The 288,358-nt window shown below is 42.7% G+C and overlaps 2 protein-coding genes across 2 annotated transcripts; both read left to right on the top strand.

Moving 5' to 3' along the window:
- The first annotated feature begins 76,731 nt into the window (after window positions 1–76,731).
- On the top strand, window positions 76,732–104,631 carry LOC124622624 (myrosinase 1-like). The gene is made up of 11 exons (XM_047148391.1): window positions 76,732–76,870; window positions 77,008–77,141; window positions 80,357–80,491; window positions 85,513–85,635; window positions 85,713–85,893; window positions 93,321–93,415; window positions 93,604–93,751; window positions 94,603–94,718; window positions 97,146–97,280; window positions 97,370–97,476; window positions 104,438–104,631. Exons 1-11 carry the CDS (start codon window positions 76,732–76,734, stop codon window positions 104,562–104,564), a joined length of 1,440 nt encoding a protein of 479 aa, XP_047004347.1. The 3' UTR covers window positions 104,565–104,631.
- A 38,736-nt stretch (window positions 104,632–143,367) lies between these two features.
- Window positions 143,368–280,784, top strand: LOC124622341 (myrosinase 1-like). Its single transcript, XM_047148019.1, has 11 exons — window positions 143,368–143,530; window positions 151,900–152,033; window positions 154,533–154,667; window positions 172,305–172,427; window positions 185,734–185,917; window positions 210,150–210,244; window positions 216,050–216,197; window positions 230,251–230,399; window positions 258,356–258,490; window positions 258,803–258,909; window positions 280,192–280,784. The coding sequence occupies exons 1-11, from the start codon at window positions 143,395–143,397 to the stop codon at window positions 280,418–280,420; spliced, it is 1,575 nt and encodes a 524-aa protein (XP_047003975.1). The 5' UTR covers window positions 143,368–143,394; the 3' UTR covers window positions 280,421–280,784.
- Window positions 280,785–288,358: the final 7,574 nt, after the last annotated feature.

Raw genomic sequence — 288,358 nt, 5'->3', positions numbered from 1 at the left:
GTTTCTACCGCTTGTCTTATTGCTTGCCAAACCCTATCATCGCCAGAAACATCGCCGGATTTCTCCTCAATTGAAACGTTTGGAGCATTATGGGAAAGGCTGCGCAATCATCACGGAATTTTGATGATTTTACGCACCAGTTGGGAAAAATTGGGCACGCTATACCTCAGGAGATTATCTAATAACTCTATCAGCAATTACCAGCCGAATAACTGCTTGCATAAGGCTAGAGATGAAACAACACTTACGGACTTGCTCAATTTATGAAGTTCTTTTTCCTGAATATGTCATCCAGTTTTTCTGATACTTTTCTGAATTAATTGGACTGTACATATTCGTCCCGATCAGATAATTCCATCATTTCCCGCAGTTTTTTTTTTTCTTTTTTGTGTCTTAGAGTGCAGGTCGAAGAAGTTTTGCTATGATGTGATATACAGGGTGGTGTATTGATCGTGACCGGGCCAAATATCTCACGAAATAAGCGTCAAACCAAAGAACTACAAAGACCGAAACTTGTCTATCTGGAAAGGGGAAATCAGATGGCGCTATGGTTGGCCCGCTAGATGGGGCTGCCATAGGTCAAACGTATATCAACTTCGTTTTCTTAAATAGGAACCTCCATTTTTTATTACATATCCGTGTAATACGGAAAGAAATATGAATGTTTTAGTTGGACCACTTTTTTCGCTGTAATAGTCACAAACGAATAAGTACCTAGTATCACGTAACATTCCGCCAGTGCGGGCGGTATTTGCTTCGTGGTACATTACCAGTGTTAAAATGGACCGTTTACCAATAGCGGAAAAGGTCGAGGAAGAGGAGGAGGAGATCAGTGTTTAACGTCCCGTCGACAACGAGGTCATTAGAGACGGAGCGCAAGCTCGGGTTAGGGAAGGACGGGGAAGGAAATCGGCCGTGCCCTTTGAAAGGAACCACCCCGATATTTGCCTGAAAGGATCGTGTTGATGTATAGCTATTGTGATCAAAATGCCCAACGGGCGTCTGCTATGTATGCTGCTCGGTATCCTGGACGACATCATCCAAGTGTCTGGACCGTTCGCCGGATAGTTACGTTATTTAAGCAAACAGGAAGTGTTCAGCCACATATGCAACGTCAACCACGACCTGCAACAAATGATGATGCCCAAGTAGGTGTTTTAGCTGCTGTCGCGGCTAATCGGCACATCATTAGAATACAGATTGAGCTAGAATCGGGAATCTCCAAAACGTCGGTGTTGAGAATGCTACATCAACATCGACTGCACCCGTACCATATTCTATGCACCAGAAATTGCATGACGACGACTTTGAACGTCGTGTATAGTTCTGCCATTGGGCAAAAGAAAAATTACTGGACGATGACAGATTTTTTGTACGTTTTCTATTTAGCGACGAAGCGTCATTCACCAACAGCGGTAACGTAAACCGTCATAATGTTCACTATTGGGCAACGGAAAATCCACGATGGCTGCGACAAGTGGAACATCAGCGACCTTGGCGCGGTAATGTATTGCTCGGCATTATGGGAGGAAGGATAATTGACCCCCATTTTATCGATGGCAATCTAAATGATGCACTGTATGCTGATTTCCTACGTAATGTTCTACCGATGTTACTACAAGATGTTTCACTGCGTGACAGAATGGCGATGTACTTCCAACATGATGGATGTCCGGCACATAGCCGAGTGCGGTTGAAGCGGTATTGAATAGCATAGTCCATGACAGGTGGATTGGTCGTCGAAGACCGCACATTCACCGAATTAACGTCCCCGGATTTCTTTCCTTGGGGAAAGTTGAAGGATATTTGCTATCGTGATCCACCGAGAACGCCTGACAACATGCGTCAGCGCATTGTCAACGCATGTGCGAACATTGCGGAAGGCGAACTACTGGCTATTGAGAGGAATGTTGTTACACGATGGCCAAACTCGTTGAGATTGACTGACATCAAAATAATGGTTCACATGGCTCTGAACACTATGGGACTTAACTTCCGAGGTACATGTATCACATTGGAACAACCGAAATAAAATGTTCAAGCGTATCTACGTTCTGTAATTTAATTTTAAAAATCTACGTGTTACCAACTGTTCGTCCAAAATTGTGAGCCATATGTCTGTGACTATTACAGCGCCATCTATCATAAAGCGAAACATGTGGTCCAACTAAAACATTCATATTTCTTTACTTACTACACGAATATGTAATAAAAATGGGGGTTCTTATTTTTAAAAAACGCAGTTGATACCCGTTTGACCTATGGCAGCGCCATCTAGCGGGCCAACCTTAGCGCCGTCTGGTTCCCCCCTTCAAGTTAGACAAGTTAGACAAGTTTGGTTCGTTTGATGCTTATTTCGTGAGATATTGGGCCCGGTCACGACCAATGGACCACCCTGTATATCAGATCATGGCAAAACTTCTTCGACCTGCACTCTAAGACATAAAAAAAAGACGGAAAATGAAGGAACTATCTGATTGGGACGAAAGTGTAGAGCCCAATTAATTCAGAAAAGTATCAGCAAAACTGGATGCATATTCAAGAGAAAGAACTTAAAAAATTGAGCAAGTCAGTAAGTGTTGTTTCATCTATGGCCCTTATGCAAGCAGTTATTCGGCTGGTAATTGCTGATAGTATTCTTGAGGGATAGCGTGTACAATTTTTTCCAACTGGTGCGTAAGATCAGATTTGTATCCTACCGCTATCCAGGGCGCCTCCAGTCACGTCTACGCTGGTCATCACTGCTCAGTTCGAAGCGGGACTCTTCACAGAAGTCATTGAGATTACTAGCCAAAGACGCATCTCTATAAGCCCCAGTCAGTGGAGGGATACCAACCATATGATCAGACAATCAGGAGTGTTGGTCTGGGATGCCGTACCTTTGCGTAGCAGGACCCCTTTGGTTGTCATGTGGAACATTCTTACAGCACAGTGGTACGTCGATGATATTCTACACCCCGTCTTGTTGCCCTTCATGGCAGGCATCCTGGAATTACATCTCTGCGAGATAATACCCGCCCGCACACTGCAAGAGTTTATACTGTTGGTCTTCGTGCTTGCCAAACCTAACTTAGCCGCAAATGTCGCCGGATCTCTCCCAAAATGAGAACGTTTGGAGCATTTGGTCAGAGTCCTGGAATCTTTTCTGGACTTTGACCATCTAATGCACCTTTTGGACAGAAGTTGGCACGATATCCCTCGCAAGGACATCCAACAATTCTATCAATCAATGCCCAGCCGAATAACTGCTTGCATAAAGTCCAGAGGTAAGCCTACGTATTGCTGACTTGCTCAATATGAGTAACTCTTTCTCTTGAATACGTCACCCGGTTTTTCTGAATTTGTAATTTTCTTTCCTTTTTGTTTTAGAGTGTATTTTGATCGCTCATTAACCTTCATGAACGCAGTGGTGATAATAGTAGTACAAGCACTGTTGAAAAAACCAACTCTGTCTCTAGTAGCACGCCCATTAAACTAATTCTGAAGAGTTCTTGATGTCTTTTTCTATCTCTTTGCCTACTCCACCGCATGCCGATGTTGTGCAATGGATGGTGCAACTACCACACTATATCAATCACATAATTCTCATTTTGAATATTTTGTTCTTTGTACTTGAAAATGTTAAAGGAATTAGGAAAGCTATTAAAGCGTTACAGAGTGATGCCGTAAATTTGAACCTGTACTTACACGACGTATTCAGTGCACGCAGCTGTTCATCATCTTATCAAAGTCCGTGGTTATTTCAGCCAGTAACACTGAAACTTTCACATACTGTTCACATGATGATGCTTCCACTTTTTCAAGTGGTGCATCAAAAAGGAACACGCCAGCACGTGGATGTTTATAGGTAACGTGCTATCGCGAAATATCTGTGTGCGAAAATACAAGTAAGTGGTAACAAGTCGAGTGTGATAAGATAATAAGCGATATCTGGCCTGTGTAAGTGGAAAAGTTATGAGAAGCCTTTTTTTCGAATTTTTCTAGTGTCAGATGACGCGGATGCTATCATAACTGGTTTATACTCGTTAGGCATCATGCGATGATCTGTTTCTTTCTTTTCGTGTTTGAACAAATTATCAGATGGTGGCTTTCTAAAAAGTCGAGGATAATAAAAGAACCCTGTATTAACACAGTCCACGGCCGGCGTTCACTGCTGATCACTGGTTACCTACTGCACGTGAAAACGTCATGAGTTCAAGAAATGCGTTGGCAGCTCCCAGTATATAATAGAAACCACAGATCATTTGATTTATTTTTGTCGGCCATAAACTGCATGGAAAGAAAATGATTTGGACATTTAACCAGTTCCTGCACTTTTAAATAAACAGACAGTTAGGTTTGTTTATTTACAACTATGGAACACTTTTCTTCACCTTCCACGGTCCTACTTATTAAAATGTCGTTAGAGGTCTGTTGATTAAGTACTTTCGATAATCTTTCCGAGGCTCTGTAGGTTTCGAAATAAACTTTTCACATCTAAGGAAATTGTAAAATACATGCAATCTGCAGACCACTTGTTTGCGATGTAGTAAACTCGTATCTAGCAGTTGCACACACTGCTAAAATAAATTTTAAAAAAACCAAAAATGTTCTTACCTCTGTAGGAAAAATGAGATGATGTTGCTGTTCATTTAAAAGACCCTGTGTGATAAGTGGGGGACCACCTACCTCAGCGTACCTTCCACAGCACCTTTAAAATTTTTCCAGAAATTTGGCATATGATCAAATTCGTTGTTTTCTTAGCTTGCGACTCATCTCAAACTCCCCTAATTGTTATTCACTAATACATAGCTGTAAGTCGGTCGTACCCATCCACTCCCTATTTCCCTTCTCACTCACTCAATTACAACTTCAAGTCATTATCTCTTTGTGTCTCTCTGTTATTGTTTCCTGTGTCACAGCCACAGTCCTTTCGTTCCGTCCTACTACTACAGTCTTATCTCACTGTTACTGTCTCCCTCTAGCTCTCTTTTACTGCTATTATCTTATTCTTTCCTTCCTATTGCTGCTGTCCTTTCGCACTGTCAGTATCTCTCTCATTTTAGTTATCATTGTCATACACTCTGTCTCCAACTATTACTGGCTCTCACCGACATCCACTCTCTCTTTATTACCCCCCCCCCCCCCCCCCCCGACAGTGTCTCTTTCACTCTTTCTCTCATACTCTTCTGTCTCTGTCAGCTATGTTCCATTGTCACTGTATCCCTCCAGTTATCTCGCACTGCCACTGTCTTCCTCGTTGTATCTATAACACAACCACTGTCTTCTATTTTCCATTATATATTACTTTTCTGTATCTTTGCCAGTGCCCTGTCTTTTTCTCTTCCAGCATAAAAAAGCGTGAATATGTTTATATATCAAAATCTTTGGGAAAATTTTTATAGGTGCTGAGGAAGATAGAATGATACCCCACCTTTCACTCAGAGTCTTTTAAATAAACTGGATTATATTTGCATTACTTGTGCTATCACAGGTGTATTTGTCCGCTGGTTCCCTGTTTTTCTCTACTGCAGCAGGGCACGTAGCTCATATATGAAAAGAAATTTATTGGACAGTAAAATTTAGATAGTTTTCTGAGATGAAATTGAAATAACGTAAAACTAATTCTACACCTCAGACTGGATTTTACGTGCAAAAAAATTTTGTATGTGCTCCAGTTCTACATTATAGGATCACCATATGATAACGGAAAGAGGTTTTTGGGGTATTTCTCAGTAACGGATACTGATTTTTGAAAATGGGGAGATGTCTATTACAGAAAAACGCCTAGAGAATATACCGTTAAGGTTTGAGCAACTCGCTGCGCTTATTTATTTTCTTTATTTTGCTTACACCAGATATTATGTGTAGAAGTAGGGTAACTTTGAACCGCTGTATCTTAGAAACGGATAAAGACATCAAGAATATTTTGAAAATAGTTTGAGATCGGGATCTTAGGTACATATCGCTTAATTTGCAACCACTTGCTGTGCATAGCCATCATAGATTCCTCGGTTGGATCTCAGGCCGTTAGTGACGTCGAAAATATGGTAAGGGAACCCTTTTTGTTGAGGTTTTCTGAAGAACCGCCGTTAAGTCTCATCAAGTCCAATGTAAACCACATCAAACGCAAAATGAACCAACCGATTTGTTCCATTTTGTAATGCACACATGAATTTCCTTCACGTGTTTAAGCCAAATATTATGCACATTTATGCGATCGGGAATGCTCAGTAGCAGCCAGGCTACATGTACATTTCACAATTAACCGTCAGCAATGAGCATTAGTGATGAAATCATAGGACGCAATGTTGTGCAACCTTAGTAGGGACAAGATCCGACTATTCAGCAGTTGTTGTTGTTGTTGTTGTCTTCAGTCCTAAGACTGGTCTGATGCAGCTCTCCATGCTAACCTCGATCCTGTGCAAGCTTCTTCATCTCCCAGTACCTACTGCAAACTACATCCTTCTGAATCTGCTTAGTGTATTCATCTCTTGGTCTCCCTCTACGACTTTTACCCTCCACGCTGCCCTCCAATGCTAAATTTGTGATCCCTCGATACCTCAGAACATGCCCTACCAACCGGTCCCTTCTTCTTGTCAAGTTATGCCACAAACTCTTCTTCTCCCCCATTCTGTTCAATACCTGCTCATTAGTTACGTGATCTACCCATATAATCTTCAGCATTCTTCTGTAGCACCACATTTCGAAATCTTATATTCTCTTTTTGTCCAAACTATTTATCGTCCATGTCTCACTTCCATACATGGCTACACTCCATACAAATACTTTCAGAAACGACTTCCTGACACTTAAATCTATACTCGATGTTAACAAATTCCTCTTCTTCAGGAACGCTTTCCTTGCCATTGCCAGTCTACATTTTATATCCTCTCTACTTCGACCATCATCAGTTATTTTGCTCCCCAAATAGCAAAACTCCTTTACTACTTTAAATGTCTCATTTCCTAAACTAATTCCCTCAGCATCACCCGATTTAATTCGACTACATTCCATGATCCTCGTTTTGCTTTTGTTGATGTTCGTCTTATATCCTCCTTTCAAGGTCTTACAATCTGAGACAGTGTTCCGAGACAAACTTTCGTCACAATGCCCGCAAACGTGACGTCAGATCCGCCTAGCAACAGCGATCTGAACGCCCAATATATATATATATATATATATATATATATATATATATATATATATATATATAGTTTTATTGTGTTTATAAATGTATTCTCACAATTACGTAATTACAAATTAAACAAACTCTATCCTGTCTAGAAATTTAATAACATGTGTATTTCAGAACATATTGTGTAACGTGTCCTCATTGGGACTTCTGTTTTCTGTATAAATCCGGTAAAAATGCGATTTCTATTTCAATCCCCGGTTTGGCATATATATATATATATATATATATATATATATATATATATATATATATATATATATATATGTGTGTGTGTGTGTGTGTTTGTGTGGGTGGGTGTGGGTGTGGGTGTGGGTGTGTGGGTGTGTGTGGGTGGGTGGGTGTGTAGGAAACGAGAGGTGTGTCCTTATTGGCTGAGGGAGGAAGAGGTTGTCCCTCGGGAAGACAGGGCGAGTTAGTCATGAGGAGCCATTCAAAACGCACGGTCGAGTAACCGGGGCGGCTCTAAAATAACTGTCACGAGCACATATTTCAGCTGTTAAACAAGAAACAAAGTGAAGTTATGAGTTATCAGAACTCCACGGGTCGTGGGCAGTGTCTATCATTATGTAAACTCAGAAAACTGTGTTAGTGTGTCGCAAAGGATCGAATATAATGGCGTAGCCCAGACTGCCATATTGCAAATTCTGATTCTGTGACGTGTGTGACAGAGCAATTTCTGTATTAAAACAAGTATAGTACAACAACTGGCGTCCCTAAACACTATACTTCAGCAGGATCACCGCCTACGTGGAACCCGGCGAGTGAACGCTACTACTGTGCTAAGAGGGACTTACCGAAGCAGCAAGACACCAGGTTAGTGATACCGTCCAGAGAAGTACTTCCTTCTCGCTATAATGCCACTGAGGGCGTTGTAATTTGCCTAAATGGAAGGAAGTGTACAATATTTATACTTTGGCCCTAACACACTATGACGATTCTTCTGTTGGGTATATAAACTGTCCCTAATTCAAGGGTTATCCAAAACAAGAGATTTTAGCACCGGAAAATCCCGTTTCTTATGTGCAGCTTAATGGGACACACTACGTGCACAAGCTGTCGCATGCATACCAATATCCCATTGTCAGTGTTTATAAATGTATTCTCACAATTACGTAATTACAAATTAAACAAACTCTATCCTGTCTAGAAATTTAATAACATGTGTATTTCAGAACATATTGTATAACGTGTCCTCATTGGGACTTCTGTCTTCTGTATAAATCCGGTAAAAATGCGATTTCTTTTTCAATCCCCCGTTTGGCATCTTCGTTTCGCTGCTTACGAGTATTTCATTCAATGTTTCCTCACTGTATATCCGTTGTGAAAGTTCCTGATCTTTGGGTTCCACAGCATCTTTGTTGTTTTTTAATTTTATCGTGGCAAGACACGTCTGGCTTTTTATTTTTGTCGCGCACAAGCAGCAGAACTACCGTCTCGAGCAGGGCATACTGAAATCTCGCTGCCGCCGGCCCACAGAACGCTCCGCTTCGGATCGGTGTGCGGCAGGTGCGACCGCGGCAGTTGCCGGCTGCAATAAGGTCGTTTCCCACTCCACAAATTACCTTTACATCTGTCGATTTTGTTCCCTTAAGAGCGAAGTGATGAGTTCTGTCCCCAGGGAGGTTTATAATCGTGTCACAAATCTGGTCTGACTGTCGGTAAACTCGCATTTTTGTCACAAGCCATCCTGAAGACAACCAATAAGGCATAAGCTGAACACCTTTGTCTACAGTGCTTGGTATCTCATGGAGGAACAGAGTGAGCTCAGCTCCGCAAGATCCCTATTTGTGGAATCCATGTTGATTGTTACTGAGTAGATTTTAGTTCTCCAGAAACGTCATAATTCTTGGGCGTGAAACATGTTCCATAATCCCTACAATATCTGTCCTACGACCCTTCTTGAAAACGGGGATGACCTGCGCTTTTTTCCAGTCACTAGGTGCCCCTCATAGCTCCCACAAAATACTGGTACACTAGCAAAAAATTTGTAGAATCTTATATGTATCTCATCTGGTCCTGATGCCTTCTCACTATTAAGCGATTGTTGTTGATTTCCTATGCGGCGACCCGTTATCTCTGTAGCTACCATTTCGACGTTCGTTGAAAGGAGGGATCCTATCTTCTGTGATGAAACTGTTCAGTATTTCGACTTTCTCCTTCTTATTTTCAGTTTCAGTGCGTGTATGGTCTTTGAGTGACAGAATAGGTGATTTCGAAACACTTATTGGCTTTATGTAAGGCCAGAACCTCTTAGGGTTTTTTACTCCGATCGCTTGACAAAATTTTGCTTTCAAAGTCATTGAACGATTCTCTCGCCGCTCTCTTTACACTCATCTTCACATCGCTCAGATTTTCTTTTTCTGCTAGACTTTGACTTCTCTTGAATCTGTAATGAAGCTCTCTTTGTATACGTAGCAGTATCCTAACACGGCTATTACACCACAGTAGATCTTCCCATCCCTTAAGACCCCGCTTGAAACATACTTGTCTAAGCCACATTGAACGATGCTTTTGAATTTTGTGCATTTTTACTCTACACCTTCGTGCTTGGCACTAAATATTATTATTGATTTCTTTGTTTTCCAGGGTATTCTGTTGAAATGAATTCGATACTGCTTCGAGAATAACGTAGGGAGCAAATGCGTATTTGAATATCGTGAAATTAAACGTTGTAGGATCGTGCTGCAAGAGTGATTTTATAGGTCCATTGTTACGTAGTCTGTTGAACCCGAATCTCGTAATTAGTTCATCTGTTCTATCTAGTATGATCTTGGTTTTAAGTGTATCGTAAAGAGAGTTTGTTGGGAAGACACAGCGCAGTACTTTCCTACTATTTTTAGGACAATTGCTTGTTGAGTTTAGTTTTTCTGGTAAATTACGTCTTGTAGCGGCCAGTTGTTTTGTATGAATGATAGTGACTCCTCCTTGAAAACAAGTTCCTCTGCCTGCTTTGGGTGCCATACGTAATTGAGGAGGCTTTTGCCGAAGCATTTTGCTTCGACAATTCCAGAAAACGTTATGTTTCGTACTGGAACCAATTTTTCTAGATGCTCTTTTTTGGTACAGAAACCATTTGCGTTGACAAAGCATGTCGTTGCAGTGTCTTTTCTGGACGTGAATGTGAAAAGACAACCAAATTTGTAGAGTGTATCAATAGGTTACGCTTGGGCAGATCAGTCTGGCGTGTTGCTGATGTAGAAGCATATGATGTTCCAGGCGTGCATAATTTCCATATCCCGCCGGATAAACTTTCTGGAAAACATCATCTAGGGGTTGAAGCTCTTTCTTCCCGTGATTGCTTTAACAATAGATATGTTTTTGGATACGGTCCGCCTTTAGCAAGACACAATTTTGTTTTAAACCCAAACAAATTGGTTCAAATGGCTCTGAGCACTATGGGACTTAACTTACGAGGTCATCAGTCCCCTAGAACGTAGAACTACTTAAACCTAGCTAAACTAAGGACATTACACACATCCATGCCCGAGGCAGGATTCGAACCTGCGACCGTAGCGGTCGCGAGGTTCCAGATTATAGCGCCTAGAACCGCACGGTCACTCCGCCGGCAAACCAAACATGTTTCACTGCAGTTGCAGCATCTTCAGTGGAGTTTTGTTTTACGGCTGTTAACGGTAAAGAACGTTCTTTACTGTTTGTATACATGTAAATATTAGTTTTTAAACCGTGATGACAGATATTTGACACAACACATAAAATTATGAATTCATACCTTTTTACCACATGGTGTGGTTTTCCTGATGCATTAGGTTAGATAAACTGAACCACAAAAATAAAAACAAAATTAAAAAGGACACCCAACACAAAAAACAAAAGCCTTCTCATCAACTTACAAACACACAGAACACACATATGACCACACATGAACAACAAACACCCACAACGACAAACAAGTGGTTCACAGAATAGGCAACATACTCAAAAAAACAAGGGCTAAAAATAGCCTACAGGAAAGACAACTCAACACAGATAAAAATTGGGGAACCAACACAAGGACAGACAAACACAATGCATATGGTATATACTAACTAACATGTAACGACTGCAAATCAGTTTATATAGGACAGACAAGCATAAACTTTAATATCAGATACACAGAAGAGCATTAAACTGTAACAGCTGTCATTCTACATTTGCTGAACACCTTATGGACAAGAAAAATAACCCAACAAACATCAATACTGATTTGAAAATTTTCAAGTGCAGCAGCAGCCCCACATAAAAACTAATAATTGTAAAAACTTATGAGACACAAAAAGTCATACTGGAAGGAAAACAAGTGATAAATGAATACACAGCTTTCTGCAATGGAAATCTGTTCTCCGCCCTCAAATAATTATTAGACAAGACCAACCTATAGAGCTCTCACCACCGCCCCCCCCCCCCCCCACACACACACAAAAAACACACAAATTGCACAGACACCTCTGAAAGATAGAGAAGAACCGCCAGGAACAGCTTCAACTGTTCCACCATCAGCCATCTAGTTTATACACCTTTAACTGTTCCACTGTAGGTCATATTTGTTTTTACAGCTGGTAAACAGTGAAATAGTGACAGTGATAGCTTAATGTATGTGATCCTTGACAGTGTTGAAGATGACGAAAAAGAAAATGTAAGTGAAACATAATGTAAGTAGACACACACACACACACACACACACACACACACATAATTAATTAATTTCAGGGATAAATGTAACAATTTTCGAGTCGTAATTTTGGCTTAAATAATTTGTCTACTTTAAGGTGTAAGTGATTGCAGATGACAAACTGTGAAACAAAACAGTGACTGTAGAAACGTAATACATCAGGAAAACCACACCATGTGGTAAAAAGGTATGAATTCATAATTTTATGTGTTGTTTCAAATATCTGTAATTACGATTTAAAAACTAATATTTACGTGTATACAAACAGTAAAAAACATTCTATATCTTTAACAGCCATAAAATAAAAGCCCACTGAAGATGCTGCCACTTCAGTGAAACATGTTTGGGTTAAAAACAAAATTGTGTTTTGCTTAAGGTGGCCCCTATCCTAAAACATTTGTATTCCTGGAAATCGTTTCATTGTTTCAGTAATGATGGATCTACATTCCGGCAGAGTGTTTTGTGGTGCAGTGATGAATGTACGGAGCACGTTTTCAGTCCGTAGGCATTCCTGCATGGGTTACGTTGCTACATCAGTGCACTTGATCTTCTCTGTTTTGTCGGCGATGAGATGCAGCGGCCTTCGCATGCACTTCGAATCGGCAGCGAGAGGAGTAGCACTGCATATGCTGCATGTAGGTGTTGCTTTTTTTGAATCGAGTTGTAGCTGAAAATCAGGTGAGATCCGTTACATTTCCCACATTTGTGTTAGTCGCAACTGTTCTCGGAGGTGTGCATATCTTGCATTGTCTGAGTTGCGAAGATAGTGGGTTGGCTGGTTGAACCTAATGTAGTACGCTAAGCATCCTGAAACGGTATCCACGAAGCTTGTTTGTGGTTTCCTTGTGATCATAGATGACACGCACTTTTTTGATCGTTCGTTTTGTGAGTCTACAGTAGGTGCGCGATGCTTTTTTGACTTGGTACCGTTACATCTTTAGCTCCTCTTCGACTTCCTGATTGGTGACATCGCGATCGACGTTAGTAATGATGACATTTCGAAAGGGTCCAGTCAGGTTGTGGTTCAGTACGTAAGTTTATTGCTTGATGGTTGCTTCGGTCTGTAAGTGGTGACAAAGATTTTTTGAGTTTGGTTTCAAAGTCAGTTTGGTAGGCGGTCAGTTTCACACTGCTCGTTCGAAATTCATCTCAGTCGCAAATTGTGTGAGGTCGAATTGTCTAAGTGCTATATGAAAAGACATAGCAGTTTCCTTACAATGATAACAATTTTAGGTTGAACGTGCGGATCAAACTTCATTGAGCTCACACCGGACTGTGTACACGCTGTGGAGTTTCGTCTCGACTTAGGTCTGGAACACACCTTACGAAAAGTTTCATGTATCTCAAGAGGTTCTGTTACACGAGGAGAATCATTGGTTTGACAAACAGTACCGGGCTGTTGTCAGTCTGAGATTGTTGGTGATTGGTTGGTGACTGTTCAGATTCGGCCAGTATTGTTGTGTCAGATATGTTGTTTTCTTGTCAGGTTTTTCGTTTGGCAGGTAGAACGTTGATTCTGCATGGTGGAGACGGGATGATTCAGTAGCCTGCAAAACATATTTGCCTTTTATAGTTCTGGTCCTAAACTCTGTGCGTTAGGCCTGGCAGATGCGGGTTGTCTGTACTCGGACAGGGCCCTGGCCTGCAGTATACCGTAACTATCTGTCCCTAAGTCTGGCTATCAACTCTACGAAGCCTAGCTCTAGTTCGCCGTAACAGAGGACCCAACAATTTACCTTTTTTGTAAAAAAGTAGAGACAATGGAAATGCGCCCCGAAGGAGAGCTACCGAGCTATGTAATCGACATGAAGTGAGAAATCCTATACTATCCTGCCCTGCTGGAACATGTCATTTGGCACCCCATTCATTAACGGTACGATTGCATGACTTACCCAATCCTTCCACATACTGGAGAGCTTTCAGCATCCCTTCAACAATTACCAAGTCAGTCCTGTTGTCAGCTCCGATAGCTCCCCACTTCATGATTCCAAACCTTGGAGAGGTCCTAAGAATCTTTCCTTTGTTTGATGTTTCACCAGATCGACGGGCACGTTGGTGGCTTACCAGTATTTCCACATGAGAGCTCCTGACTTCATGATTCCAAACCTTGAAGTGCTCCTGAGAATCAGTGCCTTCCGTGACGTTTCACCAGTATTATTGGCTCGTTGGTGCCAGAACTCATCGCTGAAGACCATGGAACGCCATTCAGGTGTCCCAACTGATTCTGGCTCTATACCATTCAAGTCTGCGTTGTCTGTGGTAAATCACGCAGCAGTCGAACAATTCTCCGATCTTGTGACGGTGCAGTTCTTCTGGAAGGACACTGCCTTCTCTTCTTGCCTCACTGTTGTCCCGAGTCCATCTTGTCAGCTCTCTTCACTGCTACAGTCGTTGCACTTCAGCGAACCATCTCTATAATCTGTCGGTATCATTCCCTCAAGTCCCTTGACTTTTCTTGAAGACCGAAAGGGGCATGCAGTGTTGCGATTTCCACACGAGAAAGTTCCAGCAATGCGAGACTCACCCAACAGCTATCACATATCATATCACTCTTCATCTGTAGAACTGACTCGTTTCTGAACCGAAAATATTGAAAATAAGCTGTCATATGTGAAACGCCCGCTAAACCCACAGGGCGGAACAGGTAACAAGATTGTGGAAAGGGCCAAGGGTTCAACTCAGTTTCTGCTTCTAATTGTCATTTATTGTAATTTAGCAACTCAATCACGGCTGAAGGCCTCCAACATGAAATCTTAACAAGATAAAAATCGAATTAAGATAGCAATAAACTAATTCAAAAAACTAACATACGCAAAGTGCAATACAAATGGCTGAGGGCCACAATTAATTTCCAAAATTTTAGAATGTATTACCATAGACCTTTAAAGATAGAAGGCTAACAAGAAATCTTTAAAAAATCAAAATTCAATCAAGAGAGCAATAAAAAATTCAAAACCCGAAAGGCAACATATATAAGGTGCAATACACAAATGGTTGAGGGCCATAGTTAAATTTCAAAACTTCAGAATATATTACCATAGACCAATAAAGGCTGAAGGCCAGCATGTTTAACAACAAGAAATCTTAAAAATCGAATTAAAATAGCAATAAAATAATTTAAAGAAACAACATATGCAAGGTGAATACCAATGACTGAGGGCCACAATCAAACTTCAAAATTTCAAAATATAGTATCATAATCTTTAAAGGCAGAAGGCCGCAATCTTTAAGCTTGAAAGATAAATTTAAAAATCAATTTTGCAAAATTTTAAGAAACAAACTATAACCACAAGCCTAAAATTTAAAATAGCTGACAACAGATAATTAAACACCGGTGGCACTCAGAAGGCCTCCAGGGAGGTCGGTCTGTCCTCGTTCACTTAAGTGAGACAGGTGGTAAGCCCAACTAGAGGGCAGCCACGCACCGACCGACACAACAGCTTGCTTCCCGTCAATCAGTACATGAGAACCCCAACTGGCAATGTTACAAACGTAATAATCCACAATTGAGTACGTATTAGCTGTCAAAATTACACACCATGTTAGACAGCGACAACAGGTGAGGAAAGGACGCTGCCTGAAATTACGTTAGTGGCCAGGGCAGGTAACCGGAACACTAACGGCCACAAGACAGAAAATTCCACTGGTGCACTCAAATCGTAGTCGACCAAAATACTTAATTTCACCGCATGGTGGCTAAATCTCAGCAGTAGAACCACTCGGTTTTGTTCACCGGATAACCTCCCCAACAGCAAACCACCGAAGCGAACCACCACAACATGAATAGACGTGGCTTGGGTAGTTGAAACCACTACTCAACTTTGACGTCTTGTGTCGGCGAACAACAAAGTTTGTAGCGATAGGGCAGCTCCACACACGCTCCGGCCCTGTGCAGGGACTGCCAGCGGCTCCAGCCGACTGCACCGCGCAAAGAACTTCCCTCGTCCGAACAACAAAGTTTGTAGCGATAGGGCAGCTCCACACACGCTCCGTCCCTGTGCAGGGACTGCCAGTGGCTCCAGCCGACTACACCGCGCAAAGAACTTCCCTCGTCCGCAACAACAGACCGACTCACTCCAGACACCCTTGCCGGAAACTATATGCACCAAAACAAAGATGGTACACTGCGCAAATATCGATACACATCACTGCTGCCACACGTAGAAGGAAGAGAACCACGATGTAACCGCAACAAGGGCGGGAAACCAAACACAGATAGACAAATGGTTCAAATGGCTCTGAGCACTATGGGACTTAACTGCTGTGGTCATCAGTCCCCTAGAACTTAGAACTACTTAAACTTAACTAACCTAAGGACATCACACACGTCCATGCCCGAGGCAGGATTCGAACCTGCGACCGTAGCGGTCTCGTGGTTCCAGACTGTAGCGCCTAGAACCGCTCGGCCACCACGGCCGGCACAGATAGACAGCGAAGTTCACGAAAACGCATGGTTGGGAGAGAACACGGTTCATTGTGGATGAAATCTTAATCACAATATCCCGTAGACATGGAAATATTGGATTACCGTTTTGTAGGGTTCTGAAAATGTGGTGTGGGGTGTCGGACGTGCTTTGCAAAAGTGGTTACTATAACACTCAAGTTTATTATGCGAAAATCAAGACACTGATTTAAACAATTGAACATTGAATATTTCGATAAATGATAGACTTTGACCTAGGTTCAAGTGGATGAACACGATAAATGCGAAGTCATGCAGATAATATTTAATAAGGCCAGTTTCTAATACCAGTGACATCGTCAAGGTTCATATTAAAAGCGTGCAAGCTGGACGTGATGTACTAAAGAAGAATAACTAGCTCCTGAAGAAAGTGAACTAATATCGAGTTCCTACAGAAATGCCGATCAAAGCTATTGCCCGTCTTAGCGAACCATAGCGCATTGCGGGAAGAAGTGGCGGTGACGGCTGGACGGCTGGAGACTCTTGAGTTCACAAAACTCTGAGGTCACGTCTCTCTCCCTGTCCTCTAATCAAGGGGAAACATGTTTCTGTGTGGCCGCAAGAGTCTTCTCATCATTCATCCAGCGACAAGTTTTTCCTCTTCAGACTGCCAATATGAAGTCATCACACTTCCGATGCGTAGCGTGAAATCTTTACTCAGCAAAAGCCTAACGTTAAGTGTATTTTTTCTGGAAGCTCTGTAACTTCGGTGTTTCTGTCAGACCTGTGATCTCTCTGGTGAACAGTGGTAGATATTGCGAGATTCGTCCAGCAAAACTCAAGTAAAGATGTTAAACAGTCTCCTACTCATTCCGATTTTTGCTCCTTCCTACCACTAGTGTTCTGGGATTGAGAGCCATTTAGGAAATCACTCCCACTCCGTGGGAAAAGTTTGAAATAGACCTGTAACATGGGTGGCACTAGGCACGGATGAGAAACTGTGTGCCCTATGGAAAACAACAGTCAGGAACAACCAGAACGCTGGATTCAGAAAATTTAAACCGCATGTCATTTTGTGGCGTCTTTTCTGGGACAATGAAGAGCCACACGCTATCCTGCGTGCAGCGACGTCTGGGCAGAGATTCCTTGTCTTGTTAAAAGGCTTTTATAAACACTGCTGTATTTTTTTGCGACAGAAAGAGGCATCCTGTGTTATGCCCCGAGAGTTCGGTGTGGGAGACACGAATGGACGTGAATGCGGGTCTTTTGGAACTTCACCACAGGCTATGAACATTTTTATATAGCCAGCTCCTCTTAAAAGGACTCTTATATTTTGCTAGCCATCTCATGGGCTCCCAACTGTGCAATACCTTCACCATTGATTGACTGGTTGAATGATCTTAAGACGGAAGCTAAAACAGCTTAGGTCTGACCCGCCACTGCCCACACCGAAACTAGGTTTGTTGTCCGGTATCGCTCGCTGTATGTCTAGTAAAACCAACCAGTGCCCTTAAATAGTGCAAGGAGTCCCTCTACCAGTTTTTTGTTAGACACAGTTTCTTCAGGTCTAGTTGTCCCCAAGATTCTGTATTTTTGACTATCCAGTACCATGCATTCGAAGATTAGGTTTGACGCAGTTTCTTCATCCTTAACACAGATCCTACATTTAGGGTCCTCTTCCGTTATACCCATTGTGCGTAGGGGTTTTTTGAAATTCCCATGGCCGGTCATCAGTCCAGTCATGAGTTTGATCTCTTTCCTGTTCAATCCCAGGATTACAGAGCTTCTTTTAAAACATGGCTTGGGCATCATTACCTTACCATGCTTTTGTTTATATACCTTGGTCCACCTTCACAATACTATAAAGTAAAGTGGAATGAAGGGAATCCTTGGCGGCATCGCTGGCAGTTTCATGATTCCCTGTTCAACAGCGACACTACTGAGGAATTGAGACGGGAGACATGCCGTGCACTAACATGGGCACCTGCGCTCAACCACAATATCTTGCCTGCGCAGGGGTCAGCGTTTCGATGTCTTCGTGAGGATCCTAATATCGTGATCTTATCGGCGGCTAAAGGCAACACAACTGCTGTGCACTCCAAACAGATGTACTTAAACAATATGAGTCAGTTATTGAAGGACTCTGCATTTCGCCTTCAAAACAAGGACCCCACGACCAGAATACAACGGACAACTTTAGAATATGTCAGGAACAGCACGATATCTGATGTTGCGACCAAGAAACCTCGTACACAGGCACCGTTCCTCCCAGACTATACGGATTGGGTAACACTATTAAGGATACCAAAGTCTTTAATCAATTGTTAGTATTACTGGAGTGTCCATACACAGTCTGGTTAAACATATAGTAGCGCAGCTGAGCCCTTTAAAGGAAAAATGTAAGCGCCTCATTCGCAACTCAGAGAAGGTTTTGTCCGTGGGCTCAAGAATCTCCGACTTATGCCCTCACATATTCTCATTAGTTTCAGTGTGGTCTCACTTTACACTCGAGTGCCATTGCAAGAATCACTGTTGTTCATTGGCGCGAACATAAAAGGGGACTTGTTGATTTGTTAAAGCACGTGCTGACTTCGACTTGCTTTCTATTCAATGACCAACACTTTGAACAGACTGACGGTGTCGCAATGGGTGGTGTCTTTTCACGCACTATGGCGAATCTTTATATGGACGACTTCGAGGTGAGAGCACCCCAGTCAACGGAGTTGACACCTAAGCGCTTTTGGCGATTTGTGGATGACACTGAAATGTCAATGGACACCCCAGCATAAATAAGCAACTAAACGGGCACGGTAAAATCCAGGCAATTGATCACAATTCGTTTGTTACTTCAGAAGAGTCCAACAATAATTTATTGCACACATAACTCTTCGAATTCCGCTGCCTGGCAACGAACACATTTCTTCTGAATTCTCTTACTCCATCTTACAAACATACACTACTGGCCATTAAAATTGCTGCACCACGAAGATGACGTGCTAGAGACGCGAAATTTAACCGACAGGAAGAAGATGCTGTGATATGCAAATGATTAGCTTCTCAGAGCATTCACACGAGGTTGGCGCCGGTGGCGACACCTAAAACGTGCTGACACGAGGAAAGTTTCCAACCGATTTCTCATACACAAACAGAAGTTGACCGGCGTTGCCTGGTGAAGCGTTTTTGTCATGCCTCGTGTAAGGAGGAGAAATGCGTACCATCATGTTTCCGACTTTGATAAAGGTCGGATTGTAGCCTATCGCGGTTGCGGTTTATCGTATCGCGACTTTGCTGCTTGCATTGGTCGAGATCCAATGACTGTTAGCAGAATATGGAATCGGTGGATTCAGGGGGGTAATGCGGAACGCCGTGCTGGATCCAACGGCCTCGAATCACTAGCAGTCGAGATGACAGGCATCTTATCCGCACGGCTGTAACGGATCGTGGAGCAACGTCTCGATCCCTGAGTCAACAGATGGGGACGTTTGCAACACAACGACCATCTGCACGAACAGTTCGACGACGTTTGCAGCAGCATGGACTTTCTGCTCGGAGACAGTGGCTGCGGTTACCCTGACGCTGCATCAGAGACAGGAGCGCCTGCGATGGTGTACTCAACAACGAACCTGGGTGCACGAATGGCAAAACGTCATTTTTTTCGGATGAATCCAGGTTCTGTTTACAGCATCATGATGGTCGCATCCGCGTTTGGCGACATCGCGGTGAACGCACATTGGACGCGTGTATTCGTCATCACCATACTGGTGTATCACCTGGCGTGATTGTATGGGGTGCCACTGGTTACACGTTTTGGTCACCTCTTGTTCGCATTGACAGAACTTTGAACAGTGGACGTTAGATTTCAGATGTGTTACGACCCGCGGCTTTAACCTTCATTCGATCCTTGCGAAACCCAACATTTCAGCAGGATAATGCACGACCGCATGTTGCAGGTCCTGTACGGGCCTTTCTGGATAGAGAAAATTTTCGACTGCTGCCCTGGCCAGCACATTCTCCAGATCTCTCACCAATTGAAAACGTCTGGCCAATGGCGGCCGAGCAACTGGCTCGTCACAATACGGCAGTCGCTACTCTTGATGAACTATGGTATTATTACGGCCAGAGGTGGTTGTTGTGGGTACTGATTTCTCAGGACCTATGCACCCAAATTGCGTGAAAATGTAATCACATGTCAGTTCTAGTATAATATATTTGTCCAATAAATACCCCTCTATCATCTGCATTTCTTCCTGGCGCAGCAATTTTAATGGCCAGTAGTTTGAAAACAGAGCATTTTTCAAAAAAAAAAAAAAAAAAAAATGGTTCAAATGGCTCTGAGCACTATGGGACTCAACTGCTGAGGTCATTAGTCCCCTAGAACTTAGAACTAGTTAAACCTAACTAACCTAAGGACATCACAAACATCCATGCCCGAGGAAGGATTCGAACCTGCGACCGTAGCGGTCTTGCGGTTCCAGACTGCAGCGCCTTTAACCGCACGGCCACTTCGGCCGGCAGCATTTTTCAAACATACATTAAAAATGGAAACTCTTCAATTCGTATATACAGGTAAACAGCACACAAATAAGTAAGATATAAATAAATAACAAATAAATTTCTTATAACACTGTCCAAATCGAATCACGTAATCCTGAAAACATATTTCCTGAGTCAGGTCAGGCTCTTGGGCATATTCAAGACAACTGACGTGGAATAATAATAAAATACCATTTAACAATTGAGTATTACTTCAGTATTAAAACTGTTACGTTGAAAATCAAACTTTAGTCAGGGAAACTGCGGAAGGGGCAGGTATTGCAGACCAGGTCTTAATAAGATGGTTTAGAATAACGGGCTCTACTAGTAAATTAAGCCCGGTTGCTACAAGGTAGAGACTCCAGTTATGAGGGATGCCGTAGCAGGCCAGGAGGCCGTAACGTCTCAGAGGCTATGGTGTGACGGGAAGCGGCGCTCCGACCGTGTGCACGTACACGGCCGACGCAGACAGGCTACGCCCGGTGGACCAGCGCATAACAAACGACACCCCGGAGAGCGCCTCCTAACGCTACGAACAGCTCGGAAGGCCGAGAGGAAACAAACAAACATATAAATCATGCATTATAATGATGGAACATATGAAAATGCTCAGAGCAAGACAAGAAGCTTAATGTGAGCCTGGCCCCAAGCTCCAACCCAACCTTACGTGTAACAGCAAGACTTTTACAATAAGCATTACCAAAAGTATTAACCGGTTAATCATACAATAAAATATAACAAGGTAATGTAATCTACATCTATATCTACATGTATACTCTGCAAATCACTTTTAAGTGCCTGGCAGAGAGTTCATCGAAGCACCTTCACAAATCTCTATTATTTCAATCTCGTATACCGCGCAGAAAGAATGAACGCATATATCTTTCCGTACGAGCTCTGATTTCCCTTATTTTATCGTGGTGATCGTTCCGCCAAATGTAGGTCAGTGTCAACAAAATATTTTCGCATTCGGAGGAGAAACTTGGTGATTGGAATTTCGTGAGAGAGCCCAAATCATGTATCATTTCTGTGACACTCTCTCCCATATTTCGCGATAATACAAAACGTGCTGCCTTTCTTTGAACTGTTTCGATGAAGTCCGTCAGCCCTACCTGGTAAGAATCCCACACGGCGCATCAGTATTCTAAAAGACAACGGACGAGCATAGTGAAGGCAGTCTCCTTAGTAGGTCTGTTACATCTTATAAGTGTCATACCAATAAAACGCAGCCTTTGCTTAGCCTTTCCCACAACATTTCTATGTGTTCTTCCCAATTTAAGTTGTTCGTAATTATAATACCTAGGTATTTAGTTGAATTTACGGCTTTTAGATCAGACTGATTTATCGTGTAACCAAAGTTTAACGAGTTCCTTTTAGCAATCATGTGGATGACCTCACACTTTTCGTTATTTAGGGTCAACTGCCACTTTTCGCACCATTCAGATATTTTTTCTAAATCGTTTTGCAGTTTGTTTTGATCTTCTGACGACTTTATTAGTTGATAAATGTGAGAAGTGATCTAAGTTTAGCAAGACCTGGGGTCTATAAGAGTTTCTGTAGCTACGGGACGCCATATATTGGACTAGCCTATCGCTCCGTGGAGGACAGATGCATCGAACATCGACGACACACAAGTCTAGACCAGCCAGAGAAATCTGTAGTGGCCGATCATTGTCTCGTTCTGGATACAGTATGGAATACAAACACACCATAATACTCTCGTCGACGTCTTAGTACTGGGACAGCGTTATTAAAGAAGCAGTGGAAATTAGCAGCTCGAGCAATACTGCTGGACAGGGACACAAGATACCAAGTTAGTAGAGTAGTGGATTCTGCGCTAGCCATGTTAAAATCACAGCGACCACAAAGAGGAACTGTTGTTCGGACAAATGGTGACGCTACGATGTCCCGACACAGGCGATTGGGGCGTCAGACGACAGCGCACAGTACGAATGGCTCTAAGCACTATGAGACTTAACGTCTGAGGTCATCAGTCCCCTAGGCGTAGAACTACCCTACTGCCCATTAAAATTGCTGCACCAAGAAGAAATGCAGATTATAAACGGGTATTCATTGGACAAATATATTATACTGGAACTGATAAATGATTACATTTATACGCAATTTGGGTGCAGAGATCCTGAGAAATCAGTGCCCAGAACAACCACATCTGGTCGTAATAACGGCCTTGATACGCCTGGGCATTGAATCAAACAGGGTTTGGATTGCGTGTACAGGTACAGCTGCCCATGCAGCTTCAACAAGATACCATAGTTCATCAAGAGTAATGACTGCCGTATTGTGACGAGCAAGTTGCTCGGCCACCATTGACCAGACGTTTTCAATTGGTGGGAGATCTGGAGAATGTGCTGGCCAGGGCAGCAGTCGAACATTTTCTGTATCCAGAAAGACCCGTTCAGGACCTGCAACAAGCGGTCGTGCATTATCCTGCTGAAATGTAGAGTTTCGCAGGGATCGAATGAAGGGTAGAGCCACGGGTCGTAACAAATCTGAAACGTAAAGTCCACTGTTCAAAGTTCTGTCAATGCGAACAAGAGGTGACCGAGACGTGTAACCAATGGCACCCCATACCATCGCGCCGGGTGACACGCCAGTATGGCGATGACGAATACACGCTTCCAATGTGCGTTCACCGCGATGTCGCCAAACACGGATGCGACCATCATGATGCTGTAAACAGAACCTGGATTCATCCGAAAAAATTACGCTTTGCCATTCGTGCACCCAGGTTTGTCGTTGAGTACACCCTCGCAGGCGCTCCTGTTTGTCATGCAGCATCAACGGTCTCCGAGCTGGTAGTCCATGCCGCTGCAAACGTCTTCGAACTGTACGTGCAGATGGTCGTTGTCTTGCAAACGTCCCCATCTGTTGACTCAGGGATCGAGACGTGGCTGCACGATCCGTTACAGTCATGCGGATAAGATGCCTGTCATCTCGACTGCTAGTGATACGAGACCGTTGGGATCGAGCAAGGCGTTCTGTATTACCCTCTTGAACCCATCGATTCCATATTCTGCTAACAGTCATTGGATCTCGACCTCCGCGAGCGGCAATGTCGCGATACGATAAACTGCAATCGCGGTAGGCTACAATCCGACCTTTATAATATTCGGAAACGTGATGGTACGCATTTTTCTCCTTACACGAGGAATCACAACAACGTTTCACCAGGCAACGCCGGTCAACTGCTATTTGCGTATGAGAAATCGGTTGGAAACTTTCCTCGTGGCAGCACGTTGTAGAGGTCGCCACCGGCGCCAACCTTGTGTGAATGCTCTGAAAAGCTAATCATTTGCATATCACAGCATATTCTTCCTGTCGGTTAAATTTCGAGTCTGTAGCACGTCATCTTCGTGGTGTAGAAATTTTAATTGCCGGTAGTGTACATAAACATATCTAACCTTAGAACACCACACACATCCATGCCCGAGGCAGGATTCGAACCTGCGACTGTAGCAGCATCGCGGTTCTGGACTGAAGCGCTTAGAACCGCTCGGCAGAGCGGCCGGCGCACGGTACGATTGACAGCCTGTACGCGTGCGTCGTAACTGTTGATTCATCGTCTGTCAGGTGGTGCAGCTGCCTCTCTCGCAACCGATAACGACATATTGCTCACCGAACATGGCGCTTTCAAGCCTGCGCAGTTTCTTCTCAGCCTGGCCCAATAGGAGACTTACATCTTAGCCGCAGCAGTGTTTACGCCGCACCACAAGATGTCGGTCACTTGCACCGAGGACATATTGTGGAAATTTCACAACTACATCCGACGTCTCACCTGAGAATCATATTTATAACTATTGCACCGGGAAAGGTCAAGAAACACAACATTCATTCTGTTTATAGGCCTTGTATAAACAATGCCTTTAAATGAAGGCGAATGCTATAGTTGCAAGAATACTACTGTCATATGCAACTTCAACTAAGTTATGACTTGTGTATTCAGTGGTAGTTTAATGTATCTCACGTAACATAAACATTAGAAGCAATCATGATTATCAGGTCTGAGTTCTGACCCTGATTTCTCACCCTAACTTGAGGAGCAAACTTATGCTTTTGTGTAGATTTTGATCTTAACTGAAGTTCAGTTTTAATTAACTCACTTGTATCGTTAGTTCTACCCTCACTCTTGTTATTGCGCAACAAGTCAACAGTACCTTTAGTGAGTGGCATCTCCAGTTGCACTAAAACATTTTATACGACTGGTTTCGGCCCTTATACCATTCTCAAGTGTTCACAACTGAACAACAGGAGCCCTTTTGGCAGTTGAAGTGCATCTTGGTTGTACTGAGCGCTCCAAATGACAGAAAGGCTCCTGTTCTTCAGTTGTCAACACTTGCGCAAGACGTATGGGCTGAAAGCGGTTTCTATGCAACTGGAGCTGCCATTCAGTAAAACCAACAATAATGATTGCGGATGCCCTGTGTCCAAGGTAAAGTGTTGGACAAACTAACTCAACAACATTTTGTGATTTGATCCATTGTAAATGGTTTTTGAAAGTTTAATTATTTGGCTCATTATCGTTATTCTTTCTTGGCAGTCTTACTGCCTTCACGTGCACCATATCTGTTTTACTCCTATAACATTTTGAAAGTTCTGTCGATTTTATCTTGTTTATAAACAAAAAAGTCAGTGTATTGGTCAGTTTGTTTAAAAAATTGATAATATGTTGAGTTTTTGAAATACATTTGGAAGTGATTTCACAGCCAGTAACGTAATTCCTTACACTCAGCTCCAGATTAATAATACTGTATAAAATATATTCTGGTAGTTTTTCATTGCGTAAATAAATGACAATGTACTTGAATGTTGTTGTGGAACAGAGATTTTCCAAGTAAGCATATAATTTTTGGTACGAAATGAGTTGACATCTTTTTCACTGAGCGGTTCTAGGCACTTCAGTCTGGAACCGCGCTGCTGCTATGGTCGCAGGTTAGAATCCTGCCTCGGGCATGGATGTGTGTGATGTCGTTACGTTAGCTATGTTTAAGTAGTTCTAGGTCTAGGGGACTGATGACGTCAGATGTTAATTCCCTTAGTGCTCACAGCCATTTGAACCATTTTTTGAACATCTTTCAATACTGTGCCGTCTGATACTTCACGTTAAGTTTGGATATAAGAAGCAGTCAATGATTTTTATGGTTATGTCAAAATGACACTTTTGTGAGACACTCTATGTTCTGAACAACGTATGTTGATTATACATGTTTTTAATTATTTGGTTCATTATCGTTATTCTTTCTTGGCAGTATTACTGCCTTCAAGTGCACCATATCTGTTTAACCCCTATAATCCTTAAGAGTTACTTGCTTCCCACATTACGTAACTATCTATGCACTAAACTACAATTTATGCTTTGAAGTGATTTATTTTCTGTTATGTATTACACACATCACCGGTAAAATAATATTTTTTTAATGTAATTCACTAGAATTTGTGCCTTTCTACTTATAACCACTATTAATTTTTTTTATACAAGAGCGATTAAGAGTGGATCTGCCACTTTTATATTAACAACAACCGAAGAAATAGAAAAGAAGAAAGTGTGAGCTGTTCTATCCATAGGAAAAAAATATTAATTACAATGTTGTTGGAACCTCTTTAAGAACAGAAAATTGATCGGTATACGTCCTGGTTGGATATGATCTACCGAATGGTAACAATAAAGAAGAACACAAGAAATAATTAAAACGCTGACTATACTAAAATATTGATTCACGATTTTAATTCTCTCCACTCGATATGCAATCACTACAAAGAAGATCTACATAATAGGATTATTGCAGAGCTGAGAGAAGACGAGATGCCCGAGTAGAGAGGCCTACTCAGTGACCCACTGTAGTAGCTTCCACCCTGGTATCAGTCGTACATTCTGAGTGGAAGGTGTCAAAGAATTCACTGGTATCTGATCGTCTTCTGATAGTGATCTCACGTGATACTTCACTTAATAACAGGATGCTACACACTCAAGCTTACAAGTTAGCTCTTAAAAATGTTGACTGAAAGATGATCAGACTACAGAAAGTACTTTCAAGGTCACGGGCCTTTGCGGGATGAGTGCGGTAATTTCGTTTTTATGATTAACAGCGTAAGCATCAGCTCCATCGTCTGTTCAGCCTTTGCATAAAGTAATAGTTTTTAGAAATTTGAATAAGATATTAACTAATGTCAACGAGCTCTTAATAAGTATAATCGACTGAAAACTGATGAGAATTATTTTACACGTAATCTGAGGCAACAGTGGAGGGGCACGTGGTCAGCACGTTTCTCTCACGACCGTTGTCAGATTTCGTGACCGGAGCCGCTACTTCTCTGTCCAGTAGCTCCCCAGTTGACCTCACAAGAGCTGAGTTCACTCCGCTTGCCAACAATGCTCGGCAGACACGGACAGTGAACCTATACAATTGTTAGTCTAGCCCGACAGCGCTTAATTCACTGATGCGGCGGTAATCGTTGTTACCACTATGGCAAAGCCGATTGCTTGTGTAGACATTAGTTCTTATCTTCCTCTGTTGCATCTAATGAAAGCAATGTTGCTGCTCCTCTCACCGCAATCTGTAGAAGAAAAGATGGAAGGCCTCCCACAAGAAACAGATTCTGGCTACCTACTCAACGAAGAATTTCCAATCCAAGAGTTCAGCAGAGAAGTTAGTCATAACAAAAGGACCGTTTGCAGCCCTGACGCTACACTATACAGTAAATTGCACCATAAGACGGGAACATATTAGGCTTTTCGAATAATTTGTGGGTGGAAAGAGTATGAGCCAAGGAGAGCTTACACCAGTAGTGGCGCTACTGAAAGTGGGAAAACAGTCGGAAGCTCTCGCGTCGTATCGTCTGTCCACAGTACTTACAGAGCTTGATGCAACATACGAGGGAATGGTGGGCCACAAAACTTACGTATGTTTCCTTGTGGAAACTTTCTCGCAGCGTTTACGTCCTTCCATATTTTCTTCTACACATTGGATACAAAGTACTGCTTTCCTTTTTTACAAAGAAATTATGACTGAAATAGTAAACAGTTTCAGCTGCAGGTGTGTAATTGTTTATCAATTCCTGTTACGCGTTTCACGCGGCTGCCGCTTCATCAAGCTAGAAAAATAAGGAATTAAATTACAGCTGACACACGTGTACCTAAATTACACTAGACCTAACATCGTTAAAAGACGAGAGAATTGAAAAAATAAAAAAGATAACTTTAATACCTACTTTGTTAGACACTGAGAGATTTTAGTGTGGGGCTCCGTTGTCATATAAAACGGCTATGGGAGACATCTTTGTCATAAATTACGAGTTAACGTAGGGAAACCGTAAAAATAGGTAAATAGATAAATAGCAAAATCAATGAGCATAGCGAGCTGGGAGCGAAGGGATTGGGGGGGGGGGGGGCAAATAAGATATAAAAGTAATACAAAGAAGTTGTTATGCAATTAAAACTTACCGTGCAACGTTTACAATCACCAAGACGGAACTGCAGTGCCCCATCCAACCGTAAACACAGAAGTGTTGCAGCAAGTTTACGGTTTAGGAAACTGCTTGAGTTGTCAGCCATGTGGCGGAGCTGGAGGAGCGGAAATATTTATGACGCGCAAGGGAATGGGGAGGAAGCGGGGGTGGAGGAACAGGAAAAAAGGGGCTGTAAAAGAGGGGGTAAGAAGGGAAAATCGCCCTCCGCCACACACCGTTGGGTGGCTTGCGGAGTATAAATGTACATGTAGATGTAGATGAAAATGTTGTGAAGTTAGGTTCATGCGAGGTAGAGGGCAATGTGATAACGGTAAGGGTCTCGGAAGAACGGTAGGAAAAGTCCCATCAATGTTACGCGGGATGGGGTGGGAAGAACTGGTTTTGAAGAGGAAATAGGATAAGAAGAACGGAGGGATGGTAGTGGGGGACAGGAATATTTCATGCTGGGAAGAAGACGGATAACATAGTATCGTAAAAAGTTCGATTGTTTGTGATCAGTTCAACGTTAAATCTGTGTTCTACAAAGCGTTACAGAACTTGGAAATGTCTGATTCTTCCAGAGCGAAAGCTTTCTTCCCTTGGGATTGTAGTGGAGAGTTTACGACTTGTCTAAAGGAGGCTGATAACGCTTGCTTCTCTTGAGATGCTCCTGGAAAGACCGAGTTACACTCCTGGAAATGGAAAAAAGAACACATTGACACCGGTGTGTCAGACCCACCATACTTGCTCCGGACACTGCGAGAGGGCTGTACAAGCAATGATCACACGCACGGCACAGCGGACACACCAGGAACCGCGGTGTTGGCCGTCGAATGGCGCTAGCTGCGCAGCATTTGTGCACCGCCGCCGTCAGTGTCAGCCAGTTTGCCGTGGCATACGGAGCTCCATCGCAGTCTTTAACACTGGTAGCATGCGGCGACAGCGTGGACGTGAACCGTATGTGGAGTTGACGGACTTTGAGCGAGGGCGTATAGTGGGCATGCGGGAGGCCGGGTGGACGTACCGCCGAATTGCTCAACACGTGGGGCGTGAGGTCTCCACAGTACATCGATGTTGTCGCCAGTGGTCGGCGGAAGGTGCACGTGCCCGTCGACCTGGGACCGGACCGCAGTGACGCACGGATGCACGCCAAGACCGTAGGATCCTACGCAGTGCCGTAGGGGACCGCACCGCCACTTCCCAGCAAATTAGGGACACTGTTGCTCCTGGGGTATCGGCGAGGACCATTCGCAACCGTCTCCATGAAGCTGGGCTACGGTCCCGCACACCGTTAGGCCGTCTTCCGCTCACGCCCCAACATCGTGCCGCCCGCCTCCAGTGGTGTCGCGGCAGGCGTGAATGGAGGGACGAATGGAGACGCGTCGTCTTCAGCGATGAGAGTCGCTTCTGCCTTGGTGCCAATGATGGTCGTATGCGTGTTTGGAGCCGTGCAGGTGAGCGCCACAATCAGGACTGCATACGACCGAGGCACACAGGGCCAACACCCGGCATCATGGTGTGGGGAGCGATCTCCTACACTGGCCGTACACCACTGGTGATCGTCGAGGGGACACTGAATAGTGCACGGTACATCCAAACCGTCATCGAACCCATCGTTCTACCATTCCTAGACCGGCAAGGGAACTTGCTGTTCCAACAGGACAATGCACGTCCGCATGTATCCCGTGCCACCCAACGTGCTCTAGAAGGTGTAAGTCAACTACCCTGGCCAGCAAGATCTCCGGATCTGTCCCCCATTGAGCATGTTTGGGACTGGATGAAGCGTCGTCTCACGCGGTCTGCACGTCCAGCACGAACGCTGGTCCAACTGAGGCGCCAGGTGGAAATGGCATGGCAAGCCGTTCCACAGCACTACATCCAGCATCTCTACGATCGTCTCCATGGGAGAATAGCAGCCTGCATTGCTGCGAAAGGTGGATATACACTGTACTAGTGCCGACATTGTGCATGCTCTGTTGCCTGTGTCTATGTGCCTGTGATTCTGTCAGTGTGATCATGTGATGTATCTGACCCCAGGAATGTGTCAATAAAGTTTCCCCTTCCTGGGACAATGAATTCACGGTGTTCTTATTTCAATTTCCAGGAGTGTATTTTTAACAACATCCTTCTTGGCTGAAAAGTGTTCCTGAAATGTAGTTTTAAGAACTCTTCCAGTTTGACTATCGTACGATAAGACACTATAAGCACTCAATTTTGTGACCTGGAGCTAGAATACGGGTAGACAACAATCGTTTCTTGCAATTAAAACGATGTTGGACCTTATAGTTGTGGAAGCTACTTTCACGTGATAGCTTTGAATAAGTTTGGCAAGTATGTAAGAGTGTTCTTCTAGAGTAGGTAAGGTGACATAGATGGGCTCTAAAGTACTACCTCTGGGGACGAGGGAGATATTTCTAGAGATATTTTTATTGTGTATTCGTTCAACCAGATTGGTATGGTATCTGTTGGTCCTAGCAATGTGTCTTAAGTGTACAAGCTCTGGTTCAACGTTTTCTGTATCTAAGGGGAGAACACGTGGATGATCACCCATCGAAGAAAAGAAGTTTATTTTGTAACTGAAAGTGTGGCAGAATGTCGAGTGCATCTAGGTCTGCGTCTAAATCTACATGGATAGTCTACAAATCACATTTAAGTATCTCGTAGACGGCTCATCGAACCGCCTCCACAATAATTATGTATATTCCAATCTCGTACAGCGCTCGGAAAAAAACGAACACATATATCTATCGGTGCGAGCTCTGATTTCCCTTATTTTATTACGGTGATCGTTCCTCCCTATGTAGGTCAGCGTGAACAAAATACTTCCGCATTCGGAGGAGAAAATTGATGATTGAAATTTCGTTAGAAGATTCAGCCGCTATGAAAAGTGTCTTTGTTTTAATTACGTCCACCCCAAATTTTGTACCATTTCAGGGACACTGACTCCCGTATTTCGCTATAATACAAAACGTGCCGCCCTTCTTTGAACTTTCTCGATGTACTTCGTCAATCTTATCTGGTAAGGATCTCACACCGCGCAGCAGTATTCGAAAAGAGGGCTGTCAAACGTTGTGTAGGCAGTCTCTTTAGTAAATCTCTTACATTTTCCAAGTATCCTGCGAATAAAACGCAGTCTTTGGTTAGCCTTCCCCACAATATTTTCTACGTGTTCCTTTCAGTTTACGTTGTTCGTTAATTTAATTCCTAAGTATTTTGTTGGATTTATAGCCCTTAGATTTGACTGATTTATCGTGTAACCGAAGTTTAACAGATTTCTTTCAAATTAAAAGGAAGGTCAGCGTTGGCCGTAATATTGATGTTTTGTTGATAGCAGAATCGATTTTCGATCACATAGTGATCATCTTCTGTTCTGTGGTGTACAAATTAAATTCAGACACAGGTATCAAGTTATCAACAACCAAAACTGAGAAGCGATCACAATAACTGGAGCGGCTTCAGTTATTGTGATCGCTTCTCAGTTTTGGTTATTGATAAATTGATACCAGTGTCTGAGTTTAATTTGTACACCACAGCAATGAAGATGATCACTATATGATCGAAAAACGATTCTGCTATCAATAAAACATCAATTACCGCCAACGCTGACCTTCCTTTTAATTTAACGTATCTGGTCGTTGTGCACAAAGCACTCCATGGAGTCGCCATTCAATAGATTTCTTTTAGCACTCATGTGGATGACCTCACACTTTTCATTATTCAGGATCAAATACCAACTTTCTCACCATACAGATATCTTTTCTAAATCGTTTTGCAATTCGTTTTGATCGTCTGATGAATTTACTAGTCGATAAAGACAGTGTCATCTGCAAACAATCTAAGACGGCTACTCAGATTGCCTCCTAAATTGTTTATATAGATGAAGAACAGCGAAGGGCACACAACACTAGCTTGCGTAAGCCAGATATTACTTTTGTTTTACTCGATGACTTTTCTTCAGTTACTACTAACTGTGACCTCTCTGACTGGATATCACGAATCCAGTCACATAGCTGAGACGACATTCCATAAGTACGCAATTTCACTACAAGCTGCTTATGTGGTGCATTGTCAAAAACCTTCAGGAAATCTAGAAATACGGAATCAGTTTGAAATCCCTTGTCAATAGCACTCAACACTTCGAGTGAGTAAAGACCTAGTTGTGTTTCACAAGAACGATGTTCTCCAAATCCGTGTTGACCGTGTGTCAATAGACCGTTTTCTTCGAGGTAATTCATAATTTTCAGACACAATATAAGTTCTAAATTCCTTCTGCATATAGGCATATAATTTAGTGGGTTAATCCTACTACCTTTCTTGAATATTGATGTGACCTGTGTAACTTTCCAGTCTTCGGGTACAGATCCTTCGGCGAGCGAACGATTTTATGTGATTGTTAAGTATGGAGCTAATGCATCAGCATACTTCGAAAGGAACCTAACTGGTGTACAGTCTGGACCAGAACACTTGCTTTTATTAAGTGATTTAAGTTGCTTCACTACTCCGACGATATTTACTTCTACGTCACTCATGTTGACAGCTGTTCTAGGTTCGAATTCTGGATTATTAACTTCGTCTTCTTTTGTGAAGGCATTTCGGAAAACTGTGTTTAGTAACCCTGCTTTGGCAGCACTGTTTTCCATAGTATCTGCATTGCTATCGTGCAGAGAAGGCATTGATTGTTCTTAATCCGAATTTCGGGGGGGACGGCCGAACGTAGTGGTCGAGCGGATCTAGGCACTTGAATCTGGAACCGCGCGACTGCTACGGTCGCAGGTTCGAATCCTGCCTCGGGCATGGATGTGTGTGATGTCCTTAGGTTAGTTAGGTTTAAGTAGTTCTAAGTTCTAGGGGACTGATGACCTCAAATGTTAAATCCCATAGTGCTCAGAGCCATTTGACGACCGGGCTAAATTTCGAGCTTCTGTAAAAGATCGTAAATCTTGGAGACTGTATCCATTTAAATTTGGCATGTTTCTTTCTTTGTGTACCAAGGAAGATCAGTTTCGTTGTTTGTTAATTTATTTGGTATAATTCTCTCAATTGCTGCCGATCCTATTTCTTTGAATTCGAGCCACATCTGGTCCACACACATTGTTAATTTGGAACGAGTGGAGATTGTCTCCCAGGAAGGCGTCAAGTGAATTTTTGTCTGCTGTTTTAAATAGGTATATTTTTCGTTTATTTTTGGAGGATTTTGGGGTTACAATATTCAATCTCGTAACGAAAACACTGTGTTCACTAATCCCTGTATCCGTTTTGATGCTTGTTATTAACTCAGGATTATTTGTTGCAAAGAGGTCAAGTGTGTTTTCACAACCGTTTATTATTCGCGTGGGCACATGAACTAACTGCTCGAAATAATTTTCAGAGAATCCGTTTAGCACAATTTCGGATGGTGATTTATACGTACCTCCGGAATTAAATGTATATTTTCGCCAACATATCAAGGGTAAATTTAAGTCACCACCAACGACAAATGCATGAGTTGGGTACGTGTTTGAAATCAAACTCAAGTTTTCTTTGAATCTTTCAACAATTATATCTCCTCAATTGGGAGGTCGGTAAAAGGATCCTATTATTATTTTATTCCGGTTGCCAAGAATGACCTCTGCCCATATTAACTCACATGAGCTATCTCCTTCAATTTCGCCACAAGCTGGACTACTTCTAACAACAAACAAAAATGCCACCGCCGATTGTGTTTGGCTTATCCTTTCGGAACACATTTAGGTTCTTCGCAAAAATTTGGGCTGAACGTATCTGCAGCTTTGGTTAGCTTTCAGTGCCTATAACCATTTGAGCATCAGCGCTTCTTTCAATTTGCACTTGGAGCTCTGGTACTTTCCCAACACAGCTACGACCGTTTACACTTGTTATACCAATGGTTTCTGGATCTGCGTTCTTCCCTTGTTTGGTCTGTATGCTTTGTGACCGAAGCCCTTTTTGTGTTTTCCCGAGACCCTCTAACGTAAAAACCGCCCAGTCTACGCCACACAGCCCCTGCTACCCGTGTAGCCGCCTCCTGCGTGTTGGAGCCTCCTGACCTATTCAGCGGAGCTAGACACCCAACCATCCTATGGCGTAAGTCGAGGAATCTGCAGCGTACATGATCACAGAACCGTCTGAGCCTCTGATTCAGACCGTCCACTCTGCTCTGAACCAGAGGTCCGCAATCTGTCCGTCGACTATGCTGCAAATGGTGAGCTCTGCTTTCATTTCGCAAGCAAGACTGGCAGCCTTTACCACTTTTGTTAGCCGCTCGAAACCAGAGAGAACTTCTTCCGATCCGAAGCGACACACATCAGTGGTGCCGAAGTGAGCCACCACCTGCTATTGACTGCACCCAGTGCTCTTCATGCTATCCGGAAGGACCCTTTACACGTCTGGAATGACACCCGGTATACAAATGGAGTGCACATTGGCTTTCTTCCCCTTCTTGGAATCTACGTCTCAAAGGGGCCCCTTAACGTACCTAACATTGGAGATTCCAACTACCAATAATCCCACCCCCTGTGACTGCCCGGATCTTGCAGGCTGAGAGGTTTCCTCTGAAACAGGACGGGCGACTGCATATGGTTGTGCGTCAGTGTCAGCCACAGACAGCACCTGGAATCTGTTTGTCAGATTAACCGGAGAGGTCTCACATGCGGCTCCCTAGGAAGTGTTTCGCCGCCTGCTAGGCCCCGAGGTGACCTCCCACACGACCACAGGTGAGGGGTCAATCTCAGTGTGAGCAGTAACTGGGCTGGCCGCCGGTGAGGACCGGACCACAACAGCGATGCCCATCCACTGCAGCTTCAGGCTGTGTAACCGAAGCCTTCACCGCCCGGAACTGAGAGCGAAGTATCACCAACACGTCTCGCATCCGCAAACAACAGAGTCCCTGTCCATACTAAAGACCATGGAAGTACATCACTCAGACAAACTGACTACTGACATGTGCTGCGGAATTCTACTGTAGACCTTGAAGAAAACGCAAGAACTGTTTCTAGTAAATTACATTAATATGCAGACATTCGAAAACCAAACCACTGAAGCACTCAAGTGAGAATAAATAATATGCTCCTGATTCGAAACTTTTAATACGATGTTTTCACTAGTTACAGGCCATTTATAAATCACAAAAGTGATATAATTAAGCGGGTAAAGTGAGTGTTAGGTCCAAGTCATTGATGAACCACTCAGATGACTTGGAATGGTGGGTGGAAACAATTTTTGGGTGAAGCTGGGAAAATTCCTCTGCAAGTAAGGTGCATTCATGATAATACAGATGTTCACGTATCTGAAATAAAAAAGTTTCTTGCAAAGGGCGTTAGCTTGCTTAAAATAGTGGTTCTCAAGAGTGTTGACAAATATGTCTACTAAAAATCCTACGAGACTGTTGCCCATTGCAAGGCTGTCAGGCTTTTTTTTCGCTTCGTCATTCTTCTGACTGGTTTGATGCGGCCCGCCACGAATTCTCCTGTGACAGCCTTTTCATCTCAGAACAGCCACTCCAACCAACATACTCAATCGTTTGCTGTATGTATTCCAATCCTACACCGGGAACACGTACAGGTTTCCACTAACCGTTCGTGGGAATACTGACCTATCCGGACAGGACCATGGACTTGGTTTCACAAGAAACGGGATTCCTGCGATCAGGCGACTCGTTTCCATTAATACATGTTCGGAATTCTACAATCCCGTGCCCACTGCAGTCATAATAGACGAGCGTTCAACTTTTTTTCCCCTTGAGTCATCTGTCTTCCAACTAGTATGACACAGCCCACCACGAAATCCTCTCCTGTTCGGCCTTTTTCTGTCACAATAGCACTTCCAACTTACGTATTCAATAATTTACTGCATGTCTCCCAATCTCTGACTTCCTCTACAGATTTTACCCTCTACACCTCTCTGCAGTACCATGGAGGATTTATCCCTCATGTCTTAACAGATATCCTATTATCCGGTCCCTTCTTGTTGTCAGTGTTTTCGACACATTCATTTCCTTGTCGATTCTTTGGAGGACCTCGTCATTTCTCACATTAGGAGTCCATATAATTTTAAACATTCTTCTGTAGCGCCACATCTCAAATGCTTCGATTCTCTTCTTTTGGGGTTTTCCCACAGTCCATGTTTCACTGCCATTCAATACTGTACTCCAAACGTATATTCTCAGAAATTTCTTCCTCAAATTGAGACTTATGATTGACGCTAGTAGACTTTTCTTGGCAGGGAATGCTCTCTTTTGGCAGTGCTAGTCGTCTTTCTATGTCCTCCTTTATCTGTCCATCAAGGGTTATTTTACTGCCTAGGTAGCAGAACTCCTTAACTTCGTCTACTTTATGATCACCAATACTGATGTTAAGTTTATCGCTGTTCTCATTTCTGCTACTTCTCGCTTTTCCTTTCATCTTTGTTCTTCTCACTGAAATTATTTCACCTTGAATTTTAACCCCACTCTTGAACGTTTCTTTTATTTCCGTAATTTGTTTTTCAGGGGCACTTCGTTCTTTGCCTCCCACTATTATTGTACCGTTTTGGTTCTTGTACAGACTGTATATTAGGCGTCTTATCCCTGTTTTTCTCAGAATTTCGAACATCTTACATCATTTTACACAGTCGAATGCTTTTTGCAGATGGACATATCCTATAAACATATCTTGATTTTTCTTCAGTCTTCGTTCCATTATCACCTGCAACTCTTTATGTAGCCTATTGTGTGAGGGAAAATAGTTGTTTGAGGTAATGAGTCGAAGGAGAGAAATAAGCACTGGGGCTTCATCTGGATTTAATTTCTCACATCTTGTCATGTGTAAAAAATAATAGCTATAGTTTTTTGAGCGGTAACATTACTATAAAGATATTTTGTGTCGACAGAAGCCGAGCACAAAAAGGGTAGGAACATTTTCTTCGTTTTCGTTCAACTAATACTCTCCAGTTAGGGATAGAGTAGCAGGTTTCAAAGGTGTAAAATTCTTTGAGCATTTTGAATACAAAATGGGCGACGGGTTTAGCAGGGCTGTCTGTACAGTGCCATAATGCTGCATACTATAATGGAATGAAATAAAAAGAACTTATGATATTTAAGGGCCCCAGCTACATTTATTCATAACATTCAATACGAGTTTTGTGCCCATCACTTTGGGAACTTTTTACAGTCGAGGGTTTAAAAAAAATTATGCCGGTATTGAGGTGCCGTTGGATATTAAAGGCTTATGCATTTACAAAGTTGGAGGAACCTGTCGGAATGCAGACAGAATATGACAACTGTAATGCTCGTCTTTAATCATTGTACCAGTGTGAATATCTTCACAATGTGACTTAAAAATTATCTGCTTGTACACTTAAAACTAAACACGACTGAAGTAAATTTTCTTCTCGCCTCAAGAAAGTGGTACATTACCTTGGGCTTGATGTTACCCAGTAACTTATGTGAAACTTCCGCGGCATTTGAAATTCAATGGAAGTTCTCCCTCATACCTTGCGAGGCTAACACTCCTGGAAGAGAGAAAGTTGCGAGTAATAGCTAATCCAAAGCGGGAGTAATTCTGATAAGTTATGAAGGTAAGATATCAGATACTGGCAGAAGTGAATGTGGTGTCACCGCCAGACACCACACTTGCTAGGTGGTAGCCTTAAATCGGCCGCGGTCCGTTAGTATACGTCGGACGCGCGTGTCGCCACTGTCAGTGATAGCAGACCGAGCGCCACCACACGGCAGGTCTAGAGAGACTTACTAGCACTCACCCCAGTTGTACAGCCGACTTTGCAAGGAACGGTTCACTGACAAATACGCTCTCATTTGCCGAGACGATAGTTAGCATAGCCTTCAGCTACATTTGCTACGACCTAGCAAGGCGCCGTATTCAATTGATATTGAGATTCTATTAATGTATCATCAAGAGCGATGTCTACAAATGTGGATTAAAGTTAAGTATTCCAGAAGCTACGTACTTTTCTTTATAGCATTCATTACGTATCCTGTTTCAGACCTCACGCCAGCCTGCGTGAGTTTAAGCGCGTGCCTTTCGGCTTCCTCTCATTGTGTCTAGGCTGTCTTGTCTAGACACAACAGTGAAGGTGTGAGGGAGGGTTATGAGCCGTGATCGATTAGCTAAGCGGCAGAGGACTTGCCTGGGAAAGGCAAACCTCCCGGATTCGAGTCCCTGTCTGGCAGAGAGTTTTAATCTGCCAGGAAGGTTAAGATCGGAGGACACTCCGCTCCTGAGTGAAGATTCTTTCAAGTAACTCACAACGAGGTCACTTATATAAAAGACTGTACAGACTACGTTTCTAGGACATCACGGGGCTTAAAGTGTAGACTTTGGACTGTAATGTACTGCTGTGGTGCGTCCATATGTGGATTACAGCTGCATGTGCTCCAGTTAAGCATCGGTCAGCAATCCTTGAATACTTAATGCATAGCAACATGAAGCTTTACAAATTGTTGTGGAGCTCTTGTTGTCTACCCACCCCAATGATCTTCTAGATGGAAGCAATGAGATGCTACTTGGCGCGAGGCTTAAGTAAACAGACTATGGATCCTGAGGGAAACACTGCATAAAATGTTCAGCACCTACTAGTGCGCTGCGGTCGCAGGTCCGAATCCTCTCTCGGGCATGGATGTGTGTGATGTCCTTAGGTTAGTTAGCTTTAAGTAGTTCTAAGTTCTAGGAGACTGATGACCTGAGAAGTTAAGTCCCATAGTGCTCAGAGCCATTTGAACCATTTGAACCTACTAGTGAGATGTTTCCTTAAACAGTAGTGGTTCCTCGAGAAATTTCCTCCGATGTGCACTTTTCTCAACAACCCTCTGCATTCAACACTTTAAGACACTTTTAAACTGCGTTATTGTGTCTCATACCTACTCTCCAGATCAGAACGCTTTAGGCGTGGGTGCTAATGGAGACGAGCGGAAATTGTTTACGGACAATATACTTGAATGTTTGATATCATACGTTTTTACATGGATGGGTCAAAACCTGAAATGGACGGAATGTCCACTTTTCCACGAAAGAACTCAATACTGCGGCCAGTTAAGCTTCCCTTCGACGTATTGATGATGATACCTAAACCTACGGCTATCAGGCAAGGAGTGATTCACGCGAAAACTGTACTGGAAGACGTACACATCAAGAACAGTTTTGCATCACCTCGGTTCAGAGAGTTTCGGAATCTGTACAGAAAATTAGAATGGATATCGACATAAACACCATTTCCGCCCTTTTCAGTGCTCTAAAATACCACGCGTTGCTTGTTGTAACACCATACAGTGAAACCTTCAGAGGTGGTGGTCCTAATTGCTGTACGCACCGGTACCTCAAATAGGCAATAGCACGCCCTCTTGCATTGCTGCATGCCCGTATTCGTCGTGGCATACTATACACAAGTTCATCAAGGCAATGTTGATCCAAATTATCCCACCCCTCAACGGCGATTCGGCGTAGATATCTCAGAGTGGTTGGTGGCTCACGTTGACCATAAACAGCCCTTTTAAAATCTATCTCAGGCACGTTCGATATGGTTCATGTCTGGAGAACATGCTGGTCACTCCAATCGAGCGATGTCGTTATCCTGAAGGAAGTCTATCACAAGATGTGCAAGATGGGGGCGCGAATTGTCGTTCATGAAGACGAATGCCTCACCAATATGCTGCCGATATGGTTGCACTATCGGTAGGAGGATGGCATTCAAGTATCGTACAGTCGTTACGGCGCCTTCAATGACCACCAGCTACGTACGTCGGCCCCACATAATGCCACCCCAAAACAACTCCACCTTGCAGGACAGTGTGTCTAAGGCGTTCAGCCTGACCCAAACATAATTCCGACAACTGTCGGTGGCGTTGCTGTCAGCGTCCCTCCGAGCCATAATCCGTAGGCAGAGGTTATCCACTGCAGTGGTAGCCCTTACGCAACCGGAGCGAGGCATGTCATCGACAGTTCCTCTCTCTCTGTGTCTCCTCCAGTCGGAAGAACATCGCTTTGGTTCACTCCGAGACTCTTGGACGCTTCCCTTGTTGAGAACCCTTCCTGGCACAAAATAACAATGCGGACGCGATCGACCCGCGGTATGACCGTCTAGTCGTGGTTGAACTACAGACAACACGAGCCGTGTACCTCCTTCCTGGTGGAATGACTGGAACTGATCGTCTGTCTAACCCCCTCCGTCTAACAGGTGCTGCTCATGTAGGTTGTTTACATCTTTTGGCGGGTTTAGTGACACCTCTGAAGTACTGTGTCTATGATACAACATCCACAGTCAACCGTCTATCTTCATGAGTTCTGGGAACCAGGACAATGCAAAACTTTTTTGATGTGTGTTATATTAAACCTATCAGAAGAACACTCACCATTATCTGTTATAACATTTTTTTTCAATAATAATACCAATAAGCATAGATGGATGAAAATCCGAAATACTTACAGCAAGCAACCAAACGACACAGTGCAATGGTTGGCACACTAGACTCGCATTCGCGGAGACGAGGGTCAAACTCGCGTCCGGCCATTCTGATTTAGGTTTTCCGTGATTTCCTTAAATCGCTTCAGTCCAATGTAGGATGGTTCCTTTGAAATGGCATAGCCTACTTCGTTCCCTAATCCGATGGGACCCATGACCTCACTATTTGGTCCCCTCCCTCAAATCAATTAACCAATCCAGCAACCAACTTCTTTGACAATATTTCAAGACAAATTTGAACTACTTGTTACAGGCAGAAATGTACTTTTCCCAGTCACGTGCGAAAATTGTCCGGCTATGATTTGACCATGGGTGCTTCCTCGAGAACCTTTGCCACCTTTGTTGAAGTACTATACCAAAGTAAAACTGAGGAGTGGAGGTGATGGAGATGATCGCCTACGCCCATTGCTCCTCAAGAGAAATATGATCATGTTAATAGTTCTTAAATTAACTTATGTATTCCCCATAGATGTCAAGACTTTGGTTGCAACTAATGAATTTATGTGAGCTTTTAATAAAAAAAGTACATACATGTAACAGAGAAATTTACGTCTTACGAAGGGTGGGGAAGGGGTGGGGTAGATAGAAAGAGAGAAAGAAAGGACGAGGTGGACAGACAGCATGGGGAGAAGGGATCGACAGACAGAGTAGACAAAGTGGACAAAGTGGGGAGGGGAGAATGGAAAGAGGGGGAAGGACGAGGTAGACAAGAGAGGAGGTCGTAGGAAGTGGGAGGAAAAGATGGACATAGGAGTGGAAAGTGATGGACGAAGATGGCAGATGGGCAGTGGGGAAGTATAGAAGGAAGAGGGGCGTACGAGGGTAAAGCTGCACATGAAAAGCTGGTATACAAATACAACAAAAATATGCTATATCAATGTAATGATCCAGCTCTTATTTTTCAAATGAAACTCGTTATAATTAGGTATTCCTTGAGCTGAACACCCAATGCTTCCATTCCTAAGGTATCACCATGTTCGCCAGAGACGCTCTCTCTGGCTATTGTGACGCCTGCATTGTAATTTTGCAAAGAGTTGTAGCAGCTGGCAATCAGTGGCCAAATATTGACACACATGAAATTCATCACAGGTATGGAGGTATTTCCTCTTAGAGGCATGTTCCACGCATCGTGATAAAATAACATAGGTCTCTGGAAAATTCACTATCTGCAAGTCCCTAAATAAGAATTTACAAGTGATAGGAATGCATGACCTGAAAACAGCCAGTTGGCCGTAAGAGTGGAGAGCTCCCTTTCTTTTGCGTTTCTGATGGCACCTATGTTGAGAATCTGGTGTGAAATTATGCTCAGGGTTTGTAAAATGTTTGTCCCAGATAAACCAATAGTCAACTGGTGCACACTTCCAATAATTACATTAGTGAAACACATTTAGAGGCCATTCCTAAAAATTTTCTTGTTGCTGGAATAGCTGAAACTGGCAATATCGCGGAATGGATCTGGCAATTTTATGATCATTTATTTATTTACTCGAGTGATACAGATTTCTTGATAAATTAACTTGATGTTTTCTTCTCATTTTGATAAAATATTCTGACCAATTATTATGTAATATGTGACATTCAGTAAAAAATTTTAATTTTTCAACTGTAAGAAGATTATTTTATGTGCAGAACATCAATTGCTACTATCGCTGAGGAGGTTGTAAACTTCGGATACCTTTTTTTTCTTTTCTTTTTTCTCTCTTAGTGCTACTGAAAGTGACCACAACGAAATTCATTAACAAACTCTTAACTACACCTTAGATTTTGTGTTACTCACCTTGTAGAATACACAACCACTACTTGATAATTATCAACCCTTTGCCAGAATGTCTCAATTTACAATAATAGGTACTATATTAGCGTTATAAATTCGTCCAGATGAGCTCCTATTTCACTTATGGTGGAGCTTTAAAAAAGGAGGAACTGGGTGTTCGCCACATAGAATATCTGCTTACAATGAGTACAAAGTCATGAGAGAGCAACTAGCATGTCGCATATTTGAAATCTAGCACCTGGATCAGGATTAGAGGAGAAAGCTGGTGATTGAATTTTCGTGGGAAAAATCCGATACAACGAAAAACGCCTTTGTTTTAATGATGTCCACCCAAAATCCTGTATCCTGTTCGTGATTCTGTCTCTCCCCTTTTTCTCGATAATACAAAACGTGCAACTCTTTTTTATTAACTTTCTCGATGTACTCCGTTTATCCTATCCGATAAGGCTGCCACATTGCGCAGTTGCACTCCAAAAACGGACAAGCGTGGTATAGGCCTTTTTTTTAGTAGATCTGTTACATTTACTCAGTGTCCGCCCCCGGGAGCTGAGTGATGTCAATCCTAAGGGCCCGAGTTCGATTCCCGGCTGGATCGGAGATTTTCTCCGCTCAGGGATTGGGTGTTGTGTTGTCCTAATCATCACCATTTCATCCCCATCGACGCACAGATCGCCGAAGTGGCGTCAAACCGAAAGACTTGCAGCAGGCGAACGGTCTGACCGACAGGGGGCCCTAGTCACACGACATTTTTAAAAGCCGGCACGGTAGCTCAGCGTGTTCGGTCAGAGGGTTAGCTGCCCTCTGTAATTAGAAAAAACCTGAGTTAACCGATCAACGACGAACTTAAACGGGTGTCTTACGACGTCCACCCCGAGCAGATGCAACGAGCGAAAGCGAACAAAATGAAATAAAAAAAAGCGGTCAGCGCGACGGACTGTCAGTCCTAAGGGCGAGGGTTCGATTCTCGGCTGAGGTCGGAGATTTTCTCCGCTCAGGGACTGGGTGTTGTGTTGTCCTCATCATCATTTCATCCCCATCGACACGCAAGTCGCCGAAGTGGCGTCATATCGAAAGACTTGCACCAGGCGAACGGTCTACCCGACGGGACGCCGTCGTCACACTACATTTTTTTAATTATCTTTCTGCCAATAAAACACAGTCTTTGGTTCGGCTTCCCCACAACATTTTCTATGTGTTCTCTCCAATTTACGTTGTTCTTAATTGCAAATTACTGGGTATTTAGTTCAATTTACTGCCTTTGGGTTTGACTGATTTACCGTATAACCGAAGTTACGTTGATTCCTTTTAGCACTCATGCGGATGGAATCAAACATTTCATTATTTATGGTCAATTGCCCATTTTCGCACCATACACGTATCTTTTCTTAACCGATTTGTTTTCACCTTCTGATGACTTTACTAGACGATAAACGAGAGCATCATCTGCAAACAACCTAAGACGACTAAATCGTTTATATAGACAAGGAACAACAGAAGGCCTATAAGGCTACCTTGGGAAACTCCAGAAATCACTTGTTTTGTTGGATGTCTTTCCGTTAATTACTATGAACTGTGCGCTCTCACACAGGAAGTCACGAATCCAGTCACGTAACAGACGATATTCCATAAGCCAGCAATTTCACTACAAGCCTTTTTTGGGTATAGTGTCAGACTCATTCTGGAAATCTAGAAATACGGAATCAATCAGAAATTCCTTGTCAATAGTACTCAACACTTCGTCTGAGTAAAGAGCTAGTTGTATTACAAAAAACGATGATTTTTAAACCCCTGTTGACTGTGTGTCCATAGACCATTCTCTCCGAGGTAATTAACAATATTCGGGCACAATATATGTTTCAAAATCCTGCTGCATATCGACGTTCCGACGTTAATGATAGGGACCCGTAATTTAGTGGATTACTCCTACTGCCTTTCTTGAATATTGGTGTGACCTGTACAACTTACGTGTCTTTGGGTACCGATCTTTCGTCTAGTGAGCGGTTGTATATAACGTAAATTTGGTGCTAGACATGGTGGTCCGGGACCTCCGGTGCGGTAGCTCAGTGTGTTCGGTCAGAGATTTAGCTGCCCTCTGTTGAAAAAAAAAAAAAATCCTCAATAAATGAATCAACGCTGGAATTGAACAAGCGTTACGTGACGTCCACTCCTTACAAGTCCAACAACGACCAATAACGTCCAAAATGAGATAAAAAAAGGGTGGAGCGTCTTTGGTTGGTAATCAAAACGTCATAGATCTCGGGTTCGAAACCTGTCACCACTTAAGTTTTGATTAATAATTAGCGATGGCGGCCGAAGACTTCCGGTATAAGAAGTCTCCCTGACTCTGCCAACGGCCTTGTCAAAGACGGCGAAGATGCGGACAGAGGTTCAGAGCACTCTCTTGTCCTTGGGATGGGAAACTGCTCCTGAAGGCGGAAGAATCATCAAGAATCAACGGCATGAGGAAGCAGAAAGCAATATAAACTAATGCATTTAAGACACATAACGTGTATCCACAGGATATGTGGCCTGTAAGTGAAGAAGTTTCATGATGATCTCTCCATTGACAAAAGATTCGGAAATAGTTCCCCATTCGGATCTCTGGGAGGGGACAGCCAAGGGGGAGGTGACCATCAGAAAAAGATTGAATAATCAACGAAAGGATAAAAGATTAAATAATTAACGAAAGGATAACGTTCTAGGTGTCAGAGCGTGGAATTTCAGAAGTTTGAATGTGGCAGGGAAGCTAGAAAATCTGAAAAGGGAAATACAAAGGCTCAGGCGGGATATAGTAGGGATCAGTTGAGTGAAATGGAAAGAAGATAATGATTTCTCATCAAATGAGTAATGAGTGACATCAACAGCAGCATAAAATGAGTTAACCGGAGCAGGATTTGTTATGACTAAGAAGGTAGGACAGAGAGTGTTCAAAAATGGCTCTGAGCACTATGGGACTTTACTTCTAAGGTCATCAGTCCCCTAGAACTTAGAACTACTTAAACCTAACTAACCTTAGGACATCACACACATCCATGCCCGAGGCAGGATTGCAACCTGCGACCGTAGCGGTCGCGCGGTTGCAGACTGTAGGGCCTAGAACCGCTCGGTCACCCCGGCCGGCGCAGAGAATATGTTACGGAGAACAGTTCAGTGGTAGGATTGTTCTTATCAAATCGACATTAAACCAAAACCGACAGCTTCAGGTATACATGCCTACGTCACTAGCTGAAGATGAAGAGATAGAGAAAGTATATGAGGATGTTGGAAGAGTAATACAGTAGTCTACGTAAAGGAGATGAAAATCTAATATTCATGGGGCATTTGAATGCAATTGTAGGGGAAGGAGTAGAACAGGTTACAGGGGAATACCGGCTTAGGACAAGGAATGAGAGAGGAGAAACACTAACTGAGCTCTGTAATAAATTTCAGCTAGCAATAGGGAATATTCTGTTCAAGAATCACAAGAGAAGGAGGTATACTTGAAAAAGCCCGTGTGATACGGGAAGATTTCATTTAGATTACATCAAGGTCGGATAGAGCTTCCAAAAACAGATCCTGGACTGTAAGGCGTACCCGGGAACAGATATAGACTCAGATCACAAAGTTGTATTGAAGAAGAGTAGGCTGAAGTTTAGGAGATTAATCAGGAAGAATCAATACGCAAAGAAGTGGGATATGGAAGTACTAAGGAATGACGAGATACACTTGAAGTTCTCTAACGCTAGAGATACAGCGATATGGAATAGCTCAGTAGGCAGTACAGTTGAAGAAGAATGGGCATCTCTAAAAAGGGCCATCATAGAAGTTGGGAAGGAAAACATAGGTAGAAAGAAGGTAACTGCGACGAGACCATGGGTAACAGAAGAAATACTTCAATTAATCCATGAAAGCAGGAAGTAGAAAAATGTCAGGGAAAGTCAGGAAAACAGAAATACAAGTCGCTGAGGAAGGAAATAAATAGGAAGTGCACGGAAGCCAAGACGAAATGGCTGCGTGAAAAATGTGAAGAAATCGAAAAAGAAATGATAATCAGGAGGACGCATTCAGCATTTAGGAAAGTCAAAACAACCCTCTGTGAAATTAAAAGCAAGGGTGGTAACATAGCGAATGCAACGTGAATTCCGCTTTTAAATGCAGAGGAGAGAGTCGATAGGTGGAAAGAGTACATCGAAGGCCTCTAAGAGGGGGAAGATTTGTTTGATGCGATGAGAGAAAGAAGTCGATTTAGAAGAGATGGGGGATCCAGTAATAGAGTCAGAATTTAAGAGAGCTTTTGAGGACTTACGTTCAAATAAGGCAGAAGATATAGATAACATTCCATCAGAATTTCTAAAATTATTGGGAGAAGTTACAACAAAACTACTATTGACGTTGGTTCGTAGAATGTATGAGTCTGGTGACATACCATCTGCCATTCGAAAAAATATCATCCACACAATTCCGAAGAGAGCTAGAGATGACAAGTGCGGGAATTACCACACAATAAACTTAACACCTAAAGCATCCCAGTTGCTGACAAGAGTAATATACAGAAGCATGGAAAACAAAAAAGAGGATCTGTTACATGACCATCAGTTCGGCTTTAGGAAAGGTAAAAGCACCAGAGAGGTAATTCTGACGTTGCAGTTGATAATGGAAGTAAGATTAAAGAAGCAAACTCATAGGACCTGTCGACCGGAAACGACGTTTGACAGTTTAAAACGGTTCAGAATGTTCGAAATTCTGAGAAAAACAGCGATAACCTATAGGGCGAGACGGGTAATATACATTATGTACAAGAGCCATGAGAGAATAATACGAGTGGACGACCACATCTGTACATCGAAGCAGCAGTGATGGAAATAAAAGAAAGGTTGAAGAGTGTGATTAAAACTTAAGGTGAAATGATATCAGTGATATGGTTCGCTGATGACTTTGCTACCCTGAGTGAAAGTGAAGAAGATTTACATGATATGCTGTAAGGAATGAAGTCATAAGTACAAAATATAAACTGAGAGTAAATCTAAGAAAGATGAAAGTAATGAGAAGTACCAGATATGAGAACAGCGAGAAACCTAAAATCAGGATTGACCGTCATGAAGTAGATGACGTTAAGGAATTCTGCTACTTAGGCAGCCAAATACCCAGTGACGGAAGGAGCAAGGAGGACATCAAGAGCAGACTAGCACTGGCAAGAAGGGCATTCCTGGCAAAGAGAAGTCTACTAGTATCAAACACAGACCTTAATTTGAGGAAGAAATTTCTGAGAATATACGTATGGAGTACATCATTGTATGGTAGTGAAACAAGGACTTTTGGAAAATGGGAACAGGAGAGAATCGAAGCATTTGAGATGTGGTGCTACAGACGAATGTTGAAAATTAGGTGGAGAGATAAGATGAGGCATGAGGAGGTTCTGCACACAATCGGAGAGGAAAGTAATATGGGGGAAACATTGACAAGGAGAAGGGACAGGAGATAGGACATCTGTTAAGACATAATGGAATGACTTCCATGGTACTATAGGGAGCCGTAGAGGGCAAAAACTGTAGAGGAATCAGAGATTGGAATACATCCAGCAAATAATTAAGGAGTAGGTTGCAAGTGCTACTCTGCGATGAGGAGGCTGGCACAGGAGAGCAATTAGTGGTGGACCACATCAAACCAGTCAGATGATTCAATAAATAAATAAATAAATTTGGAGCTATTGCATCAGCATACTCTGAAACGAACCCAGTTGGCATACAGTCTGGCCCGGAAGATTTGCTTTAATTAAGTAATTTAAGTTTCTTCACTACTCCGAGAATATCTACTTCTAAGTTACTCATGTTGGCAGCTGGTCTTGATTCCAGGTATGGAATATTTACTTCATCTTGTTTGTTGAATGAATTTCGGAAGGCTGTGTTTAGTAACTCTGCTTTGGCAGCACTGTCGTCGACAGTATTTCCTAAGCTACAGCACAGAGAACATTGATTGTGTCTCGCCGCTACCATACTACAGGTAGGATCAGAATCTCTTTGGATTTTCTGGCAGGTCTGGAGACAAAGTTTCGTTATAGAAACTACTATAACCATCTCGCATTGAAGTCCGAGCTAAATTTCAATCTACTGTTAAAGCTCGTCAATCATGGAAATTTTGTGTTCGTTTACGTTTCAGAAGCTTCTTTCGTTGTTTCTGCAACAGCGTTGTAACCCATTTTATGTCGCTAGTTAATTTATTTGGTATAAATCTCTCAATTGCTGTCGATACTATTTCTTCGAATTCAAGAAACATCTAGTCTACGCTTACATTCTTAATTTGGAAGGAGGAGAAATAGTCTCTCAGGAAGGCGTCAAGTGAATTTTTATCTGCTTTTTTGGATAGGCATATTTTTCGTTTACTTTGGGGGATTTTAGGGTTACAATATTCAGTCTCGCTAAGAAAACTCTATGCTCACTAATCCCTGTATCCGTTTTGATGCTCGTTATTAGCTTAGGATTATAGCTAAAAGGTCAAACTGGTTTTGATAACTGTTTACTATTCGCGTGGGCTCAAGAACTAACTGCTCGAAATAATTATCAGAGAATGTGTTTGGCTCAATTTCGGATGATTTTTTATGCGTACCTCCGGATTTAAATATGTTCTTTTGCCAACATATCTGGAGTAAATTAAAGTCACAACCAACTGTGATTGTAGGATTCAGGCACGTATTTGAAATAAAACTCAAGTTTTCTCTGAATCTTTCAGCAATTGTGTCATCTGAGTTGGGAGATGGGTGAAGGGATCCAGTTATTATTTTATTCCTGTTGCCAAAAAGGACCTCTGCCCATATTAACTAACAGGAACTATCTACTTCATTTTTGCTACAAGATAAACTACTTCTAACAGCAACAAACACGCAACAGCCAACTGTGTTTAGCCTAACCTTTCAGAACCCCATTAGGTCCTATCTAAAAATTTCGGCTGAACTAATCTCAGGCTTTAGCCAGCTTTCAGAACCTATAACGATTTGAGCTTCAGTACTTTCTATTAGCGTTTGGAGCTCTGGTACTTATACAACTATTATACCGATGGTACAATGGTATAACGTATTCTGTGTTTTAATCCCCAGCGCTTCACCATGAATGACTAGGTGTGGTGCAGCTTCGTCATCTTCAATATATTCCTCTCCCTGGACTTCATAGTATCTCCTTGGTTTCCTTTACTGACTGCGCAATGTACAGATTGAATAACAAAGAGGATAGACCACAACCCTGCCTCACTCCTTTCCCACTACTGCTTCGCTTTCATGTTCTTCGACTCTTTAACTGTAATGTGGTTTCTGCACAAATTGCAGCTGATTTTCCACTCCCCGTGTTTTACGCATGCTGTCTCCATAATTTTAAATAATGTGATCCAGTAGACTTTGCCAAAACGAATTTTTAAGTCTACTCACTACTATAAAAGTAATTTTCCCTTTCATAATTCTGTCTTCTAACAACGAAGGCAGTATGGCCTCGCGTGTTCTATACTTCCCTGGAATCTAAACTAATTGTCCCCGAGGTCATCTTCTACCGATTTTATAAGTTTTATGCAAATAATTCGAGTCAGTATTTTGAAACCAAGACTTATTAAACTGATGTTTCACTAATATTCACACTTGTCAGCATCTACTTGCTTTGGAACAGGATTTATTACATTTATCTTAAGGTCTCAGGGTATTTCTCCTGTTTGATATATTTGTACACAAGGCGAAATACTTTTGTCGCCGCCTGTTCTAAGGATCTCAATTTTTCTGACACAATGTCGTCTGATTCAAGTCTTTGATACCTTCGTCAAATACTTCTCCCAATATCACATATCCATTTTAATCTTCCTTCACTTCCTCTTCTCTTTCAGCAATATTGTCTTCAAGTTTCTTTTCGCTCACATAGACCCTCTATGTATTCCTTCCATCTTTCAGTCTTCCCTTTTTTGCATATTACAAGCTTGCCTTTTGAGCTCTTATTATTCATGCAGATACTTCTGTTTCCTCCAAAGGTGTCTCATTTTTCCTATATGCTGCATCTATCTTTCCCATAGTCATACATGCCTCTACAGCTTTGCATTTCTCGTCTAGTCATTTCTGTTTCGCGATTTTGCACCTTACGTCAATCTTACTGAGTAAACACATGTATTCCCTTTTGCGTGTCTCATTTACTCCATTTTCCTATTTCTTTCTGTCATCATTCAGATGAGTATCTCCTACGTTATCCAAGGATTTCTACTTGGCCCTGTCTTTTTGCTTCTTTGGTCCTCTACTGCCTTCACTACTTCATCTCTCGAAACTATCCATTTGTCTTCTGTTACAGGTTATTCTTTTGCTCTGTTTCAGTCCGATGTTGCCTAATGTTCACGCTGTATATGTCAACAACTTTTGACTCTTTCAGCTTATTTAGGTCTCATCTTCTTATATTCCTACATTTCTTTCATTTTTTTTTCTTTTGTGATCTGGAGTTAATAACGAAAAATTATGACAAGTGTTCACAGTTGCCCCTGGCATTTGTTTGCAGTTTCAAATCTGGTCTAAAAATCTCCGTCTAACAATTATATATTTTACTTGTTTCCTTCCAGTGTTTTCAGGCGTCTTCCAGTTATACAACTTTATTTCGTGATTTTTGAACCAAGTATTAGTGTCATTAAATTCTGTTTAGTATGATTAAATTATGATATGTGCAAAACTGTACCGGGAGGCTTTACCCTTCATCGCCTCCAACAGTCCGCGCTCTCCTACCGGTTTTCCCCTCTCGGCCTTTTCCTCCTATCGCACTGATGTTTCTAACCATATTTCAACTTTTTATCCCTTACGATTTGATTAATTTATTTTATCTCCATTTGTGGAGGTTGTCGGCATATTAACTAATACTACTGTGATGGGTGTCGAGTTAGTGTCTGTTTTCACTATAGTGATGCGTACACTACGTTGCTCGTAGTAACTTACTCGTGCACTTATTTTCTTACTTATACTTTGGGCTTACATACAGCTTATATTGGAACTATCACATATATAATGTTGTATGGAAAGTAAACCAAACATAGCGAATTATGGAAGAACACTTAGAAAATGCAACAGGTCTACTAAAAATACTGCTTACACTACGTTTATGTGCCTTCTCCTGGAGTATTGCTGTGTGGTGTGGGATCCACATCAGATAGGATTGACGAATGACATCGAAAATGTCTGAAGAAGGGCAGCTCGTTTCTCTTTTTGTAATGTCGCGAAAACGGGTGAGTGTGCGACGCATATCATACGCTCACTGGGGTAGCAAACAGTTGCGGCAGGATCTCCTCACGAAAGTTCAACCACAATTCTCCTCAGAGTGTAAAAGTATTTTGTTGGCGCCCAAGTACGTAGTGAGAACTGATCATCATAATACAGTAAGAGACATTAGAGCTCACACGGAAAGAATTAGATGTTAGCTTCTCCCGCGGGCTGTTCGAGAGTGGAATGCTAGAGAAATAGCTTGGTGATGGTTCGATGAAGAACCGTTGCCAGGTACTGAATTGTGTATTTCAGGGTAATCATTCTGATGTATATGCAGATTATATTAGACCCAGTCTTGCATTACCCATACTTGCTTTTGTTTTTATAATCCTATACTCACTATACCAGAAGTCCTGTTCTTCCTTCCACCGCACTTCACAAATTCGTACAGTATCTAACTTCAAAAAAAAAAGATTCAAATGGCTCTAAGCACTATGGGACTTAACATCTGAGGTCATCAGTCCCCTAGAACTTAGAACTACTTAAACTTAACTAACCTAAGGACATCACACACATCCATGCCCGAGGCAGGATTCGAACCTGCGACCGTATATCTCACTTCAACCCATCCATTTTCCTTTTTTAATCTTCTAACCTACCAACCAAATGAAGGCATCTGTCATTCTACACTGAGAACTGTAGAGCGCCAGATTTGTTTCTATTGATGGCAACAGACTCACCGCCCAGAGATCCGATCGGAGAACTATTTTGCCTCTGGAATATTTTACGCACGAGTATGCTTTCGTCACAGTCCGGTAGAGTTGCATGTTCACAGGAACTACAACGGCCGTAGTTTTCCCATGATTTTAGCTATTCGAAATACCAACATATCAAGGCCTTTTTAGCTAATGCCACGTGGCTACAATAGTCAGTTACCGAGGAAAGTACGCCAGCAACATTGCAGTGGCTACTGCTTCACTTCAAGGAACTAGAGGTGAGTCTATCTTCTCCACAGACACCACTCCGTTGTGGTTGCATCTAAGATACGGCTATCTGATCATACAAGTCTACAAGCCATGCTAGTTCGAGATATTGGGTTTCTAAAAAAGGAGTAACATTTGCTACGATATTTTTTGAAACTAAATTCACCTTACTATATCTCTGAAACGATGTAATTGTAATACCTAGGGCTTAGTGACTTTGACAGTCATAAAATACTTTTCCACTCTGGCCTTTCTAAAACGTTTAGGAAAAATTAATAAGCAACCTGTGGAAAAAAAAATATTTGACCGGAGAAATTTTGAACGTGCACAGTAACAGCGTTCTTCAGCACTGTAACTACAGTTTGTAGCTTCTTTACTAATGTTAAGTCTTCCTGATACTTGATGTGCTCGTGGTTGCTGCACACCCTGAAACGACCTGCTGCTTCTCACGGAACGTGCTCCTTACCGTCATTTGCGGCCTCAGCGCTCTCCAGCCGCAGTCTACGACATCTGGCGCCTAAATGACACCGCCTCTTTACGAAAATGGAGCGCGTAAAATAGCTACGTTCACTCTCTTAGCGACTGTCAAAGAAAAGCAGAGGAAATGGCAAAGTACATCCTCCACTCGACGATTGCTCGAACAGCGAATAATGCTGTACGACTAAAACATCCCATTTCCGGTTTTAAATGGAATATAGTTAAAGTACGGTGTCTAAAGTCAGTCCGCGCATGAATAATATTCATATTCTCGATGTTGCGTTGACTTTAATCACTCATAAGTAATGTACTTCATCCCATAGATTTCAAGATCGAGACTCATTTCTTAATTTAATTTGAATGTAGGAGGTGGTCTTTATATATGTTCATTAAAATTGCTACACCACCGATTTCTCATACAAAAACAGCAGTTGACCGGCATTGCCTGGTGAAACGTTGTTGTGATGTCTCGTGTATGGAGGGGAAATGCGTACCATCACGTTTCCGACTTTGATAAAGGTCTGATTGTAGAATAGCGCGATTGCGGTTTATCGTATAGTGACATCGCTGCTCGCGTTGGTCGATATCAAATTACTGTTAGCAGAATATGGATTCGGTGGGTTCAGGATGGTAATACGGAACGCCCTGCTGGATCCCAACGGCCTCGTATCACTAGCAGTCGAGATGACAGGCATCTTATGCGCATGGCTGTAACAGATTGTGCAGCCACGTCTCGCTCCCTGAGTCAACAGATGGGGACGTTTGCAAGACAACAACCATCTGCACGAACAGTTCGACGACGTTTGCAGCAGCATGGACTATCAGCACTGAGACCATGGCTGCAGTTACCCTTGGTGCTGCATCACAGACAGGAGCATCTGCGATGGTGTACTCAACGACAAACCTGGGTGCACGAATGGCAAAACGTCATTTTTTCGGATGAATCCACGTCCTGTTTACAGTATCATGATGGTCGCATCCGTGTTTGGTGACATCGCAGTGAACGCACATTGGAAGCGTGTATTCGTCATCGCCACACTGGCGTATCACCCGGCGTGATGGTATATGGTGCCATTGGTTACACGTCTCGGTCACCTCTTGTTCGCATTGACGGAACTTTGAACAGTGGACGTTACATTTCAGACGTGTTACGACCCGTGGCTCAACCCTTCATTCGATTCCGGCGAAACCCTACATTTCAGCAGGATAATGCACGACCGCATGTTGCAGGTTCTGTACGGGCCTTTCTGGATATAGAAAATGTTCGACTGCTGTCCTGGCCACCACATTCTCCAGATCTCTCACCAATTGGAAACGTCTGGTCAATTGTAGCCAAGCAACTGGCTCGTCAGAATACGCCAGTCACTACTCGTGATGAACTGTCGTATCGTGTTGAACCTGCATGGGCAGCTGTACCTGTACACGCCATCCAAGCTCTGTTTGACGCAATGCCCAGGCGTATCAAGGCCGTTATTACGGCCAGAGGTAGTTGTTCTGGGTACTTATTTCTCAGGATCTATGCACCCAAATTGCGTGAAAATGTAATCACATGTCAGTTCTAGTATAATATATTTGTCCAATGAATACCCGTTTATCATCTGCATTTCTTCTTAGTGTACCAACTGCAATGGCCAGTAGTATATATATATTACAGAAAGTTTCTTAAAATCACAAACGTGCAGTATGTAACGTACGTTTACTTTCTGATATAAACTGGCAGTTATGTTAAGTTTACTAGCCACTGGAGCAGCATTAAAATCGTTGGCGTTTGCAACAAGAAAAGGAGCACTTCATGCAATTTTAGTAAATAACGTCGACTACTGCAGGTAATACTTCTATTCTATGAGCTAGAAAGATTCAGTATGTTTCAGGAAATAAAAGTTGAAGAGAAAATTAGGAAGGAGGTGGGCATAAACCTGCTACCTTTCCTTGTCGGCTCACAACTCTATCAACTACACTATGGCTTCATCAACACAGCGCTGCCTCCTTATGTTGTATGCACTGTCCTGTTGTTATTTAATATTTTACCGTGATAAATCGTTTCAAAACGAGCGTTTTTAGTAGATTATCTTTGCCCCGTATCATTGAAACAGTTTACTTTAATAGCATATAACTTATATCAATAAAAAATGAGATACAGAGATCCTTCATCTATCGGCATGTAGTTTCCTATCGTTTATTATATAAAATCATAGCTAAAACGACTCGTTTTCGAGAGATATTTGATTTGCTGATGCTTCGAAGGGCTTACATTCATACCACTTACTGTGTTTTAATAGAAACCCACTCAAGTCTCCTAACTACTGTTTATGACGTAAAAACGATGTCGCATCTCATTTTCCACGTTCCTCTCCACGAGACAAAAATCTGACGTGGCAGCTTTTTCATTTGATGCTCCCCATATCAGTCGAAAGTGGAATTCCATGCTGTGATGTAACCAGCTCCACGTTTCCGTGCACGTCCCGAGGGAGTACGGCTTTACGCGTGAGATGATACAGCAAGTTTCACAGGGTGACAACTAATAAATAGTAGATAATCTTCTGTTGAAAATGACAAAAAATCGGAATGCCACATATGATATTTTTGACCACCCTCCCGTGATCGAGAGCATTTTCCTATCTGCTGCAAATCAGGAGCTAAAAACGTTTGGACTTACATCCGTAAGAGTTGGAATCAAGATGCCAAATTTCTTCAGAATCTGAGTTGCTAATTTGGGGAGGATAGACAGATCAGCACGGTATGACCCCGTAAAAAATACAGTAAGAAGTGTAGCCAGAGAAGTTCTGTATCTGGAAAAAAATACTGTCAGCTACGAACCTAAAAATAAAGTTCTCCTTCGGTAATAATTGAGAAAATAATAGAAAACTGTCTATCATATGTAAAAAGCACATGTATTGTCCCAGGTTTCATTACGTATTTTTTTACCCACGGTGACGGTGGTAACTTTCGTCGCCTTACTAGCGTCATAGTCGCTATTCCCTGTCTTTCTGATAACTGCATCGGAAAAAAATTGGGTCTGATTCTAACCAAGAATTCTAGGAGCGGCGTTCAGTAAGTAATTCAACACATTTTTTTCTGAAAACGGGTTAATTTTATTCAGAGTAATACGGAACGTCGTGATGGATCCCAACGGCCTCGTATCACTAGCAGTCGAGATAACAGGCATCTTATCCGCAAGGCTGTAACGGATCGTGTGGCCACGTCTCGATCCCTGAGTCAACAGATGGGGACGTTTGCAAGACAACAACCATCTCCACGAACAGTTCGACGACGTTTGCAGCAGCATGGACTATCAGCACGGAGACCATGCCTGCGGTTACCCTTGACGCTGCATCACAAACAGTAACACCTGCGATGGTGTACTCAACGACGAACCTGGGTGCACGAATGGCAGAACGTCATCTTTCGGATGAATCCAGGTTCTGTTTACAGCATCATGATGGTCGCATCCATGTTTGGCGACATCGCAGTGAACGCACGTTGGAAACGTGTATTCGTCAACACCATACTGGCGTATCACCCGTCGTGATGGTATGGGGTGCCATTAGTTACACGTCTCGGTCACCTCTTGTTCGCACTGACGGCACTTTGAACAGTGGACGTTACATTTCAGATGTGTTACGACCCGTGGCTCTACCCTTCATTCGATCCCTGCGAAACCCTACAAATCAGCAGGATAATGCACGACCGCATGTTAAAGGTCGGGTACGGACCTTTCTGGATACAGAAAATGTTCGACTGCTGCCCTGGCCAGCACATTCTTCAGATCTCTCATCAATTGAAAAATTCTGGTCAATGGTGGCCGAACAACTGGCTCGTCACAATACGCCACTCACTACTCTTGATGAACTGTACTATCGTGTTGAAGTTGCATGGGCACCTGTACCTGTACACGCTATCCAAGCTCTGTTTCACTCAATGCCCTGTTGTATCAAGGCCGTTAGTACTGCCAGAGGCGGTTGTTCTGGGTACTGATTTCTCAGGATCTATGCACCCAAACTGCGTGAAAATGTAATCACATGTCAGTTCTAGTATAATATCTTTGCCCAATGAATACCCGTTTATCATCTGCATTTCTTGTTGGTGTAGCGATTTTAAAGTCCAGTAGTGTAAATGAAAGTTCAAGAGCTATAGGACAGAGAGAAATTTTGCAGTCTCTAAGGACAGGGAAGGCAATATATTCCCCCAGTGCCAGAGGTGTTACAGATGTAGTAAAAAGGGGTACAGCACTGTTTCTACAAAGTTACACTACGCTGACTGAAGAAGGGCGTGAGTGGCGTGAGTCTGCACCGCTTCCAGCGGCGTAGCTGACGATAAACAGCAGCACAACAGGGCATGTATGGGCGGCAACTAGTAAGCCATCAAAGAATCTAAATACGAGCAACAGACTGCTCCAGAGGATCTCCCTCAGTTATCAGCTTCCGACACAGTCTCTGTGACACTTGGTTGTAGGATCGTATCTTAAATTGCAGGCTACGTCTTGCGTGACAGAACAGTTGCGGAAAGTTATGTTCCTCTCGAACATGGCTCCTTAGAGCTTTCTCTATACCTCATTATATTCAGGCATTTAATATTTATTTAACCTTCCTACATTTCTGCCTTCTCAGCGAATTTCGTAGCCTGCAAAAACTTTCATCTCCAAGATGCACCAGAGAACTTCGACCGACATGCTGAATGGACCCCACGGCCACTTGCTTCAATCGTCCTTCTTAGCTCCCTCTCCAGAAGACGAGAGTGAGCCACTTGTCTGGAATCTGTAACAATCTGAGCCTTTAAGTCACGATCATCGATCATCCTCCATAGAGACCCGACTAGGCCCCATCCGATTTTCGCCTGTTTTCAGAACTTAAAGAATACCTTCGTCCACTTCTCTTTGATGGCGACAAGGCGATATGAGCAGAGATGATGTGGTTCCGTCGACAAGTCAAACATTCTACATCGACGGTCTCAGCAAACTGGTCTCTCATTGGGAGACATGTTTTCGTCGCGAGGGTGACTACCTTTAGAAATAAATATGTAGACAGTAGACAAGAAGAAAACAATGTAGAATGTTTTTGATATAAAAAATTGGGAGGCCTTCCTTTTCAGCAGGGCCTCAAATTTTATACACCCTGCACTTCTTTAACGCGTCACGTGCCTGCATAGCCAATACGCAGCTTTAAACCTCTTGGTGACCGGTGGCCCAAATAGTTTTGCTGATAATTGCATGTCGCTAGGCTAGGTCAGTTGCCAGAGGTATTGGAGAATTTGTTTGCCTACAGAGCTCGTTAATAGCTAGTCAAGTTATTACAGATTCCAAATATGAAGTAATCGAAGTTAAAGTGAACATGAAAGATGGGTCAAATATAGCAATTTGGTGCTTTTATGCACAACCCGTTCAGGACTATTAGCGGCAGAGCGCTTCTGGGAAAATAAGGAGAAAGTTTCCTGGTCATGTCACTGTGAAGCGGGAGACTCTACCTCTCTAGCTACAGAATAGGAGAGTCGTGCATCTAAATCTAACACCAGAGCCGTGGTTTTCTGTAGGAGTTCTGAATGTTTTTCTCAAAAATACTTCGAGCGCTTGGATAACCGAAGTATGATGAGTTGTGAATGTAGCAACTACGTTCCGAATCAGTTAAAGAAGAGTAGGGAACAGTGGTCATAAGGCATTTCAGTGAGAATAGGGGTAACAAGTAATATTGATGAGGGTAATAAAGTATTTTTGCTTTGGAAGGGCAACAAGAAATCAACTAAAGTGAATATGAGTAGTCAAAATAACGCACATGGGGCCACGGATGTGGAACAAAAGTCGATAAAACACAAAAGAATTCTACCATACGCCATAGTTCTGCATGTGTCGATCAAGGCTGTAAGAGATGAGAGTGACCCATCATGCTTCGGTAAACAGGTTAGAAAGTTCCAGGGAAGGCGCAGGTTGTTTGGGCGATAGGACATAAAAAAATTAAAAAATTCTTGGAAGACCTCAGTGACATTCGAGACCACAACAAGATCACTTTTGGGTTAGGAAAAGATATTGTCTTGCTCTTCCTCGACATCCTGGTCCGCCGAAAAACCTACGGCTGTACAAGCCGTAGTGTATCCAGAGTCTCCAGTGATCTGGGTTATCGGGCGGAAGCCGCTTATGATGGACAATCTTTATACAAGAACTGAATGTCGTCCGTCAGAATGGTTACAACAACTAAAAAATATTGCAAGAAATTTCAGGAGATATTCCCAAGCACAAATCACTGGGGAAGTATCGTTACAAGATCGCTTTCTTTCCGTTATGTGGCTCAGTGACAGGGAAGAATAACAGGTTACCGTCACTTCTCGGGTGTACAAATTGTGAAAGATAACGCAGACATCAGAACTCCCGGCATTTACAAGATAACGTATGATAGTGGTCAGACAGTGCGCACGACACAACAGCGTCGGACTAGGCAGGAGAGTTGTCACAGAGTAACGTACACGGTATGGGGCCACGCTAAAGAGACACTCGTGAAGCGGCTCCAGAGTCTACACAACTGGGTGATCCGGCTCACCATGCACTCACCGAGAGAACACCAGCCTGATGGCTCCCAGAGGACCAGCCAGGTGCCTCCACTACCTGAGGTGTTCCACCAGAATGCGCAACTCTTAGTTCAGAAAACGGCGCAATCGCGCTACCTTACTTGCGAGTTGCTTGCAGGTCCTGAACACCACAACGTAGTCTCACTTGCTCCTGTAGCGAAGTTTCGGCAGCAGAGTAACCAGGAAACTAGCTCAGGAGGCACAACTTTATAGATTTGAACTTTGTAATACACCGTAGGGATAGTGGACAACCCTGTCATCACTGCAGCCAATCAGCTACACGGCAGTCAGTGAAAATTTGAAAATAGATGAGGAGCACTTAGCCAAAAGACCATTCACGTACAACCACTTGATGTGGCTGGAACTCGCAGGATTTCATTAATTTACGAAGGGGTTTCAATAAGAATGCAATACATCTTTTCCTCGGTCTGCTTTGGTTGAAAAATACGGAATTTGTGGTGGGATGTAGTGGAATATTATCGCTTCAACCCCATTAGTTTCATGAACTTCCGGCAGATGGCGGCTACATGTAATGTTCGAAAGGGTTCTGTAATAGAGCTGCGTTCTAGGCAGAGAGTTGTGATTCAGTTACTTTTCACGGAAAAGCAAAAAATCCCAGATGTTCGTAGGCGTCTAAGGGGACCAAGCAGCGAACAAAAATAGTCAGTCGTTGGGCAAGGCATATCATTATTACAGCAACGTTGCACAATCCTGAACGTTTTCCCGCATGCCGGCCGACCGCACACAGATATGACTCCTGTAATGCTGGAACGGCTTTAGCGTGTTTGTCACCAGAAAAACGCAAACGAACTTCTCCTTATCCGCTAAAGGACAAGGCCTCACATAAGTCTGCGCTCTCGAGAGTAGCTCCCAAAACTACAGTGAACAACGAAGTTTCACCAGGCAACGCCGGTCAGCTGGTGTTTGTATATGAGAAATCGGTTGCAAACTTTCCTTATGTCTGCACGTTGTAAGTGTCGCCACCAGCGCCAACCTTGTGTGAAAGCTTTGAAAAGCTAATCATTTGCAAATCACAGCATCTTCTTCCTGTCGGTTAAATTTCTGGTCTGTAGCACGTCATCTTCGTGGTGTAGCAATTTTAATGGCCAGTAGTGTACATTAAATTGTACATACATATGTATTTTTACACTCTTTCGTCAATTTGTACATTCGTGAAATCAGTGCTACTATCTTAACTTTGAGACACATCATAATATACACTTACACAGTCTGTAGTAAATTTTCTTATACCTTAATTTTTATGCTTACTCGTTTATATGTTTGCAAGCTTACAAGAATATTTTACAATTTTCAATATTATTCATGTTTTTATACACCTATGCAATGGTTTTTATATCTCCATCTTTTGTCAGTTTGTGGTATTACACGTAATAGTGTTTTCTCTACCTCATTCTTAACTGGTGATCTACGTAGTTCTTTTAATTAATACGACAGTATTTTTTAATTCTAATTTACCAGCACTAACTCTCTTTCAATAACTAGTGCGCTACTCTCTACGTCTGTCTGGGCACGTTGATACCTTACTGGATTTCGATCAGAGTATTGATTTACGACAGTATTCTTGACAAATTACTTACCACACCAATCATCATTCATGGTTCTAAATAAAAATTTGAAACAATCTCGCCAACATTTGCAATATTTACATATACAACATAATGCAATTAATGTATGTATAGCAGAGCCACAATATCCCCAGCGGAAAATGTATTCAATGTAAACCCACTAAAGGGGTTCTCTGCTGGTATGCTATTTAGTCCTGCAAGTCACCCAGTTTATGACCAGCAGCTTTCACATCGTCGATCTATCTTGCTACGTGTTCTACAGGTACGTTTGACGTAAATTAAAATATATTTTTATTCTCTTTATTCCACATTCACATCCAGTTTCAGCTCTGGTAAAAAATCATACCTTATTTACATTTGTTCTTATTAAATTTTCCGACTGTATTAATATTTTGACCACCATATCCTCGACATTTTCCTATAATTTTCCCGTCCCTTTAAAAGTAACATCATACGGTGCATTATCATTACAAATGATAGTAATGATCTTCTTCTTTTGGTGCTGCAAATATCGGTCAATTATTACGAATTTTTGTCAGGATGCTTTCGTTCAATGAGATTACTTTTTACATTGAGTCTTTCGGTACGTATGTTACTACTGGCAGCGCTCTAGCTTCCCACATTTCTTGGTCATATATGGATATTAGTAGAAATGTTTCGTTACATATGCTATAGTTTTGATTTACATTTTTACGTACCATCTGATCATTGCTTAATTTAGCATATTATCTCTTTGCATCGTCTATCGACAAAAAATCTTTCTCCGAAGCTGTGTATGCAGATCTTCTCTTTGCATCCACCTCAAATAGTAATGGCCAGATTTTATATAAATTAAACGAATCACTACACACTAAGGGAATATTTATCGCATAGCTTAATATGTTGCCGGCAATAAAAACATCGAGGTCCTTAATAAATGGTAACCACTCTTCTCAGTCAGTGTTAATGGAAAGTGATTATGTTTTATATATTTTCATTGCCTGCAAATACTTTACTACTCGTGTGGGATTAATCAAGTGCGTTTCAGAGATCAATTTTTGTGCATTTACTATAGCAGTAATCAGTAAATCATATTCACGATAGAATGCGTTAAATATTGTTGATATTTGGATCAAGTGTTCATTTATCGTAGTTATGATAACAGCTCTCTGCGGCGTTCGGTCAGTGTTGTTTTGAAATCCTAATATTTGCTGACCCAGCATTTTCTTTGCCTGGGTTAATTTATTTTCGTATCTCTCGACCGAACTTATTATATGATCAAAATTTGTTAATGCTGCCTTTGTTAAAATGATTTGTTCTTTACTTAATCTCTATAGCCCCCGTTACTGTTCTCCCAAAACATCGATTTTTGCTTTAAAGTATGAGGCATCGTCTTCACTGAGAGTTCCAAATAATACTATACTAACGTCGCCTACGAAATTTAAGATTCCTCTTTTCACCCACCTTATATGCCTTGCCAGTTGCCCTATTAAGCCTCATGTTTCTTGAATGTGCTATGTTAGCTCATGGTGAGCACTAGCGCATTCCACTGCACTCATATTTATTAACAATAATCGTTTTTGACAATAGTTTACTGTCCATTTTGCCAGTACTTCTGATTTTTTTCAAACTTATTTCTTAATTCCTGTAAATTGAAATAACTTACTGTTATTACTTGCCTTACCCAGATAATCACAGTACAAACATGGTGAAGATTCAGAATTGCTGAATTGTATCTCGGGATGGTGTTCTACGGTGTCTGCTGTTTCTGTAGTGAGCAGTGTTACGATGGTTCCCACTGTCTTCTGGTACTTCATTTCTTCAGTCCTGTAATTAGACAAACTCTTTACAGCTACGTGCAATGAGACATTAGGTCCTTTTACTTCTACTACTTTGTACAGTTCACACTACCGGCTACTTGATATTTTGGAGCGTCCTCAGCGCATATTGTCGTCATGTGAAAGGTCCCTACCCCTGCTTCAAAATGTTTGGGATTCTTTGCTCTGTCACTTTGTTATTCGCTCTTTTCTTTAAACAGTAGGTTATGTTCTCTAGAACTGTGATATAAACATGGCATTCGTTGTTTCAACCCTGTAATATAGTCATCTTAACTGTATAAGGCATAAGGCTTATGCAGAACCTTTTAACATTGCATTGTCTCCCAAACAGGGGGTATATTCTGTATAACTAAAGTAGTTGTACTGTAAACAAATACGGCATATACACTCAAGCGCCAAAGAAATTGGTATAGGCATGCGTGTTCAAATACAGAGATATGTAGACAAGAAGAATACAGCCGGGTGGTCGGCAACGCCTATATAAGACAAAAAGTGTCTGGCGCAATTATTAGATCGGTTACTGCTGGTACAATGGCAGGTTATCAAGATTTAAGTGAGTTTGAAGATGGTGATATAGTTGGCACATGAGCGATGGGACACAGCATCTCTGAGGCAGCGATGAAGTGGGGATTTTCCCGTACGACCATTTCACGAGAGTACCGTGAATATCAGGAATCCGGTAAAACATCAGATCTCCGACATCGCTGCAGCAGGAAAAGGATCCTGCTGGAAATGGACCAACGACAACTGAAGGGAATCGTTCAGTGTGACAGAAGCGCAACCCTTCCGCAAATTGGTGTAGATTTCAATGCTGGGCCATCTACGAATGTCAGCGTGCGAACAATTCTACGAAACATCATAGATGTGTGCTTTCGGAGGCGAACACCCACTCGTGTACCCATTATGACTATACGCCTCGCCTGGACCTCTTAACACCGACATTGGACTGTTGATGACTGGAAACCCGTTGCCTGGTCAGACGAATCTCGTTTTAAATTGTGTCGAGCGGATGGACATGTATGGGTATGGAGACAACCTCATGAATCCGTGGACCCTGTATGTCAGCAGGGGACTATTCAAGCTGGTGGAGGTTCTGTAATGCTGTGGAGCGTGTGCAGTTGGAGTAATATGGGACCCCTGATATGTCTAGAGACGACCCTGACGGGTGGAAAGTACGTAAACACCCTGTCTGATCACTCGCATTCATTCATGTCCATTGTGCATTCCGACGGATTTGGGCAATTCCAGAAGGACAATGCCACACCACACACGTCCAAAATTGCTACGGATTGGCTCGAGGATCACTCTTCTGAGTTTAAACACTTCCACTGGCCACCAAACTCCTCATACATAACGATTATTGAGCTTATCTGGGATACCCTGCGCCGTGCTATTCAGAAGAAATCTCCACCCCCTCCTCGAGGAGGAGTCGCATGAAAACCGTAAATATCAAGTTTCATTTTTTTATTGAAAAAAAGTGGAACAGAACGGTATCACATTTCGATATAGTCTCCCTGCCGTTCAACAAACTTCCTCCAGACGGTAGGAAGTCCACGAATTCTTCTGCAAAAAAATATTTTTGTCGTGAGTGTAGTGACTCGTGTACTGCCTGCTCCAGCTCTTAATCGGAACGAAATTTCTTTCTTCCCATCGCCTCTTTCAGTAGTCCAAACTTGTGGTAATCACTTGATACGAGGTCTGATGAGTACGGAAGATGTGGCAGAGCATCAAAGTGCGGGTCTCCGATTATTGCTATTGTTTCACGAGCAGTATGAGGTCGACCACTTTCACATTGCAAAATGATGCCTATGGTCAGAAGCCCACATGACTTTCATCTTATTGCAAGCTAAAGCTGATTGTTTAACATATTGGAATATGACGAACTGGTAATGCTATTCCCTAGACGTGTAGCGTACCGAGACAACGCTTCGTTCATCCCAAAAGAGAGCTAGCAAAACTTTCCCTGCAGATGGCTTCGTTCGGAACTTCTTGAGTTTTGATGATAAGGAGTGGCGCCCTGCCTTGCTCGGTCTCCTTGTTTTGGGTTGATGGGAGTGTACACAGGTTCGTATCTTGTAACGGTTCTCGCGAAGGAGCCATTAACTGTTGCTTCAAAGTGTCGCAAAATCTCAGCACACAGTGAACCCGTCTCTATTGCTCTGGACTGAACTTCCGTGAGAACTGTCTCGCAGATACTATGCGAAACGTACGCACTTCATGAATGATGCGACGTGTTGAGCCATCACTAATGACCAGATCTGCCATTATTTCATCCACACGCCGAGTTTCCATCACAATGAGTTCAAATTGTGCAACAGACTCTGGTGTCACAACGCGATGTGCTTATTCCGGGGGCTGAGCATCTGTAACAGAAGTGATGCCAGTGCCAAACGTCCCACACCACTCGTACGTTTGGTGCAGTTATAGACGTGCGTCACCATATTAGACCTTCATTTGCAGATGTATTTCAGTACATTTTTGTATTTTTACACCTAAAATACCGTATTCAGGAATGCAGTTCTTCCTTGGTGAATGTAAACAAACGGGACAGCCATTTTGAATTGCAGTTGTGACCGCGTTTCGCTTGTCTGTAGTATGTCACCACCTGTAGGGCGTTCTTTAGATCGTTGGTAACAGTACTTCCAATTTTCAGAACAAAGGCGAGAAACGTCGATTTTTAGTTACAGTTTCAAGAGTTTCATTTAACTAACTGTTGTAAATATTTTTCAGGCTAGTTTTCTTTTGCTGCCCCATGTTTAAGCGGTGCAGAGAGGAACGGGGAATCATTCTAGCGACGATACCGCTTAGAAATAGGCCAACCTACTGACTTAAGTGGCATTAACAAAGTGAATATTGCTGTGACGCACCACTTGGTAAGGATAATATCCAAAACGGTGAAACTTTTAGGCTGTTTTCGTGCTGCTGTCGTATGTATGGATATTGACTTACGACAGTGAAACCACGAGTAGCGGACAAGGCGTAGAACATTCACATCTAATCACAGGACGCTAAGTTCGGAGGCTTTACTAACATATACAACGGTATAGGTGGCGATCTGGAGCAGATCAATGACAGTGTGCGATGCTGTTGCAGGCACAAGCCTTCCGGAGCACACCGTTCAGCGGAAATTCTTGAAATGCGGTTCCGCAGTCGACGACGCTTTCGTGCTCCCACGTTGACCAACGCGGATAGGAGTTGGTATGAATAGGAAGGTAGGACAGAGAGTGAGTTACTGTCACTGATGGGGATGTTCCCATCACAATCGACAGCAAACCAACAACAACAATATTTCAGGTATACTTGCCAACGTCCCAAGCAGAAGATGAAGAAATAGAAAAGGCATGTGAAGAAACCGAACGAGTTAATCAGTATGTGAAGGAAGATCAAAATCAACCAACTATGCCCGTTATAGGGGAAGAAGTGGAAGAAACGTTTATGGGAGAATGTGGGTAGTAGGAACGAGAGAGAAGAAAGACTAATTGAGTTGTGCAATGAATTTCTGCTAGTAATAGCGAATATTTTGTTCAAGAATCACAAAAGCTGAGAATATGTTTAGAAAAGGCCTGGAGATACGAGAAGATTTCAGTTAGATTACATCATGATCAGGCAGAGATTCTGAAATCAGGTACTGGATTTTAAGGAGTATCTAGGGCCTGATATAGACTCAGATCATAATTGCGGAATGATGATGAGTATTGTGAAGTTTAAGAGCCTAGTCACGAAGAATCGGTGTGCAAAGAATTGGGATACGGCAGTACTAAGGAAAAAGGAGATAAACTTCAAGTTCTTTGAATTTATAGATGCTGCATAATCAATAGCTCAGTAGGCAGTTTAGTTGGAGCGAAATTGACATCTATAAAAACGGCTGTCACAGAAGCTGAAAAGAAAAACATAAGTACAAGAAAGGTAACTGCGAAGAAACCATGGGCAATAGAAGAAATACCTCAGTTGATCGACGAACGAAGGGAATACAAAAACGTTCAGCGAAATTCAGGCATACAGAAATAAAAGACACTTAGGAATGAAATACGTAGGATGTGCAGGGAAATTAAGGCGAAATAGCTACAGGAAAAATGTGAAGAAATCGGAAAAGAAATGACTGTCGGAAAGAGTGACTCAGCATGCAGACAAGTCAACACTACCTTCGGTGAAATTAAAAGCAAGGGCTATAACATTAAGAGTGCTTTGGGAATTCCACGGTTAAATTCAGAGTAGAGGGCACACAGGTGGAAAGAGTATATTGAAGGCCTCTCTGAGAGGGAGGTCTTGACTGAATCAGGGGTCGACAGGAAAGAGGTAGGGGATCCAGCATTTGAATCATTATTTACACGGGCATTGGAAGACTTAACATCAAATAACGGAGAGTGGTTAGATAACATTACATCGAAAAATGTGTGTGAATCTCTAAGGAACCAAACTTCTGAGGTCTTCGGTTGGCAAACTTACAGACTACTTAAATCTAACTTAAACTAACTTATGCTAAGAACGACACACACACACACACACACACACACATACCCGAGGGAGGACTCGAACCTCCGGCGGGAGGGGCCCCACGATCAGAGACTGGCGCCTCTAACCGCGCGTCCACTCCACGCGGCATTACATCGAAATTTCTCAAATCATTGGGAGCCGTGGCACTTGAAAGTTTACTCACGTTGGCATGTAGAACGTATAACACTAATGATATACCATCTGACTTTCGGAATAACATCATCCACTCAATTTCCAAGACAACAAGAGCCGGACAGTGAGAGAATTACCGCACAATGAGCTTAAGAGCTCACGCATCCAAGTTGTTGACAGGAATAATACACAAAAAAATGGAAAAGAGAATTGAGAATGTGTTAGATACGATCAGTTTGACTTTAGGAAGGGTAAAGGCACAAGAGAGGAAGCTCTGACGTTGAGGCTCATAATGCAAGCAAGAGTGAAGAAAAATAAAGACACTTTGTCGACCTGGAGAAGGCGCACGACAGTGTAAAATGGTACAGGATGTTCGAAATTCTATCTCAGAAAGATAGGGATTAGCTACAGGGAAAGACGGTTAATATAAAATGTACAAGAACCAAGAGGGAACAATAAGACTGGAAGACCAAGAACGAAGTGCACGGATTAAAAAGGTTGTGAGACAGGCATATAGCCATTCGCTCCTGCTGTTCAATCTAAATGCAGAAGGAGCAATGATAGAAATAAGAGAAACTTTCAACTGTGGGATTAAAATTCAAGGTGAAAGGATAACAATGATGGCATTACTATCTTCAGTGAAAGAAAAGCAGAATTACAGGATCTTTTGAATGAAATGTACAGTCTAATGAGTACAGAATGCGGATTGAGTGTAAATCGAAGAAAGACGAACGTGATGAGAAGTAGCGGAAAGAGAACAGTCAGAAACTTTAACATAATAATGGGTGATCACAAAGTAGATGAAGTTAAGGAATTCTGACAGAAAAATAACCCATGAGGGACGGAATAAGGAGGACATAAAAAGCGGGCTAGCACTGACAGAAAGGCTTCCTGGTCAATAGAAGTCTACTAATATCACACATAAGGCTTAATTTGAAGAAGAAATTTCTATGAAAGTACGTTTGAAGCACAGCAGTGTATGTAAGAGAGACATCGACTGTGATGAGATGTACTGAAGGAATGCGGACTTTCTCTGCAAATTCGGCCAGGAAAGGAATATATGGAAAACACTGAGAAGCAGAAAGGACAGGAAGACAGAACATCTGTTAAGACATCAGCGATAAACTTCCATGCTACTAGAAGGTAAAAACTGTAGAGGCAGACAGGTACTGGGAGATATCCAGCGAATTATTGAAGACGTAGGTTACAAGTGCTACTTGAGAGAAAAAGGGTGGCACAGGAGAGGAATTTGCGGCGGGCCGCATCAAACGGTTCAGAAGACTGATGACCCAAGGAAAAAAGAAATTGGACCACGATATCGTCAATTAAGATTGCAACGGGCACCGGGTTGTAGAATTTGAAACATGTACACTACTGGCCATTAAAATTGCTACACCACGAAGATGACGTGCTGCAGCCGCGAAATTTAACTGACAGGAAGAAGATGCTGTGATATGCAGATGCATAATTTTTCAGAGCGTTCACACAAGGTTGGCGCCGGTGGTGCCACTACGTGCTAACATAAAGAAAGTTTCCAACCGATTTCTCATACACAAACGGCAGTTGGCCTGCGTTGCCTGGTGAAACGTTGGTGTGATGCCTCGTGTACGGAGGAGAAATGCCTACCATCACGTTTCCGACTTTGATGAAGGTCGGATTGTATCCTATCGCGATTGCGGTTTATCGTATCGCGCTCGCGTTGGTCGAGATCCAATGACTGTTAGCAGAATATGGAATCCGTAGGTTCAGGAGGGTAATACGGAGCGCCGTGCTGGATCCCAATGGCCCCGTGTCACTACCAGTCGAGATGACAGGCATCTTATCCGCATGGCTGTAACGGATCGTGCAGCCACGTCTCGGTCCCTGAGTCAACAGATGGGGACGTTTGCAAGACAACAACCATCTGCACGAACAGTTCGACAACGTTTGCAGCAGCATGGACTATCAGCTCGGAGGCTATGGCTGCGGTCAGCCTTGACGCTGCATCACAGACAGCAGCGCCTGCGATGGTGTACTCAACGACGAACCTGGGTGCACGAATGGCAAAACGTCATTTTTTCGGATGAATCCAGGTTCTGTATACAGCATCATGATGGTCGCATCCGTGTTTAGCGACATCGCGATGAACGCACATTGGAAGCGAGTATTCGTCATCGCCATACTGGCGTATCACCCGGCGTGATGATATTGGGTGCCATTGGTTACACGTCTCGCTCACCTCTTGTTGGCTTTGACGGCACTTTGAACATTGGACGCTACATTTCAGATGTGTTGCGACCCGTGGCTCTGCCCTTCATTCGATCCCTGCGAAACCCTACATTTCAGCAAGATAATGTACGACCACATGTTGCAGGTCCTGTATAGAAAATGTTCGACTGCTGCCCTGGCCAGCACATTCTCCAGATCTCTCACCAATGGTCAATAGTGGCCGAGCAACTGGCTCGTCACAATACCCCAGTCACTACTCTTGATGAACTGTAGTATTGTGTTGAAGCTGCATGGGCAGCTGTACCTGCACACGCCATCCAAGCTCTGTTTGACTCAATGCCCTGGCGTATCAAGGCCGTTACTACAGCCAGAGGTGGTTGTTCTGGATACTGATTTCTCAGGATCTATGCACCCAAATTGCATGAAAATGTAGACATGTCAGTTCTAGTATAATATATTTGTCCAATGAATACCCGTTTATCATCTGCATTTCTTCTTTCTGTAGCAAATTTTAATGGCCAGTAGTGTATTAATGGAAACGTGTCGGCTAGTCGAAGGAATCACATTTCTTGTTACATCAAGTGGATGGTCCATCGGCCGGCCTGGATGACCGAGCGGTTCTAGGTGCTACAGTCTGGAACCGCACGACAGCTACGGTCGCAGGTTCAAATCCTGCCTCGGGCATGGGTGTGTGTGTGACGTCCTTAGGTTTGTTAGGTTTAAGTAGTTCTAAGTTCTAGGGGACTGATGACCTCAGCAGTTAAGTCCTATAGTGCTCAGAGTCATTTGATGGTCCATCCCGGATACTTCATTATTGATAAAAACGGTTGCTGGAAACATTCACCGCTCTATGGGCACAGGCTGATGGGAGCAGTGTACACTCAGGTGGCGGAAGTGATGGGATATCTCCTAAAATCGTGTCAGAACTCGTTCTGCCCGACGCAGTGCAGAAATATTGAGCCATGCTGCCTCTACAGCCGCCCATGTTTGCGGAGGTGTGCGGGACTGTGTGCACGAACTGACCTTTCGATTATGTACAATAAATGTTCGATTGGACTCACGTCAGGCCATATGTGTGGCCAAGTCATTTGCTCGAATTGTCCAGAATGTTCTTCAAACCAGTCGCGAGCAACTGTGGTTCGGGGACATGGTGCATCTTTGTTCAGGTACACGAACTAAATTAATGGCTGCAATTGGTTTGCAAGCAGCCGAACATAACCATTTCCCGCAATGATCGGTTCAATAGGACGAGGGGACCCAGTCAACTCCATGTAAACACGGCCCCCATCATTATGGATTCACGACCAGCTTGCAAAGTGCCTTGTTGACTTCTTGGGATCATGGAGCCGCGCCAGCTTGCACAGTGCCTTGTTGACATTTAGGGTTCATGGCTTCGTGTGGTCTGCGCCACGCGTGAGCCGTACCATCATCTCTTACCAGCTGAAATTGGCAGTCACCTGACAGGGCTATGATTTTCGAATTGTCTAGGGTCCAACCGGTGTGATCACGAGCCCAGAAGAGATGCTGCAGACAATGCCGTGATATTAGCAAAGACACTCGGGTCGGTCGTCTGTTGTCATAGCCCGTTGGCGCCATATTTCGCCGCATTGTTCGAATGGATACGTTCGCCGTTATGTCCCGCATTGATGTCTGCTGCGATTTCTAGCAGTGTTGCTTGTCTGCTTGCACTGACATCTCTAGGCAAACGCTGCTGCTCTCATTAGTTAAGAGAAGGCCGTCGGCATTGCGTTCTCCAAGGTGAGAGGTAATACCTGACATTTGTTATTCTCGGTAAGCTGTTGACATTGTGGCTCTCAGAATACTGAACTCCCTAACGATTTCCGAAATGGAATGTCCCATGCATCTAGTTCCAACTACCCTTTCGTGTTCGACGTCTATTGATTCCCGTCGTGCGTCCGTAATCACGTCGAAAACCTCTTCACATGGATCACCTAAATGCAAAGGACAACTCCGCCAAGCCTTGTGTACGCGATACTACCGACAGCTGTGTATGTGCATGTTGCTCTCCATTGATTTTTTCATCTCAGTATAATGCAATGGGGGACACACTTGGGGTTCCACAGCACTTGTGACAGTTATCTAAGACACCATGAGAACTCTGGTCTACGTGAACATTAATTTGGATCACCGGGTTCCCTCCATGTTTCACGTCCTCCCAGACATCGACAGCAGTATGACTGTCCGTCTTATGAGGCCAGAAATGTCATAGGGATTTGAGGAACTAGATAATTAACTCGCGTTCATATGTTTCCCACCAAATTCCCTAGATCTAAAACCGATGAAACACATGTATGACGCTCTAGGGCGACAGCTGGGTGCCCACAAATCACCAGGCCTTAATTTACAAGAGTTGAGTGATCTCTGAGCAGACATTTAGTACCGTACACGTCCGGAATGCACCTAGGATTTATCGAATCCATACCACGCAGAACTGATGTTTTTGTACGTTCCAAAGATTGACCAACACATTGTTATGTAGGCGGTCACTATGTTTTCCCCTAACAGTATATGATCCAATCTAAATTTTCATTTCCAGTTTCATCCAGTTTCCGTTACTAATGTTATACGGATATCGCTACCTTTAACATGCGAGACTATTTCTGTGACATACCCATGGATGTCCAAGTATGTTACGATACCAGTACCACATTAACAGTTTATCCTTCCAACCTGCAAGGACGAACAGTCTAACCTGTTATCAGCGTGGATGATTAATCATTAGCCCTCTCGGAGGATTCCTCTAACCTAAAAATCAGACCAGGGGCGAGTAGGAGTCGCGCAACTTAGTTACGTATAAAGGCAGCTCATCCATTCTTGACGACTTTTGCCTGTTATCGACATTGATACCCGCAAGAAATTGTTCCCAGGCATTCCAAGACTTTCGATTTCAAGTTTGAAGTCGAATACCAAATGGGAAAAGAAATATTTTTCAGTGAGGTGTAATAACAGACTGACAATTTTTTTAGTTTTTTCCTTTACTTGTACTATGAAATCTCGCTTCCTGCCAAATTTCGTGATTCTGCGTCAACGGGAAATAGCTTAAACGTTTTAATGAGTTTGCGAATATCAAATGTGTGATATAAATGGCTATATGTTTTGATTGCAGTGACGTAAAATCTTACATTAATTACACCAATAAGAAACTGTAGACCTTAAGAGGTGAGAAGTTTTAATTTGATGCGTCCACCTCTTTATGACAAACGAGGGTTTTATCAGACAGGCAGGCAGACAGTCTGAAAACAAATGACTCCGTTTTCTTTTGATATGATTACAAATAAACGATTTTCAGATTTTTTCCTATGACTAGATTGTGAAATGTTGCTTCTTAAAAAAATGTTATGATTCTAGACCGACGGGAAGTATCCTACAGATTTTGATGTGTGAGTTTGCGAAAGTCATAGTATGTTATGTATTTGACCATAATTTTTGGTTTCATTGAGTTTGAAGCTTTAACGTTTTACACAGCCAAGGGACTGTAGCTCTCAGTAAGTGACATAAATTTCATCTCGATACGTCTAGCGGCTCCTGAAAAAAGGGGTTTTCTAACACTCGGACAGACAGCAAACAAACAGGCAGGCAGACAAAGTTGTCCTATAAGGGTTCCGTTTTTGCCAATTTTGGTACGAAACTCTAAAAGTTAGTGCTCACACCATGTGCTTGCAAGTACTCTGCTATCCGAGTAGCCGATTTCTTTGTGTATAGAACGTCTAATATATTTTGGGGACGTAGGTTCCTATAATCCTCCACCTGACAGTAGAGGTCGAGAAATCCACATGCGACCTATAGTTAAGGTGTTTCACTCGGCCTGAAATCATGGGATCGCGATCCGTTCTGAGTGAGTTTATGGACTTAGTGAATCGGCCTTCCACTCCGTGTGCGAGTCTAGGTGGTTTCAATCATCTAGTCGAGTGAAGGATCTGAATATGGGTCTTATAATCCAGGTGGAAAGCGCCATTAGTCCCAACGTTGGGTACGATTTGAAGTCGGTTTTATACAAAGCGGTCATTGGTAACCGGCAGTATCTTTTACACTGCGAACGAGACCTCCTGGTAAACACAATGTTTGCACACTGGCACTCTTTCCTGATGTGACTGCTATTTTTCCTAAGGGTTCCATTACCGTCCTAACGTTGGAGCTCACAATGACTAGTATACAGACCCTCTGAGACTGTCCAGTCTCGGCAGGAAATTCTACCACTAGACCAACAGGCGATGCTAGTTGAGACATGTTGTCAATGCTGGACATCGCCTCATATCTGTCACTAAGGCGTAGACGAAGTGAAGGAATTCTATTACCTTCGAGGCAAATTAAAACTTGATGGACGAAACAAGGACTTATAAAACAGAGTAGTACAGGTAAAGTGGGCATTCCTGGCCTAAAGAATTCCATTAGTATCAAATATCGACCTTACTTTGAGGTATAAATACCTGAATATGTACGTTTGGAGTATAGCATTATAGAGTAGTGAATCATGGACTGTCTGAAGACCGAAAAAGAAAAGAATCGAAGAGTTCGAAAGGTACCCCTCAGAACTAGGGGAGAGAGAAGCGTGTGGAAAACACTGACACGAAGAAGGGACCAGATGACTGGACGTATGTTAAGACATTAGGGAATAACCTCTATGGTATTCGAGGGAACTGTCCAGGTTGAAAACTGCAGGGAAATACAGAGATTGAAGTACATTCAAGAAACATAAATAATAAGTAAAAACTACCTCTAGTGTCTTTTACACGGTATCACGAAAATTAGAAAGTAGTTGTATGAGCTCAGGTTCACTGAACGAGACTTCACGACACAGCTGCAATTTGTGTTTTGGAGACAGGATTTCACCTTTAATTGTTCATGGGTAAACGTCGCGTGATTCCTACACTGGTGTAAGTGTTTCTAACTTGCCACCACTACGATTATTAGCTTGGGAATTACGACTCTATTTTGTGGTCAAGCAGCTTCTTGAAACGGCTCACATGATTGAATGGACGCTGTTTCAGGTCATTCAGATTCATGAAAATCCTATATAATAACTGGGAATCCAGCAAGGCATCTCCCCCTAGTAGCCTACAACACAACCAGAGATCCAGCCCTTAAATGCAATATGCTGTAGATGTGTTTGTCTTACTCTCGTCGATGCGCATCATGGATAGAAAAACTAAGCACTTGCTAAATTTGTCCCTCTTGGGAGTACTTGAGATCAGACAGGGCGGTAGATTATAAAAGTAACGCAGTTATGATATAAGCTATGACGCCAGAATTAAATATCGGTTACAAAAGTATCGGAAGTAATCAAGTTTTTCTACAACAACACGAAAAGAGGTTTCGCCTGACACTAACAAAAAATAGTGTATCAGCATTAATGGCTTGTTGCTGAGAAAGTTTTATTGATTTTAAATGTTATTGTATGAGACTACCTTGTCTTCTATAAAACACTCCGCATTCCATTTGACAGACAGCTACAGAAACCCTATAAAGATTATTTTTGAATGAAATATTGCTTCAATGACACGTTTCGCCTTTGTAGGGCATCAGCATATTATCTACAAAAGAATAAATGGAAAATAATAAGTTCAATCATACACGGCTGTGATAAAACATCTAAGGGAATTTTACGAACCGTTGATTGTGAGACATTCGTAGAACTATTAAATTGTGGAATAAGCATACGTCCAGATCGCGCTAATATGGACATGTGCTTAAGCAATGAACGCGAACTGATAACCGAACCTTAAAAAGACAGAACAAATGACATAGTGATAAGTCGAATAAAGTGTTCAAATACAGAACAATACCTACGCATCTACCGTGATGACTGTGTTGGAGGTGCTGTTTTGTATTTTAACACTTTATTTGACTTACCACTACGTTATTGTTTTTTTCTTTTTAAGGTACAGTTATCAATTCGTGTATATTGCCTAAGCACATGTACCTGTTAGTGCGATCTGGACGTACGCTTATTCCACAATACAACAGTTCTACGGACGTTTCTCAATCCATGATACGTAAAACATTCCTCAGATATTTTCTTACAGCTGTGTATGATTTGATCATACCTTAACCATTACTTTCCCTTTTTTTCTTTTGTAGATAATCTGATGATGCCCTACAAAGGCGAAACACTTCATTAAGGCAATATTTTCGCAACCAAGATAGTTTTCGAAAAAAAGGAAAAGAATATTTTTAGTAACACCAAGAGTTTAGCTGATACGAACAAAAATACAGTGTCAGCATTAATCGCTTGTTTCTCAGAAAGTAATGATGATATTTGAATTTTATTCTATGAGACTACTTGTTTTCAGTATGACACAAAGAGTTCAACTGGTACGAACTAAGAATAACACGTCAGCATTAATCACCTGTTTCTAAGGGTGCTGCTGTGAAACTTAAACGTTATCTACAAGACCACTTTGTTTGCAGTATCAGATATTTATTATGTAAAATAATCTAACTCGGTAACAGTCCCAAATAACCTGCGAAATCGTATCGTATCAAAGCACTTGAAAAGATAGGAAAACGTAGATAAACATTGTACGTTGATGTTTTCGATATTATTTGAAGCTGTAAGCAGGAAATTGATACTCCATATGAAGAACAAATTTCCGTTCTTATATCTCAGACTGAAGTACCAGTGCCCCCCTTATCTTAACTGTGCAGTCATCTCTGTGCAATTAATCGCAAAATCTCTCACTCCAATGTTTATTTGTTGACCAGAGATAACAATAAGTGGAAACGTAGTACTCTTCAGGTACTACGCTGACAAAATAGAACCTAGACGCACTATAAATACATCTGGGCAAGTCGGTCAAGTCACTCGCCGGGAACAATGCTGACATTGCTGATCGTCCTTTCGGTCGTGCTGACAGTCGGGTCAGCACAGACCAATCCCAGACAGTTCCCGGAGGGTTTCTTGTTGGGCACTGCCACGGCAGCCTATCAGGTCGAAGGTGGCTGGAATGCGGACGGTAAGTTCAGGTTGATTTTTCCCTATTCTGCATCTCTCCAACTGCGAGCAGGACACCCAAGTAAGCGAAGAGTTTCGTGGTCTCGTTCGGTAGAACGCCGATTTTACTTTTCATGAGCAATTTTTATCCATTTGTAGGTAAAGGAGAAAGCATTCAGGATGTCTTTTTCCACAACAACCCGGAACTGACTGCCGAAGGTGACAATGGAGATGTAGCTTGTGATTCTTATCACAAATACAAGGAGGACGTGCAGATGCTGAAGGCGTTAAACGTGAGTATATTTCCGCAAAAGGAAGGTTCAGTGACTTCTGATACAACTAGAGATCCAAAGCGACATACGTATTCACCGATTCGGATCTTGCGTCAATGTTTAAAAGGTGTTTCTCTAATTGCTCTATAATCTTTCTCTCGCACGAAAATGCACGTGGTTTTGGTGCCCTAATTCATGAACATGTGTTTGCGGAAAAGTAACTATCGACATATTCATATGTTACATGGGAAATATGAAACAATGTTGCTCCTACCATTGGCAGTAAGACACCAAAAATATGCACTGAAATATTCATGAGATCCGCAAACAAATCTCATTATCTTTTACTTTTCATACTGCATTTCTAAGAAGGAGAACTGACTCTTTGAGATCCGGTTGTGGTTCACTTCAGAAATCACCCAGTGACCGTGTGATAAGACGGAATGATTCAGAACTGGTAACAATTTTGTCTCATAGTTAAGGAACACTTCCTCAAAACTTAAGTCAGAACCGTGGTAATGGAACTACTTTTGCTTTACTTCAAGCTAACGTCTTACATTGTAAGAGACAAATATAAAAAATGAGAGACAGAGACAGAGAGAGAGAGAGAGTAGCTTTCAAAGATCTTAGTTAATACGTCCATTTTCATGCGAGAGAAAGATTATAGAGCTAATAGAGAAACACCTTTTAAACACTAACGCAAGATCCGAAATCACACACAGATTTATATTAGAGTTCACAAAGAGAAAATTATGTGACCACCAAAGGTACTACATTCAATGAATAGGAAACAGGCACAACTACACTAACTTCACCACATTGGGTTCACCACAGAACACCCCAAACATAGTGGTGATGTCGAAATAGTACACATATCATTCCGAACTTAAGTGTAACCCCACCATATGAGAGATTTTATATTTCAGCAGTTGTCCTTTATTCAGTATAGTAAGAAAAATAAATTTCTGGCGACATGATCGTTTACCTCTTGTTTCATACGTCTTGTATGTTGTCACTAGATAGTCAACTACAAGTGATTCATGTTTTATAATTTTAAGTATTCGGCGTGATGTAAGACTCAGACCTCACCACATCTACTACCTAATTAGTAACTTTCTTTCATGACGCTGGACAGTTCCTCCCGTTGGTATAATAAAAGATTTGTTGTATCCCGTCGTCTGCACTTGTTTCTCCATTTAATATTAGTTTCCCATCTACAATTTTCTTTAAGAACTTTCAGCATTGCAGCGCGTCAGCAATCGTTAAGTATCGAAATAATCATAAAAAATCCACCTCGATTGCATAAAGTACCTGGTATTTACCTAGGTTTCAGCGTGGATAACCACGCCTTCTTCAGAACAATTTTATAAAACAGTTTGCCTAAATGGGCATAGTCAAAGGCTAAAATAAACACCTACAGGGGCAAGACCCCATAAAATGTTTTTACAAATACATGGTACATATGTACCAAGTCAATAATATTACTTATCTCTGTGTGTGCTGCCTTGCCCCAGCCAACGTACGATGGTCACAGGCTCTCCACCGAACTGAGGTACATTTGTACCATGTACTTGTAAAAAATTTTATGGGGTTTGCCCCTGTAGGTGTTTATTTTAGCCTTTGACTATGCCCATTTAGGCAAGCTGTTTTATAAAATTGTTCTGAAGAAGGCGTGGTTACCCACGCTGAAACCTAGGTAAATACCAGGTACTCTATGCAATCGAGGCGGATTTTAATAATTATTACAATTTTCTTTGACTATTACCCTCAAACATTAGAAAATTTTTTGAAATAATCAGCAACTAGCTGAAAATAAGGAATTTTATTATTTTACCGTTTTCAGGCACCCAGTACCCTTTTTCATGAGATTATAACTATCGTATTATTAGCGAGCGTCCTCGAGAATTCGTTGAATCTTGTATTTGGAGCTACTTTCCATCTATGACTACATGTTTTAATTGATTAACATCCCTCTGCAGTTATTAAGGATTCGTAGCGCTTTTGTTTGTTCTAGAACATCTACGGCGTTATACCAGTTTTGAGAAATGGTCCTATTCAGAAGGCTTTCTGTAAATAATAACATTGTCTCACATACTCGTTACTTCCGTGTTACGCTATGGTCTAAGGCATCTTCCTTTGGGTGAACTTCGTCTCCTACCTCATCAGACGTCTTCAGGGCTACAAAGACAGAACTAGTTTTTGTTTATCTCGCCGAAAGCGACCGTTTGTTTATTGGTAACCGCGCAACGGTAGAGCTGTGACGTTGATGACCGTCGCCTAAGGTAGGTGGGTCGCTCAGACGTGTGTTATACAACAGAAGATTAGGCAACGCTTGCTTTATTTAGCATTCAGAGGGTAGAAATTGTCCGATTCAATCATTCACTTCTCTTAAATTTGTTTCTGTATTCTGAATCTTTATGACCTCTCCCTAGATTCCAGAATAATAATGAGTGAAAATTCATGAAATCATAATATCGCAGAATCTGTTTTCATGGTTTCTTCGCCCCTGCCCATCATCTCCTACTAATGCTACACATATGTTGCCCAAATTTGGTTGCTTTAGGTCGGATGTCGATGCTTCTTTAAGGAGTTCCAATTTAGTGCGTAGTCCGTGATCTTTAGGTTTCGCTGTCTCTTGAAAGCAGTGTCCCGGGTACGATTCCCGGCTGGGTCGGAGATCTTTCTCGGTGACTGGGTGTCTGAGTTATCTTCAGCATTTCCTCTCAGTTTCATATACGTGTAAGTCGCCCAAGTCGCCGATGTGGCGTCAAGTAGAAATACTCGCACGAGGCCGTCGATCTGGGATCTCCTGGCCAATAATGCCAGATGACAATCTCATGTCAGTTCCAATGTACCCTTGACTGCAAACACAAGGGGAGTTTCCCACACTCTTGCATGCCAAGCGGAGAGCGTACGTCCTTTGCAGTACTTAGACGTTCAGGCACTTTATTAGAAAGCCGTGTCGTTACTGCGAGATCTGTAATCGGACCTTTTCTTTACACTTAAACTGCGTTGGAGCAATGTGGGAAGTTAAGACCTTCTAGCGGATTGTGTTTAGAACTTTAATACCTTCTTTTAACCAATCGAACCTTTTTTTGATTTTTCTGTAAAAAATCCACTTATGATAGTGTTATATCTTAATGCATAATAATTAATGAGTAATCTAGTGGAACATATCAATCTACATAATATATAATATTGTTGCTACGAGCTCTTCTTACACTGTGCTTCAACAGGCGGACGTGTACCGGTTCTCGATCTCCTGGTCACGTGTGCTGCCGAACGGGGACCTCGACGTCATCAACCAGGCTGGCATCGACTACTACAACAACCTCATCAACGAGCTGCTCGCTAACGGAATTCAGCCTGTCGTGAGTACTTGCTACAAACAGATGAATATCTGATAACATTCATTTTAAACTTCTGTCTTGCAGTACACATCTCTTATATCGAGTCTCTTCCATAATCACAGTTCGGAAACTGGAACATTTTGAAGAAAAATCTCAGGGTTTGGTACAACGGACAAATTGAACTCTCCGTCCCATAAACATTGCCCTTCTCGATCAATTTTTTCTATCTGATCTTCTAATTCTATTTTCTTTTATTTATTGCCATTTGCTCTCATCGCATAACCTAGTCACTGAACTGGACCGATATAATGTCAGGCTTTAGCTAACAGAGGATACTGTGTGGGTAAAAGCACACCATAATTGAAGCAAAATGTACCGGCGGCACTGATTTGCAGAAGATGTTGCCGAGATAATTCCGAATGTGTGTTTACGAGCCACCACTGCCTCCTGTATGAAGTTTTGTCCTAGTCGGGCAGACTGATTTAAAATGAAAACTTTTCGATGAAATCCCATGTAACTGGATTCAGATTTCACCGGAAGCTCATGGCTGAGGAATGTGTTACATCCAAGATGGCGCAACAACAGGTTTCGCTGTCGATGTAAGACGCCATCTAACGCACCAGAATGATCAGTGATGGATACGTCGGCAGCGGGGCGTGCAGCTGGACCTTGAAGATCACCTGACCTCAACCCTCTGATTTCTTTTTTAAGTCTGGGTTTCTTTCAAATGTGGAGTTTACAACACTCTAACTGATTCACATGGAGTGAAGCAGCTGTACGTGTTTAAAACAATTCGTATCTCATTGCATAGACGGGCGCATTATTGCATCCAAATGGCAGGACAACACATGGAACTCCTTTTTTAACAGGTACCAAGGTACAGTGAACGGTAACGTCTAATGTGCTCAAGCAGTACCGTATTTCTTGTCGAGAAAGAAAACTGAGGCCAGTTAGACAGCTATGTAATCGAAGAGTCTACATTTCAGATACATCTGTACTAACCAGCGTAATGTTCCATGCAGGAGTCAATAACGGAACTTTCGTGAGCAGACCCATAACTACTGGAACGATTTTGCTTCAAATACTGCATACTCTCACCCACGTAAATTTTCACTGTTAATTAGGATGGATCACGTAGTACTATCAACCCGTCTCCGTAGCCATGGTCGCTAACGCACTCCTATGGGGTGGTGCTGGACTGTGAGGTAATCCGGTTCGAATCCTGGTGGTGAATAAGATTTTCACTCCCAGTATTTGGCCTTTCAGGGGACGAGAGGTGGTGGCGTAAAGTTTATGATCACCAGCTTTTGTGTCGATGTCCTGTATTTAATTGCAAACCTCTCCGCCGTGTGAGGGCCCGTGGCGCTGTTGCCGGTGATCCGTCAGCCGGATGTGGACATTATACTAGGCCGCCCACTTGGTTCTTTTCGAGAGGAGCGGTGACACCGGTTACGCCCCCTCCCTTCCCTTCATCCATTACAACAGAAACCACACACTGCAGCGTAAAAGTAGTCATCCACATGACACAAACACACGCTTGTTGTAGAATTTTAGAACATGTTTTTTGCTCGAGTATCATGTCGTTTTTGGAAACCCAGAATCTACTCTGTAGGAATCAACATGGATTCCGGAAACAGCGATAGTGTGAGACCCAACTCGCTTTATTTGTTCATGAGACCCAGAAAATATTAGATACAGGCTCCCAGGTAGATGCTATTTTCCTTGACTTCCGGAAGGCGTTCGATACGGTTCCGTACTGTCGCCTGATAAACAATGTAAGAGCCTACGGAATATCAGACCAGCTGTGTGGCTGGATAGAAGAGTTTTTAGCAAACAGAACACAGCATGTTGTTATCAATGGAGGGACGTCTACAGACGTTAAAGTAACCTCTGGCATGCCACAGGGGAGTGTTATGGGACCATTGCTTTTCACAATATATATAAATGAGCTAGTAGATAGTGTCGGAAGTTCCATGCGGCTTTTCGCGTATGATGCTGTAGTATACAGAGAAGTTGCAGCATTATAAAATTGTAGCGAAATGCAGGAAGATCTGCAGCGGATAGGCACTTGGTGCAGGGAGTGGCAACTGACACTTAACATAGACAAATGTAATGTATTGCGAATACATAGAAAGAAGGATCCTTTATTGTATGATTATATGATAGCAGAACAAACACTGGTAGCAGTTACTTCTGTAAAATATCTGGGAGTATGCGTGCGGAAAGATTTGAAGTGGAATAATCATATAAAATTAATTGTTGGTAAGGCGGGTACCAGGTTGAGATTCATTGGAAGAGTCCTTAGAAAATGTAGTCCATCAACAAAGGAGGTTGCTTACAAAACACTCGTTCGACCTATACTTGAGTATTGCTCAACAGTGTGGGATCCGTACCAGATCGGGTTGACGGAGGAGATAGAGAAGATCCAAAGAAGAGCGGCGCGTTTCGTGACAGGGTTATTTGGTAAGCGTGATAGCGTTACGGAGATGTTTAGCAAACTCAAGTGGCAGACTCTGCAAGAGAGGCGCTCTGCATCACGGTGTAGCTTGCTGTCCAGGTTTCGAGAGGGTGCGTTTCTGGATGAGGTATCGAATATATTGCTTCCCCCTAATTATACCTTCCGAGGAGATCACGAATGTAAAATCAGAGAGATTCGAGCGCGCACGGAGGCTTTCAGACAGTCGTTCTTCCCGCGAACCATACGCGACTGGAACAGAAAACGGAGGTAATGACAGTGGCACGTAAAGTGCCCTCCGCCACACACCGTTGGGTGGCTTGCGGAGTATAAATGTAGATGTAGATGTAGACAGTTCATAACAGGTCGGAGGAAGGCAACAACAAATCACCTTCCATAGGACCTCGGTCTTCGATTCCTGGATCTACTCCCCCTACACTCATTCCTTGAGTATGGGATTGTTGTATCCATACAGTTATTAACCAAACACGTGTATGTATATGTTTAATTTAGCCCCTTCTATCTATGTCCACTGAGGCCAGGAAATGAATTTTGCAACCACGGAATCTCTGGTTGTAGGATCTGGTAAAAACACGGACGGAAAAGACACGGACGGAAACATTATTATGGCCTGTGAAGAATTCAAATGTCTTGGATATGTGTTTGATATGCATGCGGACTGCGAAAATGATAAAAGCAGCTAATGAACCAGGGCCGGAATGCCGTAAAAACAACTAAATAGTTCATAGTACAGCATGCCCATCAAAAATGTCATTGAGATGCAAATAATTATGCAGTTATTAATGTACGTTTTATGATTCAGAAACGCGGGACATTAGCAAAAGCAAGAGACGAAATTACTAAGTCTGGGGCAGATGTAATGAGAAGAAACTGCAGCTGGCCATTGTTGCCGAGCGGTTCTAAGCGCTTCAGTCTGGAACCACGCGACCGCTACGGTCGCAGGTTCGAATCCTGCCTCGGTCATGGATGTGTGTCATGTCCTTAAGTTAGTTAGGTTTAAGTAGTTCTAAGTTCTAGGGGACTGATGACCTCAGATGTTAAGTCCCATAGTGCTCAGAGCCATTTGAACCATTTGAGCGTACTCGTTTGGCTCGTAAATCCTTCGTTACTGTCGATCATACGAAGTACGTACGCACATGTAAAATTTTCAAACTTGATTTTCTCCAAAACGGTCAGAGCTGTGTTTTTTATATTGATATACGTCGCAGTCTTAGTCGTGCCCTGCGCAACCTTTCGATATGAATCAAATCGGCGAATGGAAGTTCGTACAGTCCCATTGTATGTGAGGTAATGAAACTTGGGGGTGCACATTTGAATTTTAAACCATATAAATTAAGGAGGTGTCAAAGCTGTGGAAGTTTTAAGCTATTGTAGTTCTTGAAACAACTGTGTGACAGATTGTTTTCCAAGTTTTGCGAAATACTTTTCGAATTACGTATTTATCTGAATCGAAATTTTTTGGAAGTTGTGTGAAAAAAATTGTTCAAATGGCTCTGAACACTATGGGACTTAACTGCTGAGGTCAGCAGTCCCCTAGAACGTAGAACTATTTAAACCTAACTAACCTAAGGACATCACACACATCCATGCCCGAGGCAGGATTCGAACCTGCGACCGTAGCGGTCGCGTGGTTCCAGACTGTAGCGCCTAGAACCGCTCGGCCACAGCGGCCGGCTGTGAAAAGAATGTATTAAGGATTAATGTAAACAAATTATATAAATTGTTTTAATACGGTAATAGCAATACATTTGAATAGTTTTTGTGGTCTTAGCCATCTTTGAGTCGTTAAAAGTGAGTGTGACGGCAAGTTATATTTGGAACACGGGAGGTAGGACAGAAATAAACCGTGACACTCACTTGAGTGGCACTGAAGGTGATTTGTAGGTAGATACCTTCACAAATACTGTATCCGAAAATCTTCCTGTGTCCAATAATGATGTGTTGCAATCGAAATGTGTAGCAATAACAAAGAATTATCGTAGTAACGAATGGTAGTACGTTTCGATATGATCAGTGTATTTCACGCAGATCCGGTTCAAGATATGTGAGACGTTTGCTCGTGAGTAGCATAAACGTCTGAAATTTACAAGTAATGTAGAATATACATCGTCTTTTACGTCTATAGTTAAAGGCATACGAGTGTCCAGACCGAAAGTGTTTCGTTTCACTGAAGCATTTTAAATGATTAATTTTTACAAAAAATCCTCTCCACACAGGTGTTCGTTTTTAGTACACTGTACCTCACTGACAGAGAAAACTTTTATCTTTTGCTCGCTGTGAAGCTTTACTTTCACGGTGTGTTGCAGAATGCGATCCGCATTGCATTCTGCAGCATCAAATCAAAGTACACGAGGTGGTCATTGAAGATGCTTTAAAATAATGCGAAACGCGTGTGATTTATATAAGACTTTTATCACAATCGCAAAAAAACTGTGTAAATCTAATATTGGTTGTAAAATTGCAACTGTGGAAGACAGGCCTGAAAACAACAAAAAGAACAAGATATTCTGAAATTTCTACCAGCTTACAGACAAATTTCCTGATTTTGTTGGTACGTTGACTTCAGGTGACAATGTACCACTGGGATCTTCCACAAGCGTTGCAATACATTGGTGGCTGGGCCAACGAATTGATGGCTGACTACTTCGTGGAGTATGCCCGGCTACTCTTCGAGAACTTCGGTGACAGGGTGAGTGACAGTTACAAAAGAAAGTTTTCCAGTCGCCTTACAGGGACGTCGGGTGAGGTCTTCTTGTATTTTCTCAGGTGAAATGGTGGATCACATTCAACGAGCCCTCCGTCTTCGTGAACGGGTATTCGTACCCGCTGGTGGCGCCTGCACAGACTGCTCCGGGCATCGGCGACTACCTGGCCACACACACCGTCATCAAATCCCACGCACGGGTCTGGCACCTGTACGACGAGGAGTACAGAGCCTCGCAGAACGGTCAGTGCTACATCCTCGATACTTAAAACGGCTTTTAATGCTTCTTCTTTTCTCAGTTGTCAATCTTTCAGAATATGTATGTGGGATCAGTTACTTTTTTCATAGGATACAATATTCTTCACCCCCACAACAGAGCACACTGGTCGCTTTGGAACGTTTTAGCACCGTGGGGTCATGTAACCTCCACCGCTGACGAGGAGAATACGGCAAGAGCCATAATCCGGTTTTCCATGAACTTCGCTCAGTGAAAGAAGGGGCTAAATAAGTGAACACGTCTGTCGGCTTGTTTGTAGATAATCGGCCGTTTGTGAGAACACGACAGTCAAAGTTTCCGAGGTACTTTGTGTCTCCTTCAGTACATATTGATTTCAGTCAAAGTGGTGACACAGCGGTTACCGTCGCGTCTTCACAGTTTTGCACCCTGTGTTCGAAATCATATCATTGTTTTTTTTCTATTTTTGTCTTTTCTCTTTTTCATTTATCTACGTATGTTGCCGTGCGGAGTGGCCGCGCGGTTTGAGGCGCCATGTCACGGACTGCGTGGCCCCTCCTGCCGGAGATTCGAGTCCTCTCTCGGACATGGGTGTGTGCATTGTTCTCAGGATAAGTTAGTTTAAGTTAGTTTACGTAGTGTCAAAGGACCGATGACCTTAGCAGTTTGGTCCCTTAGGAATTCACACACATCTGAACATTTTTTCTGTATGTCCTTAGGAGGCTACTGTGTGAATGCTTTTATCAAGTTATGGGATATAAAAGAATTATGTTAACTGTAAATTTACAACTGGGTTTCGCAATAAGTTTGACACGTTTATTATAGCATCTGTCTATGGTTTATTGCTGTCTTTTGACTTTGAGAACCAATTCGGGGACGATGTGTTTCCCTTACTGATTCCCCTGAAGAAGACAAAACCAGCTGGGTAGGTCAGAACAGATTGCATACGAGACCCTGCTTGCAGGCTGCAGGAATAAGCTGACGTACTTGGTGGTCGATCGGAATTCCCTTCTATGGAGCAGGTACGCAACACCACCAATATTACAGACAGGCCACGGAACAAGAAGTTCACCGAAAAAAGTTTCAGTTTTTTCCCATCCGTTTATTGTGCTACACACTCGTACAGTAATCTTCTACCGACTTGATTAGATACATAAAAAAATAATTAACTAAAAACATTAATCCTGTTCCCAATACGGGCGCAAAACTGAAGCCGCGACCCTAGCCACTGTACCAGCACTTCCGATGGAGACTTACGTGCTAAAGGGCACATAAAGTATCTCGAAAACTTTGACTTCGTTTTCTCAAAAACGACAGTCAAAGTTTATCTGAGAAATGGTCAAGTGTCTAAGTATAAATTGAGACATGTGTTGTGACACCCTCGTCCACCAAACGAACTTTCTGGGTAATCGGACTATGATACCTGCCGTGTTCTCCTTGTGAGTTACGGCAGTGAAACGGTGCCTGCGTCCCAGTCGAATGTATGGAGTCTGCGCATTAGTATGGGTCGACGTGGAGATACTTCACCAGAAAGGAACCCGTAACACCACCGTTAATGACGTTACCCATTCTTGGTGCTTCAACTGTCCAAATTGTCTAGAAGGAACGATATACTATTCGCTGCCATGTGACACAACGCAACAACAGTAAGAAGATCTCAGCCGGCAGGGATTGAAGAGGAGTATCACGTCTTCCCATTTGCAATCTGTAGCGCCCCAAACGTCAATATTGCTTGGGGTTGGGCGACGGAGATCGGTGAGAAAGGGAGTAGTCAGATGGCCTAACTGACAGGGAGTCTTGACCTGACTTTGTTGTTAAAATCCAGTTGTTGCAAAAGGTAAAGCCCGGAAATACTGAATAACGAATATCAGGTGTTTTCCAACTTTCCACTTTGGTCAGAGAATACCTCCAGCATTTGCTCTAAATGAGCTGTTTCACCAAAGACCAGGTCTTTACACAGACACAGTGGCAAACTAGCACCGTTCAGTCTGTTAGAAGAACCTGTCAACACTGACTGCGCCTGCGCTTACCACACGACACGCAGGAGTCCTCAGCAACACAGCTAGAATTCCATCTATGGTTCCCAGCTACTGTAGATAATTTGCTCACTCCTGCTCCGCTAATAACTTTGTCTGTCGCTCCTAATACTGCTACCTCTCTACTTCCACTACGACCTGCCTGACCTATCTGTCCTCTACTCCTATTCGCTCTGCCTTGAGCCTCTGCTCGAAGTGTCTGTACCCGAGTTTTAATCAATTTCCCCTTCGGCTCTGCCAGTCCCTGATTCGGCGTAAATTTCTCAATGGACTGTAATATGCACTCATCTGATCAGAAATGTTAACAGTGGTTTTTCCCTTATAATATTCAGTAAAAACTCTTCATTATCGATAAATCTCTCTTTTGATAGTGACGTTTTCCATTTCACTCGAATGTTTAGTGGAAAAAACCAAGACGTTTCTTTCGTCTTTCCATTTCAAGACCCCAACTCTTTGGCTATTCTCTTTCGCAATCACGTTTCAGTTTGTTCGTTACAACTTCCTTGGGAAATTCTTAACGATTAATTCGAAAGAAACCGCCCAAATATGTATCCTTTCTTATGAGTCTGCTTGTCAAATCTACACTGGTATACCAGTTATCAGTACGTAATACATGGCTTTTCCTGTGTACATCTTGACACAAATTCATAACAGCATTTGCTGGTGCGTTATTTTCTTTATCAAGTCCTTTGCCAGTGTAAATTCGAAGACTGTAGCAGTACCCATTACCGCAGCACAATTTAAACATTTTGATGTCATAGTTGTTTTTCTTTTGTTTCAAATATTGCCTGAGGATAATTTGTTCTAGGAAAAGTATCAGAAATTCAACGATACATAATTTTTCGACAGGATATTAATATTCTTTTTAAATTTTTGATCAATTCGTCGATGATGAACTGAACTTTTGAGAGACGACCTGAATCACCAATTTTTGTATTTCCTACGAGAAGTAGCATTCTCAACAGAATTTCGAAATAATCACTGTTCAGTAATTTCCGTGGGCATGTCTGAATAAACAGTGCCTCCTTGGACCAACATAAATATATGGATAGAAGTTTCCCCAGTCGCATCCTAAAAAGCAGTCCTAAATGCCACTTTATTTCATTTTTGTTTCTTGACCCCCATTGAATCATAGGTTTCGAAACCACTGTCGTTCGCGTAGCATAAATTTGTTTGTGTCACTTATGTGTTCAAATATTTCATCTCTGACAATAAGCCCATAAAACTATTCGTCTTTGTTACACTTTTGCACGTTTTCAGCACTCACATCGGCACCTTGGCTACTTGTAAAACACACAGCATTTAGCTGGTTGCTTAGAGGATCAAACTAATTATCAGTGTCGGATGATGGCAGTCGCTTTACACGGCTACGTTTTCGTGGTACAAATAACACACTCGGTGAATCACTGTCTTCTCCTCGTGACATATTTGCTACAATGGGCAGCATAGGATTTTGAAAATAATCGCTGTAAAACTAGCCTCTCTTAACGCATGTGTGGCTTTCTCTAGCTGGTTGTCTCTTGGAGGGTCACTCCTTACCGTACCGCTTTTGTTTATACGCCAACTCAACAACTGCCAAATGGTTTACTTATATTTTTTTTTATTACTCCACTCAACGACAGTTGTCGCGCGAATGTACTCCTGGAAATGGAAAAAAGAACACATTGACACCGGTGTGTCAGACCCACCATACTTGCTCCGGACACTGCGAGAGGACTGTACAAGCAATGATCACACGCACGGCACAGCGGACACACCAGGAACCGAGGTGTTGGCCGTCGAATGGCGCTAGCTGCGCAGCATTTGTGCACCGCCGCCGTCAGTGTCAGCCAGTTTGCCGTGGCATACGGAGCTCCATCGCAGTCTTTAACACTGGTAGCATGCCGCGACAGCGTGGACGTGAACCGTATGTGCAGTTGACGGACTTTGAGCGAGGGCGTATAGTGGGCATGCGGGAGGCCGGGTGGACGTACCGCCGAATTGCTCAACACGTGGGGCGTGAGGTCTCCACAGTACATCGATGTTGTCGCCAGTGGTCGGCGGAAGGTGCACGTGCCCGTCGACCTGGGACTGGACCGCAGCGACGCACGGATGCACGCCAAGACCGTAGGATCCTACGCAGTGCCGTAGGGGACCGCACCACCACTTCCCAGCAAATTAGGGACACTGTTGCTCCTGGGGTATCGGCGAGGACCATTCGCAACCGTCTCCATGAAGCTGGGCTACGGTCCCGCACACCGTTAGGCCGTCTTCCGCTCACGCCCCAACATCGTGCAGCCCGCCTCCAGTGGTGTCGCGACAGGCGTGAATGGAGGGACGAATGGAGACGTGTCGTCTTCAGCGAGGAGAGTCGCTTCTGCCTTGATGCCAATGATGGTCGTATGCGTGTTTGGCGCCGTGCAGGTGAGCGCCACAATCAGGACTGCATACGACCGAGGCACACAGGGCCAACACCCGGCATCATGGTGTGGGGAGCGATCTCCTACACTGGCCGTACACCACTGGTGATCGTCGAGGGGACACTAAATAGTGCACGGTACATCCAAACCGTCATCGAACCCATCGTTCTACCATTCCTAGACCGGCAAGGGAACTTGCTGTTCCAACAGGACAATGCACGTCCGCATGTATCCCGTGCCACCCAACGTGCTCTAGAAGGTGTAAGTCAACTACCCTGGCCAGCAAGATCTCCGGATCTGTCCCCCATTGAGCATGTTTGGGACTGGATGAAGCGTCGTCTCACGCGGTCTGCACGTCCAGCACGCACGCTGGTCCAATTGAGGCGCCAGGTGGAAATGGCATGGCAAGCCGTTCCACAGGACTACATCCAGGATCTCTACGATCGTCTCCATGGGAGAATAGCAGCCTGCATTGTTGCGAAAGGTGGATATACACTGTACTAGTGCCGACATTGTGCATGCTCTGTTGCCTGTGTCTATGTGCCTGTGGTTCTGTCAGTGTGATCATGTGATGTATCTGACCCCATGAATGTGTCAATAAAGTTTCCCCTTCCTGGGACAATGAATTCACGGTGTTCTTATTTCAATTTCCAGGAGTGTATTAGACGGTAACGCCTGCGATTTAGGTGACCAACACGGCGTGGCTGTCGGATGGGTTGCTGCCCAGCAGGCGCACTATTACGCGCCGGATTATATGTAGTACGAGGACTGTCCAGAAAGTCAGTTCCGATTGATCGCGAAAAGGAAACCACATTGAAAATCAGAAATGTTTTATTTGTATCAGTTAGCTACACCTTCCAGCTACTTCCCTACGTAGTCGCCGTTCTGACGTAGACATTCGTCGTAGTGTTGTACCAACGTTTCAATACCCTCATCATAGAAGACAGCCGCCAGTGCTTTCCGCCAATTCTCTATCCGGGTCTATAGCTCGGTTTCTGTGCCAAAATGTTGTCTTCATAGCCAGCGGTTCATGTGGGCAGAGATGAAACTCAGAGGGAGACAATTACGGGCTGTATTGTGGGTAATCAAACATTTCCAATTGAAAACGATGCAGGAGCAGCTTCGTTGCCCCTGCAGAATGTGGCTGAGAATTGTCTTAAAGAAGAAACCGCACGACAGTTATGTAATTTTGTCTGCATGGCTTGAAGCGAAATTTCTCACCAGGTCCTCGTACTTCGCGGGGAACACTATTTTCTGGACATCTTTACGCGCTCACTGTGCGCTCAGAAATGAGAAGAGCGACTTGATGCTATCTAGGGTCATAATAGAGACACTGCCCAACACATCTGTGCAAAGCTTTATTCAATTATCATAGTCGTTTCCATTTCGCGACCGATCGGAACTTACTTTCTGGACACCCCTGGTACATTAACTGAACACAGGTCAAGTGGTCAAAAATGGTTCAAATGGCTCTGAGCACTGTGGGACTTAACTTCTAAGGTCATCAGTCCCCTAGAACTTAGAACTACTTAAACCGAACTAACCTAAGGACATCACACACACATCCATGCCCGAAGCAGGATTCGAACCTGCGACCGTAGCGGTCACGCGGTTCCAGACTGTAGCGCCTAGAACCGCTCGGCCATCACGGCCGGCTCAAGTGGTCACCTACACGCGGTAATGTGGACTCCACGGAAAGCACAGTAAAATCAGCTTCTCTCACAACGTGTTAAGACCTGAAATACAGGGCTTTAATATTCCACAGTAATTTTTAGCTTATATTTAATAGTAAACAGGCCTTCGAGTTCCTCACTTGTAGGCCATTTACACCGTATATTTCAGTCTTTGAAGATGAATAATGTTCCTCCAGTTGCTAACGAGGTGTTCTATAAATTATACATTAAGTTCATAAATTATCAATTTTATTCTGTTTCTATTATCCCCCAGAAAACTTTGGTTACCGTACACGTTTGTGCAGATACGAGGGCGTTCTGAAAACTAATGTCTTCAATCTCTTTGTTCTGTTCTCAGTACAGGTTGAGGATGTCTTGTATATTATTCGGTCGACTATTCCGCTTCGCTAAGCCAAGTTGTAACCCTCTGCTGCTAGAGGGCTCCAAATTGTAGCGTGTAGCGGTAACTAAGGCTGTCCGTCAGTGAGAAGCAGCGTGCTGTAATCGAAAATACGGATTCTAAGAGTTCGCCCAGACATGCAGCACCCTCTCCTTCAGCAATACAATCTCTACTTGGCCCCATTCGATTTTCATCTGCTTCCAAAACTTAAAGAACACCTTCGAGAACTTTACTTAGAGGGTGGTGAAGTGCTGCAAGCGGAGGTGATGTGGCTCCGTCAACAAAAATTCTGCAGTGATAGTATCAACAAATTGTCATCCCTTGGGAAAAGTGTGTTCGTCTTCGACTATATTGAGAAATAAATACATTGACTTGAAGAATAAAGATGTAGAATGTTAATAATGTTTGTCTTATTTGAAAAGTTTCAAGAGTTTTAACTTAAAAAAAAATTCGGAGGTATTACTTTTCAGCATGATCTCGTAATTCAGTTATTTTTTAGTTTGTTTATGATTACATTATCAACAGCATTTCCTAAAACGGCTGTTCATGCGTAGAGGAGAGGAATTTTGGATATTTTATGGTTACTGAATTATATGTAAGACATTTATTTTAATGGAACTTTGTGGCAGATTAAAACTGTATGCCGGAACGAGACGCGAACTCGGGATTTTTGCCTTTCGCGAGCAAGTCCTCTACCATCTGAACTACCCAATCACTACTCACGACCCGTCCTAACAGCTTCAGTGCTGTCAGTTCCTTGTCTCCTACGTAACAGACTTCACAGAAGTTTTTCTGCGAACCTCCTGTGGTCCCGAATTCAAGTCTCAGTCCATAATACAGTTTTAATCTGCCAGGAAGTTTCATATCAGCGCACACTCCACTGCAGAGTGAAAATCTCATTCTGCATTTTTTTTTTTAATTTTATAGGTAGCGTGGGAATAACTATTAATATGGACGTGCTTGCAGCACGTTCCAATTCTACAGAAGATTTAGAAGCAAGTGAAAGAGCGCGACAGTTTCAGGTGAGTATGAATACAGCTTCTCCTACTGCAACTTCACAAGATTTTTTTATGGTGATTGTTGATTTTCTTAGGAGTACAAGCAGTACACCAATAATATGTTGAACCCTGTGAACGACTTTCTATTACCTATAAGAAAGCAACGGATAGTGATAAGTGTGAGGTGAATGCTGAGAACTTCTGTGTTGCAGTTTGGTATTTTCGCACATCCCATCTTCACTGAGGAGGGTGATTACCCGGCTGTGGTGCGGCAGAGGATAGATGCGAACAGCGCAGCTGAGGGACGACCGCGCTCACGACTGCCATCCTTCACACAGGAAGAGGTCGAGTACATTAGAGGTGAGCACTTCAGCTAAGTTCTTTAGTAAGTGGACGATGTAGTCTTGAAATCCACAAGTGGTCTCATTTACAATCGACTGATTTTTAACTGGGTTGTTATTATCTTCAACGTATACCGGACAAAATACTATATAAAAAATACTAGATACTAATACGTATCTACAAACAGCTTATGTAAGCAACGTTTCATGGTGGGTAATAGAAATAGAATAAAAGTGACAGTTTTTGGATATGATGTATAATTTGTAAAATATTACGTTAGTAACTGCAGGAACTTCCTGTAACTACACGTCTTTTGGCAGGGCCCTCTATATCGCAAGGCACATTGTAGATTTAAGTGGACCTTACATCAAAAGTGCAATGTCAATTTTGGGGGATTCTCTTGTCAAGAGCACTTTGCATTTTTCAAATCTACATTTTAGCTGCCAACTTATTATATTTATGTTTGTGGCTGTGCAAAACCTATCATTTCAAATTATGTCATTTTATTCTGTGTAGTATTTTCTTCGATATACGTTGATGGAAATAACAACTCAACTGAAAACCAGATGCGACAATATAAACCACCAAAAAAAATTTCTGCCAGATAACATTACTGTCCCGTGTTTTCAGTTAATCAAAGGTAAAATATATGTGCAAAAAACATGTCCTTGTGTTTTATCGTTACATAAAGCAGTTCTCGTTTAGTCTTACCTACACTGCTGTAATTCTGTAACTGATTTTAAATTAACACTAATATTGTTTCATGAAATTCTAGGAAAAAATTCACTGTGCAGACTTTTCGAAGAACTTCCTTTAGCTGACACTTGTCTTTGGATTTTGGTGACTTACAGACAGTAATTTCCTTGCAGGTTCAGCAGACTTCCTAGGACTGAATAACTACTGGACGAACTATGCGTATTCAATACAAATACCCATTAAGCCATCTAAAATATATGACTCCGGCGTCATCACTATTACTGGTGGGGTAAGTAGAAGTGACCATAATACGTTAATTGGTAGTGAACATGTATTCACCACATTTTACAAATAAGAAGTAATAGGTAAACTTTAATTACTAACAACTACACGGGCTGCAGACGGCTTCATTCGTCGCTGTTGCTACGTCTTCAGTACCAAACGAGAACGTGGTAAATTAAATTCCAACCTTAGAACCCTTACCAACTTCATTTCTATGTTCTGGAAAAAACATACTGAGCTCTAAGCGATATTGATGCTGACACCAATATAAAATCAAAAAATTCATTTTAACGACTATTTTAAACAACATTATAGTATAGAGACGAAATAAAATTTCACAATTTATGATTTCCCTTTCGATACAGTAACTTCATAAACAGCCTTGTACAGACATCGGTTTTTTTCCATTAATTTGAGGTTTCCCTCCGCCTTTTCCAGATAATTTTATCTGCAAGTAACGGCTACACCTGACACATGACCAATTTTACATTTTCACGTCTGTTGCCGCCCCTAAAACTTTTTCTCACTATAGCATCTGCCAGCACGAATTTCAGTGTTTTAGCCTCTTCATATGTTTTTAAAACGGATGCTTGTATTTGTGATAAAAAGAAGAAGTAACGTAATAGTAACAACCATTATTCAGTTACATATTTAGTATTTCACTGGGGATATACGAATCTGCGTCGCCTTCAAAATACTTTTCATGGGACTAATCTCTATTGCTGAACTGTCTCATGTAGTGATGGAAGCAGTTTTTACAGTCTTCCGGCTCTTCTGCGGCCTGGAATCACTTACATTTAATGTTCTTCTTCATTTAAAGGAAGTGGGAAAAATCAGAGGAATAGAACGTAGAGCAGAACTGGTGAGTGGGGTAACTGCCAAACTGCTTTCATTTCGATTTGTGAACTCGACGACAACGTTGTTGCTGAGGAGGGACACGTCCTTTGATCGCCGTTATGCACGGCGTTCATTTTTCCTCAGTGCCGTAAGCAATCACATTCGCACTTGAAAGTAGTAATCTTGGTTAACTGTGATATCTTTGAGAATAACTTCATACTACAAAATCAAAGTAACATTGTTTTGTGTTCGTTCTGCCTGTTTATCTACCTTTTGTCGTGGGGTTGAAGCTGTAGTCTGAATTTTACATGATTTCTGAGGCATAAACGTAACAGCGTGCCTCGTAGCCTGCAATGATTTTTGAGAAAAACTTAATCATCGTCATCATTGTTGTCTTTAAGGATAAGGCATTTTGGTGTGTGCTGTATCACAATTGTTCGTGCCATCTCTTTCTACGATGTTCAGTGCATCTATTTCCTATTAGTTTTTATTGTATTATATCTATGGTTGGACATGGTCTTTCCAGATCAGTCAATATATCTCAGCTATAATCGGGATGCATCCTACATGTATGTCATGTGTAACATAAGTGGTTCTTTTAATTTCTAGTAATGAATATCCCGCTATAAAACTGAGTAGATACGTCTATTATGATACGATTTGTTGTAACTGATCTGATGTTAGGTCCCAACATTCTCTACCATACATCTGACTAGGGAAATTTACAATTTTTAGCATATATATTTACACTTCCTGCAATTTTATCGCCGGCCGGTGTGGCCGAGCAGTTCTAGGCGCTTCAGTCTGGAACCGCGCGACCGCTACGGTCGCAGGTTCGAATCCTGCCTCGGGCATGGATGTGTGTGATGTCCTTAGGTGAGTTAGGTTTAAGTAGTTCTAAGTTCTAGGGGACTGATGACCTCAGCTGTTAAGTCGCATAGTGCTCAGAGCCATTTGAACCATTTGTAATTTTATCACACGGTCTGTAAGAGGAACTTAGTGGACACATTCCTCGGCAGTTTGCACATTGTGATTTATTTCCTTTCTTATAGGTAAGGAATATGAAAGATCCATACCATTCCTCTGGCACACGTCCGCTCAGCTAGCAAACTTAATGTTTGCAACGGCCTATTACAGAACCCCCGGACAAGTGAAACAACATTTATGAAAACAGTTTTTGTGACCTAATTAACATTTTCTCAAAGATGACAGTCACCTGATGAAATCTGTAGTACAAAAGCGGGAAAACACATTATTAGTGCCCCTCCACATGTGAAAATGAAATTCTCTCTGTCTCCACTACTCCCTCATATCCATAATCGTAAGTAATAGCAGCAATGAAACTAAAACCCATGTGTAAAGAGATGAGCCTGAAGCAAGTAAGAGGTTTTAAGAACAATCGTTTTCTGCCACACGTGTTATAACCAAATCAAAATGGAGCACTAGAACGTACTGGAAACAATATGCTATTATTAGTGAGTGTTTCGGAGGAGGGAGGAGGGAAAGATAGTGAGCACACTACGGCTAGAGAAACAGTGTGAGATGAATATGTGCGGAGAAATCATCAAAATATGTAGTAAGTTTCTCTTTCTTTCAGAGATATCCTTGGGGATTCCGAGAATTACTGAACTGGGTTGCTAATGAGTACCCTGGATACCCAATTTTCGTGACAGAGAATGGTCTGTCGAACTCAGGAGGACTAAATGATACGGACAGGATCGAATACTTCATCGTAAGTAAAGTGTGCAACCACTGTCGACTATTTCTCTTACAGTCACCGAACTCATTTTTCTGATGAACAATGTAATGCATTGTTTTCAGGGTTACATGGGAACCCTACTGGAAGCTATATATACTGACAATATTCCAGTGATCGGATACACGATATGGAGTCTGATGGATACTCTGGAATGGCGTTATGGTTTCACGTGAGTATCTACCATAATTAATGTGTCCAATGATCAGAATGCTGTTTTCCCTGTAATAAAACTGTGTTGACCTCTGGGCTGTACTGTCCATTCAACATATAGCCTAAGTAGAAAATACATTTTTTTGTGCAGAATTTGATTCACTTACTTAATAAGTAATCAGAAAAGTTATTTTACAGCATTTTGGAAACAGACAGTTAATTTATCTTTTAAGAGCGCTCTGTCTTAATGAAACTGCCACAAAAATTTACTATGTTCATGTCTGATAACGTCCCTAGGAAATATCCCAGACGATCTAAGAGGAACTTTACTAGGTAGTCGTATGTTGACAAAGAAAATAAACTATATCAGTGGGAATTAGTAAAAGGCAGGGTTCCTACGAAAGAAATAATACGCTGAAGCGGACGTGTATCGAATTTATGCGTACATGTAAGACAGTCATGACGGAATTATAAAGTTTGTTTCATAACACGAGAACACGAGTACCAAATTAGACGATCGCAGTTTCAAGGAACTGGTATAAATACATTCACTGTCCTGTTGAGTTATTGCATTGTTAGTACTTTGTCCACCATCCGTTCTTTCTAATTACCTCAAAAATTCTCTACGGAATTGATTTTGTTAGGGTTTGTAGTTCTTGCAGTGAAATTGTCACCCACTCTTCTTGTATCGCTCTTTTGAGCTCACATGCGGCCTCAAATTGCTTTCCATTGCGATAAACATGCCTTACAAGTATTTCCCAAGGGTTTTCCTCGGGATTCAGAACCGAGCTTCATGCGCGACAGAGCAAAACATCGATTTCTTTATTTCCAAAACCACATTTTTGTTGTAACAAAAAGATGCACAGATGCATTACCTTGTTGAAGAATTAGAGTTTCGTTCCCTAGATACTCATACATTCTAATCAGTTCTATCTCCAGCACCTCAGTGTACATGTTGGAGTTTATTCTGGTGTTTAGCCAAGCAATAAGTGATTTATCTATAGCGCAGAAGACTGCCCAAATCATAACATTTCCATTGCCAAAGCTTCTGCTCATTCTTTGCCTGCTGCTCTGTTCTCAGGTCATACTAATAATACTGAAATCCATTCAGCCCATCTAAATTAAATTTCTTCTGATCACTGAAATCAGTTTATCCCATTCTGAACTCTATGACATATGTTTTTCTGCAATCTATCCTGTTTGTATTTGGGTATTAGAGCAGGTTGCTGCTCTTTCTGCAACATTTCTTAAGCGCGAGATGTTTGTCATGCGACAACATTTATGCCGTTTCTAGTACCTGTAAATCAGCAACTAGTCCGGAATAATAACGGTTTCCGGCCCTTGCTTTGCATAAAAGTAACGGATTCAATGCCACAGATAGTTTCCTACTTCACCCACATGTTCTGTTCTGTCCATACCGTCCGCCAAATGTAATGAAATTATCAATCGCTGTACTTGAACAATTCAACTTCTTGGCGATTTGACGATCAGTCAATCTCATTACATTGTGCATACCAATTTTTGCTTTTCCGTCACATGATGACTTCATTCATAACATTGTCACAGTCGTGGTTCATGTACACAACGCTTACTCTCACTAATGGTATCTGTTTCCTGTCTGCGGCACAGGCACACACGCACACACTAACACTGCACAAAGGCGACTGCCTTGATATCGAGTTCCACCCTCTACTACCTGAACTGTTGATGTCTTGTTAAGTACTGTACTACTGACACCAAATGCTGTACCATTTGTCTGAATTTGTCGGTACACTGGCTCTCATACTTTTGGATATACACTGTGCACAACTAGTCTATCGGACAATATTATTTCTCCTACAAATACCCATGCCTTTATATTAATTTCCACTGCTGGTACTTGAATTACGCAACCATTACGGCAGCTCACCTGAACCTCTCGATACCAGCAATATTCTACTGTGTTTCTGTAAAGTAGTTGACATATTTCTGAGACAAAATTCAGATTTGATTTCATTTGTGATACATCGATATGTTTATGTCGCAATGATATTATTCTCATGTGTATTATTTCTTTTGTCACTATGATCTTTGACGTACTTGTAACTCTGATTTTTGGGCGCGTAAGCAATTATTAGTTGTTAGAGAGTCGGACCTTGAGAAAGTCAAGTCTTGGACGTTATGTTGGAAAGATGCATAACGTAGTCAGCTTATAAAATGTAAACTTTAACAGTGACTGTGAGGAAGATGTTTTCAAGTATGTTTTATATTGTGAAGTGGTGTTTTGTGTGTTACGTGATATAGCAGCGAAAGTAATAGAAAAAGAAGTGTAACTTAAATTCGGAGTGCTGATTACTTTTTTACATCACCATTGTCCTGCAAAAGTGTAATCTTCAAGCATAGTTTGTGAAGCGCATCTATAAAACTTTTGAATATCGCAGAATAAAACCTAGGCCTCTTTGCATCCGAGCTTGGAATCATCACCACCTAGATTTTCGACGATTGAGCCATGATTTTACGACGAGACCAGCGTGGGAAACACGAAAAGATGAGTGCCTAGTTTTTTCATTATTACATGAAATGACTTTATTAACTGTGCTCTAATGACACCTGCCAGAAAATAACTTTGTTGTTGCCCGAAAATGCAGTATTTAGCAGCGTGAGCAACACCACAATCATTATTAAATTCTGACCTTTGTTGTGGTAGGGTTGTTGGAAGTAGTACTCAAAATTCTGGGAGGAAATGTTGAAGTGAAAGCAGCAAGATTGGTTTACCAGAAAATTACAGGAATTCAATAAAATGAAAAACAATTCAAGGCGAAAACTTCATTATTTGTATAGACAAGAAAAGTAAAATGAGCCGAAGGTAAGGAAATAATAATACACTCGAAGACAAAAAAAGAGGCACCACGATGGAATTATAAGAATGGGACGGGAATCAGTAGAAGTGGTTTACACGTACAAACAAAGGAGTACAATTGCAGAAAATCTAAATGATTTATTCAAGAGAAAAAGCTTCACAAATCGAGCAAGTCAGTAGCTTCTTCTTCCACCTTTGGCTCTTATGCAAGCAGTTATTCGGCTTCTCATTGATCGATGAAGTTCTTAGATGTTCTTCTAAAGGCTACCGTGTCAAATTCTATCCACGTGGCGCATTAGCTCGTCAGAATTCTGAGCTGACTGGAGGGCTCAGCCCATAATAGTCCAAACGTTCTCAGTTGGGGAGAGAACCGGCAACCTTGCTAGACCAGATAGAATTTGGCAAGCATGAAGACCAACAGTGGAAACTCTCGCCGTGTGCGGGCGATTATTATATTGTAACTCTAAGCCCAGTAAGCCGAGGATGCTTTGCTATGAAGGGCAACGAAACAGGCCGCTGGATATCGTTGACGTACCGCTGTACTGTAAGGGTACCGTGAATGGCAACCAAAGGGGCCCGGCCTTGACATGAAATGGCATCCCACACCATCACTCCTAGATGTCGGGCCGTATAGCAGCCGACTATCAGGTTGGTATCCCACCACCCTGTCTCAGATCTTCTCTTGTCATCGGGGCTGATTTCGAAGCGAAACTCATCACTGAAGACAGTTCTACTCTAGTTAATGAGATTCCAGGCCGAAGGAGTGTATGGAGACCCCCCAAACAGCTGACATGTTCATGGAAGCCTTCCAACAAACCGCGCTAAATTCCGCGCCATTGCGCCCACGCTGCTGGCTGTGTACGTGGATGACACGCTCGTTATGTGGCCGTATGGGGATATAAAACTACATACATTTCATGAACACTTCAATAACTTACACAAGAACCGAAAGTTCACACTAGAAATGGAAAACGACGGAGCGATTCTTTTCCTGGATGTGGGGGTCAACAGAACATCTAGCGGCAAACTAGGCCGCGAAGTCTGCAGGAAGCCGACGCACACCAACAGATACCTATACGCAGATTCGCACCATAATCCAGGACAAAAGAAAGCTGTGCTACGTACGCTGGAGCCAGGAGCTCACCAGATTAGTAACGGCAGCCACAAATAACAGGAGCTGAGCGAGCTGAAGACAACATTCCGTGCGAATAGATACAACAAGGCAGACATATAACGAGTTATGAAGCGCAGCGAAGACAAAACATGAGAGACGTCAGTGACCGTGTAGGCAAGGTTCTGCACAGCACAGGAATCAAACTTTTATTTCAGAGTGGCCACAGTATCCTAGATTTGTTGAAACTCTCTAAGGATTCCGTGAATGCTCACCACAAGCAAGTGTCAACGAACTTCGGTCTGAATGCGACGAAGTCTATGTTAGTGAAACCGGGAGACCAGTTAGCACTTGCGTTCCAGAGTATGAACGTTACGTACGACTGAGACAGAGCAACAAGTCAGCTGTAGAGCTGTAGCAGAACACAACCAGGGCTGTGGCAGTCCTATCAATTTCTAGAACCTCGCGTGCTTGCCCGGCAACCGTGGATGCACCAACGGAAAATAAGAGAGGATACTGATATAATTAAATGCCATAACAGCATGAACACGGAGGATGGCTTCAGTTACCTGTGGCCTTAAGGTCTCGCTGCAGGAAAGCACCATCCCCTGGATACAAGCTGCCCATTTCTCTAGAAATCCAAGCACCAACGTGAGTCTGCCCGCCAGGCGCGTACCACAGTGGCACAGGCAGCTGACAGCGGATATGCCACCTTCCACCAGTTGTCCCAAACAGCCACCAGGGTAGCACAGGTAGTAGCATAGCGTACATACATCCAACGCTCCAAAACAACCTCTTCAAACTGATCCATGGACTCTCAGATATGTGACGTCGGTAGCCATCAGATAACGGAAAATGACAGAATATGAAGGGAGACATTGGCCACTGCACAGCAGTGAACCGCCCTGAAGAGTGCGCGGCAAGTCGGCCCAAACGTGGGCACTTTAGCTGCTTCAGCAGTTACAACGACACAGTCCAATATCCAAAAGTATTTTATTCCATATTAAGACGAGTCTGCATCCTCGTTCTCCTATTTGATATTGACAGGAGTGCAGAGGCGACAGGGAAGAAAATTATCTGTGTGGACTCAGGAAGAGGAATGGTCTGGAGAATCAACAGAAGAAAAACGAAAAAAAAGGACATCACTGAATTTTTATTATGGTTACAGCCTGTAGGACGGTACAGTGGAATAAAATTGCAAAATTCTTCAAGAGATTGATGATGATGTGTAAAGATAAAACTTGTGAGAGATATGTTGTATGGAATGATGAAGCTACACACAACTTAAATTAAATTTAAACCAAATAAAGTGGAAGTAACGACAGCTACTGGCAAGAAGAAGCAACGTGAGTGAGAAAAAATTTCTTAACCTAAGAAGTATACTTAAGTAAGATGTGAAGACGAAAGTGTGGCACACTTTACCAGCCGACAACCGGACGAGGAACAGCTTCAATATCAAAACATCCCTACTGAGATCAAATGATGTTATAGTTTTCCCGGTCGCTGTGGCCGAGCGGTTCTAGGCTCTTCAGTCCGGAACCGCGCTGCTGCTACGGTCGCAGGTTCGAATCCTGCCTCGGGCATGGATGTGTGTGATGTTCTTAGGTTAGCTAGGTTTAAGTAGTTCTAAGTCTAGGGTACTGATGACCTCAGATGTTAAATCCCATAGTGCTTAGAGCCATTTTTGTTATAGTTTTGAGGAAACTATTACTGTGTCACGTGTTGAATCACGAGGCTCTGTGGAAATGTAAGGTGCACTATGTAAAATTTGAGCTGGAGTAATTCTAATACAAGGTAACGCAGTGTTACAGTACGACGGTAAAAATTCAGTGACCAGTTAAATTAGGAACGAAGAGGAAACATGTACACAGGAAAGATTTGCCGGAAGAAAGGGCAGCCTTCTGTGGAGATGTCATAAACAAGTGAGGAATAGTTAACATAGGTCAGAGAATTGTAACTGAAAATAAACTGCAGGAGCGAACAAATATTAGCATGTTTGACATGATCAGTGAACGACGACCAAGTGTGTAATAGGTACATCGTGGCGAAATGTATGAGAATAGCTAAAGGAGAGGGGGTGGGAGTATTGGGAGGGGGAGGGGGGGGACATGTTAATAAATGTCTTGAAAGACTCGGGAATGCCAAAAAAACTTAATTTTGCCTTGCAGTATTTACAGTATACCCTTTCGGTTAGCCAACGAAGAAGCAGAGTATGTAGGTTTCAGCCTATCGCTATTTTCTTGGTGGCCTTGGGGGACTGATGCGTTGACCGCTTGCGTGACACCTTACATCACCAACGATTTCAGCGTTCACCGAAATAACAGAACGGAAAGGCCGTATATACGTATCGAATTAAATCAGGTTACCCTGCGGAGCGTAATCTAGTGGCTAATTGTAAATCTCTCCGAAACGAGAGATATCCTTACAGTCTAACTACCCTCACAGCAACACATGCGACGGAAAATGGATACTGGAAGAGACTCGCATTTAATAATTTCATCTTGGAGAATGAAAGCGTGTCACCCCTGTCAGTCTTCAGAGGTTTCGTAAATATTTTTGAGTCATGCCACTTGCACTGTATTTGGTTACTACTTCAGATCTTTGTTTGCGTTTCAGGTAATACTTTCATTATACAAGAGTTGTTATGACAACCACAACTGAAAATAATCATGCTCCTTGGGCTAGTCTACCGAAAGAAGTTGATCCCAATTGAAATACAGTTTTTCTCTCTCTTTCCCTCTGTCTTACTATTTATCTTTAAACGCTGTGCTGTTACCGCTTCAGACATACCTGTCAAACGAAGATTAGTATGAGCACACAAGAACTCGCGCGCGTGCGTCAGTCCGTGCGTGCATGCATATGTGTGTGTTTGTGTGTGTGTGTGTGTGTGTGTGTGTGTGTGTGTGTGTGTGTGTGAGAGAGAGAGAGAGAGAGAGAGAGAGAGACAGACAGAGACAGAGAGTGAGAGAGAGCGTGTGTGTCTCATGTATTACAACGTATCTCACAATCTCTGTCCACGTCTCTCTGCAGGAGATCGTACGGGCTGTACGACGTAGATACCAGCAGTCCAAACAGGACGAGGACTCCCAAGGATTCAGCTGCCTTCATATCACAAGTATATGGAAGCCGACAAGTTCCTGAAGAGTACATTCCTTAGAAAGTATTGATAGAGCGATGTGCGAAGACAATGGGTTGTGCATGATCTGTACTTTTGCAACTGTTGTGGCACTATTATCTTTTAAATAAAAACCCCAAAAGAAAAATTGCTGTAAAAATGCACGACTTTATTTCTGTTATCAGCCTTCACTTCGATCCCTCTTATCAGAACCATAAGTGTACTGTATCTCTGAGTTCATGGCTACTTTGAATCTGGAATCACGGACTAGTTACTACAGTAGGGCCGTCAATAATAATTATTGAGGACATACTAAAGTTCTCAACGAATCTGAACTGTCCGGACAGTGCTCATGCTTATACAGACATTGAATGATTAAGCAACTTGAAATACTGCATCGAGAGGAACCTCCTACAACATTCCAGAAATCACAAACGGTGAATAATAAATACGGGACCGCTGAATGAAAATCGTTGGCAATTGAGGCTTTTTCGTTTTGTAAGCCAATAACCTTATCAGGGAACATCATCTGATCCATAAGACGCAATGGCCAGTTAAGCGGTAACTTACTCACTTGATTCTTAATGGAGTTTGTAACTTCCCCCTAACTAATCGACCTATCATGCTTGGGATATGAAATATGACCGTGGATCGCGTGTATACCTTACGGAATTTTCGTAATTGGATAAGGCTATCTTTCCCGAAGAAGTGATACCGATTAGTAGGGGGAAAGTGTACAACTGATCTTTCTGATACAAAAGTCTACTAAAAATAAAAATGTAATTAAACCGAAAAGGGCTACAATTTGGAAAAATGAAAGTTATTTTGTGCATTCCCTCACGAATAACACTGGATAGAAAAGAGGTACCACTGACCATGAATCCAAAAGTTACACTAATGAACGAAAAGGAAATAATTACGGTCGCCAGCGATTTACATCCAAAATCCTGTACAAGATGATGGGAAAGAAAAACTTTTATTATTAAACACTGACGTGGCAACTGAAGGTTGTTACGTTTTTTTGTCACTAATTTTAAGTGAGTATGTAATGATGAAGAAAGCTGAGAAGTCACTTTTACGTTAAGTTTTTGATTAAATTTTGAAAAAGGCAATCGAGTAATGATTTGAAAGTATCCACTTAAACTGTATGTTAGTATTGAACTTCGTTACGTGACAAGGACTTTCAGAGACCTCTACATATCGTCATCAAAGAAATTTAGAGAAAGGGAAGCACTTTTTACTTTGCATTTACTTAATTTTCAAATTGGATTTCATATTATTGTCTGAACAACTGAGCCTTTTTTACTGACTTGAACAGAATTAAATACTATAATACATACCAAACCAAACAGCCATGAGCTCCAAGCTATATGTAAAATAAATAAAACTTCCACAATCTTAATTTGTACATTTTCTTTACATTTGGATTTTTTCCAGTGATAGATTCTCAAACTTCGGTTGCATATAAGGAAAAAAGGGAACAAGGACCTGCTTGGTAACAATGTCTTGGGGCAATGAGGACACAATCGCCCTGAATTTAACTGATAATTATTTAAATAAAGTTCATTAATCAAATCACATTCAGTTGTGCTACTGGGTTAGCCGTTAATACTTTCTACCAATGAACAGTCTTTCTTCAGTGCTGTGTGTGCGACGAAACTCGGAGCCGACGACGAATCTGTGTTGCTGGAACTGCTGCTGTTGTTGAAGACGGTAGCATCTTGTGGGGCCACGGCTAATTACAGGAACGGGCAATCGTAATTAATGCAGCCTCTTCCGCCCATCCAATGTCCTTCCTCCTGGTACTAGTCATCTGGTTGCCGCGCGTACATGATGCCGCCGAAATGGTACCCTCTACAGCGAGAGCGTTAACACCACACTTCCGCACACTACAAGCGCTGGAGCCCGTCTCTCGCTCTCTCCACGCGCTCTGCGCAAAAACCCCTTACCCAAAGATTTTACAGCGTACAAGCACTGCTATTATCGTTACTAGTCGATGTAAATAACAATTCCTTTGGCTTTTTCCCAGATCTTATAAGTTCCACGGTAAAATACAGATAAATATAGTAAAACGTCAACAGACTTCTACCTAAATGTAGAGATACGGTGAAGTAATGTCCTTACTTATTAAAAGAAAGCATTTAAATTACAAATATTTACATACAATGAAAAAAAATTATATATCGGTAGCGGGTGCCATGCAACCTGCATTTTCGGTGTTACAAGTTCTCACTTTAAACGCTTTCAGTTTCATCTCTACCATTTTCCATAATCTACATTTTAAACTATGGCGAGTTTGAAAACTGTCATCATCGATCATATGATTTTCTTTTAATACCAGCGGACAAGTTTGGACGTGAAAAGCTTTAAAGTACATGAACCATTTCATCAATTTCATTGTCTGCGTAGTTGCTTTAATTGTGACTTTCACTTTCACATCATTACTGGTTTTTTCAGTTTTCACCAGTGGTTTGTATACGCCAAATGTCCTGACCCACCCCATTAAACGTCTCGCGTAAGACCAGATGGAAATCTAACCTCTCATTTTCCGAAACTCTGAGGGTATAACCAATATTACTGCATTACAACAGAAAATAGCGATCAATACAAAAAGAAAAGGAAGAAAGTTAGGGTTAACCTCCCCAATGATGACGACTCCTCAGAGACGGATTGGAGAAGAATGGCGAAGGAAATATGCAGCGTACTTTGAAAGAACCGTCGAAGCATTCACCTTCATCGATTTGAGAACGGCGAGGAGAAACCAATTTCTGGGTTGCTACCTGTGGTTGTGAACCACCGTCCATCCGAATACAAATTCAGCTGGGAATGCACACGGCTTCAACTATAGACTGAGGTGACTGAGGTGACTGGGATACCACCTAATATCGCGTCGGACCTCCTTTTACACAGCGTAGTGCAGGAATTCAACACTTCGTTGGAAGGCTCCTACAGAAATTCAGACCCATGATGCCTCTATAGCTGTCCATAACTGCGAAAGTATTACCGGTGCAGGATTTTGTGCACGAACTGACCTATCGGTTATGTCCCGTAAATGTTCGATCAGACATAGGTCTGGCGATCTAGGATGGCTAAATCAGTTGCAACTTGGTATCTAGAATGTTCTGCAAGCCAGTCACGAACAATTGTGGCGCGGTGACACGACGTCGTTGTTTGGGAAAGTTAAGTCCACAAGTCGTTGGAAGTCGTCTCCAGGTAGCCGAACGTAATGATTTCGAGTTAATGATAGGTTCACTTGGACCAGCTGACCCAGTCGATTCCATGTAAACACAGCATTACGGAGCCACCTGCAGGTCGTACAATGCATTGTTGATAACCTGGATCCATGGCTTCGTGCGGTGTGCGCAGCACTCGAATACTACCGTCAGCTCTTACCAACTGGAATCGGGCCATAGTTTTCCAGTCATGTAGGGTCCAACCGTTTTTGTCACGTGCCCAAAAGACGCGATGTCACGTTTTAGCAAATCAGTCGCTTCCGTCGTCTGCTGCCATAGCCCATTAACGCCAGATTTCGCAGTACTGTCTAACCCACATATTCATCGAACGTTCCAAATTGATTTCTGCTGTTATTTCACGCACTGTTACTTGTCTGTTAGCACTAACAAATTTTCGCAAACGCTTATGCTCAGTCACGAAGGGAAGGCCGTCGGCCTCTGCGTTGTCCGTGGTGAGAGGTTCAGTTCATCGTGGCTAGCGAGTGTAGCCAGGCACTCTCTAAACAACTGATGCTATGTCAATGGGTCCAAGATCTGGAGAACGCACCAACCGAGAAAGAAGGGGCACATACTCTGTTTCGAGGTACGTCGAGAGAGCACGGGTAACATGAAGTCTTGCGTTAGTTTGTTGAAAGATATGGAAACGCCATGAACCATGGACCCTGCCGTTGGTGGGGACACTTGCGTGCCTCAACGATACAGATAGCCGTACCGTATGTGCAACCACAACGGAGGGGTATGTGTTGAGAGGCGAGACCAATATGTGGTTCCTGAAGAGGGGCAGCAGGCTTTTCAGTATTTGCAGTGGCAAGAGTCTGGATGGTTGACTGATCTCGCATTGCAACATCAACCAAATCGGCCTTCCTGTGCTTGTACTGCGAACGCATGAAAGCAAGGGGAAACTACAGCCATAATTTTTCCCGAGGGCATTCAGCTTTACTATACGTTTAAATAATGATGGCATACTCTTGGGTAAAATATTTCTGAGGTAAAATAGTCCCCCAATCGGATCTCCTGGGGAGGGAGGGGGGGGGGGAGGTTGCTACTCAGGAGGAAGTTGTTATCAGAAAAATCAAAACTGGCGTTCTACGGATGGGCACGCGGATTTTCAGATCCCTTAATCGGGCAGGTAGATTAGGAAATTAGAAAAGGGAAATGGATATGTTAAAGTTAGATATAGTGGGATTTAGTGAAGTTCACTGACAGGAGGAACAATACTTCCGGTCAGGTGAATGCACGGTTATAAATACCTAACAAACTTGGGGTAATGCATGAATTTTTTTTCCATTCCTCTGTAAAGAATTCTTGTTACTGCTTTGCGGCCGTGACTTATTAAGCCGATAGTTCGGTAATTTTGACATCTGTCGGCACCTGATTTCTTGAGAATTAGAATTATTATATTCTTCTTGAAGCCTGAAGGTATTTCGCCTGTCACATACACCTTGCGCACCAGATGGAAGAGTTTTGTCAAGGCTGGCTCTCCCGAGGCTATCAGAAGTTCTAATGGAATGTTGTCTACTCCCGAGCCTTGTTTCGACTTAGGTCTTTCAGTGCTCTGTCAAATTATTCACGCAATATGTCTCCCAACTCATCTTCACCTACTTCTTCAACCATTTCCATAATATTTCCCCCTAGCACATCTCCCCTGTATACACTCTCTGTATCCTCCTTCCACCTTCCTGCTCTCCTTTCATTGAACTTTTAGCATATTGCAGCTCCCTCAGCAACTGTGATAGACTAATATATTGAAAAATCCGCCTCAGTTGCGAAAATTTTCTGGTCTTTACCCAGGCTTCGGCAAGATTAGTCTAGCCTCCTTCAGAAGCACAAAAATTACAACATGCCAGAGTAGGGCACAGTCAACATTAAAAATTAAAACCTATAGTACCGTAGTACCATGTCGTAGTAAGTAGTTTTAATTCGACTTGGTACCACGGTACTATAGATTTTAATTTTTAATGTTGACTGTGCCTTACTCTAGCATGTTATAGTAATTTTATGCTTCTGAAGACGGTTAGATTAATCTAACCGAAACCTGGGTAAAGACCAGAAAATTTTCGCAACTGAGGCAGATTTTTCAATATATTTCTCCCGTCTTTGCTTAGGACTGGTTTCCCATCCTAGCTCATGATATTCACACAAGTTGATCTCTTTTCTCCAAAGGTCTATTTAATTTTCCTGTAGATGCTTTCTATCTTTCCCCTAGTGAATATGCTTCTAAGTTCTTTCATTTGGGCTTTAGCCATTCCTGCTTAGCGATTTTGAACTTCCTGTCAGTCCCATTTTTTTAGATGTTTCTATCTCCTTTTGCCTGCTGTGACATTACAGCCTTTATCACTGCGATTTTTAACGTGTAAAAGTTTTTTTTTTCTGTATTCGCGTCAGTATGTGCGAACTTTTAACATATACCAATGAATGTTGTAACCAGATATCTTTGCCGCGCTCCTGAAAAGCGCAGAATATCACGATAGCTATAAACTGTTATACGCTGCTATCGATCAGTAAAAAAAAAACGATGCACCTATGTTTCAAAATAACAATTGCCAATTTTTTACTTCTGCAGGAAGCCGCGCCGCTGTCTAGCTGTTCTGTGAATGTGTTGCGAGTCGGACGCAAAAGTATTGTGCTCCATACTGATATAATCATTTTATTGTAAATTTAAGAGTTTAAGTGATTAAAAATATATGTAGCAACAAACAAGCGAGAATGTGTATCGTGAAAATTCGCTCCACCGCCACAATGGGTGGCCTTGTTAATTTAAGTTTCCGTTTCATAATATAATACTTGAAGCCTTGAAGTTTATTAAATTTCAAAGAAAATCTCTCAACCGTATTTTCATTAATTATACTTGTGATAATCTTTTCTGTTTGAAAGATTTATGCAGCTTATGATCCAGCGTGTGTTCTGTCGGAACAGGAGGCTGTCGTGACGACATCGTTATAGTATTTATTCCAAGTTCTTTCAGTTCCGTTTATATGTTCGTACAAATCCAATTAGTTGGTCCCTTAGGTTTCTTTCATGTAACTTCTGTCTGTTTTCTCCGCGCGATCTTCCTCCGGAAAAAAATTTCTGTTCATTTTTTAGTAATTTTCGATATCGCGAATGAGAAAAGACAGCCGCCTCCTGCTCCGAACGGAACACCACGACTTTTCTAACGTCGGAGAGTACCGCACGAATTTTCCGCTAAAAGGTAATAGAATTTCTTAAAGCTGGATCAATTACGCATGTTGCTGCTGTTCTCCGACAAATCTGGTGTGATTAATAGTAATTTATTCTGTCACGACAAAAAGAACCAATTTTATTTTTACCAAAGCAACAAAGCTTTCAATTAAATTACTAAAAAATCATACCAGACTGCTTAATTTACTGCACTTGTATGTCTTCTACTTTCATCAGTTAAATTTAATATCTCTTGTGTTACCCAAGGATTTCTACTAGCCCTCATTTTTTTACCTACTTGATCCTCTGCTATCTTCTCTGTCTCATCTCTCAGAACTTCCCATTCTTCATCTACAGTAGTCCTTTCGCCTGTTCTTGGCACTCGTTTCGTAATCCACCCTCTGAAAGTCTCTACAACCTTTGGTTAGTTCAGTTTTTCCAGGTCCTTTCTCACTAAATTCCTACCTTTTTGCAGTTTCTTTAGTTTTAATCTACACTTAATAACCAATAAATTGTTGCCAGAGTCCACATCTGCCCCTTGAAATGTCTTACAATTTAAAATCTAGCTCCAAAATCTCTGTCTTATCATTAGATAATCAATTTGAATCCTGGTGTCTCCAGATGTATTCCACATAAACAACCTTCTTTCATATTTCTTAAACAAAGTGTTGCCTATGATTAAGTTATGCTCTGTGAAAAAGTCTACCAGGTGGCTTCGTTTTTCATTCCTTAACCCCAGTCCACATTCGTTTACTATTTTTCCTGCGCTTCCTTCTCCTGCTATCGAATTCCAGGCGCTCATAAGTATTAATTTTCGCCTCCCTCAGCTATTTGAATAATTTCTTTCAGCTCATCATTGATTTCTTCAGTTTCTTCGTCATCTGTGGAGCTAGGTGGCATATAAACTTGTACTGCTGTGGTAGGCGTGGGCTTCGTGTCTATCTCGGCTACAATAATGCGTTTACTATGCTCTTTGTAGTAGCTTATCCGCATTCCTATTTTTTTTATTCATTATTAAAACTACTCCTGCATACCGCTATTTGATTTTGTATTTATAACCCTGTATACACATGACCAGAATATTGTTCTTCCTGCGACCGAAGTTCACAAATTCCCATTATATCTAACTTTGACCTATCCATTTCCTTTCCATTTTCGAACCTACCTGCCCGATTAAGTGAACTGACATTCCACACGACATCCGTAGAACGCCAGTTTTGTTTCTTCTGACAACAACTTCCTCCAATTTTTACCCAAAAATATGCCATAATCATTTAGCTGTACAGTAAAGCTGAATGCCCTCGGGCAAAATTACGGCTGTAGTTTCCCCTTTCTTTCAGCAGTTAGCAGTACTAGCACAGCAATGCTGTTTTGGTTGATGTTACAAGGCCAGTTCAGTCAATCATGCAGACCTTTGCCCCTTCTACTACAATTACTGAAAAGGCTGCTGCGTCTTCAAGAACCACACGATTGTGTGGTCTCTAACAGATACCCCTCTGTTCTGGTTCCACCTACTGTGCGGCTATCTGCGTCGCTGAGGCACCCAAGCCTCCCCACGTACGGCAGGGTCCATGGTTCATTGGCAGGGGTAGGGGGGGGGGGGGGGGGCGGCCATCCGCCACAGGTATTCCAGCCTGCAGCTACATCGATAATAACCTCCAAAGACTTCTATATACGTGGTTCACGGCACAAAAATATGTTGCAAAGTCCAGAGTATTATTTATTATACATTACATGAGTTTCGGTACTTCTGGATGAGTACTCCGATAGCAGACTGACGTAAATGCAGCAATACAGCCAGCAGACGCTACAATTCAGCTCTCCAAAAATGCTCAGAAAAAAGCTCTTTTTGTGCTTCGAGATTTGTGTTTCTGCATTTAAATTAACGTTCAAATTGTTTCGGATTACAGAAACTCCACAAACACGTCCGTTGCAACGTACGATCGTCTATAGTGTGAACTTTGTTACACTAAGGGTTTCATAATCTTAGCATACCCTTAGTTTCACATATTCCCTAAGAGGAAGCTACTTGTTGTAGCTGTTGCTTCTTGCCAAGTAAGATGTTGTCAACAAAACACTGAGGTGCCACTGATAGCCTAGCAATGGAATTTAGGGCGCTTCTCGCAACTTCACATGAGGCGTACCTGTAATCAAAGTTACTGAAATTACTACTGTGCAATGTCCCAAAAAACACAAATACTTAATTTCAAAGATCGTTGTACAATTATCTAGCCTGTAACTATGCTGCTCTGAGACTAAGCCCAAGTACACAATCCTTTCCTCCATCCAGTGTACGCACTGTTGACGAGCGGTGAATCCTCTTCGAAGCGGTGAGCGGCCATTGCTAGAGCGGTAGCGATGACGCCACTTGCACGATCTAAGATACCCTCAGAGGAATTCTGTCTTGACGACACTGTTAGTTAAGCCGCAGAGCGCGATTACATCCTATGGCGGAGTGATACTACAGCTCTGTAGTTTAGGGTGCATCCAATGACTGACGCACTTCGTTGTCCTGGGCTGTTAGCGATCTCTGCCTATGACCGCTGAAGATACTGGTTTACTGGTGCTTCGCTGTGCGTTTATGCAGTCCCATCTACGCGCCGTTGCTGGAGAAAAGTCTATGTGGCAGGGATTTGGACTCTGGGACACTACAGTACTAACAAATATTTTCCTTCTGAGACTCAAGGGTCTGTTTTCCATTACACTTGCGAAGGTTAACGGTTGTCGCCACATAAATTATAGTCAGATGCGTTTTCAGTCGCGCTTGTCAGTAAGTGGCGGTAATACAATTCCAGAAAGTTGAAATTTTTGGTGACACCCTCTTTTAAGCCCCTCTCTCCTCTCCCCACTTCCTTACCCCTCGTACCTCATGGCGCATCACTAGTATTGTCTACTCTACCTCAACATTCACTCCCTCCCTGCCAACAAATACCTCTTCATGCATACCCTACCCCAGCACCAGATTGACTCCTTCATCCTCAATTAAACCTTCCTCCAACCTATCCATGCTGTCCGCACCTCTCCCTGTCTCCATCACTGCACCGACAATCCCTTTCTCCTCACCGAGGCGGGGTCGTTATTGGCCACCTCAAGCATGTCCCTGTCCGGCCACAACCCCTCCTCAATGACCCAACTGAATTCCTTCTCCTCAGCTTCTTTTTTCCTGCCCTCACCATCACCTGTGCCACCTATGTGATTGCCGCCGACCTCAACATCCACAGTTGTGACCCTGCCACCCTTCGGCGGTGGCTTCAGTTCCTTGCCACCCTCAATGATGACCTTGTTCCTCTCCCATAACACACCCATCCTGAAGGTAACTTCACTTCTCATGTTATCCTCTCCTCCCCCAACCTCCTTGGTCACATCGCCATAGACATCCTCGATCCTGTTGGTAGTGACCACCTACCCCTCCTTCTCACCATCTCCTCTGCCCCTGGCCCCCTGCAGCCCCCACCCAGTTGCCCCTCCAAAGTCTGCCCATGACTACTGCCATGCTGACTGGCATGCCTACCCAGAATCCATCACCTCACAGGTCAAAAGCCACCCCCTCACCTTTCACTGTTCTGCTGGCATCACCCATGACTCTTCCGACATCCAGAAGACTATCACTGACGCTGTGGAGGCCCATGTCCCTACCAAACTCATCCACACTCACCGCCTTATGCTTCTTCCACAGGCTATCCTTCTTCGTGAATCCCGCAGGCTCTACCGCACCTTCCTCCACACCGTGACTGGGATACACTCATCTCCCACCAGCAATTACAGTGACACATCCGGAACCTCCTTACAGCACAGAAACGCTGTGACAGGCGCCAGACACGCATGTACCTCATTTCAACCCTCCCTGTCGACTCCTCCAAGTACTGGTCAGCCTTCCACTGCCTTACTGGTAGCCATCCCACCCTGCATTACTCTGTCGTCAAGACAATCGCCCCTTTCCTGACAACCTCAGTAAGGCTAACTATTTTGCTTCCCACATCTCTGAGGTCTTCTGCATTCTTTGTTATCCCCATTTTGATTACTCCCTCTTACCCACCGTCCTTGACCACACTGATACCTCTGTCCCACTGCTCTCCCCTAGCTTCCAGTACTTGGATAAGTTGCCAAACCCAGACATCAATACTCCCATCACCGCATATGACATCACATTCGTCCTCCGCTCCAAATGCAACAACGCCCCTAGTCATGATGGCGTCACCTACTGCCACCTCAATGAATCCCCCCTTCCCTGCCCTTCCTGGCTGTCCTTGCTACCCTGTACACTGTCCTTCTCTCCACTGGCTTTTACCCTGTCAGGTGGAAGACTTCACATGTCCTGCTGTTCCGTAAACCGAACAAACCCCCCTCTGTTACCTCTTCCTATCCTCCCAACTGCCTCACCTCCAGGTTCAGTAAGGTCCTCGAGACCATCCTCTCCTGCCGTATTCACCGCCACCTTAACCAGCACCACCTCCTTCCCCTTACTGAGTGTAGCTTATGGCCTTCCTTCTCAGCCAACGACCCCCTCCTTAACCTTACCAATCTTCCTTCCCTCCAACTTAACTCCCGTTACTCCACTATCTTTGTTTCCTTTGACCTCCAGTACACCTACGACTGTGTCTGGCATCCCTGGCTCCTCTTCAAACTCCAGCCTGTGCTCTCCCTATTAATTTCGTCTGTCTCATTGCTTTCTTCCTCTCCTGTCATCCCTCCTATGTCACTATCCACAATTCCAACTCCCATACCTTCTATTCCTCTGCCGGCGTGCCCAAAGGTTCCGTCCTTTCCCCTGTCCTCTATCTCCTGTACACTGCTGATATGCCCAAACCTCCCTCGCCTGTTGACCTTCTCGTGTTTGCTGATGACGCCGTCTTCCTGGCCCTTTATCCGACCCTTCAATAGTCCCAACGTACCCTCCAAACCCACCCTGACTACTTCATAGCTTGGTGCAACCAGTGATTCGTCCGTATCAATCCCTCCAAGACACAGGCGATCATCATAGGCCACACCACCCACTCCTTTCGTCTCCATGATTTCTACCTCACCATTTATGGCCGGCTTATTCCCCTCACTCCTACCCACAAATACGTCGGCCTCACCCTCGATTGCCACCTCACCTGGGCTCCCCATCGCCTTACAATCAAAGACAAAGCTCACAACAGACTCTGACTCCTGAAACTCCTGTCCAGCCAGACATGGGGACTGCATCCTTCCACCATCCCTCACACCTACAAATCCTTGATCCACCCCATCCTTTGTTACGGCAGTGTTACTTGGATTTCCACCCCTCCCAAGTTCTATAAAGCCCTCCAAATCCTCGAACGCCTTGCAGTCCATCTCGCCTTCCATCCCCCATGTGCATCCTCTATGACCTCATCCCCTTTCCTAACCTTCTCCTTTCCCTTGAACACACCCACACCCTGTACATTGTCCGCCAACTCGATCCCTATCACCCCCTGGTGTCTCCCTTCCTCTCCACCCCCAGCCCATTGCACCGCCTTAGCCACTGTGTCCTACCCTTTCTCCATCCCCACACCCTCCACCTTCTTTCCCAACGCAACTTCCAGCTTCTACCCCTCCCGGATGATGAGCTTCGCCCTGACATCTACCCTTCCTACCAACTCTAACCCCACCTTCATCCTCCCTCCCTCCTCAGGACTCCCTCTCCTCGTCCTCCCTTCTCCTGACTGGCTTTCCCCCTCCTATGCCCCCTCCCTGTCCTGTGCTCCCCTTCAGTGTCTCTGCATTCCATCCTGCCTCTTGGTGCGCCCCCTGTCCCTCACTGTCTCCTCTTCCTCCCGCCCCCATCCCCCCTGCCCTCTTTTTTCCTCTTCTCTGACCCCCAGTCCTTCAGCAGGTCCCTACCAGTGGCTTTTATTGTTTGTGTTCCATCGTTTCGAGTGGTTCTGTTTTTTAAGTGTCTCGCTCTGTGTGATTTTTATACTGTGGCTGACTTATAACTTGTGTTTCACTCCAGTGATATCAAGTATGCAATGAATTTCCAGCTGTGTTCTTTTAACTTTATATCGACTTTTTAATTGTCCCCCAATGTCCCCAAAATAGTGAGTACTTTAACTCCCGTCATCTCCATTTACTGTATTTTCCTGTCCCCCTTTTACCCCCATTTTTTATGTAGGAGTTTCCCTTGTACTTTTGTTCAAGCCATTTGGCTGAAGAGCGGTGGACTGTACGACTGCCAGCCCTCCCCTGCCCATGGGGCAGGGGAATGAAATTACAATAACAGAAAAAAAATATTCTGGTCTGAGTGATTAAGCAAATGAAGACGGGGGTTAGCTTTCACTGTGTAGGGCAATGGGTGATGCTGACGAGCCCTTACGCATCGATGGGATCAATTAAAAATCTTAGGCTCATACCATGTGGTTAAGATGACCTCGCTGGTAAGTGTGAAGTTGCAGCTGCGTACTCATACAACAGTTCATCACAGTTGGGGGCGGGGGGGGGGGGGGGGGGGAGGCGGTTATTCGATCTTTTCCAGGGAGCCTATACAACCTTTCCCGCACCCGTTCCAAAAAGGGGAGTGAAAAATAAGAAAGTGAAAGTATAACAAGAATGTGTGCAAGCCGTTGCCAAGCAGTATGCCGACACCCCACAGTATGCACCAAATTCAAGACATAGGCCGTTGTAGAGGAGAGAGTTATTAGAGCAGCGTGCACCAACAGCAGGTACAAATACTTTGTTGTATCGTCGTACGTAGTGAAGCAGAGAACTTAAGAGAAATTCGTACGTTTCTAACAAAGAAGATTTTATTTGAATACCTAGAGAGGAAGACTCATGTATTGATGGGAGAAAAAGAGCTGTATCAAAGACAGAGGGAACAGGTTATTTTGTCCAACCGTGGTTGCGGGAACATTGCGCAGGAGAACAGAAACAGGAAGATGCACACAGGACATCACTGCACACCAACCATATTTTCAGAAATTAGCACCTTACTGGGTGTAGTTAGTGTAGGACTCAGTCGTACTGCCATGGGACTTAGTGTCACATGTTGAAACCGACTTTCCGACTACCAGTGACATAACAGGGACTAGAGTTCCGAACCTAGTGTATCCTGTATTGTGTCTACCCTATACTTCTTTCTCACTCCTACCGGCGAAGTTAACTTACCTGATACTACCATAGTTCTGTATAGATATTGTTACCATAGGAACTGCGCATTAGCGGAGGATACCTGTTCCAGAATACTGAGGTGTACTGCAGTGGGTACAAGCACGTAGTAATTCTAAACGGTATTTCGACCTTAACAACTTTCTTAATCTTGGTAGTCACTTATGTGGCCAATGTCCACCATCGACGGAGATCTATAATAAGGTTTAACCGAAGTGTCGATACCTTTTGGGTATACCTGTCATTGTACACAAAATGATGGAGCGTGTAGAGCAAGAAGAAGAGACAATGTGTGAATAGTGGTGTGGTAAAAAGGACACTGGCAAGAGATTGAGGACAACTAGACCTAGTGATACTACGTTCCATTCGTAGTTCACAGATTCTGAAGCAGCTTGGACGTCGGAGGACTGGATACTCTCAAAGGGAGAGAAGTGTTGTGGCCTGGGTTTGAGGCAGACCTTCGTCACCGCGCAAGGGGTATACAGGGCAGCTACTATTTTAATTCCGCTGTTGGACACAATGGTGCTGGCACAGCATGCTGCAACACAGTTTTCGGCTTTGAGTGGACCCAGTATAGTGCAGTGCAGCATTTTCGCAGACGATTACACGACAGGAGTCCATGACCAGCCAAACACACCCAGCTGGAGGGAGTACAAACGCTCTCAACTCAGCCAGCCACAGTAGTCCTTTGGCATTATGGATTCCACTGGCGCTGTTTCCACGTCAGTCATTGGTCAAATATACCCAAGCTACTCTAATCTCATCGAGCAGAGTAAAAATGTAGATGGCGCCGCTGATCGACAAGCTGTCAGACATACCCAATGACTCCAGGACTCGAAGGGGAATGGCAGCGCGAGGTCAGTCAGTGGCTGCCATTGTCTGACACACAAACTAGCCGCAGAGTGTCCTGGGTTCAAATTAGGGCCACTACACGTTTCAGTCAGCGGCCAACTGCCACAGGCAGCATAGGCCATCCATTGGCCTCTTTGTGTTGTGGAGATGATATATCGCCAGTTGGTATTTTTTGTGATCTCTCCAAGGCCTTCTGTTGTGTAGATTATCTTATAAAAACTTCAATTTTATAGAACTAACAGCTTTACAGACAATTTGTTTCTATCATACTTAATAAACACAGTCAAAAAGGTTGTGCCGAATTATTCAAACATCGTTAGAAAGGTAGAAAATATTAGCGAATGCGGAGATATCACCAAAGGGGGTCCAACAGGGTTCAATTTTGGGTCCACTTCTATTTCTTATATAGGCTATGAGAATGAACGTCTACTTAACATTCAGTAAACAGAATCGGTACTTTTTGCAGACGATAATAGTGGTATGATAAATCCCATTTGAGAGGAAGGGACAGAAGATATTGTTAAAAATTATTTGCAAAGAATTGTTTAGTGGTTCTCTGAAAGTGATATGTCCATTATTTTGAAGGAAACAAGACAACATTCATTTCTGTGCAACAAATCGAGTCATATCGACAACTGATGCAGCACATGAGCAGGAATCAGTAAACACTGTGGAATACTCAAACTTTTTTGATGTACATGTGGATGGGAATTTGGACAGGAAGAAGTATATTTCCGAGCTGCTCAAACACAAAGTTCAGCTACCTTTGCTCTTCGTGTAATTGCTAGGCATGGAAACAAATTTATCATTCTCCTGACATATTTTGCGTATTTCCACTCAGGAATGTGTTGTGAAATATTGTTCAGGGGTAACGCATCACTTAGAAAGGAAGTACCGATTGTGCAAAAGCGAGCAGTAAGAATAATATTTGGTGTTCGCTCACAGAAGTCATGTATGTACCTTTTCAACGAATTAAGCATTTTAACTGCACCGTCAAAATACATTTATTCGTAATGAAATTTGTCATAAATAACCCACCACAATTTGCGAAGAATATGCTAGAGGAAATAAAGACCTTTACTGCCCATTAGTGAAACTGTTCGTGGCTGAGAACGAAATACAGTATGCAGCAACAACAATATTTGATCATTTGCCCAATAGCATAAAATATTGGACATATAGCAAAGTAAGTGAAAAATTTTATCCAAAATCATTTCTTCTTGACAACTCTTATTCTGTGGAGGAACTTCTACTTAGAAACTAGCAGCCTGTGAAAGGAAAAAACTAATTTTTAAATGTAGCTGCATGTGTGGGACTAAAATATGTGTTCGTTGATGTTAACGCTAAGCAAATGTACAAATGTAAATTGACTCGCTCCATATCATTTCAATAAAAAAATTTTTCAAATAACGTGACTAATTTAACTATCTGGGTCACACTGGTGACGAAGTGTGTAACAACTAGGTTCATTATTCTTGCTGCATGCTAGAGAGTATTCAGGTTTTCATTAACAACTGCAGTGCCAAATCTGTTCTCTTGTAATGTGCGCTGGCCGGGGCGGCCGAGCGGTTCTAGGCGCTACAGTCTGGAACGGAGCTACCGCTACGGTCGCAGGTTCGAATCCTGCCTCGGGCATGGATGTTTGTGATGTCCTTAGGCTAGTTAGGTTTAAGTAGTTCCAAGTTCTAAGGGGCTGAAGTTAAGTCCCATAGTGCTCAAAGCCATTTGAACCATTTGTCATGTGCAGCTGCTGCTCCTTGTGACCTGTCATCAGGTCGTCCATGGAGATGTCGGCATCCATCTGATTTACCACTGAACACTACAATCCCAACTGACTCTGGCTCTACACAGTACAAGTGTTTATTTTCTGTAGTGTAGTGTCGGCGGTAAATGATGCTTGGCAACTAGAGATCTTGACCGTGCTTTCAGTAATCTCTTACTGGCGGTTCATAGAGACAATAGGTCTAAAAACGCAGTGTGGACTTCGGTTGATAGCCGTCTATTCCTCAGAGCCAGTCAAACGATACTCCGATCTCTCATGGTGCAGTCGTTCCGAATGAAACGTGCATACACTCCTTGTCACATCGTTGTCCTGAACCCATTTCCTCACCACATGTTGCCCGAGGAGACTCGAGACAAGAACCCTATAACTGAACTTCACACCACGTCAGTTTCAAAGTAAATTATTGCGGCAAGCGCCTGACTGGCCGCAACAAACCAAGCGCCTCTTGTGAGGCTTGTCCAGCTTCGCCAAACAGCTGTGCAATGCAGTATATAACGCTATAGGAGGATGTGGAAAACTTCATCCTACAATGCTACCCCTTTACGAGGGTTTTAAATGACCGCGATCGTTTACTAATTTATTTTATTTCATCTCTTGCGTGAGCTAATTACAGAAATAAAGGAAAGTTGTCAGAGTGGGAATCGATCCAACGCTCTGTTGTTACAGAATGCAAGTATGTGATCGCCAGCCTAAATTACGCAAAATTAATTTCAGGCAAATGTACAGCAAAAGGGAAAACATCTGCTAAATTAAGTTTTACTCTAACAAGATCTTCGTTTAGTAATTGGACACGACAACAATAGCATGCACTAAGAGTATAGTTAGTCATGAATTAATTTGCTTTCTGGTTAAGTATCGCGGTAGTTAACTACGCCACACTAAGGTATACTTATTGCTTTAGTGTATAATTAAAAATGCAAACCCAGAATGCCGCTTAACTGGGGAAGAGTACCAATCAATTTCATGTGGGTTATTCCTGAAACTGCAATACTGATAAGAAGTCATTCTCAGATAGTTACCAAGCGATTATTTGAAAAACGTGGACGTCGGTTTTTTATTGCAATGCACACATCGTAATTCATATGTGGAAATCCTGAAAATCTTCTAGTTTAGGTAAGTTAGTGCAAATCATAATTTGAAGAGTAGCAATATTTTAAGACTAATTACTCTATACTACGAGTAGCTTTCACTATAGAAATGCTAACATGCTGACTGACACAGATGGGGTCCCTCAAACCGATCTGTCGGTTAACCTGCTTTTTCACCAACACTTCAACACTAACCAGTGGCAACACATACAGTATGCATAAATATAAACACAGAACAGCACTAGTTACAAACCTGCTATACAAGTAGAAATGATTTAGGCCTTCAAACGGTACTTAGCAGTAACATACTTTGCATTCACTTTTTATAATCAATGCTGTTTCTGTGAAATGCTTTTAAAAATTCTATAAGGTTGATTCTTTATGCGAAACTGTAAGAAAACAGTCTTAATTATAATCGTAATAATGATTTTTAACTACCACTTTAACAAAAGGCTACTTGTAAATTCAAATCACTTGCTGGCCGAGGTGGCCAAGCGGTTCTAGGTGCTACAGTCTGGAACCGCACGACCGCTACGGTCGCAGGTTCGAATCCTGCCCTCGGGCATGGATGTGTGTGATGCCCTTAGGTTAGTTAGGTTTAAGTAATTCTAAGTTCTAGGGACTGATGACCTTAGAAGTTAAGTCCCATAGTGCTCAGAGCCATTTGAACCTTTCAAATCACTTGTTCCACAAAACGCTTCTCTCAGTGGTTTCAAATTTTAATTTAACCTCTTTAAGTTGGTTTTCAGGTTTGAACTATTCGTGGTATCGGCCTAAGAATCAGACAAGAATAGTGACTTTGGGCAAATCAAGGTTCGTGACACACAGTCGATATTAAGCATTTATAATATGAAAACTCCCGGCGAACTCTGGTACATGCAACAGAATACTTAACTAAGCATTAATTTGCCTGAAGATGAATGCAGAAGCGATCTTCTGTGCCAACTGAACAATGCCATATAATGCAGTCATGATGTAAAAGGTTCTGCATATTTCTTCTTGGCGTCAGGATTGGAATTTTCAGAGCAAATCAGTAAATGCCATGAAACAGTGGCTGATAACAATGGTCATCGGAGGCTCGGCGGAGCAAACATCCCTCTTCCATCAATTCTTGCCTCACTGCGCACTCGGCATATTTGCTCTTCGAAGGCTGGCTACAGAGTCCTTGCCACAGAAAAACTTGGCTCTCTAACTCACCCCGATCCAGCTTTTACATTTTCTCGTGCCTAAACCCTTTCGTTACGGTTTGACTTCCCCCCATGTTTCCTACTACATGCAATACTAAGATCTCTAAGCATGAAGCAGTTACAATAGTTACAATCTACAAGCTAAATAATGGAAATTGATATAGCTTCGAAAAATGCATTTAAAGTATATTCCCGTATTGCATAAATTTACAGCATAATGAAAAATATTTCCAGCTTTTCAAGTCAAAGAAGTTAAAGATTACAGAAGTTACACGATCAACAGTATGTGTAATAGTTACCAATACACCATAGGTATCAGGGTGTGTATACGTGTGTCCCTTCTTTGTAGTCCACTGTCGTATTTACTCCTGCTACTCTAGGGTCTTTTGGTTCAATTTTTACAATTAGGACCATACTTAGCACCATGGTGTCCTGAGGGGATTTGCCAAAATTGCACACTGGTGCTCCATTTTCCTCCACTCTAGTGAGTGGATCTACAGTCCATGCATTAGATTGTATAGCGAAAGTGACATATTCTTCTGGGCTTTTCAATTCTGAGCTGCAACTATATAAAAAGTAGTGTAAATTGAAGATGGAGAAAGGAAGAAAGGAAAGGAAAGAAATGGGAGTGGATCACTGCTATCAGCTGCATGAGGACAATACACAGAATCAGCGGCGATGAATAAAATGTGTACCAGACCAGGATTCGAACCAAGGATCTCCTGCTTACTTTTTTTTTTAATTTTAACGTGCCCACACATTCTTTCCTCCGTCACTTCTACATCGTGGAACATCTAAATCCAGAGCAGTGCCCACAAAAATAAAAAATAATAAAAAGGGGTATGACAACTCATCCAACGCCTTGTCGATGAAAAACAAGATACAACATATTAGAAAAAAATTCACGATAACGTGGCATCCTGAGCCACGTCTAATGGGCGGTGGCCATATATTGGGAAAAGGCACATGGATCTGCGTCATATCCGCTCGACATCACGTAGTGGACATAAAACAAGCCACATGATGGTATTGTTCTTCGATCGGGGAAAGAAGGTTGAATCGGGACGCACGAGAATCTCCCCCAAGATAGCCGCCTCCGACGTCCTGAGGAGAAAAGCCAGTTGTCGGCGAAGCCATCTCCAATGGTCATGACCGCAGGAAATCAACCGATGAGGTAATGTATCAGTTTCATGGCAACGATTGCAGCGATCCGTTACACTGAGGCCAATACGAAACAGTCGCAAGTTGGTAGGTACAATATCATGAACAACTTGGTACCACAAGGATGCCACTTCCATCGGGAAACTCGGGAGCCTGCTGTTAGACCAAACAATCTTCCAATTCGTTTCTGGCGACAGGGCTTCCACAGAGGGAATACTATGACGAATTGGCCAGCGGCTTAACAGCATTGTTAGGGAGAGATTCGCTTGGGAAAGGATATTTACTCCTAAATAGCTGACCTCAAGAAAAAATTCCTTAACGTGCCGTAGTTTATGTTAAAACGGATGAATAAGGCAGAAGCCTTAATCCAAATGTCAGGGAGCCCCAAACCTTCCAGCAAACGGGGGTGCGCCATGACCCAATAACGCATGCGAAGTACAAAGTGACATCAGATAAACCTGCCAGTTAAACTTTGCAACTTGCGGTACATCATCGCAGGAAGTGGAAAGATTTGTGCAATAAAATAAACCTTACGTAACACATGCGTTTCCATGGCCCGAACCTTATGAAGAAGTGAGAGGGAGAGACACTCGTGTTCAATGATTGCACCCTGAATCTCATCCGTGACAGATTTCCAGTTTACGGCAGCCATCTTTAGCAAACAAATGTCAATTATAACACCCAACGATCGATATCGGGTGACCTTCAAAGCCCACTGAATTTCAACAGCGTCAGATCCTCGCAAACTGAGTAAACGACATTTCTGGTCATTAACCCGCGCTCCCGTAAGACGACAAAAGGCATCCAAAACTTCCTACAGCAGTGGTATATCATCATGGCTAGGAAGAAGAACCATAACGTCATCAGCATATGCACGAACGGTAAACCTTTCTCCCAGAAGCGACCAGCCATCCAAACGCGTAGCTATAGCTCGCAATAAGGGTTCCAGAAACAGAACGTAGAGCGACATGGGTAATGGACTCCCTTGAAGGACGCCCTGACACCCCGCGGTGGGGGAAATAAGACGGCCATTTACGTCAACGGAAGCCCGAATACCAGTGATTAGAAAGCTAATCACCTGCCGAGCAATATCGTTAAAACCAACAGTCGTCAATACTCGCATAAGGAATCCATGATTAACGCAGTCGAACGCTTGGTGAAAATCAATGAAAAGCAAAGCGCTTGGCACGGGGATGGTGGAAGCGATCGAAATTAAATCATGACATTCAGCAACGGGAGTCAGGAGCGTACGACCCGGAAGACAACTTCGATGGCTCGCAATGATGGTAGTCAACAATACCGACAGTCTGCTATTGACCACTCGCGCCACTATTTTATAATTATAGTTGAAGAGGGTTACCTGGCGGACCTGATCCAAACGCGAACGTCCCGGTTTTTTGGGGACCAGGACTGTTTTAGCAACCTTAAAGGTGGGCGGGAGAAGGCCTCCGTGGAAGACTTCATTCACCATGGAAGTTATCGTAACTCCTATTAGGGGCCAAAATCGAATAAAAAATTCTTTGGAAAGGCCATCGGGGGCCAGGCGATTTGTGGGAGGGAGAACGAGCCACAATATCAAGTAGACTATATCATCGCGATGGAAGACAGAGAAAAACCCTTCCTGGAGAGCTACTGTAACAATACTATCAAGAAGGGAGGTGAAATCAACAGACGGTGGACCGTCTGAATCCACTTCAGTATAAAGCTCGGAATAGTACTGACAAAGTTTACGCATGATATCAGATTGGGAGGATCACTCACGCCCATCTAGAGAACGAATGGTAGGAAGACACGTCCTTTGAGATCGCTTGTGAAGCCGGAGAAGATGATAGAGGTCAACTCATCCTGTACGACTGAAAGAGGCTGGGAACGCAGTCAGACACCATCCATTTGCCTACGTTTGAGTTGGCGAAGTTTTGCCTTCACACGGTGGACGTCGACGACCCGCGAGGGGGCATCACGAGCATTATCGTAAAGATCGCGAAGGACTGCATAATAAAATTCCCTAGTCGCCTTATTTCAGCCGCTTTTTCAGCGTTAAAATGCTTGAGTGTATTTCGAATCAGAGGTTTAGCATAGGTAACCCACCATTCCAGAAGTGATGAATAACGTGCCTGGGACTGGGTTGTCCGCCGCCAGGCGTCTGCAATGATACGTTCCAGAGAGGGGTCCGTGAGATGTAGAGTGTTTAGCTTCCATAAAGGGCGCGAAAGATGGACCCGCTGCGGGACGGGTTTAAAAGTCATTGAAACAGGACAGTGGCCAGTGAAACTGGCAGGAATTACATCGATCGATAGAAGCTGACTACATATGAGGGCAGATATACAAAAGCGGTCCAATCGGCTACTTGAAATGGCTGCAAAAAACGGAAATCGCACCAATGTAGGATATCTGCAAACCCAAGCATCCTCGAGGTGCAAGGACGTCACCATATCATTAAGTTTATGATAAAATGTATAATTGGGATCTGATTTACACGGCGTAAGACGTGGTTAAAGTCACCCGCTAACAAAACCTTGCGCGGGTTCCGTCGGAGTAAACATACAACTTCTTCCTTATAAAACCACGCGCGATCGGAAGAAAGACCGGATCAAGACGGAGCGTAAAGAAAAATTAAGATGAGGTCATAAAAACTACAGCCTATACCGCAACCATTATCTGGCGTTTCAAAGTCCGTCAGCGGGATTCGATCTCGATAAGGCAAAGCCTTACCGGTAGAATTTTCAGGCGCGACATTGAAAAACATATAATATCCAGGAAGACAAAACACATCAAATAATACCTCTTGTAAAAACAAGTTATCAGCTTGGGGATCGTATATAAACTGGCGTAACGCAGCAAGCCGTAATTGGGAACGTACCCTATTAAGACAGATCAATAAAACATCACCAAGGAAAAAGCACTATCACGTCCGTCTCTCCTCAACGTCCTGAGGCGGGGGAAAGAAGATACAATTCCAATCCTCCCCACTGTACGCCGAGGAATCCCCGGTTTTCTTTTCACGACGCGCCGCGGCACGTGCAGATTGAAAACTGTTTCACACCACTCCGTGAAAACATACACTCTTGATGTGGAGGGGTTGGGGGTACGTAAAGCTCCGATTTCATAGAGCAGCACTTATCGGAAATCGGGAGGACAACTCAGAACGACCAACAGCAACATCAGGTACAAAAGGTAATGCATTGCCGGTGTCGGGCGGCATCTCCTGAACATCAGGAAGAGAACCCGTAGAATACCGTTGCTCTACCGTCTCGGCGTGGAAGAGGGGTGGTATTGCACTAAAACACTGTAAAGACTGGCCAGCAGGCGACGTCTCTGAGAGGACAACTGAACTTACGAGAACCGTCTCGTCGACGGGTGAAGTGGGGGATGGAGATTCAACGCACATTTCAACATTAACAGAAGCAGCTACGTCATCTCTGGTAATACTGGAATCACAATTAATGTCAGTAGACAACTCAGTACCGCCACAAGGTGCCTCCTCTGTCAACGCTGTGTCAGAAGAACGAGACTGGAGTGGGGCGCCCTCAAAATATGTACCGTCCTGATTCCGCCGGCGTTTGACGTGCGCTGCAGGAGCCGTCGTCCCATCGTGGACAGAGGCCGCACTGGTACGCACCGGTAACGGTGGAAATTCGCGAGGAGTAGGGGGTAATGTTGCCCCTACATTGCTGAAAGCTGGAGACTAACTGACAGCTGACTGAGATGACACTATGTCTGCTAACGTTAAAGGAAGACGTTTTTGATAAGACGACGTCAGAACAGTAGTACGGCGCGGGCAATCAGATCTGAGGCGACCGCTTTCGTTACAGGGAAAACATGTTCCTTCTTGCCCTGCATACGTAACATGGATTCGGTAATCACAAACAGTTATGTGGGAAGGAATATTCTTTTTAACGCATATGTCCACAGTCCGGATACCATTATAACACTGGAAGCGATGTTGTGCTGACCAGCGTTCCCATCGGATATGCCGTATTACTCCAAACGGAAGCAACGCTGTTTTAAGAAATGAATCGTCTCCTTCAGGAGTAAGGCTATAAATTCTAACCGGAGTATATTCAAGTGCCGCATTTTCAAGTAGGACTTGACTAACGGAACCATCGCGAAGAATAAACAACACTTTAGAACCAGCCAGTGAGAGAAGTCGTTCTACTTGAACGGGATCATAAAACTTCACAAAGAATGCATGCAAATCAAAATCAAAGAAAGCTGTATCTTCCTGATAAGGTGTAACGCGTATAACATCAGCCAACCAATTGTGAATTTCTGAGGAGCCAGGTTCAACACGACGCGTACTCTTGTCAAAACTGGAACGAACAGTAGCTCGACGATGAACAGACTTAGGAGACTCGACAGACACCGCGGCACGGGCAGAAAACACCGCCGCTACGAGGAAAACGACAACAAACTCCGCTACGCAAGTATGATGTGAATCCGGCCGATACACCAACAAGATTGAGTAGCTTCGACACAAGCGGCGCTGCGGCACAGGCGGAAGTTAACGACAACCTCTTAGCTCGACGCGCAAGGCGACACTATGTTACTAAACAAGTGTGTTAACCACTGCGCCATCCTGGACACAGTGTTGTCGCAACAGCGCGGACTACCTCGTCAGTCTTCGCGGCCGATCCACACTCCCCATCGAGCGCTACCTATCCGCAGTGCATGTCCAGTTCCTCCATATTACCTCTATGAGAGTATCATAGGAGGTCGGACATGCTTGTGCATCTGTATTTAAGAAAGTGGATCCGTTGACCAGCTAGGCCCATATCTGAGAGAACACACACCACACGTTCATATAAAACAATAGTGTATCCCAATCGTTATACTGACTGTTGATATAGTGGCTCAACATCTTCTCTACTGCCTTGTGAAGGCATTCAGTTCCGTCATTTGCTTGATAGAGTAACGTGCTTGATCTTAGTTTATGAATTCATAACAAAGGATAGAGCAGCTTTAATTCTCGTAAGATGATCTTAGTACCTTGATCTATCATAAAAGTCTCTGGTGGACCAAATTGTAATAAGGAATCACCAAGTATGTCGACTTGTCGATTCGGAATAGCTACAGTTTCACTGAAGTGCAACGATGTATTCATTATCGTTGACACACAACGATTATCTGCCAGTATCTGCCCAAAAGGACTAACAATGTCCAGTTCCAACTGTTCGCTGGATTCCGGTTATCTCTCAGTGGAATAAGGTGATGACTTATTTTGGCGCTTTGTGTGCTTGGTGTAAAGTCCCTTATGAACATGTCTGCCACCAGTATTATTCGACTATACATTACTCTATTATTCTACGACGCCTGTGTCCTGCTAATACATAATCATGCACACTTTTAACACTTCATTTCACAATGTAGGTAGTACCACAATAAGAGAGCAGAGTTTTGCTCGATTACAAAAGACTGAATCGTTGAAAACGAAGTGTGGCTGCGTTGTAAACGGTATGTAGCAGGCATCACCTGCCTGTGCATTCTGCCATTCCACAAAAGTGGAACATACTCATTGTGTTGCACATACTTTCCAGTTCACTGCCATTTCTGTGTGACTTGGAAGGTCGGTAAGTAACTCAAAGCCACATACACTTAGATTTCCTGTTTAGCAGCTGGATTGGTCTCTCATCCCTAACAGCCATCTCAGTACCATATTATTTGTTTATTATCATGAATTTTTCTTCTACACGAACAACATCGAAAATGTGTCATATGTGAAACTCAGAATCTCATTTTCCATTGTAGAGAAGTTCTTTTCCGAATTACTCAACTGTTGTGAGGTGTAAACGACTGAATGCTACATCCAGCCCAGTTCCTGTCTTAATACACTGATTGCATCTCATGGCACCATTTACTTTTATTTTATTCATTTATTTATTGTTCCGTGCTACCAAATGAAAGAGAAGTCTCCATGGTCATGGAACGAGTCAATACATGAAATTATAACACGATAGTAGAAACAGATAAAATGAAATACAATTCGTAATTTTAAATAAAGAAAATCAACAATGTAACACTGGAATTTGCTTAATTTTACAGCTCTTCCAGGAGCTGCTTGACAGAATAGAAGGAGTGAGCCAAGAGGAAACTCTTCAGTTTAGACTTAAAAGCGTTTGGGCTACTGCTAAGATTTTTGAGTTCTTGTGGTAGCTTATTGAAAATGGATGCAGCAGAATAGTGTAGACCATAAATTCTCCCTTATAATTTGAAAATCGTAATGTTAGTCCATTTGTTAATAATTTAAAGAGTAAGTGGGGTGCTGTTTGCTCAGGTTCTGGCACCAATTTCCTGTAATGAATCGCCACACCTAAAAAGACTGCAACTCTATTTATCTAAGTTTACCAAATGGTTCAAATGGCTCTGAGCACTATGAGACTTAACATCTGAGGTCATCAGTCCCCTAGAACTTAGAACTACTTAAACCTAAGTAACCTGAGGACATCACACATATCTATGCCCGAGGCAGGATTCGAACCTGCGACTGTAGCGGTCGCGCGGTTCCAGACTGAAGCGCCTAGAACCGTTCGGCCACACCGGCCGGCTGTAAGTTTACCAGAAAACCCTGTATGGCTTCTGTTATCATGAGATTTGTCTGGACCCCATAAATATTAATTGTATTTCCTAATACTGTGCTTCTTCCACCATGAAGTGAAATTTTTGAAAACTGAATGTTAGGTTCTTTCAGAGCAAATGCTTAATTACTTACCTTAGCCATGATGTATGCTCTTCCAAGTATTTTGTTAGGATGATTATGACATCTAAACACATAATGATCTAGATTTCAATCCCCATCATGCTCTTCCAAGATGTGCTGCCATGTAGCTGGTACGTTTTTCAGTCCAAATAATGAAGTAGCGTCCTCATGCAGCCATAAGTGTTGTCTTTGTGAGGTCGCCTGGTGCTCCCTCCTCCTAGTATTAAGCAGACCACAGATCCATGGCAGAAAAATATTTGCATCACCCCAAATTATGCAATGTTTCCCTTTCATTTGGGATTGGTTAAGCACCTGTAACAGTACACTTGTCAATGACCCAACAGTATTACCCAAAGCGATATGCCTTCGTCAAAGTAGCACTTCTCTTTGCGAGAAATTACTACAAGCACTGATAATTTCTTCAATAATAATAATAGTTTGTAAGAGCTGCTTAACAAATTCCTCCACCACTGGTTGCAGGTGATGTGATTTACAGCGCAGCTTGTGACATTTGGGCATTTCTTTCGCAGTTGTGTTTCTGTGCACTGTAACGTGGGTCTCTGGGAAGAAATAGATCCTTTTATTCCAGGAATAATCGCTTCATCAGCACCTTATCCCACAATACAGCCTAATTTGTGGCTTCCTTAAACTTAGGGTCAAACTGGCTCTGTCTGAATGGTCATCTTGTTGAGATCTCCGTATCGGTGGTAATCAGTCCCTTGGACCATTTCACGTTCCCAGTCCCATAATTTTGGTTGTGGTTCATGGTGTGGGTTCCTGTTGTCATGTCCTAGTTCGCGAAACACGGGCAACGTATGAGTGGCCAAGTAAGTGGTCCTGACAGTCGGGATACCAGTTACTTTGGAATAAGGCTGGGCATCTCGGACATATTCTGAGTCGTGGTCACCTTTGTGCTCAGACGGCAAAACTACCAAATCAACAGGTTAGTCCCTCGATCGTTAGCGATAAAACCCAATGGGACCCGGGGCAAGTAAGGCTAGTAACCTGCTTCCCTGGTACTTTAAATATGATGCTGGCAACAATCAGAGCAAAATGCCTCGGACCTTTGGAGGTGATGGAGTCCCACCTCTAATTGACAAACCAGGGACTCCTAAGATACGACCCGGAAAACGAATGGTAACGAGATGGGGAGCTATTAATATCAATGGAGGCTACTCTGGGAAGAAGGTAGGGCTAGCAGTGGCTGCAAGTAAGATGGGGTTGGATGTTTTAGCTGTTAGTGACATTCGGGTAAGGGGTGAGAAAGAAGAGTAAGTGGGACAATACAAGGTATACCTGCCAGGAGTCAAAGCAGGAATAGCACAATGGGGCGTAGGGCTTTATATCAGGAAAGAAATGGAACCCAGCGTAGTTACAATAAGGTATGTAAACGAACGACTGATGTGGATAGATTTGACAATGTCTAGCAAGAAAATTAGGATTGTGCCAGTATATTCACATTGTGAAGGGACAGATCAACATAAGATGGATAGTTTTTATGACGCACTCAGTGATGTAGTTGTTAGAGTAAAGGACGAGGACAGCGTTCTGCTCATGGATGATTTTGATGCCAGGATTGGAAATCGAACAGAAGGGTATGAAAAGGTTATCGGTAAATTTGGAGAGGATATGGAGGCCAACAGGAACGGGAAACAACTCTTGGATTTCTGTGCCAGTATGGGCTTAGTAATCACAAACTCCTTTTTTAAACATAAGAACATTCACCGGTATACTTGGGAAGGCAGGGGAACCAGATCTGTCATTGACTATATAATAACAGATAAGGAATTCAGGAAGGCTGTGAGGGACACACGTGTGTTCAGGGGATTCTTTGATGACACTGCACACTATTTAATCTGCAGTGAAATTGATATTGTGAGGCCGAAAGTGCAGGATATCAGGTCCATATGTAGAAAGATAAGAGTGGAGAAACTTCAGGATAAGGAAATCAGGCACAAGTACATAACAGTGATCTCAGAAAGGTGCCAGTTAGTTAAATGTAGTCAATTACAGTCGTTGGAAAAGGAATGGACAAGGTACAGGGACACAGTACTAGAAGTGGCTACAGAATATCTTGGAACAGTAGTGTGTAAAGTAGGATGAAGCAAACAGCTTGGTGGAATGACAAAGTCAAGGCAGCCTGTAAAAGGAAAAAGAAGGTGTATCAAAAATGGCTACATACTAGAACTCAGGTAGACAGAGAAAGTTATGTTGAAGAAAGAAACACAGCCAAACATATCATTGCAGCATCCAAGAAGAAATCTTGGAAATACTTTGGAAACAGGTTGGAGACTTCGGGTCAAGCTGCTGGAAAACCAATCTGGAGTGTAATTAACAGTCTTCGAAAGGGAGGTAACAAGGAAATGACAAGTATTTAGGACAGGTCAGGAAAACTGCTGGTGGAAAAGAGATATAAACGGACTGAGTGCCAAATAGGAGGAACAAAGTTAGAACAGGTGGACGGTTTAAAGTAGTTAGGATGCGTATTCTCACAGGATGGCAACATAGTGAAAGAACTGGAAGCGAGGTGTAGCAAAGCTAATGCAGTGACTGCTCAGCTACGATCTACTCTCTTATGGAAGAAGGAAGTCAGTATCAGCACTAAGTTATCTGTGCACTGTTCAATCTTTCGACCAACTTCGTTGTATGGGAGCGAAAGCTGGGTGGATTCACGTTACCTTACCAATAAGGTTGTGGTTACGGATATGAAAGTAGCTAGGATGATTTCAGGTACTATTAGATGGGAACAATGGCAGAAGGGTGTCCACAGTGAGGAAATCAAAGAAAAACTGGGAATGAACTCTATAGATGTAGCAGTCAGGGTGAACAGGCTTAGATGGTGGAGTCATGTTACACACATGGGAGAAGCAAGGTTACCCAAGAGACTCATGGGATCAGCAGTAGCGGGTAGGAGGAGTCGTGGTAGACGAAGGAGAAGGTACCTGGATTCGGTTAAGAATGATTTTGAAGTAATAGGCTTAACATCAGAAGAAGCAACAATGTTAGCACCGAATAGGGGATCATGGAGGAATTTTATAAGGGGGACTATGCTCCAGACTGAACGCTGAAAGGCATAATCAGTCTTAAATGATGATGATGATGATGATGATGATGAGTCTCATAATTGTCTGTCCTGATGGACAGTACCTGTTCATCATCTAACTCCTCCCTATGAAACACTTTGTTCTGCATAATTCCTCATTTAACAATAACGGCTCCACTACATACAATACATTTACTGCCATATTATCTCCTCTGCTCTCCCACAGCAGTTTTTCCATACATTAAGGTAAATTATATCAGACTTTGAACCTTAGCGGTCATGCACGTAGTCAAAGCTGTTTCCATCGATTCCTACCATGTGTCAATCAAGGTCCATTCTAGAGTGATGTTCAAGAAAGAAATCTAAACCTTCGACTGCCCAGTAACTATCCCCTATATGAGGCAAAATTTCACTAACAACCTGGAAAACCTTTCCCCCAAACCAGAAACTTAACATTGCTGATCCCATTAAACACACATCATTTCCACCTACTCCAATTTACCGAACACATTTTTCCCACGAGGTCCTAAATTGCCACACACCTGTGAACCCAAGTTCAATAAAAACATTTGCCTCTTACCTTCCACTACGCTAACTTAGCAAAATGCTGCCGCGGTACACGTTTTAGCTGTGCTAATATTTACTGGGAGCCCAGCACGGTGGCTATGGAGCCCCATTGTCGTTTAACAGTGGGTTACTACTCCCATCTGGCACCCAACTACCACGACCCTTGATAGTCTTGTCATTAATCACATTCCGGATGCCCCACTGGCTCGCACTTCCTACTACATACCGCAGCATTGACCTCGTTTGTACACAGTTGTAAAATTTAAGTCCCTCTGTGAAAATTTGAAAATTCCCTTTGTACCCCGAAATCGCGCACTAGATGTGTCTCTAATGTAGTTGCAGTCGGTACGGCTCCAGTTAAGTCCTAAGAAAAATCTGCCCGTACCTTTATTGACACATCAGGCAGCAATCACAGAAAAAATTCATCAAATGCTCTCTGTTCTCCCTCTTGCAGATAGACAATGTTGGTATACTGTTGTGCATCAGTTCTTGTGTGATGACGTTTAGCATTCTAATCCCGTCATTAACGATTTGACGGATTTCCCATGTTTTGCGGTGTATTGTTTAACTGTTCTCTGCAATAACTACATGTAGTTTATCCTCTGTGTCGCTGCACCAAGTCTGTCCTCAGAATTTCAAATGTATATGCATTCCTTAACTCCTCGTGGAACGGTGTGTACACCTTTGCATCTCGCACCAATCTTCTGGCCAATATTCTGGCTCCACACTCTGTGGGGTAGTGTATAATTTGGGTGGAGGTTGGTTTGGGATGTGCGATGTGCGGACATAGCTCAATTTTATACACAATTTATTAAACATAAAATATCCTTGTCGACAACTGACAATAAGTAATACAACTAAACTTAATCTGCAACCCGATTGTTGTAGTTCGTTAAGGTGGGGCTTCAAATAAGAGAAAAACAACATCAGTTTCCTTCAGCACAGGGTAACAAAATTCTCCTTAATAAAACTAGGCCAAAAAGAACCGTAGATCACAATATACGACCCTTGGACACAGACACCAAAGTGGCAGATGAAGACAGCTTCCATAAATAAACAAAATATGAGAAGACAACTCTCTCACTTAATTAATTAAGGCTACCTTCCACTAGCTCTCAAGAAAATCGAAATCTGTGAGCAAGCTCATTAGCAAGTACTCGCGAAAACAATGCTACCATCAACCCACTACAATATTATCCACGCAAATTTCAACATTGTATTTTTCTGTACAATGTCACATATGGAATCAGACACGCTCACAGCATAAAAGTAGCAAGGTAATCTAGACTGAAATAACACACAATGAATCATGCTCACACCGTTTTTTTTTTTTTTTTTTTTTGTTATGGTTTTAGGGCGCAAAACTGCTACGGTCATTAGCGCCCGACTCACACCGTTATCACAATAAAATAATTTGTTGAAATACATGGTCCCAGTTCCTCCATAAGTTTCATTAAGAAGTATCCCTTTTATTTCTTGTTGGTGACTAGTTTCGGATACCAGTGTCCATTTCAAACGATCGGTATCGTAAGTGTGACAATACAAGCGATAGCCTCTGTACAAAAATTGCCCCTGCAATAACGATCAAAGGGACACTATGGCCGAATTTGCAGGTTTATTTTACTGATGTATCCATGCATTCTCCGTTATAACAACTTTTGTACAGTAATTACGTGACATTTTGGAGACAGCATTGTTTAACAACCTTCAGCTAACAATACAGTTTATCTATTATGACCATAACAACTGACAGTAATTTCTGCTTCCACAATTTGGATCAATTTTTATGGGATGTCAGTGAGAACCCTACACATCTCAATTAAACCAGACCGTCTAATAAGCCGTTATCGTCTCTTTGGAGCTAAGAATTTCTCTCGGGAGTAGCTGGTTCCACATTACTAACTTGGTGAAGGTATACTTCGAAATTGGCAAAAAATCTACAAAAGCAGCACTGTGTACCTCAGGTGATAATGTTTTGTCCACCAGGGACCTGCAAGTGTTTTCGCTTTAATCTTCGGACCGAAGTTACAATGGAATCAACCCCAACTATCATCAATAACACTGAGCCCTTGATATTGATGTCGATGACTACTGGTAGCACGCCGCTAACGAAAGACATCCCAACACCGAAACAACATGAGCAGAAAGATAGTTGCATTTCAGGCACGTTGAAACACGGGAGCGTAGAGCACGTTGACAGAAGAATCACAAGTTGACAAGGAAAGGAGAGACGCAGCAGAGTTGGGTGAACGCCGTAAAAACCGCAGGTAATACCTCTCGTATCGTTTAAGCAACAAACTACTTTCCACCTATTCGTTAACTAATGTTGTTGCATGGTTTTTCTGTATATTATCTTACTGCTGGGGCGAAAGGGATGTGCGTGGCTTTCAAACACATTGTGATGTGAAATGTCTCTACGGCTTGGTACTTTCATGGGGTTTGTTGGGAGTTAGGGAGCTGCTAGTAGATTCTTGACTTATGAGCTGTTTCGATTTGCTTCTGGTCGGTGCCATCTGCGTTATCTTTGCGCCTGTATTGCACTGAAAATATGTGCACGACAATACAAATGTTGACGATATGCTGTGAGTTCCTTTGATTGCAAACAAACTTATTCCACGCGGTCACGGTATTTGATGTTGGTGCTCACTTTACTCCTCGCTCTCAAACTTGCTTTCGGTACTGCTCGATTCTGTCACGGGTCTGTTTTTCCGGCAGTCGGTATGTATGCGAGAGCATGCGCGCCCATTATGTTCCAAAACTGGATTTTCCGGTGTTCATATCTCGGGTTTTATTGGTGATAAAAAGGTATGGTCAAGTGTTTTGGATAGCCCTTGGCCTAGGGACCTTTCGTATACCCAATAGAAGGATCGTCTTTGTGTCACTATCCTACAGTACAGAGTCTGAGTATGAATGTCTCACACTTCCTCCTGCTTAGACAAACAAAACAAATAGGTTGCTTCTTATTGCTTTTGATGTCCTTCACAGTGCTCTTGATTGGCCTTATGGAGGAACTATTAGTTCATGGGTGCTTCGTCGGAAAACGGCACAGAAAAGGTTCCTTTTCTATATATTCGCCACAGAAGATGTTATTCGATACATGTGTTTTATAATACAATTTAAAAGAATGCCTCCTGTCTCACGAGAAAGTGTATGCTTAACATTTGCAATCAGTAAAGAGTTTACCTGTTCGTTAAAATTGAACAGAGCCCTAGAATTCAACGGAATCCCTATCATATTTTATACTGCGGCTGAGTTAGCCCCCGAATCGAACCCGGGCCCTTAGGACTCACATTCTCTAGCGCTGACCACTCAGCTACCAGGGGCGGAAACATCACAAACTAAAAGCCATAAATAAAGGGAGTCAGGTAGATGTATTTCTAGATTTCGAAAAAGCATTTAACGCAGTACCACATCTATGTTAATTATCAAAAATATTTTGTATGGAGCATCAAGGGAAATTTGTGACTGGACCGAAGAGTTTTTGTTAGCGAAGATGCAGCAAGCTATCTTGGATGGAGAGTCATCAAGAGATGATAGCGTAAATTCGGGTGTACCCCAGGAAGCATGTTGAGACACTTGCTGTTCATGTTGTGTATTTATGACCTTAATATAAATATTGTTAGTAGCCTCATATTTTTACAGATGTTACAGTTATCTGTAATTAAATACTGTCCGAAAGAAGCTGCCTAAATATTCACTGAGGTATTACTAAAATCTCAGTGTGGAGCACACATTGGTAACTTACTTTGAATGTTCAGGAATACAGAACCACGTCCTTCTCGATTCGAAGAAACGAAGAATCCTACACTACAGGCCATTAAAATTGCTACACCATGAAGATGACGTGCTACAGACGCAAAATTTAGCCGACACGAAGAAGATGCTGTGATATGCAAATGATTCACACAAGTCTGGCGCCGGTGGTGACACCTACAACGTGCTGACATGAGGAAAGTTTCCAACCGATTTCTCATACACAAACAGCAGTTGACCGGCGTTGCCTGGGGAAACGTTGTTGTGATGCCTCATGTAAGGAGGAGAAATGCGTACCACCACGTTTCCGACTTTGATAAAGGTCGTATTTTAGGCTATCGCGACATTGCTGCTCGCGTTGGTCGAGATCCAATGACTGTTTGCTGAATATGGAATCGGTGGGTTCAGGAGGGTAATACGGAACGCCGTGCTCGATCCAAACGGCATCGAATCACTTGCAGTCGAGATGACAGGCATCTTATCCGCATGGCTGTAACGGATCGTGCAGCCACGTCTCGATCCCTGAGTCAAAAGAGGGGGACGTTTGCAAGACAACAACCATCTGCACGAACAGTTCGACGACGTTTACAGCAGCATGGACTATAAGCACGGAGACCACGGCTGCGGTTACCCTTGACGCTGCATCACAGACAGGAGCGCCTGCGATGGTGTACTCGACGACGAACCTGGGTGCACGAATGGGAAAACGTCATTTTTTCGGATGAATCCAGGTTCTGTTTATAGCATCATGATGTTCGCATTCGTGTTTGGCAATATCGCGGTGAAGTCACATTGGAAGCGTGTATTCGTCATCGCCATACTGGCGTATCACCTGGCATGATGGTATGGAGTGCCATTGGTTACACGTTTCGGGCCTTTCTGGATACAGAAAATGTTCGACTGATGCCCTGGCCAGCACATTCTCCAGATCTCTCACCGATTGAAAACGCCTGGTCAATGGTAGCCGAGCAACTGGCTTGTCACAATTCGCCAGTCACTACTCTTGATGAGCTGTGGTATCGTGTTGAGGCTGCATGGGCAGCTTTACCTGTACACGCCATCCAAGCTCTGTTTGACTCAATGCCCAGGCGTATCAAGGCCGATATTAAGACCAGAGGTGGTTGTTCTGGGTACTGATTTCTCAGTATCTATGCACCCAAATTGCGTGAAAATGTAATCACATGTCAGTTCTAGTATAATATATTTGTCCAATGAATACCCGTTTATTATCTGCATTTCTTCTTGGTGTAGCAATTTTAATGGCCAGTAGTGTATGTATCAACAGACAGTGGTCCTGCAGTTAGCTCTGCTCACTAGTCGTCACGGCGTTGGAGGTTCGATTTGTGGCTGGGTGAGATTTTCTCTGTTAGGGACTGTGTATTAATCGCGCAAACAAAGTTGACACCCGGCGCGTTGGCTGACGGGAGCGACTGTAAATGGTAAATGCATTTGCAGTCGCTCCCATCAGCCACCACGCCGACTGTCAACATTTTTTTGCGCGTACAATATGTGTATTGTCTTCAATACACAAGTATTGATGGACAAGTCGCCGTAGCAGCTTCAAATAAAAAGACTTGTACCATGTGACTGAGCATGTCAAACGTAGTCTCCAGCCTAATAAAGCTATATGCACAAATCAGTTCATTCTACTGATATGCCAGCACAGCCGCGGATAACAGCTAGCCACTGTCGTATTTTCCTATGTGCCAGCCACTTATTTCTAATTGTTAAAGAACATGCAGTTAGTGACATTATATCTGCCATATTAATGTATGTACAGCTTGATAGCTCTTTTTTTATTTTCTGTTGTCAATGATTCCTATGCTATTTCTTTTCTCTTTAACAATATTTCACTTTTCAGAGTACTGCAGTACAGCGACAGTTAGCTCATCACATGCCGCCCACTTTCACTGGCCATCTCCAAGATCGGTGGACGTCATATATCTAACCCAATCTCAGAGCCATACTTTTAAACCAAGAACGTGACTGGCCAAATATCTCGCGACATGCATTTCAACGATGGAGAGTTAAAGTCACAAGATAGAATATTAGTGATAACAGCGAATGACACTTCTAAAGGTGTATTTAACATATTTGAAAAATTAACAAATTAGCGTTTGAGCTTGTGCCTTTAATACTGAGTGTTACCCTAACCTAGGCCACAGCAGGTCACGATGAGCATCTGTCTGTCTCAGGCAAATGGCACTGGACTCATCGTGACTGTCGCAATACGCGGTTCAGAAATCAGTGCCGTGTTCTCTTTACTTTGTCAGTGCCCTTGTTACTATAGACTTGACCTATCATACTTCAGAGCTAGGTACAACTGTTAAGATTCGCAGTGGATACTGTTTGGACAGAAGTAAGGAATAACTGGCAGATGGATGACATTCTTCCGAAAGAATATTGGTGCAGAATAATTAAAACTTAGACAAAGTATAATGTGTGCAGTAAAAAGAAGAAAAGCGAGTATTCTAAGAGGAAATTAGGATTAACACAGTAGCTGAAGTGAAGGATTTCTCCTAAGAAGTGGTTCATATAGTATCAGAAGTAAGTAAGGTATGAAAAGTACATTGGTGCAGACGAAGAAATTATTTCGAATAAAACAGTCCCACTGACGTCAAATTTTGATGCAAAATCGAGGAAGAATATCTTGAAACTATGCATAGAGCATGGTATTGTAATGAAGTAAAATGTGCGCCAAAGGGAATGCAGGGTAGAGCCTGGAACTTGATGATACTGCAGAAGTAGGCAGAGACATATGAGAAACAGGTGAGAACAGACATGTACAGATAATTTTTACTAGAAGAAGATAGGTTAGTGGTTCATCCATGATTAATTCATTTTGCTCTTCTCAGGCAAGCAACTTAAAAGTCTCTGTGGCAGACATAGCTTCAAATTTTCTAGAGTACCTTGTAAATTTCAGAGCTCTATCTTTACGCTATTTTTTTCTCCGAAACTTAGCAGTAAAATTTGAAAATTAATCTATAAACGCATTTAGGAACATATTCGGCAGCGCGAGTGGCGACGCGGCTGGAGGCTCCATAGCACGGGTTGCGGGGCCTCTCCCGTCGGAGGTTCGAGTCCTCCCTCGGGCATGAGTGTGTGTGTGTTGTTCTTAGCATAAGTTAGTTTAAGTAGTGCGTAAGTCTAGGGATCGATGGCATCAGCAGTTTAGTCTCTTAGGAACTCACACAAATTAACATATTTTTGGGGAGGGGGTTTCCATGATGATTTTTTGGTTAAGGGGTGCTCAACTCCGCGGTCATCAGCACCCGTACAAAGTCCCATTTTTGACATAGTCCAATTTTTACAACATCCAATGTAGCTACGAGGGGTTTCTTATGACCACCCCCTTGGATCCCCATCTGTAAGTATATACAGGGTGTTACAAAAAGATACAGCCAAATTTTCAGGAAACATTCCTGACACACAAATAGAGAAAAGATATGATGTGGACATGTGTCCGGAAACGCTTAATTTCCATGTTAGAGCTCATTTTAGTTTCGTCAGTATGTACTGTACTTCCTCGATTCACCGCCAATTGGCCCAATTGAAGGAAGGAAATGTTGACTTTGTTGCTTGTGTTGACATGCGACTCTTTGCTCTACAGTACTAGCATCAAGCACATCAGTACGTAGCATCAACAGGTTAGTGTTCATCACGAACGTGGTTTTGGAGTCAGTGCAATGTTTACAAATGCGGAGTTGGCAGATGCCCATTTGATGTATAGACTAGCACGGGGCAATAGCCGTGGCGCGGTACGTTTGTATCGAGAGAGATTTCCAGAACGAAGGTGTCCCGACAGGAAGACGTTCGAAGCAACTGATTGGCGTATTAGGGAGCACGGAATATTCCAGCCTATGACTCGCGACTGGGGAAGACCTAGAACGATGAGGACACCTGCAATGGACGAGGCAATTCTTCGTGCTGTTGACCATAACCCTAATGTCAACGTCAGAGAAGTTGCTGCTGTACAAGGTAACGTTGACCACGTCACTGTATGGAGAGTGCTACGGGAGAACCTATTGTTTCCGTACCATGTACAGCGTGTGCAGGCACTACCAGCAGCTGATTGGCCTCCACGGGTACACTTCTGCGAATGGTTCATCCAACAATGCGTCAATCCTCATTTCAGTGCAAATGTTCTCTTTACGGATGAGGCTTCATTCCAACGTGATCAAATTGTAAATTTTCACAATCAACATGTGTGGGCTGACGAGAATCCGCACGCAGTTGTGCAATCACGTCATCAACACAAATTTTTTGTGAACGTTTGGGCAGGCATTGTTGGTGATGTCTTGATTGGGCCCCATGTTCTTCCACCTACGCTCAATGGAGCACGTTATCATGATGTCATACGAGATACTCTTCCTGTGCTGCTAGAACATGTGCCTTTACAAGTACGACACAACATGTGGTTCATGCACGATGGAGCTCCTGCACATTTCAGACGAAGTGGTCGTACGCCTCTCAACAACAGATTCGGTCACCGATGGATTGGTAGATGCGGACCAATTCCAAGGCCTCCACGCTCTCCTGACCTCAACCCTCTTGACTTTCATTTATGGGGGCATTTGAAAGCTCTTATCTACGCAACCCCGGTACCAAATGTAGAGACTATTCGTGCTCGTATTGTGGACGGCTGTGATACAATACGCCAATCTCCAGGGCTGCATCAGCGCATCAGGGATTCCATGCGACGGAGGGTGTATGCATGTATCCTCGCTAACGGAGGAACATTTCCTGTAACAAAGTGTTTGAAGTCACGCTGGTACGTTCTGTTGCTGTGTGTTTCCATTCCATGATTAATGTGATTTGAAGAGAAGTATTAAAACGAGCTGTAACATCGAAAGTAAGCGTTTCCAGACACATGTCCACATCACATTTTTCTTTCGTTGTGTGTGAGGAATGTTCCCTGAAAGTTTGGCCGTACCTTTTTCTAACACCCTGTATAAGGGATGGTGTAAAATCAGTAGAAAGGCGCTCTTATATTAAAAACTGAAATATAGTAACAGAAATTATCTGAGAATTCAGTGGGCGAATGTTGAAATTAGATCCGGTATCAGTTAATGTTGATAAACTGTATGTTTTTATCTCTAGAGCGTTTCTTCTGATTGTGCAACGGTAACTAATTAGTGAGATGCGATCTCCTGTCGATAAGTTCGAGATTACCGCTATATAAGGCGATGATGCCGCCGTGGACAGAGGCGTTTTGGTCTACGCGAACGCAACGAGCTCGTCCCTCACAATGTGGCGCTTCCTGATGACGCTGTCATGCTGCCTGCTCGGCGCCTACTGCCAACAGGTCAACAAGTTCCCAGATGGTTTCCTTCTGGGGGCAGCAACAGCGTCCTACCAGGTGGAGGGCGCTTGGAATGAAAGTGGTGAGCTCGAGCCTATCAAACAATAATTGCTTCTGAATTATTTATATATTAATTTTAACGTACTACCAAATAATGTAATCAATTCGACTCTAGTACATCTGTTTAACAAGATCTCAGGAAACAAATAAAAAAATGAAATAAAACTAAAGAATTAAAGAAGAATGGAAGGAACAATGAAAATTACGTCCTCTTGATGACAAGGTCATTGGAAACGGAGCACAAGCCAAATTTTCGGGAGTATGGGGAAAAAAGATCGTTGTCATATTTGCCCTTAGTGATTTACCTAAGCCACAGGGAATCTTAGTCTGCAGGGAGGTTTAGTCTTCTTCAGTCCCGTGTTCTAATCGCTGCACCACCTCGTTTGGTTTATAAGCACAGAACACAAAGTCACGCTAAATCGCCAATCAGTCGCAGTTACGTCTACGTGTTAACAACCAAATACACACCTATCATTGATTCTATCAAATATTTTTCAATTTATTTCCTAAAGGAACTTTGCCACTATGTTAAACGGCCATTATCAGTAAAATACCATTATTAAGTGTCTGATCGTGTGCAAAATACGTGCCTAGCATGTTGCTACCCACGTATACTCTTTGTAAAACGAATGGCACTTATTCCACGCAAGGAAACTGGACTCTTACTTTGAAGGGTAAAGGCCATCAGACACCGATACACACATGTCTCGTACATAGATAACCGACGACTGACAGGTGGAGAGAAGTGACTGGAAATTTGTATAAAATTGTCCCCCTCCAAAAAAAAAAAAAAAAATGATCAGAAGAACGAAGATTTTATGCATGCTGTCTCTGGTGCACATTGCAGCTAGGTAGCATTAAGTGTTCAAAAGAAGAATTTGTAACTTTTATTTTCTTTTTGCGTTTTAGATAAACTGAAACCCAGCCATCTACAATTCGTTTTCAATAAACCTATTATATATTGTCGTTTGAAACACTACATAAGCTTAGTCAGTATTCCTTTACCAGATGGCATTAACTGCCTTGTTGTATGTATCGTAACAGACAATAGTATTACACTCGTGGCAAGTTGTATGGAGATCATCACTGGAAATAAATAATCAACATAAAGTTTACAACAAATGACTGGAAACGGTTTAGTGTGTTTCTGGTAAAAGTTGACCCGAGTAAATCCAGTCCATAAAATATTCGTGTAATGTGGTTGCTGTGTGACGAATTCTTCCCATTTAGAAATTTTGCAGACGAATGTGTGTTTTCTGAAATTGTTTTGCTGCTGCATAACGTTATTTATACCTTCGGTTAGATGAAATTGCGGTCTGACGATTCCATTACGAAATCTGGCCTGCTAACGGCCTTAGCGGAGACTGCTCAATAGTATGTGAATTCTAATTACGATGCCCACGTGAAATGTTGGATCGCTAAAGCAGTGTACAAAATTATTAAGGCAGAAATTGAAGCTATATTAATAGATATCTTAGGAAAAAGCGAGATGCGATCGCCAAGAGATGGAAGCTTTAGGAGTGGGATCGTAAGATTGTTCATATTGGGTCCAATAATGGTATGACAGGGGTAAGATGGAAATTATCTAAAGTATAAGGGGTTATTTGCAGCAAACGGAAACTACTTTTATGACCACGTTGATTGCGTATGCAGCATATATTGCAATCTGACAATTATACATTCCAACCGTAGATGGGGTTAGAAATGAAATTCATTGCTTGTATGATACACATTAACGAACTCCTAGAATATGTCAAACATAATTAGAATTTAATCGCTTTGGGAAACTGACGTTTTGTGGCCTACCTCGTCTGACCCCATCCATTTGCGGCGACCTTGGAAACGTCTTCTGGACACTTATCAGTACTAAAACTGATATTGTAGCTAGAGTTATAGGTGCCTTTAAGATTGTTCGAACAACTCCGACCCGGACAGAACTTGCCTAGAAGTTGGGGATGTCACTTTGAAAAATGTAATACTCTGTGCAAGCTGTGCAGACAATCATCACTATTACAGATATGCCTCTATTTGTATATTAACCATCGTTCGCAGACCAATGGTAACTTGGACAATTTTTGAGTTTCTCTTTGATACTTCGACGCATTTCCGCCTTCTTATCGATGCATTTTTGATTTTCCACAATTTCTGAAAGTATGTAAGATGTTTGCGGTAACCCTGTTCTACCTTCAAATCTTGTAGAAGGCAGTTCGGTCTGCAAATGGTTCAAATGGCTCTGAGCACTATGGGACTTAATATCTGTGGTCATCAGTCCCCTAGAACTTAGAACTACTTAAACCTGACTAACCTAAGGACATCACACACATCCATGCCCGAGGCAGGATTCGAACCTGCGACCGTAGCAGCCGCGCGGTTCCGGACTGCGCAGATCGGTCTGCAGTTAAACCATATTTACGTTACTACGATTTACTGCAACTCGATGTAAGATACATAAAATTTTTCAATGCATCCAGTGCCTTCGTGAACATGATTCGGAATGGGTTACTGACGTACAGTAAGATTTGTGCTACTGTTCCTCTACAGCAGTAAATACGAGAAACAAGATTATGTAAATCGGTAACTCATCCAGTCACAGGACTTCCTGATGCTGGAGGATAGGAAATAAGTAGTCAAAGGCATTACCTTCTTTGGACATCCATCATATTTAAACCTGCGCAGTTATTAGAATATAGGTGGCCATGTTACTATCTTGCAGCCATTGTGAGTCTGTTTAGCATTGTTTCAGCACTGTGTCCGTCTTGCTACAGTGCTCTCAGTGATGAGCAAACGTTTCGCTGTTGATATTCGGCTGCGGATATTCCTTTAATCCAACCTGTATGAGGTTAGGATTCAAAATCAAATTATTCTAGAGGGTACTGAGTTCGAACTTCACCTACTTCACATTGATCATTCCCTATATTAATCCTCGTCAGTTCTAGGCAGTCTAAAGGCTGATTATCTGTTCTGCCCCTCTGTTCTTTGATTTCACTGACAGTACACTTCATTGTGAATTGCAGGTTAGCTATGTAGAATGTCTTGTATTGGGCGGCAGTCACCTTGCATACTGTTGCCACCATATGACATACGTTTTGCCAAAATACGATGCAGCAGACAAGCTTTTAAAGTTAAAGAGGCGTTATATGTCGTTAATCTGTGTCATTCCAACACCTCGGAAGGATTATTAATGCAATATATGCCTCTCTGTTAAGTACACACATCAAAAACGTTTTGCATCACCCCAGTTCCCAGAACCCCTGGCGATGGAAGTTGACTGTGGGTATTATACCACAGACACAGTCACTTTGACTGTTCAGAGATTATACTAAACCCGGCCAAAGATGTAAACAACCGTGCATGAGCACCGCCTATTAAACGGAGGTTGTCCCAACAGCCTATCCGTCCCAGTCATTCCACCAGGAAGGAGGTACACGGCTCGTGTTCTGTGTAGTTCAACCATGCCTAGACGGTCAATAACGCGGTTCGATCGCGTCCGCATTGTTACTTTGTGCCATTAAGGGCTCTCAATAACGGAAGTGTCCAGGCGTCTCGGAGTGAACCAAAACGATGTTGTTCGGACATGGAGGAGATGCAGAGAGACAGAAACCTCGCTCAGGCCGCCCAAGGATTACTACTGCAGTGGATGAGCGATACCTACAGATTACGGCTTGGAGCAAGACTGACAGCAACGCCACCATGTTGAATAATGCTTTTCGTGCAGCCACAGGACGTCATGTTGGGACTCAAACTGTGCGCAGTGGGCTGCATGATAAGTAACTTCACTCCCGACGTCCATGGCGATGTCCATCTTTGCAACCACACCATGCAGTGTGGTACAGATACGCTCAATAACATGCCAAATGACCGCTCAGGATTGGCATCACGTTCTCTTCACCGATGAGTGTCGCGTGTGCCTCCAACCAGACAATCGTCAGAGACGTGTTTGGAGGCAACCCGACCAGGCTAAACGCCTTACACGTGCTGTCCAGCGAGTGCAGCATCACCTCGGTTCCGAGAGTTCCGGAACCTGTACAGAAAATTTGAACAGAGATCAAAATAAACATCATTTACGGCCTTATTATTGCTCATGAAAACCACACACTGCAATTTCTCTGCTGTTTTTGGGTAGCATTATGAGGGGCCGACATACGCCGTTGGTGGTCATGGAAGACACCGTAACAGCTGTACGATACGTGAATGCCATCTTCCAACCGACAGTGCAACTATATCGGCAGCATATTGGCGAGGCATTCGTCTTCATGGACTACAAGTCGCGGCCCCATCGTGCACATTTTGTGAATGACTTCCTTCAGGATAACAACATCGCTCGACTATAGTGACCAGCATGTTCTCCAGACATGAACCCTATCCATTATGCCCGGGATAGATTGGAAAGGGCTGTTTATGGACGACGAGACCCACCAACCACTCTGAGGGTTCTACGCCGAATCGTCGTTGAGGAGTGGCACAATCTGTACCAATAGTGCTTTCATGAAGTTGTGGATAGTATGCCACGACGAATACAGGCATGCATCAATGCAAGAGGACGTGCTACTGGGTATTAGAGGTACAGGTGTTTACAGCAATCTGGACCACCACCTCTGAAAGTCTCGCTGTATGGTAGAACAACATGCAATGTGTGGTTTTCATGAGCAATAAAAAGGCCGTAAATGAAGTTTATGTTGATCTCTGTTCAAATTTTCTGTACAGGTCCCGGAACTCTCGGACCCGAGGTGATGCAAAAATTTTTGATGTGCATAAATCATCTTAAAGCAGTAGTGCAAAATTATAGTGATGGTTCGGGCGTGACTTGGTGTCTCATATGGGAATGATCAGTCTTGTCATTTAGAAACCTGCCGCGACTTTTTAGCACTTGTGCTTAATTATAGTCAGAATCTGCATGCTAAATTTCAATTGCCGAAACTAACTAGAAGTAACCCAAAAAAAAAATGACGAAAACGGGTATTTCCCTGTTTGGCGCATGCAACTTAGAGATGGATACACTTTGATCTCCTTGGTTTTTGCGGCAAACATAGTCACATGATCGGAGAAGTGTAATCAACTTGTTATCGCCACAGAGTTTCTTGAAAAGGAATATCATTTCAACGCTTTGTTAAAAAGGAAGCTAATATATGTTTTGGGGCTCCTTTATTAATTTCTGAAAGTACTTGGAAACATTTTTCTAACCCTCGTTCGAGTTTTACAAGCGTTTCTGTACATCTAGTATGTGTTACTGCTTATAGATAACCATGTAAATGTCCTGAAAACCAACAGAAAATATTTTTGAGGCCTACGTGATGTGCGAAATGATGTTTGAAGTTATACTCAACTGACAATTAGTGTAAATATGTTAGAAACGACTGAAATACTTGATGCTACAGACTGTGAATCGACGACGACGAAAAAACTGAAAACTACTACAATTGTAAAGAATTTTTAAGTGGTAGTGCCATATTTAATTATCAGTTATATCCGGAAAAAAGCAAGGAATTACCTCACCAGACAAAGAAAAAGCGGTGGTGTTTAAGGTAAATGAAAGCGGTAACAAATGCCTATGTGTGAGTATTGTTGACAACGTTAAAAGTGAGTCGTTTTCAAATTTCCTTTTTCTGAAACCAGATAGTCATTCAGTTTCAGTGATACCACTTTGTGCAACTAGGAATTAGATATTGCTAGCGATATATATACAAAAGAATTTACAGCTTTTGGTAGTATTAACTTCGAACACAGCGTCAAATTCAAGAAAAATAAAATTTTCAGTGATGTACAGGTCGGAATACAGATGATACGAAATTTGAATAAGAAGTGCCAGCTAAAAGAACACTTTCACGGAAAGAGGAAAACAATACAGAGGCGAATGCACAGTCACGACTCCACTCACAGCTGCATATTCAGTACCCAACTTAATCAGCCCTTGTTAGCTCATTGTTACCTACGTAATATGTTTTTCTTCAAGAATCGACAGGAAATTTTTGAATATCTGTGAAAAGATCAATGTCCTATACAGACAATGGTGTGGAAGACTCATCGAGGTCTGATAATTGGGAGACGAAAGCGTTACATACTTCTGCTCCATTTTCTAGGAACGAAGTTCTTCTACTCATAGATTTTCGGTTCACGGGAGTGCTGATTAATTAATGGCCGGATTCCGAGCTTACTCTGCAAAGAACTACAGGTGCTGCAGGTTCCACCTCGTACAACGAATGTACTGACCGTCAGACGGAATTTTTCCGTCTGTTGAAAGCAGTTTAAAGAACAATAACACAGGAATTCGTTATGGACAGGTACTTGCAGTTTCCAGTTTAACTCCGTAAAAATTCTCACGTTGCAATCATTAGTACACTATCAGTTTGCCTCTTTTCAGCTGCAAAATCTGATTAAAAATGCATGGCACTGCTCAAAATATTAGCCCGAATGGTTTCCCTAAAGTGCCCTATTTTTGTCTAGAAACAACTACGTCTGTACGCGACTCGTAGCGTTGTCAACCTTCTTCCTTAATAATAGATAAATTTAGAATGCTGCATCAATATAACACATTTTTGCATTAACCACAACTAATAAAATTATTCATGTTCTTTCGCTTTCGGACATGTCGAAAATAACAGACACCAGTTTGATCCTGTAGGCACTATAAACCAAGACAGAAAGCAATTAAACGCATTTACTGCCAGTGGAAATTGATTTGTGTCAATGGAACAAGTCGAAAATCAGTGATCAACTGGGATTCGAACCAGAGTCTCCCGCTTACTAGGCAGACGTACTGACCACTACGTCTGCCAGACACAGGCGTCACCACAGCCGCACGGACTACCCTAGCACGCCTCCCGTCAGACCCAAATTCTCAACTTATACCACACACTGACGATGAAGCTGTCCTGCTCTTTAGCCCCATTATTCGCTGCGTCTCGGCGATTCCCGTGAAAATTCGAGCTTGGTGTGCATCAACACTGAAGAGACTATTGGCTGTCATCGCCTTCATTAATTATATATGTGGTGCCTGTTCTTTCAGACATGCACAAAAGAACAGACTGCACGTATGCAGTATAATAAATTTTATTAGTTGTAGCTATTGCAAAAACGTGAAACACTGATGCAGTATCCCAGATTTGTATACTAATAAGGACGAAAGTCGTCAGTCCTATCAATCACCTAAGGACGTAGTCGTTTTCAGACAAAAATGTCCGAAAGAATAGACATCACATGTTTACTTAATTAAGGCGATGACGGCCAGTGATTCCTTCGGTGCAGATGTACACCTAGGTCGAACCCTTACGGTGAGACTTTCGGTCTGACGGGAGGCGTGCTAGGGTAGACAGTCCGGTTGTGCTGACCACTGTGTCTGGATAGCGTAATGGTTAGTGCACCTACCTAGTAAGCAGGAAACCTGGTTTCGAATCCTGGTCCGGCACAAATTTTCAACTTGCTCCATTGATATAAGTCAATGCTTCCTGGCAGCTAATGGCTTTAATTCCCCTATGTGTTGAATAAAATTAATGATTTCAAATTGGCAAACTAGTTATTGGCATATGCTTCCTACCAATTTTAATGTAATTTTAGGGATAAAATACGAGTTCTAATCGGATATTAAATTGAATTACGATCACTTTCAATCGGCGATTCAGCACTCGTCTCGCAAGCCAATAGGATCGGTGACAACAGAATGCTGCGTCACGCTACGATAAATCACGCCTGTACACAACGCAGTTTCAAGCGCGGAAACCGTATCAAAAATTTCACATTTCATATTCGTTTTTTTTTTTTTTTTTTTTTTTTTGTAGGCAGGTGAAATTTAGTATGTTGGATTTAACTTACGTTAGCTATGAGTGAAAAAACATTAAGGTACGTTTCGATATGACAAGTATGACATTCCCTTGTCAGTGATAGAGTGCGGAACTAAAGATTTAGAGACTTGGGGTTCGATGTCTGTTCGTTCGACATATTTTTGTCTGTCACTTACCACTACCTCCTTTTCGGCAAATGTGAAGAATCCCGAGTAGCATCGTGGCTTGCAGTCCAAGTTCAACTGCACGTCCCACTTAATTAGCCAGTGTCTGAGAGAATTGACTCACCAACTTGAAATATAGAGGTCATCACACTGGCGAACTGTTAATCTTAATGGGTAAACCGGTTGATATCGTTGGTACACGGAGTGTTGGAAAGACTTCTCCAGTACGTAGGTTCAAAGGTCGAGGGAGGGAGAGAGGAAACCACCTCCAACTAGACCAAGCGTAGCAAACAACTGTGGTCTTAAATTCTACTTTTGAGTTGGCGACAGCTTTCCCTTTTATCTTGAATTCTGATCATAAATGTTTCAATTATTTGCTGTCAGTAGGCAGAAGTATTTTACAGAAAGCTATACCGTCAAATAATTCTGTTGTGAAATGTGATCATGTGCAGGTAAAGGAGAGAATATTTGGGATCGACTGACCCACGAGCACCCAGACTGGATAGCTGACGGTTCCAACGGCGACGTTGCCTGCGACTCCTACCACAAGTACCAGGAGGACGCGGAGCTGGTAGCTAACCTCGGGGTGAGTATGCTGGATGTTACAGAGGGTGTGATTTTGGGGAAATGTCTGCGGTTCCTGTAAATCGCCTCACTTAGATACGAATTCCATCTTTTGTTTTACCTTCTCTAGTGACGAAACGTTCTGTGCAAGATCAAGGAACCTACATTTATTTCACCACGTCTTTTCATCCCCTTATTTCACTCTATTAAAAAAGTAAATATAGCACGACGGCTTTGGGGCTGACTCCTCCAATGAAGACAAGAATGAAGTCCATGTACACTATGTGATAAAAATTATCCGGAAACCGCCAAAAACATACGTTTTTCAAAAAAATGGTTCAAATGGCTCTGAGCACTATGGGACAACATCTAAAGTCATCAGTCCCCTAGAACTTAGAACTACTTAAATCTAACTAACCAAAGCACATCACACACATCCATGTCCGAAGCAGGATTCGAACCTGCGACCGTAGCAGTCGCGCGGTTCCGGACTGAAGAGCCTAGAACCGATCGTCCACCGCGGCTGGCCATACGTTTTTCATATTAGGTGTATTGTGCTGCCACCTACTGCCAGGTACTCCATATCAGCGACCTCAGTAGTCATTAGACATTATTAGAGAGCAAAATGGGGAGCTCCGCGGACCTCAAGGACTTCGAATGCGGTCAGGTGATGTCATACGTCTGTACGCGAGATTTCCACACGAATAAACATCCCTATGTCCACTGTTTCCAATGTGATAGTGAAGTTGGAAGCGTGAAGGAACACGTACAGCACAAAAGCGTACAGGCTGACCTCGTCTGTTGACTGACTAAGACGCCGACAATTAAAGATGGTAGTAATGTGTAACAGTCAGACATCTATCCACACCATCACAGGAAATTCGAAACTGCATCAGGAGCCACTGCAACTACTGTGAGAGTTAGGAGCGAAGTAAAAAGACTTGAATTTCATGGTCGAGCGGCTGCTCATAAGCCACACATCACGGCGGTAAATTCCAAACCTTTGAGCAGTGTAAAAACTTTGTGTGGAGTGACGAATCACGGTAAACAATGTGGCGATCCGATGACAGGATGTGGGTGTGGCTTTCCAAAACATCTCAAATGGGTTCTATAGGATTCAGGTCAGGACTCTTTGCAAGCCAGTCCATTACGGGGATGTTTTGTCGTGTAACTATTCCGCCATAGGCCGTGCACTATGAACAGGTGCTCGATCGTGTAGAAAGATGCAGTCGCCATCCCCGAATTGCTCTTCAACATTGGGAAACAAGAAGGTGCTTGAAACATCAATGTAGGCCTGTGCTGTGATAGTGCCACGTATAACAACAAGGGGTGCAAGCCCCCTCCTTGAAAAATACGACCACACTATAACACCACCGCCTCCGAATTTTACTGCTGGCACTACAGACACTGGCAGATGATGTTCGCCAACTGTCATTGTATTTGCAGTGGATCCTGATGCGGTTTAAAATTCCTGTGTGATGGTCTGGACAGACGTCTGCCTATTAGACCTTACGACCCTCTTCAATTGTCGGCGGTCTCTATCAGTCTACAGAGGAGGTCGGTCAGTACGCTTTTGTGCTGTACATGTCCCTTGACGTTTCCACTTCACTATCACACCGGAAACAGTGGGCCTAGGGATGTTTAGGAGTGTGGATATGTCGCGTACAGACGTATGACAAAACTGACACCCAATCACCTGACTACGTTCGAAGTCCGGGAGTTCCGCGGAGCGCCACATTCTGCTCTCTCACTATATCAAATGACTACTGAGATCGCTGGTATGGAGTCCCTGGCAGCAGGTGGCAGCACAATACACCTAATATTAAAAACGTATGTTTTTGGGGGTATCCGGATTCCTTTGATCACATAGTGTAAGTGAATAGACAATCTGAAGGAGGGTTCTTGGTTTTAATTTCCTTTTTTTGTGTCTTTCATAACGGCTTCAATGGAACATGTAACTGCAACGCACAGGGTACTGGTATAGTTTATGATGCGTAAGCTCCAACGGCCAATGTTTTAAGCTTTCTCTTTCACGAAGCCACTGAAGTCCTGTTATAGCATGTCGCGTATGCTTCTCTAGGGAGCGGTAATTTCTTTTTCTTCTATAATAACTTTCCATCATAACTACTAATCAATGTATGAAAACAATTGTTTCACTTCTCAGAACACATAACAGAACAAATAATGTTTTCAAGTTTTGTGAACAGCGGTTTACTGTGAAACAGTGGATCTTAAATCTTTTCCGACTGAATATTTTTCGGACTATTAACTTAACTTTTTTTTCCTAAAGTTTGATTTCAATTCCCAATATTATTAGAATAAATATTACAAAAGCAAAACCAACTAAGGCGTATGAAAATATGTATATCAGAACTTACTGACACATTTAGTAGGAATTTGAGTTAACATCGTATTTCCCCATGACCGCTTAAAACACATGTATGAAGATTTGAAATGTGATGTTCTTTAGATAGTAATTAATTGCAGAAGTGGAGTAGACTCATTTTCTCATTTGTTTCAGTTTGATGTTTACCGCTTCTCCCTGTCATGGTCGCGGTTGTTACCATCCGGAGACTGGGACGTAGTAAACCCAGCGGGGATAGAGTATTACAACAACCTCATAGACGCTCTGCTGGAAAGGAATATTCAGCCCTTAGTAAGTATGCTTAGCCCTTAGTAAGTACGCTTAACGTGTAGTAGGTATGCTTAACGTGTAGGCAACGTACAAGTTAGAAATGTCGTACTCTGAATGCGTAAATGTTATAATGTGTTCCCTTTCTAGGATTCACAGTTATGAGAAATTCCTTTAGGCAACAATTTCGTGAAAAGTGAGAATCCCAGCACACGCAACTGCCACGATTCACAGTGCAGATCAGCACCTCGTCCGAGCAGAGAACTTTCCCTTCAAACGCAACATATTGCGAAAGATACGTCAAACTAGAGATGGGCAAACTCGTTCATCCTTGGGAACTAGTTCACTGCTGATCTGTCGTTTTTGGGAACCCTTCAGTTTTACTCGTTCACCGTTCATTTGTGCTTGGTATATGGTTCTTATGAAAAACTGAAAACTAGTAGTGTAGGTGACTGAAGGATGGAGGGCACCAAGAGGGGCACTTGCCTCCCCCCTGGAGTATAGAGTTTTTATTCATTACATAATTCTTACATACTTTTAGAAGTAATTTATGTGATTCTGCAGAACCTCTCGTTTAGCCGACTGCAGCGTTGTGTGGCTGATCGCAGGGGAATAATATAGGGTGGAGCACGGAAAACCGGCCCCGAGTACAAACTGCTCGCCAATTACGGACGATGTGTTGCCCGTTACGAGCAGCTACAACAAACAGACAAACCTGTAATAATTAGGCAGTGAAGAAATAACAAGCTAATGCAAGCAACAACTGCGAAACAATCGATGACGATGTGTAGACAGCTGGAGAAGAGAACATGAAAATTTCACGCGACGCGCATGGGCAATAGCTCATGTAATCTTGTAAACCTGTTGGTGGCTGTTTCCCAACTTAACAGACCAAAAGTCTCTTGCATAAAATTCTTCGTTTCGACTTCCACTACATAGCTGTGCTACGTTGTAAACAATAATCGTTTACACTCTATATATACTTCACGTGATCTCTGAATTCGTAGGCAAAGTAGAGACTTTATGGAAGCATAAAATAAAATGTAGTTTTCTTATCATACTTGCGTCACACGCTTAGTAAAAATCAGGTTTTTATGTAGCATTATTAAAGTTAATGCAGCAATAACAATAATAATTAAGTTCGCAGTGGTAAAGTTTTTGGTCTGAAAGCTCCTTCTGAACAAATGTTTTTGAGATAATAAGTAAATACGATTTTATGGCAATCTATGTCTTTTCAAATGCAAATTGGAAACAATCAAACTTAGAAATAATTAGAGGCTTCCTAAATGTAATGTTTTGTATATGAAAGATACACGAAAATCGTTGTATATGAATTTTCTTACACTAAAAATTAAGCAAATTATTGAAAGTTAGTTGCTAAATCAAGTCGATCAAACCCAAAAATATATGAATAACAAAAAGACTTGCCTTGTTATAAGTATGTCTTCTGCTGTTCATCGCTATAATGAAGTGAGCTGATATGCCCTTTTGTTACCCGAAAAGACGTACCTATTAGATACAACGTAATTTTTATGTAATTTACGTATCTATAAAATACTTTTTGATTACCGGTCGTGGACGCTAAATAGCCAGAACCAAGTGCAAGAACAGTTTGAAACACATGTAAAATGGGCGAGCGAAGTGAACGAAACGGACAACTGGATGCTGAACTAACTAGGAGCAGTCGACAGTGGAACTGAGACAGGTGGTCATGCGAAGAGCGACGAGTGCGGCCGAGGGATACCGAGATTGAGACGAGCACGCGACCGAGGCTGGAACGAGAACTGCCGAAGTGACCGCCGCGACCGAAGTGAACTAGTGAACTATGAACCGATCGTTCCTCGTTCCCGGGAAATATAAGTAGACCGCCGTGACCGAAGTGAACTATGAACCGATCGTTCCTCGTTCCTGGGAACTATGAGTAGACCGCCGTGACCGAAGTGAACTATGAACCGATCGTTCCTTGGAATTCGTTCCTCGGTCCTTTCGATCATCTTGGTGAGCCGTTCCTTTGCACCCGTTCGTTCGCGAACTACCCATCTCTATGTCAAACCAGTCGCAGGATACTCGTGCCATCGGCGCGGAACACCCTCGCCCCAAACGTGTGGAGTTCTTGTAAACTACTCTTCTCACTTTGTAGCCCATTCAACGGTTTTGTGTGTAAGTTTATTTGTAAATGTTTGCGACGGTCGTGTCAAGATTCACAACAATACAACACCTGCAGCAGCACTTGATCATAGTCCCTGAATCTTTGTTCCTTTGTATCGCGCGAGCATGGCGAAGGGGCATTTTTTGGCATTTTAGTTAGTCTCAGGTCACCGATGTTCCATCTCGATCAGTATGAGAACAAATGCAACCTCTGTGAGATGCGACAACATGATGTTAAACGTCTCAGGAGCCAAGAATGAGTTTTATGGTGGTGCGATTTTGTGCGAGCATCAGCGTGGCAAACGTTGATGAGAAGTTCTGGTGTGGTGCGTCGTGGATTCCCGGTCGCAAAGACCCAGGTAGCGTACTGAATTTTAAGGTCGCTGTTCGGAAAAATTTTGAACATTAATTCGCGCTTGTGAATAGCCTTTCGAGAATGAAGCGTTCATGAATAATTCGTGTCTCATTGCATGATTTCATGGCTTTGATTCAGCAATGCCTTTCAATAAAGGATACCATACTTAAGTAGTGGTACCTCAATTGATTGCGCTTAATGCACTTCACTTAACCCAGCCATAATACTAGTGATGAAACAATCCACCAACGATCCTTACAGTGTCTGAATTCAAAGTATATTCCATTACTCTCTTTGTCTTCTTTTCTGATTTCAGGTTTCCGCATATCAATACAGCCTTCCACTGCAAAAGGAAAACTTTATGTCCGCCTTTCTTGTTGAATTCTCTTCTGATTACTCCACACACAAACTAATTCTACCTTTTCCATCATCCGAGAAAATTTTATACTTAAGTGGCAGATTGATAACTGTATTTCATTTCAGTCAAAATTTGTTAATTATCCAAGCATGAATAAGCTTTTGGATCTCTTGTAGTATCTGGAAAAGTATTGTTAGTTAGTTACTAGATGGATCCTTGATTTTGAAGTTGTTACACAAACTATACTTGTGAAAACTCGAAATTTGAAATAAAACACAGACCTATAAGACTGTGGACAAATCAGTTGCGAAGTTTGGATACTGCAAACTGACTTCTCAAAAAGCTGCGCACCGTACTCAAGACTTGCATCGGAAATTTGTATCGAAAACCTCGTTCTTAATATCCACTTCACCACAGGAAGAGGATATGTACAGTAAACTGTATAATGGGGGTGAAAATAAACCTTCATTATCACATCAATGCAGTTCAGTAGAGTACTCCCTGTCTTCAGTTGTGATCTGGAGAATTTGTACGGTCTGCCAACCTGCCTCGAAGGGTAATTTGAAGTTAAAACCGTGCGCGGATAGCAGTCTTCAGCACGAATGGAAAGAGGCCCGGGAAGTTGTCCACCGAAGTAGTGACCACCTTGATGACGGCACTCGATCATTCATCCACTATCGCCAGACAGTAAACATCGTAGACCTATCTCCTGGTTGTCACCAGCGGTCAACATTAGCAGCTGGTTACGACTTTCTGCTAATTATGGCTTGTAGACAGCCCAGTGAGAATGCAATTGAACTTCGTGCTGTTTCATTGAGAAGGCTGCGTCGTACTATACAGTACGTAACAATTTACACATGATCATTATGACCTCTGTGGCTCCATTAGACAAAACAGCGAAACAATAACTAACCTCTCCACCTCCCTAACCCAGCATCGTAGTGCGGTGGGCAATGGAATACCTGAGATGGAACCTGGATCAGAGACGATTGCAGCATTCTTGTAACTTCTGAGGATCATCGTAGAGATGTGGAGCGGACCAGACACCGCTGCACATATCTGTAGTTCGCAAAATGCTGAATTGGTCGCTGAGGGAAAAGATATTGACTGAATGCAACATGACTTTATTTATGACTTTATTTTTACTCATTTCGGCTCTAGCCATCATCAGATATTGGGTTAGTAACGTCATGTCGCACCCAGTCAATGACTTTTCCCTCAACGATCAATCACAATTTTGCAGACTACACATATTTTTCAACATCATCCATTCCTACTTCGTGACTTTATGTTACGGCTTTGTTAGCACTGCATATCTCAGGCTACAGACCTATGGGTTCAGTAGGAACGTGGGTCTGCCTTTCCGAACTAGCGTCGCCTACGGATGTTTGACACTAATCATCCTTATTGAGAGTAATTTTGGGACTGTACGACATCGAGACAAGTTCGTGCGAGGTATTCAGCAGCCCTACAGTGCACATTTCGGTGATATTTGTTTTTCAAGTCGATAACATACGCGCACATTATACACATCTCGAGAAGGAATTCAAATTCAAATAGCTCTGAACAATTTGGGACTTAACAACTGAGGTCATCAGTCCCATAGAACTTAGAACTACTTAAACCTAACTAACCTAAGGACATAACACGCATCCATGCCCGAGGCCGGATTCGAACCTGCGACCGTAGCGGTCGCGCGGTTCCAGACTGAAGCACCTAGAACCGCTCGGCCATACCGGCCGGCAAGAAGGAATTGATCTAATGGAATGGCCCGTGTTATTTGCTGTAAAAAAAAAACATGAGAATGCTTTGAACCATTAAAACCTTCCATCCCAAAACACTGGACGACCAAAGGTGGGCAGGCGTTGAAGAGTGGGACTATCTTCAGCGGCAAAGTCTCGATCACCTTGTGGAGAATACGCAAACGGGGATCCAAGCACATCATAACGCCGTAATGGAGAACGATGGCTGCCACCCTGTATTAGTAACTGTGTCTTGGGAAGGAAACATAGATGCACCGTCGGATTTACATGAACTGATCTTCGCCCATTAGTTGTCTAGAAACCAGTCGCACACCGTTGCAAAACCCTAATTAAAACGGAAAGTTTTTTCCAGGTTAGTTAACTGCAATATAAATACAAGAAAGTAGCTGAAGTTGATTTTATTAAATGAGCTAGGTGACACAAGGAACTACTGTACTATGAAATTCAATAGTTTATATAGTATAACACAACTCTGTTGTAGCCGAACTAGTCAACTCATTAAATCCATCAGGCAGCTTACAAAAGCTGTCAGAAATTGTCCTTCGCAATTCACGAATAAATTATCAACCTGTTAATTCTACAATATCTATCAACAAATTCAGTATAAAAACTTCAAAATTCCTCTACGATGTCACTCACAGAATAATTCTAAGCCGTGATGTGAACTGGGGTCACGCAATAATCAAGGTACAGCCGCTACCATTACGCGCCTAACTGCAACCAAGAAATAAAATAACAAGCGATCTGGCGTCCTGAAAGAGAGCTCCTCACTCTTTCGAATAGGAACACCATGTTCGCCTCGTTCTCGTCCCCCTGAATCTTAACACCCATGTCCAGCATTCTGTACATTTGCCCCACCACTTTTGTTAGCTTACCTTCTATCTCTTCCCTGTTATACCACTCTGTCCTAGTGGTGCGCGTTAAATTAAACATCAATAATACAAATGTAGGTTGCAGTAGGTACTGGGAGATGAAAAAGCTTGCACAGGATAGAGTAGCATGGAGAGCTGCATCAAACCAGTCTCAGGACTGAAGACCACAACAACAACAAATACAAATTTAGAAACATTCAGCCAACATTAATGATAAGAGTTTCATGAAGTAATCACGCTCAATTACGGATCAAAAAGATATCAAACACTACTAAAACTAAATTAAACTCCGCCTGAACAGGCCATGAAGGCCCAACGGTATCGACCGGCCGCCGTATCATCCTCAGCGCACAGGCGTCACTGAATGCGAATACGGAGAGGCGCACCGCTCTCCCGGCCGTATGCCAGTTTACGAGACCGGAGCCGCTACTTCTCAATGGAGTAGCTCCTCAGTTTGCCTCACAAGGGCAGACTGCACCCCGCTTGCCAACAGCGCTCGGCAGAACAAACTGCTAGCCCAGCTCGACAGCGATTAATTTCGGTGTTACCACTGCGGTAAGGCCATTAGCTATCGAACACTACACGTCTAAAATTAATTGATTCTTATGAAACATTACATTTACATGAGTATTCTATTGCTAACCTAAGACGTAAGTACTAAGTACATTTCAGTATTAATTACGGATATTGCAGTTTATAAAGTGGCCTAGTTTTACAGGCTACTGTGTGTGCGTTGAAGTAGTAGGATTTGATGGAATTTAGACCTCAGTCGCTCGAGGCAAGAGCTTCAGCCGTACACCAGTGAAAATTTATCAATGCCTGCTAGCTATCCTATTTGGCCAGGCGCAGTTCGCAGATGGTGTAAATCCTACCTACTCCATCCTCTATGTATCCATACCACTCTAAATAGCATACCAGAGCACAGTCGGTACCATAGAATCCCTTTAACTTTTCACACTGCAGATATTTATTGAAACGGACGTTTCCTGGAACATCGGTTATTTGTTTTTATTCAGTTACGAGTGCACAGTGCGTACTAAAAATGTATGCCTTCCAGTTGTTTTATAAATTCTTTTTCTTGTTCTTCTTCTGCACTCCATGGATTAGGCAATGTTGCCTGTTCCGGCTTCAAAACATGTCTGGCCATCGGTTCCTTGGTGTTCCCGGATATCTTGTCCACTTAGGCCTATAGTAGAACACTCTTCTTGGGTTGCTCTCTTTCGGTATTCACCCAGGACGCTGTTTCGAAACAATTCTATGGTTTACGATTTTTCTCACAAGGAGTTTATTCCTAGTTCTCTCATTTTTCATTTGAAATTCTATCTGAAAGGGTACATCCTTTTACTGCTCTTAAGAATTTCATTTAGGCAGCTTATATCTTGTTTTTATCAGCTTTTGTCAACGTCTAAGATTCATGAGGAAAGAAATATTGTATGCATTGTTCCTCTTCGATTACATTATATTTGCAACAATTCTTTCTTCACTTATCTAGATACTTCAGCACATTATGGGTCATGATTTATCTCCCATGTGTATCAGCTTAAAAGGTGCTTATCAGTTTGTTCCAAGATTCTGGTGAGCTTCCCTTTTAATATTTTTCACTTAATTTTCGTTTTCCCTAGCAGTAGCCGATCGAGACAGACGCAGCAACAGGGAAATAAACGCTGTTGTGACATTTACGAGCTCCTAACCAGGAGCGAATTTTATTGTATCATCTGTGTACTTTAATAGTTTACTTTCTTGAGTTTCTGCGTGTAAATTTAACATCTAATACACACAGTTCTCGCGTTTTCGTTTGCGTCAGAAAGTAAACCGATCTTGTGACATATTAAAAGTTCCTAATCAGGGGCAAATTATTTAGTTTCACTTGAGTGCTTCGGTAATTAGGTTTTTGAATATCTGCGTATTACAAGACACAGTTCGTGCGTTTTCGTCAGGTTCTTCAGTAGAGTTGCGCAGCACGTGCCTGTAGTCCGTTTATATGAATAGTTTACTTTTCCACGGTCTTTAGTATGGACAGGGACTGCGATTGCTGTGTGCCGATGCGAGCCGAGTTGGTGACACTTCGCTCTCAGCTTCAGGCTGTGATGGCATCGGTTACGAAGCTTGAGGCTGCAGTGGATGGGCGCCACTGTTGTGGGCCGGCCGTGGGGATCCAACGGACGTCCAGCACGTCAGAGTCCTCCGATCAGTCCTCACCGGTGACAAACCCAGTTACTGCTCGCACTGAGGCCGACCCCTCACCTGTGGTCGAGTGGGTGGTCGCCCCGGGGCGAAGCAGGCGGCGAAAGACTTCCCAGGGGACCACACGTAAGGCCTCCCCGGTTTGTCTCACAAACAGCTTCCAGGTGCTTTCTGTAGCTGACACTGTCGCTGAGCCAGATGCTGTCGCCTGTCCTGTTTCAGAGGAAACCATTCAGCCTGCAAGATCCGGGCAATCGCAGAGGGTGGGATTATTGGTAGTTGGGAGCTCCAACGTTAGGCGCATTATGGGGCCCCTTAGGGACTTGGCTGACAAGGAGGGTAAGAAAACCAACGTGCACTCCGTGTGCATATCGGGTGGAGTCATTCCAGATATGGTAAGGGTCCTCCCGGAAGCCATGAAGAGCACCGGGTGCTGCCAACTGCAGGTGGTTGCTCACGTCGGTACCAATGATGTGTGTCACTTTGGATCAGCAGAGATTCTCTCAAGTTTGGATAGGCTAACAGAAGTGGTAAAGGCTGCCAGTCTTGCTTGCAAGATGAAAGCATAGCTACCATTTGCAGCATAGTCGACAGGACCGATTGCGGACCCCTGGTACAGAGCCGAGTGGAGGGTCTGAATCAGAGGCTCAGACGGTTCTGCAACCGTTTAGGCTGCAGGTTCCTCGACTTGCACCAATGGGTGGTTGGGTTTCGGGTTCCACTGAATAGGTCAGGTGTCCACTGTACCCAGGAGGCGGCTACACCGATAGCAGGGCCTGTGTGGCGTAGACTGCGTGATTTTTAGGTTAGAGGGCCTCGGGAAAACACAAGAAGGGCTTCAGTCACAAAGGGTGCAGGCTGAACACAGGAAGAACGTAGCTACAGGAACCATTGGTATAACAGTTGTAAATTGTCGTAGCTGTGTTGGGAAAATACCAGAGTTCCAAACTAATAGAAAGCACTGATGCTCAAATCGTTCTTGGCACTGAAAGCTGGCTGAAGCCGGATATGAGCTCAGCCGAAATTTTTGCGAAGAACCTAACGGTATTCCAAAAAGATAAGCTAAACATAGTTGGCGGTGGCGTGTTTGTAGCTGTCAGAAGTAGTTTAACTTGTCGCGAAATTGAAGTAGATACTTACTGTGGGTTAGTATGGGCAGAGGTCATTGTTGGAAACCGGAATAAAATTATAATTTGATCCTTTTACCGACCTCCCAGTTCAGATGATACAGTTGCTGAAAGGTTCAATTTCAAACACGTACCCGACTCATACGATACTAGTTGGTGGTGACTTTAATTTACCCTCGATATGTTGGCGAAAATACATGTTTAATTCCTGAGGTACGCATTAAATATCATCCGAAATTGCGCTAAACGCATTCCCTAAAAATTATTTTGAGGAGTAAGTTCATGACCCCACACGAATAGTAAACGGTTGTGAAACCTCACTTGACCTCTTAGGAACAAATAATCCTGAGTTAACAACCAGCATCAAAACTGATATAGAGATTAGTGAACACAGGATTGTCGTAGCGAGACTGAATATTCTAATCCCCAAATCCTCGAAAAATAAGGCACAAATATACCTATTCAAAAAAGCAGATAAAAATTCACTTGACGTCTTCCTGAGAGACAATATCCAATCATTCCAAATTAATAATACAAGTGTAGACCAGATGTGGCTTAAATTCAATGAAATAGTATAGGCAGCAATTGAGAGATTTATACGAAATAAACTAACAGAGGACGGATTTGATCCTCCTTGGTACACAAAACGGGTTAGAACACTGTTGCAGAAACAACGAAACAAACATGCCAAATTTAAAGAGACGCAAAATCCCCAAGATTGGCGGTCCTTTACGGAAGCTCGAAATTTAGCGTGGAGCTCAATGCGAGACGCCTATAACAGTTTCCACAACGAAACTTAGTCTAGAAACCTGGTAGAAAATGCGAAGAGATTCTGGTCGTAATGAAGTATGTTAGCGGCAAGAAACAATCAATGCCTTCTCTGTGCGATAACAATGGAGATACTATCGAAGACAGTGCTGCCAAAGCAGAGTTACTAAACTCAGCCTTCCGAAATGCCTTCGCAAAAGAAGAAGAAGTAAATATTCCAGAATTCGAATCGAGAACAGCTGTCAACATGCGTAACGTAGAAGTAAGTATCCTCGGAGTAGTGAAGCAACTCAAATCACTTAACAAAAGCAAATCTCCTCGTCCAGATTGCATACCAATTAGGTTCCTTTCCGAGTATGCTGGTGCATTAGCTCCATACTTAACAATCATATACAACCGTTCGCTCGGCGAAGAACCGTACCCAAAAACTGGAAAGTTGCACAGGTCGTTAACCTTGATATGCAGCAGGATTTTAGAATATATATTGAGTTCGAACATTATGAATTACCTCGAAGGATACGGTCTATTGGCACACAGTCAACATGGGTTTAGAAAACATCGTTCCTGTGAAACACAACTATTATTCACATGACGTGTTGAGTGCTATTGACAAGGAATTTCAGATCGATTCCGTATTCCTGGATTTATCGAAGGTTTTTGACGCTGTACTACACATGCGGCTTGTAGTGAAATTGCGTGCTTATGGAACATCGTCTCAGTTATGTGACTGGATTTGCGATTTCCTGTCAGAGAGGTCACACTTCGTAGTAACTGACGGGAAGTCATCGAGTAAAACAGAAGTGATTTCAGGCTTCCCCAAGGTAGTGTTATAGGTCTTTGCTGTTCCTTATCTATATAAACGATTTGGAAGAAAATCTGAGCAGCCGTCTTCGGTTGTTTGCAGATGACGCTGTCGTTTATCGACTAATAGAGTCATCAGAAGATCAAAACAAACTGCAAAACGATTTAGAAAAAATATCTGAATGGTGCGAAAAGTGGCAGTTGACCCTAAATAATGAAAAGTGTGAGGTCATCCACATGAATGCTAAAAGGATTTCGTTCAACTTCGGTTACACGATAAATCAGTCTAATCCAAAAGCCGTAAATTCATCTAAATACCTAGATATTACAATTGCGAGCAACTTAAATTGGAAAGAACACATAGAAAATGTTGTGGGGGAGGCTAACCAAAGCCTGCGTTTTATTGGCAGGAAACTTAGAAAATCCAACAGACCTACTAAGGAGACTGCCTACACTACGCTCGTCCGTCCTCTTTTAGAACACTGCTGCGCGGCGTGGGGTCCTTACCAGATAGGACTGACGGAGTACACCGAAAAAGTTCAGAGAAAGGCAGCACGTTTTTACTATCGCGAAATATGGGAGAGAGTGTCACAGAAATGATACAGGATTTGGGCTGGAAATCATTCTGACGAAATTCCTATCACCAACTTTCTCTTCCGAATGCGAAAATATTCTGTTGACACTGAGCTACATAGGGAGGAACGATCACCACGATAAAATAAGGGCAATCAGAGCTCGTACGGAACGATACAGGTGTTCATTCTTTCCACGCGCAATACGACATTGGAATAATAGATAAATGTGAAGGTGGTTCGATGAACCCTATACCACGCACTTAAATATTATTTGCAGAGTATCCATGTAGAAAGATGTAGATCTCCCATGCTTCGTCTGTTTCTTGTAGCGCTTGCACATAAACTAATTTCTGGTTCTTTATAGCCTTTGTAATTTCATCATTCCATATTCCTAACTCATTTTCCTTCTGGCACTTTCACTTTTACCTAACAATTCGCTAGCTATGGTTCTTATAGCTTGTATAATGGCATCACATTCCTCATTAATATCTTGGTTAATTTCTTGTTATTGTATTTGAAGTTCTTGATATAATTTTTTATACTCTCTCCTTGTAGTAGATATATTTTAAACGCTTCTCCATTCGCTCTTTCATTGGTTTTCATTTTCATCCACCTTGTTAGGAGATGAATTTTTGATATTTTCAAATTGCGATCAGTTGATATGTCACTTCTTCGATAGACTTCTATATTTTTTATTTCGATGAATATTAATTTTATTCGTAATGACGTAGTCCATTCGTGATTTACGTCCCCTTGCACACCAAGGAAACTTAATCATGTCTTTTTCTTAAAAAAAGTATTTTTATACTTAATTTGTTAAATGCTGCAAACTGCCTCAGCTTCTCTCCATCATTCCTTCACCAAAATACCTATAGCGTCTTTAATCAGTATTTTACCCGATTGTGCAATCATATCTCTTGATAATATAAGATAATGACAAAAATCTCACATTTTTACGCATTTCTTTGTGTAGTCTTCACAGAATCTTTCACTTTCTTCCTTTTTGCCTTCTCTGTGGGGATATACTCCAATTATAGTCAAATGACCCATTAGGAATTTTAAATCTAACAACTACTATTGTGTCATTTACGAAAGTCTGATATTTTATCCTATTAGCTCACTCTTTATCGATGGTTAATATTATTATTATTTTTTTGTCATCGGTCTTCTGACTGGTTTGATGCGGCCCGCCACGAATTCCTCTCCTGTGCCAACCTCTTTGTCTCAGAGTACCACTTTCAACATACATCCTGCATTATTTGCTGAATGTATTATAATCTCTGTCTTGCTCTACAGCTTTGCCTTCTACAGCTCCCTCTTGTACCATGGAAGTCATTCCGTTATGTCTTCACAGATGTCCTCGTCCTGTCCCTTTTCCTTATCAGCGTTTCCTATATATTCCTTTCCTCTCCGATTGTGCACTGAACCACCTTATTCCCTACCTTATCAGTCCACCTAATTTTCAACATTCGTCTGTAGCGACCACATCTCAAATACTTCGATTCTCTTCTGTTCCGGTTTTCCCACAGTCCATGTTTCACTACCAACAAAGCTGTACTCCAGAATTACAGTCTCAGAAATTTCTTCCTCAAATTAAGGCCTGTAATTGGTATTAGTAGACTTCTCTTGGCCAGGAAAGCCCTTTTTGTCATTGCTAGTCTGATTTTGATGTCCTCCTTGCTCCGTTCGTCACTTCTCACTGTTCCCATTTCCACTACTTCTCATTACCTTCGTCTCTCTTCGATTAACTTTCACTCCATACTCTGTACTCATTAGACTGTTCATTCTGTTCAGCACATCATGTAATTCCTCTCCACTTTCACTCAGGATATCAATGTCATCAGCCAATCACATCATTGATATCCTTTCACTTTGAATTTTAATTTCCTCCTGAAACTTTCTTTTATTTCCATCATTGCTTCCTCGATGTACAGATTGAACAGTAGGGGCGAAAGAGTACATCCTTGTCTCACACTCTTTTTAATACGAGCACTTCGTTCTTGGTCGTCCACTCTTATTATTCCCTCTTGGTTGTTGTACATATTGCATATGACACGTCTCTCCCTATAGCTTACCCTTACTTTTCTCACAATTTCGAACATCTTGCACCATTTTACATTGTCGAACACTTTTTCCAGGTCGACAAATCCTATGAGCGTTTCTTGATTTTTCTTTAGTCTTGCTTCCATTATTAACCGCAACGTCAGAACTGCCTCTCTCGTGCCTTTACCTTTCCTAAAGCCAAACTGATCGTCATCTAGTGCATCCTCAATTTACTTTTCGATTCTTCTGTATACTATTCTTGTCAGCAACTTGGATGCTGACTGTGCAGTAATTCTCGCACTTGTCAGTGATAATTATAGCAACTCCAAAAGCTGCTTTTTGTTGTTTACTAGCTCCGCTATAAATCAATGATTAGTCTCCTATGTGTTGGGATTATTTGAGTTTTTTCCGTTTATTTTAGAACCGCTATATTAGATTTTATTTCCTTTAATTCTTAATTCTAGTGGGTTCTGTATCCTTTTCAGCTAAACCAGGGACATTCCATGTAGCTAAGAGTAGTTTATCCCATATTACAAAGTCTTTATCCTTTTTCTTGCACAGTCGTTTCGTTGCTGTCAGTGTGGCTTATTTTTATGAAGCTTTTTAGTAAGAAAATCTTGCTTGATAGAGATCTGTTGATGCGGCTGCCGCCTTGCTGCCTTCAGACTTGCAGGATTTTGACTGAGGATTCCTCCCCATGAGAAGCTGGCTTCTCTGCCCGTTTAGAGAGAAATATACCCTCGGGCCTCGAAACCTAACACCTGATAGCAAAATAAACGTCAGAGGCCTAACACAAGTAAGCGGAAGTGATGCCAGCCAAGGGCCCATGTGATTGCCACCCATATAGTTCCAAGATAGCCCTCAGCTTCATTGAAATTCACAAGCCCGCTCGCCTGCACATACAATGTTTCGTTAAGGCGGCGTCTCCTTGATAGGGCTTACGAATGATTCTCATAACAAATATCCTCATTTCCTCTATATAAGGCTGATCTTTGCTCGTATTAGGCAGATTACGATAGTTCACTACGACAGTTTTCTATTACCCCATTACGGCTGCGTTTCTTTATCCTGGTTTTCATGTAAACATGTATAGACCAAAAAGGTTTCCAGAAACGTGGTGAACTCCTAATTCTCAGCAGGTGTGCCAGATACAGAGGGAACCACCTGCGGGTCCATCAGGGCTTTCTTCTGTATAGATAATCCCCGAACTATCAGATGTGCTTAATAGCTAAATTGTAAGCCCAGAGTTTTGTTTAAACAACAGATGACGAAAGCGACGTCTTGTATTGTACAACAGTTATCCAGAAAGTAACCTCTATTACGTTATGGTAAAATAAATGAATGGTTGAATAAAACGTATTAGAAAAATCTTGAATTTACAGCTCTGTATTTCCTGTCTGCATAATGATCTTTCAGATTTAAGTGCCTATTATTTCACTTAAATAATCCCCTACCATAAAATTTTGGCACCTTAGTTTGAAGCCAAATGTTTGGAACGAAGATTGTGGTGTAGAGAGGACGTTCAAAATCGTCCTATTTGCACTGATGCAGTATTGCTTGTACACAGGGTATCGCAGAAGGAATGATTAATATTCAGGGTACGTCAGGAACAATCATTCGCAGCAAATATGTCTAGTAAACATGGACCCTAGAACGGGGGTGGCCAAGTATTCGGCCAACGATTGTGCCCTGGCCCGAGTACCATAGCACTCAGCCTCGCTGCACATTTCCGCCACTAACTCACCATGCTGCCTGAGACGGAAGAGGGGAAACTGCAAACTTACAGCGCAGTCACACTGCACACGATTTGGCTTTTATTTCTCATTTTTAACAACGTAAAACAGAAACGATACAAATTGTCAGTATTATTTAATTATTTTTGGCGTAATATAATTTTTATCCGGTATGAACTGTCAGCATACAGACAAACACAATTTCACAGATATTCGCACTCTTGTTTCCACGTAATCGTGATATATTCAGTTTCATAACCGAAAAAAGGGCTTTCACAAATTTATGTTGAGCGTAATATTGTAGCACTTTTGCAACCGCGTTATTTAGACGAGGAAACTCTACCTGGGGAAAGCAATGTAGACGTTTAGGACAGTTTTAACATAGAAGGACTTGTCTTTAAAATGAGAATTATCTTTCCGATCAAGCAATTACATCTGTTCATGCACAGCGACACTTTCTAATTAAACCGCAAGTGGTCTCAAAAACAGCTGGAAGGCAGGCGTTAGATTGGTAGTTTCATTAAAAAGTTTAGGAAACTGTCGTAATAGTTTCAATGAATTCTTCAAACCTCGCGTTTCCTTAACGCCAGTGAGCTCAAAAAACTGGACTGTGTCACTCAGAATGTGTCTTTTCTAAAAATTGATTTTCCTTTAAATCCTGAAAAAGTTGTTTCTCACCTTGCAGTGTCTTACTGTAGACAATGTTCAGTAATTCCAATTAAAATGCAGTGTCTAGCAATACATTTCGCGTGTTCTAATTTTCATTTCAGCCCTCTTTCTTCCTTCATAAATTCAACAATGGTGAGTTTTAAATCGAAAATCGTTCCAGCCATGCCCCTTGACTTAACGTACGTATTTTGCAGTATTATATAAAGTTTTCATATTCTTTGCCGAAAAATGTTGCAACTCACCTTGGAATAATGCGTGCGACTTCAGAAATGTTACTGTTCGTACCGCCGATTTCATAACGTGCTGCATGCCTGCAAATTCAGCATAAGGTGGTTCTTGATGTACAGAACAATGGATGCAGTCTGGCTATCGGTGTAATTATTTTTCTCTTTCATTGGCAAATAAATTTTTAAATTCTTTCTGCGTGATATTGCAATGTCGTTTCATAGCATATTTGCAGTACCCGTTACTTACGTCACTGCGTAACGTATATTGAGGATTTTTACCAGTCTCTTCGTTCACTCCCATTCATTTTTAAAGGTTTGTAACGACATGTCGTTAGACTGCCTCTTTTTGTGCAAAACAGCAACTGGACCAGAGAACGTCCTCGATAAGACGAACAAACAGCGAAGGATAAACAGCGCTGATGTGTCACCGCGATTCTGCTGAAATGAAGAGAGTAGTGCCGACAGAAAAATGCCACACCACAGTACTAAAAGAAATATCTCACTTTAACGAGTACATCCGAGAACGTTGGAGCAAAGCCGAGACAGGTCGAGCTTCGGCGCGCACACGGTCCGCACACCCGGCACACATATACTTTGGCACGCCGCTGGAAAGCCCTAACTTGAAAGATATCAGCACTTCATCTCCCATACTGTGAAACAAATCCTTTCGCCCGAAAGGTCTTTTCTGTCAATATTTTGAGAAGTGGTACTACCGCGTGACGGTGTGACTTCACAGCGTTGACTGCTTTCTTGTCTTCATTTTGGGAAACCCAAGCCTCGTCATCAACACGATTCTGTTCCGAAAAAAACCTCCGTACGCATTGTAATGCAAAAGAAACTCAATTGAATAGTCATCCATTGAGGCTCGTGGTTTTCAGAAAACTTTTCCATAACCCACAAACACACAGTTTTAGGTACCAGAATTATTTAGTCACCATCACATGCAAAACACTAAAAGAAATCTGTGGGAAGTCGATCAGGAGGTGAGATATCACAAATCGCCAGTTTCTGTGAACTTTTCGTCAGTCTTCTGAAGAATTCAGTACTGACTACAGACGAAGCACAATTTATGCCAACAAAATAGATATTCATGCTTCCACTCTTAAACAAACGACACCACCGTCGCACGATAGTTTGACTCATCACAGTCGACTCGTACACAGCGTGTTTTTAAAATGTTTAGTCCTAAAACCGTATTACAGAACTGATTACAGATTTAGCTGGATTTATAACTGCAATGCTCACTTTTAACGGCTTTTGAAGACAAACTTAAAGCGACATGCCTTTCTCCCTAACGTGGCTGAAAATACACTGGCCTACAGCGACTGTTAAGTTCCTCCCACGACTTCCGATAGTACACGACAAAACAAATTACTTTCTGGGCGACCCTCACACATGCAGCTGGTGATTCCAAATAAATTCCTTACAAATAAAAAATACTTTCTTGTAGCAGGAATATTTATTCTTAAATGAGAGTTTATTTCCTCTTCCTTATCACTTCCACTGTCTTAACTACTGATTCTGTCTCCTACAAGAAGTGGATTTTAGAAGATTTCTCCCAGTCTTTTTGACAATGTCGAGATGGTTCCCGTACAAGACTCGGAGAACGCTATACACCAACAGTTAAACACAATGTACAGAACAAAATTTCTATGACTCTGAGAAAATAAGTATACATTTTTTCTTCGCAATAAATGTGACGTGGTGCTGAAACTTACGACATGCAAAGAATGAAACAGAGTACCTGAAGGACCCATTATGGGCAGTATTCTTTATGTAAGGACGCAGAACCGCCAGTGACGGGATGAAACACATAAAGAGAAACTCAGTATTTCGAGTGTTATCATACATAAGGTGCATGCTTTCCATCACTTAACAGCTATTAACGTAAGTCATTGTTTCCTTCACAGTTTGTTCAACATTCAAATTGTATTAGCACTGTACATTAGCTTAAGGCTAAATTATGTATTATCTAGTGATGAGGGAAACTCACATCCCTTACACACATTTATTAACATCAAATGTGTTTTTTTACCAGGTGACGCTCTTCCATTGGGACCTCCCACAGAAACTGCAAGACATCGGTGGATGGCCCAATCCCAGGATCGCTGACTACTTCGAAGAGTATGCGAGACTGGCTTTCGAGAGCTTCGGCGACAGAGTGCGTATACTTAGCAACTTTTATGAATAGTCTGCATATAAGTGTTTACCCTCTACATAAATTTCAGTAGCGTCCAGTATTCTCCTTCAGTCTTCTTGTAAGCCGGATCAAACTGTTACTGGCTACATTAATCTCTATAGATCCATTCTAAATCCTCCAATCAGAGTTCAGGTTGAATTAGCGAAGAACGTACAAAGGGACCAAAATTAGGGAAAGTAAAAATAACAGTTCTTTTATTTCAGTGAATTGAATAGAGAAAAGCACAAGCTAACTCACACTTGAAGAACGGATGTGAATTCTTGAGCTACAGTGCAGAGCAAGTGTTTGTGAGACTCTGAATCAAAAATACTGCTACACTTGATCGACACTATACACCGATTTCTTTGGTCATTGCTGCCAATATTTTGCGTCTCTTCAGTGATTACTTAGATATTCACGGAGCGATAATCAGATTTCAAAAGTTCTAGAAAGGAAAGGAAACATAATGTCGACTACATGTGATAGTAAAAAGATTAAATAGTTTTATGTTGTCTATCCAAATTACACAATACAGTGAAAGGATGAAAGTGAATTTTTGCGTCGGCCGCGGTGGTCTAGCGGTTCTGGTGCTGCAGGCCGGAACCGCGGGACTGCTACGGTCGCAGGTTCGAATCCTGCCTCGGGCATGGGTGAGTGTGATGTCCTTAGGTTAGTTAGGTTTAAGTAGTTCTAAGTTCTAGGGGACTTATGACGTAAGATGTTGAGTCCCATAGTGCTCAGAGCCATTTGAACCATTCTTTGAATTTTTACGAAGAAGGCTACGTGCGGCGAGCCACATAACAGTCTGATACTGAATATGTGTTCTATCTCGAGAAAGGAAAACGTACTGAACCAGACAAAAAGTTGAAAGAATTTACATTTAATTTAGTTGCTTCAGTTTCAGAAGTAATGACTCAACGGAGATACAAAGCGATTAGACAGTTACTGTGTCAGATAAAAGAAATTTTCGTGTCCGAGTAGATTAGCCAAAGTATGAGTGATGTGCTGAAACACGCTGCACTGTGTAGTTACACCTAGCAGTAAGTTCATAATCGAAGAACCCTGCTTTGCGGTGGCTCACTGGTCCTTGTGCGCTGGACGTCAGCTTCAACAGGTGGGATTAGATGTACTGCCCATTTGGTATCTACATCTACATCTACACTCCGCAAGCCATCTTAGGGTGTGTGACGGAGACTACTTTCTGTGCTAGTCTCACTTCCCTTTTTTTGCAGTTCCAGTCGCCTATGGTTCGCAGGAAGAACGAATTATTGTAAGCTTCTGTGTGAGTTTCAATCTCTCTGATTTTATCTCGGTAGTCTTTTCACGAGATAGGCGTACGGGAAAGCAACATGTCGGTTGACTCTCCTAGGAACCTACGCTCTCGGAACTTCAATAGCAGACGGGACAGTGATACAGAACGCCTCTCTTGCAGCGTCTGCCAGTGGAGACGACTGAGTATCTACGTATCCATAGCGCATCTGCAGACCAACTTTAAAGTTGGCCGACAACACTGCAATTCTTCGAAGTATTTGTATGACCAGTGAAACGCGCTGGGTAATGTCTTGAAAATAGATTTTAAGATGAATTCCAACGAAAGTACAGCCAGAGGAACCTACTGCCGTCGAATGAAATCAGACTGTTCTATGGAAAACAGCTTATGAAATGATACATATAGAGCGGTAAATGAGTTTTGCGATTTGTGCAGTAAAATAAGTGACAATGGCGGTGCTGAAGAGAATATAAAACGTAGTCTGACATTAGACATTTTGCTGTTACAGACTTGCTCTCCGCATTCCCCGCCGATGGCTTCTTTTGTTATAGCTGCACTGCTCGCCAAATGCTTTTGCCTGTGCTGGCAGACGGCGTTCCGGTTGATATGAAATACTTAGCACCCAGTCTTTTGAAAACCGTTAGGTGAAAACACTTAATCTTTGCACATCTTACAGTCTGATATCTGCGCTCGAAAGAGAACTGAATTTCTTCCGTCGTATGCCATAGTCACTGCGCTACTTCAAATTAACCAAAAAATTTAGCGAATTTATAACAATTATGCACAGGTACAAACGCATTGCGCAAACTTTCTGTAAGGTCGATTTTAGTTCATACATTGCAGTGAATGAAGTCTAGATAAGGTATCGAATTTTTTTTAAATTAAGAGCAGAACGATATCTCATTCCGTTCTCGAATTACTGGGTTTCATATTCGACAGTCGGTCATGCGCGACGCACCTATTCACGTCCTTGCAAAAAGCTAATTGTGTGGTCATAACAATAGTCATATCTCACAAACGATAAGGAGATGTTATACCAAGATTTTTGCAAATAATAGCACGCAATGAGCATATATGTTATACGATAAATACTCTAAGCTTTGCTATTTACCGAGCTATAGAAATAACTCGTCCGCAGCCGTGAGAGGTCGGCGGATAGATGTCCATAGCACTGTAAGAAAACGCTAGCGGCGTGCGTATACACGTCTGCAACGCCTGGGGACGGGCATAGCAGGACGTACACTCCTGGAAATTGAAATAAGAACACCGTGAATTCATTGTCCCAGAAAGGGGAAACTTTATTGACACATTCCTGGGGTCAGATACATCACATGATCACACTGACAGAACCACAGGCACATAGACACAGGCAACTGAGCATGCACAATGTCGGCACTAGTACAGTGTATATCCACCTTTCGCAGCAATGCAGGCTGCTATTCTCCCATGGAGACGATCGTAGAGATGCTGGATGTTGTCCTGTGGAACGGCTTGCCATGCCATTTCCACCTGGCGCCTCAGTTGGACCAGCGTTCGTGCTGGACGTGCAGACCGCATGAGACGACGCTTCATCGAGTCCCAAACATGCTCAATGGGGGACAGATCCGGAGATCTCGCTGGCCAGGGTAGTTGACTTACACCTTCTAGAGCACGTTGGGTGGCACGGGATACATGCGGACGTGCATTGTCCTGTTGGAACAGCAAGTTCCCTTGCCGGTCTAGAAATGGTAGAACGATGGGTTCGATGACGGTTTGGATGTACCGTGCACTATTCAGTGTCCCCTCGACGATCACCAGTGGTGTACGGCCAGTGTAGGAGATCGCTCCCCACACCATGATGCCGGGTGTTGGCCCTGTGTGCCTCGGTCGTATGCAGTCCTGATTGTGGCGCTCACCTGCACGGTGCCAACACGCATACGACCATCATTGGCACCAAGACAGAAGCGACTCTCATCGCTGAAGACGACACGTCTCCATTCGTCCCTCCATTCACGCCTGTCGCGACACCACTGGAGGCGGGCTGCACGATGTTGGGGCGTGAGCAGAAGACGGCCTAACGGTGTGCGGGACCGTAGCCCAGCTTCATGGAGACGGTTGCGAATGGTTCTTGCCGATACCCCAGGAGCAACAGTGTCCCTAATTTGCTGGGAAGTGGGGGTGCGGTCCCCTACGGCACTGCGTAGGATCCTACGGTCTTGGCGTGCATCCGTGCGTCGCTGCGGTCCGGTCCCAGGTCGACGGGCACGTGCACCTTCCGCCGACCACTGGCGACAACATCGATGTACTGTGGAGACCTTACGCCCCACGTGTTGAGCAATTCAGCGGTACGTCCACCCGGCCTCCCGCATGCCCACTATACGCCCTCGCTCAAAGTCCGTCAACTGCACATACGGTTCACGTCCACGCTGTCGCGGCATGCTACCAGTGTTAAAGACTGCGATGGAGCTCCGTATGCCACGGCAAACTGGCTGACACTGACGGCGGCGGTGCACAAATGCTGCGCAGCTAGCGCCATTCGACGGCCAACACCGCGGTTCCTGGTGTGTCCGCTGTGCCGTGCGTGTGATCATTGCTTGTACAGCCCTCTCGCAGTGTCCGGAGCAAGTATGGTGGGTCTGACACACCGGTGTCAATGTGTTCTTTTTTCCATTTCCAGGAGTGTATATACCCATGCACAGCATCGAAAAGTTAGCAATAAAAGGCATTCTGAAAAAGACAAATTTGTTGGTATCGAGAAAAAGCTCATGTATTAGGATGTGTTTTCTTCAGGTGCACGGAGTGAAAGTTATTAGGAAGTGAAAAGTGGATGATGGACACTACAGACAAGAAGAGAACAGAAGCTTTTGAAATGTAGTGTTGCAAAAGGATGCGGAAAGTGGGTAGAGCAGACGACTATTGATACACTACTAAATCGGGGAGAATTTTTTCTCATAAACTGAATTCAAGAAGGTGCAGTTTGTAAGGTCACATACTGAGCTATCAAGGAGTAATCAGTTTGGTAACAGGGGAAAATGCGCAGGATGGGATGGACGGAAGGGTAATTGTAGAGGGAGATCAAAGGTTGACTACAGTGAGCGTTTTCAAATGAAAGTAAATTTTCCAGAGATGCAGAAGCTTACACAGAATAGTCAGTCGTGGACAACTGCATCAAATCAGTCTCTAGACTGGAAACTATAGCACCATCCGCAGACCAGGCTTTCATCTGCAGTCTCGTCGTTGCTCAGAAGACTCTGATGTGACGTACGTACCTCATTACGCAGTTCCATATCTAGAGCTGCCTCCTGAACCGATTCCAAGATCCATTCTCGCTGTGGAAACTTAAAGTATTAAACATTTCTGGTTCTCACTAGAGTTGAGTAGTCGCATCACTAGAACGGCTGATAGCTGAAGCAATCGGCAATTATGGTGCGACAAGGCGACCTGAGAAAAAGTTAAATCCCATTTTCTGTCAATTACCTGACGACTGCCCAAGAGGCGTTTGAAGCAATGTACAGGGCGTCGCATGAGTAGTTGACACATTTAATATTGTCGCAACACTTTTATTTCTGAAATGAAAATATTTAAACTTTACACAAAGACGATACGGTTGCTGGAAATCCTATTCACTTCATCACGTGTTCCATATGCGCTCCACTGCAGCGGACAACTTTGCGAAGGCAAATACACAAATTCCTTTCAACTTCGGGGCACAACTTTCCTATTATCTCGTTGTATAATTGCGCTACCCGGACACGCATTTCCATAACATTCTGTGGTCTCAAAGGGAAGCGTTCCTCTTTCAAATATACACACCAAAAAAATCACAAGGGTTTAAATTTGTACTTGAAGGACGCCAAAAGGACCCTGTAGAGAATTCAGTACAGCATTAGTCGTATGTGGTGTTGTGCCATCTATGTGTTCGTTGGAACATTGGTGGCAAGAAGATGTAGCACAAAGTCATTTTTCTACATTATCTTTTATCGTTTAGCACTGACAGTGTCACTGAATAATACTCGTCCGATTAGGCCGAAAATGGACAGAGCTATGCACACTCACTTTTTCTCCATGCGTTGTGTTTTAATGAACACGAACATTTTGTGGTTCTTCTCTCTCCCAAAATCGAGCATTTTGTTGTTTACGGTTCCACTGAGGTGCCATAATGAATACTCCAGTCTTCTCTGTTTGTTCTTGTGCAACAAAGTCATTTTGTAAAGGAAGAGCTTGAGATCACTATGTAAAAATGTTTGTACAGAAAGACGATATATCCCCATTTGCCATGCTGCCCGCCGAGATGACTTGTTTGGACTTCGTTGAATGGCGACCGTAACGCTGCGATGTTTTCCGGAGAACGAACAGTCAGTGCCCCAGGTCGTTTCCATTCCAACAAACTGCCTCTTCTTCAAATTTTCTCGTTAATCGAGAGTTTTGTTCTCTGTTGGAGCCCATCGCGTGTGGAATATTGCCCTAAAACGTCTTTGCATTGCTGTGACACTTCTCATTTCAGCATAAAGGAGAACTGCCTTAAAACGCTGCTGAACAGATGATCGTCTAAGCCCACTCATGGCGAAACGCTAAGTACGAAACAAGAGACTGGTGACATTCCAGCAACACAACCTCTACGGAGATTTCCACGAAACAAAACACGTTGGAGTGAATTTTGAATTAAATGTAACTAGAAGTACAATTATTATTCAATGTCAAAATGTGTCAACCACTCATGCACCACCCTTTATGAATTAATGATCCCTGTTATTTTCGAAGGAGAATTCCATTTCCAGGGTCGTAGCTGAAAAAGTACTTGGTCGTGAAACGGAAGGTTAAATTATAGCTGTTGAAATTCTACATCCAAATCAAAAACAATCTGTGATCAAGTTCGACAAAACAATCTCTCTCCCTCCCTCCCTCTCTCTCTCTCCCTCTTTCTCTCTCTCTCTCTCTCTCTCTCTCTCTCTCTCTCTCACACACACACACACACACACACACACACACACAGATCAGTTGTTTTATTAATTATAAACACGAAATTTGAAGTGAAAGACAGGACGAAAACAGGCAAAACATGGACAGAGCAAAGGGAACAGGAACACAATCAAAGACTGAAGAGGTTTTGGGAAGAGAAAAAGATGAAGGAAAGTAGGAAGAAGTTAATAATCATGTAACATTCACATTCATCAGTGTCCTGAAAGCTGCTACTCACCATATAGCCGAGATGCTGAGTCGCAAATAGGCACAACAGAAAGACTCACAAATAAGCTTTCGGTCAGATTCGTCAAAACAGGCGACAGACACACACAAAAATACTCACGCAAACGCAACCCACCCACACATGATTGCAGTCTCTGGCAACTGATATTGTTACATTCGATCTTGGATTTCCCTTTGATATATATATTATTACACGTTTTTGTCTCCAGGACAGTGATTAACTTGATTATTAAATGATTATTCATTTTTTTCTTGTTTCCACCTTCTTTTTCTCTTCCAAAAACCTCTTCATTCTTTAGTTGTGTTCCCATTTCATTTGCTATGTCCATATTTTGCCTGTTTTCTTCCTTCCTTTTACTTCAGAGTTTCGTGTTCATAATTTTGTTTCTGTATTTGTCTCTTTCATTTATCGCTTCGGTACTGATCATTGCTTGTTTTAGGTCTTCTCCTATTTTTTGAAACCAATTGGCTCTTTTTTATGAGTGAACTATTTACTACATCAAAAGTCCTCTTTTTGAGTCTTTTATTGTTCATTCTATGTATGTTTCCATAGAATGTTAGTCGGCGTTTCCTGATTATATATGTGAGCCTGTCTGTGTGTTCATATAATTCTTCGGTTGTTCTGTTCATCCATATACCATCTCTCTGTACTGCTTCAAAGTTTTTTCTCAGGAATTTGCGTTCTATTTTTTTATGTCCCTGTGATGGCTGATGCTCCGATTGTGGTCGCTTCAGATATGTAGAATGCTTCTGATAGTACATCTGTACTGTAGTGCGTGAGTTTAGTTTGTCTTGAAATGTTTCTTTTATTGTAGTGCGTCCATGCCAGTTTGTAAGCTTTTTGAAGTTTTTTGTTCTATGCGTGTTGGATGCCTTGTTTGATCCTCCGATTTGTATATATTTCGCAAGATATTTGAGTTTTTCCACTCTTTTAACTTTTCCGTATTTTGTGTACATGTGTTGGTTGTTGTTCGTTCTTTCCATGTACTGCGTCTTCTCATGTGATTTCCGTAAACCTGTTTTCAGTATTCCAGTACTCGTTGTCAATTTTTGCTGAGTATTGCAAGGTCATTTGCAAATTTCATGCATTTTATGGTTTTCTTGTTCGCACACGTTCTTCCTGACTGAGTTCTTTTTGCTTTTTCTTCCCGTTGTTTGATAATTTTGTCCAGGACAACGTTGAGTAAAAGGGGTGAGACACCATCTCCTTGTCCGAACCCCGTATGCATCTCGATCGAGTCTGAGATTTCTCCCATAAATTTTATTTCTGATGTGGCGTCTGTAAGTGTGAAACCTGATTGGTAGGTAGTCAGAGAGCGCACAGGATAAGGTTAAGGTTGTGGACAGGGCCGTACCAGGTACTGTGAGTTGCACAATCAAACACACAACTCTATTTTTCTAAGAACCACTTATTTACTCATTGGCTTAAAAGATCACAATTAAACAATATGGCTCAAGGCTTAGTTAAAGAAAAATTGAGAAACTTTCTGGTCTGAAGGCCCAAAACCACACAACCAACACAAGAACGGCTTAGAAATCAAAGCAATTAAAAATACAACGTAAAAATTTTTTAAAAAAGATTCAATGAAAACAATTAACAGCTGAAGGCCTACACTACACGTCTGAAGAACAACTATAATCAAGGCACATTAATAAACAATTTTTAAGCAAGAAAATTTCTTTTTAAACTTGCAACAGAACGGCCAAAACCTGATTAACTTATAGCACGGCCGAAGGCCACAATCAAATTTGAAACAACGGCTGAAGGCCTGAACAACAAGTCAGATAAATAGTTTAGAATAAACCCCTTGCTTCTTACAAAAAATTTTCCTTTAGAGAATACACACGGCTAAAGGCTCTTATTATGGGATTCAAGCAAATCCTCGGATGAAGGCCACACATAACACATGGCTCAACTAACGGCTTAGAGCCTGGATTACAACCAATTTCAGATAGAACTGTTTCTAAGAATAAAAAAAAAATTCCTAAAACAATCAATGCTTAAAATTTTAATTTAACATGGCTGAAGGGCTTTATGTAAAATTTTAAAAAAAAAACTGAATTAATGCACGGTGAAAGGCCTCGCACAATACTTCAACTAAAATGAAAATCACAATTTAAAACAAACAGAACAAGTGGTGCTCAGAAGTGTTGCGAGGGTCGGCCTGGGATGGTAGCTCAAACGTAAGGTGAGGTGAGATAGACAGCCAATAGTTGGAGTTAGGTAATCAGATGGCAGCCAAGACTAGGGACGGCCCAAGGACCAGCCAACAATTTAACCAATTCCCTTCCGTCCGACCAACGGCACAACGATGGAGAATATCGGCCGAGTACGAGAATGCGAACAACACTATGCCTCTATAAATTGTCGTCTAAAAACAGCCAGGAGAACAATAACCACTCTAAGCAAATATGAACCAAACAACATAAAGGCTGTCGAACTACTCACCATGCTGGACAGCAACAACACGGCGAGGAAAAGGCACAGTGCCTACAAACTGCACTAACGTCCAGGGCAGGTAACTGGAGAGATAACGGCCACAAGCAGGAAATACCGCTGGTACACTTCAGTAATAAGTAACAGTCAAATTAGTAATTAATCACAACATAGGAAGACAGCTGCAAGATTTCGCCGGCTCCAACACATCATACGATGCTGCTAGCTCAAACGGCCAAGGAGGCAACAACCCGCAAATGAGCGAAGAGATGTCACAATAGTTGAGGTTTCATAACACATTAACTGATCACTCAACTTCAGCGTCTAGGTTCGGTGGGCAACGAACTTGTCGCTCTTGCAGCTAGCGCCTCACGATCCGACAGCGCGTCACACCGCCAGCGGCCCCGGCCTGGCCTCCCGCCGCGGAGAATTGCTTGTTGCTCCATCCTAATCGAATCACTAGCATACACACCACCACCCGGAAATACTAGTGGTCACACCAAAGATAGTACGCCACTACTAGTATCGATAAGCGCTACTGCTGCCACTCAAGGAGGCAAGCCAGCAACTTGGTTACACCAATCGATGTAAAAATGCGAAGGAACCAACGGCAAGAACGCGAGCCGTACACGGCTCAAAGTGTGTGTTGTATGAGTGTCCTAGTTTTTCGGTCTATTCCACATTCTTCTAATGTGTCAAAGAGAATCTGCCTAAGGAGTTGTAGGTCTTCTGAAGTCCACAAATGTGACTATAGTGTTGTTCGTCTGTCTGACCTTCAGGAGAATTCGCAGGTTCCAAATTTCTTCAATTCAAGACTTTCCTTTTTCTGAAGCCTGCTTGGTATTCAACAATCTTTGTATCAGCTTCTGGTTCTAGTCTGTTGAGTGACGCCTTGAAGAGAACTTTGTAGGCAACCGGTAATAATGAGATACTGTGTAGTTACTAGGGACTGCCTTGTCCCTTTTTGTGGAGTGGGTGAATCAAACCAAATACCCATTCGATGTCAAATTTTCTCTGTATTTCACATTACTACATAAAATTTCATGGATTTTGTTTGTGATGGTTTCATCTCTGAGTTTCCAGAGGTCGGAAATAATGCCGTCTTCTCCTGGGACTCTGTCATTTTTTAGTTGTGGTATAATCTCCTCTACATCTGTTACTGAAGGCGGATTTGAATTTGGGTTTGGTAACGATTCCCTGAAGAGTAATTTTTCTTCAAGCTTCTCGCAACTGACAAGTTTATTAAAATGTTTCAAGAATTTTGCCGTTTTCTTTAGTATTTATTTCGAGAGACCTGTATGTTCTTTCGAAGAAAATAATTGGAGGCTTATAACCCTTTATATTTTCCCTGAAAATTCTGTAGAAATTTCTCGTGTTATTTCTCTTGAAGTTTTTCTCGATTTCATTTAGTCTGTTTTTGTCGTATGTCCTTCTCAATCTTCTAATATTTGTAATGTCTTTCAAGGATTGTTTCTGGGCTTCGTGCAAATCTTGTCATGTCTCTTTTGTTCTGCTGCTGCTAAACTTCTTCCAGGCCTGCATTCTATGTTCAATGACCTGATCACGAGTTGCGTTCCACTATCTATGTTTCCATTTCCCAGGAGGTTGACCCGAACCCATTGCATTGTGAATAGCCTTCGCGAGGTCTGTCCAACTTTCTGTTGAACTTTGATTAATTTCTTCAACAATTTTGACTTTGTTTAACTTTAAGTGTACTGTGTCCAGCCTCATAATCTTTACCTGTGTTGTCTTTCTGTTTCTTTGGATTTGCCTATCTTTCACTTTTGGCAAGTGATGGCCAGACTCGAAGACTACATTGCGTGTTCTCACACTCAGAATTCCGCTTTTGTTTTTGCTTGTGATGGCTACCTGACCTATTTAAAATCTTCCCCATATGTTTTTGGGCGTTTTCCTATTGTGAGTTTTCGTTTTGGATTTTGAAATTTTGTTGACATAACTTTTAAGCTAAAATTTTGACAGCAAAGTATGAGATGTTCCTCATTCTTGTTTGTGCGTTTGTGTGTTGTGTATGGGCCTGTGAGTTGCTTGTACTTCTCCTTGCCTAGTTGTGCATTGAAGTTTCCTAATACAATTTTAACGTGTCTTCTGGTATTTTGTTATTTCTTCCATGTCTTCCCAAATGTCTTCGACTTCTTGTGGTTTCTTTCTTTTGTGATCGTTTGTCGATGGATGTGCGTTCAGATTATGTATCTTTTGTTTCCTGATTTGAAGGTTACTGTAGAGGTACTTTCTGATACTCAACTGAAATCTAGGTTGTTGTCAATGACTTGTTTGAGAACCGCAAAACCTCTCTGAAGCATCGTAGATATTCCTCTTCTGACAGCATGTTTTTCTTTGTATATCCTGTAGTTTTCTGTATTGAAGTGGTTTCCGTCTGTGAAATGCGTGTCTTATATTGCGAGGATTTTGATGTGACATTTTCCGGATCATCCGTACGCTGTTTGAGTTTACCTATATTTGTGCTGAACGTGGCCGGCCGCGGTGGCCGAGCGGTTCTAGGCGCTTCAGTCCGGAATCGCGCGACTGCTACGGTCGTAGGTCCGAATCCTGCCTCGGGCATGGATGTGTGTGATGTCCTTAGGTTAGTTAGGTTTAAGTAGTTCTAAGTTCTAGGGGTCCGATGACCTCACATGTTAGCTCCCATAGTGCTCAGAGCCATTTGAACCATTTTTTTGTTGAACGTGTCAGTACAGTGTTTGGTAACCGGTTTTGAGAAAACCCAAATCTTCTCCTTCTCATAATCTTTCTGGTCACCCAGAATCCTATGACCGGGAAAGTCCAGTATATTTACTGGGGCCTGGGGTAGTGAACAATTTTCCTTTTGTTCCATTTTGATTTTGTCAAGTTGAAAGTGGCTGTCGTGATCTATGTTGGAGATCAGAAATGTTAAAGACTTGATTGTTGAGATAAATACATATTTGTAGCAGCCGCACCAACTTGGAGAACAGACGCTGACCACTTGCTGCTTGATGCCAGAACACACACTAATGGGTTTAGGCCTAAGCTAGTATTTCGTCCACCCTGGGTATTTCATTTCCCCAGTACCATCCATATCTGGAAGGCTGTCACCTATCGGCCACCTGGGGAGGCGCCCGATGGAGGATGTAACCACCCCAGACAGGTCTCGTTCCTTATTTGTTTTACTATTTCAATTATCGTTATGTATCAATGTTGTAATGTTGACTGAGGACGTCTGGTTAGATGTAAGGGATGGTCTGAAGGCTTTAACCCTGGCAGATGAAATAAATATGTTTCGAACACCACGAAGGAATTTTTAAGTAGTGTGTCGGACGTTCGAAAGTATTTCAGTCTACACAGTCATTCATGTTGCCGAAAATTTACTAACTCTAACTCGCAGTGAATTTAATCAATGCCTTTCCCTGGACATAACCTAACATGAAGATACTCGGCAGTCCGACTTTTGTAATTTTTTATATTTATGGTACGTGAATCTCAGAACTCAAATGTCAGTCTTCCATAACATTTCGATGTAATCCTCAAAATCACAGAGAAAATCGACACTGAAATTTTCCATGCATTTTTCAATTCTTAAAACAAGGACGAATTTTCAGCTGGCCATGTGGCTGTCTAAGTATGCTCGTCTATCAACTATGCAGCATTCTCTACAGTCTTTTCTGTGAACTTCAAGTACGTAAAAATGGGAAAAAATATTGGTCATACTCGACATTGGGTAATCGGTGGTTCGACTCTCCTGTCGACGATTGTTTGTCTCGTAATTTTTTTTCTTCGTTCTGTTCTGGTACCTACGTAATTTAAGTAAAAAATGCACCAAATGTATGCTAGTTAACATCCATCTAAGTGTCATTTTTATTAGAAATGCAAATGTTATTGTTTCTAATTACACATGACAAAAAATCCAGTTTTCGTTGCAAATATAAATCCTTAATTACCAATATTTTAAAGACTGGTTCAGTAGTAAAACGTTACAAGTAAAATTATTTTTATTTTTGTATCTTTGGTGCTTCACGGAAATGCTGCAGAACGAGCACCGTTGTTTAAAAAGCTACAAGGGGTGGGAATCAACCCCTTAATGCCTATGTGGCGGGCGAGAATGTGTGTGTGTATCAGAGTCGCTTGGAAAACTTCAAAGTCGATTTCCTCGAGAATTTATTACAGTTGCATTGATATTCTTTGAGGGATTTATGTCTGAGCTCTAAACTTCACGTACTTATAAAAAGAAAACACAAAAATGCGATTGCTGTGTGGTCTCCTCGTAAGCACAGCAGTCACAGTTCGGAGAAAATGTGTAAGTCTTTATATTCCATTGCCCAATTTGTGCTATGTCCAGAAAATACCAGCACGATACTGTCGTCAGGTCGACACTTACTGATATACCACTCGACGCATTTTCGCAGGTGAAATGGTGGCTCACTTTCAACGAACCGAACGTGATGTGTAGTGGCTATGGGGAAGAAAGGCAGAAGGCTCCCGCAATCAACGCCCACGGCTTCGGAGAGTACATGTGCGGCTATACGCTGCTGCTGGGGCACGCCAGGGCGTACAGGCTCTACGACTCAGAGTACCGTGCAACTCAGAATGGTAAGTCTCTGTTACATTGGCTGATTATTCCGTCGGCTATTGGTAAAGTATTCTAAACATTATGAATGAAAATACACACACAACACTAGTGTAATATTTTGCAATTATTATTTCACAAACCGGTTTTAGGCTGTTACGCCATCATGAGGTACAAAAGTAAGTATGTGGTGCAATGAAATTTCGTTGGATCATAGATTTTAAACTAGTGCATCTACACTTGCAGAGATGAAAAATGTCAAAGTTAGATTTAGGAATAAAACAACAGGGATTATTTTATTGCAACTGCGAAGGAAGATTATTTAACTAAGATAAAATACGTGAGACATTAACTAACGACCCATACACAAATTACAACAGTTGTTTATGAATGGAAATAAATTGAACAATTATCTTTGGTGACATGTTCTGCAGATGTGGCCAAACACAATAATCTTATCTTTAATAGGCCCTAAAGTACGAACAGATAGTATATACACTAGTGATATAAAGCAGGTAAGCTAAGCACAACACAGCACAACACAACAAGAGTAATTATAGCAACTGAAATAAGGGAAAACGGGGCATGTTAGTAATAGGCTTTATTTATAACTTGACCTGAATGGGAGTATTAGTAGTATCTGCAGTCAGAAGTGGTGAGTGAGGGAACTGTGTATAGTGATTCAGTACTAAGCTAGGGCTGATGGACATATATTTATTGATTTCCATTATTTCAAGATAGTTCATCTTCCTTCCTTTACTGATGTGATGTAAAACTTCATGTTTCACCATGCAACTATGGCCTTTTAAGCAGGCAGTCTGAAAAAGTAGATTCTCCTTTTCTAAGTTTCCAGCTTCTACGGTGTTCCCTCAAGCATATTCTCCTGCCAGACAGGCCTATTTAGAATTTGCCACAATTAGAAGAAATTTTGTATATTCCACTCTTTTACAAGCTAGATTGCGGTCTTTGCCATTGGTCAAAAAGTATCCAACAGTGTTGTGTACATAAAATGATTTTTTTACGTTCCTGTAGCTTTCTAGCTACATCCAGTATGAGTTTTCCTAAACATGGAATTGTGCACTGTTTACTTCTTTCTTGAGTCGGTTGGTCAAGAACACGATAAAGAAGAGAGTACAACTGTTATTTCTGCTTTTCGTGCATTGTGGAGTCCGTCAAGGTAGGAGGCTAACCATTCTTTGACGCTATTTCTTTGATTGTTCAGTTTATTCTCTTTTATGAAAAACTATTCCAATTTGTATACAGTTCATCAGTTAATGTCTTACATTAAATAATCTTACATCACATTTACAGTGAAATAATCCTTTTTGTTTTATTCCTAAATCTAACATTAAAATTTTTCCTCTCGGAAAGGAGATACTCTGTAGATGCACTAGTTTAAAATCTTTGATCCAACAATATTTCACTGCACCACATACTTATCTTTGTACCTGAGGATGACGTAACAACCCAAAACCAGTTTGTGAATAAGCAATGAATATTGTAAAATATCACACCAGTGTTGTGTGCGTTTTCATTCATAATGTAAGTCGCTCCATTCAATTGGGACCGAATTTTAAAAATGATTTCAGAGCACGAGTATTCACTCTCTTAGACTTTCTCATGCAACATATAGGCAGTGCGCTAGCGTGTGACATACGAAAGTGATCCAAAGCCGGGTCGAATCAGCGCATCGGATTAAAAGCCGTGGCTGTATGGTTGGTTTTTAGGCGGTTTCTCACGCACGTTTAGGCATATCCTGGGTTGGTTACCGATTTCCGCTTTAGAAATTACGAAACACAGAGAGATAGAATACAGGCACATACACATCATAGTTTACACAGTTCACAGACAAGTGGTGCACGTTATTTCCCCACTTTACGGAAGGGTGCGAACAGAAAGGAAGTGGGTTACCTGCGACGGGGATCCCAGCGCGAGTAGGACTGAACCTGCGCGGAAAATATCCCTTGTTATCTAAAGAGGCAGCACACAATGGCAGCCGGATGAAGGCTCCGAGTGGAGCGGACCCACGACTGCCGGGAGACGGAATGAACGAGACATTCTTTGTCCTCTTTCCAGCGTGCCGGTTGACGACGCACCTCGCAGACAGAAGCGAGGTGCGCGCCCTGCAGTATTTCTCAAGCGATTTCAGAAGAAGTATGTCGTAAAATAATTTCATTTCTAGCTTCGTATGTCGGCTTCATGAAGAAGTTCCCATTATTTCGTTAGTAGTCAGAGTTACTGCGGTATTTCACGCATATGTAACATACTGCATCAAATTCTGTTACATTGTAATGAAAAATAGAGGTCACTATGTATCTCCGTTTGATGCATATTACACCATATATTGCTGTGTATGAAAGGCAGCTTATATTTAGAATTTTTCTTTAAACCTTGTCAAGTGCCTCTTACGCGAGGAAGACATTTTTACCACTTTTAATAAACTATTGTCTCTCATTGATGTATTCGCGATAGTTAGGAAGTGCTGTAGTCCGTAGCCGGCCGTAAGTCGGAGAGCGTTTCCCACGCTGGCTGGCTAGGTGACAAGCGACCATATGTCGCGCGTAGTGGGGTGGGGCTCGGCGCTGGACCGTAGCAACAAGCGTCAGCCTGGGAAATATACATGACGGGAAGTACCGCCATCTTGGCGCCAAAGTCACCGATTTTGTTTATTTATATTTAATAATTGAAGTCATTTATGACAACATGAATACTAGGAGGAGCCTCTGGATGTTTAAAACTATTTATGATAATTTTGCCTCGTTAAAATTCACACCAGTTCATTGAAAAACGTATATCTTAGTAAGTACAAGCTTGATCGGAAATCCACGAACTGTGACGAAACTAATAAGATATACGGACTGCTCGCCAAAGTCGGCAGTCGGCGTTAAGAGCTCTTCCTGTCTTGGTCGATGGTAGCCATGCTCTCGGTTACGAGTAGTTTGTGACATGAGTGTTTCATTATTGATCTAACAGGAATAAAAAGTGATATTACGATATTCTGAATGTTAATTTCGAGTAAATAGATACCCCAAAGCTGATCGACAGCAATTTCAGATAATTAGCTTCCACCGATAGAGACATCGAATGCGCCAGTGAAGAATCTGCACGGGACGACATTTACGAGAGGTGCACCGCGCACAGGTAGGAGGAAATCCGACGACACGACCCACCAAGGCGGATGAAGGAAGGTCCGACTTACTCTCGCAAATTCCGGGTGGAAATGCTGACCAGTTATACTGTTCGTCACATATACCACCCTCTACGGACTCGCGGCTAAGCTGAGTAGTAACAGTATCAGTTTAGAAGCGAGGGGATCTTGCAACCTGCGCCACGATCAATACATGCCTCCAGTCTCCAGAAAACGGATGGTGTTCAACGCATTCACTTCCGGCCTCAAGTGCGTGAGAATGTAATATCCACGACATCCCTTGTGTCTCATAAAGAATTCGAGATACTGAAACGTGGTTTCACCAAATGATAGTACACAAAAAGGAGAGTATTTTTTCATATAGTTAACATATGGAACTTTCTTATTTAGAACAATACAGGCAGAAGTTATTGATTTTGCTTTTTTTTCAGTCCACTACTGTCATTTTTTACTATGAAAATAAGCATGCGGTTTTCTGTAAGCTGTTGATGTCTCTGGTCACCAGTTTTTTTTCTTTTTTTTTTCTTTTTAATGAGACACTCTGTTTCTGGATTCTTACACAATAAATAATCCAATATGAGTCTGCGCAATTTACACTGTGTTTCGACAATAGAGACTAACTTTAACATGGTAACAAGAGAAAAGTAGATTAATTAGTCAAAAATCGCCACCGATGATACTTTTGTGAAGGATAAAAGGTTAACAAGATAGGTGTAAATAAATCGCTGATTGTGATGTAATTTCACTGGAATCTTGCCACCCATTGTGCTGTTAATAAGGAATAGCTGGTGCTGAAACTTCCTAAAGGATTTTTCCTTCTGCACCTTGAACCTCCTGAAACAGTGGTTTATTAAGTGAGGTTCTAATAGTAAGCCAGGTCAATAGCTTATGGAAAAGCTCATCTTCAGCTTAAAAAGAAACATGTAATTTCTTCACTTATATTGTTGCAAAGCCACACTAATGCACATTTCAACAGATATTGATGATCCTTAAAAATTTCATTATCCATTCCAAAGTCTGTAGTTACTCATACATCGCTGCAGTTAAGAAAATTCCACACGTCATCATATGGCAAAATACTGTCCTCCTTGCATGTTATCATTTGTCCAACTCTCGTTTGGATATCTCGAACGTTTTTGGTGATTTGAGAGACGTTGTGAATATTTCGTTCTCACGCACTTAACGATCGGAAGTAATCGCGACCACAAGTTTTCATTGCAACGTTTTCGAGTTTGATTCAGAATGTTATTTATATGTGAAACATCACAATAAATATGATCATCAAGAAAACAATGAGGGTAATATACAAATTTATAAGCAACGTAAAAATTAATTTTCTGAGGGAACAGTTTGTGCAAAATCGTGTGACAAAGACAGCACTGTTAACGGATCACGCCGACTTTCTAATCGCAAAGGCACTTCTGCACCCTGACCACCGTTGTCTGTGTGCAGCGGAAGGCGCGTACTCTGATGAGCCAAAACATTATGACCATCTGCTTAACAGATTGTTTGTCAGTCTTTGGAACGAAATACATCACTGATTCTGCGTATGAGGGACCCGGCAGTTCGTTGGTATGTTTCTAGAGGTGTGTGCTAGTAGATGTCTACGCAAGGCCATGTAACTCACGTAAATAATGGACCGATAGGATTTTCATGCTCGGTACTAGCGCCGACAGTGACCCAGATGCGTTCCACAGCATTTACATCCAGCGAATTTGGTCGCCGATGCATCAACGTGAGTTGTCTATAATGCTCCTCAAACCACTGTAGCACGGTTCTGGCTCAGAGAGGTGGACAATTACACTGCTCAAACATGACATTGCCGTCAGGAAGGCATAATGTATGAAGGAGTGCAGGTGGTTCGCAGCTGTCAGCGTGTTTTCGATTACTATCGCAGGCCCATGTAAGCGCAGCAGAATGTTTCCCATAGTATAATACTGTTCCCACCAGCCTGTATCCTTGGCGCGCTGCACGTTTCGAGCCGCAGTTCACTTTGATGACTTGAACCAAAAAGTCTCATTCACTCGAAGAGCCGACACGTTTGCATTGATCGACGGTCAAATGCTGATGGTCCAGAGGCCACTGCAATCGTAATTGACGATGTCATTGGGTCACCATGTAAAAACGTGAGGGTGGTCTGCTGCGGACCTCCATGTTCAACAATACAGGGTGTTACAAAAAGGTACGGCCAAACTTTCAGGAAACATTCCTCATACACAAATAAGAAAAAGATGTTATGTGGACATGTGTCCGGAAACGCTTAATTTCCATGTTAGAGCTCATATTAGTTTCGTCAGTATGTGCTGTGCTTCCTCGATTCACCGCCAGTTGGCCCAATTGAAGGAAGGTAACGTTGACTTCGGTGCTTGTGTTGACATGCGACTCTTTGCTCTACAGTACTAGCATCAAGCACATCAGTACGTAGCATCAACAGGTTAGTGTTCATCACGAACGTGGTTTTGGAGTCAGTGCAATGTTTACAAATGCGGAGTTGGCGGATGCCCATTTGATGTAACGATTAGCACGGGGCAATAGCCGTGGCGCGGTACGTTTGTATCGAGACAGATTTCCAGAACGAAGGTGTCCCGACAGGAAGACGTTCGTAGCAATTGATCGGCGTCTTAGGGAGAACGGAACATTCCAGCCTATGACTTGCGACTGGGGAAGACCTAGAACGACGAGGACACCTGCAATGGACGAGGCAATTCTTAGTGCAGTTGACGATAACCCTAATGTCAGCGTCAGAGAAGTTGCTGCTGTACAAGGTAACGTTGACCACGTCACTGTATGGAGAGTGCTACGGGAGAACCAGTTGTTTCCGTACCATGTACAGCGTGTGCAGGCACTATCAGCAGCTGATTGCCCTCCACGTGTACACTTCTGCGAATGGTTCATCCAAAAATGTGTCAATCCTCATTTCAGTGCAGATTTTCTCTTTACGGATGAGGCTTAATTCTAACGTGATCAAATTGTAAATTTTCACAATCAACATGTGTGGGCTGACGAGAATCCGCATGCAATTGTGCAATCACGTCATCAATTCAGATTTTCTGTGAACGTTTGGGCAGGCATTGTTGGTGATGTCTTGATTGTGCCCCATGTTCTTCCACCTACGCTCAATGGAGCACGTTATCATGATTTCATACGGGATACTCTTCCTGTGCTGCTAGAACATGTGCCTTTACAAGTACGATACAACATGTGGTTCATGCACGATGGAGCTCCTGCACATTTCAGACGAAGTGTTCGTACGCTTCTCAACAACAGATTCGGTGACCGATGGATTGGTAGATGCGGACCAATTCCATGGCCTCCACGCTCTCCTGACCTCAACCCTCTTGACTTTCATTTATGGAGGCATTTGAAAGCTCTTGTCTACGCAACATCGGTACCAAATGTAGAGACTCTTCGTGCTCGTATTGTGGACGGATGTGATACAATACGCCATTCTCCAGGGCTGCATCAGTGCATCAGGGATTCCATGCGCCGGATGGTGGATGCATGTGTCCTCGCTAACGGAGGACATTTTGAACATTTCCTGTAACAAAGTGTTTGAAGTCACGCTGGTACGTTCTGTTGCTGTGAGTTTCCTTTCCATGATTAATGTGATTTGAAGAGAAGTAATAAAATGAGCTCTAACATGGAAAGTAAGCGTTTCCAGACACATGTCCACATAACATATTTTCTTTCTTTGTGTGTGAGGAATGTTTCCTGAAAGTTTGGCCGTACGTTTTTGTAACACCCTGTATACGCTGAAAGCACAAAACACTTGTGTATGCACCAGCATTGTGCTCTTTCAGCAGAAATGTCACACATCACTGTCTGTCCCGCTCTAGAGAGCAGGCAAGCCTCCAAATCCGAATCTGTGAAGAATCGTAGTCGTCCGACTATTTAACGACTAGTGGTAATTTAACTGTCTTTCTACCTCTTTCTGTAGGTATTCACACAAGTAGCAAATCAACATTCGACTAGCTTCGCCGTCTTCGAAATAGTCGCACACAGGTCTGCGTAATAATAATCTGTCAAAGTCGCTTATCTCAATGGATTTCCCAATTTGCAGCCCATATCTTCGCTAGGGTGATGCCCCGTCAGTGTCAGCTCCGCTTACATACTTTTGTTACTACGTCAGGTGCCAGCAACATCAACATGGGGCACCCAACATTGCGGCAGGCAGTGGTCATAACGTTTTGTCTTATCAGTGAGCAACTGTGCTCGACAGCGTGGCGAGCCGGCAAGCAGACTAACGGATTTCTATCTGTTCTTACGCTAAAATACAACTGCCGTGACATGACGAAGAGTAATGTTTACGGAAAACTAAATTGCAAAATCTGTTTTCATCGGTGCGCTTAGTTAGACGACATTACCGCTGGCGGAAAGGAGTGTCCATTGTGAATGCAACTTCAGCGCAAATAAGCATGTGAAAACCATGTTTGTATATAGGCAATGAGGGTTGTTCCTTGGAATGCAAAGCTTCCAGACGTAACATTGTTTGTTTTTTTTACATTGAATTTGAAAGAAGCTGGTAATATCAGATCAGTCTTATTGTAACATACACTGTTGGCTTCCCAAAGTGTTAACTGAAATACAGAAAGCGGCCTAATGCTAATTCATGACCAGGGCTAATGGACAAAGGCGATCTGCTCGGAAAACGAGATGTTATAGCGGTAGTACAGGACTGCTTATTTGAGTTTCGAATTCGAAGAGTTCATCCACACGTGGAACACCCTCTCCTTCAGCATGACAATGCCACACCACACACAAGTGCTGCGACATCCCCAACATTCCGACGCCTTGCGTTCAGTGTTATCGATCATCCTCCATACAATCCCAACTTGTCCCCATCCGATTTTCATCTGTTTACGAAACTTAAAAAACATCTCCGAGGACTTCACTTTGATAGTGATGAAGAGGTACCAGTAGAGTTGAGGTTGTGGTCAATCAGTCAAAACATTCTACAGTGACTGTATAACAATCTGGCCTCCCGTTCGGAGAAATGAGTTCATCGCCAGGGTGACTATGTTGAGAAATAAATGTGCAGACATGACGAATAAAGATGTAGAATGTTAAAAGCCGTTGTTCCGTTTAAAACTTGTTCAGAGTTTTCGCATTAGAATTTCTGTGGCGTTACTTGACTGTACGCACCCGTAAAACTGAAATGAGTTAAGGTTCCATTGTAGACGAAGTTACCGTTGAATTTTGGCACAAGAAAAGTCACCGGTCAGTAGACGAGAACACCGCCGTAATATTCACTCATACAATATCACCATGAAGATGATATTATACCATTGATAACAAAAATGTGCTTTCTCACTAATCACTACAATCACGGATATGGTTGAGGGTCTGCTCTCTTCGAAAGTGACAAGTGCTACCGTACCTCTCAACAATCACCACTGAATTCAGAAAGCTAACACCACTCACACAGCGCTTATTGCACTTCGAGTTAGATAATCGATACCTGACTGTACACATCGTATGTGTGAATAAATTAGCAGTCACACTAAGTAAGGGATCGTGGATTCATTACAATCTTTTCGACAAGATGTCTCATCCCACTGATGTGACGTTTGCGTTGTCACTGGAAATCCTGTGTGAGTCCCTTACATAGACTAGATGAGTCAGCTTCAGCCTATGGTGTCTCCTGCGCAGTGCTTCAATATTCTACATTGACTCTGTCGTGTTGCCACGTCTTTTTTTCTTTTTCTTTCATTCTCCACTCCAAGGAGTAGAGTAAGGTTCCTGAGGTCCGGCTCATTAGTATCGATAGATTGACAAAAATTTATTCTGTAATTTCATATGTTCTCACGGTCTGATTAATTCATGATATATTCTCGTGTATTTAGACGAGTCGACGACTCATTTTCTCTGCACAATATTTCCACGACTCATCTAGACGTCTGTTTAAAATAATAATCACACACTGTAATGTCAAAAAATGGAGGCGACGTAATTAGAAACATGTGATCTTGACTGGCTTGAGGAGACCGGTAGGCCTGTGACAAGCTGCACGTCTTAGACTTTACTTTTCTTACATGTATTGAACATCATATTTATCATCAGAAGCTGCTAGACGAACAAAAAACTTTTAATTACTAATTTTGATCGCACAGATTATATAACACATGTAATATCATACATTCAATAAAAATAAATGGTATTATTGTAGCAAATAATAGCCTCATGAATGATAAGAATATTTCCATGATATTTTGTGATATGTGATGACGATCAGCGCTATCGAAAAGGCAATAAGAGAAATAGAAATTATTTCTGAATCTGTAGTTTGTCTGGGCGACTACATCGATCTTTATTTAGAAACTGTGGGGGGTTCACCTATACAACGTTCACATTCAAGAACTGCTTTTTCTAGTGCTACCTCGTACATGACTGACCATGTTTGGAGACCAAATCAATAAGAGATAAGGGATATTGGACACTAGCAACTTCAATTATACATGTCACCCTGTAACAGCATACGCATGCTCTGTTATCATGCCATTGTGCATATCAGCCTATAACAATATACAGGATGGTTCACTGATAGTGACCGGGCCAAATATCTCACGAAATAAACATCAAACGAAAAAACTACAAGGAACGAAACTCGTCTAGATTGAAGGGGGAAATTAGATGGCGTTATGGTTGGCCCGCTAGATGGCGCTGCCATAGGTCAAACGGATATCAACTGCGTTTTTTAAATAGGAACCCCCATTCTTTATTACATATTCGTGTAGTACGTAAAGAAATATGAATGTCTTAGTTGGACCACTTTTTTCGCTTTGTGATAGATGGCGCTGTAATAGTCACAAAAGTATAAGCACGTGGTATCACTTAACATTCCGCCAGTGCGGACGGTATTTGCTTCGTGATAGCCGTGTTAAAATGGACCATTTATCAATTGCGGAAAAGGTCGATATCGTGTTGATGTACGGCTATTGTGATCAAAATGGCCAACGGGCGTGCGCTATGTATGCTGCTCGGTATCCTCGACGACATCATCCAAGTGTCCTGACCGTTCGCCTGATAGTTACGTTACTTAAGGAAACAGGAAGTGTTCAGCCACATGTGAAACGTCAACCACCACCTCCAACAATTGATAATGCCCAAGTAGATGTTTTAGCTGCTGTCGCTGCTAATCCGCACATCAGTAGCAGACAAATTGCGCGAGAATCGGGAATCTCAAAAACGTCGGTGTTGAGAATGCTACATCAACATTGATTGAACCCGTACCATATTTCTATGCACCAGGAATTGCATGGCGACAACTTTGAACGTAGTGTACAGTTCTGCCACTGGTCACAAGAGAAATTACGGGACGACGACAGATTTTTCGAACGCGTTCTATTTAGCGACGAAGCGGTAACGTAAACTGGCATAATGTGCAGTATTGGGCAACGGAAAATCCGCGATGGGTGCGACAAGTGGAACATCAGCGACCTTGGCGGGTTAATGTATGGTGCGGCATTATGGGAGGAAGGATAACTGAAACCCATTTTATCGATGGCAGTCTAAATGGTGCAATGTATGCTGATTTCCTACGTAATGTTCTACCGATGTTACTACAAGATGTTTCGCTACATGACAGAATAGCGATGTTCTTCCAACATGATGGATGTCCGGCACATATTTCACGTATGGTTGAAGCGGTATTGAATAGCATATTTCGTAACAGGTGGATTGGTCGTCGAAGCACCATATCATGACCCGCACGTTCACCGCATCTGACGTCCCCAGATTACTTTCTGTGGGGAAAGTTGAAGGGTATTTGCCATCGTGATCCACCGACAACGCCTGACAACATGCGTCAGCGAATTGTCAATGCATGTGCGAACATTACGGAAGGCGGACTACTCGCTGTTGAGAGGAATTTCGTTACACGTATTGCCAAATGCAATGAGGTTGACGGACATCATTTTGAGCATTTATTGCATTGATGTGGTATTTACAGGTAATCACGTTGTAACAGCATGCGTTCTGAGAAATGATAAGTTCTCAGAGGTACATGTATCGCATTGGAACAACCGAAATAAAATGTTCAAATGTACCTACGTTCTGTATTTTAATTTAAAAAACCTACCAGTTACCAACTGTTCGTCTAAAATTGTGAGCCATATGATTGTGTCTACTACAGCGCCATCTATCACAAAGCGAAAAAAGTGATCCAACTAAAACATTCATATTTCTTTGCGTACTACACGAATATGTAATTAAAAAATGGGGGTTCCTATTTTTTAAAAAAAACGCAGTTGATACCCATTTGACCTATGGCTGCGCCATCTAGCGGGCGAACCGTAGCGCCATCTGGTTTCCCCCTTCAAGCTAGACAAGTTTGGTTCTTTGTAGTTTTTTCGTTTGACGCTTATTTCGTGATATATTTGTCCCGGTCACGATCAATGAACCACCCTGTATACTGGTCTCTTATCAAGGCACAGCCAATCCTCATCGATAGTGAAATGGCAGAGCTTGGATCTGGGAGTGATATGGTGAAGGACATACCACAAAATTCAAACATTTTACTTTTACTATATTTTTTTTTATTTTCAGATTTTTACAGATTTGTTTTCTCAAATCTGCAAACATTAGTATCTTATATTAGAGGTACTCAAGACTGTTAACTATGATTCAGGAAAAAAATTCTTTTAAATGTTCTTTACACCAGAAACATTTAAGAGAATATCCATTTGAGATACAATAAACCACCCCCCCCTCCCCCCATCCTCAAGAACCGCGGATATGCCGTCGCTGGGGTGGCTTGTATCAGCGATACAGAGAGCTATACCGTAGATACCACCACAACGGAAGTATATTTTGACAGACCAGACAAACGTATGTTTCGAAGAGGGCAGCAGCCTTTTTCAGTAGTTGCAGGTGCATCAGTCAGGATGACTGACCCATCTGGTCTTGTAATAGCAACCAAAAAAGCCTTTGTGTGCTGATACTGCAAACCGCTGAAAGCATGGAGAAACTACAGCCTTAATTTTTCCCGAGGGCATGCATCTGCACTGTATAGTTAAATGATGATGGTGTCCTCATGGGCACAATATTCCTGAGAAAAGTAGCCTCTTATTCGGATTCCTGGGAAGGGACTACTCAGAAGAATGTCGTCATCAGAAAAAACGTATCTGGTGATCTACAGATCTGGGCGTGGGACGTTAGATGCCATAATCGGGCACGTAAGTTAGAAAATTTAAAAAGGGAAATGGAAAAGGTGAAATTATATATATTGAGAATTAGTGAATTTCTGTGGAAGGAGGACTTTTGATCAGGTGGATACAGTGCAGAGGAGAAGCCTCCAGAAATGGTACTGCCCCGCAGATACCACCAAGTGTGATTGCAGAGAATCACACATGATGGAGCACCTACTGGATTGTCAACTATACCCTGCATCCTGCACCGAAGAAGATCTTCTGCATGCGACACTGGGTACAGCTGAACGTGCAAGATTTTAGTAATGTAGCTTAATAATCGTTTCTTTCGTTTCTAACAGCAATTACCATATAGTGTATTTGTTTATGACTCGAAGTCTATGAATGGCTGCTAATGGTTTCAAGGTAGACGAACATCACAGTTTCCAGTCAATGGTCGCATCAGTTTGACCAGAGAACCCAGTCGTTTCCATGTAAACAGAGTCCACATCATTATGCAGTCACTACCAGCTAGCACAGTGCATTCTTGACAGTCTGTGTCCATGGCTTCATGAGGTCTGCGCACACTCAAGGCCTGCCATCAGCTCTTACCAACTGAAATCGGGGCGCATCTGACGAGGCAACGGTTTTCCAGTCGTCCAGTGTCCAACCGATATTGTCATGAGTCCAGGAGAGGCGTTGCAGGTGCTGTCGTGCTGTTAGCAAAGGCCGTCGCGTCGGTCGTCTCGTGCCATAGCCCGTTAAGGACAGACTTCGCCGCACTGTTCTAAGGGATACGGTAATCATACGTCAAACATAGATTTCTGTGTTTGTTTCACTCAGTGTTGCTTGTCTGTCAGCACCGTCAACATTCTGAAACGCCGCTTCTCTCGGTCGTTACCTGAAAGCTGTCAGCCATTGCGTTGTTCATGGTGACAGGTAATGCCAGAAATTTGGTAGTCTCGGCACACTCTTGACACTGTGACTCTCGGAATATTGAAGTCCCTGATGATTTCCAAAATACAATGTCGCACGTGTCTAGCTCCAACTACCATACGACTACTGTCCTGTGGCCATAATCGCGTCGGAAACCTTTTCACAAGAATCGCCTGAGCGCAAATGACAGCTTCGCCAATGCAATGACCTTTTATACCTTGTGGATGCGATCCTACCTCCATATTTATTTGCGCATACTGCTATCCCAGGACTTTTGCCACCTCAGTGTGTAACAGACACAAAATACAGATCTTGCTCTTATTACAAGACGAACTATTCCTGTTTAGCCCACAAAAGCAGACAGACGGTCGAAGGAACAATATATTTTACAGGTATTTGAGCAACTGATTAGACAGAACGAAGAAAATGGTTCAAACGGCTCTGAGCACAATGGGACTTAGCTTCTGAGGTCATCAGTCCCCTGGAACTTAGAACTACTTAAACCTAACTAACCTAAGGACATCACACACATTCATGCCCGAGGCAGGATTCGAACCTGCGACCGTAGCGGTCGCGCGGTTCCAGACTGTAGCGCCTAGAACCGCTCGGCCACTCCGGCCGGCTACAGAATGAAATGCAAATATAATACCAAAGAAGCTGTGCATAAGTGCTTTAAATACAAAAGATAAAGCAAGGTTTGAAGCCCAGAGAGTTCAAAATAAGACGCTGATAAAAATTTTAATTCATAATCTCTGTGCTTACTCAGTTAATAACGGATCCGATGACGAAAAAGTGTGACCGCCTTTAACATTGTCTTAAAATAACTGGGCCATGTTCCGAGTACCAAGGTTGCTGGTCCACCATTAGAACCACGTAGTGAATCGAACACAAGTCACAGTTACCATCGCACTGTAAAGACCAGGAGGTTCCGCAAGTCGGACCCAACATTTAATCACACGCAAACTAGGCGCTCACCACTTATTTCTATGCTGTATCATGGAGACACAGGTAATAGTGGCAGTACGACAGCCATCAACCAAAGCCACAGAAAAGGGAACTCACAACTGAGAAGGTGTAACCTGTATCTGCGAAGGCAACGGATAGCAATGGATCTTCAAATGGCGTCGGCACACTCTCCACGTAAACAGCCGCTAACCACGACACGATGACCACATCTCCGTCCTTGACGGAAAGAGTCCTCTTAGCAAGTGAAACAACCAGCAAGACAAATCTCTGCTCAGAGCCACTCGTGGCGTAAAATCCCTTCAGGCCGCAAGAGTGGCCCCTAGAGAAATGCCAGGAGGGCCGTCGCTAGGGAACGAGACTTCAGCCAGCGGCTGCAGTCGACAAGAGCGCACGCCCTGGTCAGATCGGTTCCATTTTATCGAAGGAAAAGCGAACAAGTCATTCTTTCGGTTTTCGCTCTACGCTGTCGATATCCTTTGACACTATAATTACATTTAATAATTAAAAGAGGCGTTCAGTAAGTAACGCAATACGTTTTTCCGAAAAAAAAGTTGGTTTTATCAGGATTCCCGTACACCATATTGTTCCTCACTCTTTTGGCTACAAAACTCTGTTTTTCAACATATCAGTTACCGCGACGGCCTTACAGCGCTTTACTGTGCAGCCAGTATGCTAGCATGGTACCACTCTATTAGCCGACGTCGTAGCCAACATCTTGTTACCTCAATGGCGTCCCTCCTTGCCGCGAAGTTCATCCTTCAGCGGACCAGACAAATGGAAGTCGAACGATGCGATGTCTGGGCTCTAGCACGGATGAAGAAACAATGAAATTTTGCGAGCTCATCTTGTGTGCCCAGACTTGTGTGAGGCCTTGCGCTGTCATGGAGAAAAATGATCAGCCTTGTAACGTGAAAGCAATTCCGCACGGATGGTTCTTCTTCGCTCTTTATTGTCTTCCGTTAAGCGTTGAAGTACCCAGTGGGCACACACTGCTACTGGTCGCCGCCTGTGTTAGCACTACAAACAGAGACGTCCAGCTGAGCAGCATGGTGTTTCATTGCAATCCGTCGATGACGTTGAATGAAAGTGTCTGTACGTTCCAACAGATCAGGAGCTGTGAGAGGCCGACCGGCACGTGGGAGATGGGACGGGTTTGCGCGACCTTGTCGCACTGCTGACAGACGCCTCGCACTGATGACAGAAGCCTCTGCCAGCTACTCACCGTGCTTTTGTTCAGACACAGGTCTCCGTAGATATTATGCAAGCGTCTATGACGATCTGCGATGCTCTGGTTTTCCACCAAAAGAAACTCGATGATAGCTGTCTGCTTGGAACGTAACTTCGTCACTGGCACCATTTTGAAGGGTACGTATAGAACCAACAGAAGAACTTCATGAAACTATAGGGACTGAAGCAGTAACATTCCACGATGTTTCACCCCCACAAATTGGCGCTTTTTTTCAACTGAAATTGCTGATAAAAAGGCAACGTGTTGCATTTCTTATGAAACGCCCTTCGTATATTAGAAATATTTACCGAACGGTTCAGTAACGTTTGGACGCATCCGTATACTCTGAAGTTTCTGGACTACTTCTTTCGGAACACTGCAGAAGAACTGATGTTATAAAACTCTGTCAAATTAATGCCGAAAGCAGATACCAAACCTTTCAAGTACGATGTACATCATTTATTCATGAGTGTCTATTGGCTTTTAGCTGACACTCCTGTAGAACTTTCACCCTGTTCTTTTCATTGTTGTTTATTCACATTGTGGCCAAAAAGCATCTGTCCAAACAAGTTTGAGCTTTGAAAAATTTAAATCACGGAACGACTGGTGGAATTAGCTTTCCATCATAAACGATTATTACTCCAGACAGTAATTTGAATTGGGTTGCTGCATAAGTTCATAGCGATTTTCCATAAGCTTAATAAACGCAACAGATAGACACAAGTGAGACTTCAGTCATCAATATTATGTTCTCCTGCTTACAATAGTTTGCCAACATTGAGCTAATATTTGGATTCCGCGAGTGTAGAAATCAAGTACTTTGTAGTTTTGAGGTGAAGAACACGTCGAGCCTTGTTCCGAGTGCATTTTCATCCCGAAAGGAAGTTCCTTGAAGATTGTTCGATGGAGAGCGGAAAAGGTCAAAATCTGACGGCGCAGGATCGGGTGAAAAAAGTGGTTGCGGAATGACTCCCCAACATAACTCCTATATAATGTTTTTGTCACTCTACCAGAACGCGGGCCAGCGTTATCGTGGATTAGCGTCACTTCATGCAGTCATGCTGGTCGTTGTTCTTGGATTGTGTCTGCAAGATGTCTCAGTTGTTGATAGTAAATCTCAGCAGCGATGGTTACACCTCGGAGAAGCAAATCGTATTACATTACACAGTCGCTGTTTCACCAGATGCGTAACATTATCTTTTGTCAATGCGCGCAACTTTTTGTACGGGGAGTTGCTGCTTTGTTTGGGCTTAACCATTCCTTCATTTTCGTTACGTTAGCATAAATACACCATTTCTCGCCGCTAGCAACGATACAGGAAAAGAATGATCGGTGTTTTTCACGAGCCAGTTGTTGAGCAAGCAGAGATCTCGGGTCACCTGCTGATGTTTGTAATTTTGGCTTAGAACGTTCCCCATTGCATACACATGTCGCGCAATCGTAGAATGATCACAGTTCATCACATCTGCCGTTTCTCAAAGACAGTGACGTGGATTATTACGGATTAATGCGTTTAAATCCCGAAGATCTTCCTGAAAGTGTAGAGTCACTAATGTCGAAATGATCCTCCTTAAAACGAGAAAACCATATCCTTACCGTGCTCTGTCCTGTGGCATTATCCTCATACACGGAGCAAATGTTTGTGGCTGCCCCCGCTGCTGTCACCCCTCTTCTGTATTGAAACTTATCTCCAAATGACAAAATGACAATATGTAAACTAAAATATCAACAGTGAACTACAAATTATAAATAAATCCACAGCACCGGAATACCAAACTCCAAACTAAAAACGCTACGAACTTACGTAGCAACCTAATAATTTGTGTTGCCCAGTTATAAGTTTATTGTCCAAATGAAATGAGCTACGACAACTAAGGGTTGCATCACCAAATAACCAATTCCCACATCAGCGATCATCACGATTCAGTGCTATATTTTGAAGGTACATGTATTAACTGCATAGGTACCCGAAGCAAACTTACAGTTATGCTCAGAGCTGCCAAGCTGTATGAATCTACCAAGTACACGACTCGATATTTGCCACTGTTTTGACTATTGCTAACTACTAATTGTCTACATCAAATACTCAATTAATCACCAAACTATTAACTTTACAAAACCATTCTTTGTGTATTACTTTTATTTTCGGACGTCTCTCGTCAAGTAGAGAGACAGGTCAGCGAAGTTTGAATTTTGCCTTACGCTGTACCAAGATGTCTCTCGTAGAACTTTGGCCTCCTTTGTCACCTGTCTCTATTCTTCTGTCCATCGCTTTCCTTCTCCAATTGCTGATTCCCACTGCTTTGAGATCTTCTTCTTTCACCGAGCCTCCCTCTTCTCTTTCTCTCTTCGGGCTGTCCTTACCTTGAGCCTGGATTCCATTAGGAAATTTTTGCACCACGACCATGCAACAACTATTGCAAGCAACGAATACTTCAGTATTCGTCGTATATATTTGAAACCGAAAATGGTTACAAATTTATATGAGTGCAGGGATACTTCTTGTTTACAATTTCTTACAAACATTTTCTTCGAATTTCTAACATTCTCTAGATATGTCTAGCCCAACTTCTTCTTCCTTGTTTGATTTTGACTACAGTATCCATCTATCCAGAGATAGTCTGTTGTTTTGCATTTGTTCTTATTTTCCAGTTTCCTTCCTTTCTCACCGCCCCAAATATCTTTCTCAAAGACTTCCTTTTACATTTCAATCAGCAACCTCTTTCCTCTGTGGTCATCACCCGGCCTTCCGATCCATACATTAGTATAGATCTTAATATAGCCAAATACACTTGAATTTTTGTGTTGCTACTAACATTTCTAGACGTGAACACTTTCTGTAAGGAATAACAACATCGGTTTCCACTTGCTATCTTTTCTTGAATTTTTTGCTGCTGTCCTGTCAGCTTCTGTTAGACTTTTCCACGCTTCGGTAATCTTTGCCATTTATTGTTACTGAAGTCTCTCCTCTAAACCGCGCCAGGCTCTCCCACCACCATATACTTCCTTCTATTTATATTAACTTACAGTCCTAACTTCCACACTGTTCGTTCCAATGTATCATAATTATCCATCATGGCTTTGATATTCCTTCCAATGAACACTTCTTCATTAGCGTTTGCCACCAACTGGACGTGCCGGTTACATATTGTTCCCGTTGGATTAGATGGCACTTGCCGAAGTACGCTCTCTAGAGCTAAGTTAAGGAGTAGCGCAGAGATCACAACTCTCTTGCTTTCACGGGGTCCTTTCGGTTAATCTCACTAATTTTAGCGGGATTCTGAAATACTTCATAACTTGGAGATTTTTATTCTTGTCTAGGCTGTCGTATGATCGTTTAAAATCAGTTGTAGTTGCTTTTCATAGTCATAAAATTTCTCTAGCATTTCTCTCAATAACAAAAATTTGGTCTATTTTGAACCTGTTTCTCCTAAATCCATCCTGATAATCCCCCCGTATCATTTACATCCGAGGAGGTAACATCTTACTAAACACTTTATAAGGAATCCAGCGGTAATTTCTGCACTCTGGTTGGTATGGTACAATACAATTATTAGTGGTAACTGTGTAATATGATAACCACTTATAGGATAACCGAGTGAATTAATGTGTAAAGTATTCTTCCTAAAGTTTAGTGCTTCAGTATAATTTGGAGAAAGTGTAATTCAACCCAGTAAGAATAGGATGTTCTACAGTAACATTATCCAAATGTCCAACAGAAGTTCATTCGGTACAGGTAGCGCAGTTAATGAAACCCACAGAAACATTGTTAATAAGCTCACCGACCTAAATATTACTCAGCCTTCAAAAACAGCACACTGGCCGAATCTGGAGCGCTGTAGATTGCCTAGGACTGGTACCAGCAGCCGTGTCACCGTCCACCTCCGACACAAAAGACTGCAGAGAAGTAGTCTGCATGTACCATTCATATTTGGGCAGTCAGTAAGATAGGTGAACGGAGAACGTGACACAGTGGCAAAATATGTGCTGTGGTCCTGTGTGGCGACTGGAGCTGGTGCCTATCACTTGTTGTAACGACCAGTTACAGTGATTATCACAATCGATGCGTCTGCGGCGACTGGTATCAAATTTGGTGAAGGACCTCACAGTTGTTCCCTGACAGCCAGAGAGGTTTTCACTCACCTGCTGATGTAGGGGAGACCGGTACACACTGGCCACAAGGGCACAATGGACAGTTGGTATTATTTCGTTACATTTCCATTCGCATATGCCACCGACGAAGGACGTTGGTGGCCACTGTACTGTCATCCTTCCACAAATGCGTCAATGCAGTCAGATTGTCGAGCGAGGAAGGAGACTTATGTTCCCATGTAGTGACAGTACATTTTGCTTGCTCAAGACATTATCTCAATACTCCAAGACAGGGCTCTTACTAAAAAGTGAGTCCATGTATTAAGCATTGTTTCGATATTGTATATCACGATAAAAGATTACCGGCTTTTCGTAAACGAACTGCAATAATTCCATTTCGGCGATGAGGCAGAATTGCTCAGTTAAATACGGACATTTCGGTCAACATGGCCAACCTGCCCCGCTGTCTTCTTACTGGTACTCTTATTAACTTTAATAGTCCCACCGTAGTCAAAGCCTAGATTATATCCAACGCAATTTTTAGTAAGGAAATTGTGTCCTACCTTGATTTTAAACCGGTAACATCTATGCAATGTTTGATTTATTTTTCTTTCAAGAGTCATAACCTGTGTTCAAGTATTCAGCTAAAACCATTGCAACATAAATTTGAAATTATTACTGACGGACCAATGCAGGACATATATTTTCAAATTTCAAACCATCGTATATCTTCGAATGCAGTCATGTTTTTACTCACGGCCATTTTGCCGTTTTGTTTTTAGGATAGTTCTACATTATATAAAGAAAACGAAAGAGGTAGTATATCTGAAGCAAATATGAGATTAGCAGTGATAGAAGTAAAACGGTATGAAATACCAGCAACGAGTTTAACATGCCCAGAAAAAATTAGGTAGGTACCGCAAGAAATTCAAAGGTTTACAGCCTTCTTAAACGGTAACAAAAAATTGGGATAAGTGTTGCACCCCATAAACATTTCGTATAACGTATGTCTTCGATTTTTAGTGTTGGACTTAATATTTTCGGTATTTTGATAATAACAGCAAATATAATGAAAGTAACTTATAGAATTAAGTTCGGTAATAATTTTCTGAAAGCGTTAGTTATTCAGGGATTATTTAGATACGTAACTAAGACAAACAGAAAAACATGTTCTAGATCGTACTGAAGTGTTAAAAATGACGTGAAAGGACTTTTTCTATGAATGTTAGAACGATGAAGATCCTATTGGGTACTGAGATAAAGACAGAGAAAAATTTCTGAGATTTTTTTCTGGAAAAGGGTTATTATAACGACGATAACACAGTTTATGATGGTAGTTTTTGCAATAAAGCTGTAGTAATGTGAATTAAAATAAACTGTGGGTATTATAGTCGATATACTTCTAGTAATATAACAGACGTCGTAAGAAAATCAAACGATAAACTGCTTGGCCGAGCTGCACCGTGGGTGGGATATTTTAGCACAGGTGGTATTACAGTACTAAATGTTCTTTAAGAACGAACAAACAGTGACATGCCTTAATTACTTAATTGTAAAGATGCTGAAGCAATGTACCAAAGTTTCTACTTGAAAAGATCAACGGAAACAAAAAAATACAAGCAGGAAAAAAAAGAAGAAAACGTGGGCCAACCTGCTCCGGTCGCCTCTAACACCCGTCGACCCTGAAGGCTGTCGGATTGTTGACCTACTTGTAGGGCCTGTAATTTTCTAGTTGCTGACAGATTTCAGTTGAAAGAGGACAGGGGAAAGTTACGAAAAGTGAGAGTTAAATTGCAACTATATTATTTTCATATTAACACCACTCTTACAAACAAACAGAGAGAATCACCATTCATGTCAACGTAAATGGCGAGCTTATATCTGGCTGTGGGCCAGGAGATACAAGCCACAAAGACCTGTAACTCTAAGAAGCAGTACAGTTGAGATTTGGACTCTAGAAACAGAGTGAAAATGCCTGCGGTGATTTTACCCCAATTAACGGCCAACAACAAGAGCTGACGTGCGAAGCAGGAGCAGGGGTGGCTAGCTGATTACATTACTGCCGCCGTAGCCGCAAATGTTGGCACGAGTACGGAAATTCACGCAGCGCCGCGTAAGCGACCCCCGAAGTCACTGCAATATCCCGAATGGTATTCATCGCACACTATAACAACGAAATGTCACACGAAACTGCTTCCATGCGTCAAGGGGTAATCTGGGCTAAAATGGAGGCCACTTTTGCGTTACTGCTACTTATGGAGCAGCAAGTCCGACATCTTCGAAGAACTGAGTACGTCTGGGCTGGAGCTGACCTCCGCGGAGTTTTGTTAACATGAACACCTACCTCCACACACCGCATTCCCACGAAACGCGAAAAGGTTCCCCGTACGAACTTTACCGGGAAGGGAGAAGCTAGCAGTCGACGTGGCCCAGGTGGAGGAGTGGCCGTCTGAAGATTAGGTTACTGGGTCCGTCTGGGCGCCAGTTCGTCCCCAGGTACCTGTATTGGTGCTCCTGCGTGACCGCGTTCCTGCTGGACATGTTCGAACCTAACGGCTAAAAAACCCAAGGCAGTGCGCCAGTTTGACGAAGTATAATATTGATTAATCAGGGAACTGGAAAACTGTTTAGCCCCCTCCACCCGACAATCCACCTTGTAGCCGTTACTTCCGTGTGATTGAAAGGTCATTGAGAATGTTCCTTCGTGCTCAAGTCAAATGTTTTACTTACAGAAGTGCTGAATTAACATACTAACAGACCCATGCTCGGTACCAATTGACTCGTTATCTCGCCATAAATGTGAATGACTAATCAGACTATCCAAACCAATTTTCACTACAATTGACATTTTTTTGAGAGATCTAGGAAGTGTACAGATATTTCTTAATTACAGTTGCGTCTCAGGAACATCTTCAGATCCAAGCAGTTGCATCAACAGCCCGTCTTGTCTACTCAGAACCACGTACCAGAGCCCAAGCAACTACTTTTATCCAAAGATGATCCAGAGTGATCGAAGTATGTAATCTAATTAAAAACGTGCAACTGAGAAGGAACAATAATTCAGAATTATCTCAAACTAATTTTCTTTCACTCTCTCCCTTTCGTTCTGATTCTGGAGAAGTCACTCTTCGTGTCTACACTACGAGCTGGATCTTGACCAAATTGTGAATAAAGAATTAAGCTTGTCAGTTTCTTCATGGATGGACGCTCACTCTCGAACATGTGTACAAGAAATGGAGTATCAGTCGTAACCATGTAGCACGGCGTTAGAACTTGTAAGAACATCAGAAGGGATAAAGATTGGAGCTGAGTGTTATGCTTTATCGAGGACAATCGGCTTCAGTCCTGATGGGAACTGTGAATACAGGTCCATCTCAAAAAGTTACCGACAGAACACTGTGAAGACAACTGCCTGGAAGGGACATTCAAAGTGGAGTACCTCGCAAAAAGCCATCATGATTGTGATACATTAGGCTGCACATCTTCAGTGGTCCAAAGAACACAAAAATTGGACAGTCGGTGTTTCGAAGCATCTATTCTGGTCCTAAGAGTCACGGTTTTACTTATTTACAAGTTATGCAAAGAGAAAAGTGTAATGTGCTGCGAATGCATAGAAAGATAGAGCCCTTATCATTTAGCTACAAAATAGCAGGTCAGCAACTGGAAGCAGTTAATTCCATAAATTATCTGGGAGTACGCATTAGGAGTGATTTAAAATGGAATGATCATATAAAGTTGATCGTCGGTAAAGCAGATGCCAGACTGAGATTCATTGGAAGAATCCTAAGGAAATACAATCCGAAAACAAAGGAAGTAGGTTACAGTACGCTTATTCGCCCACTGCTTGAATACTGCTCAGCAGTGTGGGATCCGTACCAGATAGGGTTGATAGAAGAGAGAGAGAAGATCCAACGGAGAGCAGCGCGCTTCGTTACAGGATCATTTAGTAATCGCGAAAGCATTACGGAGATGATAGATAAACTCCAGTGGAAGACTCTGCAGGAGAGACGCTCAGTAATGCGGTACGGGCTTTTGTTAAAGTTTCGAGAACATACCTTCACCGAAGAGTCAAGCAGTATATTACTCCCTCCTACGTATATCTCGCGAAGAGACCATGAGGATAAAATCAGAGAGACTAGAGCCCACACAGAAGCATACCGACAATACTTCTTTCCACGAACAATACGGGACTGGAATAGAAGGGAGAACCGATAGAGGTACTCAGGTTACCCTCCGCCACACACCGTCAGGAGGCTTGCGGAGTATGGATGTAGATGTAGATGTAGACATCGATTGCATCAACGCCTTGATGAGGCTTTTAACCAGCAATGCGTAGAGGGTACAGTTCAGGCCGTAGGTGGTTATTATGTTTTCAGGGTTTTTGTACCACCACTTTCACCCAATCGTTCTAAGTCACAAACATGAATTAGGAAGCTCACTTCAAAATTCTGTTTGTACATGTTTTGTTCTTACTTCTTTATGCTGAATATGTTCCCATCTTTCAATATGCCTGTGAGTATTTGGAACAGTAGGTGAGATGTGGCTCTACGGGATCTAATAATCAAAGAATGGTTTCAGCTGGATGTATAATACTTGAGGGTATTATCAAAAATGTCTTTGTGATATAGTTTTGTTCGGCGTGTTCAGTTGACTCATACAAGAATATGTTTAACACTGTCACGCCATAACGAACAGAGCTCAGCAGGCAATAATGATACAAGAGCTGCAGTTGGTCATACGTAGGCGTGTTCTGTTCGCAGGCAGTGTCGGCATTACCCTCAACTCGGATTTCTACGAGCCGGCTTCTGACAGTCAAGCGGACATCGACGCCGCGGAGCGGGCACAGCAGTTCCATGTAAGTGCTGTGTTCTGAGAACCTCGTTAATTTTTTCCTCTGTATTTTGTTTCCGAAATAAAACTTTCACCTATGTGTCCACGAAGTCTTTTGAGACAGAGTCCGCGGATACAAACTTCTCGATTGACCTGCCGCGTTAAATTCGGATAAAATCCCAAACGTCCAATGACTGGCTCCTTCATCGTTAACAGTGGCTAAATGACAGTCATATAACTGAAAAAGTTCCCAGTTTTATGGCAAGAGAACTGCATCTCATTGGTCAGACTACGTCACGGTGGCGTCACGGAGTTAGCAAAGGTAGAGGTGGTGCCTTCTCCATCCATTGATCATGTTTGTGCTCGCTGTCCAGCGTTGCATCGACCGCCACCGCTCATGTTGGTGGTAAACTACGTGAAGTCATCCCCCGTGTCTTCCTCTGTGTCTTTATTGAAGTTCAATAGAGACTCCAACGCTCAGAAATGCATGGGAGCGTGCACTTGATAAAGGAAGATCACAGCCGAAGAAATCATATAATTTACTGCCTGATATGAGTGTTAGCCCTAGAAGCGACGATGGACAGTAAGCTCAGAAGTAACATATGGACATAGAGCACAACAGTTCGGCATGCGCCATCTAAGTGCTGTCATCATGACGTACACTAGGCGATCATATACCGTTCTCGGACATAAAAATGGAAGCCTTGTCAGTTACACTCCAGACAGTTCAGTCCGTCACGTCGACAATGGGGACAATCATCTAAAGCGTTGGGTATTATCCGAATGGGACGCGGCAAGTTAACCGAGAACTTTCTATGCAACGGTTTCCCTGTCTCTTGTTTCCAACGACATATCTTCACCGTATCGAATTACGTTGATTTTTCCGCAGCTATTGACATGTATTCTGTTCTTCATCGTTGTTGTTATATAAACAGTGAAGTTTACATGCCTGAAGATTTTGAAAATGTCAGAACATGAAAACGAAAGCCCTTTCCCCCAGTTGTGCAAAACTGTAATCTGATACCATATGTTTATATCAAAGTTATTCGCTCCCTCGGGCTTTGATAAAGTGAAATAAAAATATGAAAACAGAAAGGTAATTCCACATCTGAAACACGTAACGTGGTTTCATACAGCACAACAGAAATAGCACAGAAGAAATGACAGAAACAGACTATTTCTTACACATATGTATGATCCTTACTACGAACATCGGTCAAACAAACAAAAAATTCAAGAAAAAAGTACTAGGATCATATAATGCAAGCACGAAAACAGAAAAGGTTTATGTACTTTAAAGATGCAAATTATTAGACGATGTAGGAAGAAGACAACATATATTTATTGAGCAAGGAATAAAGGAAAACTGAAGATTCGTTGTACAGTCTTTGAGGACAGCATAACACCAGACAACAGCCACCTATCGTACTGATATATCGCACTACCTGGAGACAGGAAATATATGCATGTGAAAATAAGAAGAGTCAAAACTAAAGAAAAAACTGCTATTTCAGCTAAATTGTCCGCCCAGATTTGCAAGTAATAGTGTATCGCGTGTTACATAGTAACTGCGAAATACGAATGCAGTCATAATCTACATTTATGGAGAACAGTTACTCAATCATATCTACAAACAAGTATTAAACGTAGCAAACTAGCCTGATGCACTGAAATGAGAGACGTGAAGAGAACAGGTAGGACGGATAAGGCTTTGAAAGGAAATCAAAAGCTAATAAACCCAGAATGCTTTCCAGGAGATATTTACCCAAAAGCCTACATGTGGGAATATCTCAAATTAAATTGACCGAAGGAGGTCTATCCATATTACTTGTAGTACGTTGTCATCACTTACTTCCGGACCGTTTCCATAGAAACCGTGGAGAATTTGGTCTATCATTCGTAAGTATATCGGTGTTTATAATGTTCAGTACGATTAAAGAGATTCTGCGTGCACTCTTTCAGAATTATAAGCTTTGTCACATAGCGTATCTGCCCCACAGGCAGGCTCATGGCGGAAGTTAGCAGCAGCATTGTCCTGTACCTAGCGTATTGCTAGTTCATTTACCATTTATAACGAAGAACAGGACTTAAATTAGCTTATTTTGCCTAGCAGACAAGCATTTCGCGTACTAAAATATTATTTTATTTAGTATTCGCCGGCCGGTGTGGCCGAGCGGTTCTCGGCGCTTCAGTCTGGAACCGCGGGACCGCTAAGGCCGCAGGTTCGAATTCTGCCTCGGGCATGGATGTGTGTGATGTCCTTAGGTTAGTTAGGTTTAAGTAGTTTTAAGTTCTAGGGGACTGATGACCTAAGATGTTAAGTCCCACAGTGCTCAGAGCCATTTGAACCAACCAATTTAGTATTCTAAAACACATCGCTTCCACATTTTTAACGTTATAGTTCTGTTTGAGTAGGTATGATCCGAAACAAAAACTGGCTAGTTACTTTTTTTATGTTTCACTAGCTTTTTCCATCACCTTCGTCCGCGTGGATCACGAACCCGCATGAATTTTCAAAAATCATGAAGCTTATTACCATTGAGCAAAACACATATAACACACTGAAAGTGAAACTGTCAAAGCGGCGCAATGGTAAAGAATTGATGTGTTTATAAGCCCGGATACAGATATTTCAAGTATAAAATACCAATAGACCTGGATAGTGGAAAAGTCTAGTGTTTGATTTAAGGAAATTACGAAAATGAAAGGGTCTGTGCTTACAAACACGTCAGTCCTTAATCATTGTGTCCTTTTGACAGCTCCACCTTCAGTGTTTTATAACCATTTTTCTCGCCGATAACAAGCTACAGGATTTTTCAAAATTCATTCGGGTTCCAGTTCCACGCGAATGAAGTCGTGAGCAAGGCATTATTACTGTTCGACAGACTTATCAATGTCTATAGTAGCGCCAACGTGACAAATTTATCAACGTTAATAGTTACACCGATTGAAGAATGAATTCAAGAATGCATATGAATAACGGGATTAAACTGTTAACGTGATTATTACGATGATAAAATATTCCAAAATATTGCTCACTGCTTTTTACGGATTGGCACCAGCTAAACAATGCAAAAATAAAACTGCAAATATTTGTTGAACCACCAAAGAATATGCATCTGACAACTCTTAGGAGAGAGAGTCTGTGTATATATTGTGTGTGTGGAACAGTGGTATTACTTTCAGCCGTATGTATTAGTTCCTATTTATTTCCGACCGCTTTCTGTGATACAATCCACCATCTTCAGGGCACTAGATACAGAAACACATTACTTATCATACCATACAAAACGCAGCAACTAAATACCTACATTTACTTTTTTAAGGCTCTGAGCACTATGGGACTTAACATTTGAGGTCATCAGTCTACTAGAACATAAAACTACTTAAACCTAACCTAAGGACATCGCACACTTCCATGCCCGAGGCAAGATTCGAACCTGCGACCGTAGCAGTCACACGGTTCCGGACTGAAGCGCCTAGAACCGCTCGGCCACCGCGGCCGGCTACTTTTTCTTTTCTTTTTTTAAATATTGAAATAACTCTGTCACACTAAACCAGTTTCCATTATTTTTGTGTCTGTGTGACCATTATACTATTAAAACTGTACAAAAATCAGCTATAGTTATTGAATCCACTGTAACAAATTTGTGCGAACTGCCGACGTTTCGGTCTCTGTTGCAAGCGACCTCCTCCAGGGTGTTTTTGTCTACTGAAGGTCGCTTGCAACAGGGAGCGAAACGTCGGCAGTTTTATATATATTGACAATGCGGTCACAAACCCAGAAAAATTTTATTGAATGTGAAAATGGCCGCGGAAGCCTACGTTTATACTTAAACATGTAGTTCCTGAAGTGAGGCAGCAACCGTTTCAGCAGTTGCACGGGCAACAGTCAGAGTGATTGACTTATCTGGCCTTGTCACATCAGCCAACATAACCATTCTGTGCTGGTACTGCGAACGGCTAGCACCAAATGGAAACTACAGCCGTGGCAAAACATAGACTAAATTTTATGCCTATCTTCGGGTCCACAATGAAAATACGTGAATCCAACTGTCCTAGTAACCATTACAATATTGGCCATTAACTATAATATTCAGGAATTCCTAGGATGCATTACTTTTATTTATTGTAAGAATTACGAAATAATAAAGACAGATTCTGCTTAAAAGAGCATGCCTTAACAATTTGAGTCTTGTATCCAAGGTTCTCGGGTGTCCAGCCGGATCCGTTCGTCGAAGTTCCACGATATTTCGGCGGATAACCGTTCCGCCATCATCAGGTGGTGCTGATGGAATGATCTGTCTGCGCAGACAGATTGACTTATCTGGCCTTGTCACATCAGCCAACATAACCATTCTGTGCTGGTACTGCGAACGGCTAGCACCAAATGGATCTGTCTGCGCAGACAGATCATTCCATCAGCACCACCTGATGATGGCGGAACGGTTATCCGCCGAAATATCGTGGAACTTCGACGAACGGATCCGGCTGGACACCCGAGAACCTTGGATACAGCACATTCGCCGGGAAAGCCTGAGATCTCAGTTTGAGTCTTGTTGTCACTGTCGTACACTGTCAACCCTGAAATGAAGAGTAAGTGAAAATTTTGTGATGGATGTAAACAGAAAACTAAACACTAACCGAAATAATAGATCGCTTAAACATGAAAGATGCTAATAGTCTTCTTGGAGTACTGGCTACAAATTTTCTACGACATGATAAAATTATACATATATCCTCGAGTAGCGTGCCGGGCACTGTGCTAATAGGTGAACCAAATCAGGATCAAATCCGTGCAGCTGGTTAACCGGCCGGTTGGATCTGGTTTTTAGGCAGTTTCCTACATCCAACAAGGAACACTGCGGGCTGGTACCCAAGTCCCCTTGAGCCATACGATTCACAACGTTCCGAAAACGTTCTCACCCTTTTACATAGCAAAAATATTAGGTATTCAGTTGAATTTACGGCTTTTAGATTAGACTGATTTATCGTGTAACCGAAGTTTAACGAGTTCCTTTTAGCACTCATATGGATGGCCTCACACTTTTCGTTATTTAGGGTCAACTGCCACTTTTCGCACCATTCAGATAGTTTTTCTAAATCGTTTTGCAGTTTGTTTTGATCATCCGATGACTTTATTAGTTGTTAAACGACAGCGTCATCTGCAAACAACCGAAGACGGCTGTTCAGATTGTCTCCTAAATCGTTTATATAGATAAGGAACAGCAAAGGGCCTGTAACACTACCTTGGGGAACGCCTGAAATCACTTCTGCTTTACTCGATGACTTTCCGTCAATTACTACGAACTATGACCTCTCTGACAGGAAATCGCAAATCCAGTCACATAACTGAGACGATATTCCATAAGCACGCAATTTTACTACGAGCCACTTGTGTGGTACAGTGTGAAAAACCTTCCGGAAATCCAGTAATACGGAATCGATCTGAAATCCTTTGTCAATAGCACTCAGCACTTCATGTGAATTAAGAGCTAGTTGTGTTTCACAGGAAGGATGTTTTCTAAACCCATGTTAACTGTGTGTCAATAGACCGTTTCCTTCGAGGTAATTCATAATGTTTTTCCAAACTTATACAGGTAGCTCTTATTCTTACGTTTATTAGGTGGCAATTATTGAAGTCGTGTTCAACGGACCTACGAATGCCTGTGTGTGTGTGTGTGTTTTCCTTTCATTGTGTATAAATAATCAGTTCGGGTGATCATCTTGTGTTTAACATTGTTGCGTTAGCCGAATGATAAGTGTAGATAACTGTACAACGTACATGGTGATCTACATAAATTCAATTAACGAACCCTTTTTGTTTCAGCTCGGGTGGTTTGCGCACCCCATATTCTCGGAAGAGGGAAACTACCCCGCAGTTATGATAGAGCGGGTAGACAATAACAGCTTGGAGGCAGGCATCTGGATATCACGGCTACCGAAGTTCACTGCTCAGGAAATAGAGGATCTGAAAGGTAAACACAACATTTCATTTACACATCTACGTAATGCGACATGAAAACCATCTTTATTTTTAACAAATGAGTCGCGCAGTTCCCGTACGTATAGTTTTCAGTTCCTTTATAACTAGAGGTATTACTAAACAATGACATTCTATGCAAATTGTTTTAACATTGAGCAAAAACAATCAACATTTGCCTGGGAAATTGATTTTGGAAATATAGCGTCTCCATAATTGAAGTTTCAGTTTCAAAATGCTGGAGAAAGAAAACCAATACTCAAAATGACGTCAAATTGTAACAGCATATTGTTGACGCGGGGGAAACGCCATGGAACTAAATATTTAAGGAAAACTTGAGCAATAGATGGCGCTGTAAGCAACAAAATATGAGCACCAACATACGCGCGGCACTCGCCTGTTTGTTTGCTTCAGAGACGCCCAAAATGGCCGTCTCCTTGAAGGTTCAAAGTGGTTCAAATGGCTCTGAGCACTATGGGACTTAACATCTGAGGTCATCAGTCCCCTAGAACTTGGAACCACTTAAACCTAACTAACCTAAGGACATCACACACGTCCATGCCAGGATTCGAACCTGTGACCGCAGCGGTCGTGCGGTTCCGGACTGAAGAGCCTAGAACCGTTCGGTCACATCAGCCGGCCCTCCTTGAAGGATTGTGCGCTGCTGGTAAAGCTCTTTTACAAGAAGGGTGAGTGTGCGCCAGAAGCTCTGCAAAAGTTACGGACGCTCAGGGGTATGAAGAAAGGCATTGGTCCGCTGTCTGCTAAGGATCTGCAGAAAATGGTTCCAAAACTGGAAAATAATGGTTCTTTTCAAGTGCAACGTGGCTGGGGGTGGAGAGCAATTGATTCGATGTCTGACGGAGATGCGGCCACAGCACTGCAGGAGGGATAGAGAAGGTGTGTGAAAACGTGTAGTGCACGGGAATGCCAGAAGTTGTATATGCCTGCGCGCACGGTGCATAAAATCCTACAAACATGCTGCATTGCTGTCCATACAAAATCATCCATGTTCAGGAGTTGCATCCTGCTGACCTACCAGCAAAAAATATGTTCGCTTTAAAATTTCTTGCTCGCGTATAGGTGGACAGTGATTGGCCGTGAAACCTTATCTGGGCAGACGAAGCCCACTTCCATCTTCAGTGACATGTCAATACGCGGAATTTCAGAATATGGGCAACTGAAAATGCACTCGCATGTCAACCGGTAAAACTTTCATTCTGCAAAGGTGGAGTGTGTGGTGCGGGTTGGTGGAAACGTTTATCGTAAGGCCGTATTTTTTCGAGGAGAAGAGTCCTGCGGGTTCTGTTACCCGTGCCGTCACTGATAAACCCTTCAACAGCTTGGATGTATCGGTAGGATAAATTTTTATGCTACACTGCGCTTCTCCGCACCTTGCATATTCATAAAGCGGCTGTTGCAGAGGCATTTCGGAACTGCTAAAATTATCAGCCGTCATTTTGTCACACCCTGGCCCTCCAGATTACCTGATCTCAATCCGTGTGACTTCTGCCTCTGGGGTTACTTGAAAGATATGTTCAATGCTCCAATTACGAACGTAGCTGAGATGAAGGCTCGCTCTAAGCAACACATTCAGAACATGACCCGCGAGACACTCCAATATGTTGTGAAACATGTTTTTTTCTCGATTGCAACTTATGTCAGAAAACGATGGACGGCATACTCAACACGTCTTGCGCCTGCCACACGACAATTAGAAACCGATGTCATTTTAGTTTCTATGTGGTTTTTAGCACCAGGACAACTAAAAATTGATTTTAGTTACACTGGTATACAAAATTAAAACAACAGCTATTTCCAAGTTCTGTGTCTAATTCACGATATAATCATACAAAGTGTCAACAGATGTCAATACGATCGTCTTCTGTACGGAACTTGGCATTCCGGTCAACGGACAATGTCAACGAAGACATAGAAGAAGTATCAAACAGGGTAAAGTTTTCCGGGTAGTCCCTCACCCACAACTGTTGTGTAGACAGTCACAGACGGTGCAGTATGTCACAGAGAAGACGCCTACCAGGCCCTCTACTGTGGAGGGCCATAGGAAGAATGGAAGCCGGACAGTCGCAAACTGATATGGCCCGATGACTTAATGTGGATCTTTCTGTTCTTTCTTGGATGTAGTGACTTTTTGTAGAGACAGAAACCGTATCTCGAGGACCAGGGCAGGACCGACCATATGTGACATCAGGAAGAGAGAGGACCGTTACTTGGTTGTAAGGGCACTCCGGTACAGCCTTAGTAGTGCACGGCAACTGGCACCTCACCCCGCAACATCCACTGGACGTGTTGTGTCGAGGCAAACGGTCTACAGAAGGCTTCGGCACAGTACCCTTTACTCTCCGAGACCTGCTGTATGTGTACCTTTGACGCGTCTTCACAGAAGGGAACTTCTAGAGTGGAGTCGTCGGCATGCCACATGCACGTCGAACAGTGGGCCGATGTTCTTTTCACAAATGAGTCCCGATTCGGTCTGGAGTGTGATTCTCGACGGATTCACCTGTGGAGGGAACGTGGAACTCGATTTCGGGACTCAGACATTGTGGAAACAGACAAGTATCTAGGAGGATCCCTAATGATATGGGCAGGGATTATATTAACCACACGAATACCTATCCCGTAATTCTGCGGGTGAAGCGGCAAAATTCAGCTGCTGTCAGGTATCGTTACGAAACCTTGGAATCTCATGTGATGTTGTTGCGACGTGCTGCGGGCCCAGACTTCGTACTGATGGACGATAATGCTCGTCCTCCTAGAGCACAGGTGGTCGATCATTTCTTGGAAACGGAAGATTGCACGCATGGCGTGACTTGCTCGCTCTCCCGATTTGAATCCTATAGAGCATGTCTGGGATGCACGAGAAGACGGGTCACATCATGTCAGCATCCACCAACCACTCTGCAAGATATGCAAGCAGCTCTGCAGGAGGAACGGGCGTTATTGTCTCAACATGATAATGATGACATCATTCACAGCATGCCCGGTCATCGTCTGCCTGTATTGCTGGCAGCGATGGTCACACCCTATACTGATTACATTAACCAGTTGTCAGAATGTGTGTGCAAATTTGTTAAGTTGGAAAAAACGAAGAACTTTCTTGCCTACCATTATGCATCCTGCATCTGTTTACATTCTGTACTCTTTACATTGTTTCTACTTTACTATCACCTGTGTATACTGTTTTGTGGCAAAATGTTCGCAGTCTTGCAAAATTTCCGTTTGTTGCTTTCATTTTGGACACCAGTGTAGCATTTTATGCGGTTTATGGCCTCAGTGCAATTAAAAACCGACTTTTCCCATCCAATGTGGAACGACCTTGCGTGGTTGATGGGCTTCATCTTACTAACCATGCTAGAACTGTTGACTGCCGAACTTGTGCAGTCGGGCACGCTGAACAGCATGAATGGTGTAACGTGCCATTCAAACCATAGCGTCGTACTGCAATTCTTCTGTCATTTGTAGCGGATCCAATTTAAGTTAACACGTTTATAGCGCCATCTAGTGGCAAAATTTTGTTAATCTCCTTTTCGTTCCATAACATCACACCCTGTGTCAATAAAAGTGGCTCTAAGCACTAAGGGACTTACCATCTGAGGTCATCAATCCCCTAGACTTAGAACTACTTAAACCTAACTAACCTAAGGACATCACACACACCCCCCATTCCTGAGGCAGGATTCGAACCTGGGACCGTAGCAGTAGCGCGGTTCCAGAATGAAGCGCGTAGAACCGCTGGGCCACAGCAGCCGGCCCCTGTGTCAATAATAGGCTGTTCAAATTTGACGTCTTCCTGAACAGTGATTCTCTTTCTACAGCGTTTAGGAACTGGAACTTTAGTTATCGGCACCCTGTATAATCACATAAACTAATTACGATTCTTGCTTCACCTTAGTAGGGCCCTATTTAGCCCACTCCCTTATAATCTTTTAATATTCGTCTGGGACATGAGACTATTTCCTAGTTTTCTGTAGTTCGCTATCAAGAAGGGGAAACAAAACGTTAACCGCAACAGCATACGTTTCGTGGTTGTAACGTATAAGACCGTTTTTAATGTAGTACTGCTATAACAATTCATTGTTTCTGCATAGTGCTGCAGAAAGACAATAAGTAAAGCAAATTAGGCCCCCAAATACTGTGATACATTTAATAATTTTTTCATAATGTGGGGCCACAGTCATAACGTATTTCTTTAAAGTCAGTACCGCCATTAGACAGTTGTTTATTTACAGCGTTACATTTACACTGTAAATAAACAACTGTCTAATGGCGGTGCTGACTTTAAAGAAACTATGAAACATATTTCAGGCACATGTTGTGTAAGAGTACTCACATTCTGTCTATGCGAAAATATAATTTGGTCTAATATTAATACCGAGTGCCAGTATTACCGATGCATTGCGGCAGATTCAATTCTTGGGACACTCTGGATACGATTTATCTCTGACGAGGTGGCCAACACTGATAGGGGTTAAACTTGTCCTGCGTCATACTGATGATGTAAATAGTCGGTTGACGCATGTCGCGTAGCAGTGCCGTCATCCGGGCGGATGGTCGCTCCGAAAATGCGCCAGCCGCACAGATCGGTGGCGGCAGTGTTATGGTATCGGAGATTTTCACCTGGTAGTAATGAAAGTTGCAGTGGCACATTTGCACTACGTGTACATCATTCAGGACCACATGAAACCCTTCGTATTAGAGTTTCGCTCTACCAAAACCACGGTGTGGTAGTTCTGGTACTTTGGATAAATGACATAGCAAATGGTAGGATTATCGGTTGTATTGATAGAATTGGTAGGGAAAGACACAGAAACGAATGTGTAAGGGAGAAAATTGGAACGGATGAGTTCTCCTTGCATTTTTTTCTTTTATTTTTTTGCACATAACTGGAACCGCACATCATTCAGTGTTAGTACATTGTGTATTTTATATCCTCATAAAATATAAATTTCACTTTATAAGCAGTAAAAATTAGTTGATCGCGTAACTTCTGCGCTTTTATGTAACCAAAGCAGGTACTTCTGATGCCAGTACAGTTTACATACACAAACATAAAAAATATATATAATTTCTGTTGTTATTTTGGACCCAAGAGAATTTCATCATGATCAAAGGCAAGAGATTCCTGTTATTACTGATTGCGAAAATTCTTTATCAGTAACAGAAATAAATTTTATACAAGTTCGACGGAGTATTGAAGCGATGTTCGACACATTTTTGTTTTGCGATTTCTTTTTTAATTTTACTTTTTTGTTGAAGATATAGCGTTTTCTAGCGCTGTATGATACATCTGGATTGTTTTCTTCATTCTTATTACAATATCCCTTTGTTTCACGTTACAAACCAACAATTTTCGAATAAAACCAGAATTAAATACTGCCAATTTCAATTTTGTTATAAATACGTTTTACATTTAAGAAACCGGCAAGATGATAATTATACACAACAAAAATTTCCGTAGTTACCCGGTCCTTTATATAACCTCAGTCAGTTTCTAGAGGTTCGCCGCATCTGATTTTCAGCGGAATTTAATAACACTGATCGCATATGTATAGAAAGCGATCGTTACAAGGTAACGCCCGACACTATGCAACACAACCCAACGTGTGGATAAGGTGGAGGCGACCTTGACTCACCAAAGTTACTAGGAAAACTGCCGTAGTCTACGCTTGCTTACAGTAGCCGACGGTACCCTACGGTAGTTCTACAACTCTACTTGTGCTTAATGTCTTCACCATAAATGACGGGGTCTTCCAACGGTCATAAAGACAGCGTTACAGTGGTCTGAGGAGCATAGTATTCAACTCACTGTGATGTCAAATTTGCCTAATCTGGAGCCAGTGGAAAACATCTGGGGCATTATCAGACGCCATCTCCACACCCGCTAACCACTGGCCCGTAAGTTAAGGGTGTTGCGTGACATGTGCACAGACATCTGGTGCCACATACGTTTGCAAACCTACCAGAGTCTCTGCTGTACTACGTTCCAGACGTGGATCAACAGGCTGATAACCAGATAATCATATTGTTTTGGTTCATCTCTGTATTTTATTTTGTTATGCTCATGAAATACTGTGTAGCTTAATAATACTCTGAAGAAATACTCACAGCTACGATATACAGTTGTATGAAGTAGATAAAATGTCATCACATTGACGAATACGATTAGACGTCAGCTGCATTATTTATTGGTGACATATGAGTATTTGTTTCAGACCGGGGCTCGAACCCAATTACTCACTTCACTGAGTGGTCATATTAACCACTTCCGCTACCCGAGCGCGCCTGTCCCACCTACCCAAATCCCCATATGTCACCGTGCGTTCACGTCTTTTTCTCGCACAATTGCTATGTTCCGCCCATAGGGAGAGACTTATTCATTATTGTCACGGCTTCTCTAGGGATGTAATACTGTTCCGCAGTGTCAATTTCTTACGTTGTATTATGAAAATGTCCATCAGACTTGCCAGCATTTCTGAGGGACATTGCATAGTACACCATAAAACAAAGGCACTGCAAAACAGACTCTTCATTAGATCGGAAATTTCTCAAAATAGCTTCACTTTAGCTTTTTCTCACTACAGTATTACCTTCTGCACTCTTCATGATACGTCACTCTCTCAAAAGTGTTTCAAAATATTTCTTCTATTCCCATGCCATGAAACGTTCCTCCACTAAAGTACTTCCATGATTCACTCCATCTTAGCTCACTCAACTGCCTTCCGCCCCCTTCCTTGGTTACAAAACATAGACATTAAATATGAACTAACGGCCATAGTATTTGACTACGTTGACCACGAACTTTGCACAGCGTGCACTCGGTTTATCAGTTCATTAAAATTACGCGAACGAAAACGTACGAACAAAGTTTCATGCATTCAGATACATTCACATGCAACATTTTTGTTAACACGATCGGTGAATAAAATATGCGATAACTTTATATTGTTACTATTGACTATAGGAAAACAGAGACTACGCTATCCTTCCAAATGACAAGATTCCAAGTGACAATCTTAAAGAAAATGTTACTGTGACAAGATTCTACCTGGCTTCTGCTGTAAGTAGAGTGTACTCCTGTTGCAAGAGGGGAAAAAATAGCCGAGTTACAAGAGCGCCGATGTTCCACCCGATATCGCTTCTTTTGACTGGTTAGGAAGACAATCTTTTATTTGGGAAATGGCACTGTGTCTTTCTACAGACAAATTTCACGTATAAATGACAAAGTTCCAACTGTTCAGTTCGAATCTTGTCACACGAATATTCTCTAGTGACTGAATTCATAACCGTCGTTTCGGCAACTCGATATTTTTTCCGTTATTCGTGTATCATTAAAAGCATTGCTGTTCTGGTTTACTGTTTTTTGTGTAATAAATAATAATGAATGGAAATTATGAATGGATAGCTGAATTATTATAAGATTCCGGTTAACAACTACATTCAACTGCTGTATAAATACGAGGAAACTGAAGTGCAGTGTAAAAATTGAAAAAAATTGACAGGAAAAAATTAGTTTATAGTTATTATTCGTTAAGCCAGAATGGGAAATACCACTTTTTGCCCAGTTCTACTGAACGAAGTGTAGCCGTGCATCCAAGAATGAACAATACTGAAAGGCGTACACGTCTGTCAGTATCAAATATATTTTTAATGTTCTAGGAGAAAAATCCAGGAATACAAGAAATATTTTTCAAACGTAGTATTTCACGAAACCAGTATACTATGTTCGTAATAATAAGAATTCTGTATGTAATAAACCATCACATGACAACTGAGGTTTGAATCAGAATATTTCCAAGATGCTTTGTGAGGCTGAAAAAGAATATAAGAAGCAATATATAAATTCTTTTCCAACAGTAGAGTCACTTTTTCGGAAGAACACATGAAAATACCTTTATTAAAGTTTATCTCGTTTTGAAATGTATTCTTTTTATCAGTGTAAGCGTTGAGAAGAAGATACACTCCTGGAAATTGAAATAAGAACACCGTGAATTCATTGTCCCAGGAAGGGGAAACTTTATTGACACATTCCTGGGGTCAGATACATCACATGATCACACTGACAGAACCACAGGCACATAGACACGGGCAACAGAGCATGCACAACGTCGGCACTAGTACAGTGTATATACACCTTTCGCAGCAATGCAGGCTGTTATTCTCCCATGGAGACGATCGTAGAGATGCTGGATGTAGTCCTGTGGAACGGCTTGCCATGCCATTTCCACCTGGCGCCTCAGTTGGACCAGCGTTCGTGCTGGACGTGCAGACCGCGTGAGACGACGCTTCATCCAGTCCCAAACATGCTCAATGGGGGACAGATCCGGAGATCTTGCTGGCCAGGGTAATTGACTTACACCTTCTAGAGCACGTTGGGTGGCACGGGATACATGCGGACGTGCATTGTCCTGTTGGAACAGCAAGTTCCCTTGCCGGTCTAGGAATGGTTGAACGATGGGTTCGATGACGGTTTGGATGTACCGTGCACTATTCAGTGTCCCCTCGACGATCACCAGTGGTGTACGGCCAGTGTAGGAGATCGCTCCCCACACCATGATGCCGGGTGTTGGCCCTGTGTGCCTCGGTCGTATGCAGTCCTGATTGTGGCGCTCACCTGCACGGCGCCAAACACGCATACGACCATCATTGGCACCAAGGCAGAAGCGACTCTCATCGCTGAAGACGACACGTCTCCATTCGACCCTCCATTCACGCCTGTCGCGACACCACTGGAGGCGGGCTGCACGATGTTGGGGCGTGAGCGGAAGACGGCCTAACGGTGTGCGGGACCGTAGCCCAGCTTCATGGAGACGGTTGCGAATGGTCCTCGCCGATACCCCAGGAGCAACAGTGTCCCTAATTTGCTGGGAAGTGGCGGTGCGGTCCCCTACGGCACTGCGTAGGATCCTACGGTCTTGGCGTGCATCCGTGCGTCGCTGCGGTCCGGTCCCAGGTCGACGGGCACGTGCACCTTCCGCCGACCACTGGCGACAACATCGATGTACTGTGGAGACCTCACGCCCCACGTGTTGAGCAATTCGGCGGTACGTCCACCCGGCCTCCCGCATGCCCACTATACGCCCTCGCTCAAAGTCCGTCAACTGCACATACGGTTCACGTCCACGCTGTCGCGGCATGCTACCAGTGTTAAAGACTGCGATGGAGCTCCGTATGCCACGGCAAACTGGCTGACACTGACGGCGGCGGTGCACAAATGCTGCGCAGCTAGCGCCATTCGACGACCAACACCGCGGTTCCTGGTGTGTCCGCTGTGCCGTGCGTGTGATCATTGCTTGTACAGCCCTCTCGCAGTGTCCGGAGCAAGTATGGTGGGTGTGACACACCGGTGTCAATGTGTTCTTTTTTCCATTTCCAGGAGTGTATAACCTCAGCCAAGTGTGCATATTTTTGTCACGGAATTCAGTGAGATTCAACGAGAGAAAATCTGACCCGTGTGACCTACGATAAGAGTATAAAGCATCAAAAACATACAACAGACTCACTAAACATAGGGGGGAAAACTACTGTAAACAAATTAAAGACAAAGAAGCAATGAGAGAACTGAAAGGTAAGCACAGAATACAGAAATCTGTTTATGCGCTTTGTTTTGACCTACAGAATGTAACCTCATATCAAAGCAGAAGTTAGCATTCTTTTAAAAATCAAAATTATATTTATATAATTTACCAGCTCATTATTCGAGCAGCAAAACTGTGTATTGTGTTTTGTGGACAGAATGATTGTTTAACAGATCCTAAAGTGGCCCTGCTAGTGTCTTTAAATCCATTCTAGACAAGGTAAATAGTAAACGTGCATATAACGGAGCTGATAAAATGGATTAATCCCTACGTTCTACAGAATCGGAATTTTTTTATTTCGTATGTCGCTTTTAATTTTCTCAATGAAAATCTTCGTGTGGATAAAATTACAATGTTTTATTCCGTGCCGTGACATTGATGCATGCTGAAGATTGATAGTGTACGTTGTGCCACTGAAAAAGCTACTGAAGAAATGAGTTCATATCACTAATTGGATTCGTACGATTATTGAAAAACAGTAATTCGAAAAAAAATCCTCTTCGACCAATACAGCTTTGCAATGCTATTTCTTATGACTCTAGATCGGTGTCGAAGAAATTTAAGTTTCAAGGTGCTCCATTTTCAGAAGTAACCTCATTGAAATTCTAGAAAGCCTAGTGCATTTTTCATACCGAACATAATTCACTCTAAACACTATGAGAAAAGTCAGCCTGAAATTTTGGCGAGATGGTACGCAGTCAAAGGACACAGCTATTCACTTCTGAAGAAAATAAACGTGAATAACTGAATAAGCAGTTTAAATCATTCAATCAGAAGATAAGAAAGATGTCAATAATACATTGTAGAAGTGCCTCCTGTAGATTAAAAATATCATAAAGTTGTCATGAAATTAAATTTCCTTATGAAAAAAATGATACATAAGCTGGCTTCATTGAATTGAAATTTGAGTAGACCTAACTTTTTGTTATTAAATTACTTTTCTGGTAGGTAATGATACATAATTTTCAATATTTGTATAATTATTAGTTTTCATTAATCAAATATTATTATCCTGACAAACATTTAGATTTAAACGGAGAAAGTATTTTTGGAAAGAAAAAAAGAACCAGAGGAAGGGAATTAGCTGTTATAAAGTGACTAAAGGCACAGGCGTAGAGGTAAATAACAAGTGAAAATACATTAAATGATCGAATGTCATGATCAGCTACAAATTTCTTGTAGTTCTCAGAGACTGTTGGCAGCAGCAGTTTTACAAGGAATGAGATAGGGGGAAGCTTAACACAGTTATGTTGCTATCTTATTGCAGTGTCCTGTACAGTTCGTTGTGACAAATTTGACTAGTATCACATCAAAAAAATCACTAATGTAACTGGAAAGACAACTGAATAATTATCTAATCAAACATTGAAATCAACTGACACGAAGTGGGTGAACTGTTAGTAGACTGTTGAATTAATAAATACAAATTGCATAAGACGAAAATCTGGGTCACAACGTGTATTAAATGAACATGTCAACAATCTCCGATCTGGTTGATCGGAAGGACGTTCTGCCGATATGACAGTGTCCATCGGTAAAGTCGATAAATAAGTAACTTAAAGCCTTAAGATTTTCCACAAAATGCATGACGGCGTGGAGTCCACACTAAGAATCATTACCGGAAACTAATATGTTTGTACTTAGGACATACAAACATTCAATTTGTGCACAAATGCTGTCACGATGCCAACAATTTACTAAAATGCCGTCTCCTTCCTCAACTGTGGCGTGATAACTACGCTGTGCAACATAATTAAAGGTTCATATACTTTGAAACCGAGCAGTTATTTTCCATTGAGACACAGAAGTTTGATAACTGGCTCAAACGTGCCTACACCGTTCCTCTGTAAAGGTGCAAAAGCATGGCATCCTGTGACGTCACCCTCGCATCCGGAGATACTTGTAACAGCGAGGTGTCGACTCGAGAAAAAAAAGGCTAGAAGTCAGGAATTCATGTGAAGTCTAAACTTTTGTCACTGCTGATACAACCCGGACGATTCAGTCCTTTTCTATGGACATGGAGGGCTGCTTCCCCAGTGAACGTGATACCACCCTTCGGAGTCCAGCGTGACTGCAATTTTTGTTCTGATGTACAGGATTGTACCACTAGGTACCGTTCAAAGAATTCGACGATATCTTAACGTAATCCAAAGCAGAAGCAGAAGCTTTTTCATCCCTCCTTTTTAAGGGGGGTAGGACGTGAAACGGGCCGACTTGGAGCAGGAGAGGCACCACAGGACATTTTAATTTCCACTGTCTATACTTTTACAAATAAATTCATAAAACTTTGTCAGTAGTACCAGGAAGGCTTCAGAATTCACACTCATAGGGGTGGAAGTTCTAAAACATAAAGAAATGATTTTTTTTACATGTTAAATTTCATTATTTTTTTTCACTTACTAATGGCAGTATTTGTTGCTATAGGTACACTTTTCTTCAAAAGTGAGAGAGATTCTTCGATGAATTTTGCACAGCATACAAGCCATACTTAACGGTGTATGAAACTCTATAATTTTACAAATCTATTAAAAACTGTGGTAAAAATTGGGGTAATTAACTATAAAATTTGTGTTTTTTCTGAACATGAAGTTTAAAATATAATAGTTCATTCGTTTTTTTCATAAATTAAATAAATTCTAGAGCTTCTCACACCTGTGAGTATGGTATGTATGCTGTGCAAAATTCAACGAAGAATCTCTCTAACTTATGAAGGAAAGTGTACCTATAGCAACAAATGCAGCCATTAGTAAGTGAAAAAATGATGAAATTTCGCACGTAAAAAAATTTATTTTGTTATATTTTCGAACTTCCACTGCGATGAGTGTGAATCCTGAATCCTTCCTGGTGTTGCTGATGAAGTTTTATGAATTTATTTGTAAAATTATGGACACTGGAAATTAAAATGTCCTGTGACGCCTCTCCTGCTCCAAGTCGGCCCGTTTGATGTCATACCCTCCATAACGCCCTCCTATGGAGTGTGCATACGGGGTGCGACATTGAAACAAACGCGAACGAAAAGGCAAAGCGTCCCTCTCAGAACCGCAGTTTGCTAACAGTGACAGCGTAACCTGCGTACTACTTAAAAATGCCCCTGTACAGACACACCCATCTACCAAACCCTGGACACCCCTCTGATTTCGGATGCGGCCAACAGGCACAAGTGTTTTAACGAGTTGCCTGTTCTGCCGCGGGGTACGGATCAGTGAATGGGTAACTCTGTGCAGCGACATTTTTAAGTGCCCAACAGCGGTGCTCGAGTGCCACCAATCATGAACACGCTTTTCTGCTTTGGATCATTCACACGTGTATGTCGTGGAGCGGTTGTGAACAGCCCCTACAGGTTCCATACTATACACCAATCCAAAAACTGCAGTTATGCTATACTCCTGGAAAGATCACATTTAATAGTCATACAGCCTGTGATGTCCATAGAGAAGGGTTGGATCGCCCGGAGGTTGCGGAGGGGAGTCTCAGCAGTGCTAGAAGTTGTCAAGAAAGTCTCGTTGTACTGCGATACCATCATTTCGGACGCGAAATATAATTCAATCGGTGCCCCAAGGGAAGGGGTCATTTCAACAACATCCTGTATGCCAGCTTCCAAAGCCTTTTCGTGCAGATTCTGAGCGACGAAGCGTCCCATAAGAAAACCACTTGTTTTCAAAGCTGCGTCACGGTTCTGATCTCCCTCGCAGAGTCAGTAAATGAAGGGATGGAATATGAGTAAGACGGGAAGTGACAATCGCCTCATCGTGTGACACGCCCACTGTGGCGTTGGACATAATTGTGTAATTTGGTGGCAATCTGACATCATTAATCCATCTACCGTCCCACATGAACTTCTGTCGTCTTATCTTCTTTTCGCATGTGTAGACGCCTTGCTGTTTGAAACGTCGTGAGTCCGATTGTGACGTCACAAGGCGCCATGGTTTTGCACCACTACAGAGGAAGGCTGTAGGCTCCTTTGAACCAAATTCCAAACTTCTAGTCACAATGGGATACAATTACTAGGTTTTAGAATGTATAATCGTTTAATTTTGTTGCTCAGTGAATTTCTACCAATGCCTCTCTACCTTGTCAGCATTAGAATTATGTCAGTCATGACAACGCGATGGCAGGCGAGACAATGTAATAACATTATCATACACAAGAACACGTCCTATTTCAAATTTCTAACTGGAGTGAAGGAGATGACATTTATTTCAAGCTGGCACAATTATGATTTTCAGGGTGGATCCTTTACCTTGTAGGAATCTGCAGCTGTCACAACGAAACTTATTTATATTCTACCTTACCCAGTGAGTAACCTCAAAGTTCAAGCATTCTGTCAGATATGACGAATAAAATTCTGACAGACATCATCATCGTAGCACTGAGAATAGGCAAAGTCGCAAAACATCCATTATAAATTTAAGGACCGCGCACATCGGTTTGATATGTAGCTTTCTGTTACAGGATCTGCGGACTTCTTTGGTCTCAACCACTATTCTACTCACCTAGTAACGGATGGTTTGTCTGGTCTGGAACCGTCCATCCTGCGTGATACGGGAGTAATCAAGACTGTAGACCCAAGCTGGCCCGAGTCCGCATCTTCTTGGCTGAAGGTCAGTAAGTGTGATATAACTTGAAAGGTGAGTGACTCCGATCAGACAGAATCAATTGGACGAAAAAGTGAGAGGGGGAGGAATGGAGCGATGGAGGAATGATTGCTTAAACACTTCTGTGCGCCCTGTAATTAGTCTGATGTTCTCTTTGTGATCACTTTGGGAGCGATAGGCAGGGAGATGCACAGTGCGTTAACTGTTAAGTTGGATCAGCTCCCTGGTCCTAAATCGGTACAAATCGCCAGAAGTCGGAAGGCTTCAGCCAGTAGACCTTATTTTTTCAGCCAACGTTACATAGCCGATAAATCTGTATCAGGTAACCTCTCTTGTCATCTGCGTTACAGTGTTGTCCTTCACTCTGTTTCGTTTGTTTTCTTCGGTCAAATGAACTTACCATACTACCAACATCGGTCGTCGCTTTCGTTCAGTATCCTAATTATGATGCTGCGTGGGACGTCATACAGCGCAAAAAGAAAGAGATCAGAACACTGACAATTTTCATTTTCCGTCTATATTATTTTTTGAATGTGGTTTATGGTGACGGACTGATCTGTAGTGTAGCTCGAGATCGAAAGTAGGTTGAAAGGTGACAGTGGGTTGTGAGTTGGCGTAGCCAACCAATGTGAGTTAGAAATCTGAGATGAGACATATTTCTAACCAAATGGACCGAGGTTCATCCCCGGCTGCGTCGGAGATTTGCTCCACTCCAGGAATGGGTGTTGTGTTGTCCTTATCTTCTTGCCGTCATAGCTGTCATGAACATTTCTCAGCCGTATGTAATTTCGTACAAGGGTACGGCTTCGCCCTAATGACGTTCTGAATTGTCGAAGCACACTGTCGTACCTTCCACTGTAGAGATGGCTTTATAGGTACGTCCTAAAAACCAATAAATAAATTAATATGACATCTGGTGGCACACTGATCCTTTCCGTAGCCCGAGGTCTAAGATATTGAAAACTGAGTGGCTGTGAGTTGGCCAAGCGGTATCAAACGTGTCAGTTAATCCGTTTCCTTCCCTTGTGACAACTATACGTAATTGTTACAGTTAGCATTGTCATTAAACATGTCAGTACATAAGACGATTTCAGTTTCGAGGTCGGAAAACATTTACGATGTTTTTATCTCCATACGTGACTTGTGCTTTCGCGGAAGCGTGAAACGCATGTTAGTGCGCTCCCACTATAGGAGGCAGGTGGGTCTTGTCAGCCCCGCACGACAGCGCACTCCGTGGCCGTCTGTTTGGAGGCCGGCTTGCTTCCTCCTGAAGAGGAGTGTTCCGTTGCCTGCTCCCAAGTTATCTGGAATCGATTTCGGCGAATATCTCCCCTAACCTACCTCGGTAGTCATACCGAGGGAAAGTGACCGACAGTTTATGTGGAATCCGAACCAGAGTCTTCCTTGCTTATCTTCATATCACTGAGAGGTGAAGGCTATCGTAAAGACTGAAAAATTATACTATCTGGCGGGGATTCCTTACGGTGTCATTGATCGCACTATACCATTAGACCACCAACCCCTAAGGCATCTCCGTGAGACTCCCCAGTGGGCCAGACAACAATTCGACCTGCACTACTTCGTATACATTCAGTATCCTGTGTTAGTCCTACTTCGTACGAGTGTCAGCCCCGCATACTGTCCTAGGATGGGTCGCATGAGCATTTTATAAACAAGCTCTTTTGTAGGCTGATTTCATTTCCCCAATATTCCAACACCGAACGGAAGTCTGTCATGTGCTGCATGTACAACTGAACGTTGTTATCGTTCCATTTCACACGCCTACAAATTGTTAAATCTGTATTTGTATGAGTTGAACCATTCAAATTGTGACTCCTCTATGCGGTAGTCACAGAATACTACAGTTCCTCATTTTGTGAAATACACAATTCTACTTTTCTGAATATTTAACGCAAGTTGCCAGTATTTCGATCACTTTTAAATCTTATCACGATCCTATAGAATATTTGTGCACTTTTCTAGTTTTTTTTTTTTTTTTTTCAAATAACGGGTGGTTATAATTGAAGTGCAGCTACTCAGTGAGGTCCGTTGTGGGTCGTAATTACCGTATGGCTGCGAAACTTGGTAGACATGCAAATGCGTTAATGCGGAACCGATATATGACGAAAAATATTGGTTCAAAGTTTGGTCACCGGGCGCAAATCTGGCGCTGTACACCGTTTGTGGGACAATATGATATCCACACCATCATTTGACAAGCTGTAATGAAAGTGAACAGTATGGCTATCGAGAAGAGAGACAGTGCGCTGTTAGAGAAACTGTTTCATGTGAACGGCAGCAACTAGTGAAACAATGAAAGAGTATAGCCGACCAAAAGGTCTGAGGAGAGGCTGGATGTCATTAAACGCCTTAAAGGAGATGATAATGAAATTCAAAAACACGGATGAGCTTGGTCTGGCACCTGCAAGAGGAACGCGCCCTATCCCGGTGGAAGTTATTAACAAGGTTGTTGCTGCTGTAACTTACCATGCAGTACGTGTGGCACGTAGTTCAAGTGCTCCTGCGGTGTCACGAAAGTTGTCCATCCCGTAGTCAACAGTATGAAAAGTTTTGTGGTCAACATTACACTAATACTCGTACAAGCTGCAGACGGAGCAGCAACTGAAACCTCATGATCCGCAAAAACGATGTGAATAAGCTCTTCGGTTTCTGGCACGGATCGGAGATGATGACATGTGGCCGGGAAATATTCTATGGCGTGACGAGGTACATTTTACACTATACGGTGTAGTGAATACTCTGAACCGCCTAATTTGGGGTACTGTTAAACCGCAAACGAAGAGCCACTGTACGCACTGGATATGAATGTGTGATATACAGGATGTTCCATTGTTCGTGACCCGGCCAAATATCTCACGAAATAAGCATCAAACGAAAAAACTACAAAGAACGAAACTCGTCTAGGTTGAAGGGGAAAACCAGATGGCGCTATGGTTTGCCAGCTAGATGGCGCTGCCATGGGTCAAACGGATATCAACTGCTTTTTTTTTCAATAGGAATCCCTATTTTTATTACATATTCGTGCAGCACGTAAAGAGATATGAGTGTTTTAGTTGGACCACTTTTTTCGCTTTGTGGTAGATGGTGCTGTAATAGTCACAAACGTATAAGTACGTCGTAACATTCCGCCAGTGCCGACGGTATTTGCTTCGTGATACATTACCCGTGTTAAAATGAACCGTTTACCAATTTCGGAGAAGGTCGACATCCTGTTGATGTATGGCTATTGTGATCAAAATGCCCTAGGGGCGTGTGCTATGTACGCTGCTCGGTATACTGGACGACATCATCCAAGTGCCCGGACCGTTCGCCGTTAGTTACGTTACTTAAGGAAACAGGAAGTGTTCAGCCACACGTGGAACGTCAACCACGACCTGCAACAAATGATGATGCCCAAGTAGATGTTTTAGCTGCTGTCGCGGCTAATCCGCACATCAGTAGCAGACAAATTGCGCGAGAATCGGGAATCTCAAAAACGTCGGTGTTCAGAATGCTACATCAACATCGATTGCACCCGTACCATATTTCTGTGCACCAGGAATTGCATGGCGACGACTTCGAACGTCGTGTACAGTTCTGCCACTGGGCACAAGAAAAATTACGGGACGATGACAGATTTTTTGCACGCTTTCTATTCAGCGACGAAGCGTCATTCACCAACAGCGGTAACGTAAACCGGCATAATATGCATTATTGGACAATGGAAAAACCACGATGGCTCCGACAAGTGGAACATCAGCGACCTTGGCGGGGTAACGTACGGTGCGGCATTATGGGAGGAAGGATAACTGAAACCCAATTTATCGATGGCAATCTAAATGGTGCAATGTACGCTGATTTCCCACATAATGTTCTATCGATGTTACTACAAGATGTTTCACTGCATGACAGAATGGCGATGTACATCCAACATGATGGATGTCCGGCACATAGCTCTCGTGCGGTTGAAGCTGTATTGAATAGCATATTTCATGACAGGTGGATTGGTCGTCGAAACACCATACCATGGCCTGCGCGTTCACTGAATCTGACGTCCCCGCATTTCTTTCTGCGAGGGAAGTTGAAGGATATTTGCTATCGTGATCCACCGACAACGCATGACAACGTGCGTCAGCGCATTGTCAATGCATGTGCGAACATTACGGAAGTCGAACTACTCGCTGTTGAGAGGAATGTCGTTACACTTAGGCCTATTGCCAAATGCGTTGAGGTTGACGGAAATCATTTTGAGCATTTATTGCATTAATGTGGTATTTACAGGTAATCACGTTGTAACAGAATGCGTTTTCAGAAATGATAAGTTCACGAACGTACATGTATCACATTGGAACAACCGAAAAAAAAGTTCAAATGGACCTACGTTCTGTATTTTAATTTAAAAAACCTACCTGTTACCAACTATTCATCTAAAATTGTGTGCCATATGTTTGTGACTATTACAGCGCCATCTATCACAAAGCGAAATAAGTGGTCCAACTAAAACATTCATATTTCTTTACGTTCTACACGAATATGTAACAAAAATGGGGGTTCCTATTTTAAAAAAAACTCAGTTGATATCCGTTTGACCTATGATAGCGCCATTTACCAGGCCAACCATAGCGCCATCTGGTTTCCCCCTTCAAGCTAGACAAGTTTGGTTCTTTATAGTTTTTTCGTTTGACGCTTATTTCGTGAGATATTTGGCCTAGTCACGATCAATGAACCACCCTGTATATTGACAAGCTTCTTTATTTTCGATCCGTTCTTCTATGAAGGGAATACGTTGAGATTCCCTGTCAGGTGTACCGCGACGTCTGTATGTTATCGAGACCTCCTTATACAGCGTGTGATTCCTGCTTCGGAAGAGCGAAACAGTGTGGGAGCCACTGTTTTCGTGAAAGATGGGACTACATCTCATGTCGCCTGCCCAGTGAAAGATTTCCGTAACGTAAAAATCCAGAGGTTTTCAAGATGCGTGGCCTGCAAGATCACCTAACTTGAATCTGGGGATACCCACAAGAATGCGTTTACAAGGGACACGTTCGCTCTCTACCTGATCTAAAGGCCCGTATACAGGAACAAGTTCCTCAGGTTGCTCCGGCACTGCTGCGAGCAACTGTTGCTCACGTCGTTTTATGATTCGGCATCTCGTCGACGTCTCCGCTGTTCATATTGAACAAACTTTGCAAGCAACGGTTAATAATAAAATCAACATTACACCTTTCTCATTTGTTTGACCTTTTCTGCCCACGTCTCGCTCTTAATCAGTACATATGGAAACGTTTCTAAATGCATTTCGTGCACTCACAGCACCAGATTTGCAACTGGCGGCCAAAACTAGAATTAACTTTTCCTGCGTAAATAGGTTTCTATGAACGCCTTAGAATACCTACCAAGGTTTGCTGCCACACGATAGTTACAGATCACGCTGCACCCTTGTGAGTAGCTGCACTTTAATTACAACCATCCGGTAGTTCTTCATCAACGTAACCTCAACATTTGCAGAAATCTGAAGTTATAAATAATATTGTCTGCAAGGTCATGATACACAATATCAATAGAAATGGTTCCAGCACATTACCCCTTAGCACACTTGAAGATGACTGAGTGTTTAAAGTACAGTATTGTAGAAAGAATACGTGATTAAATTTGTATGTGTTTGGGGGTGTACAGGGTGTGAAATAAGGTAAACGGAGCAGCAGTCTCGTCAGCAACTAGGCATCGACTCTAAATGACCTAGGGTGACAGATTTTACCACGCATTGCTTCAACACTGTGCCAGTTAAAGTGCCTGGTGTATACTGACGTGCCAGTCACTACCAACTCATGATCAGGTGTGGTTTGAATGGATATGATATCTGGAGACAGTGCTGTCGGGGGCAACAAACACCTTCTGTGTCGACATAGGTGGAGACAGTAAGCACATCATCTGTCCTTGTGTTATCTTGCTGGAAAATAATGTTACGGAGACCTCTAAGATAGAGCACAATCACCTGCAATTAACCTCGTCAGATATGTAACTGTTGCAATCAGCACTATCTGCTATGTGAATAAGTTATGTACCCATAGGCGCTCCACGTCTTACCGCCAGGCCTTTGGTTTATATGACAGTAACGGAAGTTAATTCTCCTCTGAGCTTGCACGTGTGGTTACTATGAAGGTGATGCTGAAAGCAGAAACAGGACACGTGTGAAAGGCAATGTAGTGTCCTTCCTGTATTCGTTGCTGTCGGTGGGCCCACCACTGGAAAAAAGAAGGAAGGAAGATTGGGTTTAACGTCCAGTCGACAGAGAAGTCACTAGAGGCGCGGCACAGGCTGGGATTGCGTCAAGGAACAATACCGGCATTTGCCTGGAGCGATTTAGGGAAGTCATGGAAAACTTGAATCTGGATGGTCAGACGCGGATTTGAATCGTCATCCTCCCGAATGCAAGTCCATTGTGCTAACTACTGCGCCACCTCGCTGTGTGTAAGCACACTGTTGACGTGCCTCTCCCTGCTGCCGAGTCAAGGGCAGTCAGAACAATGGTCTTTATGCTAATAGTCCGTGTTGCACCAGACATCATCGCACTGTGCGCGCACGTACTTACCTTCTTGCAGACTAATCCAATTCTTGATACGTGGTTTCTGACGTGGCTGAATTATTTTGATCAGCCAAGAGAAAAAGATGTCTGCTCTCATGGGACTCATTCGTGTGGGATTGTTTAGAAACCTTCATGAGTTACGCCGTAGCACTTTTTTCTCGTCAACAAACAAAATTCTAGTTAATTTTTTGAATGAAAACCTCTTGCATAATCTTTCCTTATACAAGGCCTGACAAAAACGATTAAGTGCCCAGGAGGCGAGCAGAAACCTTAAACGAAGGGTCACAAATTGAGAGACTATATGATGTTACTGCACTAATTACAAAATGGAGTCAAAATTATTAATTACTTCGCAGTATGAATCCTGTGAGGGATCCACTTGTACGTGGCGCCAGATTTTGTAAAATATTTCATGAAAAATGGCATGAAATGGTTATCACATGTAGAAGAGATTATATCTTTGACACTACTGAACCAAAGATTTTGCCTCAGTGGGTGAATCGATTGTGAGTAGGGGCACGCAGATCGCAGTAGCAATTGCTGTTTCACACTGTTAAAGATAAGATGCAAGACTTAAAGCTAGTGGCTAGCTGTGAGTATTTAGCTGTTGGCCTATGGACGCAGCAAAATACAGTGTTGTAAGGTACTGAAATTTTGCATATTTAGTTTTAAGTATACAGCAGCACAATGTGGATCTTGCTAATTTTACAGTACTAACCTTTCAATGCAGGAACCAAGTATTTTCCATCAGGTTTAATGTTAGGTTGATGAGGTATACCCGATTTGTAATATTCTGTGTACTTTGTAAACCTGATACAGCCAAGTTAAATTTTGGAATCTATTTTGTTAAACGATGTTAGACTTTTTTCATGTAACAATCCAAGAGCGTTTAATTACGCCAGTAAGTGAGAGGTGTAGAACAATTGAGAAGTTCACTGATTTTATAGTTAACGTAAAATTTTTCATACCAGATTTTGTGAAGGAGAAACTTTGTTTTGAATACAATTTTTAGGTAAGGAATTCGGTCTTAGCACATCCCCTTGTCCTTAACTCATACTCTTCCACATTTTATTTATTTAAATCCAATGAATTTTTTAAAAAGAAATGATTTTTCAATCAGAGTCAGAAAATTATTAATGTGCCGCAATCAGGTACGTATTAATGTTCGTAACAGTTTCAATGCGGGCAGCATTGCCCAGTGCTGAGCCAATATCCAAAATTATCACTGAACATTTGCAAGGTTATTCATTTATCAAGTGGTTCAAATGGCTCTAAGCACTATATGACTTAATATCGGAGGTCATCAGTCCCCTAGAACTTAGAACTATTTAAACCTAACTAACCTCAGGACATCACACACATCCATACCCGAGGCAGGATTCGAACCTGCGACCGTAGCAATCGCATGGTTGCAGACTGAAGCGCCTAGAACCGCTCGGCCACAGCGGCCGCCATACATTTATCAATTAATATACTGACATCATTTGTATGAAGCTATTTCACGGCCGGCATTGCACTTCGCTGAACCAAGATTGAATATTTTGTATGCCTACTGTGGAGAGAACAGAATACCAAGATTACATCCGTTGCGCATCCAGAGAAAAAAGAAGTATTTCGTTGTTTATTTGCATAGATAATTTTATCAGTTCATCGCACAGGCCCATAGAACTCGGTTGATTTCGTTATAGGAATTACATACTGGTTTTCCAGATTAAGTGGTTTAATTTTTCTTTGAATTACAGTAAAAGTGATTAAGCACACCATTTGCTCAACGACACATCACACAGTAAATTTGGATAGTACAAAGTTATTTGTAAAGAACGTTACAATCCACTTATCAGTCTGATGTTGCAGATCCTATGGACTGGATGTATACGCTGCTTTGGCTAGGAAGGATGCCGTAAAATCGCTGTATCCTCTCCTCAGGCAGGATAGTCCACAACTGTTGTAGCAGTACCTTGATATCACTGATACTGGCACCGGAACAAACCTGACGTCCATGCTAGTCCCGCACGTGTTATATTGGGGACAAATCTGGGGATCTTGCTAGCTATGAGAGTACCTCAGCATCACACATACAGTTCATACAGACAAGTTCTTGTATGGACAAACATTGTTCTGTCGAAAAATGCCAACATGATAAGTCGCATGAGAGGTAACATATGAGGACGTAGGATGTCCGAGACGCATTGCTGTGCCATTAGAGTGCTTCAGTCATTACCAGTCTTGACCTGTAGTCACACCGGCTGTCTCCCAACACCATGGCACCGGATGTAAGACCGTTGTGCGCCTCCAAAACGTTGGAAGTATGAGAGCTTTCTACAGAGCCATACTCTCTGACGCTGGTCATCCAGGTGTAGTTCGTAACAGCGATTCATCTCTGAATACAATGCGACGCTATTAAGCGGCTATCCATGCTTCCCTTTCACAGCACCACTCCAGACGCAGCCGTTTTTACTCTGATGTTAACGGCAGTCTACGCTTGGGACGGTAATTCCTAAGCCCGCTGCTGCTTGTCTCCTATCAGTAGTGCGGGATGACACATAATTTTGCGGGGAGTCCCTTTATGGTCCTCAGATGGGAAGCGAATATGTGAAGGGCTTAAGATGTGCCTGTTGTACAAATACGGCGACCCTTCCTTGTGGTGGTCGAACGTTGTCGACCGGAAGTTTGACGACGACTGCGCCGGTCCTCACGATCCCATGCAGTCCGACATTGGGCCACTGTCACATCTGAATGGCCCACTATTGTGGGTACTGCACGATTTGACCAGCCAGCCAAATGGAGATCCACAATGAGTCCCCGTTCAAACTCTGTGAAGTGCCGATAAAGCTGTCTCAGACAGTACGATGCATCTCACTTTCTATCATAATGATTACTCAATTGTTCATGCAACTTATACCGTACCAGGCCTGGTTACAGCTCTAAACACGAATAACACTAATGCATTGTGGTGACAGTTTCGTTTGTCTGAGAGAATAGCGACTCATCTGCGTGGAGCTATCCTACCTAAATTGTATTGAAACGACACTCATTTGCATATCCTAGCATGTAATACTCTTCATCCTTTACCTGCTTTCTTCTTGGTGTTATACTTTTGTCACAGGAAGAATGACAAAATAGGTTCATGTTCCGTTGCAAGGATTGTTCTGTCCGAGTCAGTACGAATGGAGATGTAGCCTACATGGTAAGAAGTGTTCCCTATGACTTTGTAATTGTTTTGATATCCATCGACTTTATAAAAGTGACCACTTGCCATGTGTTTTGTATGTTATCCCGCAACCCAAGCATGTGAGGATGTTGCAAGGCGCAATTAATGAAGGAAAGAGAGGGGCCAAAAACTGTTTCCGCAGTTTCAGGAACCAGCAGGTAGTATACCTCCCTGAGAAAGAAAATCTTATTTCTTAAGTTAGTTAACATCCAGTGGCTGCATATATCTACAGCAATACATATCCTCCAGTCACACCTCAGAAATACGGTCTTTGCACAAGTCTAATTCTACCACAACACTGAGGGAAGTGTACGGAAGTTATTTTAGATATTATCGAGAATGGAGCAATGCAATACAGTAATCTGAGGGATTATTATAGTTTTTTCGTACCAACGTTTCCCAGTATTGGTCAGATGCTTGAGAGGAGCGAAAACAAGACACTCTCGAAATCACACAGTGGGTTATTTCCGAATTTTTCCAGTAAATCGAAGAAACATAACGGTCTGAAGGAAAATTGAAGTTTTTCGCTAACAGTTGCTGCAAAATATGTAAAAGTAAAAAAACATTCATAATTCGTCTCTTCAAGACCAAGCTACTTACGCTTAAAAAGTTACATCGGTGTGACGTTTAAATGTCTAATTGGCTTCCTTTCAATCAATTTCAATATTCAGGACATTTAGAGAACAGAAGACGTATTGAAAGCAGACCAGGTTTCAAAAAGTTCATCTCTTCCACGCTTAGCTATTTTGCGTACAAAAATGGCATTGGCGTTTAATTTGACTCACAAACTGGCTTCCTTGTAATCAAGTTGGAAATTTCGACTTCGGGAACAGAAGACAAGTGATGTGTCAAAGAGTTCATCTTTTCTTTGTGGATAAATCTTGGAAATAAAAAAATGAGAACAAGGATCAAATTCTTTATAAAATTATTTGCGTAAAAGGAAGGAAATAAAACAGATTAGAGAATCTTCTGAAATGTTGTTGAAAAATGTTCGAAATAGTGTACAGGAAATGAGGTTCCAGTTGAGAATTTAAGATTCAATTTTTACCTTACAATCTTAGAACTGTAAAGAATGCGAGAGGATATTTCTCTGGCGGATTACGTTGACCGTGAAGTCTGCATTTGTGTGCCCTTTACGTATTTCCATCGTCTATGCTATACCACGTTTATGTATGCTTGACTTCCTTACAGAAATACCTTCCATACAAATACCTCCTGAAAAGAAGTCCTAAAATTTTAATTTATATTCGATGTTAAGTAATTTATCTTTTTTCAGATTTTTTTCTTTCTGTTACCAGTCGGCATTTTCTGTCCTCTCCACTTCGACCATCATCAGTTCTTTTGCTGCCCATCTACTACTTTTAGCCTCTCATTTCCTAATCCATCAGCATCGTCTCATTTCATCCTTCTACACTGCATCAGTCTGGCCTTACTTATGTTGATGTTCATGTTATGCACTCTTTTCATTTTCCATTCCACTTAACTTGTCTTGGGCCCTTTGCCATCTCTGACAGAATGACAATGACATCAGCCTCGCGTTTTCCTACATTCCGGAATTCAAATTGATGTTCCCCAAGGACGACGTTTTCGAGTTTTTCCACTCGTCTGTAAACAATCCGTACATCAATTTCCTATTGTTATTAAGCTGGTGGTTCAGTAATACCCACATCTATCGACACCTGCCTATTTCGGAGCAGGAATTATTATATTCAACTTGATGTCTGAAAGTATTTCGCCTGTCTCATGCCCGATGGAGAAGGTTTTTCATGGTCGGTTCTCTCAAGTACCTCAGCAGTTCTGAAGGAATGCCATCTACTCTGGAGCCCTTGCTACGACATAGGTCTTTAAGTGATTTTCCAGATTATTGGCACAGCATCCTCTCTCCCGTCTCATCATCATCTACTCCCTCTTCTCTTCCTATCAAACTATATTCTAGTTTATTTCCCTTATACGGACGCTCTATAATTTCCTTAATTTTTCAACCTACTTTGCTCAGTAAGGGCTTGCCATTTGGACTTGTAGTATTCATACAGATGCTTCTCTTGACTCAAAGGCTTCCTAGCCTCTTGAATTTTGCCGTAGACGTATCTGTTTTTGCATGCATGCTTCCCAAGCTTTGCATTTTTCCATCTAGCCTCTACTGCTTGTCATTTTTCACTTCCTGTCAATCTCATTTTTATGATTCTGTATTCCCTTGTGCTTGCGTCATTTGGTGTATCTTGTATGCTGCATTATAACAGACGGATTCATTACCGTTTCAATAACAAACCAGCTGTGTGACTTACATGCACTTTTTTATGCTTGGCCTTATTCCGATTATTGACAAACACCATCTGAATGAAGAAATAAGCACATTTTGTGAAGTTTATTCAAAAATATATAACAACAACCAAAACTTACTTTGATTCATTTTCAAATACCGTAGTACCTCCATTTCACTTGCAAGCAGGTCCTTATGATGAAGAGGACCATCGCAAATGCTCTGATTCTGTGTTGTTCGCCTCCATCCGAAAAGGGGATCAGCAGAGAAAATATCTGCCTATTTAGGAATCAGTTATCCACGCGCACTGAAAACGGTTAATAGTTCAATTAATGTTGTTCTACTAGAGATGACTGAAGGCCTCAGCAGTAAAATTGTGGGTCACTCTTGGAAGACAGCTCGTTCGATTTCAGGTAAACTCCCCTAACATAGTTCTTGGCACGATTACTTAGAAATATGGGACAAACGCTTCCGCAAGTAGTCGACAGATTCATTCAGATAGAAATCGCTCTCAGATCGCAATCAGATGTGTCTCACGTATTTTCCCCAGATTACTTATTTAATAAGAACAATATACCTCTCATAACCGTCCAATGCAGCTGCTGATCAAATCACCCGATAAACATTTAGTAGCACTTTAGGTGAATTTGTGTATGAGATAAACTGTATCAGAAAGCAAAGAAAAATCCCGTTTCTTTATCTCCCGGAAAATCTTTGATAATGGTCTTGTCTCTTGAAAGACTCGATGAAGTTTTCAGCTAGATTGACATATAGCAATAATTTGGTACTCTGGTCGGCAGAAACAGATTTTTCACTTTAGTGGAAGCAGTTCTTCATAAGAATGGACACGTTGCTCTAGATAAGAGTACACATTGAAAGATAATCATGTGAATTCATCATAGTGGTATTGTAAGTGGACTGAGCGCTGGCAAACCCAGCAGTTTCGTTACCTCTCTACACCTGCCATAGCTTACTGATACTGAATGGATTAGAGCTTAAGGCACTCCATAGTATGCCTGATGCGACCTGTAGAATTTAACTTTGGTGAACGGGTAGCATCACGTTGTTCTCCAAATCGTACTTTCGTTTAGTTCAGGAACTTATGAACATATTTAAAAAAAGGAAAATCTCCGTTTTCAACCCCCTCCGACCTATTCCACAGGTCGAAAATACACTGAGGAGCGAGCACGCAGAAGTGCCGCAACATTACGTGGCCTGCACCCGACTCATGTCTGAAATAGTGCTGAAGGGAACAGACGCCATGAATCCTGCAGGGCCATAAATAAATCCGTAAGAGTGTGAGGGGGTGGAGATCTCTTCTGAACAGCACGTTGCAAGGCATCCGAAATGTGCTCAATAATGTTCATGTCTGGGGAGTTTGGTGGCCATCGGAAATGTTTAAGCTCAGAAGCGTATTCCTGGAGCAACTATGTAGCAATTCTGGGCGTGTGAGGTGTCGCAGTGACCTGCTGGAATTGCCCAAGTCCGTCGGAATGCACAATGGACACGAATGGATTCAGGTGACCAGACAGGATGCTTACGTACGTGTCACTTCTCAGAGTCGTATCTAGCAGTATCAGGGGTCCCATGCCACTCCAGTTGCACGCAACCCACACCATTACAGAACTGCTACCGGCTTCACCAGTCCCCTAATGACATGTAGGCTCCGTGGATTCATGAGGTTGTCTCCATACCCGTAGGCATCCATCCATTCGATACAATTTGAAAAGAGACTCGTCCGACCAGGCAACATGTTTCCAGTCATCAACAGCCCAGTGTCGGTGTTGACGGGCCCAGGCGATACGTAAAGCTTTCTGTCATGCAGTCATCAAGGGTACACGAATGGGCCATCGGCTCCAAAAGCCCATGTCGATGATGTTTCGTTGAATGGTTTTCACGTTGTCACTTACTGATGGCCAGCATTTATTTCTACAGAATTTTGCAGGGTTGCACTTCTGTCACATTGAACGATCCTCTTCGGTCGTCGTTGGTCCCCTTCTTGCACGATGTTTTTCCGACCGCAGCGATATCGGGGATTTGATGTTTTACCGGATTCCAGATATTCATGGTACAGTCGTGAAATGGTCGTAAGGGAAAATCATAACTTCATGGCTGCATTGGAGATGCTGTGTCCCATCGCTCGTGCACTGACTATAACACCGCGTTCAAACTTACTTAAATGTTGAAAACCTGCCTTTGTAGCAGCAGTAACCGATCTAATAACTGTGCCAGACACTTGTTGTGTTATAGAGCCGCTGCCGACAACGGCGCCGCATTCTGCCTGCTTGCATATCTCTGTAATCTCTGTACTCGAATATGTAAGTCTATACCAGTTTCTTTGGTGCTTCAGGGTAATTCGATGACAGCGAATTTCATGATATTAGCTGAATTAGATACACAGGGTGAAGCGAAATTTGCGGACTCGGACTTCGTCAGTAGTTAAAATCTAATTACTGACCACGGCTGTGGCACGATTGTTTTATGCATCGCCCCTGCAAGATGTGATTTTAGTGTGTTTTTGCTTCTGATGAAGGTATATTTAGATATACCGAAACCGTGGTCAAGGATTTCAATAAATCTTTATTCTGAAACTGTTTGGCTGTTATCATTTACCGTGCAGATTTTCTACAGTTGCAGCTGCAGTCATGTTTAAAGTTCTAAATTTAGGATACATGTGACATAAGAAACGGTATACATTACAGTACGAAATGTCAGAACGAAATTAGCAAATAAAAAAAAATGTGCCCCAACCGAAGGTTGAACCCTCGACCTCCTGCATGCTAACACAAAACTGTAACCACTGCACCAACCGCAAAGCACAAGCAAAAATGTGCTGTCAGAGGTAGTTACCATTCATGTAGGTACAGTGTTGCCAGATTGCCTCTTTTTAACTTCCTTTTTCTACCAGATGAACTCGCCGGGCGAAATTTTGTGAAAGACATTTTTTTTATTGCTGCCGTGTGAGGAGTCGCGCTGCGAAGTCCGAGTCCGCGAATTTCGCTTCACCCTGTGGACTTAGTTCCCAACAGTCGGACCTCGACTCGCGCCCTATTTTCGATACTGGCATACCGTGACAAACCTAATATGTATGTCCGTAGCTTGTGGTCTATTGGCGAGGGTTGCTGGTGTGTCATAATTAAAATACTTAAAAACGTAAAGTATCTTGTGCAAGTGGTCATTCACTATATACAGGGTGGTCCATTGATGGTGACCGAGCCAAATATCTCACGAAATAAGCATCAAACGAAAAAACTACAAAGAACGAAACACGTCTAGCTTGAGGGGGAAAACCAGATGACGCTATGGTTGGCCCGCTAGATGGCGCTGTCATTGGTCAAACGGATATCAACTGCATTTTTTTAAATAACAATCCCCATTTTGTTACTTATTCGTGTAATACGTAAAGAAACACGAATTTTTTAGTTGGACCACTTTTTTCGCTTTGTGATAGATGGCGCTGTAATAGTCACAAACGTATAAGTACGTGGTATCATGTAACATTCCACCAGTGCGGACGGTATTTGCTTCGTGATACATTACCCGTGTTAAAAAGGCCCTTTACCAATTGCGGAAAAGGTCGATATCGTGTTGATGTATGACTACTGTGATCAAAATGCCCAACGGGCGTGTGCTATGTATGCTGCTCGGTATCCTGGACGACATTATCCAAGTGTCCGGACCGTTCGCCGTTAGTTACGTTATTTAAGGAAACAGTAAGTGTTCAGCCACATGTGAAACGTTAACCATGACCTGCAAAAATGATGATGTCCAAGTAGGTGTTTTAGCTGCTCTCGCGGCTAATCAGCACATCAGTAGCAGACAAATTGCGCGAGAATCGGGAATCACAAAAACGTCGGTGCTGAGAATGCTACATCTACATCGATTGCACCCATACCATATTTCTGTGCACCAGGAATTGCTTGGCGACGACTTTGAACGTCGTGTACAGTTCTGACACTGGGCACAAGAGAAATTACGGGACGATGGCTGATTTTTTGCACGCGTTCTATTTAGCGACGAAGCGTCGATCACCAACAGCGGTAACGTAAACCGGCATAATATGCACTATTGGGCAACGGAAAATCCACGATGGCTCCGACAAGTGGAACATCAGCGACCTTGGCGGGGTAATGTATGGTGCGGCATTATGGGAGGAAGGATAATTGAAACCCATTTTATGGATGGCAATCTAAATGGTGCAATGTACGCTGATTTCCTACGTAATGTTCTACCGATGTTACTACAAGATGTTTCACTGTATGACAGAATGGCGATGTACTTGCAACATGATGGATGTCGGGCACATAGCTCGCGTACGGTTGAAGCGGTGTTGAATAGCATATTTCATGACAGATGCATTCGTCGTCGAAGCAACATACTTTGGTCCGCACGTTCACCGGATCTGACGTCCCCGGATTTCTTTCTGTGGGGAAAGTTGAAGGATATTTGCCATCGTGATCCACCGACAACGCCTGACAACATGCGTCAGCGCATTGTCAATGCATGTGCGAACATTACGGAAGGCTCACTACTCGCTGGTGAGAGGAATGTCGTTACACGTACTGCCAAATGCATTGAGGTTGACAGACGTGATTTTGAGCATTTATTGCATTAATGTGGCATTTACAGGTAATCACGTTGTAACAGCATGCGTTCTGAGAAATGATAAGTTCTCAGAGGTACATGTATCGCATTGGAACAACCGAAATAAAATGTTCAAACGTACCCACGTTCTGTATTTTAATTTTAAAAACCTACGTGTTACCAACTGTTCATCTAAAATTGTGACCCATATCTTTGTGAATATTACAGCGCCATCTATCACAAAGCGAAAAAAGTGGTCCAACTAAAACATTCATATTTTTTTACCTCCTACACGAATATGTAATAAAAAATGGGGGTTCCTATTAAAAAAAAACGCAGTTGATATCCGTTAGACCTATGGCAGCGCCATCTAGCGGGCCAACCATAGCGCCATCTGGTTTCCCCCTTCAAGATAGACAAGTTCCGTTCATTGTAGGTTTTTTCGTTTGACGCTTATTTCGTGTGATACTTGGCCCGGTCAAGATCAGTGGACCACCCTGTATATCGCTCATAGTTGCTTGTTACCTCACAAGAAACACGGTACACAGAAGCACATCACATGTTTTTAGCAAGTAAAACAGATCGCTCCTTCGGTGTTTTCAAAATGAGAAAATTCAATCAAATCCTTCTGTTGAGAAGTGGCACGGTGATACCGTCGCTTGAGAGGTGCCACATGAGGACACATCAAGTCCATGACGCACGATTGTGCCGTTAGAGCTCACTCAGCTACCACCAGTCGTGACCTGAAGTCATATCCGATGGTTTCCCACTACATAAAACCAAAAGTAGCATCGCTGTACGCCTTCACAGCATTGGAGGAGTGAAACCTCTGCCCAGCAGTTAGCCGCCATCGATGTTCATTCCTGGTAGTGAAAAACCATAATTCATCTCTGAAAGCAGCGCTATGACATTCATTAGCCGTCCATGCTTCCCCGTCACGGCACCACTCCAAACGCAGCCGTTTCTGTTATCGTATTAACGGTAGCGTAAGCATGGGACATCAATTCTCAATCTGGCTGCTACTAGTCTCCGACCAATGGTGCGCGATGACGCCGATTGTTGCGAGATTGTTGCTCTTGGACGGCGGACGCAGATGTGATGGGGTTATGATATGCTTGGTGCACAATACGGCTGACCCCCCTTGTGGTGATCACACGTACTTCGCCCTAACCTGTACGTCCGTCCCCCGCGTCCGAATGCAGTCCAACATCAGGCTACTGTCATCCGCATCCGAATGCCCCACAGATTCGGATATTGCACGATTCGACCAGCTGAGCAAATGGAGACCCACAGTGACGCTCCTTTCAAAGCCTACACGAGTATGGCCACGAGCAACAGCAATACACTTGACAGTCGTTCTACCTGTCACAAGTAATTGAGACTCGAATCATTTACATTTCCGTCGATGCTGTGTACGTGTTCGAAGAGATATTCATGTCCGACCACGTTTTCCGGACGCTTGACACTTTCATATCAGAGAGTATATATGGTTACGGTCAGATACGCTAAGATTGTGTTCGCAAGACATAGCATGGGAGCCAGTCACCTGCACTACCAGTAAGAGGTGTAATCACACAAGGTGGTTCATGTGCGACGTTTTGTCGGTAGCTAAACGGGATCCAGTACTCCAGTAAGTAGGCTGCGATCACCGCATGACGCCACGCCCTTTGCTCGGACACTGTGGTGGCTAGTGACCTCGTTTTAACGAGAATAAACTGGAAGAGTGATGAATGGCTTCGAAAAAAATTTGAATTTAAAATTTTTAAATGTTGTCACAATCTACTCGTTAAACAATATAATTTTACTTTGAAGGTACAGCGTAATAAGTCAAGCATTATGCAGTTAGAAACAGTGTACGTGCCCGAGGCACCGTAACTCAGGCACGAAAATTGTACAGACTTCGTTCATTCAGTATTACGGATTGAGAGTGCTTAGTGACTTCCAACACACTTTACACATAATTTCAGATATTTTCAAATTTTTTTCTGTCTTACACCCCTCACAAAATAATGAAAGGAAAGAAGTATATTTACATTTTCACTACTCATACAGTATAACTTCAGTAACAGGCATAACTTTAAATTTTATTACTTATTTAACACATCTTTTCATAGACTACGCACATATACTACTGAATCTACCTGCAAAATTATGTCACGGTACGACACATAGTTCTGGAGATATGGCATGATAGACACTGAGATGAGGAAAAACTACTTTTTCTTCTAACAGAGAGCACGTTACCCACACTGTACTCAATCAATGTTTGGTAATTAGAGTTCTATAAATCAGAGCTCGATTCATACAGAATGAAGGCTGGGAAGGTTAACTGGTGGTTTCTAAAGGCAGCTACACAAATAACTGCATGCTTAACTAGCGTCCACTCGGAAGTGAGCTCGCCAGTGCATGCTTCAGCGTGTGTAGCATAAATCTGCGCAAGCATAAGGAGTGTACAAACAGCTTGATGCATGACCAAATTTCGACTACGGATGCTGGTGCAAGCGTTCAAGCGTGTGCATGTTTGAGCTTGTGCACCAGGAACAGGGAGGCTTGTGCAAGCATTAGCCAGTGACTTGATTTGATTTAATTTTTATTTAGCGCTGTTAAATTACGTTTCCTACGAAGGTTACACGGTAATGTACGACAAGCCAAGGAATATATTTTTACACGGAAGGAAAGAGAAGAAAGACAATAGTGCCGTGAGACTGTTTCTGAAGCATGTCTACTGCGAATAATATGGGACTAAAATTTTTGTTTCCATTTCAGCTCCCTCCGCCACACACCACGTTTCGTCTTTTACCTTTATTCTAACAGAAGCAACAAGGCTGCCAAAGCCAGCGCATCGTCGTCAGAGCTCGACCATTTCTGATAAAGAAATGGATGCTTGTACAAGCATTATTGGGCCATGTGGGGATACGATGAATTTGTGCATGCTTGCACTTGCACGCTTTCGCTTGTGCGCTTCTCGAGCATGCAGTTTCATGTGTGACCGCTCCACCAGCACAGACTGCAACAGCCAGTTGCAGTACTGACGCCAAATCACAGTACCCGGTGAGCTGATGCCCTACCGTTCCTCTCTCTGAGTTGCGCTCACCGTTGTGAGCAAATGTTGCTGCTAGTCGGAAGTGCTAAATTACGCGGGGGTTCTGTCGGACTTATTTCTATGGTCGATCCCAACTGGTTTAGTTTGGCCTCAGCTAACACCGATATGCCATTTACCACGCTGTCTTTGTAGCACGTTAGTCTGGCCTATAACGCCGATATGCCATATACCATGCTGTACTTGCAACAAGCTAGTTTGGCCTCGGTTAACATCAATATGCCACCCACCACGCTGTCCTTGCAACAAACTAGTCTGGTCTCGTTTACCACCGATATGCCACCAACCGTGCTATCCTTCCAGCACACTAGTTTGGACTCGAATAACTCTGATATGCCACCCACCACGCTGTCGAATTGGAATTCTGCCAACGCTTCATTAATTTCCAGATGCTCCTTGACCTTCTGCAACCCGTCTACTGCTGCCACTGGCACTGAGAAGGTTGAGTGGAGCTCGCTGACAGATGTTATTGTGGCACTGTGGCCAAAGCATACACTTAGATGCCATGTTTGCAGTTTGCAAAGCAAATAACATCAGGCAACGAACAACAACGTAGTTGATACGTTCGGCCACCATCTGGAAACGAAATGACTGCACTAACTCTCTTTGAAAACTTTTGTTTGAGATTCTGCTTGCTCTGGGAGATGCCAATGGCAAACGAAAACTCTACTATTTCTCCACGACTACCAATGATGAGCCCGGTGGACCAGTAATTGCTGCCGGAACTACTGAATCCCGCATTGCTAGGTTACCGGACAGTCAGGTGCTCAGAAAATCAGATGACGACTTTGGACATCGTAGAAAACAGCGACTATTACTGTTGCTAAGAAAGTCGACACCAGATGTATAGTGACACACAGTTTGCACTGATGCTGTTACTGGATCAGAATTGGCAATTTGAAGTACAACTCTCATGGTTTGATCAGACTACAAAACCACGCAATTACTTCTCTGTCAGGAGATAGGAGTGTAAATACAACTCGGAATAATGATTCCGCATACTACGCGCCACACTAATTAAAAGAAAAATCACACCAACTTGCTAAGCCTTGAAAGTCAAGAGTCCATGCTGTGTTTGTTCACTTACATTGTTAGTGCAATGATTAAATTTGAGCCTTGTTGCATGTACGTGGGTTTGGTGACTGCTAAAGGCCGCCAACAAACCACAAACGTCAGAAAATTTCAAATTATTGCAATCCGAGACTGGGCGCAGTTTGAACATCTCTTTGTACACTTCATCACTAGAAGACAGCAAGAGTTCACTCTGATGTATAGGATCAGCTAGGAGACTTCCCTCGCAGTGAAGAACGAAACGGAGTAAACTGGCCTCCAAACTCTCGTTTGCCTTGTCGGAGCAGATAAATGAAAGGAGAAAGCAATGATCCCGCAGCCCAGACTGTTGTTGGTTTTGCACCAGTTGTAACAGCAACGTCTGTTGTGGCTGCTGGAATTCCTACTGCTTTCCAAGCTGTTGTTGTTTCTGAAACTGCTGCTACCGCAACTTTATAAAGTCAACATCGATGCTTCATACTGAGTAGTTACACAGTCAGCACTTCTCTGCCTTAGGCCGCACAATTAGAACGCCGTTTACGATCACTCGTACTAACACTGATGCAGAGAGTGGTAACATAAATGCGGTTCCTGTGGGCGGTGACGGTGTAGTTCACGAAGTGAACGGCTAGCCAGAGGCAGAAAAAATCGTCGAAAGTGTGCGCAAACAGTCCAGGAACAATTCGTATCGAAAAACGTAAACGCAGAAAAGGTTAATTACATTGCTATCAATGGCGCGTATCGAAGGCTTGGCTTCAGAGCAGAGTTGCGATCTATCAAAATAACGGTTCTTTAGCTGTGGTGCAGTATGTAAATGACGCAGTAATTTTCAGTATTGCCGGTACTAATGGAAGCATTGGTAGGAAAAGAAACATAAATAATAGTGTAAGAAAGAAACTGGGAGTCTACGACATCTCTTTGATCTTTTTTGATTGGTTGTATGTTTAACACATAATTATAACCACACGTAATTCAGCGTTACAACAACATCCCTCATGTCACAAATCAACAATTTTCGAATAAAACCTAAAATAAACACTGACAGTTTCAATTTTGTTATAGATACTGTTCACTTTTCAGTAGCAGACAGGATGATAATAACTATGTAGATCAAAAATATTCTTTGGTTACCCAGTCCTTTATTTACCGTCACTTACAGAATATAAAATGCATTTTATAAGTAATATAAATTAGTTGATTGTGTAACTTCTGTGCTCCTATGTAAACCAAGCAGTAATTTTTGTTGCAATTACAGTTTACATACACAAATATAAAAATCATATATATAATTATTGTTGATAATTTGGACTCAAAAGAACGTTCTTCATCATGATCAAAGGTAAGAGTTTCCTGTTATTCCAGATAAATGCGAAGGCTGTTTATGACTAACAGAAATATATTTTACATAAGTTCACCGTCCGGAATGGCCGAGTGGTTCTAGGCACTACAGTCTGGAACCGCGCGAACGCTACGGTCGCAGGTTCGAATCCTGCCTCGGGCATCGATATGTGTGCTGTCCTTAGGATAGTTAGTTTTAAGTAGTTCTAAGCTCTAGGGGACTGATGACCTCAGATGTTAAGTCCCCATAGTGCTCAGAGCCATTTGAACCACTTTTACATAAGTTCGGAAGTAATGAAGAAGCGATGTTTGGTATATTTTTGTTTTGCATCCTTCTTTTTTGTTTTTTTTCTTTTTTCAATTTTTTTGTTACTTCACCATTTTGTTGAGGAAACTCCGCTTTCTAACGCTATGTGATAAATGTGTAGCCGGCCGGAGTGGCAGAGCGGTTCTAGGCGCTACAGTCTGGAACCGCGCGACGGCTGCGGTCACAGGTTCGAATCCTGCTTCGGGCATGGATGTGTGTGCTGTCCTTAGGTTAGTTAGGTTTAAGTAGTTCTAAGTTCTAGGGGACTGATGACCTGTGAAGTTAAGTCCTATAGTGCTCAGAGCCATTTGAACCATATTTTTTTATAGATGTGTATTGTTTTCTCTATTTTTACTACAACATCCCTCATGTAACAGATCAACAATTTTCGAATAAAACCTAAAATAAACACTGAGAGTTTCAATTTTGCTATAGGTACTGATCACTTTTCGGTTCAGACAGGATGGCAAGTATGTAGATCAAAAATATTCTTTTGGTTATCCACTCCTTTATTTACCGTCACTCAGTTTCTAGATGGCTCATTTTTAGGGTATCTAATAAGACTGATCGCACACGTAAAGAACGCAATCGTTATGACGCGACTCCCCATAGGTATGCAAATACCTAATGTACAGCCGCGCGCGATTAGCCGAGCGGTCTCAGGCGCTGCAGTCATTGACTGTGCGGCTGGTCCCAGCGGAGATTCGAGTCCTCCCTCGGGCATGGGCGTGTGTGCTTCTCCTTAGGATAATTTAGGTTAAGTAGTGTGTAAGCTTAGGGACTGATGACCTTAGCAGTTAAGTCCCATATGATTTCACACACATCTGAATATTTTTGAACCTAATGTACTGGCCAAAGCTACTAGGAAAACTACCGTAGTATACTCTTACTTAAGATTTTCTACTGTAGCCTAAGGTAGTTTTACAGCTCAACTTCGGAGAATAGCAAGAACTGCCAGACAAGTGTGGGCCAGCGGTATTTATGGACACCACAGCGTTAGTGAGCGGGTCCACACGACAAGCGAGCAGCAGCGACCTCCCCGGGATCAAACTGCAGCCGTCGTATGAAGCTCGAGTATCTCCGATTTTACCTCCATATCGATAATCAGAGTGTGTGGAGAGTTCGAATCACTGTCAGATACTAAACACTTCATGTCTCCACTTCTCTCTTTCTCACAAACTGCCCCTGTAGAACGGAATCGTATACAAGCCCTAAGGCAGTGATTGGAATCAAATCGCACGCACATGTGATCACTCATACATAAAACCACTTCACACTGGTATTTTCCACCACATACACACCTATCTGTTATGTAAGAACAGAACTGCTATTAACTACTGATGAATCGAACTATGACTCTCATAAACCCAAGTACGAATCAAATATATAAGCTTAATGGGAAATACACCAGGCAGCGTTTATGACGACTACACTCTTCAACAGACAGCCACGGCTGTCGTTGGCCATGGGCATAGGGTTACAAGTTTTTTCTCTATACATTTTCTACATCTGCATCATTCTGCACAGGCCACCGTATGGCGTTTGACGTAGGGCACCCTGTCCCACTACTAGTTATTTCAATTCTTATTCCACTCGCAAATAGAGCGAGGGAAAAACGACTACCTACACTACTGGACATTAAAATTGCTACACCACGAAGATGACTTGCTACGGGCGCGAAATTTAACCGACAGGAAGAAGATGCTGTGATATGATAATGATTAGCTTTTCAGGACATTCACACAAGGTTGGCGCCGGTGGCGACACCTACAACGTGCTGACATGAGGAAAGCTTCCAATCGATTTCTCATACACAAACAGCAGTTGACCGGCGTTGCCTGGTGAAACGTTGTTGTGATGCCTCGTGTAAGGAGGAGAAATGCGTACCATCACGTTTCCTACTTTGATAAAGGTCGGATTGTAGCCTATCGCGATTGCGGTTTATCGTATCGCGACATTGCTGCTCGCGTTGGTCGAGATCCAATGACTGTTAGCAGAATATGGAATCGGTGGGTTCAGGAGGGTAATACGGAACGCCGTGCTAGATCCCAACGGCCTCGTATCACTAGCAGTCGATATGACAGGCATTTTATCCGCATGGCTGTAACGGACCGTGCAGCCACGTCTCGATCCCTGAGTCAACAGATGGGGACGTTTAAGACAACAACCATCTGCACGAACGGTTCGACGACGTTTGCAGCAGCATGAACTATCAGCTCGGAGACCATGGCTGCGGTTACCCTTGACACTGCATCACAGACAGGAACGCCTGCGATGGTGTACTTAACGACGAACCTGGGTGCACGAATGGCAAAACGTAATTTTTTCGGATGAATCCAGGTTCTGTTTACAGCATCCTGATGGTCGCATCCGTGTTTGGCAACATCGCGGTGAACGCCTATTGGAAGCGTGTATTCGCCATCGCCATACTGTCGTATCACCGTGCGTGATGGTATGGCGTGCCATTAGTTAGACGTCTCGGTCACCTCTTGTTCGCATTGACGGCACTTTGAACAGTGGACGTTACATTTCAGATGTGTTACGACCCGTGGCTCTATCCTTCATTCGATCCTTGCGAAACCCTACATTTCAGCAAGATAATGCACGACCGCATGTTGCAGGTCCTGTACGGGCCTTTCTTGTACAGAAAATGTTCGACTGCTGTCCTGGCCAGCACTTTCTCCAGATCTCTCACCAATTGAAAACGTCTAGTCAATGGTGGCCGAGCACCTGTCTCGTCACAATACGCCAATCACTACTCTTGATGAACTGTGGTATCTTGTTGAAGCTGCATGGGCAGCTGTACCTGTACACGCCATCCAAGCTGTGATTGACTCAATTCCCAGGTGTATCAAGGCCGTTATTACGGCCAGAGGTGGTTGTTCTGGGTACTGATTTCTCAGGATCTATGCACCCACACTGCGCGATAATGTAATCACATGTCAGTACTAGTATAATATATTTGTCCAATTAATACCCGTTTATCATCTGCATTTCTTCTTGGTGTAGCAATTTTAATAGCCAGTAGTGTATATGCCACCGTACGAGCCCTAATTTCTCTAACCTTCTCTTCATGGTCCTTACGCGAAATGTGCGTTGCCGGCAGCAGAATCTTTCTGCAGTCAGCCTCAAACGCCGGTTCTCTAAATTTTCTCAATAGTGCTCCTCGAAAAGAACGTCGTCTTCCCTCGAGGGATTCCCATTTGTGTTCCTGAAGCATCTCCGTAAAACTTGCATGTTGCTCGAATTTACTGGTTACGAATCTAGCAGCCCGCCTCTGAATTGCTCCAGCTTCAAATAATCCGATCTGGTGCGGATTCCAAAAACTCGAACAGTTCTCAACAATGAGTTGCATTCGTATCCTACATGCTGTGTCCTTTACAGATAACCACACTTTCCTAATATTCTCTCAATAAAAATAAGTCGACCGTTTGCCTTCCATACTACAATCCTGGTATGCTCATTCCATTTCATATTGCTTTGCAACGTTATGTCTAGACATTTGACCGAATTGACTAGTGCAGTACTCGAATGTTGTGGATTTGTTTTTCCTATTCGTGTCCATCATCTTATATTTTTCTAGATTTAGAGCTACCTGCCATTCATCACACCAACTAGAAATTTTGTTTAAGTTATCTTGTATTCTTCTACAGTCACTCACGGTCGATTGATCTACACTGAGAGGTGCGACAGTAATGTTATGAAACTGGTTAGAAAGACTCGCTTACAAACATTTTCAACCAACTGCAATGGTGCCACGTTCAAAATAATTCCCTTGTGTCTACACACACTTACTCCACCGGTGTTTTCAGTGTTGGTAGCGTCTCTGAAACTCATCTTCCTATATATCAGCAAAAGCCTTTGATACAGCTGTTTGAGTATGCCGAATTGTTGCAAAGTGGTGTCTTTCAACGACTGACGTACTGGGAACAAATAAATGACTCTGGGCCATGTCGGCTGAATAAGGAGGTTGCGGTAGCACAACAACTGACTTTGACTTCAAAAACTTCCCACCAAACAATGCAATATGGGATGGTGCATTATCGTGATCCAGGATCAGTTGTTAGCCTTTTGTTGACGAACACAAAGGGCCCGTTTACAAAGTATTTAGGGAATTTCTTGGTAGTAATATCGATTTATTGTGTGGCCTAAAGGCAGCAACCCTCTGTACACAATACACGTGGAGTCAAACACACCAGCATTCATTATCCCTCTCTTTGGTCTTGGCGATTCTTTTAACATAACCGCAAATACTGACGTTTCGTCTCGGAGTCGTCCTGGAAAACCCAACTTCATCACCAGTGATATCTCGGTATAGTAATTTTGGGCTCTGTTCCACTTCTTCCTATAGATCAACAGTCACAGTCCGCCCTCGAACTTTTTATTGCTGTGTGAGATTTTTGGGAACTATTTTGGCTCAAAGTTTTCTCATTCCCAGGTTCAAATGGTTCAAGTTGGGGGGGATTAAAGGGACCAGACTGCCATGGTCATCGGTCCATGGTTCAAGTGGATCTGAGCACTATGGGTCTTAACATCTGAGGTCATCAGTCCCCTAGAACTTAGAACTACTTAAACCTAACTAACCTAAGGACATCACACACATCCATACCCGAGGCTGGATTCGAACCTGCGACCGTAGCAGTCGCGCGGCTCCAGACTGTAGCGCCTAGAACCACTCGGCCACTACGGCCGGCTCATTTCCAGGTTTTCCGTCAGTATCAGACGAACAGTTTCCCGATTAATGTACAGTAGAACAGTTTCCCGATTAATGTAAAGTAATTTTCACGGTTAATCTTCCGCGAGCTCGCACCGTTTCACTCACCCTGGGTATGTTGTTATCTGTTCGTGCTATTGACGGTCACCCAGTGCGGTGTTCATCTTCGACATTGATTCTGCCTTCAGAAAGCATTCCGTGCCAACTAAACTCGTGTGCCCTTGATAAAACTCAGTTTCCAAAAGCCTGTTGAAGCCTATCGTATGTTACTGAGGAATGCTCATTGACTTACATACAGAAAAAGATGATATAAAGTTGCGCGATATTCCGACATTCCATTGGTAACGAGCAGTGAAAACAGGATTTCACTCTTCAGTTTCCTACACCTCACTGAAACATTGTAGGTGCACGTCACTTTTGGCTGTAGGAAAAGCCCAAATTCACACACTTCCTGCGGTAACAGGTTGCACGATTTCCACCCTAGGGACTTCACTGTCGCACAAATGTGCGAAGGCGAAGGATACAGAGAGAACAATTCTCTCCTGATCTTGGAGCCCAAATATTCCATTCTCTTCGTCAGTTAACACGTTAAATAGCAACAGACTATGTAATGGCCTTAATGGTTCGTGCACTGCAACGGTTATTGCATGAGGAAAAGTTATAATAAGACAAATAAACTTTTGCTACTTACCTTGAAACATCTGATTTATGCAAAGTGGTATTTGAATATTCCATGAGATATATTTAGTGAAGAGTTATAGGGGAACAGAACACAGGAAGGTTTGGTAATTTGAACGGTTTCTCTGTTACAGGTCGTTCCCTGGGGTTTCCGTAAGCTGCTTAATTGGATTGCAAGAAACTATAACAACCCACCTGTTTTCGTAACGGAAAACGGTTTCTCAGACAGAGGAACACTGGATGACACGGACCGCCAAGAATATTATAAGGTGAGTTTCTTCAGTAACATAATGCACTTGTGTTTGCTGGTGAATTTTAAAGTCGTCTTTTGCATGGTCAAGATTTCTCAGGTATATTGCAAATTAACTGTTGTTTTTACTAATGAGTGAGCGTTATACGTGTTACAAAATATATGTGTACATTAGGAGCAAAATATTTAGCTCCATGCAGAGCTCATTGGTGTACAAACACTTTCTTAAATATAGGCAAATGTTTCTCCGGCTGGTTTTTATTATTATTCCACGCCTAAGGAGCCTGAAACTTCTTGTCACGCTAAAAAAAATGCCATCATTTTTCCGCAGCAATACCTGGCACAATTGCTGATGGCCGTAAACATCGACGGAAACAACGTCATTGGTTACACAGCATGGAGCTTATTGGACAACTTCGAATGGATGAGCGGGTACACGTAAGTACTGTGTATGTCAAGCCTTTTAGAAGGCATTCTTCTCATTAGTAATATTTCTCTGTCCACGCGCAAGATTCCATGGGAGCGGCAAAATACCAAAGTTTCCATTTTTAATTTTTCTGTGTTTGTCAGTTTCGTAACGCATCACGTAACAAGAAGTAAATCTTTAGACATCTCAAGAACCCTCATTACATTGTAGAGAAGTAGAGAATTCCATTCGGGGAAGACGGGAGGAATTGCCTCCTCAAGCACCCTGCACCTCACCCTAACCCCCCCCCCCCTCGCCCGCACACACACACACACACACACACACACACACACACACACACAAGTCCTCCAACTTGCGGACGCCGACGTTCAGGAGCAAAGATGTTCGTTTTCAGCGAGGAAAATTCGAGTAACTACGTCTTCAACTGTTTTAGTAATATACGTAGAAACCAAGAAGAACTTTCGCCAGAAAGAAGGTATAAAGAATTTAATATTTAACGATGGCATTATAATTCTCTTAGAGACAGCAAAGGAGTTCGAAGAGTAGTTGGACGGAATGGATAGCTGTTCTGAAAACAGATTACATGTGACCATCAACAAAAGTAAAATAAGTGTATCGGAATGATGTCGAATTAAATCAGAAGATGTTGAGGAAATCAGATTAGGAAATAAGACACTAAAAGTACCGGATTATTTCTGTTATATTTGCACTGTAATAACTGATCATGAAATTTTTAGCACAATTTTACTAAAGGAACCAATCGGCCGATAGGACACATCCTGAGGTATGAAAGAATCGTCAATTTGGTAATGTCGGTAACTGTGGGGGATAAAAATTGTAGAGGTAGTCCAAGGTTTAAATACAGGAAACTGGTTCGAATTGACGTAGGTTTCCGTAGTTTCGCAGCGATGAAGAGGCGAGCAGAGGATACACTACGATGGAGACCTGTATGAAACCAGTCTTCGGACTGAAGGCCACAACAACAGCAGCAGCAGCAACAACAACAACAACCCAAAAAATAATTTTCCATTTTTTGACGTCATAGAATAGTTGTCGTCAATTTGTTCTTGTAAATCTCCACAGAAATCTTGTATCACCATATCTTAGTTGGAAAACTTCGATGCAGAGACGTGAATTATCTTATGTTTATTTTTATGACAAGTCTTGGTATTCTGTAATAAATTCCTTTAGTGTCTAGTTTTCTTATTCACGCTTAAGCTTATATCTGATTCTCCACCCAGCCCCATTCTTCTGCAGTAGACAGTTAAAATGGCTCTGAGCACTATGGAACTTAACATCTGAGGTCATCAGTCCCCTAGAACCTAGAACTACTTAAACCTAACTTACCTAAGGACATGATACATATCCATGCCCGAGGCAGGGTTCGAACCGACGACCGTAGCGGTCGCTCGGTTCCAGACTGAAGCGCCTAGAACCGCTCGGCCACACCGGCTGGCTACTGCAGTAGACGTATACCATAACTATTACTGCATTTTGCCTCCTTTTTATCGACGGTCTCCTGGTAAACCGACCTGTCCAACATGATTTGATTGAAGTGCTAGTCCTTCTAAACTAACCGATCTTTGAACCACAATGTTCGGATAATTATTGTCCCGAATAAAAGGTAAAGAAGGCAGCTGAATTTCTATGAATGTGTATTCATCTGTTTATCCACACTCCTTATATTACTGTTCGCTGGAGATGATGGGAATGTAAGCTCCCTGCTCGTTTTTAGTTTTATAGCTTTTTGATATTTTGACATCGGACTGGTTGGCGGATACCAGTAGTGGCATCACATATCTCTATAGACGTCATCCGTAGTGCCTTAACAAATATGATCAACTATTACTGTTTAGTCATAATAAGAGTGCACCCATCATTAGAAATCTCTGTTAGACCATAGAAACTGGGCCTGTTTTCATTATCTTTTGACCGTGCGAATTTTAATTCTTTTAGAGTCTTCGTAATATAAACTTTCATAGAACATTAAATAAATATAAAATCACTCCACACGAAATATTTCCTCAAGTCACCGGTCAAAACAGTTTTGTTTCATTCGTTATAGAGTTAGTCCTAGGATAGCAAACTTTTAAATGTACACTGTCGTCGGTGCAGGTTGGTGAGTAGCCCACAGATTCTCGTTCACCGTAAAGTGATCCATTAACATCGTAACACTAGGGATATAGCTATTTTGAACATTTGGATGTATCTTGGTTGTTTCCCCTAGTCGCCTTTGAGTTCTAACTGGAATCACCTTTTGCAGCTAACCAAGCTAACCAAATTAAAAATAAAATTATTTAAATGATACCTTTTTCGTACTTTTCGGGAACTAGAGAATTAATTCGACTTATTCTACAATGAATCATTCAGGTGGCAGCTGTTCTACTGGTAAGTGCAAATGGACAAGACACCAGTCATAAAGTGTTATACAACAACGTATTTTTACCTCCAATATTTCGTACTGCTTAAACCATTGGTTGGCTCCGTGAGGTGGAAAGGCATTCTCTGTACACCACCATGTGCCGATTTTGCAGTGGTTCTATTGAACTGACATGACTGAAGGCGAAATATATACCAGATGAAAGACGCATACTGTTGTATTTAGTCAATAAAACTGTGCGTCATTCAGCTAACCCGTCAATTCGCATTGATTTTTTTCTAGCCACAGCGCCCAAAAGCCTGCTGGGCACGCGATGGCTGTCCCAAAATTTTTGAGACTCATTTTCAGTACTACGTTGTGGAATCAAATTTTTTTTTTTTTTTTTTTTTTTTTTTTTTTTTTTTTTTTTTTTTTTTTTTTTTTTGCTCTGATTCTCTTTAAGTTTTGATAGAATTAATTTGATAATCTACTGTGAACCTGGATTTTGCTTTGGACTTCAAGGTTTGTGGGGTGACGTCTTGCATTACGGCTATTTCACAGGGAGCTCAAGGTAAACACCAGGAGTAAACAAAGCTCTATCTATTAGTCGCCAAACTGGTCTGCGGAGTCTTACGCAATTCGTGTATATATGGTGTCTGTTCTTTTAGACATGTCCGAAAGAGTAAACGCGACACGTATAATTAAGGCCAATGATCACTTTACTGCGGATGCTCGAACTCGTAAACGCGACACGTATAATTAAGGCCAATGATCACTTTACTGCGGATGCTCGAACTCTTACGGGAATCGATGAAATTCCGCGAGTGATGGGCAAGGAGCACTACATCTGAAGTGTGCTGGTAAGTTGAAAACTTAGATCTGACGGGAGGCGCGCTATGATAGTCCGGACAGCTGCGATGAGCACTGTGTTGTTGCCATTAATGCATGTGCCTAGAAAACAGTTTTACGCTTAGCAGCGTTGAGGTGCGGACGTATTGTTTGCGTCTCGCCAGCGGAGCTGCATGCGAGCAGTTGTTTACTTCCTAGCTGTCGTGAGTCGTTTGGCACACATTCAAAATATGGCGCAGTTCTTTAGATAGGCAATGCTCCAGTTACGTTTCAACAGAAACGCGCCAGACCACGCGCATATGAGGATGAACGAGACGATCTACGTCTGAACACTATGGAAATTGTGGGCATCCACTTCTCAATTACGTCCAGCGTCGTTGACGTCAAGATGATAAATGCCTAGGTGTGCACAACTGTAGTGAACTAATTCACGAACTCATTAAAGTTCAAACACTCCGATAGACACATCGGGACGGTTACAGTGGACCATACAGGCCTAGGTTTGCACACACGTATAGTCTGTGAACTCCACTTCGAGGTGCCAGCCTACGTCTTAACTGCGCCTTTCCGATCGCACAGAAACGTGGTCGAGGAATGGCAGATACTTATAAGCTGTACAATGGTGTTCACCAAATAAATATCAAACTGACCGAAATACGTTCCGTCCTACCTGAGCATCGGCGGTTGCCGTGTTATGGTAATGTGCGATGGCCAGCCACGCACTTGTTCTGGCTGAGGCCAGGAAGGCCATTTCATTGCGGAGTGTATTCAACGCCGACTGACGCAAACACCGGTCGGAGAATCAGCGAGGATACAACTCACTTCACGACGCCACACCAGCCGACAACACTGCAATACCCACAACTGCCGTCAACAGGTGAACCTGAAGAAAATATGGACATCGATTACAGGGTCGTTCCGACTTCAACCATTCTTACTGAGGGATCGACGGCTACCGATCAGCAGTCCCACTTCGACAGAGGAACTCATGTCCGTAAGCAACGATTACCTCGCAAACATAAAAAGCGACAGGGCGCACCTTCCGCCGATTGCCTCATCCGCACGACGGAACGGGAAAGTGACGTCGTTGCAAAAGGCCCTCTATCAGCTGCCATAGGAAAGGGATACAGGATCTGACCATTGGCACTTACGCCCCATGGGCAGACGACGTTGGATGTGACGCTACCACAGAAAAGAGAGAGGACGAAAGAGCGTTACCCAGCGTGCCCTTACCGCTTCGGCGACCAAGAGAGTCGCCATCGATGACAACACCATCTGAGGTAGAAGCAAGGCAACAATCGACTTCAACACTATCAGAACGTGGCATAAATTCTCCAAGTTGCAAGATATGCTTAAAGCTGCGATCATCGAAATCACTCTCCTGCAAGACATCTACGCAGTCGGATTTCATGACCTTCGGTTACACAGCTCAGATTCATCCACCGGCAGCGACATCGACGACATTCTTAGAGAGTGTTTGGCAGCCGATGACGTTCGATATCTCCCCAGTGCACGGAGCATGGCCGCCATGGTGCACGGAGTCTGACTCATCAGTTCCTATGCCTCTATCGGTGCAGATCGACGGCGGGAACGCTTCAGCATTTTTGCAGAGAACATCGGGCTGCTCTCTCAGGATCGGTTTGACGTTCTGGTTATTGGCGGGGACTTTTGTTGCGCATAAGCACCTTCGGACCAACTTCCGCACCATTTCCCGAGCACTGAGCTTGACATACTCATCCACAATCTTCAGCTGGTAGACACATGACGCCACATCCACTGTGATAGACCCTGCTATACTCACTTCACCAGTCACTCATCCAGCCGACCCGACGGATTTATGGAAATTCCTAATTACAGACGGCGATGTGTAACGCGAAACTATGCTCAACAATATTCTCGGATCACTCGGCCTACGTCTGTGCCACAGCTCTCAGTTCCCTTAGGGTATGGGAAAGCAGGAGCCCATGCAAGCTCAAACCATCCATTTCTCCTCTCCAGTTCGTCGTGTAGCTGGGGAAGATACATGGAATAAGTGTGTCCGTCATTGCAGTCCTTATCCCTCAGCCGTAAAATGATAAGACGATGGACTAAGTGCGAAACCGGCCCTCAGGCGAACTTTCATGATGCAGCGTAGGGAAGCAGCTGGGTGACGTACAGTCCTCAGAGAGTTTTCAGAGCAGTCGCCCTCGCCAGACAGACACGCATCAGTCAATCGTGCCAAAGTATAGATCATTTCTCTCATGCACCTCCATTTGGAAGGAAGCGTAGTACGCACGCTTGCACAAGACCGCTTACCGACAGAACCACCTTCAATGTCTAACATACCAGCGGAGTGCAAAAGGCCGCGACAGGCGCTAGTCCACGTTAGCTAAATGGAGGGCAGTAGACATCTCAACGAACAACGGGATAAGCCAAGGCCTTTGATGACCATTAAATTCGAATGTAGCAGACACAGAAACCGGATCTGGCTGTCGTTACAGACGTCTCAGGGCTGATCCATGTCCCGTGCCGCAGGGATTGAAGGCGTACTTGATAGGAGACGTGCCAAAAGATGAGGGTCTGATGCCAGAGACCGAGACGCGACCAGCAAGAGGGACAAGACGGCCTCCCTTTTAAGTTTTATCGGACCTTCAAACTGCTGTTGGTGCCGTGTTGGACAGAGATACACCAAGGACTGGTACCTCCAAAAGTACCACTTCCTGTAAACTTCCGATAGTGCCTATACATAACCGAATGGTGGTTCCTGTATCCTTGATTACCGACTCTTGACGCTGCTGGATAGTCGTATGAAAATTTTCACCATCTTACTGGCTCAGAGTTTCAGTAGTACTATGTTGTTGTTGTTGTTGTTGTTGTGGTCTTCAGTCCTGACACTGGATTGATGCAGCACTCCATGCTACTCTATCCTGTGCATGCTCCTTCATCTCCCAGTACCTACTGCAACCTACATCCTTCTGAATCTGCGTAGTGTATTCATCTCTTGGTCCCTCTACGATTTTTACCCTCCACGCTGCCCTCCAGTACTAAATTGGTGATCCCTTGATGCCTCAGAACATGTCCTATCAACCGATCCCTTCTTCTAGTCAAGTTGTGCCACAAACTCCTCTCCTCCCCAATTCTGTTCAATACCTCCTCATTAGTTATGTGATTTACCCATCTAATCTTCAGCATTCTTTTGTAGCACCACATCTGAAAAGCTTCTATTCTCTTCTTGTCTAAACTATTTATCGTCCATGTTTCACTTCCATAGATGGCTACACTCCACACAAATACTTTCAGAAACGACTTCCTGACACTTAAATCAATACTCGATGTTAACAAATTTTTCTTCTTCAGAAACTCTTTCCTTTCCATTGTCAGTCTACATTTTATATCCTCTCTACTTCGACCATGATCAGTTATTTTGCTCCCCAAATTGCAAAACTCATTTACTACTTTAAGTGTCTCATTTCCTAATCTAATTCCCTCAGCATCACCCGATTTAATTTGACTACATTCCATTATCCTCGTTTTGCTATTGTTGATGTTCATCTTATATCCTCCTTTCAAGACACTGTCCATTCCGTTCAACAGCTCTTCCAAGTCCTTTGCTGTCTCTGACAGAATTACAATGTCATCGGCGAACCTCAAAGTTTTTATTTCTTCTCCATGGATCTTAATACCTAGTCCGAACTTTTCTTTTGTTTCTTTTATTGCTTGCTCAGTATACAGATTGAATAACATCGGGGATAGGCTACAACCCTGTCTCTCTCCCTTCCCAACCACTGCTTCCCTTTCGTACCCCTCGACTCTTGTAACTGCCATCTGCTTTCTGTGCAAATTGTAAATAGCCTTTCGCTCCCTGTATTTTACCCCTGCCACATTCAGAATTTGAAAGAGAGTATTCCGGTCAACATTGTCAAAAGCTTTCTCTAAGTCTACAAATGATAGATATGTAGGATTGCCTTTCCTTAATCTTTTTTCTAAGATAAGTCGTAGGGTCAGTACTGCCTCACGTGTTCCAATACTTCTACGGAATCCAAACTGATCTTCCCCTAGGTCGGCTTCTACCAGTTTATCCATTCGTCTGTAAAGAATTCGCATTAGTATTTTGCAGCTGTGACTTATTAAACTGATAGTTCGGTAATTTTCGCATCTGTCAACACCTGCTTTCTTTGGGATTGGAATTATTATATTCTTCTTGAAGTCCGAGGGTATTTCGTCTGTCTCATACATCTTGCTCACTAGATGGTAGAGTTTTGTCAGGACTGGCTCTCCCAAGGATGTCAGTAGTTCTAATAGTAGTACTATACAGTATGTAATTCGCTGGATCAGGCATCGTTCGTGAGTCCCCATAACGTTCGCGCAACTCTGTGCCGAAGCAGAGACTTGATAACACAGGCGAATGTTTGGTGCACACCACGTGCAGTGGCATCCATCGATTTTAGTCAAGCATTTTACTGAGTTGACCACTCATCATTGTATGCAGTTCTCCGGAGCACACGATATCCAGATCCCTTTACGGAAGTGCTGATGCGCCTGCAACACGATGCGTCGACGACAGCGCTCGTTGATGGTCTTTTAATGTCAACCGTCCAGATTCACCGCTCAGTGCACCAAGGCTGCCAGTTATCAATGATATTATACGCGTTGACCTTAGAACCCTTGTTGTGCGGCCTGCGCCGTAGACTGAGTGGGATAATGCTCGATACCGCCACCTTCCGATGCAACGCTTACGTAGACTACTTGTGTGACGCTGGTACTCCGTAGTGGTGATGATATGAGATTCGCCATGGATTGGATCGGGACATTCGCCGCAGTCTCGGGTAACCGAGTTAACGTCGAAAAGTCAGTAGCCAAGCAAATCGGGACGGCATTACCATTTGAGAGTGTCACCCCCTTGCGCCTCAGCGACCAGATGAAATGGTTGAGTTTTAGACTTCAAAAACTATATACGCCGTACGACAACCCACAATTATAGGTACCTCGTGCACCAGCTTAGAGCAGGGATATCAAATCACCACCTGCTGATCTTGAACATGCTTCAGGGGACACAGTATGTCAATGGCCAATGTCTACCTAGCGTCGCGCATTCCACACATCGCACAGCCACTTCCAATTACGAATCCAATGGACCGCAGCATTATGGCTACTCTCGGCTATTTCGTCAGCAGTGGAATGTTGTTTAAAGTTCGATACGAATCGCTCACCCTCCTCAAGGACAGGGGACGACTAGGGTTAGTAAACCCTTACGATAGAGCGGTGGCCTAGTTCTCCAGTTCACATTTACGGTAATGGCATCGCTGGCCCACCAGCCTCATGACCTTGCTGTTGGAAGCTTGAGCGCCAGCCTCCCTCGAGCCCATGGTGTCGTTGCAAAACATCCCGGCCTCTTTCTTCCACCTTGGACATTTTTATTTGTAACTCAGTTACACGTGCTAGGCTTCCACCCTTGGCGAACGAGATCTATTGCACCCTGAAACGAAGACGACAACCGAATCTGGTGGAAACGAGATATCCCAGCACGCATTGGAGTGTCGTGTGGCGGACAAACCACACTGACATACTCGACTCTGACGTCCAATCCACTTAATATCTGAGAGTCAATAGGAAAGAGATAACACAAGAACGTCTAAATAAAATCCATGTGGTGGAATCCCCCGAGTGTGTGCAGTGTAACGTGATTGACATAGACGAACACCGCCTTAGCTGTGGAAACCGCCGCGGTCTGGTACTTCATCAAACAAAGGTTGGCTTTTCTACTATGGGTAACACCGATACACGTCACAGCTCAAGCAGTTGTTCTTCCGGACGAAACTTACTATCCGAGGATACACTATCCGAGGTCAGAACCAACACCATCACGAGCATCCGAGACCGTACAGTCCATCACTTATTCAGTGACGGCCGAATGAATGTACCTGATATCGGGAACTACATGCAGGATTGGCTTGTGCGCTAGTTACGAACCCCAAATATAGACTGTATTTTTCGAACTAGCTCTTGAGTGCACTACACAATGCGCCGCGCAGCTGCATCGTCTATGATGAGAAACGGTGAACATGGTGCAATGTAGATGACTTTAAAACGAGCAACTCTGATCCAACGAAAGAAATGAGAAGACACGCTAGGATGATCAGGCAATCTGAAGTAATGGCCAAACGAAGATTAACCTTTTTCGAACACCTCTACCGAATGGATGGAAATAAACTAACAAAACAAATACTCCAATATTTCTGGAAGAAGAAATCGACTATAGCATGGGTTACAGAAGTATGGAAAGATCCAGAAAGAAACAACATCAAAGAATCAGAAATAGCTGAAAGAAACAGTTTTAAAAATGAAATACTAAACTTGGAAGGCTTTCAAAGCAGAAGAAATAAAAAAAAATCGGGAACATGAACAGAGGAAAGGAAGAAACTTCATGGGGAGAAAATGTGGGAATACTGGAAAAATAGGAAACAACAACAAAGGAAGGAGAGGGACTGAAGTTGTTAACGTGGTCCTGGATGGTCAATACGACTGTGAAAAAAGAGAAAAAATAAACAATAAAAAAATAAAAATAAAACTCCGTTCTTTTTATTCCGAAATCCTGCCTCCTCATCCAGTCCCAGACGATTCTGCTTCTGGATAGCGTTTAGCTTCCTATTTTCTTCGCAAACTCCCCTCCCCCCACAAACAAGTATTCAGAACATCTGCCTAAAAAAAAAAGAAAGAAAGCAGGAGACCCGGGTTCGAATCCCAGTCCAGCCCAAATTTTCAACTTTTTTTCCATTGATTTAAATAAGTGACCACTGTTAGCTAATGTCATTAATTCCTTAGTGTCTTTAATCATTTCCTTTAAGCGTTTCAGTTTTGAAGTTCTGTTCCTGTGTATGCCTGAATACATCTTGAAACACGGAGGTCAACTTAAAAGCATCAAACTACCGATATAACTCTAACAGCTAGGTGCCATAAATGAGGCAAAAGCACAAAAAGCAGCAGCAAAAGATAATATAAAATAATTTACATAGTCCCTAAATTTCAATAAGGAATGAAGCCAAACGATGACTTACGCTGTCAGATAATTAAATGTTGATGTCTCTTTTATCTAAACAATGAAAGTTCAGTATCCGAAATTTTCAGACTAGTATGACCAAGGAACAAATGCTCTTAGATGACTATATTTGCTGCTGTACAGTCGTGAGCCAATATATTAGAGACGGCTGCCTGGTGTTAGAGAGGCCCTTGTCACGGGAAATGGAATAGTTCCATTGGAACTTACTATTCTATCACGTACATACCACGAGCAACTTGTCACATTAACAAAAAAAAAAAAAAAAAAAAAAAGGCTGCTCATTGTTGCGTGTCTGGAACAATTGAGGAAATCTCCACAGACACTAGGGCAATTGTATAATGTTTCTGATTACTTGAACTCATTCCTACTGTATACATCTTGAACGCCAGTGAAAACAATAAGTGCTTGTTGGGAACTTTTCCGGCGTTTCTCTGTGAGCTGTGGGTGGTGGTTAAGCAGTCATGGATGAGGATGGCTCCCCACGCACCACACACGTCGTGTGGTGCCCATGTATTTCTGGTATCATCGTGACAAAAGGCAGTGCGGGAATACTACACACTACTTGAGAGATATTTCCCCATCAATTTATTTTGAGGGTATACGTCCTGACACTGCTGCACTAAGCTATGATTTGATGCTATGATGATAAAACAAATTAATAGTAAAACAATTAAGTGAGCTGATAAGGTATGGAATAACGAGATTCTCCGCTAAAATAGGTGAGGGAAAGGATATGTGGAAAAGATGGACAAGAAGAAGGGATAGGACGATAGGACACTATTAAGAAATCAGAGAATAATTTCCAAAGTACTAGTGGGAGTCTTAGACGGTATTGTAGAGGAAGTCAGAGATTGGAATACATCCAACAAGTAATTGAGGACGTTGGGTGTAATTGCTTCTTTGAGGTGAAGAGGTTTGTACAGTATGAAGTCGTGGCGGACAGCATCAAACCAGTAAGAAGACTCATCACCACCATCACTTTCTTCATTATCGAAATCAACACCATTTTATTCATCTATCATCACCATTTCGTACAATTTGCTGCCAATGGAATGGCCTGACTGGAAGTCAAGTCTCTCCATTTTCGCCAATATTGCCATCACTACTCTGCCACTACACTGGCCTAGTCTTCTACATGTCTTGTTCCACTTTTTTTTAGTCACTTATCATTTAGAATTTGCTTAGGTTTCTTGCTCTCCATCTTCATCTAGTGCATCTCCTTAGGCAACCTCGTGTCAACAGTTATATATTCATGTGTCCATACCGTAATCATCTTTGCTTAATCTTGTTCGGTAGGGGTTCCTAATGCTACAAAATAGGAGAAACAAAAATGGAAAATATTATGTAGCTAGAACGGTCTTTTCTCTTCTTTTGCATTTTCATTACACCCATTCAGTATCATTTCACTGGCTCGCCCCTTACTTTCCTCACTGTCCTTCATGGCCCAGAACTAGCATATCACGTTCTTATTTTTCTGGGGGATTTCTTTACTCAATATCGTTTCTCTCACATGTCTCACACAGCTATCAGCTAGCCTTATACGTTCTGTTCTCTGTCATTTCTTCCGTTTTCCTGTATTACACTCCACAATTCCTAGAAACTTCCTCATTCCCAACGGGACGTTAAACCCTAATCTTACTTCTTCCTTCCCTGAAACTTCTCACCGTACTCGACTCGTCACCATCTGGTGTCAGGCTTATGCAGTTCTCATTTCCCTCTGTACTGCAGTCATAACTCTCTACAGGCACTGTGTACTCAGCTTTTCCGCTCCTCTAATCATTTTTACACCCAATTCATACAACCCCAGGACTTCTTCAGTTCCTCCTCCACTTTTATCCGTTTCCAGTCCATACGCTGTCTCCTCTGTAGCTCTATTTTCCTTCGCTTCTCCATTTGAATTAAGTAAATGATCCACAGCTCTTTGAAGTGTTCCTCCCTAGTTCTCATTCTTACAAACCGCTTTTTACATTCTCCTATTTTTCACCTGTCAAAAGAAGAAACAAAACCGCTGGGTGTGTTCAAGAAGTGGTAACTGGAGACGTTACAATGAGAAGCTTTGGTGGACTTATGAAGTTGAAAAAAACTGTTTAGTATGAATCCCGATTCACTAAAGAATCGAACTCCAGTATATAAAAGTAACTTCAATCACCTGAGTACAAATGGGTTAATATCTTAAATATTTTAAGTTAATGAAGCAAGCGAGATAAAGTTTGTTAAAGGTCTCAAATTGTGCTTAAAGTTTGTTGGAACTATCAAAGTGCTCTCATTATAAAACAGTGGATCTATTTAGTCTGCGTAATTTGCGCTCCATTTCAAGCACAAACAAATTTTTCAAGCAGTCAATGTTTATGACGTCATATCTCTTGAATTACCTGTCGTGCAGTGATATAATTCTGCAGGTACATCCTCTGATACATGCAGGTAATGTATGCAAAATTTGTCGTGAATAGGTTTTCAAGTAATGAAAATAAATTAAAACATCACCTCCTAGTCTGATGTTTAAAGCGTGCTGCCGCACGTAGTGGCCACGCGGTTGGAGGCGCCATGTCACGAACTGCGCGGCCACTCCCGTTGGAGATTCCAGTCCTCCCTCGGGCATGGGAGTGTGTGTTGTTCTTAGCATAAGTTAGTTTAACTAGTGTGTAAGTCTAGGGACCGATGACCTCAGAAGTTTGTTCCCTTAGGAATTAACATATTTTACTGCGTGCTGTCCCCCCTGCAGGTTCGGGAGTTAGAATGGGCCCGTGGTATTCCCGCCTGTCGTAAGGAGCGACTAAAAGGAGTCTCAAACGTTTCGGCCTTAATGTGGTGGTCCCCTAAGGGGTTTGACCACTATATTTCAAAATTTTCCGTTAGTGCGTACCATTTGGGGAAGGACGCTTTATGTGGTGCATCTTAAATCCATCTTGCCTAAAGATCTGTCACACCCGATACTGTCATGGAATTGGACTTACACCGAGCTTCCGACAAAATCAGCTGCAGTGCGTTCCGGGTAGTATACATTCACTCCATTGTGCACTTCCATCTTCGCACTCGTGATATACATGGATATTCAACACCCGACATCCAGCACGGTAGCCAGTCCGTTGTGGTGGGGTCGTCATGTACCCTCTGGGTCGTAGCCCCCCGACTACACAGGGATCACACTGCTGGTGCCTGAGCTGCTACCTCCCCACGTATGCCGAGGAGTAGATGTCTATCCCTCTAGGGCATCAGGGCTCCAGGCAAAGGTCATCCTTTCAGGTGGTCTTTGCTGTGGCTGGGTGGCGCCCGTGGCGAGAGCCCCTGGTCAGAGTCGGTGGCATAAGGGCAGATGACCCGCAATGAAGCGTGGTACATCATCTCTCGCTGGTGGGCCTCCACCAGCAGTCTCTAAGCTATTGAGGTCTAACCTCAATGGCAAGAAATATGATCCAAGATCATTACCCTCCCAGGCCACTCCATGGCTAAAGACGGTGGTGTAGATTATTCGCCCCGGTACCTTGTCTGTACGCGAGTTGATGGTGAATCATTTATGTCGACGAACCCTCAGTTTTTTATGGAGCATTTAGAGGACAAGTTCGGGGAGGTGGACAGCTTGTCCAAAATGCGATCTGGGTCAGTTCTAATGAAAACAGCATCCTCTGCCCAGTCACAGAGGTTGCTCACTTGTGATAAGTTAGGGGATGTTTCAGTTACCATCACGCCCCATGAGAGTTTAAACATTGTCCAGTGCATTATATTCCACAGGATCTTCTTCTGCAGTCAGACGATGAGCTACGCGCCAACCTAGAATTTCGAGGTGTTTACTCCGTCCGGCTCATCCATCAGGGTCTTAGGGATAATCAGAAAGCCACTGGTGCCTTCATCTTGGCCTTTGGGGTGATGTCTTACCCGAAAAGGTCAAGGTGATGATTTACCGCTGTGATGCGGTGTTTTAAATGCTGGAAGTTTGGGCATATGTCACCCCGATGTACTTCGGCATCACGTGTCAGGACTGTGGACGTCCTTCGCATCCCAATACTCCATGTGCCCCGCCTCCCGTCTGTGTTAACTCCAGAGAACACTATTCCCCCTGCTCTCCGGACTGTCAGGTATTCCAGAAAGAACGGAAGATCATGGAATATAAGACCCTGGACCGCCTGACCTAACTGAGGCTAAGTGGAAATATGAGAGGCTACATCCTGTGCCAATGACGTCAACCTACGCCGCTGCTTTAACAATGGTTCTCCCATCTCCTGTGTCATCACATACGGTTGGCTCTATGATCCCTCAGAATCCAGCGTCCCTCTTGATTGTGGGGGACATTTCACTCCCTGTTGCTCCTGCTCCATCTACAGGAGCAACACCCCCCCCCCCCCCCCCCCAACTATCAAGACATCAGTTCCCACTTCCCAGCTGGAGAAGTGTATGACTTCTTCGGCTCCTCTCGCCAGGAAGGGGTCTCTTGGGGACCTCCCCTCGAAAGTTCCGACCAGTGGAAAAGCGGACACCCACAAGTGGCTGAAACAACCACCAGTCGCTGGTCGTAGGGCCTCACAGTCGTCGTCCGTCCCTGAGACTGACCCAGTGAAGCCCTCCCAACCAGAACAACCGAAGACACAGAGCGAGAAGCAGAAAAAGAAAAAGGTTCCCAAGAATCCCGACATTGTGGTGGCACCCGCCCCACACTTCCTACAAGCTCAGCGTCTGAGGATGAGGTCGAGATTCTGGCGCCTGCTGAAGATCTGGATCTCGCCGGACTCTCTGATGCAATGGATGCCACTCGTGCTGGTACTGAATTGGTGGCAGCAAGTGACCCAGTGGCGTAATCTGCCTTCCCAGTCCCTTCACGCCTTTCTCAGCCATGGACAATATCATCGTCCAGTGGAACTGCAGCGGTTTCTTCCACCATCTTCCTGAGCTCCAACAACTTCTCAGACTTCACCCTTTCCTCGGCATTGCTCTTCAAGAAACTTGGTTTCCAGCAATGCGAACCCCTGCTCCCCATGACTATTGGGTTATTGTAGGAACCGGGTGGCTTATGAAAGGGTATCTGGTGACGTCTGCATCTACGTCCTTCACTCCCTTCACAGAGAGTCTGTCTCTCTAAAGACACCTTTAGAGGCTGTCGCTGTTTGGGTGTGGACGCCACAAGCTGCTACTGTCTGCAGTATTTATCTTCCACCAGATGGTGATGTCCCGCAGCACGTCCTGGCTGCACTGATAACCCAATTTCCGCCACCTTTCCTGTTACTGGGCGACTTCAACGCCCATAACCCTTTGTGGGGTGGGTCAGTGGCAACAGGTCGAGGCGCCACCGTTGAGAATTTATTGACACAGTTCGACCTTTCCATTTTAAATGATGGTGCCTTCACATAGCCGGCCGGAGTGGCTGAACGGTTGTAGCCGCTGGAACCGCGATACCACTATGGTCGCATGTTCGAATCCTGCTTCAGGGATGGATGTGTGTGATAGGTTAGTTAGATTTAAGTAGTTCTAAGTTCTAGAGGACTGATGAGCACAGCAATTGAATCCCATAGCGTTCATAGCCATTTGAACCATTTTTTTTTTTACCTCCACACATTTCAGTTGACCCATAGCACCTATTCAGCTGTGGATCTTTCAATCTGCAGCCCTAGCCTTTTACTGTCTGTCCAGTGGAGTGTGCATGACGACCTGTGTGGTAGTGACCACTTCCCGATCTTTCTGTCACTGCCACAGCGTCACTATTCTGGGCGCCCTAGCACATGGGCTATGAATAAGGCTGACTAGGACTTGTTCTCCTCCACTGCCGCTATTGAGCCTCTTTCTAATGAAGCCATTGATGTGGTGGTTCACTCAGTCACCACCGGCATCGTTACTGCCCCAGAATCTGCCATTCCCCGTTCTTCTGCGTCCCCTCGGCGCAGGACTGTGCGTTGGTGGTCGCCTGTGAACGCCGAGGCGATTAAAGATCGCAGGCGGGCGCTCCACCGTCACAAGCGGTATCCCTCATTAGAAAACCTCACCGCCTTTAAAGAGCCCCTTGCGTGGGCCCACCACATCATTCGCCAACACAAGCAGGAGTGCTGGGAACGGTATGTCTCCACCATTGGCCTCCATATTTCTCCATCGCAGGTTTGGCCAAGATTAGGCGCCTCTATGGCTATTGGACCCCTGTCTGCGTCCCTGCGCTGTCACTGAATGGAGCAGTTTGTACTGACTTCGACATAATTGCAAACCTCTTAGCAGACCATTTTTCTCTCAGTTTCACTTCTGTGAATTACCCACTGGCGTTCCGCTCCATTAAAGAGCGGTTGGAACATTGGAGCCTTTCATTTCACACCTGCCATCCTGAATCCTACAATGTTCCATTCAGTGAGTGGAAATTCCACAGTGCCCTAGCCGCTTGCCCTGATACAGGCCAGATCGCATCTACTGTCAGATGCTGAAACACCTCTCAGTCGACTGCCAGCGACGCCTCCTCGACCTTTACAACCGTATCTGGGTCGAGGGTGAGTTTCTGTCGCAATGGTGGGAAAGCATTGTTATCCCCATTTTGAAACCTGGCAAGAACCATTTGGAAGTGGACAGCTACCGTCCCATTAGCCTCACCAACGTTCTTAGCAAGTTGCTCGAATGCATGGTGAGCCAGCGGTTGAGCTCGTTACTCGAGTCTTGGGGCCTTCTGGCTCCGTCTCAGGTTGGTTTCCATAAAAGCCGCTCTGCCGCCGACAATCTGGTGAGCCTGGAGTCAGCCATCTGTACCGCCTTTGCCCCCCATCAGCACCTCATTGCTGTCTTTTTTGACGTGTGGAAGGCGTACGATACGACATGGCGCCATCACATCCTCTCTACACTTCAAGGTTGGGGTCTTGGGGGTCCACTGCCCATTTTCATAGAAACTTTTCCGTCGCATCGTACCTTCCGCGTGCAAGCCGCGGCCTCCCATAGTTCCCCCTGAGTTCAAGAGAATGGGGTACCACAGGGATCTGTCTTAAGTGTCTGCCTGTTTTTAATTGCGATTATCAGGCTCGCTGCTGCGGTGGGAACGTCTGTCTCAGCTTGCTTGTATGCTGACGACTTCTGCCTCTACTATAGCTGCATTGGCATTGCAGCTGCTGAACGTCAGCTGCAGGGTGCTATCCGCAAGGTGCAGTCTTGGGCTGTAGTGCATGGCTTCCAGTTTTCGGCTGCCGAGACCTGCGTCATGCATTTCTGTTAGTGACGCACGGTTCACCCTGAGCCGTGGCTTTATCTTGATGGCGAACCTCTTGCTGTGGTGGAGACACATCGGTTTCTGGGTTTGGTTTTTGATGCCTGGTTGACTTGGCTCCCACATGTTCAGCAGCTTAAACAGATGTGTTGGTGGCATCTTAATGCTCTGCGATGCTTGAGCCACACCAGTTGGTGCGCCGACCGATCTACCCTCTTACGGCTCTACCAGGCGTTAATCCAGTCCTGTCTGGATTATGGGAGCCTGGCTTACGTTTCAGCATCCCCTTCTGCATTGCAGGTACTGGACCCAATCCTTCACAGCGGGATCCGACTTGCCACTGGTGCTTTCCGGACCAGCCCTGTGAACAGCATACTTGTGGAGGCAGGTGTCCCTCCACTGCAGTTACGGCGCCAACGCTTACTGACCACTTATGCTACACATGTTTGTAGCTTGCCCGGGCATCCTAATTATCGTCTCCTGTTCCCTCAGTCGGGCGTCCATCTGCCAGAACGTCGGCCCCGGTCGGGTTGTACGATTGCAGTCCGCATCAGAGAGCTTCTCTCCAGGCTTGGGGTTTTCCTCTTCCACCTCCTTTCTGGGCCCCCCCTGCGTACACACCCATGGTGTGTGCCCCGCCCTTGCTTTCGGCTTGAATTGGCACAGGGCCTGAAGGACTCACTCCCTCCAAAGGCCTTCCACCGCCTCTTTCTTTCCATCCTTGCCATATATCAGGGCTCTGGCGTTGTTTACACTGATGGTTCGATGGTTGCTGGTTGTGGCGTTTATGCTCTCACTCTAGGGGACCATTATGAACAACGCTCATTGCTGGCTGGCTGTAGCATTTGCCCTGCTGAGCTGATCGCCATCATTCATGCCCAGATTATATCTGCTCCTGCTCAGGTGAGTCCTTCGTTATCTGTAGCGACTCCCTGAGCAGTTTACGATCTATCGACCAGTGTTTCCCTCGTTCCCTCGCTCTCGTCTGGTGATTGCTGTCCAGGAGTCCCTCCATACTCTTGCCCTTTGCGGTCGCTATGTGGTCTTTGTGTGGACCCCTGGTCATGTCGGCATCCCGGGCAATGAAGATTTTGACCACCTGGCCAAACAGGCCACTGGACATTGGCCTCCCAGAGACTGATTTGCGAACAGTCTTACGCCACAAAGTTTTAGCTCTTTGGGACACTGAATGGCGCCATCTGACCACACCCAATGAACTCCGTGCTATCAAGGAGACGAAGACTGTGTGGCGGTCATACATGCGAGCCACTCGCAGGGACTCAGTTGTCCCTTGGTCGGCTTGCATTGGCCCCACCGGGCTGACGCACAGATATTTACTGCGCCGTGAGGCGCCGTCTCTATGTCGCTGCGGGACGTCTTTGACGGTGGTCCACATTTTGTTGGCCTGTCCCCTTTTAGCTGTGCTCAGGCAGACATTTGCTCTGCCTGATATGCTCCCTGCCCTTTTAGCAGATGATACTGCCATGGCAGGCTTAGTTTTGCGATTTATCCGGGCAGGGGGTTTTTATCACTTAATCTGAGTGTTTGTCTCCTTTTGTGTTGAGTCTGGCCTTTGGCCTACGATTTGAGACTGAGTTTTTAGTGTGTTTCTCTGTGGTTGGCTGTTCCTTTTTTGTCTCTATGATCGGCCAAACACTGTCACACTCTGTGTGATTTTAATTCCTCTCGTCTCTGTCTAAGTCTTCCTTGTCCTGTGTCGTTTGCCGTCTTTTCCATTGTTCGTTTTTATTCTGTATGGGTGTTTGAAATTTTGGAAAAAGGGACCGTCGCAGTCTGGCCCCTTCAGTCCCACAAACTAACCAACCAACCCATGTGCTGTTTTAAGCAGAAACTAGTTTTCCACGTATCTAAACATCTATGAGGTAACATATGCTAAACTGTGTAGTACACTGACATAATTTTGCAGGTACATTCAGTGGTATATATGGATTCTGCCTGCATATTGTGTTGCGAAAGGAGTCCCAAAGAAATTATAAGTTGAAACATCATGTCTGAGGCTGACGTTTTACTGTATAAGGAACGAAAAACATGTAATAAGCGATAAACGTTTTTGCTTTCATCGTTTTGTGGGCTGTGTTAGTGAAGGAGGTTTCGTGAAGTTTCGAGCAGTTAAAGTTAGTGCAGCTACAACACCCACTCCATTCACCGCCTCCGCCTACCATCCTGTTATGTGGGTCGGAGGATAGTCAAAAACTCACCGAAACCGGTTACCGTCAAAATAAATGATTTTGCAGACGAGACAGTTTGCGTTTATTTTTAAAGCACTTTTATACCGGCCCTGTTCTCCACGAGAAACGTTCTGAAAACTGCGTTATGTGTGATGTTTGTTGGAAGACGCTGAGTGTTCTCTTCCTCAAATAGTGGATGAATAAATTACGGCTATTCGCGTGTTGCGAGTAATGCTGTCTCAAGAGAAACGCACAGTTTATAACTGTAATACCTGCCTTATTGTGTGAAGCTTTTAACTTAAGATTATACCTATTAACGAGCAGATTATGACAGCATTTTAAATTTGTAAGTTCGCTCAATAATTATGCGAAATATTGAAAATCAAATTTTTCTCCTGGAAGCCGTATGTAGGCAACTTGCAACTGTTACTGGATTCCGGTATAGTCGATTACTAATATTGACCATGGTTTCGAAAAGGACATCATAAACAATAGAAAATGTAAAATGGTGAAGAGGGAGACGCAGAGTGGTTGTAGAATAAAAGTGAATGGGTGGAAAAATGGGTCGAGATAATACATCTGGAGAGTAAAGGAAATAAGAAAATACTGGATGGGATGACCAGAAACAGGAGAGGAGGAATGGTAGAGTCAAGAGAAGAATGATGACACAAGAAAATGGCAGTGCACGGGGCGATCACTGGGACTAACGTAACAGAAAACAGAGCCTGTCTGGAATGACCTGGGTAAGTGCGTTGACACCTATAACCTTATGAAGACCCTTGCGGATTTGGAAACAGTTTTGAAAGAATAGTGACTGGTTTGGAGGTCATAGACAATTGTTTTATGTTCTGTACTGGAGCTTCTTTTCCACATCGACACGTGCAGTGACAGAGTGACACTCATTCTCTACATTTAAAACATACTGTCACTCGAACAAAGTCGTTTCTCTGGAATTGTGGTCCAAACTTGCTCTTTATCTCATCGTATCTGACACACATGTTGTGGGTTTCAATTTTATTTTCAATTTGTTGAAACCAGTATTACGCGTGTTCAACTGTGTTTCTTATCTGAGACAGAATCTACCAGAGACGATAACTACTCCAAGTTGGTAAAAATTACTACTATTATAATTAACACACAAAGGAATTACGCTTTAGCTGCCAGTGGGCATTGATTTACATCATGGGGCAAGTTCAAAATTTATCCCAGACTTGGATTCCTGCTTACAAGGCAGATGTGCTGACCACCACGCCATCCAGACACAGTGGGCACTACAACTACACGAATTACCACAACACGCCTTCGACACGTCCGAAAGAATAGACACAACATGTTCATTACATAATTAGAGAATTTACTGGGCCGGCCGAGGTGGCCGAGCGGTTCTAGGCCCTACAGTCTGGAACCGCGCGACCACTACGGTCGCAGGTTCGAATCCTGCCTCGGGCATGAATGTGTGTGATGCCCTTAGGTTAGTTAGGTTTAAGTAGTTCTAAGTTCAAGGGGACTGATGACCTCGTCAGTTAAGTCCCATAGTGCTCAGAGCCCACAGTTTACTGGCTATAGTTGACACTTCATAACGACTGTGGCTACGGAATTAATCCTAAACTCCTTTTGGTGCCCAATCGTATCGTTATCATAAGTATATTTACTAACTTTGCAATCGCTGAATAATTCGACTGTGTATCTTCTGTCTGCCTGCAGGGAGAAATTTGGCATCTACCACGTGGACTTCGAAAGTCCCAACAGGACACGCACTGCCAAAGGGTCTGTGGAGATGTTCCAGAACATTACGGCTACGCGCGAGATCCCAGAGAGCTACTTCAACTCTACTACATCCAACGAAACGTCTGCTGCGATGGGGCTCGGAGTGCACCTCTGGGTAGCAGCGTTGATTGCTGTTGTCCAACTGATGTTTGGGGTCTTCATCTAAACGAAAATTCCGAGAACCACCTCTCCGCGTGACAGAGTGTAACTACAATCAGTGGAACAGAATGCGATTTAAACTATTTTGTGTTATCATTACCCATCGGGCAACATATTCTTACTCATCGTGTAACTTAACTACCTGTCTGCTTCTCTCTACCTGAGTGATTCTTCCTAAAACTGTATACCAGACCTTCTCAAAAATGATTACCAAACAATCTAATACCTAACTCAAATTCGTGTAATGTGCACAACTTACGATTTGCTCAACATTGTATGCAAATTAAAGCTAACTGTTTCTATAAAAACGCAGTGCTACTCTAAATGGAAACTGAATTCTGAAATAAATGTGTAGCTGAACTTACAAAGAAGTTCCTGGCCTTTAAGTGTACTCGTATTTTCACTTACCTTGTGTCTTGACGAACATTTTTTGCAGATTTCTCGAAAGCAGCGCTCAGCCTACAGCAGCAAAGTAAAATTAAAAAACCAAGACTGAAAAACAGAGAGGGCAATGTGCGTGTGTACATAATGAACTGAATAAAGAGTAGGAATTTTAATTGACAAGAAATGACTTCCGACAAAATTCAAATCAGTCTCGATATTCTAAAGTAATGCTTTAAAAATCAACTGAATGTTCACGATAGTATTTACGTAACAGGAAATAATTTTGAGCAAGGGGTATCTAATCTTCCTATTAGAGCAACCCACGTACTGTAACAGTCCTACTAACTGAGCTTCGGTACTACAATCTCAAGAACCCAAAACGATGCTACGAGTTCGGGCGCTTACCTCACTCTCCCAGCATTACATAAAAACTCGCTATTAATCTCCTTAGTTTCTGTCTCCATAATTACATCAAAAATATTCATACTCAAATCCATCTGTCTGATTTCTCACTTATAAAGAAAATTTCCTGACCATCCTTCAAATTACGTCTGCTACTCAACACGGCTCAACTTAAAAAGCGTTTAACTTTGCTAGCACTCTCAGGCACAGACAGTGTAACAACACAAAGATATTTGAGCAGTAGTCAAAGATTACTTAGCTACATGGTTTTTGTTTGTGTGAGCTATGCACATCGGTATTTACGTAAGAAACAGAATTTACAGGCTGACAAAATGATACGTATACTTCACAATCGTCATCAGCTTACAGGAAATTGGATCATCAATGCAGAATTTTGCTTGGTGCAAAAATTCTTTTCGCCCTTCCTTGACTATCATTCTAATTTTGTTTCAGCGCAATGGTGCATTGTTTTACTCTTCATTACATATTTTAATGACAGTCAACATCTGTTGTTAAACAAATTTAAATCAAATACGTTGTACGATTAGACAAAGCTAGTTTCTTGTTTTTAAATTAATTAAATATACTATAAGAGGATGTTTCTGATGAATACTGATACAAACAGGAATGCATTTGCAATTCTTGGTGTAGGTACCACACGATGTTAGCAGCGTGAAATGACACCTCCCATTGACAAGCTGATTCCTAGGTGGGGTAATTGTTACGTTGCTGACAAAGATCCAAACAAAAGTAAGAGGATCGTATGCTTGATGCTAGAGCGTGATTGACTTGGGGATTAGAGTGCGAAATATGAGTATCACATTAATAGTGCGGAGGGAACAGATCCAATAGCGTGCAATTCGAAATCATTATGACCTTATATCAATACAAGGTTCACTCTTATAACGCACCAATCCTGTTTCCCCATGCACTACACTTCATACACTATGCCGGTCAGTAATACTAAATAAGACAAGGTAACAACTCCAGTTTGAGAATGAATATGGCACACTTCAGATATTACAAGCAAATTATACCAGCTTACATGTACTGTAGAATAATGATCATTATTGCAATTCGCGTACCATTTAATTGATGGTTTTAAGTACTAGTGTTAACTACAGTTTGACTACAATTATACCACTTGACCAACATCTGTAAAGTGACTGTACGTGCCAGCTTTTCAGATGCCAGGAAGATTAAGTCAACATGTATTTGAATTTCAGTGATTTTCTATATCAAGTCTGTCTCGTGCAAGCTACTGAAACTCAAATTCAAGTATCACTAAGAATTTGTTTTTAAAAATTACAGCTTCGTAATTCATGAAATTCAGCTTTGTAATCTAATAGGTACAATCATCGATAGGAAGATACTGTATCAGCCAACTGGTTTAGTCATTTGTATATCATACCAAATTCTTAGTTATCATTTGCGAAAATTAATGAGACTAATTTCTGACAGAGACACTAAGATATTTTGGTCATCAGCTGTTGTCGGCTAGACGTGTAACACATGGATCTCCAAACATTCAACACCTGCCGAATGGCGACTTTTGACGATGATTCTCATTCGTGGCGATAATTTTCCATTTATATGTCTTATAAATTATAGAGTGCAGCAATCAGTCGTCTTTTTTAGATTTTATTACGCAAATCCAAATTTCGGCTAGTAGTTAGTAGTAGTCTCTGTTGTTTGGGCATCAGTCACGTTTCTTTCAATACTGACTGATTGTGACTGACGCCCGGACAACAGGGACTACTACTAACTACTAGCCGAAATCTGGATTTGCGTAGTAATATATATATATATATATATATATATATATATATATATAAGGAGATATTTTATCTCATTGTAACAGAACAGACACGTGATAATTCTCATAGGTATTTTCCTTTTCAGTTCGACAATTACCAACGTTTATTTTTTTACACATAATCGAGCTCTCAGTAGATACCCAAATGGACAACTCCGAACTTCGATAGATTTACTTGCAGGTAGCAGTAAAGAACCAAATACATATACTGAGCCCTCATTGGTAAATACCCAAATTCACAGCTCCAGTGGATTTACTTAAAAGTGGATTTGATTCGTGTAGGGGATAACTAGAACTTCAACATACTTAAACAGGGAGACGCAACTGTTAACAGTTTTCGAGAAAATCGTGTTTGAAGATTTTAGGCGTCCTTGTGTGTTTCATGTGGTCGCTAGCACTGAACGATCCCCCGACCGAACGAGTAAGTAAGAGTGTAGTTTTATCATCGCGAAGTCTCTGGATCGAATCTCGCTTCCGGTGCCTTTTTATTTCATTCCCTGTAATTCTAATAACAGACATGCTTTGTACGTGACGAAATTGTGTGAAGATGGAGAATTGTTTCTGAATGTAAACCATGGTTGTTCAGCAAAAGACATATTGACAAAACCATGCACATCCAAAAACAGCTTTCCTTACTTTTGCTGTACGTCGCGATAGTTATTAGTTTTCCTGTTTCTATGATTACCACCAACCCGATTAGTGCAATCATCCATGGATTACACATTAGCCTAGATTTATCACAAATGTAGCTGCAATGATGTAAATAAAATGGTTATACAGGTGTGAATGAAAGTTCTTGTGTATCGTGTTTTTATATCCAATCTCCTTACGAAAAACTATACCTACTTCCAAGACAAACGAAAATAATAAATGAATCATTAAGTAGTGATAAATTCCACAGTGACAGTAAATGTGTTGTTAGAATTACGTGGAAGGATAGAAAAAGATATACCGGTGGTGAGGTTAGACCAAGAGATTGTGACGATCAAGTGATTAGTACCTTCTATCATCGAGCAATCCCCGCCAGGCAACACATTGATTGTAAGTCGTCCTAAAATTTCTGCTGATGATGAAATGGAAAGATCTTATGTATTGTGTTTTGTAACATGATACTGCAAGAGATGTTTGCTCTGTTTCCCGTTCCATGGTTGGAGCATGGGGCGTGATAGGAGCAGAAAGACCAGTCCTCCAGTCGTAATGCTGCCATCTCTCCTGGTCAACGTTGGCGTTAAAACGACGGTGGTTTGTCAAAGAAGACCTCCCGAAGCGAGTCGCTTGATCCTACATTAATAACTGGAACAAATGGAATAAATAGTGTTAACTTCTAATCAAATGAAATACTAATAGTTCATGATTTAGCTACGAACAAGTGAAATATGTGTATATGAGTTGTTAATGTTCAGTACGTGCCAATGTTACTGAAGTGTTACGGTTATTGTAATAAAGTTGTTAAAAGAAGAACGCAATGATTTTAAAGATTTTTCGTGAATCACTTTAAGATTGATTGTAACTGAGCGACTTGAAAATCCTATTGTGTGTCAGCCAAATGAAGTTCACTATGAGGAAGTTTCACTTATTACGCAGCTCAAGCTTAAATCCAAGATAGTAGGATCTCTGGTTTGTTGAAATTACAAGTTTGTGATTTTGTGAACATTATTTTGAACGAAGGTGAGCTGCCCAAGATCTTTTCAAGGCTATCCGAACTTCATATCTCTACCGAAGTCAAGAAATATAAAGTACATGTTAAACGCAGTTTTCAAGTAACAGTGCTTACTCACAAGTCAGATACAATCTTTGTCACAAACTCGAAGCTTAAGGTAGCGACGATACCACTATCTTTGAATGTTGTAAGTTACGCTGCCTGTAATTTAATTTAAAATAGGTTTCTCAATAAGGTAAGAACTCTGATTAATAACATTATAATAATCAGGAGTTAAAGCAATTGCTATAACACAACCGCTGGTCTAAGGATAGCGTTTTAGTACTCAAAACCTCCTCGATCCCGGGTTCGAACGCCACCGCTTAAATATTGAATGAAAATCATCAGCTACGTGGCCAAAGACTTCCGGCATGATAAGTCATCCTCCTTCCGCCAAAAGCCTTGTCAAAGAGGATGTAGGAGAGGACAGAGGTTCAGGGAACTCTCTTGCTCTTCGGGTGGGAAACTTCCTCCAAAGGCGGAAGAATCAGAAACGATCGACGGGATGAGGAAGCAGAAGGTAATGGAAACCACTCCATTAAAGACGCATAATGTATTCACACAGGATATGTGGCCCGTAATTTCAAAAAGTGTCATGATGATCTCTCCATTGTCAAAATATCCCGGAATAGTCTCTCATTAGGATCTCCGGGAAGGGACTGCCAAGGGGAAGGTGACCATCACAGATTGAATAACGTTCTACAAGTCGGGGAGTGGAATGTCAGACGTTTCAGCGTTGTAGGGAAGCTAGAAAAACTTAAAAGATAAATGTAAAGACTCAATCTAGATGTAGCGGGGGTCAGTGAAATATGGAAAAAAATGGGATAAGACAAGGCGTTCTGGTCAGATGAGTACGATAATATCAAAAAGCCGCAGAAAATGGTATACGAGAACAGGACTCCTTATGAATAGAAGGGTAGGGAAGAGAGTGTGCTACTGCAACCAGTTCAGTGACAGAGTTGTTCTTATCAGAATCGACAGCAAACCGACACTGACAACGATAGCTCAGGTACACATAGCCGTGTCACAAGTCGAACATTATGAGATAGAGAAAAAATATGAGTATACTGAATGGGTAATTCAGTACGCAAACGAAGACGAAAATCTAATAATGATGGGGAACTGGAATGCGGTTGTAAGGTAAGTAGTAGAAGAAAAGGTTACGGAAGAATATAGACTTCATACTAGGAATGGGAGGCAAGAAAGACTAATTGAGTTCTGCAATAAATTTCAGCTAGTAATATAGAACACTTTGTTCGGGAATCGTAAGAGGCAGACGCAGACTCTGAAAACGCCAGGAGATATATGAAGATTCCAGTTAGATTTCTTCATGGTCACACAGTGATTTCGAAATCACATACTGTATTGTAAGGTGTACCCAGGAGCACATATAGAGTCTGGTCCCACTTTTTTAGTGATGAAGAATAGGCTGAAGTTTAAAAGATTAGTCAGAAAGAATGAATACGCAAAGAAGTGGGATGCTTAAGTACTAAGGAATGAAGAGATGCGCTTGAAGTTCTCTAAGGCTACAGATACTGCAATACGGAATAGCTCAGTAGGCAGTTAAGCTGAAGAGGAATGGACATCTCTAAAAAGGGCCATCACAGAAGTTGGAAAGAAAAACATAGGTATACAGAAGGTAAATATGAAGAAACCACGGGTAACAGAAGATATACTTCAATTGATCGACGGAAGAAGAGAGTACAAACATGTTCAAAGAAAGTCAGAAATATAGAAATACAAGTATGTGAGGAATGACATGAAAAGGAAGCGCAGGAAATCTAAGACGAAATGACCGAAATCGAAAAAGAAAAGATTGTTTGAAGGACTGATTCAGCATACGGGAAAGTCAAAACAATATTATGCGAAATTAAAAGCTAGGGTGGTAACATTGAGAGTACAATGGGAATTACACCGCTAAAGGCAGAGGAGAGAGCGGATAGGTGGAAAGAGTACATTAAAGGTCGCTATGGGGAGGAAGATCTATCTGATGTCATAGAAGGAGAAACAGTAGTCCACATAGAAGAGATAGAGGATCCATTGTTAGAATCGGGATTTAAAAGAGTTTTGGAAGACTTAAGATCAGATAAGACAAAATGGATAGATAAAATTCCATCGGAATTTGTAAAATCATTGGAGGAAGTGGCAATAAAACCAATATTCACGTTGCTGTGCTGAATGTATAAGTCTGCCGATATACCATTTATCTTTCGGAAAAATATCATCGAAACAATTCCGAAGACTGCAGTAGCTGACAAGTGTCTGAATCACCGCACAATCAGCTTAAAATATTACCCCTGTAAGTTGCTGACACGATAATATACAGAAGAATGCAAAAGAAAATTTAGGATGTATTAGATGACGATCGATTTGGCTTTAAAAAAGGTAAGGGCACCAGATACGCGGTTGTGACGTTGAGGTAGACCATGGAAGCGAGGCTTAAGAAAAATCAAGGTACCCTCATAGGTTTTGTCGACCTGGAAAAAGCGTTCGACAATGCCAAATGGTGAAAGATGTTCGAAATTCTGAGGAAGGTATGGGTAAGCTATAGGTAGAGACGGGCAGTATACAGCATGTACAAGAGCCAAGAGCGAATAATAAGGGTGCATGACCTAGGAGAAAGTGCTTGTATTAGAAGGGGTGTAAGACAGATTAGGTTAGATTAGATTAGATTAGTTTTTCGTTCCATAGATTCGTGTTGAGGAGATCCTCGTGGATGTGGAACATGTCACTTTTAAAGAAGCAATTATGTAAATAAGAGAAAGGTTCAAGAATGGAATTAATATTCAAGGTGAAAGGATATCAATGGTATGATTCGCTGATGACATTTCTGTCCTCGGTGAAAGTGGAGAAGAATTACAATCTGTTGAATAGAATGAACAGTGTAATGGGCACAGACTACGGATTGAGAGTAAATCGAAGGAAGACGAAAGTAATGAGAAGCAGCAGAAATGAAAATAGCGAGAAACTTAACACCAGGACTGATATTCGCAAAGTAGTTGAAGTTAAGAAATTTTGCTACATACGCAGCAAAATAACCAATGACGGACGAAACAGGAAGGACATGAAAAGCAGACTAGAACTGGCAAAAAGGATATTCCTGGTCAAGAGAAGTCTACTAGTATCAAAAATAGGCCATAATTTGAAAAATAAATTACTGATACTGTACGTTTGGAGCCAGCATGGTATGATAATGAAACATGGACGGTGAGAAAAGTGGAACAGAAGAGAATCGAAGCCTCTGAAATGTGGTGATACAGAAGAATCTTGAAACTTAGATAGACTGATAATCTAAGGAATGTGCAGGTTCTGCGCAGAATTGGAGAGGAAAAGAACGTATGGAAATCACTGATAAGAAGAAAGAACAGGATGATAGGACATCTGTTAAGACATCAGGGAACAACTTCCTTGGTACTAGGGGGAGCTGCAGAGTGTAAAAACTGTAGGGGAATACAGAGACTGGAATATATACAGCAAACAATTGAGGGTGTGGGTTGCAGGTGCTACTCTCACATGAAGAGGTTGTCGCAGGAGAGTGATTCGTGGAAGGCCACATCAAAACAGTCAGACGACTAACGAGCCAAAAAGTAAGACAGATAGCGCAGACTAATTGATATCATGATTAGAGGTTTAATTACGGACTT

This window comes from Schistocerca americana, chromosome 7 (assembly GCF_021461395.2).
Source record: "Schistocerca americana isolate TAMUIC-IGC-003095 chromosome 7, iqSchAmer2.1, whole genome shotgun sequence".
In the NCBI taxonomy this organism is placed as follows: Eukaryota; Metazoa; Arthropoda; class Insecta; order Orthoptera; family Acrididae; genus Schistocerca; species Schistocerca americana.
This window is presented reverse-complemented; position numbering and strand designations above follow the sequence as displayed.

Excerpts from the sequence above, each read along its gene's own strand:
- LOC124622624 (XM_047148391.1), top strand. The coding sequence starts at position 76,732 with ATGCTGACATTGCTGATCGTCCTTTCGGTCGTGCTGACAGTCGGGTCA. Across the intron at positions 94,719-97,145 it reads TCATCACTATTACTGGTGGG|AGATATCCTTGGGGATTCCG; the intron begins GTAAGTAGAAGT and ends TCTTTCTTTCAG. Across the intron at positions 97,477-104,437 it reads GAATGGCGTTATGGTTTCAC|GAGATCGTACGGGCTGTACG; the intron begins GTGAGTATCTAC and ends GTCTCTCTGCAG.
- LOC124622341 (XM_047148019.1), top strand. The coding sequence starts at position 143,395 with ATGTGGCGCTTCCTGATGACGCTGTCATGCTGCCTGCTCGGCGCCTAC. Across the intron at positions 210,245-216,049 it reads AGCGGGCACAGCAGTTCCAT|CTCGGGTGGTTTGCGCACCC; the intron begins GTAAGTGCTGTG and ends TTTTTGTTTCAG. Across the intron at positions 216,198-230,250 it reads GGAAATAGAGGATCTGAAAG|GATCTGCGGACTTCTTTGGT; the intron begins GTAAACACAACA and ends TTTCTGTTACAG.